Consider the following 243,793-nt stretch of genomic DNA (forward strand, 5'->3'; position numbering starts at 1 on the left):
TAAGGTTTCATACTGGACAAGACTTCTATGCTAGCATCCCAGTGCTCCATGTATTTGTTAGATTTAAATATTGAGTTAATGTGTCATCGAATTTGCCTTCGCCCAAACTTTAAGGCGGGGATAACTGTATACCTACACACAACATGGTAAAGCATGGATATAAAACTCAATTTTGTACTGTTATTCTTAACAGTGAAATGTTTTCACATCATGGTATTTTCTACAATTAGCCTTTCGCTCCGGTGTGACCGTTGCAGGACATGCGGGTGATGTCATTCTGACTGACGAACAGTCCTAATGTACACAAGGGTTGATGCAAATCGACTCGATACGCGGTAGAACACACACTATTTAAGACCAAATTATTAAAGAACTGTCTGCAAAGAGGAGTGAAAGCCCAGACAGCGTCCGATAAAAGTGATTTACTGAAGCCTCACCAAATTGGTATGATATGGTTCGATGACTTATTAGATGTCAATTAAGCTGTCTAGTTATGGCTGAGTAAGTCGACCGGTTCTGCTAAGACGCTATCTGTTCAGACTCCAGCATTTATTCTGCTACACTACCTAGTGTACAATGATTGATTATGTCCTCATTTTAACTATGGTGTTATTTCAATAGAGTCTACTGAAAGCTTGACCGCTTGGTCGCCACTAATTACCACGCAGTAAGCTTACCGATCGGTTTGTGATAACTGGGGATTGTTATCTCAAAGGATAAGGTATCGCAGCGGCCAAAGATTGTTTCACATCAGCATGCTCAGAGGTTTCTGCCTAAAACTACTGCTAATAAAGTTAATAAGAATGTTTTTACGTTGTGATAAAGGAAAACAATGGAGAGTAAAACGTGTAAATGTTATGATCAAGTTTTTGTAAACAAAAGAAATAAAACAAGGACCCAATAAAAAAAAACTTGATGTCTTTTTGCACAGATTGCGCAACGTTGGTAAATCGAACACAAAATGTGCTTTTGGTGGCAGTTTCTAACAGGGGTATTTTTATCACAAGTTAGACTTCTTGAACCGAAAATGTGTGTCGTAATAGAAAATCAGCGGTTTTCCATGCCTCATGGACTTGTGACTCCCACTTTACTGTGCGGAAAAAATCAGTAAGGTTTAAACTTTTCGGAAACTGCGCCGGCGCCTAACCGTGTAGTGACATCACATATATAAATCAAGTGAAGCGTCATTAGTAAGTGACAAGTACATTGCAGAGTATAATATAGTGCAGACAAAATTTATTTACATAACGACTTTTTTATACCATAGACATGTCATACACCATAAAGTTTGCTTTATACAAACAATAATAATAATGTTATAATGTTCAATACATTACAATACATGCAATACATTGCAATACATATATTTATAACGACAATGTTACATTTTACTGCAGAAAGAATTACTGTCTAAAAACAGACAAATATCACGTGCGCTGAGTACACGCCATGCAACTTTCAAAAAACAGCTGACAGTTTAACAAAGGTTGAACAAGCGAAACAGTCTACACAGTTGGAACGGCTAATTGGAATTTAGGCATTAGCTAGTGTTCTTGTGAAGATTCGGATAACGATTCCATAATGCAAACACGTCGGCCATGTTGCAGACGACAAGAAAAAGTTGCAATAAAAGGTAGTGCTTGTACATTTGATTTGCAACATTTGATTGGTCGATTTGATGAATGAAAAGATACACAGACCAGTCAAAATGTCGGAATTTATATTACACGTGGTGCATATCAAAAAAATATGTCATGCCTTTATTACCCGGAAAAATGAACATTTATAGGATAAATACATATAACAAATGTAAATTTACTTTACATCATCATTTATTATTTTCATTGCATAATAGAACTGAAAGGTAACGCGAAGTTCATCGAATATGATAACCAATGATGTTTCATCAGCTACAAAAGTCAGTCTTAAGGAATGCTCGAAAATAATACTGCAAATAACAGTTCCAACAAAAGTATTTTCACTAAATTGCAAATTGCTTGCACAAATTAACTTTAAATTTTAGCTTAAAATTAAAAATTCATTTGGTGACATTAATGTCCTACCTGTACATGTTACAAGAACTTTTTGGCCACACCGCTCCATTCTTTATTTATCAGATCTCAACGCCCATGGCTACTCGGGTCTCCGAGATATTGTCCTTCATTATAATTTCTAGAAATATGACCAACAGATAACATACGACGATGCAGAAGTCAATAAATGCCGTAGGAAAGACATTAACCTCCTGTCCAGACAGTGCTAATAATACAGAAAATATAACAGGAATGTCATTTTACCGGCATTTCTTGCATACAAATTGGCAGAAAGCTACTCAAGTAGATGCCAACACCGAACATATGATAATTAACTCTGATTAACAAGCCAGCAATAAATACCCAAACTAATGAAATTGGATATTTAAGCTCCATACAGTAATTAGAACACACTCAAAAGTATGCAAACTTCCACCACATCTAAATACACATATTCTCTTACCACAGACTATGCGACAGCACTCTATATTTATGTACTTTCTCAGGAATGGTGAAGAATCGTTTAAAATATTCCTAATGCATATCCAGGTCAGCACAAGAGTGAGTGGATTGGTGCTTGACCCAAGGTCACGACGTTCATCCAGTCTTTTTTTCGTGACGTTGCTGTCAGACAGACTGACAAATAAAAGCCGATACAAAAAATGTCCCTGGCGGAGGTACTAATCCAGTAGCACGATCCAACAGAAAACATCAGTCCGTCATAATGTGTATGAAAACTGTTAATATTATACTGTGTCATTACGACATATAATTCGGGGCATCTTGTGTCCCATTCAGTCGTGTAAATATTGCTACACCACGGGAGTGCAGTCTGTGCAGGCAAAAATATACAGTAGTTACCACTAAATTATACCAAATTCATTACAGATAGTTTTTCTCTCTAAGGTGAACAACCAATGACAACTCCCGATTCCTGACGAGTGGTTTACATATTTCCTCTGTGGTTGGTTGGACCATGTGTCAGATACCACGGCGGTGTTCTCCACGCATACACGCATATATATGGTTCTGGTGTGATAAAAACATTATTTTGTAACCCTTGAAGATTTTAGGAATCTGCGTCACCGGAGATACTGGCCACAGCCGAAGGTTACAAACACTCCGCAGTGATCGATGACCATCTTCACCTAAAAGAAACTGACTGCCTCTGATTTGTCTGTCATGAATCATCAGCTTTGATTCTTTTTTTTCGTTTTATTGCCATATATTGTGACTGAAATATTACAAAACTTGCTGCATTGACTGGATCGATAAGCTTTCTTTCCGGAGACTCTGGTTTCGAAAAAAACAGAAATTTCTAACCGAGACCAGACGCAAACAGGACACAGACGCATCAACTGACTAAGCCCTGAACCAAGAGAGTGATTTCAGAACTAGAAACCTGTCTTTGTCCAGTGCTCCAAAAACAATTTATTTGTGATTTGTCCCGGGTAATTTTGCATATCTGATATTTCACTCTCTTACGCCCCCTAGCACCATGGCTTGAGCAGATTTGGGTAAAAAAAACTTGAGTGATGTTAATGGTATTTTATTACACGTCACCGGTCTAGAATACCTAAAACAGAATGAATGAATGGATGAATGATTGTGGTTTAACGCATTATCGGCAATATGGTAGTGAGAACATTAAAAATAAAACAAAATTGGCGGACGTGTTTAAACCAGCTAAAAGAAACTAAACCTCAGATGAAACTCTAATACCATTATATATTAATACTTTATAGTTATACATATATACAATATATACATGGATGTATATATAAGAAAAAACTATTTGTCACCAAAAAGAAAACGACGACAGTGTGATAGTCCCCCCACCCCCCAAGGAACCTGGTACAACTACGGTGCAACAAGTGTAATAAATTGCACATACGGTATCACAAGTGTAACGACGTTGACAGTAACAGTTATTTAAATGAAAGATATTTAAGGAAGAATAATCAGTCCTGTGTAGAAACGGACACATTACTGATATGTTTAATATATCAGCAGTGATAACAACGGAGAAATTGCCGATAAGTCACTTCCTGAAATGTCGAGCTCATAGCTAGAAAACATGTATATGAGGAGGTATAATGTGAAGAAAATGAGTTGTTTGGGAGAGTTACAAGTTGTATCTATCCCTCATGTGGGCAATTTTGTTTCGGGCTACAATGGTCCTATCACGTTTGCTCCCAACAACAGAACCAAGTGTTTATGTACTTTGTAATGAATAAAACTTTACAGCCGTGTTTGTGTATTTTGACAGCACCCAGCTTTGTGTCTTGGGGCTAATAATGTGGTATGAGCACAAGGCCGGAGCTTTGTGGACTTATCCCGAAATTGCGAGTTGTTATCAGCCAAGTTTATGGTTTCAGATCTCTCGTTCTGCACTGGTTCTATCTGACCATCTGACAATACAGGACTAAATTACTCAACATTTAAACACTACCCAAATAACATTCGAGATTCATGTCCTTTAATCTGATCGACAGACCATTGGTTGAATTATGATTGGTGGCCAATAACACTGACTCTGGGGCAATTCAGTACCTTGCTCTTTGCCAGAGACGACCAAAATCAATTTTGTTCCCAATTTGAAATAGCCCTGTTTGTCATAATTCCTCATTTTACTGCTCTAGGGGGTAACGACCGACATGCAATTCCATGAGATTTATGACACATGGTGCAACGGATTGCTCATGGTAAATAATTCCAGCAATGTACTACAATGGTATTGGGCTAACTGTCCGTTAATCCCATTCATGTTATTCTAAGCCATGGGGAGGCTTTGTCTAAACCTCTTTAATAATAAGAACCCCACAATTAGAATGCTACATGGACATAAGTATACACCCTCCCCCGGGCTTCCCCTCACCCATCTCCAACAATTTACTCTGCTATCAAAGAAGCGATTCATCTTGCACATATGTAATACTTATAGCGGTATCGCATAAGAATGATCGCCTGGCCATGGCAAAAATATTGCTGATCTAGTAATATAGCGTTGAGCCATAATAACTCATTCAAGAACTAACCGATGAAAATCTATATGATGGCGAGCCTAGGGACACGGGATATGAAAGAGTTGTATTTTCTTTGGAAGTTTCACAATAAATCTGTGGAGCGATTGCGTCGGGGTATGCGTTGATGAAGTAAGAGAGGTGCTTACGAGGGAAAGGTTACGGAGAAACATGGAGGATAAGGAACGGTAAGTTGGACAGGATTTATCCTACCCCATGAGAAATTGCATTTTGAAGTACTTGGAATGGAATAGAACTAATTTTCCCCATGAGAGACAAAGTATTTAAAGTGGGGCAAATATTTAGGTTAAGTGCTCAGATACACGATTTAGTGCTTCTATGAATAAAGTAATTACTTCGATTTTCTCTTGTAAGCGGACTCACATATTCTCTTATGAACTGAAATACAGGACACTACCTTATGGGAATTCATAATCACTTGCCATCCAGGCGCGTTATATGGGAAAACGTGGCGATGACTTTACACTTGAGACGGTGTGGCTTTGAGCTAGTTTCGAATACGCAATACTGTCTTTGGTAGATCTGGACTGACTGAAGTATGGCCTTGAGCTTACAGGACATTATATCGTGTCCGCTCGGTTTACGATCGATGATACTTATGCGGCGGTAGAAACTCCATGTCGTTAGTCGGAGATCAAACTATTCTGCTATATTTTTTTTGAAAGAACCGCAGACTGACATTACATGTAATCTTGTTCGCTTGAAGAGTGTTTTTACTATAAAGCTTTCGCTAATTTTTAGCTAATGTTGACTGGTTGGTTTATTTGATTTACTTTCAGGTTTTTGAAAAATGTAGGCTAATGTTATTCTGTCAATAAATGTCTGAGGTCCTAGTTTAGAAAGGATCACCGACACTACCTCGTTCAGATTCTGATACATAATATGCGGACTATTCTGACAAGTTTTCTGTTGGTATTGTGAGGAAAAATGAACAGAGAAGATAACAAGCCGCATGAAACTAGAATGGCGTCCTGGTGTCCAGGCGAAGAATCTATGAGTTTGCAAACACCGGAATGAATTGTCTGGATACAAGAACATCTGTATGGGATTTTGGACAGACGGATGCGTTTCTATAGTACAAAATTCACATCCACGTGATCTTATTGTTATTTAACCAGATTTACCGCTGGCCGTTCTGCAGTAAAGTCATATTACCCGTCACACTGAAGGCCATAAACAAGCGTTAGCTACGTAGTGGGATACCACATGGCAGTGTGTTTGTACCTTGTTGGAGAAATTGAGCTGCCTCAAAACGGTTTTGGAAAACTGGTTACATTTGGATTTGTGACCATAAAGCTATCCACCATTTTAAGATGGTACAACAGACCATTTGTGTGAAAACCATTATACCCATATTAAATGAAACATTTCAAATAGTCACGAGATTTATTCAATTATTCGATATACCAGGCGTCGTAGCGGTCTACATTATCATCGGCTGTGTTATGTATGCCTTTGTCTGAAATAAAACAAGTCCATACACCATTTGGTAAAGACGCGCATGTTCTAATCTGGACAGATATGGGAGCAAACGAAGCCACCTGTGTTCATTGCTCTGGACATGCATGGACATGCATTGTGCCGTAATTGTCTGTATGGTTACATGCGCAGGACACTTGTCCTAGGCCATATTCTACTGTCTTAGTCGTGATTCATTGGAGAACTATTGCTGATTGATTGAAGTCAAACTGATTCCAAGGGTTGGTGAACCTTATCTTAAGTATTATCTGCTTTACTCAGTCAAATAATAACAGTGTGTGGAAGGACCATGAGGGGACTGGCCCGATGATTTGAGATGCCAACTGAAGTATGAGGATAATCCATACATGTGCAGGTGGCGATAGCAAGCCAAGAGTGGCGACCATCACTGATAGGCCAACATTTTGGATCATGAGCAGTTAGCTGTTTGCAATCGAACCCTAGAATGCATGAAGGGGATAAAATACATAGATAATAAATCATATGATTTAATTAGTCTGACATAGAACATTAACACATTATTTTGATGTGAAATGAGGTAAGGTTCTGTTACATCACTGATGAATGGTTCTGTGATATCGATGTTGTAAGGTTCTGTGATATCACTGATGTAAGGTTCGGTGATATCGGTGATGCAAGTTTATTTGATAGTTGGTTCTGTGATATCGGTGGATTCAGGTACTTTTATATGGCTGGTTATGTAATATTATTGGTGAAAGGATCCGTTCCTAAACATTCCTCGCAGAATACAGTATTAGTCAAAAGTTCCGAAAGAATTTTACTATTAATCACGTCAGCCATAATTCTACAGTCATGTTTAAAAAGTTTCTTTGAAAAATGTACGTAGTGATTACCGAAATTGTTTTCAGGCACAAAAGTCGCATATTAAGCGCTGAACTTTTATCTAAACGTTGAATAGATAGAAAAGCTTTTACCTGGTGGAAAGTAGGTGATCATAAATATTAACAGCTAGGGACAGCTATCATATCAATTTCTTCACATTTTTGTTTGAAGGTAAAATATGTTGTTATTCTTGGCACATATCAGCCAAATAGGTGTCTCATTGTAGCATTCGCTAAAAATCAGCAAATCTAATTAGTGGATTTGAAAGATATGGATTGCATTTAATGTTGCCTAAATCACATAGACCAAGCGATCGAAAGTTTTTGACTTTTGGAGATAGCATGATTGCGTGTGGATGAATGGCATTATATGCTGATGCTGCCGGGTCGGGTACCTCAAAACACATTCATCAGTCTTCTGCGGGCAACCAGTTGGTATGAAGCTTTTTTCAGACAAGGCATGATAAATCATGGGAAGTTTGTTGCTCCAGCAGGTCTAAAGCTTTCAAAAGAAAATTAGACTCAAGCGTGGATCAAGTCAGAGCCCATGTCTCGCCGCTTTGATTGTTGTTTAAACACTTTGGTAGTCGAACCATGTAATCTAATGAAATATGCCTAATCCATTGATTACTTGTATAGAGCATACACCATGAAAGCGTTTCCACTGATAAGATTCAATGACTGGTGGTGATCACACAGGGCCACATACAATGCATAGTTTATCATTAATTCGGTCCACCACAAATTGATCCTTTCGAAGGTAACCCTTCGTCTGCTCAAATACAGTGGCGACTGTTGCTTTTGGCAATTCTTGGATAAGACATTGTTACATGTCAATATAGGTTAAGAAACGCATGGCTTCACATGTCACAGATAACTTGAATTTGATGGTGCAATACAATGTCGCTAAAAGCTAATGTTGCAATCGAGTGGTTTTGTATTCTTAGTTATGGATATATGTACAGAATTTTTCTTTACTCTTTTGAACGATCATTGATTTCAAACCTTTCGATATGTAACTACTGGGACGTTGAGCTGATTCTCGAGGATTTCAGGGACAGTTATTAATTATCGCAGTAGCACCTAGTTAATTATGTTCACTTGCAATCTAACTGTCCACTTTTGTATACAACTCTTCAACAGAAAAACGACATTCGCAATCGATAATCGCAAGGCCTCTGTCCAGAAAAAACAATCTGATACAAAATATATGTGTTAAATTAACGATGACTAGATGCGAACTATTTGTTCAATAGCGTCAACATGGGGTTAGCGATATTCGAGGCACCAACTACAAATTTCACACTTAAAACCCACTCAATTAAACGCCAAGAATCCAATTGAAAACTTGTTGAGATAAAAAAAGATAACAAATTTTCTCGTTCTTTTAAATTTAAAAAGTGGTTGTAAAAACACAGAGAAACATTTGTAAATAAGTTGCATCTAGTCAAATGCGTAACCAAATCGATGCCACACTCAAGCCGTGTCTTCAAGCACTCTGGCCAGAACGTGTGAAATGCTCAGCAGCTCGGTGCATTTTGATTTTCGGCACATAAACTTTTCAAGGACGTAATTGAAAAGTTAATTACATGGCAAACTTGATTTTTCAAGACCAGCTTTAATGCAGGGCAACATTTTTTGGGCTGTTGTCGGTATCGTTTTGCACAACAGAATTTCCAGGCCTTGTTTTTGTACCTATCAGGTAGTCCATATATTATTATCACTGAAATTCGGTATTGCATATAATTATGTTGTTTGTTTCTATTTAATTAATTCTTTGAAGGCATTGTACAGCGGATCATGTTGAAGTACTCCGATTTACGCTATATATGAACTGTAAACTTCGGTAGAAATTCGAAGTAGTTGCACTGAAAGGGCTATTTGTGTCAAGCTTTAGCTATTATGATATCGTCACTTTGGGGTCATTCATTTTCAAACAGTTTTGTCTGCAGTAAAAATGAGTAAAACCCAAATGCGTTCGGTATTTACGATATTTATTAATTTCTTCTTTTTCCTATTTATAATGGCCCAACAACTATACTGACCAGGGTAGCGTTGTTATATTGTTACAGGAATTGTGGAAAAGTCAACCCCAATTGTGGCTACATGAGGGAAAACTGTTAAGGAACAAACGGTGTACTGGGCACCGAATATATGTACACAGACGGACCAGTGCCTATTTGAAGTTATTTGGGACTATTGTGATAGGAATGATGTTGGTTCCCCAGTTAACGAGCTGTTGCGTTTGCAAACTTTAAATAAAATCTGTCTTATATTGTGATGAATCTTCTTTACGTTTCTTAGAGCGGGATAAAATATGCCGTTAAAAAAGGTACTTCCTTACATTTGATTACTTTGTCCCCATCTTTATGGCATGAAATCTATTCATACTGGCACGGGACCAACTTAATTTGTCTCTCTTTTAGACATATTTCTTAAGTAATCGCCCATCGAATTGCATGTCGACTTCTACTCTTCGTGTAGAACTAGATAATCCATGTCAATGCCACAGCAGGCAACCACATTTAATGGTGCCGTACATTCTGGTGCTTACCGACAGCCAGACGTTGTCCACTCCAAACTCAGGGGAATAGCTTCAATGTTGGCCGACCATGCTAGATTCTGTGAAAGCAGCGCCAATGCCATTAGCGCTGGTTACTTGCTATGTCAAACAATTACAATGGAATGACTACTTTCCTATTTGCTCCGAGGATCTTGTTTAGCGAGGTGCCATCAAAGAAGTTTTGGAAACCAGGTCTCTGGATTCCCTTTGGTGAGATTCTCCGTGGGAGTTGTGACGCTGTCGCGTGGTCGATTGGATACATGTGCTACCCGAACTGCCCCATGTACTTGTAAGGTTCCGAAGTATCTATCGATGTGATGGTTCTAAATGCGCATTTCAGACGGGTAAGCATGTCAGTAAGAATATGTGATCACCATATCTTGTTATAGCAACGTTTTTGTTTTGAAAGTATTACTAAATGATATATAAATGTTTTAATGTCATAACAAGAGACATCTATCATGAAAAGACGTCAGACGATACGTTGTGATCACCTTTTTTCTTGCTCTTTCTTTAAGAGATTATTGAACTGGAACTTCTGCTATGTGATTATTATACTAATGTCTGCTACGACGCCTAGATCATCAAACGTTTTTAGTTGACGGATCGAACAGTTGACATTAATACTGACCGTTAATCTTGCCTGACCTAGGGCGGCAGTTGAGGACGAGTTGCACTGCGATCGGCAGCTACTGTTCAGTTGGGCATATGAACTGGTACAATGTAAGAGCATTCAACATTTGGAGTCGTCTAGAACATACAATCACTGCGCCATTCCGTCATCATTGATGGCTGTTGACTGCTTCTGATTGCATGAATCTGTCCTAACTTCCGACTTTACATTCTTTTTTTAGTTGTCTGGGGGGTTTGTTTTGAACGTTGTTTCAAAATTAGCCATGTAATTATTGACCGAGAACTTCCGTTTCGTGGACAGCTGGTATACAAATGTTTGGACGCGTTAAGATCTTGGAGTCGACGGATCCAACAGACAACATTTATTTATTTAATTATTTATTTATTTAATTATTTATTTATTTATTTATTTATTGATATTATTGGTGTTTTACACCGTACTCGACAACATTTATGTTGGCCCTTGATCTTGCTTGACAGCTGCAGTAGTAGACCAGGTTAGATCTGAGATCAGTTTCATTCACCCCGAGTTTCATTCTACCCATCTTTGAGACATACAGATATGTACTCTTGCATTCACTTACCTGGAACTCGGTCTTTTCAGCTTGTTGTTCTCAATATATCAAGTCCGTACGTCATTAAAACACGTTTCCTTTAATTCTACAGTAATTCTGACTTAAAATTACCTACTTATTCGTGAATACTAAATCCTAAATACATCACTTCACAATTAACACAAATGTGCAGGGTGCATTGGTAGCAAGCCTAACGTCGCTAACCGCCATTTTCGGTGTAAGTCGACCATGTGACGTTTGGATTGAGGCCAAGATGCACGCCATTATTTAGGATTTATTTATTTATTGATTTATTTGATTGGTGTTTTACGCCGTACTCAAGAATATTTCACTTATACGACAGCGACCAGGATGATGGTAGGTGGAAACCCAGGACCATCTGCAGATTGTTGAAAGACCTTCTCACGTACGGCCGGAGAGGAAGACAGCATGAGCTGGACTTGACCTCACACCGACCGCATTGGTGAAAGGCTCCCCGGGTCATTACTCTGCCCCAGCGCGCTAACCAACTGAGTCACAGAGGCCCCCTACTTATTTGGGAGTCTTCATTTTAATTTTTATCTCGTGATTTGAAAACGGTGGTTATATTTGTACTCATTGTCACGTCTATAATTATGCCCGAATAATGGGGTGATATGAATTCAGGATTACTTTTAGAGTGTATTAGGTACCACGGGAAACATATGTATATGTTTACGTTGCTTACAGCTTTGACGCTTTGTGGACAGCACAAGTGACAGGGAAGAGTTCCAGGTTAGTAAATGTAACGATTTACAGCTTTTAATATGGAAGCTGAGATGAGAACTTGATCAACAAGTCTCAGAACTTACGTTAGATGAGCTAACAAAGATGAAACTCAACCGTTTTGCCTACAGTGATTCAACCCACCCAGTTAAAAAAAAAACAATTCGATGTACTTTTAATGAATCTTTAAATGGTTTAAAACCTAAATAATTAATCATGATGTGTCGTCTAAGTTTTTCTATTTTTCACACTCTTCATCGCAACAGTTTTGCTTTCTGTGCCTCCTTAGAGGAATGAAGAATTAATTGTGAACAGCTTTGTAAAAGTGCACAGCGTGGCATGTTAATATTTGGTAACATGTAGGTTTAGTGAAAACAGAAAGTGTTACACTCTCGTGGATTACACTTTGGGTCTACCTCTGAACAATAAAAGATGTCTCAATAAACCCACGTCCAATCGGGTTAAGTGGAAATCATACCAGTGAACCGGAAATCCTTGGCTGGCCACGATACAAACCAGTCAAGTCTGGTGGAAGATACCAGCGGTAAAACGTCGTAAACTCTGATGGAAAAGATGATTGCAGCCATCTTCCATATCTCTTTCACCATAACGTCAACCATTGATTTCATCATTTTACACGTTTTGTCTTGACAAGTAACTACATCTATTACCAAAACCTTTAACATACTTTTAAAACCAGCTCAGTATATCCTTCAGTAATGGCAGATATATAACTGTCCGCCAATACCCGGCGTATCCTTAACAAACACCTGCTTACATTCATGGATACATCGTAAGCAAATTTCCAAGAAGTGAATTCTAAAATATTTTTTGTGGTTGTCATTGTGAAGGGAAAATTGTACCCGGCAGACAAGGAAGCGTGGGTTTTGCTCATTTTTTCTAACTATAACCATATCGCCTTCGGTGACCGCCTTCGCATCATTTATCACACTCGTTGTTAAATAACTATTCTTAAAGCCGATAGGCAGCAACGAATGCTGTCATATTCTGACGGATGTATGGATAAGGAGATATGTACGTATTACCCAGGCTGGATAACGTAAAATGTGGTCAAGCCATTGTATTCTTAAGTACGACGTAAAATTCCTATCAAATAAATGTATAATCAGACCATTGGGCAATTATTTCTTACAATGTATCAAACGTCTGCTGATATATACTACTTAACATGCAAGATAAGAGCTTCAATTTGTTGACATGTGGAAGAATGGGGCGTTCTGGATCTAAATTTCGACTGAAACTCGACTCGCGTTGTACACTAAATCTGGACCGAATCTTGTCCGAGTCTTACTGTTGCCTTCTCTAAACATTGAATTATAGGTTAGGTCAAATTCGTAGACTTCAGTGAAGAAGGCGACATCTAAGACTCGGACGGCAGCGCGGTATAAGCTCGACATTAGCTTGAGATTTCGTGTACAAAGCCTTATTCATTCGAGATTCTGTCGACATTTGATTTTAACTCGCTACGTTATCTTAAGTCTGGCATTATTCACTAAATGGTGCCCTAAATTTTATCAGAATGTTTTCCGAATCGGATTGTTGTCAGATTGTCCATTCTTTATAGTTTGGAAGGCTATAACCGTACTAGTTTAGCTCCATTTTGAACATTTTGAATACTATACTAGGTGGTGGTGACTATTATCGTGTAAGCAAGAAACTCAACAGCAAGACACACACACACACACACACATTCCACACACACACAGTCGGTTAGCGCGCTAGCGCAGCGTAATGACCCAGGAGCCTCTCACCCATGCGGGCGCTGTGAGTTCAAGTCCAGCTCATGCTGGCTTCCTCTCCGGCCGTAAGTGGGAAGGTCTGTCAGCAACCTGGGGATGGTCGTGGGTTTCCCCCGGGCGGTGCCCGGTTTCCACCCCCCATAATGCTGGCCGCCGTCGTATAAGTGAAATATTCTTCAGTACGGCGTAAAACACCAATCAAAAAAAAAAAAAAATCTTTGCAAAGGCGAGTCAGCCCATGTAAATTCCTCAATCTACGGATGACAGTCCTATAAGATTTGATATATTTATTTGATTGATGTTTTACACCGTCCTCAAGAATATTTCACTTATACGACATCGACCAGCATTATGGTAGGTGGAAACCCACGACCATACGCAGGTTGCTGGCAAGCCTTCATACTTACGACCGGAGAGGAAGCCAGCATGAGCTGGACTTGAACTCGCAATGACCGAATTGGTGCAGTCTGATAAGAGGTTTATTCCCTAACTGCATGTGAACGTGCAACTTCTCAGGGCGGGCGGGTTGGTACTAACGTCTGTGATGTTGTGAGCTGTCCATGTATGTTTCCTAAGGAATATGCATAAAGTCACTTTCAGGTAAACTGGAATGAAATATAACTAATGGCACAAATAGACAATGAGCTATACAAGCTTCAAAATAACGTCTCCAAAAAATAGCAAAGAGGTGAAACACAAGCTGCCGCGCACAGAAAATAGAGTACAAATGACGAATGTGGAATGGCCGGAAGAACACCGAAGACTGAAGAACGCTCGACTGAATTAGTGCAGGCTATAACATACACAGAGGGGGAATGTAGGGTAGATATTGACAAATAACATAATAATACAATGCTTACAGACGGCGTTCGTAACAGTGTGCCTTTTGGGAATTTTTACATATGTTATGCTGCATACACACACACACACACACATAAACACACACACACACACACACACACACACACACACACACACACACACACACACATAAAGGATCATCACCTGACGTCAAGGGAAGCAGAACCCTTGATGGTGCTAAGCTCAGTGAACTATCGTACTTCTAGAGGATACAAATCCCTCAGTTACAGATTGATGTGAATTGCAGGTCACGCTCTCTATTGTTTCACACCTCATCCCTGTGCTCTCCATGCGTGAAATATGCCCATCACCTGGATAGTCAGTGACGCCACAACCATCGTTTTAAATTGTGTCTACGCCACGCCTTGGGAGTTATACAGCAGCCAGGGTTTAGTGCATAGATCACATTAGTTTGACACTATGATTTCACATTGACTTTCAACAGGTTGCCTGATGCCAGAGTGAAAGTTGGGAGTAACGTCGGCTGTCAGAATGGTACCAGGTGTTTATGTGAATATGTTTATAGTGTACACCAACATCACTCCCTAGATGTTATCATGTTATCGCTTCGTACTATAGCGCCTCTGCTTCTTTAGGTTAACCCTTAGTTCTACAGCTTCAAAACATCGTGCCTTATCTTTGTGATACCCTGCCATCGACTCGTGCCCTCGTAACATAGCTTAGTGACATCATGACATGGCTTCGTAACATAGCCTCGCACCATTATGATACAGCTCCCTGGCATCTGCGGGCGACAGATGATACACTGATGGCCTTTACCGGCTTCCATACTTATTCATCGTTTGGCACTGGTTTGTACAGCAAATTTCCATCATTTGTTATTGGCTCGTAACATGGACTTAATGCGATCGTTCCATTTCTGATTTGAAACCTTCATATCTGATATACGATGACATCAAAGGACGCGAATGTAATCAACATTTATATTTCCCCTCTAATAGCCGCTCTTTCATATCGACCTGTCTTATACATATCAGACTACATCATCTTTTGATTGACGTTCTGTGTAATGTTACCGTGTAATGTCTTCCCAGCGCGACTGTTTTAGTGCTAAACATTTTTACAGTCGAAGCAGTGGAACGAAATAATTATCAGCTTGAGTTGTTGCTGATTTTCTGTTTGTCGTTGATCAGAGGGAAAGAGTCGAGTAGCTGTCCTCTGTTAATATTTGATACGACAGGCGCAGTTGGAAATATTTAGTGAAGTCCCAGCGGTTCCAGTTCACTCTCGCCATCAGTATGGCGGGTGCGCGCTAACAGTAGTGTTATGTACAGCACTACATTTTGACATCTCTAATTAAGGCTTGTCGCTTTGGCCATGTTGATGCCAAGTAACATGACAGTTATATAATCACCTAGGCCACATGAGCGTGTTTTCCTCCACATATACTTCTATGGGTCACGCACTACTTGAGGCTCGTGGACAATCAAGCCGGATGTAATCTGTGTGCGTACCGTTATTGTCCCTGCAGACATGCCTGGAAAAGATCAGCTGAATGTTCGGGGGAATCTCTGATTGCTCCGGTATGTCACACGGCACCCGTCAGTCCGCCACAATGCCACGGCGGCTGATATAGAGGGCGAATTCCCGGCCCCTCAGGTGATCGATCAGAAACCCCAGGTGTGGCCGTGTGCTCCTGATGACCTTCGCCATTCTCAGAAAGGTGAAACGTGTCTGTCTAATTACTAGTTTGGCGGTACAGTCTGCATTGAAAGTGATCAGGAAATATCCTGCAAACCCTGTGCAAACTGCTTTCTGTAGCACATGTTCACACTATGAACGAGGGAGCGTTTGATACGAAATACCTTACGGTCAATCAAAGCTTGCCACAGAGTCCACAGCATATGTTGCCCCATTATGAAGTCGATCATTTGTTACCGGTGAATGACGTTAAAGGCAGTACTGTACAATACACTCGCCAATATAGAAGTTAACTGGTAGTTCAGAATAACAGGCCCAGAATACCAACAGCTGTGACATCGTCCCGTAACTCAGGCCTATTATGAAGTGAATGACCCATGTGATAAGATATAGGACGTCCATGTTAACAGTTAATATGTCCAAATTTTGACCGATCGACCAACCGATAGGAGTATCGACTTACAGAACTGCTTAGTTCCGCTAAAAATTTAACAGTATAGAAAATTGTGTCACCACTACTGGTCAATTAATAATTTGGAAACAGAGACAATTGTGTAAAGCTCATTATGACACAAGGATTGGCTATACAACATAAACAATAGTGTCTAGATATAATGATCAAAATCATCCACAATGCTGGAGTGCATGGGTACAGCATTGTAATGGTCAGGTACGCTTATAGTGCCGAATCTTCCTTCTTTGTGATGAAGCCACATATAAGCGACGTGTCCGAGATTCTCGGACGCTCGCGAAAGGTATGCACAGTACAACTAACTACTCCTATCATGGAAGCAATTAGTGGGGAAATATACTATCACGCTGAAAGTTTGGCATCAAACTATTGGATAATATTCGTCATCGATCGCTCACAGTAGATATTCGCCATAACTAAAACCGGTTTTCCAGCAACGAATTTCGCAAAATTTGGCCTTTATTCACCCTTACAATAATATATTCCGACTTACTATAGTACGGTCGTTTCCATTGGTCATTCTGGATTTTGTTAATTAGCCATCTGAATCAGATATGTGTACTCTTTCAACAGAAATAGTAGATGAAACGCCACAGACTCCTCAAGACAAGAGTATGTAAAATCGTATGCATATTTTGACATTTTTATGCTGGTCTATTTGTAATTATTCTCATTCTGTGGGTCCCCTTCTGGCATAACATGTGTTATACCTCCCGCATTGACCTAAACGCTTTGAATAAACAGGGTCATATGTCTGGACTGGTTGTTAGTTAAACACAACAAGAGAGCTCAACAGTACCGTACGGATTAATCCCTAAGAGTCATTTCTGTTTATCACGTATTACTAATGCAGTGTACAATGTATATATGTATATTTGAATAGCTTCAGCTTATTTGTTATCGGCGGTCGCATCACTGTTTTACACACCTCTTAATAACACCTAAAATATCCAGCGTTTGTCTTTTTAGTGCCCTACACTATATTAGTTTCTAAACTTGAAATTAACAAACCTATAACTTAAAATATGAAGAACATATGAATGAAAACGGTTATTGAATATAGACAACTGATTGATTATTTCACACAACCTGTTACTTCTACAATTCTGATGTATTTAGTTGTGCACTGTTCGAAAATTCTACACTTCTGGTTAACTCTCCTGTGTACCACTGGGTAGTTTCTATTCTGTTGGAATGACTAGAACATTCCTGGCATTTTTCTGATATTATTCCACTGACTTCTCCTTTATTGGTTGCTACAAACTAATTTCATACTGAAACTGGAAATCTTGGAAATTGGTTTGTTTGGAAAGGACCTGGTAGGGTAAGTCGGAGAATCGGACCCAGAAAGGTATGATAAGAAAGTGCAAATTTCAAAATTCGAGGACAGGTCTGTAAATTTCCGAATCAGAAGTATAAAATGTGGTCGACTCACCCATGAAAGTTATAATGCCATAAAAGAGATGGTCGCCGAGTAATAACCCGCTAAAAATGCACTTTCGATAAAAAAAACACCAATTTTTCGTTCAAACGAGGCACTGTATCTTCAGTTTATAATATGAAGATCAGTGTTAACCAGATAAATATCTTTAGTGAAACTTTCACATGTGTATTTCGTGCTGTCAAAGTTTCGTTCTGCTTAATGTTGGCCTTCATATGCAAAAGCTAAATTGTATAATGTGATCAGTTTTGTCATCTTTTAGCAAATTTGAAATTCGTATTTAGGCCATAGCCTATCGGGCATACGTCATAGTACACTGAACTAACGAAGTCTTTACGGAGAACAGGTTGCATTTCGAGAAAAGTTAGAATTTTTGTTGTTCTTTTTTTTTTCTTTCGCAACATTGCTTTTGTGTGAGAAAAGATATAGGCTGCCTTACATTAAATAAGTGTTATCAAGAATTAGAATGCATAATTGTTAAGGTATGGTATTACCTAACGTGCGGCAACTATAGTGAAATCATACGTGAATCCTGGTTGAGAGCGCATGTGGTCCTCTAGCTATTAATAACATTAACATGTTATGCGTAGTGGAAGTATAAGGCTAAACATTTGTTATATATGTATTTAATTGATTTGTGCATAACTGAGTGCTCAATAATTTTCCAGAAAGTTAGATTTGTGGTGCAGTGATTTTCCCCGCTACCCCCAGTTTCTGAACGATGGCGGATGAATATTTCAGTACATGATTTTATTTATTGATTTATTTGATTGGTGTATTTCACTTATGCGATGGTGGCCAGCATTATGGTGGGAGGAAACCCAGCACAGCCCGGGGGAAACCCACGCCCATCCGCAGGTTGCTGTCAGACCTTCCCACGTACGGCCGGAGAGGAAGCCAGCATGAGCTGGACTTGAATTCACAGCGACCACATTGGTGAGAGGCTCCTGGGTCATTACGCTACGCCAGCGCGCTAACCAACTGAGCCACGGAGCCCCCTGCATGATTATATAAAAGTTTTGCCCCGCGTAGGGTTTTATGTGGATTCCTTTTTGCTTTTTAGGGGTTTTAAGGTCACTTGCACAATCATTTCGACGTAACATGACGGTGACTTATAGTAACGGATGCTACGCATTAATAGTGTTCAGATAGAGAAGCGACATTTGCTGGAAGCCATGACCATGCCTTTGTGATATGCCCTAAGCCACGAGTGCCAGTATTTTTTACGCATACTTCGCTTAGAAGACGGCTGTCAGATTTAAATGTGGAGGAAACCTAGCTTCCAGCTAACGCTAACATGGATTTTCCCAGCCAGCCTATAGTCAAAATGGGGTCTTTTCCAGAGAAAAATAGGACTTTGACTCTACTGATATCTAATTCCTTTGTTGTCTGATAAACGAGTCTCTGTTGAATATACGGGTATGTGCTGCCGAAAACCATGGTTCCACATTTAATCTCTAAACAGTAAAAAGTTTACGAGCTTTTGAATTTAACATAAATAATTTATAGACTGTTTTTACAGTGGTTTATTCTCTCCCTTTTTAGTTTCGTCATGTTTCCTTGCTATATGCATTTCCGTTGAGACTTCCATGCACTGAATGATGTATCAGTCGGAAATCACACCTGTACATGTGGTCTGTATTCAACATTGCCTAAGAGCTCAAGGCTTATATTGTACCGCGAATCCATGTTACCAGTACAAGACGATTTATTCTTAAAGATTTTACCAAAGATACTTTCAGTAATGGAGATGGCGTGTTTGCCCTAACTCTACCAGTGTAAATCCCAGCCTGTGATGATCATTGATGGAGAATGATCTGGATTTTCTCACTCATGCATGAACTCTCGTCTTTTATCCCTATACTCAGACACGCCTTTGCTGAAGGTGTATGTGGGATTATGCTCCACAACGACCCAGTCCTCACTCAGCTACCTCCCTTTAGTCATTCACAAAATTGTTTTAGATTTTTAAATGATGTTTTTGTAAAGCACACAAGAATTCCTTTTCGTACCATCTCTCATTTATAAACAAACATGTTGTCCAATTTAAAACAACCATTGTCAACTGTTAAGGTTTTAAACGTAGTTTTGCCATGTTACAAATATTGCAATAACTTCTAATTTTTGCCACTTAGTAGAATTATTTCGGTTGGTTAACCAGTCAGTCTTATTGTTGTGTACAAGTTATATCTCACTGCCTCTTGAACATGAAGGCATCAAACCGATTGATTGTTTTTAACGTCCTAGACTCAAGAATATTTTTCCTTTTACAAGTGAGGTTACAGTTTCATTAGTGAAGGCAAACAGATTATCCCAAGTATTCTATCACAAGAACGCAAGAAACCTCCAGCCAACTTGTAACGTGCAAGACCAAGAAGATTGTTCCAAGTATAGCATCACTGGAACGCAAGAAAACTGCAGCCATCTTGTAACATGCAAGACCACATAAATGACTCAGCGAACACTGTGGACTACTCGACGAAAACATCCTATTTGCGTATGTCCACATGTTAAATCTTGCTTGAAACTGTTGAAATGGCATATAAGTCAGCCATAAAGAGCAATTGGCTAAAATACATGCATGAACTCTCATCGTGGCAAAAATATGACAACTGAAATTTTTGTGTGGGGTTTTATTCTTCTCTGCAAAATATCATTTTGCTTTCAGGAGTCACATATTGTTAAAGTTGAAAATATTACAAACTGACAAACATTATTGTTGATCTGTATTTTTAATACTGATATGGAATTCCCCCTATTATTAAAAAGAAGTCCTTAGTACCGTTGTAAGCGTCTAGAACACATAGTGCATCACCGAGGAATGAATGATACAAAGGATCTTATCACTGAATGACTTTAGCCACCTAGCCCACCAATAAATGAGCAACTGGGTATCTCACTGTGAGAGATAACACTTTGTGATAGACGGCTGATAGACACACACAGGAACATAACTCATTCTGAAAGTCTTTTGTGTTGTCTTCAAGCTGAATTTACCCCCAGTCCTTTTCATGTATGTATGTGTAACAGAGCACTCTTACCACGTTTTCCATGTGTAAAATTGTTCGACAATCCTAGGCGAGTGTTGACAGTGTCCCTACAATCCCAGCCGTGTGTTGACAGCGTCCCTACAATCCCAGCCGTGTGTTGACAGCGTCCCTACAATCCCAGCCGTGTGTTGACAGTGTCCCTACAATCCCAGCCGTGTGTTGACAGTGTCCCTACAATCCCAGCCGTGTGTTGACAGCGTCCCTACAATCCCAGCCGTGTGTTGACAGTGTCCCTACAATCCCAGCCGTGTGTTGACAGTGTCCCTACAATCCCAGCCGTGTGTTGACAGTGTCCCTACAATCCCAGCCGTGTGTTGACGGTGTCCCTAAGTAAACAATGAACCTTAGTCATGTTTTAATGTGTTCCCATGACAAACCCAATCAGGTGCAGACTGCTTTTCCATCAAAATACCCAACAAAATGTTTGAAATGCCCCCAAGAGCAGATCAAACGTTTTGAGCAGATTCGTTAATTACTTCTCCCCTAATTCTGATCAATAGGCCTAACACAGCAGTGTATTTAGGTCAAAAGCAGCCAAGAGAACGTCCTCAAACGCACAGACTGGGACACTGGGTTGAATTTATAAATTAAACTGAACAAACAATACTGAATGCACTTGTAAAACGAAAAGCATCAAGTCAATACAAAACTAGATATGGATAAAAACATCCGGTGACAATAAAGGTTCCTTATTAGTACAACGTAATGAGCGAAACGCGGGAACATTGTGTAAGCTCGATGATATAGTACTTTTAAAATCAGCTAGAAATCAGAACAGATGAATGCTTCAGGTAATAAGTAATAGACTGAGACTGTGGTTTACCATATAGATCTCAACTGAAACTATAATCCTGTTCCATCAGGAGTTTCTTTCATGTCGTCCATTTTCTAATACAGACAGAAGGCTTGGACACATACGTTAAGGCGAAACGTGATCGGTCTAGAACGATACGAGAAACGTAATTACACAAATTACTTTCTAAAGAAACGTGGAAATTTGCCCTGTAATGACGTCTTTAACACGTACCGTGGCCGTAGGATTGCCAACCCTATTTCACCAGTGTTACCGCATAAGAGTATTAAATATCGATAGTTCCGAGACTGATACGAAGGGTTTGATCAGGACCTGGCAAAACCCACGGACACGTAATTTCATTGAATTCCAAATAGGAATTAGGCTCCTTGACGAGAAGGATGGTGTGAATATTGAAGAGAAATAACATTTGCAATTGTGAGAGCTGACCAAGATTGTCACTCAGTAAACATACTTAATCATGAAAGATTAAGCTTTGGATTTACGAAACTGTCGTTATTAATGAATTTCAGCATTTTTATTATTAAAAGAAATGGTAGGCTAAAAACCCTATACATAGAACGGTCCTTGGGGCAGGTCATACAAAAGACATTAATTAAATTGACGCTTGATGTTTGGTCACTTCGTCAGCTCAGGACTGGTCAGCCCGTTGCTAGTGCATTATTACATGGTAGGTTGTATTGTGTCTTTAGCAATAACATTGTAAAGGAGGTAAATGTCAAGTAACATTATCAGGATCAGATCAAACTGTACATGTTGTCGTTCAAAAACAGAGCACCAATGATATGTATGTCAGGGGTGAAGTCATATTGACCGGGGCCAAATCCTTGTCCTGGGTTATACAGAGATACATATACATACATACCTAGTGGTCGTGTAGTTGTATGAGAGAATAAAGGAATCGACCTTTTCTTCTCGTCAAAATGTGAAATTACGGTCTGGATTAATGTTGTATTTAATGAGAGTAATGATGTTTATGTTTCCCAATGATAACTTATTAGTGCATTTTAGCTCATTCGTAAATAATTAAGGCAATACAATGCTAGGTCCATTTTTATTAAAGTTTCTCAAGAGAAGTATCATTGATGATGATGGGTGAGGTCAATATCAATGTATGGGTCAGTTTAGCTTAAAAGTCTTGCTCACAGTATTCCAGATTTGCTTTGGATATTGAGGAATAAGCTGTTCATCCGTTGAAAATATATTCTTAAATATTTTTATGTTTTCCAAAATGTGCATTTGATTATGATCATTAAGTGCACTAAGACACTACATACTTGTCAGCTAGTAATGTCACTCAGGGAGAAATTTTTAATCCAAAGTAGTTCTTGAGCATGTTAACACGGAAAGTCATGTCACATTAACGATTGCATCGCTCTCCCATTCTGACTAACAGTCCGGTGATCTGAATTTCTACAATGACAAATTTCTCCATTGAGTGAAAGCCTAGATATTTACAAAGGCACTGAATCCGACAAATTGGTATTATCGGCTATGCAGGCGACAATACAGTAATACAATGCTAGCCTTTAAACGAATCTGACTGGGACAGTTGCTACTTTGAATACAACGATGAGGAAGGTATATTACTCATCACTTACTTGGAAAATACTATTGTTGCCTACGTATTTGATTCAGTACGCGTGATGCAAAAATTTTAGTGCTATCATAAACGCGGTTTGTACTGTAGACATATTCTGACAGAAGAATAACGGCACCTGGGTAAGACGATGGGGATTATGGGTTTACACGGTAGAAGGTACTCTCCAAATTCAGCTGGACGTTGGTTGTCTTGTTTATGTAGGGATTAAGTTTAGAATTATAACTTGGCTGTGATGTTTGCGTTCCCAAAGAAGTTTGATCAGTGTTTTATGCTGTAATGGAAGCAAGAAGTATGCTTAGCGGGAACGTGTCTAGGCTAGCCAACACATTAAAAACTTGTTATCCAAACCATCACATGAAAATATTATTGCACAACGTATGTTTATACTGATTGGATTTCAAATTGTGAAAGTAAATTTAAAATAAATCCAAGTGTAAGAGTTATACTACTAAACTTGTCGAACACTATGATGAGCATGGGTGGACATTTCTTGAAACGTTTTCCACCCACATAGTATGTCCAGCCACTTCCTCATTTTTTGCTCAGGTATGGAAACTGACGCCATGTAAGGATATGTTCCTGCAACTCTCAAACACGTTTGCTAAAAGCCTTTAAAACCATGATATCAGTGTAAATATATGATTTCGAAGGTTATTTTGTGATAAACACTTTCATGGGATAATGGCTTTTCCATAGTGACGTTAAACAACATATGGACAGTGAAGGAGTTACTTTTTAAATCTCAGTTTTCCTCCCAAACATTCAGTATTTCCTTATAAAGAAAGGGTAAATTAACTCGCAATTATAGGATTTATCAGTCAATCCGTTGCAAGTGTTAGCTCTGGGAATAACCTGTAATATTACGATATTACACCCCTTGCCTCTCATCCAAGGACAACTTTGTACTGAGAGTCGGGTCGAGATCGTGGGTCATGGCAAATGTAGATGAAGGCTTGGCTGAGTTTTTGTATGCGTGAGAATGATAAAATAAATGCATGGATTAAGCAGTGTCTTTTATAGGGTTAACATAATTGGAAACCTCCTAAGGATTCCTCGCGAGCTCAGGCCTTTGACCGCTGGTTTTTGGGATCTGACAGTCTTTAACAAATGGGCTGAATCAGCTGGGGGCTTAAGGGGACAAGGCATGCTTACCTGGCAAAGGATGCTGATGTATCCCACGTTTATTCCAACCTTGCCAAAAGTCTAATATTGTAGTCTAGAGTACGACGTTGAATACCAGTAAAAGGAAGAAACAGATATATGAACTATGTCGTGTTTTCCACGCCCGCTTGTATTTATAACCAGCATCATGAGTTTTTGGAGAATGTATGCAGTGTACTGAGTATTAGGAATACTGTGCCAATGGAGCAGCCGATATGACTTATAATCGTTTGCTTAGATTTGATTTGATTGGTGTTTTACGCCAAGCTTTTATATTTCACTTATACGACGGCGGCCAGCATTATGGTGGGGGGAAACCGAGTCGTTTGCTTATAGCATTTCAATTTTAGACTGTTATGCGACTATGAACTACAATAAAATAATACCCCAGGAGTTAGCTGATCGTTAGACCCATTGTATAAGCCCTGGTTTAATGCGAGCAATCCAAGTTTCTTGGTTTAAAATCTGCAGACCTGAAAAGTTACTGAAACTATCTGGGGTTAGAGCCATTCAGTTTAAGATTTGGGAACCTAAATGTTAGATATGCATTTGGACAACTCCGCTAACGGGCCTGACAACAAAAGATGATGTTCATATCATTTAAAAAGTTTTGGCGCAGCAGTGTGATCTGTAGTTTGGATTTCACTTTTTTAGTATAGGAGATATTCTGATACAATTTGTCAGTGAAATCTACCCACTATCTCCCTACACAGCGACTTTCTTGAAGGTCACTGGTGCAAGCAACGATGTAGCCTCAGTTAGATTTCATGACTGAAATTAGTCAGATTCCTCTATAAATATATCCAAGTGACACCTAAAAGAGGCTCATTAACACATTTCCAATGACGTGGTGTGATGATGAATACAAATCAAGGTGGAAATGAGCGAAAAGGAGATTGGTTGGTTAGCGAGCACCAATCTTCGAATCTACACGCATATTATTCTTATTATAAACGTCCGGTTATTTCACATATTCCCAAAACGATCGAACAATACGTCACTCCAGGTGAGCTAATCACGCTAAACGTCATTGTGACGCATATATGTCATCCTACTAGTGCCTACGGTAACATGTACCCAAATCATTTGATTTGAGTGGTAGTGACGTGCGTATTTGCAACGTAGCCATGCTTAGCGAAAACAACAAGACAGTTAATCTGCCGGGAAGATTACGATCACGCTAAAGTGATGGGTCTCATAAGAATGTTAATAGTTTTCGGACTGAAAGAAACACTTGCTATAAATATTAAAGAAATACTGACCTAATTTCACGGAGTCTGCAGAAGGTGTGATCCAATGATTCTTTGGACCAAATTTGATTGTCTCATCTATGTAACATTGCATGTGGCTTCGTCCAAATTTGTTTTGTGTGCAGTATATTTTTAAGCTTAAAAGAGTCACTGAAAGAAAATTGAAAACTGATTCGAAGTGGATAGCATATGGACACAATGGTTGGGGCCATAATTTACCTCGTAGTGGTACAATATAAGTATCGGTCCAACAAAATAAGGTGCATTTACTTCGGTTCACATCGGTTGTGACTCAAGAATGAGAAAGACGAGTCTGTCATCTGCTTCACTGTTTTATGTAGCTATCCAGTTGGCTATATGTGGGTGTGTGGTGAGAAGGTGTTAATATAATATTTTCTCAATTACATAATAATAATAATGTATAACATAGGTTTGATGTTGATCACCTATCGGTAAAAAACAACAGAAATACACAAACCAAACGACGTTTTACAAAATCAGGCTATAATTTGATAGAACACATCTGGCATCGTAGACAGTGTAACTGTTGTTGACCACCACGCCAAATTTCGGTGTGTGTATCAAAGTAGTAAAGAGACTGGTATCCGTTAACATCCATCTCTATCTGGCCTTTTATATTACATATGTGTGTCAGGCCAAGCAGTTGCTCCGATTTCCGGAAACATTGAGTAGAGCCCAGCCTTTACTGTAGTCAGCAATCAATTGCTGCCCTGCCAGAATACTGCCACGTCCCTCACAATGTAGCATCCTGAATTCACAGGGCTTCACAAATGACGCTGGTTCAAGCCAAACTATAACCCCATATAAGGTGCTAAATAGGGTCCACGTGCTGTGAGTTTTTATTTTCCTCTTTTTTGTAGATTTTTGCGAGGTTCAGGATTTCCTGTAATCTGCGTATTCCAGAGCTCTGAGACGTTGGTGGTCTAGGCGATGTTTTCTGGATGTTCTGTTCAAATCAACATAACTAGACATCCCTCATTCAGTGTGGCCTGACAAGGAGGATCTTGGGTACAAACTGAGGATACTCTTGCATTCCGAATGGTGTGGTCCGTGATTAACGTCGAAGAGCCACTGGGATTTGTCTGACAGGGTTCCTGTACCGCGCTTGCTAATCCGTCCTGCCGCGTACCCATGCTGATGTAATTACACAGACGCGCACAAAGAGGCGTAGGCGAAACGCCAAGAACCAAACCATATGGTCTTCGGGAGCTATTCAATCTTTCTTGTTGAAATTGCTTCCCTTAGCTGCTTAAGTGGGCCTGCCACGACAGCTCAAGGTATACTGACAAAATGTTTTAATATTGTTTTTTTTTCCAAGTCACGTCGAGAGAATGACAGTAATACCAGGGAACACTGTCTACCTTACAACCTTTAGCCTGTTCCAGTCCGACATTTACAGCTTAGTACTGTGTACATTTAATTACCCCTACAAGCACCCCACCCATGTTTACGGCTGTTATAGACGTGGTATAACTGGAATAATCTCTATTAGAGCGTAATTTAAGGGATTTTTTTAGCAGACAAAAACTGTATGACACTCAAAGTTGATCAGGTGTTTACATTGTTATAATGAAACCTTACATAACCGTGTTGATTCGGCATTTGACTTACATAACCGTGTTGTTCGGCATTTACCTTACATAACCGTGTTGATTCGACATTTGCCATACCTAACCGTATTGATTTGGCATTTGCCTTACATAACCGTGTTGATTCGGCATTTGCCTTACCTAACCGTGTTGATTCAGCATTCGCCTTACATAATCGTGTAGTTAGGCATTTGCCTTACATAACCGTGTTGATTCGGCATTTGCCTTACATAACAGCTCTTTGTTTCCCCAGTCTAGGTTAATCTGATAAGGAAAATGAGTAGTGATCACTTAAGTGAAAGCTGTTTTACACTTGTGGCACATAATCTGATGTCTCCAGGAATTTCAGGTGTTTCATGTGTGACAAAATTTTCTGAGCACAAAGACCCGTTTCAATCACCTTAAGGGATACACCTCTCTCCTAACGTTTAACAGATGAAACGCCACTTACTGTGCGGTTAATGCTCAAGATGACAAGTTTGTTAGCTCAAGATATTTGGACAGAAGAGAGGTTTAAAAAGTGCGTAGGACTTAACATCGTTTAACAGGTAATTACCCTAACGCAGACTGTTGCCCTGTGCCTTTCCTTACACTGAGCTAAGCATTTTTATGCAGTCACCTTTAGGCTATTGCGCCGATTGATTTAAACACGTGGTTTAGATGCCTGTCTGGTTGTGTTGGGCGGGCGCCGTCTTCACGCAAATCTCTTGGTTGTAATGCTTGGAAACTACTGTTCTTACCAAGGCTGGGATGGATTTTCATCTCATACACACAAGAAGAGTGGAACATAATGACCAACTACAGCTGTGACAGAGATGAAAACAACTACTGTGAAATAGTAATCGTATACCCCGGTTAAAGGGAATCTACATTTGCTCATCTCGCGCTCCCGAGTGAACATAGAGATAGAATAGCCTCCTATGTGTTACAGCAGGTCTAGTCAATATATTGATCACTAATTGCACCGTGCTGATGCCACTTCAGCCTATAGTGCCACCGGCACTACTTAGGTGCTCTCCATGCCCTGGAGATGACGGCAATACAACCCCTGTCTTCTGCTTCATAATTCATTTCTTACGAGTCACCTTTGTGTCATCCATGATCAGACTTGAACGACGGTCTGGAAAAAGACGCAATCTGAAAAGAATGACACTAGATAAAAAAAACTTCTTTGTTATTTTACCTATGAGGGCAATATACACACGCCCGGCAATAGAGTCGTGGTCTTGCAAGTTTTCGCTGAATACCATAACCAGTGGCGGTAACGAAGAGCACGGAACTTCTGGCAGTTTGCAAATACAGGTTAATCAATGGCTGAAGTGGTCTGGGGCTCTCACGTAGGGAAAAGCATTGCAAGGCCTCTGAGTCCTAGCCGGGAAAGAACACAGCGTGTGTGTGATTGGATAGACATGTACATTGATTCTAACATTTCTTCCTGTAATGGCTAATAAGCATGGATATGTTGGGAACCCCTAACCTGCACCAACTGGATGGGCAGGTTGGTGATAAAAAGCATATCTGACATAGAGCCTACTGCGCGTTACTAGGCATACTGTACTGTTCTTTAGCTTCCTCTGTTGTCATCAATCCTGCGGTGATTTGGGGTTTTGGAAGTCTGGTTATGCGCGTTAATAGACATGCTGTACTTTTACTATACCCAACTTCTCTAGTTACTTAGAGCAAAATCTGTTTTAAGCAGAATAAAATACTTTTTGCATAATTTCATGAAGTAAAGTTTTCACCAAACCACTTTAAGAGAGCCAAAAGATTTAATTATATGCGGAACCCAAAGGTCAGCATCTTCAGTTCTAAAGGTTGGCTCTACCATTCAGTGTACGAATCAGGGTCCATTTTCACAAAGATGTCGTACTTGTACGATATCCCACATATAGGACAATGGTACGTTAATAGTGACGTACAAGATATCGTGGAACAAATGTACGAAAAATATGTCTTACGCCTCTTTGTGAAACTGGGCTCCGACACTGTCAATAATGGGGCATCACTTAGGTAAATATGTACTGGTAAATATATCTCATTACATTAGTATAGCCTTAGGCCTGCTATCAGTGGTCTATTGAAAGATCCACTCAGAAATACTATCGGGATACAGTGAGAAAGCGTCATGGAACGAACAGGAAGTACAGAAACGAAACATTGCTGTTAAAATATGGATCATATAGCATCGCTGCCTCGATTTGAATACCGTCTGTGCGGGTAGTCCTATTCTAAAGGAAGAAAAGGAAACGCTATTAACTTTATGACATACATATAGTGCGATGGTATTAAAACAAATCACTAATTCAATCAGTTTTAATTGATATAACATTTCCATACTTCTAGTTTCGACGATGATTGTGAGTCTGTAATCGATCTAAACCGAGCGTTTGAGAAGAAAAAATCATGTTTGTAAAACGTTCAATTAGGATTGAATAACGTACAACTTATTACGGTCTTTATGATGAATCTAACACGATGGGTTTAATGTATTTATGTACCCAAGGGTTTGTATATTATTTCTTAAAATAACGATATGGTACAGAGCTAAGAAGCTCTTGAAAAAGTTGTTTAAGACATCCCTTGATACCATTTATACCTTTTCCCTATAGATGGCCTATGCACCTCCCCCCCCCTTAGTCAGTCATAACAGAATTTTTTGTCTTATAAACTAACGCTAGGGGGATATCTACGCTTCCCCGTTAACCATCTGAAGACAGCCAAGAATGAAGTAATGACTTTACGACGACGTATACGGCGGGGAAGGGAAACAAATCTGATATCAAAAGTTAAATAGCAGGAATTACAGGTAAAGGCAATTCATTTATCCACATTAATATAGGACTAAGATTGCATGATACTGATGATTCACTCATGGATATTGGTAAATAATAATAATAATAAATAAATGTGTCGCATTTCTGAATGACTGACAAGACTCACATAATTGAAACGTAATAACATATCCGTTGGCTCTGATGTAACAGAGCAGGTGTCATTGTCTGAGTGCTGGCTAACACAACATTGTCTTGCTCATCTCCATATTGTTTACTCACGAAAATCTATAATTTTAACAGATGGTTGGAATACGTTCATAAATACAGAAACGAAATATAGCTTTACTAATGTATGCTTGGAGTTTTGCGTCGTACTTGACTGGCTTATTTAAAGCTCCCTGACTGAAATCGCCTGGTAAAGATTAAACATAACTACGCTAGACTAGAATTTGATTCGATAAACCTGTTATGAACGTGACACATACTGACTGCGAAGTATTTCTAATGCGACATACAGAACTATCATAGAGCTATCCTCACACGTATTCAGTTTCAAGCCTCTGACGACATGACCTGTAATGTCACGGCCAAAGGTCAACGCAGCTCTCTCCAAATTCGCCGCGCAAAACATTGGAATTGTTGCCAGAGGGCAGAGAAAAAATAATCAGGTAAATGTTCAGACATTTTCTCAGCCTTGCTTTCCTCTCTATTAAGAGTATACATGTCGTGGTTTTACTAGACAGCCGTACAGAATGGTTAAAACGTAGTTAATCCATCTGTTTTCTCGCTACATATTGTCATTTTCTGAATCCTTCAATCTTTTCTTCGTGTCAGTTACGTAGCACAGTCCTTAGCATTACGCGGTGAATGGGGTTTACCAAAAAAGTATACTCCCCATACCGTCTTGATAAAAGATAGCCCACCATCTTGCCACATCACTCTGACACCGGGCCAATCAGTACTTTGATTTTCCACTTCTGCTGAGCGCTAAACGCGGAATTTCAGCGATTTCCAAGTTATACATGCGTTCTAGATAATATCTTAGAAGTCACCCGGGTCGCTGCTATTGCGCTTACCGGTTGAACGCTCGCAACATCATGGTCATCATGTTGCCGTTCTTAACAATTGTGCAATTACACTGCTCAAAAGGTAAGATCTTTTATATCACGTATTGGCTATGGCAATACATGTGATTAACTAAGTACATTCAGAAATCGTTAAACCGAGAGCTCTACCAAGAATCTCCATTCCTTGGATATGAGCCATCGACTAAGACAGACCATTACTGGTCTGCTGCCCGTCCTTCTCTTTGATCGCGTCTGCATACTTTTCCCCATCAAGATGCTCGTATAACTCAGTTTGTTCCGGTTATGCCAAGCGAGAGTTATCGCTGTCTTCCAGCCGGCTTACTTCTCCAGCTGCAGTCTTTGTGTGTTTGAATATCTGCAGTAACACCTGAGAAGTTCCCGAGTGTTGACAAAGACAGAACGAATTCCGTCATGGGATGTTTTTGTAAATATTACCAAAAATTAACTATTGGATTTCGTTTACTCAAAGAAAAACGATATGTTGACATTATCGTACGGAGTAGACAGACTAAACATAATTTTCTGATAAATTGCTGCTGAGCTGCTTGAGCCTGATCAAGCCGTGATAATTTACAAAGATGTTTCTCCCAGCAGGAATAAAAGCGGGTGTCAAGGTGTCATCATATTAACTCGTGTGTTTATATATAACGCACGGACAACCTGTGGTGTTACACAAAACATAACGGTAACTCGGTGCATCTTGAGTGATATTATAGCCGGCAACCAGTACTTCTAATATAGTGGATATAAATGTGTAAAACATAAACTCATTTCGGATGTAGAGTTTTAGCCACCCATGATTCAACAGTTTTTGGTCATTTCCAGGCCAAGTTCATCACAGACTGTAAGTAGATGCTGAACATGACATTGTGTTGGAATACACATTAACTTGGATTACGGGATTCAGTGGGATACTTGCTGGTTCAGTGGTGCAGAAAAACATGAGGAATTAAAAAAGGCTTGTATATTAGTTTTTATAATAACCAGAAAGTAGCATGTGTTAAACAAACCGTTCATTTAATTCCTTAAAATCTGCCACCGAAAATCTCATTACTTGTAGTTGCTTAAACATGTCCGAATTGGGCCCTGGTGTGTCTTAGCACTTGGACACATTTGAACGTAAATAAGCAGAACCACAAAGGCCGTTTAAGCTTTTTTACTAATTTAACACATACTTTAACTGATTACCTATCGTCTATATTATCTAATATCACTTTAGGGGGTTGTCATTTGCCAAGAAAACTGTTTATCAAAATATCACAAAATATCACAAGTATCCCTCTCACCCATGCAAGTCTATCCTGCAGCGTTCCACGAAGTTTCCCTCTCTCCTCTAGAATATGCACAGTACCATAAAGATTCCCGGTCTCTTTTAGAATATGGAAAATATCAAGAAGCTTCTCGATCTCCCCTGGAATATGTAAAGTATCACGAAACGTCCCGGTCTCCTATAGAATATACAAAGTGCCACAAACCTTCCCGGCTTACCGTATAGTACCCAATGTATTTCCCCTAGAATGGGCAAAGTATCACGAGGCGATTCTGGTTTACACTGTAATGGTTTAATAGTATTTTGCGACATTCCTGTTTACCAGAGTGGGCGAAGTATCACAAGCCGTCTCGGTTTTACTTAGAATGTACACGATATTACCAGGCGTCCCGGTTTAACCCATAATGAACAAAGTATCACGAGGTGTTCCGGTTCAACACAGAATTAACCAAGTATCACGTGGCAGCCCTGTTTACTCCAGAATGTGAAAAGTATCACAAGTTGCCCCGGTTTAACATAGAAAGTGCAAGTTATTACGGAGTGTTCCATTTATCCTGCACTGTCAATTAATACATACATTCGTTTCCATTTATAATTTCAATCAATCTGAAAGATTTTCATTTTGAACTCGTATTTCAGTGTGTGATTGGCTGTAATTAAACACGCCTCCATCTGAAAGATATCATATCGATTGACACACGGAGCACATCTGTTCGTCGGCGGTATATGTATTACTGAATATGTCTCCTGTATATAAGTCACTCGGCGGCAAATTCTGGAGTACTTTCGAAAGATATGTCAACGGAAAAGCCAACCGCCGGTCAGGAAGGTAAATTAATCAAGCGACGTGAAGAACTATATTGCCGGTGGAATGATGACTTCTTGGACTAATCATTTGTTAGGACCTCACTTCCTCAAGAGGCCGCCAAGTTAAAGTAAACCTGTCCCTACCCTGTATGTGTTTGAAGAGTAATCCTGATTCTCCCTATCTTTCAGCTCCTTCAGCGCTGACCGGCGGGCATGTCTTGTGTATGGGGCCTCTCGATCAATGCTTCGGACAGCGCAGTTCTGTGGAGTCTCCCCGACCGGCATGAGGTGCCGTCCCCGAGGTAAACAGCAGGATCATGCCTTCATCTGGTGCCAATCCGGTGGAAATTTTGGATTTATTGTAGCTGACAGATCAAAGATAAAATTTCTTCCATAAAAGCTGTTTGGATGACACTTTACACAAATTACGCGGAGTTGTGTTGTGTTGTGATTTTACTGTGAAGAACCTCTTACCTGGAGTGCGGGAGTTGGAGTAAGGATGCAGCATGGTGATAAGCGACGCTCCCACTACTCGTCATAAGCGGTTGGTGGCACCCAAAGTTTCGCTCATCACAGCTTATGTGATGGATGGAGACTTTCTTAATTTTACTCTGGATTTAAATTTATCCACTTACAACACGACAAATGAGACCCAGATTGAAGACATCAGCGGAGCGGTGGCGGCCGCCGTGTTTCTTGGGGCGATCGTCTGTATGACGATAAGTGGTAACGTCTTGGTTCTTCTTGCCGTATTCGTGAATTCACACCTGAGAAGTACTACCAACTATTTTATTGTCAACTTGGCTATTGCGGATCTTTTGTTGGGAACAACAGTTTTGCCTTTTTCCGCCACTCTGGAAGTATTGGACTACTGGCCTTTTGGTCAGAACTTTTGTGATATATGGGCGGCCGTGGATGTACTTTGTTGTACAGCCTCCATTATGAGCTTATGTGCCATCAGTTTGGACCGCTATATCGGTGTAACCAGACCTCTGCAACATTCTACCATCATGTCCGAGAAGAGAGCTGGTTGTTGTATTGTGTTCATTTGGATATTATCTTTGGCCATCTCCCTGGGCCCATTAATAGGCTGGAAGGAACCACCCGATCCTAACCCTAGGATCTGTACCGTCACCACTCAGCTCGGCTATGTGTTATTCTCCGTCTGTGGCTCGTTTTACATACCACTTCTCATTATCCTTGTTGTTTATTTTCGGATATACAGAGAAGCCATTAAGCAATCCAGATTTCTTGCAACCGGTGTGAAGACGTCAAAACTTAATGAGGCCAAGGAGATTACGTTACGAATACACACCGGTCGTACCCAGAGTTCCCCTGGGCAGGGGGCTTATCAGAGCAGCAGTTCCAGCGACGGTGGGGTGTCTGAGGGGTCGGGCAGGAAAGTTATCTCCAGAGTGACCCTTGCTGGCAAAATAGCAAAGTTTAATCGCGAGAAGAAAGCAGCCAAAACTCTGGGTATCGTCGTGGGTGTATTCATTCTCTGCTGGTTTCCATTTTTCTTCATGTTACCAATAGGTAAGCTCTAATCATGTTTTGTTTAAGATAATAAAAGGTTAAGAAAACAGATGTTGAATACGGGCCCAAAACTCTTTTGTAACATAACAATGTCCTATTATTTGGGCAATAAAATGTTATCCACCACTCTCTTCATGTAATGACGAAAACATTCAGTTTAGAGAGAAAAATAATTTACGCATTTATGATGTAGAGATATCGTCATTTCGGAGATATCATGTGGGAAAGAAATACCTACATCTGTTAACTCTGGAGCCTGTGGTGCATACAAACTGTCTAAATACCAACCAACAGCGAAAATGTCAAAAAATCCTGATAAGAGATATCAAATTACAATGTAAAGGAACAAACATACAGAAAATATTGCCAAAACAACAGCGTTATTTAATTTCTTAAATTGTGTACAATATAATTGTTTAAAGCTGTAAAGAAGAATGTTTAAAGATGTTTTTTATTTTGCCTTCGACAGTTACACTCACAAATTTTGGTGGTTATAGAAGATTAGAGCTGATTTTTACACAGAATCTAGATAATCATGCTATCTAAAACGAGTCGTTATGTAGCTACGGTAAATGTGGACAGTAACAACGGATATCAAGGTCAGGTTATTACCGTTAGTAACTTGGGCCTGTGCATCTGTGTCATCAATAAAAGCTGTCGAGCGTTTCTGTTTTAGCAAAAGAAAGTATTAAACATCTGTTTTCTTAATCCTATAACAGATTTTATAATACCTTTATTTATGTTCCAAATATGACAACGTACAGTTAAAAACGTCTTTACATGCCGATCCTTGTTTATATGTCTTGTGAATATACGACAATCAAAAGCGAAGCCTTTTTCTTACTTTAGGTCTAACAGATGTTTCTGTTGATTTAGACTGTTTTAAGGCTTAATGTGAATTTATCTAATTGACCACATCGGATTATATTTATCGGATTAGAGAAGAGTAAAGCTTGAATCATGACAAGAATATGCATCCTGTTTACTTAGACTGTTTTCACTTTGCCACTTATCGTCAGTTGGATATACGTCAAAATAGCTATCACAGTTTATGAGATTATAAATGTTGTTTTAGATTAAAAATTTGTAAAATTCCAATATATACTACATGATAGGGTTGATGTTTACTTAGGAAGCGATCGAACCATGTCCATAAAATACACTACATTTACAAATTGGGAGGGACTTTTTCCTGTCTTATTTTTAAGTGCAGTATTTATGCCATTATTGAAAGCTATTAAGGCCCAATTGAAATCAAAGAACTGGATACGCTAAACGATCTACACGATCGTGTTTCCTTACCGGTGCTCCCTTGTGCTATCTGTTCTGCTCTGCGATGTCAATTTTGTTTTGTCAGACATATATGCAGTATTGATTATTTTGCTAGCATTAAATTACCGATAAATAGTCCAAGATGAAACAAATTTACATTTTTTTTACTTTAAATTAGATTCCGGTCCGTTGAGATATTACATCATAAATGCAATTCTATCTGAACATTAATGGCAATCTTCTCTTCTGTATAACCAAAATATGCACGTATATTATTTCAAATTTTAGATTGCATGCTAGCGTTTGAAGCTTTGTTAAACGTCGTTTTGATAATATTTCCTATATTCGACTAATTTCGAATATTTGCGATGTATAGATCTACATATATATATATATATATATATATATATATATATATATATATATATATATATATATATATATATATATATATATATCGCATTCAAAAATATCATTTACTCTCAATCAATGTCCATATATGTATATATATAAATATATATATATATATATATATATATATATATATATATATATATATATATATATATATATATATATATATATATATATATATATATCGCATTCAAAAATATCATTTACTCTCAATCAATGTCCGTTATTTACGGAGAGCCAGTGTAAGATTTTCTGCTGGAACAATGATTTCCGTGCTGAATAATAATCGTTATAAAGAAAATAATCTGGATGGCATTTAAGTCTCTTGAGATCGAAACCAGATTAACATTCGGCAAGTTTGATCGGTCGTCAGTACGTCAGAGAATAAGGAGTCTTTGATGTAGCCTGATTTGCACATAACTATTTAAGCGGTAGATCTATACTGTATGGTGGGGAATTGCTGCTCAGATTGAAGCAAACCTATTGTGGCATTCAAAGCCTTCCCATCCCGTCTAGTATACAACTGGAATCTTTGCCTGGATTAGTGAAATCGATGCTTTCTCTTAATTTCCGGTTGACAGAAAACTAGTGGCCGCTGTAACTGATGAAAACCTTCACAAGTTACATTATATTCCTGATAATGTTCTACAAGCCCTAATACCATTTGAGGCTGACCCTCTCTCCCTGGGGCTGATTCCGCGTCCCCGGAACCACTTTACACAGTGTATGCGCGGCCAGCGGTTCACAAACACACAAAGAGCTCGGTACGCATTAGATGATCTGTTCAAATACCGAAGTGTGTTGAACTAGAATTCGGTCTGGTCTCCACCAATGATGTTTTAAAATAAGCCCATTTTACAACGGGTAGCTGTTCGGAATAACAGATACGTTAATGCGGCGTGAAGTTTAACACGCATAGATTCTGTACAGATCAGGTGAAGGAGAAAGTGGACATTTACCAACAGACGCGTGGAGCTTGACAGTTTTAAGCTAATAGAGGGTCTTACAAAACTCCATGGCAAACCTTTGTCGACATTTGTTTTTCTTGTTTATGCCAAGTAGATTAAATGAGCAGGCGGGACACTGCTATACCAATTTTTCCCAACTTTGGTAAACATGCAAATGTAATTGAATAGCGTAGAGGCGCCTTTTACCACTTCGTCACAAGCTATGTACTCATTTATCCGTTTCTGAAGTATATCACACTGTTTGTGAAGATTGGCTCGTAAAATTCTTCATATAGTGCTATCCTACACTAGGACAGCAGTGCATGTCTATTCACCGAGAAACACATCTGAGCTACGTCGACACATACTTTTGTATGATAATATTGGTATAGAAATTATTATACAGTTGAGAGAGAAACTCGAACAACAATCGTCGGAGAATATCGAGATTTTCTTTCCCCACAGCCGACATGGGCCTTGCCAGCCGATGTCACGATCAGTACGTTCTGAACAATAGAGTTCCCATGCATCATACAATAATAATCAAGACGATGTAGACTTGTGGATTTTAGAATCTCACTAATGGAATAGTATCTGTATTCCATCTATTGTATACAGCTTTTTAAATGTTCTTTCGACTTTTTGTTGTAATGTTGGTAATTTCATCTTAAAAATACAAGAAGAGATCCGAACTCTGCCCCCTTTCCGAAACAAAGAAACCTAACTGTTATCATGTAGGTTGTAGGTTCTTAGTTAAAATAAAAAGAAAATGAATGAAGCTGTATATTCTGAAGAGAAAGAGTTAATGGAGAGGAGAGCGAGCCGCTACCGATAAATGTCCTATACCGAAGAGATTCAACGCAGATAGATTCCCTGCAAATGACCATGTCAACCAAAATGGGGATGACGGAGGACGAGGAGAGACTTGGCCCTGTAAGCAAATCCATATCTAAGCCACATAAATGTGTAATCAAGTTATCCATCTTTAATTTCCGGGCAGTCCTGCTGAATAATTAGCTGACTTAAATCAGGATCGTCATATTTTCTACAGTCATAATGTATCTTATGTTTGAGAGATGTGATTCTGTGAAACTGAAAAAATATCTAGCAAATTCTAATATATTCGGCTTTATATTTTATGATATGCTTAATATGAACTATGTACGGCGTGTGGTGGACAAGGGTTTTCTGAGACGGTTGAGTTTCGTGACACCTGGAGCAATGAAAAAAAGGCCATCATATAATTATAAATATATAGGTGACTAGTGCTCCTAATGTGTAAAAGCTTTTCGCGCGCTGTGTTCTAAAATCGAATAGCTGGTTTTACTTGCGGATCCATTCTTAACAAATATTGCACCTTGCACCTTTCCGAACTGTCAATCAAAACACACATTTGACCAATCATAATCAGTACTCTCAACCGGAAGTCCCACAGATTGATTACGAATGCTCAGTCTTTCTGTGACGTCATGGCGTCATTTTTTATTTTACCCAGAATGGAACTAAAAGTAACGTTATGAGGTGACGGGGCAATGGGCGTGTGGAGTGTGTCCATAAATAATACATCATCTAATTGACTAGAGTCAAACATTTACACTGTTGTGTACAGTAGTCACTCCGCCAACAAGCGCCTGGAATTTCTGTTATTGTATCAGGAGTGTTGGCAGCAAAACTGACCAAAAGATTACTGTTATACGGTGGCTGGGAGCAAGTTACGCATGCGTGAGGTTTCAGAATGTTTAATGATAAAATAAACAAAGGTGCGAACATCAAATGTCAGGTGAATGTTAAAAGGCGTTTCAATTTAATCAATATAGACTTGAATAATGACAAATGAATTTCCTGCATTCGCCAGAGTTTCTGTCTTTTCACCTACTACCAGAATGTCATACAGATGCGTTTACTGTAGATGGGAGACTCAAGAAACATACAGATCAGCGAAGAATTTCGCCTACATTTAGCTTCAAAACCACGTCAATCAATAGTTATTGTATTCAACAGAATATGGCTGCACATGTTTGTATGTATGTTTGTATCATTGACTGATATTCCTAGTTTTGAATATACAGTAGAGATAGTTTCAAATCCATGTTAGGCAAATATCTTAATGATACACTTGTGACAATTAGAGGAAACCTCGTTACATTTACATATACATTGTACATTGTCAGAACAGACATGGCGACTTCAGCATTATGCTGATGCTGTATAGGTGTTCACAGAAACTCCTCCAGCACTACTTGACTGCTACTCGTGTCCGGGTAACTTTTTTTGTTTTTTGTAACAATTGCTTTCGCTGGCTTTTGAATTTTCTTCGGGTATAATCGTCGGGATAATCGTCGAGGAACATCGTGTGTCGACATGGTTGTATTGACAGTGTTTTTCAATGAGTTTTTTTGTGATGGTTACGTCCGCGGAGCGGCTTTCTACTTCTGAGAGAAAATTACGTTTAAAAAGTGACGTCGAAATCTTAAACGACGTTACAAGACAAGCTGTTGTGGTTGTAATATAGTTGTGTCAATTAGTTCACTTCTCCTTGTACTACGCCTAGAGTGAGTGGTTTTATTGGGGAAATCCTTAATCCCCACAGACTAAACATTGCTGTTTTGCAGGTGTCGTATGTAAATAAGGAGGACGTATCGAGCTTCGATTAACACAACCGTGGGGACACGTGGGCTAAAATGTGTTTGTGGTCGATTTTATGGATTTCTGTCTGTTTTGCAAACTGTAGATCTACGGACTATGTGAACAAGCGTAGAGAATAATGAGAATTTACGATGAAGCATGAAAGAGAGTGTTGGTCTTGACAGACACCCATGCGAATGTATGTGGATTATGTTAAGCGTGGGAGAGCTCAGATGTCTTTGAAGAGGTATAAATATACCAGACATTATAACCTGTCTGCCCGTCGGCCCTCCGCTCTGACTGACAAGGTATCAGTTTTAGTACATCAGTGTTTACAGCCTACTGCCGCTCACTAGCTTTTCTGGTCATCTTCTTCATACACGTTATTATATCCTCACGTGATCCTGTAACAAGAACATCAGGCCGGAACCTCCTTGTATCCTCATTCATAACTATTACCCGGACTTCTCAGTGGTTACACAGTGTCCTCATTCATAACTATTACCCGGACTCTTCAGTGGTTACACAGTGTCCTCATTCATAACTATTACCCGGACTCCTCAGTCGTTACACAGTGTCCTCATTCATAACTATTACCCGGACTCTTCAGTGGTTACACAGTGTCCTCATTCATAACTATTACCCGAATTCCTCAGTGGTTACACAGTGTCCTCATTCATAACTATTACCCGGACTCTTCAGTGGTTACACAGTGTCCTCATTCATAACTATTACCCGGACTTCTCAGTGGTTACACAGTGTCCTCATTCATAACTATTACCCGGACTCCTCAGTCGTTACACAGTATCCTCATTCATAACTATTACCCGGACTCTTCAGTGGTTACACAGTGTCCTCATTCATAACTATTACCCGGACTTCTCAGTGGTTATACAGTGTCCTCATTCATAACTATTACCCGGACTCCTCAGTCGTTACACAGTGTCCTCATTCATAACTATTAGCCGGAACTCCTCAATCGTTACACAGTATCCTCATTCATAACTATTACCCGGACTCCTCAGTCGGTAGACAGTGTCCTCATTCATAACTATTACCCGGACTCCTCAGTGGTTACACAGTGTCCCCATTCATAACTATTATCCGGACTCCTCAGTCGTTACACAGTGTCCTTATTCATAACTATTACCCGGACTCTTCAGTCGTTACACAGTATCCTCATTCATAACTATTACCCGGACTCCTCAGTCGTTACACACTGTCCTTATTCATAACTATTACCCGGACTCTTCAGTTGTTACACAGTATCCTCATTCATAACTATTACCCGGACTCCTCAATCGTTACACACTGTCCTCATTCATAACTATTACCCGGACTCCTCAGTCGTTACACAGTATCCTCATTCATAACTATTACCCAGACTCTTCAGTTGTTACACAGTATCCTCATTCATAACTATTACCCGGACTCCTCAGTCGTTACAAAGTATCTTCATGCATGACTATTACCCGGACTCCTCAGTCGTTACACAGTATCTTCATGCATGTCTATTATCCGGACTCCTCAATCGTTACACAGTGTCCTTATTCATAACTATTACCCGGACTCCTCAGTCGTTACACAGTATCCTCATTCATAACTATTACCCGGACTCTTCAGTTGTTACACAGTATCCTCATTCATAACTATTACCCAGACTCCTCAGTCGTTACACAGTATCTTCATGCATGACTATTACCCAGACTCCTCAGTCGTTACACAGTATCTTCATGCATGACTATTATCCGGACTCCTCAATCGTTACACAGTGCCCTCATTCATAGCTATAAACCGGACTCCTCAGTTATTACCCAGTATCCTCATTCACGGAAGGCCGGATTTCACCGTTAATATGTGTCACCATTTGCCCATTATCACCCAGTCGTCACTGCACTGGGTTTGCTCTCCGTGCTGTAGTCTCCAACTAGATGAGATAGCAGGCGGTTCGGCTGGTACCGAAGTCAGCTCACTCCCGTTATTAGATCATATGCCGATACCTGCCATCAACATTCCAGACATGAGACAAGACACGGATACCTGGCATCAACATTTCAGACATGAGACAAGACACGGATACCTGCCACCAACATGCCAGACGCTAGGCAAGACATTCCATCAAAGTGCCAGACGCGAGGCAAGGCATCAATATTCCAGACATGACACGCGACACGGATACCTGCCAGGCGCGAGGCAAGACACGGATACATGACATCAATATTCCAGACATGAGACAAGACATAGATACCTGACATCAACATTCCAGACACGAGACAAGACACGAATACCTGACATTAACATTCCAGACGCGAGGCAAGACACGGATACCTGGCATCAACATTCCAGGCGAGAGGCAAGACATGCCATCAACGTAACAGGCGCGGTCCAAGGCACGCATACATTCCAGACATGACACGGATACCTGCCAGACCGGAGGCAAGACACGGACACGTGCCATCAACATTCCAAACACGAGACAAGACACGGGTACCTGCTATCAACATGCCAAACGCAAGGCAGGACAGGGACACCTGTTACTGACATAGTAGACTCGAAAAAACAAAGCTATTAAAATTCCACATGTCTGTTTAAACCTTTCCTTAAGACCTGCACGTCTCCCAGGCAAATTACATAATACCTGATTACATATCGCATCATTTAACAAATGCAGCAACTTACACCTGAAGAGCCTTTTTGTTGTTCCTGAGGGTTTCGTTGTGGAATTTTTCATTCATACACAATAGTGTTATATCCTTATCCACATTCAGTCTCTGGAGTGGAGTGGTGCCTTTGTTTTCTTTTCATACTTTTCAGTTCATTCTGTTCACGTTGTCATGTTGACATCCCCCGATATAAAACTGACAAAGTATGTAAGGGAGAAGTTAATGTTTGTTTACAGACATGACTAAACCATGGCAGACTGTGTAGTAAACGGCTGACGAAAAGCGGGATGCCACGGACCAATCGCTGAAATTCCTGATTCAGCAACTAATATTAATATATTAAGTTAGAAAAATGGTTGCTCTGCTTGCTTGAACTGCTTCAGTCCTTCCGCTTCTAAGCTGGGAAATGTTGATTTTACCGGTGAAAGGTGCTCGCGTGAGAAACCTTTCACGGGCCTGTGATGAACCTGTTGAACGGGAAAAAATCGATCAACACAAACAGGCTCGTTAGAGGCAAACATTAAACTGGTGTGCCGGCAGTTCTAGTGGATTTTCTTCTGCCCAAAACTATGTGTAAATGAGTGCTGTGATTACGAATCATGCTTCCAACTGTAATTATGTGATACCAGATGAACCGATTGGTGGAATGTCCCGACTGAATATGAACAATGCTGTGAATGTACACAATGTTTATACAGCCCCTATCACCACGGCTTCCGTTCATTGCTTCCCCGCTCGTCCTATGCGTATCTTTAGTTAGCAATTGTGTCACATCAGACCCATCTACAAACACTTTTTTCAATAAGTTCTTGTTGAGCTTGTCTACATCTTCTCTCTCTTTTGAAAGCATCCAATCTTGTTACCCCAATACTCCCGCGGAAGAAGTCATATCAGGCAAAATCTCAGTACAATACGTATCGTTGCTATGCCAACCACAAATGTAATAGAGCCACAAAGATCCTTGCGAAATCCGTTGAAATCAAATCAGGAAAATGCCGGTTTTCGGGAAAGGAGTTGTGAACATTTCGGATTGATCACGTGCTCAATTTGCCCGACAACTGAGCTCTGGATGCGGTGGCTGAATAAAGATTAACTTTTCATTTCAACCCGTGTTCGAATTTTCATCAAAATAAGAATTAATGCGTGTACACGAATATTTATTATAACCATTTTACTTATCGGGAAAATCTGTTTCCTGGATAAAGCACTATGATCAGTTAAACGCCTCTGTAACTTTATACGCTTGTTTTTCATCTTCTTATCTTGGTCGACAATTAGTGATGCAATGAAGCAGAAGACATGTTTCCGTGATATAAACGTAGTGTAGAAAGTATAGTTTGTAGTCATAGCAATATACCTTATACATTTCTCCAACATGCTTACAACCGTGCTCGTGTTGCTTCGTTCACTAGTCATTTAAAGAGTTCAGTTGCGCCAGTGTGAAAAAAACGGAGTGCACCATTTTATATTTACAAATAACATGTTCTCTAAGAGAACTACCTAATAAAATAAATGAGCTGAACTGATAAGGCTCAAATCGTTTGCTTGCAAAATCCAATGGATTCGGCGATTTCGTTTTACACGAGCACACAAAGGGCTGTTGACTATGACAGGTTGATCGTTTCCATTAGGCTTAAATCCTTCTCCCACATCGTGTTTGTTAAATCAATGAAGCTTAACGGCATTACCTCCCCCATTCATAACGTCTCACACAAATGCCACACACACTACATGCATACTCATACCCACCAACGTGTACAACTTCATAAGAATTATCACAGGATCCGCACATTCTCTCTCCAGGTCCTTTATTACTCATTTTTAAGAAGTCAGTGAAAGAAAGATACTTTACAAGTAATCCAAAGCACTTGGTATATGACTTTCATTTACAAATATAAAGTTTAAAAATAAAAAGAACTAAACAGAAACATTATGTTAGTATCCCTTCTCTAAAAGTAATTTCACCATTGATTAGCACTTGCAGTCAAATCAGTCAGGTTATTCAACATTTTCGATTATGATTCTGCTTTCTATATGGACACACTGATCTACACATACACACCGATCTGAATGTCAAATATGGATGGGGGACTCCGTGGCTCAATTGATTATCGCGCTAGCGCAGCGCAATGACCTAGGAGTCTCTCACCAGTGCGGTCGCTCCGAATTCAATCTTTTGCTGGCTTCTTCTCGGCCGTACGTGGGAAGGTCTGTCAACAACGTGTGGATGGTCGTGAGTTTCCCCGGGCTCTACCCGGTTTCCTCCCACCATAAAGCTGGCCGTCATCGTATAAATACTCATGAGTACGGCATAAAACGGCAATCAAATAAATAAATAAATCAAATATAGCTATAGCGTGTTCTGGCAGTTGGGGAAGAGGAGTCTCATAAATAGGCAAATGGAAAAGACGTCTGGGTTGAGGAACTATCAAACTATTTTTCACGGGTCTGAGATAATGCGGTGAAAAATGTTCCTCTCGGTATACCAATTAAATGATTTCATACAAACTTATAACTTTATAAGTGTTATCAGCCTAAAGGCTGACTGATTTGCAATGGCTACTGACACCGAGGAGTATACACATGTATAATGAATACAGACAAGTGGGAAAAGCAAAAAATACCATTTTATGTCAACATTTATTGTATTTTTACTATCTTGGAAGAACTATATCAGTTTGTGCAAGTGTGCAGATTCTTCTCATTTAAAGTGAAAAATAATATACACTTGAAGAAAGAAAGCATCATGTGTTAGAGTCTGCTATTATTTGTGATAATCAGATTGATTTTATTGGATTAGCTGTTCCCAGTAAGATAGACTCTTCTCAGAAAAAAAAGATGTATGTTTCCATTTTTCTCGTTACAAAAGACAAATTTTTATTAATCTTACATGAAGGTCTTCTTTGTGCCCTGTCCATATAGGACAGATTGTCGAAATCTGGGCCTTCAGGTCAATCGGATCAGTTGTTACAATTAGCTTAAAGATTTATTTTACATTTCACTGAACGTACTAATGGAATGCCTTGTCGAGCAGCTACAGATAGGTTTTCTCATGGTTCATGGCAATAGGTACTCTGGCGGACGAATTAGTGTTGACTACTTGATGGGTATGTGTCTAGAGACAGGAGAGCGTAATACAGGCTATAAACCTTGGAGAAGTTGAAGAATGTTAAAGTTGAAACTTTTCCAAACTCCATTTGTAAGGTCTTACAATACTATTCTCTGTCGTAAACTACAGCCAGGTATTGTGGAGTTACATTTTGAGAAATAAGGGTTCCCCAAATTAACAAAGCGTCCCACATTTGTAGGCTTGTGCTCTAAATAGAGCCAAATGTATAGTCCTAATATGCTGGTTTATCTGGGCCGCCCTGATATTTAATGTTTTCAGGGACAACACACATGCATGCTGACATTTTCAGTGAAATTTCCTAGAATGTATAGCTATCTGTGCTTTTAAAACACCCGATGGCCAAAAAAAGAAACTTTATTTACTAAAAAAATTTTCACGGGGGAAGGTACTTTGCCCCGACTTACCTTATGTAGTTTCTTTATTCCTTTTTTCCGACGGCCAAAAAAAGAGAATTTATTTACTTAAATTTTTTTCATCCGTGTAGTGATCCAGTGCTGTTATTTAGATTGCAGCAAATAAGTCCGCTAATTCGAGGGAAAGTGCTTTACCCTGACTTAGTTAACCAATTATCATACTGCATTCTAAATAACGGCACTTCTGATGGGATCACTAATACAGGGGAAAATACTATCCCCCCCCCCCCCGCACCCGAGAAAAAAATTTTAGTAAATAAAGTCTCTCTTTTTTGGGCCCTCGGGAAAAAGGGAATAAAGAAACTAAATCAGCTAACTCGAGACAAAGTACTTTCCCTCGACTTAGTGGCCAATGAGAAACTATTATTTCAAATATCAGCATTTTCACCAGTTGGTTACTTTCCGCGCCGTTGCTTGTTTGTTTGTTGCTTGTTTGTTTATTCACCAACATAATATACAAAACATAAGAATCATATAAACATACACAAACATACTGGCGTGAATAGAGCTATTAACATACAATTTGTGTATAATACAGGTATGTAAACTATGGTGATTATAACCATGGTGATTATCTGTTCCTGTGAAAAAAAGTAAATAAATAAATAATATATACAGGTGCTTATGGTAACGACTATAAAGTATATTATTGTGTGTTAGACTAAACGGAGAATAAGTGCTGCAGCATTTACGATTTCAGTTTAGATTTGAATAAGGCAATTCACTGAATATTGCGTAAGTATGAAGGCAGTTTGTTCCATTCACGAGTGCCAGTTACTTCGAGTGAACGATAGAACATACTACTTTTAAAGGGGGTTCGAAAAATATCTAATGGCCGACGTTTTATGTCATAGTGACGTACGTCAAGGTACATTATTAAAGCCAGGTGGTAATACTTCGGGGTGATTAAAAAATTTATGCAGTATCATACTAGTAGAAAAAATGTGGTTTTGTGTGTTCTAGGGACTTAGACTTAGTCACAATTCGAACAGAGGGTTTTTGCTATATTTGCAGAGGTTGCAAGTGAGACTTGTACGTGTTTGCCCACAAAATATTCCCGTATGGAAAATAAGGGTAGATCCGCGGTTCTGTAGTTAGGTGGATTGTCTTCTTTTACATTATAAAAGCTTGTCATATTAAGTTTCTTCGGGAAAGCGTTATCTTAACTCTCTATAAATCGTCAAATCAAAAAAAGACTCCCACTCAATTCTTTCTGCTTACAATATGCTTGTGTCTCACTCTGGGTTCACACTAAATGAACCGAAATCCTCTGATGACGCTGTTAAAGGATCGTTCCTGATTGCGGCGGGTATCTTTGATCACCTTCTTCGTTCCAAGCCCGTATTGTTCTTGGAGATTCAACACTTACACCATGTAAATTTTGTGTTTTTAGAAATCTGAGTTGATTTATTTATTTGATTGGTATTTTACCCCGTACCCTGGAATATTTCACATATACGACGGCGGCCAGCATTACTGTGGGAGGAAACCAGAAAGGGCCCGGAAAATCTGAGTTGAGCAATCATGTTTAATCAAATGTGTATTTTATCTGATTCATTGTAGATAACTGTTACGGTCTGTCACGATCTTTCTCATTTACTGAACGGTATATTGCTGACTTCTTAGCTTTAAACAATCCATCCATACATAATAAAGGTTGCGACAGATATACCTCCACCTTCACTGGATTTAAAGGAAACCACACTCTTCAGGTGATACATCTTATCTGGACTTATATTTTTACTAAGATCTAAAGGGTTTCTGTAAATTTTTTAATGTTTTACATTGAGTATAATTTTCTTGTATTAAAATACATATAGGCAGAGTGTCCAGAATGTTTGGTACACTGCTCCATGAGTGTGTCTAATTCCGCTTAACCCGGGGCTGGATCGTCAAGTTGGATATATGAACAGTTGTAATCAGAGCGCAACTGACAGACACAGTTCATTATGGACATCTTATACACTAGCATGGTACACGATTTAAATACTGATTCCATTCATTTGTCTAGAGCATTCCTTGCCCCTTTCCAACATCATTGAAGATTATGCTTCTCTTTGCATTATTCCGTCCTAATTTCGTACTTTATATACTTTCTTAGTTCTTTGGTGGTGAGCGTTAAACGCCGTTTTGAGTAATTGTCCTTTGCGATTATTGACCTGGTACATCCGCTTTGGTTGATGAGTGGTATACGAACGTCTGTTTCAACGTAAAGATCCACACTGGTGACAATGTCTCAATCCCTTCTTTAAATAACAACTTTAAAAAGCCTTGGGAGTGAATAAGAATACGACGTATGGTTGTGTACATCTAGGCAGGCTGATTTTGTACTACTTCATGGCTTTCTATGAAGTGAAAAAAAAATAAGAATAACATCTTGCTCAAGGTATCCCCTTTAACATAAATGTTCGAACTCTCTGACGGCCTGTTTTCTATGACGTTGAGGGAGAGGCGAACTTGCTGTCTGAGAACCTTTTGCTTCTGTTCCAAAATTCCACTTTAATCCTACCTTTTCCGAGACCGATTATCGGCTTGCCTGGTTTCGATCATTCGAGCGGCCCAAGGTTACATATCTTGTTGATGATAATGAAAATGTTGCGGTGCAGTTAATTTTCTGTATGGCCAAATAAGACTGGGTCTGAGCCCAGGGTTCATGGGTCATACAGATCCGTCTTCCTCTCGGGTTGCCTGTTTCAGTTGTGGTATATTGAAAAGAAACAAAGCTGTAGCTTAAGTCCATCAACAGAAGTCTATTCCTTGTGTATTATACGATTAATGAATCCGAAAGAAAATCATTTAGTCTTGACAAAACAGGGTTACAGGGGATCTTAATGAACGTAATGAAAAGGGGGGTAAAGAACATGTAATTATGTTTTCGATTTTTTTTTAGAGTTCCTTAAACACTTGTGAAGGTGTAATTTCAGACAACATTTGTACCTTAGATTACGCAGCAAAAGAAGTCGATCAGCTTGACGATTACAAAAGTCTGCGCTCGCCTACTGCCTAACTCGTCTGTCCTCATTCACTCAAAATTCAAGTAGATTTATACTTGTCAAATAACGCGCCATCTAATTCACCGCTATTGTGCGTTGAACAAAATTTAAATCCATCTTTCTCCCGGGCTCTGCCCGGTTTCCTCCCACCATAATGCTGGCCGCCGTTGTATAAGGGAAATAGTCTTGAGTACGGCGTAAATATAAGCGTCAAGTCCGACATTCGTATACCATTCGTAGTCCGTAAAGGGAGTTCCATGTCGAACCATTTCCACAACAACGTTTAACACTAACTCCCGAAGACAAAGGTATGTAAGAAATTATACAAATAAGAAATAAAGTCGGTAACACACAAGAGAGAAGCGGTCATCAGTTTTCAATGATGCCGGGCAGACAATGAACACCAATCGAATAAATAAATAAATCCAGTCAGCCTTATGTCCTTACACAAACAGTATCCAGTAAGTTTTACTCTGTTTTATTGTTCATGATTCAAAATGATGTCCTGGATACGTACGGTACATTTCCCATGTTGACTATGTTGAAGTAAACGTATTAGTCCAACTGTTATTAACCCTGTTGTATTCCGCCTTTAAGAGCCCTATTCTAGCAGTGTTTACTTTTACAGTCGTCACTGTTCGCGTTTCCAGTGCTATGGATGTACCACTGTACAACTATGCATGTATGAATGTTCAACAGTCGTGTCATTTAACTAAAAAATTTATTAGCCGTCCAGAAACAATTTGTGGGCTAAGCGAGAAATCGGTACCGGTATCTAGTTAACTGTGCCATTCAGTATGCCAAAGGGGATGAATGCACCCAAGAATTCTAGTTCTTCAAGTAATCCGATTTTTTACATTCGAACTGGATTCCCTTAGAGAGAACAAATGGCCTTGGCCTAAACAATACATGAATGCCAAAAATGTGCGGTCTTCGGCATGAGGAGAAACCTTAACCAGGTTCTTTCTATCCTTTGCAAAGCGAAAACTTATAACGCTGTCCTGACGATTACCAAATCCAAAAACAACATGTCAGATTAAATACGTAAAGATCCACAGCCACATGGGCAACTGGGATAAGCATAGGATTTTCCTCTATACCGAACCGCGTGACGTTTCTCACCAGGGGATTTTAAGAACTGTGCAGGTGAATAAACTAGCTGCGACCCTCACACAAACGGCTGTCTTCATAAGATTCAATATTAATGCCTAAATCCATAGCAGCTGAACCCGTTTTTCATTTTTCTTTTATCATAGTGTAGGCCTTGGTATGGGGTGTTGGTTTATAGAGGATGAGTCTGCATTGTTTCAGTCCCTGACCGCTTGACCCTGGCTTTAACCCTAACAAGACCTTCTTGTGGACAATTAGGTGTTCTGCTTTAGAGCCACATGTTCGGTCAATCTGAACAGAATTCGTGGACACGTGGAGAGATCTTGAAGCCAAGGCTTGTCTAAAAGCCATTCATTCGATGTAATTGATTATACAGAAGGTAATTCTCAGACATCGCCAATCCTTAGGAACCGTCAAATACTTAAATTGCCGCCCGAGGTCGACGTGGAACTATGATTTGATGGCTTCCCACATCTTTGAAGTTGACCATCCAATCACGTTTCCAAGAGCTTGCAGACGTACTACTACTATGCTCTCTGCTTTCACAACACAGATGTAAAATGATCGGATAGAATTATTTCCCTTGGGGTATTTATCCTTCGTGAGTCCAATTTATGTAAACATATAATTATCTTGCCTATACTAATAGTTCACTTTGGTGCAATGTGCCGTTAGCTTTAAGACAGATGTATTAGTTATACATGACTGGAGTATATGTCCTTTAAGCGTAGAAGGAATGTAATCACAGCACAGACCCTGTATTGGTAGGAGTCATGACATATACCCCGCGGAATCTGAAAACTGATGTTTCTGTGGGCGGAGGGGGTGTATTTGAGTTAAACGACCCTGATAAATCTTTTTACATAATCCAGATGAATTAATCTGAGAGTATTCTAACGAAATACTTACAGAGTATTGCTAGAGCTGCGACACAGTAAATTAAATAAGATGGCTGTAGAGACAAATAAAATTATCACTTATATATTTAAAATAATTAATGTTTCGTTACAGCTCTCCTAGGTACAGCTCTTCTTGTTACAGCTCTTCGGTAATGTTCAAAAGCATGTCCAGAAGATCATTTGAACTTCTTCTGTCTATAGATGTATATATATTTTCACGAAACACGTTGTGGGGCACAAGCTATAATTTAGCCTAATAAACGACGTTCACGGTTCATACATGTTTGTGAAACATTAAGACAACAAATCCACTGAACAGATTAACATAATAAATAAGCAAAGTAGCTTCGAAGAAATTTATTTTGGCGATCTATATACCTTCCGTTCATTTGGATTTGTGGCCTTACGTTGTTCGAATTAGTTGTTTCCACGATGTTTCAAAAACTTGACTTGTTTTAGTTTTCAAGATGATAACGTAATGTGGTATACAGACTTGGCTAGGGCCAGCATGAAGATTGTCATACAATTTTAAACAACATTCGAGTGTAGAATTGTGTGCAAATCCTGTTTAAGATTTGTTATGTATTAGGGAAACGGTGTAATTTCAAGCAAATAATAAAAATACGCTACATCACAGTTAACGTCAATGAATGCCTTTTGGCAATATTTGCATAGTTGAAAATAATACGTAGGATGGTTGATTTTTCGTGACGGTGTTACACGAAGTTTTATTGTAACAGCGTTAGCCAGTGAAAGCTCAGTCCGTTGCACACTATGTAGGTTACTATTTGAGCATACACTGGGTGTGTAAGATTATTGTGTATTGATTGAAGCTTACAAATAATCTGACGAAATCTGATAGTACATTGACATGTCAGTGCCTGGAGATATCCAAAATGTTCGTAATCGGAATGCCACAACTAAGCCCACCAGTTCACCTTACTACAAACTCTGTTTTGGCTTTCATATTTCTGCCTAAGAGAATTAAGATGACACTTTGTCTCATACTGGCAACATTTGGTCTGTTTGAAATGAAGGCAAAGTACAAAACTGTCAGAAAATGACACTGATAAGAAACGAATGGACCCAGCTAACTAAAATTAAATTGCGTTTGCAGGTGATCTAAATATTTCTAACCTTCCCCTCCAGTTCTCCTGAAACCTCTTTCTGGGAACGGATTCTGAACATTAGACCTATTTCAATTTAACACCTTTGTACAATGTCATTCTTCAACGATGTGATGACATATACCAGATGATGATAAAGTAACGTAAGTACCTGTCTGGAATTACAGACCCATGGTCAATAAATATTAGATAAAGTTTATACGGGCATTTGTGAGTAATATGAGTGGACTAGTTGAAACAAGCATTTTGCTGTGCAGTTTGAAAGATACGCTTACGGCTGGTAAGGTAGGTGCTTTGGTAGGACTAAACTTTTCCACTCTTTTTCTCTGTTGTTTTTGTTCCAAACAAAGAAATGGATACAACGTAAAGTATTTCGCCTTTTGCTCCCTAGGAAACTTACAGTGCGAGGAAGTTCTTAAAACAAGGTAGTTGATACTTGCAAAGTTCTGATCAAACTGCAAATTTCCGAGAGCGTGTTGGACGTGTCTTGTATGTCATTTATACTAAGCGATTTTCCATTAGCCACACCATGTATCGCCCCCATCCAATTCGCCCACCTTATTTGCCATTCCTTTTCAATCTCTATGACACCCGGTCTGGTCTTATCAGATAACAGAGTGATTTCATTATCACGTAACGGCATATCAGGTTGAACAATTGATCCATTGCATGTTTGTCAGCCGAGCTCACTGGAAACAATAATGAATTTACATTAATCCAGCGTTTTAAAATAAATCTGATTTTATCTGTCGGAAAATAAAATATAATGGAATTTAGTACTTAATTTACTTTCATAAAATAAAAGATATTTCTGGGATAATTTTTATATCCGCGATTTTGTTTGTACAGTTTGTCTTTGAAGTAAGGCACGTAGTTCCCATTGGGTGATAAACATTTCCCCGTCACTTTCCAATGCTTAATCAGAACTTATCCGCAGGGTATTTAGTCGGTTGAGCCATACAGACAATAATGCATATACAGCTGGGTTAAGGATTGTAGCTGAAGCTGTGAACATGACCAGGCTCACACAGGAGAAAACATGACATTTCATGACCTAGAACAAACAACAGAGCCGTCTGAAAGTTCACGGTCACTTGCCAAGACCTAGGGCCGGTTATTAAAGAGTGAAATAGAAGATAACAAGTGGCGATTGATTATGTGAATGTTGTTATTGTGTACATAACAGTATGTGTCAAAGGATGCCATTTTTGTACTGCATCCCATACATCAAGTTTTATATTAGGAAGCCCAAGAGAATTTGATGTCATCAATCACTTTGTCCAGCTAAAAGGGACAATTCACGCAATGATCATCACTGTTTGTGAAGTTTAAAAAAGCACGATTATTAGATACCTTCAAAATGTTTGCATTGGCTTTGTTTATTTCATTCATTCGTGGGAGAATATTCTGTTTATACGACAGAGTTAGGTCGATATGTGGATTTTGCCCTCCCGAAAGATACAGACTCAGAAATAAACGAAAATTTCCCACTGGTTTTGTCTGAAATTCTTCTCTAAGCATCGAAAGTCACGGTCATTCGTTTATTATTCAGTTCTTCACAAACATGTTTTTTCGCATATAAATTTCATCATCTCCTGCGATTTAGGTTGCTCTTCGTTTCTGAGTTAGGAGTGTCTTAAACAGCCACAAAATGGAAATCTGTGAGGCTGCATACGTGTTTACCATTAGTTTAGTTTTGCTACGTGATTCCCAGAGCAAGATTTGTTATAGCTAAATCCAGGGGTTTTCATGGCAAAGAGTATGTATTAAAGGTACCAATTATGTTATTTATGATTATTTGCTATCACTGCCGTGTTTAAACTTAGGAATTTGAGCATCACATACAGTCTTAATCAGCCATTTAGTCATTTCTTTAAAAACTAAACTAAATGAATTATTTTTTTGCGACAGCCATGCATAAAATCTATTTTTTTATGAAGTGGCACATCAATTCAATATTACGCATTGTATAGAGTGCATGAAATACATTTTATAGAAGCATATCATCAACCCAGAACACAGAACACTCGATTTTGGGAAGATCTGGTCCGTTATTCCCAGGCACACAACCTCAGATATGCAAATCTGCCATAACTTGCAGATCCACCCCTTCAGGAGCATGCCATTTGGTGCGTGCTAAATAAGGTGAATTTTATGCATTTATTGTTAGGTTTGATAAAAACACTTGATGAGGAAAGGTCACGTTTAATCGTCATGTTGTATTAAGTAACATGGTTTATTCAGAACTCGGCCACCTAACCATCTCTCAAAGTCGTTCATTCCACACAATAGTGGAGTTCAGTGTAAACAAATCAAGGAATTTCTGTCGCCAGAGACTATACGGAGACGCCTTCTAGAACTGACGTTGAACGACTCCAGAACTCTCTCAATGTATAACTCTTTACAACGAAGACTTAAATGCAAAATCAAAAGTGAAATCAACTTAAAACGCTAGAATTAATTCCTCATCTTTCCGCTCGATGTTTTAAGCAGTTAATGCAATCATTCTTGTTTTACTAGTGAACACGATTTTAACAAAACATTTTTGTTTAACTTCACTGTAGATTCAATTTTTTGATTTTGAGGTGGAGTTTAATTTCCTCTTGCTGTGTGAACTGTTTTCTTTTTCTTTTTTGTTTTTGTTTTTTTTTTGTTGCTTTTTTTGTAAATCACAATAAGCAGGTAGGAGTGGAAGACGATGTAATATAGGAAATATTGTTCCGGCATATCAGACTCACTATCATTTGCTGGTGGCAGACATAAATAGACAGATCTCCCACAAGTAACGACAAGGGGCATCTCCCGACAAGAAGGGCAGAAATGGTGTCGCCACGACATCATGAGTGGTAATAATTGTCTGCGATTTTTAGCGTCGGTTCTCTTTTTTTTTTGTCTCAAGAAAATTACATTATCAGATAGTTTTACCGTTCTCTGGAATCAACAAGCAAACTGGAGGCTGGTTCTCATGTACACGTAGTCGGGAAGGCACCGATGGATCTGCCAGAAAGTATCGACGAATGAGAATTCTCGTATGACCAGGGGTGTTGCCGATACCCAGGCCTTAAATCATCTTGAGCAGTGACGATACAGATAGACTTGACCGGTCGCCGCCAGAAAAATTGACTTGTGCCTCTATCCTGTGATTTCCGGCGGTCATAGAAGTTGCACGGGGACGTTGGTGAGGCTGTCGGTAGTACTATGTTCACCTAACATGACATTTCACCTGCGGCTGTCGTCTGCTGTAGGGTTCCAGATACTTCCTGATTGTAAGAAAGCCACGCTCTACAGACTAATAGTTTCGAGCACATCAGACAGATGTTTGTACTCTTAAGACTTGGCGTGTGCTTAGTACAGGAATAAGCCGCGGAAACAAATCTCAGCATCTCAGCATTATACGGCATTACAATAATTGCTCTTCTTTATAATTTAACTCCTAGGGTAACCTTGAAACATATTTTTTCAGTTGATGTCAAGAGAGTGGCGATTTCTGCTTGTCAAAGCGTCCGTTTATGAAATGCTTGTACGTTTGTAAATTAGCTTTCAAAGTGTTGACTAACCTGAATAAGCTTTATGAATTATTTTTCGTATGTTCTTGATTAGGGGATTTACAATACAATTATTGTTTCTTTCTTGCTAATGCTCTATATGTGTGGACGAATAATATGCACAGGGAAAAAATGCGTTAGCAAACATAGAGTGTGCTGAAACGTCTTAAATAACGGAAACTTGTTTCGTTGCACCATCTGTTATTTCCTCATCACTGATAGAATGTTAAGGGCACACACGTGGGAACATACTGTTACTCGTATTATAAACACACTGTGTCATGAAAGGAGAGAGTTAGTCATCTAATTGCTAGCAAATCATTTCAACCGTCAAGACTATTCGTCCTACAGGTCCCTCATAAAAATAGCAGGTATGTGCACGGTCGACTTTACGGCGAACATACATTGGCCATATGTTGTGGGCTGTGTCGTTCCATCATCAGATGGCTGATGCATGTTCGCAGTAAAGTCTAAAGATCTCCTACTTTCATGAGAGTCTTGAGAGGGGAATGGTATCAGTAGGTTTGCAGCAATAGGCGCTATGCCCAGAAGTGTAGTCCTAAAATAACGATAGGACTGTTATATATAAAATGTGAGTCGTCCTTATTGAGATTTGTTAATGTAAGCTTGCTTTATAAAGCAACTTTATATATACTGTATACCATAACCAAGAGCTGGGAAGAGCATACGGCTTATCATACGCCCATATCTCATGACATCGGTGTAAAACAAGTTATCTCCAATTAATCACAACATTACAAAATGACACATTTCTTTGATGCATATTTTCCTAGTAATTAAAGGAGAACGGTGACCGACGTGGCTGTTAACATCTGTGTAGGTATAGCACACAGGGGAGAGAGGTAGAGGATGGATTTTTTTCTTGCAACTTTGAATAAATGAATGGATGATTAAGCTTTTACTTCAAATTCATCATAGTAAGGATGACTTCTATCAACCATCCCTTTTGAGAACTGTTAACTTGCATTATGCTAATCCAATCTAATTCAGTTTTATATTCGATCAAATCCCTGTTTAATTAGAACCTATGGTGTGGATGTTAGTCTAAGTTTTTTTCAGAGTTATTGTTGTTAAGCTGAAGGAACGATTTTTGTTTTTGATATTTTAGTGAACAACTAGGCATTTATTGCTGGCAAGACCCAAGTCTAGTGTGAAATTTCCCGATCTGAAGACTGATTTACCCATCAAATAGAGACCTCATTCTCAACGAAATTAGATCTGCACAGAACATATAAATATCGTTTGGTGATTTCTTTGTAAATGAAACTTTTTACCTTTAAATGCGTACTAAAAATTTACTAAAGTGCGCAATGCAGAAGTTTGGAACGACCATGTGGTACTTGAATGAAAGAATGCAACAAGTTTGATAGACTGTTGTGAAGACCTCCTTGCGCCAAATGCACCTATATTTTATAGGCAAAATGTTCCGTGGATAAACTTTGGTTATAAATAATACTCTGTGTTACGTTGACTAGGACCAAAATTATAATGACCTGTCCAAGATGTTTTCACATCACTGACACGCTTCCCCTAGGGCTGTAAAGTTGGAATTAACATCCGTGGTGAAAAGAGTTTACATGTTTTGTTGTAAAACGTTTGCTTTTCTTTCTGTTTCAGCTGCCTTGTGTCCACACTGTTACATCCCTCCCATCCTTTTTCAAATCATCTTCTGGCTCGGGTATTGTAACTCATTAATGAACCCTATTATATACGCTTGTTCGCACAAAGAGTACCAGCGAGCTTTCAAAAGAATCCTCGGCTGCAGGTTCCGGCGTCGTCCCAGAGTGTTCTTGGAAGAGCAGAGTGTGGCGACGTCCACAATGGATCTGAAGAGAATGGGTCAGAACTCTAGTCGAGCCGACGGCTCTGTGTCGAGGAGTCCGGTCGGTAATAACCATAGAATTGAGGGCAGCAAGAGAAAAAGTAAAAAAAGTAGGCCTCCGGTGATACTGGATGAGCAGTCGGAGCTACTGTCGAAGCAAAGCTGTGGTTATCCTCGCTTCCGATCTCCTTTAGACTCTCCTTTACAATCTTTAATGCGCTATCAGAACAATCGCAAGTTTCCACGATCTCCTTCGAGTTTCACCAGCGACGATGAATGTATCAGTCTTTCCAACTGTTCGGACGATAACAAGTCGGACTGCTCTGTGAGATTCTGTAAGCAGACGAGATCGTCCCCGTCCTGGGACGACGACGATGCGCGCTACAGCAGGGTCAGTCCTAGCAGTTTTGCTGCCGACGAGGATTACGTCAACGCGGTGCTGGTCAAGAAGCGCAGCGGCTGTAGCAGAGCAGACGCCGAGGCGCGCCAGATTTGTCGATTTGCAATACCAGACATCTTGATAAATGATGAACCGTCAAAGGATTCTACGAAATGCAATTCGTCCGTAAACAAAACCATCACTGCTGACATCGAAATGGGAGAAATTAAGCAGATCAATGGGGGCACAAATCTTTCCGACAGTCCAACAGCTGAGTTAGTTACCAGTAACTGACCTTCAGTCAAACGTCCCATTAACCTAGAAACGTTTAACGCGTATGGTTTATGCACAGATCTGTTTACACGTTCCATTAAGAGGGCTGGTCTCAGATTTGAACTCACAGACGTCTTCACACTTGATGAAGGAGAGATGACAACACGCAAGTTTTGGTTTTGAGTCATTTAAATTTCGGGGTGATAGATTATCTCGGTCTTATAAAAATTCTCAAGAGATGATCTCTGTGCGCCTCAAGAATGGTGCAACAGTATTACATGTTCCTCTTGTCGTATTTTTCTAATGTACATGTTTATTACAGTTTTACAGATATATTTCTGTAATGAAATGACTTCTATCATAGACAATGTAGATGGTCGGGCAATGTCACAAAAACAATGTAAAATAATAACCTGTTGGAAATATGGGTTTAGAGGATACTGTTGGTTAAAAAACATAAAGTGTTGCACTTTACTGATGTTGATGTAACAATAAACAAATACTACCATCTGTTATTTATGGCAAGTTGTTGTACGTCTGAATTGTTGCAAATGAGTCAGTGAAGTAAGGTTAAACGTCAAGAGCAGCATGAAAAATGTCCTATGAAAGAGGAATGGGAATCTATGAGTATTTGCGGAGTCTGGACAAATGGATGTCTGGGGTTACGATGTTTAAACATGATCCATGGGCCACCAGTCCATGAGTATGTGTCGGTCCTGTGCAAATGGATGACTGGGGTTACAGTGTTTATACATGTTTCATGCGTCACCAGTCCATGAGTATGTGTCGGGCCTGTACAAATTGATGTCTGGGGTTACGATGTTAAACATGATCCATGGGCCACCAGTCCATGAGTATTTGTCGGTCCTGTGCAAATGGATGTCTGGGGTTACAATGTTTATACATGTTTCATGCGTCACCAGTCCATGAGTATGTGTCGGGTCTGTACAAATTGATGTCTGGGGTTACGATGTTAAACATGTTTCATGTGTCACCAGTCCATGAGTATGTGTTGGGCCTGTACAAATGGATGTCTGGGGTTACGATGTTAAACATGATCCATGGGCCACCAGTCCATGAGTATTTGTCGGTCCTGTGCAAATGGATGTCTGGGGCTACAATGTTTATACATGTTTCATGTGTCACCAGTCCATGAGTATGTGTCGGGCCTGTACAAATGGATGTCTGAGGTTACGGTGTTTATACATGATTCATGGGCCGCCTGTCTATGAGTATTTGTCGGGCCTGTACAAATCGGTGTCCGAAATTACGTTATTTATGCATGATCCATGGACCACCAGTGCATGAGTATTTGTCGGGAGTCGAAACCTTTGACAAACCTCACCAGAAGAAACAAAGGGGACCATTTTTCTCTTCCAATTTACTCAACTTCCACTTTCTGTGCTCCTGGTGTAAACTAATATTAAAATATTCCTTGATTATTAAGAGGGAGTGTAGAAATGTGAAAATAGACATTCTGCATGAAACAGCTCCAGAACAACAATGCCACACAATGGTGCCAAGGTACCTTTAAAGGGTATGTTGCCCACGATGTTTGCTTTTGACCAAAATGCGTAAAGATGTTATGCCAGAAAGATTGTCAACGCTAATGTATTATAGTCGCTCTCTACAACATTGACAATCGTGAACGCAGTCCAATACAGATGAAAGAGACTTTTAATAATCAAGCTGTATAAAGAGGTCCGATCTTTGGCAAAGATAATAAAAATATAAATTTAAAACAAAAGAATTTTTAATGTTGTTTTCTGGCAGTTATCCACTCAATCAAGCTACTAATTACTTTAGAACAACACTTTCAATAAGGAATATAAGTAATTAGGAATCTTCTTTAAACTGGCCAAAAAGAAAGCCGAACCTTGGATATATCAGCCATCGTTCTTTGCGCGATGATTATATATATGTATAAGTATAGACGAAGCATACGCATATGTGCCGAACATGCGGAATGAATAGGCTGAGGTCAGCCTGGGAATCCCTAACAGTCATCCAGCAGTGGGTTCTACCATCGATTCCCTGGGTTCCCCAAGAGGCTGGCTTATTACCACCCTGAACTCCCGGGATATCGTATTGACGTTAGCCTGAGACGAAGACAATTATCGCGTTTGGTAACAGCGTGAAAAGCGATTCGTATACACTGTCTCACTAATCTCTCAGACGCACATATTGTCACATACTTCATATCAGTTCAATATTTGGTCCTAAATCACTCGTAAAAGTCTGCTAGTTTGTAACAAAAGTAACTGCATAGTTACTAGCTAGCTTATGTGGAATGATACTGGTAGTTCTGGATAAAATGCCTTTTCATCCCGTAACTGGTTGGACTCAGTTCATATGGCCTTAGAGTGGCTTCTGATATCAATTTAAAGGCACGAGGGCTTCCTCTCCGGCCGTACGTGGGAAGGTCTCCAGCAACTTGCGGATGGTCGTGGGTTTCCTTCGGGCTCTTCCCGGTTTCCTCCCACCATAATGCTGGTGGCTGTCGTATATGTGAAATATTCTTGAGTACGGCGAAAAACGCCAATCCAATAAATAAATAAAAAAAATAAAGGCACAAAAGTTCCGTTTGGAAATTTCATAAATAATGTATACGCGCATAAGGTTTCTTATATGCAAGGGCATGCCAGTTACAGGTGGCATCATATATACAGGTATATATCTGAATTTCAAAATTAATTGGTTGTTATGCCTCTATTCTAATTGAACTGAATTAAATTGTTAACGAACTATGTAACATGGGATTGAGTCATAGCAATTTTTATGATTGAACAGAAACGAATTCATTGCAGGAGTATATATGTGTGAGGCTCTTTCTAAATTCGGACTGCCCTATTGGATGATGTTAGATTCCACAAAAACTAATTCCATTTTATTTGTGTTCTGATTGTCTGCGTAAACAGTAATCCGAATGGCTGACTCCACACGGGGTACTGAGATTACAACGCTTGGCTCTACATGGGTCAATGAAACCAGATTTAACTGATTAAATTATCGCATTTGCATTTTTAAAAAGCGCATCACATGGCGCTACATGGCGCCAGGACAGATTCATCTAAAACTACTCTCGGCATAAAAGATTAATGAAGAACATATATAGTTCATGAACCAGAAGCACAACTCGGACAAATATTGACATTGAGACAACATGGGATATTCTTTTCTCTCCGCTATTGTTTTCTTCTGTCTTGGTGAGATTGTCTCAGTAATCAAAGTAGACGTCATTTTCACATCTCCATTCCCCGTGTGTTGAAAACCCCTACCTTCATCCGGAAAAACATCGAACACAGCGAGTAACTATTATATTACGCTTGTTTTCTTTTCTTTAACGGTTAAACTGTAGTGTTTTTCAGCTGTGTTAATTGCATTATTTTGCTCCAGACAACAATAGTTGTACTAAAAAAGCCAAAACTTTTAAGTAAGAACCTGGTGGTCTAGCGGTGTACAATACCTTAATCTAGATTAGTTGGTCCAATCTGCTGAGGGTAATACAACAAGAAGAAAAACAATAAGAATAGCATTGCAGAACCCACTGAAGGTGACACCATACTGTTATTGTGCAGGTTCTCCAGGTCACGAAGCTTTCTAACTTTTACGCGAGGAAACGTGCGTGTATATCATTTTGAAGTTGACGGAACTGCACGCAACCACAACTGCAATTGACTCATGAGTGCCATATGAGTTGTCAGAGAAAAAAATGCCCAGCCCGTGTGTGTGTGTATGTCTGTATGCTTGGGGTTTAAGGTCGTACTTAACAACTTTACAGTCATTTGAAAACAAGGAATCGTTAGGTGAGTGTACATATATGGCTTCTTCTTGTAGCAGAACGGGTCCATGCCGCCAAAATGCTGCCATCACTGAAGTATCATGCCGAAGACAACAGACATGACACCTCACCCAGCCACAATATATACTGACATCAGACCAACCAATTCTGCTTCCTGGTCCTAACCTCTCATGCTGAGCGTCAAGCGAGACAAGAAGTAGAATTTTTAGTCTTTGGTATCATCTATTCTTACTCCAGAAAGTAACTAGGCGCTAAATTTACTTTCACGTCTGAATCAAATCCTTTAGTGACGTTAAAAAGATTAAGTCTAAATTGAGGTCTTGCCAGATGGAGACTGAGAGTGAAAGAGTTCCAGTACACAGTTTGCTGTCGCCCTAACAAGTTAATCCTATTCGGTAAAGTCAAGCCACAGATAAAAAAAATTCAGAACAGTACACACAGACCTATTAATGAAGCATCCCTTCCTTTGTAACAGACCCTATAGCCAATGCTGTATGTCTTTAAATTATATTGTATTCCTGCACAAACCAGGATTCTGCTGGTGGACTAAGCATCCAAGAGACCTGGTCCCTTTGCATTGTTTTAATGTGATTGTATGTTAACTGTGATGACAACACAGCGTTTTGAGCAATTCTAGATCAGTAACGTCTAATACATTGCAACATCGATGGGTTTTTCATTACCTAATTCTGCTCAAGTCATGGTGCTAGGGGGCGTGTAAATTGCTACTATTTATGCATTTACATGAACAGTTAGAATAAAACCATGACTGAGGTAAACTGACAAGTATTTCACCGATTACGCGTGACAATTTGTCAGCTGTCACACGGTCGTTGTTGCTCTGGTTTTACTCTCTATGCTGTACGTCTTTAATCAGAAAACAACACCCACGACAAATATGATCTATGCTTGGCGTAAAATATACAGTTGGTCACTAGAGGTTTGAAGGTGACAGGACTGTCTACATTATTTTCCTGTATTATAGTTTCCAGACCAGAATTACAGTGGATGTTGTATGAGAGGCCTGCGCAACGTTACACCAGGCAGATCTGGAACAGTTGGAAAATCTAGATGACAGCACGATTAGAGGAGAGCTCCTGAAACCAGACCATGTGCAACACCTGTCAATGTTGGTCTTTGTTCAGTATCACAGTTGTCAAACCCAAGAAAATAGGATGCGTCCTCGAATAGCTCGGCGACCTCACGAGGTCTGAAGCTAACATTCATTTCAATGATTAGGAGAGTTATGTATGAGCACCATGTCAAAGAACACGCAATCGTCTAAATCAATCATGGGGTAGGGAATTCGTACTCATCCTGATTTTAGAGTTGACCCACACATGTGGTAACACACTCAATTAAACAACCATGAGTTCTGATTTGGAATGGTTGGCGATCAGTGGAGAATGTGTCAGGAACGTGCTTTGACACTTAACCCTGATCTATAAATTAGAAAAATCTTCAAACCAGGTTGAAATAGCAAATCCTCTTTAATGAGGACAAGGAAATATCTGAAAGGCACATTGAGCGTAAGATTTCGGGAATTTAATTGTAAAATGACAGAATCTACTATGTTAGGAAGCATGGATGAAATTGTCAAACGAGGGATGACTTCACAAACCTAAATATATCCACAAGCAAAAGCATGTCAACAAATTTCACATCCCTAGACCGTTCAGTGCATATTTTTTCCAATACATTTAAATAGTTTCATGATAAATGCATGCTATATGAACCGTTTATGTTAATGTATCATAATATATGAGATAAACACAAATTTCCGCCAAAGAAGGTATAAGAAGTACTACACTAGAACATTGATTTCTCAAATGTAAACAAATACCGAAAATGATCAGCTTCTGGTCTAATAGGTACTGTGGATCTGCAATGCTTTCCACGGTTTAAAATCGATATACATTTGTCCCATAGTTCGTAGCAATCTTTTGAAAACATAACTGTGGACAATTTTTATTTCATGTTTAAGGTATTTCTTTTCTTGTCGAATTGTAAATAAAAACGTATTGCCAGTAACAAGCAAAAGAAATCATGTCATTTCGCTTCTATACTTCATAATATCAGCGTGAAAAATCAAACTTCAAGAGAATAAACATGAAAAGTAAAGAAAACTATTTTTATGAAAACATTTGAACATATGAATGACAGAACAAAATTATAAACTAAACAACACGATATTTACCTGTAAAGTTGCCATTCAGAAAAGGAAACTGCACCTGTTAATAAATATTGATGTTGTATTTTATCGATGTTTCAGGGCAATAAACGCAAGACCTATTTCCTAAACAATGTTCAACAAAAAATATGTACCAAATAACTAAGGCACTAAGCAAAACAATTTGAGTCATGAAATAGTATCAAAAGCATCAACCTTGTTGGTTAATAATTTGTTGTTAATCAGAATGACGTGTCTGATCTGCCCTTTTATGGTGGCTGTTCATATATACATGTAACGTGGGTGTTTTATTAAACACAGTTATGGGGAAAACGACAGATTCTGGACTCACAAGAGAATTATACTCACTAGAAAATTTAAAATATTAGAGGGACGACGGCTTGATGTAATATCTTTGATAAAATAGTTTTTGAAACTTTAAGTTTAATTGACGTTGAGTGAAATCGTCGCACACCACACATGATCTAGTAAATGCTACAAGGCACAATGCGTACACTTTATAGATGCAGGACCTTGTGTGCATTGCTATCCAAGTAAGGATAATTACCAATGTTAAATCTAAAACTATCACTCATGTTGTAAAGGCGGTGGGACAGCTACCCAGGCGTCGAAACAGACATTCGTATACCAGCTGTCAGTCGGAAGTTCCAGTTCAATCAGCGAAAGATCAATCACCAAAGCAGCGTTAAACATTAACTTCCAAAAACTGAGAAAGTATGTGAATTTAGATATTATGACGGCATTTATGAACAGGAAAGCAGTCAACAAATTTCAGAAAAGACGGAAAGACTGAAGAAATGTTTAAGACCAATGAAGCCGTATCCAAATCGTGTACATGCTAGTTCCTAGGTTGTCATAGGTCAAAATATGTATCTCATTTTCGCTTTGTTGATAACTGTTAACATAGATTTCCAACGTGACAACCTTTTTCTACGCGATGAACGTACCGAAAACAGTTTGTATTTTTACAAATAGAAAAGTGTACTCCTTCAGATAGATAACATTATCATCTAAACAGATTCATCTCGATCCCTGGAAAACTTTAGGGGATTTTTCTCGCTGTAACCCAGCAGAAATTCTCCACTTATGTCAGATTGCTGACTAAGGTCCTGGTCAAGCGGGTCGATGACGATCGCTGTACTCTGCTAAGCTGCACTCACAGAGATGACAAAATGGAGGTTCTCTGGCCTGTTGACCACGGAATGACGCTGACCCTAAGAGACCCTGTTTTATTGGCTGATCGGTCAGACTGTGTGCACTGGTACCTCCTACGTGAGAACGCCAGACAAATTCTGTTAAATTAAGAGATACGACGTCAATTCCACTCTGGGCCATGGGAAGACTGATTAAATGGCCATTTCCGATAAATAATTGTCAGGTTGCCTCTTTCTTTATTTAAATGTTACTTCACGATCCAAAGCATGATCCAGATAGTGGGGAATTTGGATGCGCCTGCAAGTACTTGGCTGCTTAAGAATTACTGTCCGTGATTTATTATTTATTTGTTTTGTATGCATGCCATATTTTCTGGCGCTTATGATCTGGTGTCTGTCATGATATTCCCTGGCAAAGGATTCCAAACCATCTCCAGGGCACGGAGGAATCTTCCGTCTTACATAGGATAACCATGGTATGTACGACTGGCGTAATAATGCGCAGAAATGTTCCATTCTGGAACCTGCACAATTGGCAGGAAGGTTGAACAGCATCCCAGTTTTATTACATGTATAATGTGTAATAAAACAAAAGATAGCCGTAATAAAACCATCACACCATCTATACATTGTAGCTTTATGCACCGACACAGTAGATGTGCCATGGTCATCTATTTTAGTGTCGCCGCATGAAGCGCTGTCAACATACAAGGATACAGTGAAAACTTATATCCTAGGTGCTTTGATTCATAAGGATTTTATGCATTAGTGAAAAATACCAAGATTCCACAAGCAGTGATAGAGAGTGAATGTAATAAATATCCTGTCGCAGGCCGGGTTTGAACCACTATACACCACGTCTCGCTCCTCCGCAATCACATAAGTGAACGACTTAGTCTGATTTTAAAACACAATCAAATAAATTAACCCAGACCAATTTAATTCTGTTAAGATTTCATTCGAACTGCTAAGTAAATGCTTATAAAGCTCTCAAGTTATGCCTACAAATGTAATGTGTTTGAACAGTGTAGAACTTTCCAGTATCATGTTTTTGAAAAGCCTACACCTAATCAGTATTATATTTTTGAAAAGCTATCTATGTATATCTATGTCCAGAAATTTTTGGAATTATTTATTTCATTGGTGCTTTAGGTCGTACTCAAGAATATTTCACTTATACGAAGGTGGTCAGCATTATGGTGAGAGGAAAGCGGCATCAGTCAGGTTGAAACCCATGACCATAAATATGATATTATCTTATTAAGTAAAATCAATGAATAACATTATTTTCCCAAGGAACTAATCAGCTTTAGTAATTATCACTTTTGTACACAGTCATGTTTAGGGATGGAAAAGTTTGAGTTTGTCCAAAACTATCAACTTCCAAATAGATTTGCTAAGAAGATGAATAAGGTCAACAAAACGCTATCACTGCATTAAAAGGACCGAACATATATCAGCATTTTGACATTAGCGAAACATTTCATAATCTTTGACACATAAAACTTATTTCTTTAATATCAATTGACATCTTTGTTCTCTACCAAACAGGCCTAACATCGTAATAAGTTACAATGACTGACGGAATGGATACTGACAGTGGCCCAAGGGAGATATATGTCAAGTGAGAAAACTATCGAACCCTGTCACAAACAATAATACCTGACGCTTTATGCTTAACACCAAACGTTTAGTTCTGTGTATAACATAGTTTTTCTTTATTGTCATAGGGAAAAATTGAGTGTCTTATATTTCCTTTATGATAATCTACTTTGACATCAGGTGATACTGTTGAGGTTCTGAACATCTGCTATCTCTGATATTCTGTTAATATCTCATCTCTGGGATGGAGAATCCAGATCTAGCCCCTGATGTCCAACATTCGATATCATTGATGTTTTAGAGTCTGCTGAAGACAAATGGACATGGCCTTAAATGGCCTCCTTAAGTCTTTATTGGTGACATGGGGAATGGTCTACTGTTAGAAAGTGTTAATCAACCAAGACGTCAGGTTATATTAGCTTTAAGGTGATTGAACCTCTTGTCTGCCCTGGTGTGTTAACATAAAATAGCAAAAGTTCAGCATAATGCCAATAATCATGACCAACGGCTGCGTTGCTTTGGTTTATTACTTCACTTAGTTACTCTGTCTTTCTGTACTGAAAGAAGAGACGAGGTTAAAGCACTGGTTGAATGTGTCATGAGATTCTATATACCAACATTTGCAACGCTATATCACTCAGTTGCAGGGCTTTTCGAGGAACATTGTCTGGGCGTAGACGTGGAGAGTTGATGTGGTTGTTTATGATGTTCCTCCAATCTTCCAGGCCATAAAAGTGCCATAAATAATGGACAACCAGACGGACTCCTTCGTCTGTATTAGGTGCACTCCGAAAACATACGAGTCATACCGTCTGGTAGCCTGTTGTCGTTAGCAATTTTCAGGTTTGTAGGAAAGACATGTAGACTATAAATCAATCTCCATATTCCCAGTCCATGGCTTGCACACTTTAAGACCAAATAAAAAAGAAACTTCGCTGCCTACTTATAGTCACCGTGTTGGTGTAATTAACCCACGTGTATTGTCACCCTGTGAGTGTAATTAACCCACATGTATTGTCACCCTGTGAGTGTAATTAACCCACGTGTATAGTAATCGTGTGGGTGTAATTAACCCATATGTATTGTCACCCTGTGAGTGTAATTAACCCACATGTATTGTCACCATGTGAGAGTAATTAACCCACATGTATTGTCACCCTGTGAATGTAATTAACCCATATGTATTGTCACCCTGTGAGTGTAATTAACCCACGTGTATTGTCACCATGTGAGTGTAATTAACCCACGTGTATTATAGTAATCGTGTTGGTGTAATTAACCCACGTGTATTGTCACCGTGTGAGTGTAATTAACCCACATGTATTGTCACCGTGTGAGTGTAATTAACCCACGTGTATTGTCACCGTGTGAGTGTAATTAACCCGTATGTATTGTCACCATGTGAGTGTAAGTATACTAATCGTGTGAGTGTAATTAACTCACATGTATTCTCACCCTATGAGTGTAGTTAACCCACATATATTGTCACCGTGTGAGCGTAATTAACCCACAAGTATAGTAATCGTGTGAGTGTAATTATCTCACATGTATTGTCACCCTATGAGTGTAATTAACCTACATGTATTGTCACCATGTGAGTGTAATTAACTTACGCGTAGAGTCACCATGTAAGTGTTATTAACATAGCTGTGACCAACTATCATCCTGTCGTCAGTCATCTAATCTTGCTCTCTAAGCTGTAATCTTTTTTATCATATCTTACCATTATAAGAAGGATTTTGGAATAACTGTTGTAAAAACATTGGAGACAAATGGTTTGCCGTTTGACGAATGACCTTAAGCGCTCAACATTCAGAAGTTTGATTGGATCAGAATCGCTAACGAAATTAATAAGACGTGAAACAGTTGGTCATAAGTCAATAGCGAAAAGCTCCATAGCTGTGAATGACCGGCACAAAGGGAGACATAGCCAATCCCCAACACCGCTCTACAATGGCAGCTGACACCTTATCGCCTTGTGCGAGAAATTACTGGCCATTTCCCGTCAGTGTGAATGTTTTGTTCACTATCAGAGCGCGCACCAAGATATCTCTATTCCATACTATGCGGTAGTGGGCAGATGGCCTGAAATGGTGTGACTGCCGGCAGAGATATAAGGTCAGATCATATACTCAGCGGAAATAGCCTTACTCAGAACCATGATAAGACTCCAACCTCCTTCACGACGGCTGGTGGGAGTTTCGCATGTGTTCCCAAACGAATCCTCCGCTAACAAAAAAATGGTTGAAGGATTATCAGAAGGTAGAACTTAGTAAAATTCCACCATTGTTTAAGAGACACACGCTCTGACTTCCCAGCAAACGCTGTGCGGTGTCCATTGAAGACATTTCTTGTTCATGAATCACTTTAATGAGTATATAACTTTTATTTGAAATTAATTATCAACTTTTGATTGATGTTTAACACCATATTCAAAAATGTTTCACTTGACCGGTGGCTGACAGTTTTACGGGTGGAGGTAGCCGGAGTTCCCGGAGCAAACCACCTGCCTTTGGCAAGTTACTGGTAAACATCCAAACGCGTGACATAGATTTGCGTGCCACATTTATTGAAAACATCCTTAAACGATCGTTAAACAGCACAAACAACCACACGGTCGCCTTCAATGGCTCATTGTCATTCATGGTAGAGGTGGTGAGTTCAAGTCTAGCTCATGCTGGCGTCCTCTTCGGCCGGACGTAGGAAGGCCTGCCAGTAACCTGTGGATGATCTAGGGTTACCCTCGGCTCGGTTTCCTCCCGCTATAATGCTGGTCGCAGTCGAAGAAGTAAAGTATTCTTGAAACTGCAATTCTGTTTAAGCACACACTTATAAAAGCCCTGGTCATGACTATAACAACCATTCATACATGAACGAGAATTGTTGCTGTTATCCAACAGTTTTTTCTTTAGCTGTTTACAAAACTATTTAAGTGACACGTTAAGTAAATGGCCAGAAACACAAGGCATTAACAACCACATTTCTGAACATTTCTTGTATTTGATACGAAATTCCTTTCGGCAATAGTACCTCGTCTTTATTTCAGTTTATTATTCTAAATGCACAATCGGCAGTAACAGGCTTGAATATGGGCCCAAGTCAAGGGTAAAGCTCAGGCGAAGGTGATGAAGACAAAGGTTGCCTTTAGCGTCATTGTTCTGCAACTAATGGCTGATACTATATAATGGCCGTACAAATGGATATAGGGTTGTCTATTACAGATATTGTAGAAAGCTGTCCAGAAATGGTGGAAAGAGAGGAAGATAAAACGTCGGAAAGACTGTGACTTAGAGGTTTTCACTCTGACAAAGGAGACAAAATATAGTAGCTCTAATTGGAATTCTAATTTGGGTAAAATAGATAGGGTTGTCATGGCGGTTGATGATAAGTGTTAGAAACTGTTTTTATTGAAAAAAATTTGTCTGCTGACCCAACTGATAACCTAGACTCTGGGAGAGAATGGTTTGGCGGACATAGTTAAGGCCACAAGAGAACCATTTGGGGGAGCGGTGTTATATTCGAGGGCATAACCCATGAATCGGACAGGATGTTATCAGCCCAAATCTTTCACAAGAATGCTTTCCAGCCGACAAATTTAGCCCATGTGTATAATGATGAACGGCAAAATGCCCATATGAATTACCAATATCTTCTCTTGTATCTCTGGCAATTCGAAGTCAAGACACGAAACGTAATCATTGGGTAATGTCTTATAACAGTAGACATGAACAATTTTTGGATATCTTAGGAAACGGGCATGATCAATTTAGCTTCCAAAATGGGTGAAAACGTCGATTAAATGTTTCAAAAATACCAAATTAAAGAACAGATTTCAGAAAATGTCAAAGTTTGACATTCACGGTATGATTTGTGTTGATAGACAGGGCTGTTAAAGTCGTTGAATGGACAAACCAGTGTGAAGTGTGGCGCCATGTATATTACCACAGAACTTCATCGAGAAGAACCAATAACTGCTTCTGAGTGTAGCCTGCAGCCCTGTAAGTAGCCTGTCAGTGCGTTTGTCTCCGTGTCTGTCGACCGGACGGTCGTTCGTTTTGTAAAAGTTTTGGCATACTACCTTTTGATGTACGATAAACTGCAATTAACATCACTGCATTTTTTACTTAATTCTGCTTAGGTGCTATGGGACATCTATTTTACTACTATTTGTACATTTACATGGACAGCTAGGATAAAACCCAGACAGATGTAAACTGGCAAAAGGTCGTATTTCACAGGTTCAGTTTGACCATCAGTCAGATATTTTTTTTTGTTTTGTTTTGTTTTTGTTGTTGTTTTTGTTTTGTTTTGTTTTGCTCAATTATCTTACCTCTACCAAAGACACGCCCGTAGATAAGACAGTAGAGAACAAAGAAATACCCGCACAACTTCGAATGGAGTAACTTCTTTCTCCTTAGTTCATAAATTGAAGAATGGGGCCTCCGTGGCTCAGATGGTTATGATCCAGAAGCCTCTCACCAATGCGGTCGCTGTGAGTTCAAGTCAAGCTCATGCTGGCTTCCTCTCCGGCCATAAGTGGGAAGGTCTTCCAACAACCTGGGGATGGTCGTGGATTTCGCCCGGGCTCTCCCGGTTTCCTCCCACCATAATGCTGGCCGCCGTGGTATAAGTGAAATATTCTTGAGCACGGCGTAAAACACCAATCAAATAAATTAATAAATAAATAAATAAATTGGAGAAATGTGTAAGTTTGCATAAGGTACAGATTTTTCTTTTGGCTAATCCATTACGTAAATACAGTAAAATTTGGGTTTATCTTGCGAAGAGTAACAAGCAATTTTCTATTGTCTGTTATGTAAATGCGTACATGCATTATTAAACACAATGTTGATATGTGGACACAAAATGTACCTGCCTTTGTGAACATACTGTCTGCATGCCTGTAATGTCTCTAATTTCAAGTCTGTTTGGTGAACATTTACATAGTCCTAGTGCTTACGAATAACGTTAGTACTGTGTACAATTAACGATCAGTAAAATACGTGTTATTCAAAACAGGGATTTTATAGATCGAGTATGTTGACAGCACCGTCATCGAGTATGATCGAGTATACTGACAGCTATAGACCCAGTATGTTGACAGCACGGTCATTCTTATGAGCTGGACTACATCAGGGTAAAAATATTTATGCTCCTCACGGCTGTAGTAGTAATGGTTGCCAGTATAGCATTTTTCACCAATGGATACAACCCAGCATCAACCAATGTCCACTAATTGCAAGTTGTTTTAGAACAAGCTGACCATCTACACCGTTTACGCGTAGCTCGTTTGATGCTGAAGATTGGGATGCAACACTAACTTCGTCAGCACTGCTCCGTCTGTATTGCTCTGAGCAGAAGGGATCAGGGTTTGAACTGTCTATCTGCTTCCCCACAAAGTTCACGATTTAGCCTTATTGACCCAACTGACAGCAAAATTAAATCTGAAGGCATGACAGGAGCTGCGGGTCACGCCATTGCCATGTGCTGCAGACAGAGCAGTGCGTTGTTAAAAGACCCGTGGGTTTATCAGATTCGGGATCACAAATCGCAGATATATTAAACATTCCAGTTCAATCTTGATAACTTTCATGGAAGCTTTTCGCTGAATCTGTGACGCCTCGTGTCAATCAACCACCGCACTCGTCAAACGTTTAAAAGTATCCACCAAACGACACAGAAAATGAAGGGTGCAATAACTTACGTTTCCAGGTCAATCGCAGATATGGCTTTTAAGAAAGCGAAAACCTCGATTTGTGCGCAGAAGGAAAAAGCTTGACCAGTCTTTAACGTTGGTGTATAGAGGGTTTCCAATTCAAACAAGAGCTACTTTCATTATGGACGCCTTAATTTTTCCACCCCACGCACAGGAATACTGTGAGTGGTGTGTCCATGGCGTCTAAACAACAAAGAAGTTCTCCAGAAACAAGTGTCAAGAAATTAGCTCTCTGACCGACAGGTTTAAACCAGCTGTTCGCCCACACACTGGCGTATTTCAAACGTGTAAAGTAAAACACCCATGGGGATTTGGTTATTGACTATGAAATTACTAGTAGAATATATCCCATTTCTCCTTCACGTTTTAGTCAATACACTGGTAAGCGGTCAATGTAAAGCGATTTTAGCTTCTTTCCACCATCTTTCCACAATAGTCTAGTATTTTGTCATATTGCACGCCTAAATAAATCATAATTTTAATTTACCTTTCCAAAGTACAACGATTTCCCACGATCTTATAAAGTTATAAATCTTTATAGGTTCCCGCTAAATGGCCGAACCAAAACCATGACGGGATACGGTACACCATCAACACCAGCCTGAGCACATTGCTAATCCAGCTCTCCATTGTTAGGTTGTGGTTTCATGTCGACAACTGAAGTTGCGTGTTTGAATTTATCTCTTCGTTGCTAGGCCGTCGCTCCATAGCGATAACTGAAGTTACGTCTTTGAATCCACCTCATCCTTAGCCTGGGGCTTCAGTTCTACATTAGTGAAGTTGTGTGTTTGAATTCACAACTATTTATTTATTTGATTCTTTTTTTACGCCGTTCACTAGAGTATTTCACTTAGATGACGGCGGCTTCTTCACCAATACGCTGTAGCTTCAATTCTAAAACAGTGAAATTTGTCTTGTTTGAGTTCATCTCTTCACTGATAGGGTGTGGTTTTAGCTCTATATCAGTGAAATTTGCGTGTTTGAATTAATCTCCTTCTAGGTATAATGTGGTTTCATCTATGGATCTGTGAGGCTGTATGTTTGAATCCACCTAATTTTTAGGATGTGGCCTCGAATCTAGATTAATAAGTTTCCTGTTTGAATCCACCCTATTGCTGGCTGTGACTTCGCTCTAGGAATCTTGTCATCGATTATATTTTGACGGTATTCCCGAAGGTAAACAGTGAATATGTCCTTGCCAGAACACCATGCAGTCCATGCAGTGCTGTCAGGCGACCCAATTATTTTAACGTGAGCAATCCAGTATTTGACACTTTTGGTTTAAAAACAATTAGCCATTATCGGAATAGGCCACAAGATCACGAAGACTTCATTCTGCAAATTACTAAAACCCCGAGTTACCGGACACAGGTGGAGAGGTAGACGTTAATAAATTATTACGACAGTCCATGAACCCCACACCAAAATTCTGACATTACGACTGCATTCAATTTTACGAAATAATGAACAGGGTTATGCTACTTTCAGTGGTTCTTAGCTGACTTATCCGTAACAGAAATGGAATAGTCGTTTGATTTTGTTTGACCGCACTGAACAAATAGGATATCCTTCTAAGAGTGTATAACTGACCATCAGATTGTAGGAGAACGTGCTATTGCGAGATTTGTGATTTTGGCTGCTTACTCACGCGCTGTTCAGGCCTGGTAATTAGGTTGACCTGCGAGAGGCCATCTAGAATAGGATTGCAGATGATGCGGGCCACTGCCTTCTGAACCGGAATAGACAAAACAACGGATATCCCACTTGCCTGGAGTTACTATCAGTGAATATCTGTTTAGAAAATGGCTAAGATACAAGCGATTGTTACTCCCAACACCCCCAACAGGTGACATTTCGCACATTAATCAACAGTTGGGATAAGGCTGTCAACGTTGTATCAACCAGCTGTGGATAGATGAGGAGAGCTACACTGTAGAAGACATTCGCAATAAAACAGGGCCATTGGCATTTGTATAACAGGGTGAGGCTCTTAAAAATATTTGTAGCTACCATTTACCCATGGCAATACTGACCAGCTACATATGAGAACAGTGTTTTGTGCATTAGGAACCGTTTACTCTAAGAAAACATTGCACGGAGTGTGTATCTATAGCCAAGGCTTGGAAGTGGCCGTCGCTCGTGGATTTTTCCATGCTAATTCAGAGGGAAAAGGTTCGCCGTGAGCCTAACAGGGCGTTTATAAGATTTAACCATCTGCAATAAGGACAGTGATACAATAAATCGTTCTGACACAGTCTTGGCAGAGCGAGTTTCCCAGCCATGAGTGATTGTCTTCATAAAAGCTCGCTAGTCTGTGCATTTGCCTCATTTTACAACCGCGAACGCTTGAGTGTGTTTAACCCACTTTTCCCGTCTGTACATCATAAAACTGTCGATATATTTTGACAGCTGAAAAGCCAATCACGTCACAGGCCACTGCTTGGAGTGTGAAGCAATGTATTCGGTTAATCATCGTGACGCGGAAGAAAAACTAAGAACATGCATCAACGTTTTGCTAAGCGTAGTACATATAGCGATTTGTCAGCTGTAAAGACATTTGAAATCTTCCAATTCTTCAGGCTGATCCGTTAATAGCGACATTTGCTTAATGTGTTCAGACAACACATTCTTGTGCTTAAGTAGTTGGAGAATATACGAGTCTTTTCTCACGAATTACCAATAGCAGAGAGTAGATATTCTGAAAAACAGCTATGATTCACCTTCACAGAAGATCGTAATCAATTGCTCGTAACCTTTCTCCTAAATCACACCACCTTATAACCATGAGCTCGTCGAGAAAAATCCCAATATTTTAGAAATGACCCTAACAGGGATATAGAGACGGTTTGTGTCACTCAATTATGAATAAAGGTGTGTCGCTTTTCTGGATTTTAACTTCATATTCAAGTATGAAATTGGATTTATCGCTACGCAGTGAACTTGCACCGTAAATAACAAAAGCTCAAAATCAACATGGTTAGAAGCCATGTTGCTTAGGATTCGTCTATGCTTTGATTTAAAAGATGTTTGCAGATTTTTTCTCTGTGATCTTAACTCCAACATAAAAAACGTACAAGAAGTTGGCAACTGGTTAAACAGTCATGTATATACATTTACTGGTGGAATAAAAAAAGTTGACGTCATAGCTTACCATTAGGTCGCATATAGCACACTACTTTCGTACGCATTACAACAATTGAAACGATTTAACATGGTCTTGTTTTAACCTCGTCACTCATAAAAAATCAAAACACAATATTATTCTATATCTATTAATCAGGAATCAGTGTCTATCAATCACTTACTGATATCGATCAGTTATTTATTGACAAACATGTGGTATCGGTTTCCTTGTAGAGAGGAATGTTTGTTGCTAGGAATATTGAGCTTCAGAAATAGTACGCCCCATGGTTAAGCTATGAATCTAAGGCTTTTCAGTACAATTTGTACATAGGATACAATTTCCCAAAGTATAAAGAAAGTGCATCACATGAGCTACAGCAAAGCAGATATCACAGCTATATATGATTCCACTTCTCCGAAACAAAGGGTTTTGTCCGTTGCCTTACTGGAGTAGGGCCTAGGTTCGTACACACGCACCAAATTTAGGAAATGTCACTGATGCATGTGACATGGAGCTGCTCGAATATTTTCACCACAGACGATATTTTAGATAGAACCCTCTTCCGTAGCCGTTAGCTATTCCGTTACTGGAAAAGTGCTGAGCACGAGGAAAGGTCTTCAATGACTGGACCTGCCTCAAGCTAACTCCAACTGTAATTCATTGACAAATTCTATATAAATGTGTCTATATTCTAGAATGTTTATGAACCAAACATGAATGTAGTTATTTCAAGTAGCAGACGAACAAAGCGAAAAAATTGTTGGAGAGCAGTGTAATATTTTAACTGATACGGATCATGGTAAAGAGTAATCAGAACTCCTGATGGCACGAGGCATAGTGGGGGGTGGGGTTCATACTTTTCAGCTAGAAAATCTGCACAATTACGTATTTTTGGGCCGGGCTAAACGTACCAGTGGGTCAGTTAGTGTAATCTTTCAAGCTATTCGTAATCTATGTGCAAATGTACTTCCATTATGATTGATGACGGTCAGTTTTATGTGTGGATAGCACCGTTTTTACCTTAAAGACTTCAAGCCCATGAACGCTTTCTTTATCTATCGATAAAAAAGTTACTAACGCCTTTTTAAGTTTTTAAACAGAATTCGCTTAAACCCACCCTTTAAACTGTCAGGAAACTTCATTTAAGCCCATTACAACCTATAGCAGGGGCGGATCTACAGGGAGGAGGGAGTGTCAGCCCCCCCCCCCCCCCCAAACGCCCTCGAGAGCTGCGACGAAAAAACAAAATTATAATGGATTTACACCAGAAGAAATAGAATATAACATCAAAAAATTGTTCTAAATGCAGAATTTGCCTTTTTTTATTATTCAACATTATATATACTTTTCAGGGACGGCCAGGACCCCGTTGTACTTTCCGAGAGTTTTCACAGTCATCGAGTGCACAACTTTGAACACGATATAGCATTAAACTGCTGTACATGTATCTGTATCTGCATGAAATAGCCTATCTATCGATGTAGCCTGTTTCTCGAACATAATGCGGGAAAAGGTGGTATCAAAATTCTCTTCCTTATTGTATAGCCGATAGACCCGTTGCACTTATGATCTATATATTTCTTTTAGAGAGTCACCCACATTCAGCGGTTTGTAAACTCATCCATACTCACTACCAAAATTGCCTTTAGTCATTCACACGTAACAATATAAAGCTCTATGCATTGATATGTTGAACGTCCATATCATTGCAATGAAAATGAAGCTAGAACACTTTTTCTAATTCATAATGTTAAAGTCCTTAAGCCCGGTTTCGACGGCAAGAGCCCATTTCCTCGGGTAACGTCAAAAACCACTGGCATGCTGGATATTGGGCGGAGTTCAACATTTTTTCACTAAGGTCGACTCCAGTTACCTGAACTGCTATTGGTTTTACTGTAAATCCTGTTTCTAACACTGTCATATTTGAAATTGTTAACACGTTTAGTATTCTATAACTTTGATAAACGAATTTTATTTTATCTCTTGCAGTATACGATCTCATGACAGTGTGGTTTTAAAGCTGGATATTAGAAAATTTTTTGATAAAGCACAATGTAGTCTATTCGCTGAGAGTGTATTGTAGATGTGTTACTGCGTGCAATTTCTTCCCACCATATGTTGGTGCAGCTATTGTAAAACAAAGCACTCTCCACGCCCATTCCGCTGCATGCCACTTTTTTTTTAAATAATTATGACGCCACCCGATCCAATGCGTTCTTGGCGTCGAAACTGAGCTTTTATGCAGTTTAACAGTATGAACGGAAAAAGTGTTATAATTTGATTTTCGTTGCAAGAATATGGACTTCCAACACATCCATGCGTGGAGCTTGTGTTGTTGCGTGTCATGTACTAAAGGCAATTCTGGTATCGAGAATGACTGATCTCACAGAGCGCGGAATACAGGCGAGTCTCTAAAAGAAATAGACTATAGTTACTAACACATCGCAATTTTTGTGTTGTTATCCGCCAGAAGCTTTGACTTCTGCAGAAAGTATGGTATATTATTGCCGTTTTACGTAGGGGTACAACATAATCCGGGTGTGAGTTTAATTACTGTGCGACATATAAATGGTTAGATTAAAATGATCCTTCTTCAAACAGATTAAGCGCCTACATGATTGATTCTTATTTATCAATAATTGCGCCTGCTTAATTCACAACATTGGCCACTATTATAGGCCTACATTTTTTAAATACATTCGCTTTTTCTTTTCATAAATAACGTCAAATGAGAAAGTATTCAAAATTAATTAAGAATTTTGAAATTCTTTATTATCCATTGATCAGGTAAGACTCTTTTACGAAGCCTTCAACATAGTGAAAAAAAAATTCAAAGACATACATCTGTGGCTGGAATATAGAAGTTGGGGCCGCAACAGACATTAAAAAAGTCTTTTAAACTTTTGTCAGTTTTCAGCTCCGAACTCAACATTGAATGACTGAAAACTCGAATATACAATTTAGGGTCGTGGAGATTCCGGGGCTTACGCTGCCCCTGGACCCTCACCTAATGTGTTGGGATAGACTGTTTAACTACCACCTACCCACCCTCACCCGGTCCCTCGCTATTAATCTTTTTCCAGCTTTGTACTCTTTAAAAGGATACAGAATCGAATTGTTGACAGCCGAGGTAGGGTTCCCTGGGATAAATGTTGCAGCCTTGGTCACGGTTGAATAAACGTACCATACCTAAAATTTAGCATAGGGCAGATAGTCAGTAACTTGCCTCAGTCCATAGTACGTGGTTTCCCTCTGGAATGTGGTGCCCGCAATCTATTGAAATAAGCGCCGTCGGTCAACTGAAATGTTTCGTATCCAGCCCGTTTATTGGTGATTCCTACACAATATACTGGCATTTATATAAAGGCAGGCAGGGTTACGAGTGTATAGAACTCGTGGTACGATTGCATGAAAATACAGTAGTACATTCTGTACATACCGTCTTTATATAAATGCCAATATACTGTGTACAAAAAATCAAAAACGAATAAACTGATCGGCGGTAGAGAAAGATCGCCGGTTCCAAAATAAGAATACGTTGGCAGAGGGACTGTTGTACACAACGATTTCTCTAGAATTACTCAAATGACGTGTTGTCAACACATTTGATAAGCCCACTGACACATCTTAATACAGGTGGCAATACAGCGGCACAGATAATTTTCAGAAATAAATGTGATTTTATCTTGATCAGATCACAAGCAGATGTACATATTTGTCAGGATAGAAAACTGGTAATTCCTAACTAGCAAAGGTAATTCCTTTTCACCAAAAGCAGTTCATCAATAACAAATATACTTCCTTACTACCAAAGGTAACTACTTAATAAAAAGGTAATTCCTTAGTAGCCAAGGTCGCCCTTAATAACGAAGAACGGTGTCGATGAGTAACTGTTTTAAGTGAACAGAAGAGCTTCGAGTTTTAAATCTTTTCTCCCTGAAGATGAAAAACGCCCATTGTGTTATGTGAGCTGTCAAAAATAGAGGCACATTTGATCACATTTACAATAACAAGGGCATCTGACAAAAAGTTATTTTGGGTAGACCAACGATGACGAAAATCGAGCTGAAAGTTTGTCAAGAAGTTCCTGAAGGAACGAGACGTCAGTGTGCCGCGGGAACGCGGTCAACAATTCTGGCCATAGACCCCCCATTGCTTTTCCATAAGCGACAGTGTTAACGTTTAGCACTGTAGCTGAGTCCCAAACATTCCGTGGCCAATCCCAGCCTGTGAGAAAGAAGCTATAAAAATCTTGACATAGCTTGACCGTCAAAATCTGGACTTTTCTATGCCGGCAGGTGGGAGGGGTGCCTAGCAACGCCAAGGGAACGTCACTCACAGCCTCATTACCACCTGTCTCCTTGTGTCCTCTCGCTCAGCATTTCAAACTTTCATAATTAAAATTCATACCTGCAAAAATACCTGACAATTTCCATCATTTTGATACAAAGCATGCACCTGTACACCGAAAATGGTAGGCTGGCAGCGAAAAAAGAATTTACACCCTAAAATACACATAATTACATTCGGCGGAAGTTGTAATAGGGTACTGTAACCTTCTCAACACTGAAGGTTACCCAACATTTACATGATGTATGAGGACCATGTTTAACCTCTAGAAACAAAAGCGTTCGAACTCGAAACCCTCCTATTAGTTTAATACTTGTAGTTGTAATCTTGAACGAGCATTTGTCCTTCTTTGGTTTGGGCTATAGAATGTGTTTTCCCTACGTTTTTTCACGGAGGCGGGATATATCAGGTTTATGACCCGAATGAATGATCACTAATCATTTCGATGCAAGGTCATCAAAACTAGGCAAAGAGAGATCGTACAAAACCAGCTCACCTTACTTAAGAGCTCCAGTGGTACAGGGGGAATAACTCCACAAAGATTTGGGGGAAAACATTTCAGATTGTAGTGTGAGGGGTGTCAAATACTGCACATTGTCATCGCACAGGCATTTCCACCTGAAGGATATTGTATCTTAATACAGATTACTAGAACACAGTCAATCAATGATTCAAGTACTACAAGAGCTGAGAATATCTTCATTAACGACACTCGCCTTTGTTTGCCAAGCCCGTAGGGCAAAGATAGTACGATTGTTATTGACACAAGAGGACATCTAAAATGCAGTGTAAATCTTATTTGATTTTGATGAGAATTCTGACAGCAAAAGTAGAGCATTTCCGGTGCATCTGTTAATAAAGAGCAGATAAAAAAGCATATTGCAAACAAAATTTCGATATACACGAAAACCAGTTTAATTATTCTTTTTCCGTGTCATTTTATAAGATATTTTCAAGTTAAATATTTTCCAAATCTGAGATGTAAATCGGTTTAGATTATGTCGACCTAAAATATTGAAATTGTTTTCTAAAAATAAAAAATTAAAGTATCTATTCAACTATCGTTTGGCGGCACTATAGCATAGTTACCATATTTGAATTACATGTAGGCGGATCAATAGTGCCTGCGTGACTAGTTCAGTCATATACTGTTACAAGTACAATAATAGCTTAGCAGGCATTGGCGAACAAATGTTCAGTGATAAATGTAAAGAATGAATGAACCTGTCGCACATGTTTCATTGATCATCTTTCTCATACCATGCTTTAATCATATACATTAGTTAGCCAGGTATTTGCAGCTGTTTTTGTGACACGTTGTAGATTATACTTCATGTAGCCAGCTGATTGTACGTGTTTTGAACCGACTGCACTTTTTAAGAGGGTGTGCTTTTTAGCGAATCACCGTCTTAAACCGCTACGGCCGTAAGTTTGCGAAAACCTTCTTGTTTGATAAAATTCACGAAACTGCTACGAATGATTGTTAAGAAAGACTTCAGTTGCTGACAATACTGTGGTCATGTTTTCCTGTAACTTTGGAATGGAGGGAGAGAAAACAAACTGATATTTGATGACAGGAATTAAATGAGGTAGTTGCTGTTCGCTGATTTATCTCATGACCTGACTGATCCCTCTCTCTTGTTAATTTAGTTTTGTTAACTAATTTGACAGTTTGAGGCCCCATACAATAACGATGTAAAATGTATTCAAAATCCTCCAAAATTTGGGGAACTCAGTGTGCTATTATTGTACTATTGCAATACATCGCGACAAACGCATTACGATTCTCGCAATTAACTGGGTAGCACCATAAATATTGTAAGAAAAAGGTTAAAAGCACATATTTAACATTTTTTTAGTCAATATGGAGCTAACTAAAACATATTGGATGGATTGGATTTTCTGATATCTTGCTAATAAAGGTTTGTACTATATATTACAATCGCGGCACTTCAGTTGTCAGGAAGCGTATATACTAGAAGCTGAAATAATACAAACTGTTAATAGTCCAATACTATGTTCATTCAATGGGCAACTTATATGGCTTACCGGTTATTCGGTATGCGTGCGTGTTGGGCTGCCGATTGTTGTGTATGTGGCAATGTTTGACAGAAATTGAAAATCATACAATAATACTGTACCACAGACTCTTGGGAAATCTGCACCTGTTATCAATACGAAAGAAGCTCATCCTCCTAAAGTATCTACCGGCAACTTGTGGATTGCCGTTGGTTCCCTCCGGGCTCTACCCGGTTTCCTCCCACCATAATGCTGGTCGCAGTGGTATATGTAAAATATTCTTGAGTGTGGCGTAAAACTCCAACCAAATAAATAAATAAAGACATTACAGAATAATCTTACTTGGACCGAGAACATATGGCCATGGCGATATTGGTTGTACATGAACTGTAATGTAGTTCAGTCGGCGAAAATTCAAAGTGAACATAAAGTCAACCGCTAAATCTGAATTAATTAACAAAGAAGTATTTTAGAAATGTTCTAAAAATATTTTAAAAATATTTTATCAACAAAATAAATAGCAAACAATCGTCAGTATCTAGCCACTCATTTGGTGACGCCATTTTGCCATGTTATAACTATCAAGAGTGACGTCACAAAAGCTAGGAGCTCTCCCATACCATCGGTATTAAACAATGTGACGAGAAAATACAAACAAAAACGCCTGGTATCCAACCAAAGGGCATCAGCTCTGTGCCGTGTTCAAATGGTCGAGGTTTGTTTTAGTTTAGCGATCGGTCAGGGCGATGCTCGTGGACACCAGCGTCGTGTTTTAGCGGTCCTGCTTGTCCTCGTCGTGCATGGGTGTAAGCATTAGGCTATCAGGGAATTTACCAGCAGGGCCCTCTGATTTTAACAGACTTTCTTTCTGGTTTTTGGAAGATATTTTCGTAATAAGACTTTGCTAAGGAAAAATAATACAAACTCACAATAATTTTTCTTCAAGCAATGACTCGGTTTTCTTGCTAGCTCACACTGACAAGTTACTGTAGTCTCCTGTCTAACACGTAGGCAGCCGTTTTCAGTTCCCTGCTCATAAATTTGTGGTCCAAAATGCAACAGATTATTGCATCGATGTATGGCTATCCACTATAAGAAACCACACTGACAATCGAGAGCTAGTAGGTTTTTTGACGTGACAGCCAATTATCACGTGACACTTTCAGCGGCAGTTATTGGCCATGTTCAGAAAGGCTTTTACAAAATGCCTACTCGGAGCGAATTGTCCGTCAGTGCCGTATCTCCAACATTGAACTTCACCTTCTCGGCTTTCAAAACTATAGAAATTTTTTCATATTTTTTCTGTGATAACGGTGTCCTATATCCTTTTTTCTATGTATATACAGTGGCAGACTTTATGTTCACTTAAACTTTGTGTTAAATGAGAGCTGCAGTATGACTGGGAGTCCACACACTTTCCACAGATCCAAATGTTAATGAGGGGGGTGTTAGGCTTGCCTTTTTAGACAGATCTGTAGTTGAGGAAACACTGAAGACAGTTCCAGAAATGTGCTTTCTTACATGTTTACCTTATTCCAAACAAAGTCCCATTGTCCGTAATAAGACACATTAAAGTTCGTTCCCAGAAAATGCTTTCCAACTGTTCGGTTGAAATGCCATTCTTCTAAACAGTCCCTGGCAAAATGTTGGTAATCCCAGTGAAACTTGTTGACAAAAAGATGCGGAAGAGAAGTCAGATAAGGCAAATCAAAAACACCAAAGATGCACACTTTACGGACGAATTTCCCGTGACAGGGTTTGCCCTCATGTGACCATGAAATATACCGAGTTAAATATGGATACGTCATCGCGTTGCTTTCGGGTTCACCTGAAACATGCAAGTACGAAAGAGGTAAGATTTTTTTTTTTTTTTGATTGGTGTTTTACGCCGTACTCAAGAATATTTCACTTATACGACGGCGGCCAGCATTATGGTGGGTGGAAACCGGTCAGAACCCGGGGGAAACCCACGACCATCCGCAGGTAGCTGGCAGACCTTCCCGCTCATTACGCTGCGCTAGCGCGCTAACCAACTGAGCCACGGAGGCCCCGAAAGAGGTAAGATCACACTTTCCATGTTTCGCTCATGTTTTACTCCCAAAGTACCCTTTACATCTCAGTCACACGTTATGCATACGCAGTTTCGTTTACGTATAAGTTTGTCTCCATCGTTATCTGGTATGGTTATAGTGACGTATATAGATTATTCTTAAAGACTGTATTTGTATTTATTACGTATAAAATTGTTTTTAATATTATTAACCCAGTCAAAAGTTTTTCAAAAACCAGATGTCTTTCCGGGTTTGACAAGAACGGGGGAATGACTCAGCTTAGTTCTGTTTAGGCCAGGGCGTGTAATTTGTTATTATTTAAGCATTTAAATACAAAGAAATATAAACATATTTCTGCTGTTAAGCAGTTAGAAAAGACCTATGGCGTACATTGCCCCGAAAACATTTAATCCCACTATAATGCTGGCCGCTATCGTATAAGTGAAATATTCTTGAGTACTGCGGAAAACATCAAGTAAATAAATTAACCAAAGGATAATGGTAGCGCCTGTTTAAATCGAGTTCCCGATGGCTCAGTATGTCGTGAATTAAAGTGCGAATACAGTACTAAAAAAAAAAGAAATAAAGAAATAAACATATTTCTTTATACGAATACGTATGATAAATGTGTAATGAATTCCATGTTCGGATATAAAGGCCAGACTCACCTCTATAGGAACCGGGAACTCCCAGGTGAGGGTTGTGATTTAACGTTGAGAAGAAGGTCTCGTCCGGCACCCTCGTTCCATTGACCCAATCCAGAAAACACAAAGCCGTCTGGTTGTGAAGTATGTAATTAACGTAACCCCGGGACGCGGTGATGTGAACATTACCCTGGCTTGGAATGATCCCTTGAGGTGCTGGCAGGTGCTTTTGCCAGCGTTTAGCTCTCGCCCTGTGAAAATACATAAATGGGGGTGTTGTACTGAAATTGAAATGCAAAGGTTAAAGACTGAGAGAGAAGGGATATAACTGTATGTAACATTACAGACACCGACGCTGAGGATTGTACTGTCGGAAGCTCGGTGAAGCTACTTTCGGAAGCTGATTGTACGAAGCTTTCTGATTCTTTTTATTTCGGAAATCTTACGCGTTTATTGCCTTTCATGAAGCATTTATGGTACAAAGCGCATGTTTAAATGATGACAGATGGCCGAAGTGCTCGATTTAAGTCAAGAGGCTTGCTAGGTACCTGGCCAAGGCCCGAAGTTTCTTCTAGGCACTCCGGTTTCCTCTAGGCATTCCGGTTTCCTCCGGCTATACTTCATAGAATGTAATGTAAGTCATGTAACTGACAACTAAACACCAATCAATCAATCAAATGACAGCGAAAGGTAAGCGACATTGAACAAATAAAATCGAGTGCCCCTAAAATGCTGTACAGAAGGTCAGTTCTGTTCGATATTTTCGTTTTCCTCATATAATTCGTCGGATTTTTTTCGTCATGGCCAGTAATACGGAAAAGGTGACGTGGAAAATCATGGCTATGGCCAGTAACTGAATATGGTAATTATGCTCAGTTTTCATTTCACTTAATAAAAATGTAACGTTCCGCTTCAAATTGCGTTAAATACCAAGCCTGTAAACCAAATGCATTGCGACTGTGCTGTGTCTTGAAGCTTTAAGTGCAATTACCTTTTCCTTGTCCCTTCGATGTTATTGGCTCCTTTGTACGCCTTAAGAATCTCCACCAATTCCAGGTTCGTTCTCAGTGGGAACTCTTGTCCAGTCAAGTTTATGAAATATTTCCAGTTTTTGTACGGCCAGAGTTGCCTCATACAGAGCAGGTCTGGCTCCAGCACGGTGGAACATCCCCAGCGAACTGTGACAGGATTCCGGACGATGAACACGTTGTGAAAGCAGCGGGCTATGGCCGACATTCCCTCGTGAAGGATCTGCGGTGACTTTTTATCCACATGTATGCAGTAATGATTCTGTGGCTGATAAATGGCTCTCAGAAGTCGCTCAGATTGTTCGATGTCTTTGTACATCAGGACGCTGAAGGCTATCGGGAATTCTTCCTCTGCGGAACTTAGAGGGTCAGTTGCATATCCTCTGAACAACTTAAACTCGGTGCAGTTCCTGCTAAGTTTGAGGTAATCTTCACCAGAAAGTGTCTTCCGGGCTTCCCGTTTCATAACATCTTGTGCTTTTATTTTCTCCTTTATGTCTCCTCGTATCAAAGCGTTGCAGTCCACATGTGTTACAACGGGATGACCAATGAGGTCAGGCGAATTGGACGAATTTGACTTCTTTTTTGTCTTATTAGAGATCGCGGTTTTGACCTTGATGGAAGTCTCAAAGTGCACTGGTTTCGCCTGCAGTCTGGCTTCAGTCCTGTTTTCGACGGTGATTATTGTCTGTGACGCCACCACTTCGAATAGAAAATCAGTATTCAAAAGCACTTTCTCTGAATATGTTATTAACCATATACTGGTGACAAAAATAATAACCCACATTAGTGATTTCAGTTTAAACATGGCGTCGCCCCTGCCAACCGACTGTGTGGTAGATATGTCTCGAGAACATTCGATGGATGGTTGCAGATATTTATGCAGAGTGTAAATAGTGCTAACAACAAATCAGAATGCTTTATTGATTATAAGCATTGACTGTTTATTGGCGTAGTTCCGGCCGCTGCCAACAGGTGCAGGTTAGATTTCCCGTATATGTACCAAGAAAAAGTTTGTAACTGAAGCTAGCTGATTTCATATAGGTGAATGAATGACTGATTATCGTTTAACGCCATATCGGCAGAATTCCAGCTGTATTGTGACAAGAGCTTGTCAGAACGAGGACACAATTGTCTTTCGACTCGAGAATGATAATATTCAAAATCAGAGCAAAGAAGTAACTCTTTTTAAAACCACCTACAATAAACACACAGCAGTAAAAATTCGTGAGTTACATTAAATATAGTTCTTAAACAGTAACCTTAAACTAATTATTAATATACTTATTCTTGTGTATTTAGCTTTTAGCTTAAAAGTATCTTTTAAACATTTCAGCATCGCCTATAACGTGGTCAAGCTTTTACTCATAGTTTGCCTATATACAGAGTTCAGTTATTATATTGGGGGGGGGGGGGGGATTAGCCCTACCATGTTGAGTATCAAACATTTACCTTTTTCGTACGCAGTGCACAATAAACCAGCCTGCTACCTAATTGGCGATGATTTATTGTACTCCCTACAGAGGTCATTAGTCCACTCGGCAAGCGAGGACCCTTGGAATCATTTAGATGCTGTAAATCACTCACGAGGCAACAACAGTTGTGGCTCTGACATCACAAGTTTACCTTTCAGAGGCCACTGGTTTTAACATTTTTGTTATATTTATATATTCTGACGTGGTTACTGCTTAAGGGCAGAATAATGTACTCATTTTGCTTTATCTAGATAATTGCAGGGAGCATACAAACAATTATTACACATTTGTACTGTAACTTGCCCAAGTGCTCAAGCTATGTGAATATAGGAATCTGCATGAAACTTAAGTGAAACACTTGGTCCAATTTTGAGATATTGTTCCAATTATAAAGGACACTCTTTGTGAGAAGCGTCATTCATGAGCTCAGCCTTCAGTAGATTTTAAATGAGGTGTCGCTTAGCGAACATATGTTATGCACTTTAATGGACAGATGGTTTATTGTAGAAGACAGTGTACAAAATGTCCAATCGACATCCGCGTCAATATCTGGGACCGAATGAATATAACAGCATTACTATACATTACTATTGTTATTCCCCTCATCGTGGTGCGTGAAAATCGATGTGTAATGTCAATGTATGTATGTATGCTTTTGGTTTTCTGTAACATTTCAGTACATAGAACTAACTTATCCCACTGTGTAGCGTTATTCTTTGGTACTGGAGTAAAATGTCGAGGATGTGAACTGTCGTCACACCATTTGATCTGAATGACAGTTGAAGACCGTCTCCCGCTTGGATTCTGATTCAGTGCTTGCCCAATCATTGACCAGTGAGATCGCGTTATCGAATCTCGCTCTCTGCTTCGTGTGCGGTTTAAAGTCCTGATTTTCAGAGGTACAGTAGTCAGTGGCGGTGCTTTTCTTCACCTTCACCCTAATACGGAACCGACCTCATAAGTGAAAAATTCTTGAGCACCGCATTAAGTATCAGTCAAAAAGATCAATAAATACATCAAAATTGAGTTTGGTCTTGACACCGTATACTTTTCAACCACTTCACTGATCAACATTATTTCTTTGAACTTGAACACAAATAAATCTAACAAATCTAAATTTGTTCCTGATGAAACACAAAAATGTCAGGCGCTAATAGAGTGGGTTATCTTTACCCCTGCTTATCGATTCCATTTAAAAAATTTTTGAAGACTCCTTGCATTATATTGTCTAGGACCCCAAAAGGATGTAAAATTTTATCGTAATGCGGCACCCATGTTTATTCGGCACGGGATTTTAGAGAGGATTGTTTCTCTGTGTATAAAATGGTAGTGGTACTTCAATTCAGTTGACTGGGAGCAGGCGTTGCTTCCCGTTATTTTGGTTTTGACAGGTGGATTTTTTTTAATTTGCAACGGCCAATGTTTCCTTAATAAAGATGGTTTTCATTAAATACACACGTCATGTTAGTTAGCATACGGTGGAATCACTGAAGAAACGATTCAGTGAACCTGATAGACAAAATATTAGACATTGTCAATATGCATGTTTGCAAGGGGGGACAGATCGATATACGGATAATTATGCTGGTTATTCTCGACATTATTTCAGAGTTACAGAAAAAATAACTGGATACTTAAGATATGTAAAAAATTCGGTTTATTAATAGGTTATAAGAAAATATATTATTCAGTGCATTAAATGACATTCACATGAAACGCTATGAACAATGCTTTGCCCGGAAACATCTCACTAAATAAAACTTTGCAACGATGGCAAAATAACCAGTTAAGGCACAAAAAATATTCACAACCAAAAAGATAAAATTTCACGACTTGCAGAAAATCATCAGCAAAACATGTCCTATTAAACATAGCTCCTTTCTCACGTTTTAAATGTGACCATATAGAAAACTAGTTAGAAATGTTATGCACATCTACATGCCTTCCCTGTGATTAAATCATTTAAATACTAAAACGGTATCCCATGACTTTGCCTGCAGTGATTGTTTTCACAAAGTTTGAGTGAACGACACGTTAGATAAAAATTCCTTAATCTACGAAAAATCTTCACTCATGCAGCATATGAAGCTGTGTGTATGTGAACATCGGATCATTAAAACTATAAACCTTCATTACAGAAGCCCGTTTTAAAAACCACACCTTGTCGCTTCCACCTGCCAATACATCCTCTACAATCACAATTCCACCACAGGAACTGGGCAGCTACAATCAGCTGAAGCCGTCTAAAATGTTATAACCCACTTAGTGCTTCAGTGAAGCTTCATGACTTATAAGATGACAAACTTAAATTATTACATCTCCAAACATTGTTTAGCCATATCAGCACGCATCTCAGTGGAGTGTTATGTTACTGTCAAACGAAGGTCTGCTCCCACCACTCGTGAGCACTATCACAGTGCATTCCTCGACTTCGCATGCTCCTGTTTGAAGTTTATGATTGGGCAGTTGCTACAGTCGGTGTTTAGCCCCAAACAAATAGTTTGCAGTTGTCGACAGTCTAGCCTTATTTGTCAGTCACATCAATTCCACCGTGCAAAGTGGAAGAAGTACATACCACCGGTTGTTGATTTGATGCACAGTACCTTACTTCATCAGGCCTTGTACAGTAATAGCACTAATATACCAAAGTATTCCGAACACCACCGCAGCACTGTCAATACTACAGGGTTTTATCAACATCTAATCAAAAAGCACCAAGATACCAATAAAACTTCTGCTCAAATGAACACGAAAACAAGAGAGGACTAGATCACAAATCATACAACCATTAATATGTAAATCTATTACAATCCGAACCACAGGACGAACCACAGGACGAACCACAGGACGATAGGGGGGTATTTTCTGTTCAGCCCTGAACGGCATTAACTACAGATTGTGCACAACTTCCTTTAGAAATCTGATTATGAAGACCAATGAATCCAGAACATTTCACTTAAGATAATGGGTCAAAGCAACCTTCTGCACTTAGGCAGCACCATTAACTCATCCCGATAAGGTGCAGCCATTACTGAACTATTTGATCCTATTGTTCCCTCAAAGATCCAATATAGAATGATTCACATTCCCAAAAACATGCCCCTCCTTGTAGGCATTCTACACAAAACTAAGTTACATACACCAAATATCAACCTGAGAGGAAACTAGCCAGGTAAAACTTCTCTCCACCATAGTGCTAGATTGTTCTATATTCAAACGCATGCCCACACAAAATAGGTCTTCTATCACCTTAGCACATTTGAATGACTCGTCTAGCCAAATGTTTTGCGCACGTCATCATTACGTATACAGACCTATACACCATATTTATTCAAAGATCAGAAATAAACGGCTTTCTCACTTGAGGCATCCCTTTTGCCCATTAGACTGTTCCTAGTCCTCCACAATACATATGTTTAATTTAGAAAGACTTGTTTACACATTTAAAAAAAATCATCCATTCCTTTACACTAAACAGTCCCTTGCAAGAATTGTGCAGCCAAAAATATCCTTTTTTCTCAGACTCTAAAATCCAACCTCAAAATACGCTCCACTTCATGGAAAATGCAACATAAATGACAAATGACTTAACACAAATAGCATTTTTCAGTCAACGTATACCACCAACACACAAGGCTGAATTATGTTACTTTCCTGTCCATTGACAATTACTTCAATTAATTAGGACTAATACAAACTGGAATTCCCAAGAGTTCCCTAATTATGCTATCAAAATTTTTAAAAATGAAAAAAAATACATAAAAACACAACCACAGGGACATTTTTGAATGGCAAATATACGGCTATGGTTGCTGTTTATACGAGTTCCCCAAACAGTGAAACTTTGGAGTACAAGCTGTGTCGTAAGCCGAGATGTGTTGATCAATGGTGACATCAGAGTCCATTGCAGGGTTGTCAACACAACATGCTACTGGGACTTTCGCCCAGTCAGCACCGTCTCCTGTCAATACTGTATCCGCCGTTGGCGTCAGACACGTCCGGAAGCAGGGTGAACAATCTGCCTGTCCGGGTCGTCCCGCCTCCCCTGTCTCAGTTTCCGATAGGTCCGGCTCCCCCTGCAGGTCCATGTAGGACTGATCCAGCTCCATTATTTTCTCCAGCGTTTCGCGAATACTGGAAAAGGTTGGTCGATCTGCTGGTTTTTCTCGCCAACATTTCAACATCAGCTCATACCTACAAACAAAATTGTGTTCGAACATCATCGCACATACCTTTATTTAAAGGCGCCAAGTATACAGATAGCAATTTCTGCTTGTATAGATGTAACCGAGGCCAAAAGTTTCATTCCAGAATTGTTTCAAATAAAAATGATACGAAATGCTACATGGAAGAGTACAATTAGAGCTGTGATCACAGTGCGATAGCTGACTCTTTGTTAACCATCAAATTTACCTCAGTTCAGATCTATTATTCTAACTAATAAATGTAGCAACTTGGTAAGTAAAATAACTCATTTCCTCAGCGGCAAATTCAAATTTTTGACAGGTCCCTCCAAAATCAATGTTCACTAAAACTTACACTTCGTCTTTACAGTTATCAGGCTGCGACATGCGATAGCCGCTTTTCAACAAGGACAGAAGTTCCCGTGGATCAACGCCAGGGTAAGGCGTGGAACCCATCATCAGGATTTCCCAGAGAACGACACCGAAGGACCAACTGTGAGCAAAAAGTAAACACATATTCCATCTGATTACCATACAATACAAAAACCTTCTTCGGCAAACACAATGTTGCTTAAGACTGAATTCTCGTGAGCCTATACATCAACCTACATGTACAAACGAGTTAAGCTTTCCATTCCAGTTGATTTGGGGCATACTAAACCAAGGATCGGAGATAGTTAGTAGCAGAGTTATTATCCGGTTTTCCAGTCTTCACATTTTTGGTTAATTTAATGCTTCTCGTACCACTTTTATGGTAACCTACACGTCACTGTTACGGCAATTTACAGGTTTGTTTAATGGTAACATACGTCTCTCTTTCTCCCGACAACTTACACGTCACTTTTACTGGTGAATGTCTGATCAAAGATGGCTTCCAGAGGCATCCACTTGACAGGAATCTTCTTCCCCGCCGTCGGAGTGTACACACTTGTCTCGTAAACATCTCTCGTTAGGCCGAAATCCGATATTTTCACACATTTGTCCGTGTACATCAACACATTTCTCGCAGCTAAATCACGGTGTACATACTTCTGCTGACCAAGATACTCCTACAATTAAGGGCACAGGTGTAGGTTTAGCATTTATAATTATCTTTATTTCATCCAAATCAGTGCATGGTTTTTTCCGTAAATTTGCTGTGAGATTGGTAAATGTTCAGTAGAATGTGGATTTAAGTAACTAGATTACTAGATGTAATTTAGAAAGGAGATTTTGAATAACCCTTAAGTAATCCCTAATAACGATAGATATTGTTACATAAAGCCGCAGACATAAATTACAACCGGTAAAACGAAACTTCTTTGGCGGAGGAAATAAAATGGTGTTGTTTGCGAAGCCGGCAATATGCACTGTATGACTTTCATATGTTCAGCATCTTAAATCGATTCCTTTAACTCTGTATTGTTATCCATAAATGTGAGCTTATAACAACGCCTGTATTATGATTATCTTTATCATTTCTCACCATTCCTCCTGCAATCTGCCAAGCGTAGGACAATAACTGGGTGTCGGTTACATCATTTTCTCCAGGTTCGGTATCGCCTGAAACAGTAAGCTTATGTGTGATGTATGTGTGTGCGTGCGTGCTAACATGTGTGCGTGCGTGCGTGTGTGCTATCATGTGTGCGTACTGACATGCGTGCGTGCTTGCTGACGTGTGCGTGCGTGCTGACGTGTGAGTGCTTGCGTGCTAACATGTGTGCATGTTAACGTGTGCCAGCATGCGTGCGTGCTAACGTGTGCCAGCATGCGCGCGTGCTAACGTGTGCTAACGTGTGCATGCGTTCTAACATGTATGCGTGCTAGCATGTATGCTAACATGCAAGCATTCTAACATGCACTGTGTCTTGTGGCTACCGCCTTTATCAACAGAGGGAATCTTATGAGGAAAGTGAATGGAAGCTCTTGTGGTAAGCTTAATGAGTACAGTACATAGAAGGGTAATGATTCACAAGACTGGGAAATATCTGCTGGTCATCTGTGAATTTTGGTCTGGAATTTCTTAATGTTCATGTATTTCTTTTCAACAAGTACTTCGTCTTACCAGAAATCTGAACTGTAGCATCCAAACTGGGATTCGTGTAACAATGGACTTCCTTGTCGCTCTCAGAAGAAGGAAAACTGTCAGATCCTATATTTTAAAAAAATCGAAACTCCAACCAAACAGCTTAATGAACAGGCTTCAATATTTCTATTCCAGAGAATCTTTTTAAGTGCTTCATTCAAGAATATTTCAGCTACACTTTTGGGGGCTAGTTTCATTAGTTACAAGGAGAAAACTCGGGCAAAAATTTTGGCAAGTAAGTGGCGCTCTTTTCCACGTGTTACAGGTGATATCAAACAACATATGGTCTGGGATAAAGGAGTTGCATTTTAAGATGTTGAAATATGTTATATCCCAATGATACATGCATACAAACCTTGGCGCGCTTTTCGACAGCGGTCGTCGTAAGGAGGGACAGGACCTTTGCTAGGTCCGAATCCACTGTCCCCATGGGAGCTCTGGTCTCCCTCACTGGAGCGGGGAAGGTCACAATACACCTATTAATATATAAACAAGGCCATTGGTTCCAAGCCGCATTAAATTGTAACTTACAACTATTTTCATGTTTCAGCTGGCTGAATAAATCGTACAAAAATAAATCCTTAAACAATGGTCAGTTCCACGCGATGTAAAGATAGACCCCTTCACGTGCGAAAAAAAGCTTGGCGGTTGCAATATGAGCAGGTAATATTTCACAACTGGTATATGGCTTACTTCCGGTCTATGTTTCTTCAGGTAATTGCGAAGGTCCCCAAGTGGGCAGTAGTCCATGATTAGGCAGATATTCGGACCCTGTGTACAGCAACCCAGCATGCTCACCACATTGGGATGATAACCTATCTCCTTCATAAGGTCGATCTCCAACAACAGGTCTCGCTTTTCGTCCTCAGACGCTAGATGCTCTTCATAGCGCCATGCAGAACAAGTGATAAAGATGGCAGAACAAATTATAAAGATGGCAGAACAAATTATAAAGATGGCAGAACAAATTATAAAGATGGCAGAACAAATTATAAAGATGGCAGAACAAATTATAAAGATGCAGAACAAATTATAAAGATGGCAGAACAAATTATAAAGATGCAGAACAAATTATAAAGATGGCAGAACAAATTATAAAGATGGCAGAACAAGTGATAAAGATCGCAAAATAAGCGATAAAGGGTACAAAATCTTAAGGGAACCTGAATAGCTTACAGGTGTATTCCAACTATCTATTGTGCATCAATGTCAGATATTAAGGTGGGTTGTTTGGACTACATTAAGAGTGTCAGTTTTGTGAATCCATTGGCTGTGTTTCTTATCTGGAACAACAGTTTTGTCGGAATAGTATTTTAAGTTGCCCAGATTGCCACTGGTAGCTGCTTATAAAGAAACGTCAATACGGCAATAAAGTTTATACGACGATGCAGATATGGAATTGATGGTCTTCGTTAAAATTATGATTAGTATAGGCACAGTAGGTTTGCTAATACCTCGAGTCATTTTTATCGCCACAAAGTCGTCAGAAATCTTGATGGGTCCATTAAGAAGCTGGGCTTTCATGACTCTACCGAACGCCCCTTCCCCGATCAGCTCGAGGAGACTAATGTCCTCCCAGCGTACTTCATACCCGTCCCTCACTAAACACGGGTAGTCTATCACTATTTCCGGGATGTCCTCAAACCCATACAGAGGATTTACCTCCTGAAAATGAAAGTTAAAGCGGTAATTTAAGACTTAATACTTTAGCGGTTGTTAAACCCTGGCTTTCTTGTTGTGATATGAGTAAAAATGTCGAACAAAAAAGGTCTGAAGATGTACACATCGTTCTCGAAGAAGAACTTACCCGCAAACAGGTAAATTTCTGCTGTCCCACCTCCGAAATCTGCTTCCTCCTCCACCGTATTAAAAGCACAATAACCAGAACCACGGAGGACAATACCACTGGTCCAACTACTAGAGAAATAATGTACGTGGTATTACTCAGATCGGTAGAATCTGCAACAAACAGAATACAAGGCTGAAAGATCTGTCTTTAAAAGTTATACTTGTCCCTTGCTTACATGCATCTATAGTCACGGTGAAGCAGAGAGTTTGCTCATGACTGGACTGGTGATCAAGGTAAAGTACCATTTGTGACGTGTAATTAATATTCATTAAGATAATTAACATAAAATAATTCAACGAAATTTAGTAAAAATGTTAACTTGGGACAGTATTATAAAAAGCTCATTGAAATATATCTTAAAACCATTAGACTGTTTGTCCTCCTCGAATATCAAAATGGATACAGGTCTACAGGAAAGAGAAAGATTTATTTGATTGGTGTTTTACTCCATACTCAAGAATATTTCACTTATACGACGGCGGCCAGCATTATGATGGGTGGAAACCGGGCAGTTCCCGGGGGAAACCCACGCCCATCCCCAGGTTGCTGGCTGACCTTCTCACGTACGGCCGGAGAGGAAGCCAGCATGAGCTGGACTTTAACTCACAGCGACCGCATTGGTGAGAGACTCCTGGGTCATTACGCTACACTAGCGCTTTAACCGACTGAGCAACGTCATAATCTAAACGCATCTAGGTCTACTAAGTAATGCAAAGAAATCAACATTTACACTCGGTTATACAACGAACTTATCGACTTACTTGGTGAGTTATCATATTGTTTAGACGCGCCAAGGTGAAAAGAATTTTCCCCACCTGTGAAATGGAAAAGTATTTTCCAAAGGTTAAGAAACATTTTTTACACGAATCCCAATAGGTCTACCAATAAAATGCATTGGTAGATCAAACCTTTTGGACAAGTGCGAAATCACTGCTTGGAATATATGTTCAATGCATGGAATGTTGGAATTGAATTTATGTTATCGTGTTGTTCAAAAATATAAAATGTTTATGAAATAGATTTTGCGCTAGATTTGATGAAACAGCCATCAACATTCTTACCTATTGGCAGGACAAGTTTACTGGGGAGACTGGTACCTCCAAGCGTCTGGGCCCGAACCCAGACGGAATACATACTGTTCATATGAACTCCTCGAATTATTAAAGAAGTCTGATTCTGCAAGATTAAGAGGTGAGGAATGCTTGAAGAAATTCTTCCTTGGAATTCTACTCACATTTGTGGAATACTCTAAAGTTCATGCCAGGAACGTACACAGAAAATTTACTCGTTTATTTAATTGTCGTTAAACGCCATACTTATCAATGAAAGAATGAATGCTTGGGGTTTTGTGTCGTACTTAACAGTTTTTCAGTCACATGACGAGGAGTCAATAAGTGTGCACATATACTGTGTCTTCTTGTGGCAGGGCGAGTCCATGCCGCCAAAGTGCTGCCCCCACTGAACTATCATGTCGAAGACAGACATGACACCCCATTTAGTCAGATTATACTGACACCGGGCCAATCAATCGGGTTTCCTAACCTCTGAGTGCTGAGGTCAAGCGAAGCAGCAACAAGTGTCATTTTAAAGTCTTTGGTCTGACCCGACCCGGGTTTGATCCCTTGTCTCCTGACTTCATTCAAACCATTAGGCCATCGAAGAGGTCCAGTGTCAGTGAAAAATGTGCGTTTTCAACCAACACGGCAAACTGTACCTAGAGTGCCGTCGTCAACTGTACCTACAGTGCCGTCGTCAACTGTACCTACAGTGCCGTCGTCAACTGTACCTACAGTGCCGTCGTCAACTGTCACCGATGATACTCAAGCAATTAGTCGAGTTTGAACCCCAACTTCACACCATATCCTCGTTTCGTTATTTATTTGATTGGTGTTTTACATATCTACATTAAACCCGCTTACCCCTGCCACCGTTGTCCCGTTCATGTGAGGGGGGTCCAGGGACAGAACAGAATGAAGTGCAGGCATTTTTCTCCACTCTATTGTGTAGGACAAAATCCGGTTATGATCGGAACTGAACTCTGGTGCCATCCACTGTAGAGATACATCCACTAATTGATCTGCACGATGCCATCCAACAATACGGTGGGAAAGTTTCTTTACAAGACCTGGTGCTGAAAGATGGAAAGCGACGAGCTATAATACCATGCACCCGTTATCGGGGATCAGTGTAATTGTAAGGCAATGCGAATTTAGAATTTAAACAGTGGGAAAAACATGCCCCCTATGCATTATTTCTCAGCTAATTTGAGTAGAAAGAGGAAGAGAAAACATCATGAAAACAAACTGGTGTAAAGCATACTTACAACAAATACTGAAATTTCCGCCCGTCGCTTGCAGGCACTTGGCTGTGACAAACCAGCCCTTTCCTGTCGATGCTGACCGCTTGAACTCCCTATCAAAGGCATACGCATGCACCGTGTAATTACTGTCAAACTGCAGGCCTGACAGCTGTAGCTTGGGCTCCGGTAATGGCTGGGAATCGATGAACAAGCGAATATCAACGGTTTAACATCGAATCTTTTTTCTCCAGCTTTAATGTAGATCGTTCTAACATGACTTTATACCTCTTTCAGATTATTTTCTTGTCGATTCAAGCTTTCTCAATCAATACTAGAGATATACTCTCGTGGTGCTAAGGCAAAATTCATTCTTACACAGAGGCAATTAACTTGAAAGTTCTCTACGCCACGTTTCATTCTCATGACTGCACGATGGTTGTAAATATCAAAACATCGACAAATAACGGATTCAACCCTCCAGCAAGTTTTAAACTTAATCTTACATTTGTCAGCTCTTGTATTTCCTCAATTGTCAAAAGTTAGATTTGTGTTTGCCCTGTATCACTTAGAATCCGCTCACCTCACGTACTTCTTCCTGGTTGTACTGAGTTTCGCCAGTTGTCATCCAATACATCTTGAAATAACATGCTGGGTCTGGACAAAATAAATTTACACGGATCAATTATTCAAACTTTACAAAGGTGTTTCAACTCTATATAACCTTGGCTAGTAGTAAGGCCGGAGAAAAACTGGTAGAGATCGGAGAAAGGGACTGGTAGAGATCAGGGGAGAAACTGGTAGAGATAGGCGGGAAAACCGGTAGAGATCAGGGGGGAAACTGGTAGAGACCGGGGGGAAGGGACTAGTAAAGATCGACAGAAAAACTGGTAGATATTGGGGGATCTGGGGACTAGCAGAGATCTGGGGAAACCCACCCACCACTTATGAATGATCAGAAGCAAAAAGCGTTTTAGGTTAGCGGGAACCCCAGAAAACCATTTGCGTGATCGGACAAATCTTGAACAAATGGATATTGAAGCTAATCCTTTAACCCTTAGATTTCAGTGCATCTTAATACAGTAAGTTTTATAAACATCCATCCAAGTTGAAAATAAATCCCCTAGACTTTGAACTTGCCTCTGCCATGTGTCCATTCCACAACAGCCGTCATCGATTTACCATCAATATTTTGCTCCAGCAGACGAATGTCTTGTGGCGGATCACCCACCGCACCCTCTGACAATAAATAAAGACCGTATCTCAATGTTTTCTTCAACGTCCTCAATGTTCTTACGTTCACATACTAAATACATGCACACCTTCAACTACCTTCAGGTCCAATAAATAACAAATTATCCAATACATTCATGAACTTGTTACTCTGCGTCCAAGCGCAAACTAGCATGATAGTTTGGATGCTACAATGATCACTGGCTGAAACTGTTGGCAAACGTACCAGCGAACATTGTTGTAAAGGCCTGATATTTCATATCTAACGTCTAGGCATTCCAGTCGACCTCTGCCGTCAAGGGCTGTCCAGACTTGCCGGTTTACGTTCATATCTATATTTATCATTTGACGTCGTTGTCCCTACCGGCTAACGTCCTTGCCCGGCCCTACCGCCTGACGTCCTTGCCCAGCCCTATCGGCCAGCCCTACCGGCTAACGGCCTTGCCCAACCCTACCGGCTAACGTCGTTGTCCAGCCCTACCGGCTAACGTCGTTGTCCACTCCGTTTCCCTGGGCTCATCCACAACTCCGTCATCGGTCACCGCCGTCACCTGAAATTTGTAGGTCGCTCCTGCTGACAAATTCTGGATCGGCAAGAAAGCGTAATTCGTCTACAAGTAGAAAATGAAAATAGTATTGTAAAAGTAATTACAGAAAAATTACTCTGCCTATGTGGTTAATTCGTGGTTTCGTGGCACAGAATGCTTCAGAAAACTGAACTTCGGCTTTTACTGACAGCAGTTAACGCACGGATATCTCAACCATTCAGCAAATTCAACACTGTAAGCAACAGACTGAGTGGCTTTGTTAGTACATGATCAGCATTAAACATAGACTTGATAAACCAACATTAGCAGTATTCAACACCGACTTGATAACAGGTCTTGTATGCGTTGTTAAACCAGTTTCTTTCAATTTATTTATTTATTTGATTGGTGTTTTACTCCGTACTCAAGAATATTTCACTTATAGGACGGTGGCCAGCACTATGGTGGGTGGAAACCGAGCACAGCCCGGGGGAAACCCACGACCATCCGCAGGTTGCTGAAAGACCTTCCAACTTACGGCCGGAGAGGAAGCCAGCATGAGCTGGACTTGAACTCACAGCGGCCGCGTTGGTGAGAGATTCCTGGGTCATTACGCTGCGCTAGAGCGCTAACCAACTGAGCCACGAAGGCCTCAGTTTCTTTCAAATCAGTAAACATATTTAGTACAGAAAAACGTAATGAGAAGGGAGTTAACGCAAAGCGACAACTGTGGTAATTACTGTCTGGTCACATATATTGTCATCTGAAATACATGTGTGTACGACAATTTCACATTTAGTCTCATCCAAGCTGGGTTTTCTCTTATGCATGCTGGCTGTAGAATGTATCACGTCCTTTGGCTCGAAATGGAATGGAAATTAGCTATACTTGATTGTGCTTTGAACAAGTTTGAAAAATATATTCCACTTACGGCGATCGACTTGGCAAATGTTTTTATTTCACTGGTGTTTTTCAAGAATGTTTCACTTAGACGTCAGTAAGTTCTATCCATAGGGAATCAAGGCCCCGCTAGCAGTGAAAGCGGAGGAATATTAAGGATTCATGGTCTGAGTTTTGGACTACAACACTTCCTACATCCAAGTCAATAGAAGCAAGTCCTGTGTTTGTGGGGGGGGGGCATTCTGTTGTAGTGTATATGAATAGGTAGCTGTGAGACCGGTTGACCATGTTCCAGCTAAGCATCCACATTAGCCGCTCTGAATCGTTACTTTCACCAAACTAGAACTCTGTCCTGACGACTACGTCACTCTCAAAATGTTAAAGCTGTACGGGACGAAAACGGGTTTCCCGCGATCTCAATGTAATTCCGATCCATATCACCTCGTTATAAGAGAATACTAACATATGGTTCGCAAATAACACGTAGGTAACCGACGCAACCCCTGTGACGGCACCTGAACTGTATCTGAACTTTAAAGGACATTTTCGCATCAGGGGACTAAGGTGGACTGCTTTTCTTCCGAAAATTAAGATCACCGTTTTCATAACAGTTAATTATAGTTACCTCTATTATTAAACCAAAATTTAATGCTTAGATTTCCAGATGGGTTGTCAGTGGTCATTTTAATGGTGTCATCGCTGTGGTTTCAATCCAAACGTTCCACGAGTTTATCTTTTCACCAATGACAATGACGAGTGCGGCAGACTTGTCAAAAATGGGGGTTAGCAAACTTTGGCTTGCTTTCGACGTGTACATTTGCACTGTTAACTGTTACGTTCAGGTCTTTTATCATTCACGAATAACTAGATTATGTAAAGTCAGAATTATTGTAGGATTAAAGGAAACATGTTTTGTAGAGTACAGTTTTGACATGTTGATGACAGTACAACCAAAAAGACAGTTCCAGGTTATTGAGTGGAACAATACAAATCCGCATTTCTCAAAGCTAAGCTGGGAAGAATAAAACCGGTAGCAGATCTGTTGAACAAAAGAAATGATACCTTTCCCAGAACTGTCCAATGTTGTTGGGCATCTCCGTGCTGTTGACCTTTCACGGCAATTATAAATACAACTGGGGCAAAGGTTGAATTTCCATCGAGCTCCCGGACATTCCAACGGATGAACAGTTGGCCTAAGTCTGGTCCGCTGAAGGGTAGTCTGGGAGGGGTTTCCTTGCAAACCACAACCGGAGAATCCAGGCGGAGCTGCTTTGGTGAACGATTAACTTCTGTGAAAAACAAAGGCATGAATTGTCTTCAGCTGCACGAAGGAAAAATCGGAAGCCACGTGTTCAGATTTATGACAGTTGTATAAAACAGGACAAGATTAAGTTGATCTGGAAATTCGGGTTTTCTTACCTTCAACAGAATGCAAATATACACCAAAGTAGGTAATTTCTGGACAAAAGGCAAAATACTGATTAACAGATAGATACTCCATAGACAGTGTAATAGGGATACTGTTGTGTAGACGAGCATTGGAGATAAACTGTTATGGAGGTAGTACTTAGACAAACTACTACTAGGGAGATGTCGCTAGGAGATATTGAGTAAACAATCATGAAGCTTAAATATCAAACCGACAATCAACGAACCACGTGGGCGTACCACAGCACTAGGGCCCCTGTAATTAAGCTCCCTTCATAGATTATAATACCGGACCCAAAAATAGCACAGATTAGAGTGCCTCACATTGACGGGCAACAATAGAATGTCCGATAGTGCAGATAGATTTGATAAAAAAAAATACATTAACAATACCTTTTGCTGTGTTTATCTTGTCGTGCAGGTCATACAACAATTTGCAACTGTCTTTGCACCCATCGGTCACCTGAAGGAAAATTCTGATATTTAAATCCAGTTCAGTACGTAAATACCTTAAAGTCCATATCTTTTAACTAATCACTTTTGTAGATTTGATTGGTGTGTTTTTTGTCGTAATCAGTGGTAAACCAAGGTTATTGTAGTTATTGTCTCACTTAACCAAGTTGTGACTTCCATGTATAGTGCACGTTACCTGTCGGAGACAATTCGTGGTGTTCTATAATATTAAGACCAACCGCTCTATAACATACTCCTAGCTGCAGACTAGAAGATGTTTAGCAATCATATCATATATGGTGAAGTCCTGTTCCTACTAGGCTATCAATAGCTTTACGTTCACAAACTTTCCCCGCACCAGACCAGGTGTAACTATCCACAGCTCTTTGGTCATTTCAATATACCTAGAAGTTCGTCACTGTGTCACACTGTAGCTAAGGAACACCAGACAGGGGACATGGAGAATTTGAATGTTATACTTACACACTGTCTTTGACAAATTGTTGGGGTAGACAAAATCCAGTTACATGGGTTCAGACACTGCAAATAAGTAAATCCACTGATGAGGACAAGAACAAAATGACAGTAGAGATAAAAATTTGGCTTCAACTTTCTTGCTCATACAAGCGTTATGTAAACAATAACATTACCCAAGGCCCATTCAAATCATATATACTGAAGAAAAAGGGAACGTTTTGATGGATGTCTTCACTACATTTAATCGGTGATTCTGATAATTTAATTAGTATCTATTAAATTTCCGAGACTGAAATAACTATCTCCAGACCAGTGAAAATACTGGCTCCATTGAGACTCGAACTCACGTCTTGGAGTGTCTAGCTCTAATATTCTACTCGCACATACACATGGCCAACAGCACACATGCGCAAGACAACCATTATAACCAACAGCACACATGCACACGACAGCCGATATGACCAACACTAGATATACCCACGACAGCCGATATGACCAACACCAGATGTGCTCAAGACAGCAATGTTCGACAAAGTAAGCTATGTACCTCCACTTACCTGTTTACACATGTCACTGGAACATTTGTGAACACGGTACAAGTCATAAATGTGACTCACTGGATTGGTTCGCACACTGCCAAACTGAAACATCAGCCGGTTGGAAATGTCAAAATGTTAAAGAAAGGAGTTTTTCTGTCCGATAAAGGCTTGACTGAATGTTCATTCTTGTGTCTTTTTTTCCCTCAAAATGCAGAATGTCAAGCCATCTATGGACTTATCTATGGACTTATCCATGGACTTACCTATTCTACATGTATTGTAAAGCTATTTCTAGAGCGGGTTGTTATAGTAACCAATGAAACACAGGGAGGGATATTTTTTGGGTTGTGTCGTCTTACATGTGGGAAACAGCTATTCTAGCGCCACAGATGGAATCTTACTGCAGTTCTGTGAAACTATAGGTCTTCTGGTGGGTTTTGCCATCATTTTGGAAGCACGGGCCTTAAATTTTTGGGTACATACTCATCAGACAATGCAGAACATTTTGTAGCAGTAAACAACCGTATCAGTAATACACACACAAAAAAAACATTTGACCTTTTAAGGCTACATATCCATCCAAAATCTCGGTTTCAAAACAATATAAATGCGGTTGAAACAGTCCTCGGAATACTGTCTACACAATGCGGGATTTTTAAACTTGAGGGTGTGGTCACGGGGTAAAGTGATATCAGTTTCACAATGAACATGTAAGAAGAGGCTTATTGACCAGCAATAGGGTCACTGTAGTCTTTACAACTGCCACATCTTGTTTATTGCTCATAGACCAGCAATAGGGTCACTGTAGTCTTTACAACTGCCACATCTTGTTTATTGGTATAGTACTGAAATATTATGAGCTCTGGGACCGGCAAAACTTACCTTTTTTAAACAAGCCGCATGACACTGAGCGCGAATGCCCCACTCCCGGGCAGTCAATCCAGCGCTGACTGGAACCAGCATAGTCAACCAATAAATAATACTAATCAAAAACAACGTCATCGTGCGATAACAATTTTAGAGAGAAAAAATAAATGGAAAATTTGCAGGCGTTTGAAGGTGATCGGTGACGGAGTTGTTGGAATGCAAGCGGTTGGGAGTGGCACGTCCTTTCCAAGCGATGAGCTGAACTTTCTGGTTTGGCGGCCGTACTCTGGACCATGGAGGTCACCGCTGCATCACGTATGCATAGCGTATCTCGTGATGAAATAGAAACCATGATGAAAAGACTACTGGACTAAGTGAGTGTAATTAGATAACAGATCTGAGAAAAATGACTGCAAATTGTAGCAGAGCTCATTTTTATTAGAGAATTTCCATACAGGCTGTTGAGAAACGTCAACAAACTCCCGGGATGGGCATGTCCCATTTACCACCTAATGGGTGGTACTAGTGAAGTGCAATGAGCTAGCCCCTAAAAATGTCTTGCTTCTGTAGCCACCACTGCATTAGAAAAACCCGAAAATTCGGTGTTTTCCATTTTAGTTACATTGTTCTGCATCTTAGGTTATTTGAAAATGCAACAATTATTTCAAGATGACAATAATGACCACAAGTTTGAACGAAAAGTTGAGAAAAAAGGGCAATTAGAGGAAAGAAAAGTAAATTCAACACGTATGATCAAAATAAGAATTAAATAAAGATAATCTTAAATTCAAAATCATACTAAAATCATATGTATGTAAAAACGACAGTGCATATTACATAACTTATTTCACCTAAATTACGGCTTTTTCAGCATACTAGGACTCATTTTTGTGAATTTACCTGCATAGATTCTCGTGAGGTATGAAATATTCTATCAGAATGGCCACTAAAACAACAATGAAGCTACATGTTGGTATAAATATTTGTTTACGAGAAATTTATTCCCGATATAGAATTCCATCTTCAATATTCATATAACATATGGTCATAGGGACGCTGGTGTCTCCACAAAAACATATACGTAAGCCCATATACTTCTTATTTATTTATTTATTTATTTGATTGGTGTTTTACGCCGTACTCAAGAATATTTCACTTATACGACGGTGGCCAGCATTATGGTGGGTGGAAACCGGGCACAGCCCGGGGGAACCCCACGACCGTCCGCAGCATATACTTCTTAAGCCACGACACTACAGGTACACTTGAGACCTAAGGCGAGAAAGCAGACTTTTATTGTTTTACGTTTCGCAGATCTTCTATGGTCACAAACGCGATCAAAATTATGCTGCATTTACAAACCAATATCTTCGGTATACTGACAAAGCTAGCCTCGATGTTTTCATTACATTGAAAACATCAAGACCGAATAAGCCCATGGTCGTGGGTTTCCCCCATCATAATGCCGGCCGCCGTCGTATAAGTAAAATATTCATGAGTACGGTGTAAAACACCTATCAAACAAATATTTATTTATTTATTTATTTGATTGGTGTTTTACTCCGTACTCAAGAATATTTCACTTATACGACGGCGGCCAGCATTATGGTGGGTGGAAACCGGGCACAGCCCGGGGGAAACCCACGACCATCCGCAGGTTGCTGTCAGACCTTCCCACTTACGGCCGGGGAGGAAGCCAGCATGAGCTGGACTTGAACTCACAGCGACCGCATTGGTGAGAGGCTCCTGGGTTATTACGCTGCGCTAGCGCGCTAACCGACTGAGCCACGGAGGCCCCATCAAACAAATAAATAAATATGCGTGTTCGTCTACGGTTGACACTGAAGCGCTGCGTCATCGACGCCAAATTCCTCTTACGTTTGTCTACGACATCACATTGGCTGGATCCTTTCGCCAATTATAAATCTGTCAACTGTTCCATTATACGAAGCACGTAAATATAAGCCCAGTTACCGTACACGATGCATTTTGATCCTTTCTGTATAACTTTATAGAAAGATTCACACATTTACACATATATTACGTAGCCCTGCAGTGAAAATCATACAATGGTTTTCACATACTAAAATATACCAAATCCTAACAAGTCTTGTAACAGAAAGTTATGCGATGTCGTTCGAATATCGGTGGACTTATAAACGTGTATATATTGCAACAAACATGTAGCGATTATAAAAATGAAATGTTATTTTTATGGCTTTCACATTGTTAAGATGTACCAGATCCTAACGGGTCTGCAAGTTAAAGTTAAAGGGATGTCATACGCACACCTCTAATTGTGAATCCTACATAAATATTACAAGTAATGATTGTGCTTTGTTAATGGTTAAATTTCATTAAAACCTTAAATTAATAGAAAAGGATTTATCAAGAACAAATCGCAATTACCTTTGCTAAGAGTGTAATGCAATGAAATATCCAATTTTATCCAAAGGTGAGTATATGAGTAGAGTAAATGGATGTGACGTCACTGTCCTTAACAATCTTCAAGATGTCAAGATGTTCCACAAAATCCACCATAAAAATTCAGTAAAAGTAAGTTAAAAAATTACTCTGGTCTCGGTTACAGTACTTTCAGATACATATTTTATTGGTGTTATTGTGATTGTTCATTTTAAGTATCCGTTCCCTCTTCCATTCACAGTATATGCTATTAGTCTGCAACCATGGAAACAACATGCAACGAAATACCGTAGACTACAATGAATGCACAGTAGGCCTACATGATGATCTTTCGGCCAATGCAACCGAGGCCTGATGATTTGGCAAGATACATTTACGTACAGCGCCTAACACGCAATTCCATAAAGTGGAAAAATATGGGCGTTTTACATTAAGTGCACCAAAATACGACTGTGTAAATGCGCATGAATAAGGTATACATGTAGAATGTTCATGACGTGTCATTATTCGATACGTCGAAACATTCGTATACCAGCCGTCAACCAATATGGACGTTCGAGGCCAATAATAGCGAGGCCAGTTCCTGAGGTATGTATCTCAGTTGTGCTTTGTTTGCAACTGTTGAAATATCCAGGGTGGCGATCTATGATTCAACACGATGAAGATACAGACCGTAGCCTCGGGTTAAGCGGAATTGCACACAATCACGAGTGCCAGAGATTATGGACTCTGTCTACATTTACTTACAAGAGAATTATACTCATTGTTAAACTTTAAAACTTGGAGTGTAGGCGTTGATGGAATAACCTTGACACTCTTTTTGTTTTGTGGTAATAACTTGTGACGATCATTGAAATCGTCACATAACACGCAGGGCCTAACAAGTGCTGCAAGGTAAGATATGTACAGGCCATATGCAGGATCCTTCGGTTGCTGCTGTCCAAGTAAGGATACTTTACAATGTCAAAATTGAAAATGTCCGTCCTGTCGTAAAGTTTGCGAGAGAGGAAACGGTTTTGGTCTTTGTACAAGTCCAGATAAGATGTACCATCCGCAGAATCTTTGGATTCCTTTAAATCCAGTGAAGGTGAGTAAATATCTTTCACAGCCTTTGCTATATATGGATTGTTTAAATCTAGCAGATCATCAATATGCCGTTTAGTGGATGAGATAGATTGGGTTTGGTGAGGATTCCTCCTTAATGGTTTCTGCATATACATGTAGTCATATATTCATATAGAACAGGTATAGATTGGTCCAAAGGGGGGGCACAATTTGTACCCATCGGGATATCTATACACTGTTGGCATATGGTTTCCCTGAATTTGGCATAGATGTTATTAATGAGAAATTCAAGTAACTCAATGAACATGGAAACATCCCATGAGAGGTAATCCTTGTATGTGTTGGAACTTAAGAAAGCTTTGTTACTTCTGACGTAAATGTAGCCGTGACCGGTTTTATTCAACACCGAAGCAATTAGTGATGAAATTCTATCTATTAAATTAGTATGAGGAACAGCAGCATGGAAAGGTGGAGAAATCCCAAGTAGAGTGAGTGGGTGCTTGGAGTTTAACGTCGTACTCAACAATTTTTCAGTCATGTGACGACGAAGGAATCCTTAGGGTGTATGTAATGTGCCTCCTTGTTGCAGGACGGATTTACACCGCTCTTTTATCTAGTGTTGCTTCACTGAGACGCTTTACCGAAGGCAAGTAAACTGCCCGCCCGAGCCATTACGGGTCAACCAGTCGTTGCACTATCCCCTTCATGTTGAATGCCAAGCGAGGAAGTTACAACTTCCGCTTTCAAGGTCGTAGGTGTGACTTGACCCAGGATTGACCCTGGATCTACCGCTCCAGAAGAGGACCCCAAGTAGATATATCCCTGCACGGTACGTGTATTAGAGCGTCCAGTTCTTCAGTGAGACGTTTAGAGCTTTTAAGTATGAATTTTTTGTAGTTGCACAACAGTACTTGTTCCAAAATGACTGTACTTCTTGTAGTTAAGAGAGTGAAAGAGAAGTTTGGTGGTACAGCTTTTTAACTCCACAATATAGCGAGATAAACACCGTCTAAATACAAAAATACCGAGCACGGATTTGCATGATGTACAGAAAAGTCTGGTTAGGGTACATTCCCATATTTCCCAGTTTTAGTGACAATCTGAGTATCTAATTAAAGATATTGAATATCACTTTACTAGCTACGGCTGATTCAGATAAAAAAAAATACTCTACAATATTAATTTCCAGGAAAGTTTTAGTTATTTGCATTAAAGCTTGGCCATGTTTATAAAAGCTACGAAGTTTTGCAAATACTTGCACGCGGCTTAGAATAGTACTCACCATTTTCAGTGACGTCATGACTCGCTGATGAGTCCCATGTTTGACACGGTCCCAGACAGGCTTTGGCTATGGCAGCCTTATCTCCGCAGTTGCGTAGACGACGGTGAAATATTATCTTGTTTGTAATTATTAAGAAAAGGAGGTAAGTGATCATTATCGTGTGTGTGCTTTGCAGCATGTTCTGTTTCGGTTTTGATACAATGTCTTGTGTGATGGTTCAAGTGGGCTGATTTAAAATCGTTGCAAGCTGTACACTAAGTACAGAGATTGAGAGATTATTGCCTTTACATTATTCTTTACATTATTTGCCGGTAGGCCTTCCCATACCGGGTAAAGCAGAGCTACGGTGTTTGCTAAGTGATATTAGACTGGTCATTGTCACCGTTATCAGGTAGCCGAAGCGTGGTGCCTGAGAGATTATGGTATTGATAGATTCTGAGATTTTGGTATCTGCACATTAATTTGTTACATATATCTGTGTATATTATCAGTAATTCCAATCGTTCCTTGCACTAACAAGGCCATGCATGTACAGAGTTGTACCTGGGCTAATAAGCCCAGTTGGCATGTCAAGGGTCGCGAGTTCATGCAGATCTCAGCGAGACCAGGTGGTGGCTGTCGTAAACTAACAGAGATAAAAGGTGTTATTTTGTGGTAGTTGCTAGATTGAATACACACCTGTCTGTCGACGACGTTGCCGGCACCTAACATCAAATCACATCTTTAAGCCGCGGTAATTTGCGAGATCTCCCACCTTGTTTTAGCTAATCTGCGTGAACCCTGAGACCCCTGAAATGGCGATTGAGCTTATAACAGGGCTAATATTATAAACATAGCAGCGCGTAACAAGATATCGCAGTTTGATGACAGGTTGGGTCATACCAAAGACTTTGAAAAAAATGCAACATGTTGCTGCCTCTGTTTGCACTCAGCACTGAGAGGTTATGGCAAGGAGAGGTTAACTGCATGGTTGGCCCGATGTCATTATGATGTGACTGGGTGAGGTGTCATATATGTCTGGTGTGTTTGGTATAATACTTCAGTGGCATCTGCACTTTTGCCACAAGAAGACAGTGTATGTACATACACCGAATGACTCCTCCTCATCATATGTCTAAATTGTCATGTTCCAGTAAAACATAAAACCTCAAGCATAGAAAGTATGGTTTAGAATCCCTTACATCAGCTTCGCACTATATTGATGTTTGTAGTAAATGTTGTTCAACTTCACCGTATATTGATGTTTGTACGAAATATTCTTCAACTTCACACTATATTGATGTTTACGAAATTTCGTCTTAAATGTTACATGTAGATGCTGTGGTCATCATATCACTTACGTGTACGTTTACGTGTAAGTACATGTAGCCTGAACAAATGAAGTATCTTCTTAATCTGAATTGGAACAGGTGAAAGAAGAAATTAGGTCTTATGAAATACTGATCTTGCTTAGCCATGTCAGGTTATGTTGCTACAGAAACTTTATCTTGGTTTACTTACCAAACATGGTTTCACGTGTGAAACAAAAGGCCAAGTACTGGTCAGCCTGAAATCAGTATATTGTGACAAGTTAATTGTGTTGGTGACTTTTGTGACAGTGTCTATAGAATGGCTTTCCATTAAGGCAGCACTATTAGTATAATGCCACTGGGACTGGCATGCTACCAACCTTGTCCAGTGTAAACTGTTGTGATATATGAATGAATGAAATAATGCTGAAATTATTCACTTTAAATAAACAATGAAGTGATGCGGTGGACTGTAACCTCATCCAGATATTTTTTTGATCGTTGTTTAGGGCAGTGCTTTAAAGTTTTGAGTATCCGACCAACCTACGGATAGTCGTGGATTTTTCCTGAGCTCTGCCCATTTCCTCTCACCATAATCCGGGCCGACGTCATATAAGTGAAATATTCTTTATTACGGCATAAAACACCAATCAAATAAATAAATAAATAAATTTTTCACTTAAAGAGGTTATTTTTTTTTGTTTTTTTTTTATGGTGGAAACCAGAGTGCCTGGGGTAATTAAACCGTTGACCTTTTCAACATATGATGTACAGATTTGCGTGCCACATTCGTGGAATGTAAGTGGTCATTAACAAACAATAATTAAACTGTGCAAATGACCACACAAGCGTTGCTGACCACTTAATATTATCAGCAAGTTCCCATGAATATTAAGAGCGGATGAATTCATCCAAATATGAAAGATCATATAAACCATCAGTTGGTTCAATTGGTATTAGTGTGCACAAGGTTACCGGAGATCTCCCATGTCTGAGCTCAATCCCATTCAAAATTCTGGTGTGGTCTTTATACTTGAAGTTTACTAAGAGCAGTCATTCCACCTATATGATATATGTGACATGCAAGAAAATTTTCTTACGTAAGAAAGAAGAAGTTGTTGGTTCACTCTGAGCACAATAGTTTTGTCTACCCATAAAGCTGGTAACCATGATTCAAGGGAAAAATTCTTGAGTGTGGTGTTAAACAATATTCAACTCAAGTTAATTATAGAAGATTATCTTCAATTTTGAACTGTAGACTGTTTCAGGGTGACTGTCAGCTGTTTAATAATATGCAGAACAAGCATTGAGGGTTTTCAGTGTATTGCTAATAATAATAAAATAGGGTGTATTCCAATGGTTTAAAAGCATGGTTAACAGTTTATTTGCCTTCCTCAAGGTCCTCAGTCTTAATGTACAGAAGAGGGCTTATGGTGTGTATTAAAAAACAACTAACACAAATTTGCATGCGTATACAGCAATAGGGACATATGTTACATGTACGTGTATGCATGTACAGATGGATTTATGAGAGCTCATGAGCCTTGAGTCAGGCTTGTAGTATGGACAGAACTGGAGTCAGTGGGAGTGTCTGATGAGCAGGGTACATGTACAGTCAGGCTAAGGCATGACAGGTGCAAGCCGTTTTACCTCTCAGTGCTATGTGGGGATTCCTGACTAATCCAACTGGCACTGCTACACTAAGCATGGTCAGTACCATATCCAGATATCTGTGTATTTGTGTGATGATATATAACATGTTATTTCAGGTTCTCATACTTAAAGTAGTTTTGGATATTTGTACTTTTTTTCTCTTTACACCTTTTAATATCAACATTTTTATGCATGTGTAGAATTTTTTGCAGTTGTTTTGTTTTTTCATCGTAAATTATGGAATGTCTGCACATGTACAGTACTTCATCTGTTGAACTGAAGGTATGCATTTATGTGTCTTCTACAGGTGAGCTGCCTAATCCGTTATTATATAGTTTCATGTAGTACATGTGAAAACTTACACTCATTTACCAAGCTTCACAGGGTTATCTGTGACCATCTGAAAAATGTACAGGCGGACAAAAGATACATGTGAAATCTGCATGCGGCTGTACACTGCAAAAGTCCATGTAGTGAATGGAAGCACAGTGACTCTAGAGCCTCCAACCAATGCGATCATTGTGAGTTCAAGTCCAGCCAATGCTGATCATATGCCTCTCTGATCATACATTAGAATGTCTGCCAGCAACCTCAGATGATCATGGGTTTCCTTTCACCATAATACCAGAATAAGTGAAATATTCTTGAGACAAAATAAATAAATATATGTACATTTATTTGTACATAGAATTCCACTTATATATAGCTGTTCAGCTGAAAATTCCACTTATACTTAGGTGCTTAGTAGCACCGAAATCGTAACCTTACTACACAGTACATGTAAGTCCTGCATCCTGAAGACTGCTTGTTTAGCTGAATCAAGTTATAGAGATGCATAATTCCACGTAATTTCCTCAGTTTGACCATGCTGACACGCTAATATCCAGGTGAGATGTTGGTGCCTTGTTTCACTGTAACAGGGTACAATAATACAATATTATTATTGATTTATTATTTTCATTGTTTCAGGTCATGATAGCAGATTCTGAATAATGAGATTTTGAAAGTACATGTATTTCTGTTTTATTTTCCAGTAGATCGTATCTTTTGTTTTTGACAGATGAGCAAAATTTGGAATTTGTCAGAAATTTTGGAATGATATTAGATAGTACATTTGGACATGCATATACATGGATGGGACCAAGTTCTCTTGTAGTAAAATTTCTTATACACTATTCACTGTTATTAGCTTACATGTTTAGTAATACAAATAAAGATACACATGAGCCCAGTTGTTCAAGAGTGTATTAGCTAATACTGGTATTAAGTCAAATTTTAAATTCAGAATTTTAGCCGAACTCAGCAGCTAATACAGTTGTCTAAAGTCAGTGTATAAGAGCAACTGATGTACATGTACTTCATATTTAATATGCTGTTATGCAGTTATCTTTAGACTAAATACAAAATTGAACACTTGGCCTAAAGTTAAATCTGGTATTAAGTCTTAAAACAGTTTTGAACAACTGCGCCCTGTGATTGTTTTCTAAATGTACATGCATTGTAAATCTGCATTGTATGTGTGTTGAAAATGAACCAGTGTGAGTTCAGCCTCACCACAGTAAGGTCTATATGCCCTCTGTGCATATACCTTCTTCAGAAATGCAGCTCTGGTAAGCAGATATACACATGTGTGTTGCTAGCCTAACATATGGTTTATTTTGGGAGGAGACTTGTGACAGTTTAAATTATTCACCCGGCTTGGTTCTAGGCCTAATGTGATCACCTTGCAGCACTGGAGCCTGTTAAGACAATTCCAGCTCTTGTGAGTTTACAAGACTTATACATCAACACAGACTGAAAATACTGTGTTTAGATGCAAATGCAACCCTGAAAAAACTTGATTTTAGCCATTTGTTTACAGATGCATTCAAGGTTCTGATGGTTAATCTTTCTACAGATCCTTTGGAGAAATATGTACAATATACATGTAATAACATGTACATTACAGTCTGAAACCCTTAGAGCCATCCACATCCTATTACAGCTGAACGTACTTCATGTGCAGTATTGCATCTGAAACCCTTAGAACCATCCATAACTTATTACAGATGAAGATACAAGTTATTACATGTACATTAATGGATCTTGCTAGATCATTGGCATACAGTATTGTTCTAGCTCTATCCAGTTAACCCCTGACCAGCCATGTTGTTGGCTTAAATCAGGCTTAAATCTGGTCTAATGGTTAGAGCGTCCGCCTTGAAGCAGGGATACACCTGGATCAAACCCAGGTCGGGTCATACCAAAGATTTTAAAAATGGTACTAGCTGCCTTGCTTGGTCTCAGCACTCAGAGGTTAGAGCTAGGAACAGGACTGGTTGGCCCGGTGTCAGTATAATGTGACTGAGATGTCTGGTGTCTTTGGCATGATACTTCAGGTACGGCAGAACTTTGGTGGCATGGACTTGCCCTGCCACAAGAAGACACAGTATATGTGCACACACCTAATGAGGACTCCTCGTCATATGACTGAAAACTTCTAGTCGCTTGTGTAGCAAGGGTACATCTATGCAGTGTATATTATGCAATACATGTTCAGATGCACATCTACATATATGTTAATCATCCAGTTTGGTTAGAGATGAGAGATTTGTGTCATTGTAATCCAACCTCGAATTCTGGTTGGGGATTATGCAAAAGAGGCAGTAATTATGATGCATACATCCTGACAGAGTGCAGAACCTGACCCATTACTCTGAGTTATGTACAAGGATATAGGAAGATTTAAACCCAGTTTTTACACCAGTTTTGAAATCAGAGCAAATATCATCTAACAACAAATCTGCCATTTGTACAACTACATAACATAATTCTTCTAATATTTAGGATAGATATTAGTAGTGCTGAGAGCAGAATATTACATTTCTTTCCCAGCTTTTTGAGATATGAGTATGTTGTTCATTAGATGGCCTAACCATGTGAGAAAAAAGAAACTAAATATTCCTGCTAGAGTTACATGTATTTTGACTAAAAAGAGCAGACCGGGTGTCCCAAACAGCAGAAGAAACAGGTTATATAGGTGTATATTCCAGTACTTACAGTATTACTAGATTATAAACCTATGGTGGGCCATGTATAATACATACATGTTCATGTAGTACTGCTTACATGTGTAAGTGCTGGTAGAACCATTGCTATAGATCATGGTTATATATCACATATACAGAGCCTTTGGGGGATAGGCCCAGGGCTGATGGAGTTGGTGTCAGTAGGCCATACATGAATTGGTCAACAAGGCCTGTTGCCCTCAATCAAATTTAACTATCTTGAAAGGAATGAAACTGTAAACCCTTTTAAAGCCAGGAAAGGAAATATACAGGAACACTGACATGGAGGAAGGGTTCACAGGTCTCTCATGTACACATACAGAGCATTTAGGGGATAGGTCTGTGACCTAATGGACTGGTGGAGCTGGTGTCCGTGTACATGTACGTGTGAGTGAATTAGTAATGAACCATGCTAAGCATAACCAAAACAAGACACAAGTGTGTTTGTGAAAAAAAAACAGTATTCTGGAAAGTTATTTTCAGATATCTCATTTTCCTTTTTCCATCCATCTCTCTGTCTACATGTATATATTACTGCTATCAACAAAGACAATTTTTGATTGCCAAAAAGGCACCAAAAAATATCTGATTGAGCTACCAGGAATTGTAATTTTTTTGTGTTTTTTTTCCCTTTATATAGTTCTGGAATGTTTGTACATGTAACTGTGTTTAACACTGTGTTCACTTTTCTGTAGCCTTAACACAGCTACATGCACATCCATACATCCTGAAATAAAAACTGGGCTAAAAGCATGGTGATATAAAATAAATCAACAAATACAAGAATAGCAACATAAAAGTACACATAAGCTCCTGCTAAATTATGAAGTGTTTTAGCAGAAACTTGAGAGGACACATGCTTAAGATGGGTACTGTTCATGACACATACACATGTACACATGTACAATACATATACACTGGTTTACAGAATGTGTAAACAGAATTACATGGACAAGATTTACAGGCTTTATCCATTAAGGTAATAGCAACCCATAAAACTGGAGATCTCCCTTGCCCAAGTGCAATACCATGTTTATTTTTATATCTTTTTGAAGTTGAGTGATGAAGTCAAAAGTATTTCACTCATATATATATACAGTTTTAGGGATGGATGGAGCTGGAGTGGCATTAGTAAACCACTTGCCCTTGGCAAATATCTGACCAACTTTCCCTCATGTGACAGGATTTTGCCTACAGAGCCAGCCCAATGTCTAAACCATATTGGTGGAATGGTGAAAATTCATGTGAAGCACATTTAACAGTCACATGAGAGCTGTTCATCGCTTTTTGCCATCTATGCCATGAGAGCGACAAAGGCACAGGAATCTTGAGTAGATCATTTTTAACTTTCAGCCAGATTCATGTTGTCAAGATCTATAACACGTAAATTCTTTACTAGATCCACTTGTACATATATACAAGATGAAAACTGAATATGTCAGCTCTTACTACTTTGTCTCAGGCAGTATTTGTGCACAAATTACATGTACATATACACAAATCTTTTATATACAAAAGTGAATCTTCTGTCACCATTGGACATTTTATAATAGTAAGTGTAGCAATAGAATACATGTGTTAAATTGGTAATGAACCTGCTGTTTATTCCTCATTTTCAGGTTGATTTGAGGGTGACTTCACACCCTCAAATTGGTGTTAAATGTTAAATTGGTAATGAACCTGCTGTTTATTCCTCATTTTCAGGTTGATTTGAGGGTGACTTCACACCCTCAAATTGGTGTTAAATGTTAAATTGGTAATGAACCTGCTGTTTATTCCTCATTTTCAGGTTGATTTGAGGGTGACTTCACACCCTCAAATTGGTGTTAAATGTTAAATTGGTAATGAACCTGCTGTTTATTCCTCATTTTCAGGTTGATTTGAGGGTGACTTCACACCCTCAAATTGGTGTTAAATGTTAAATTGGTAATGAACCTGCTGTATATTCCTCATTTTCAGGTTGATTTGAGGGTGACTTCACACCCTCAAATTGGTGTTAAATGTTAAATTGGTAATGAACCTGCTGTTTATTCCTCATTTTCAGGTTGATTTGAGGGTGACTTCACTCCCATGGTGCTGACAGGGCTGATGCATCCACATGGCAGACTGCCCCCTCTACAGGCGATTGGCAGAACTACTACTTTTGATGATGTTGACAACACTCTCTACTTCTCATTGGAGTCCGATGTTGGATATCCTGGTGAACAGTCATTTTTTCCAGAGAGAGAGCAGAGAAAGTTTGGCCAGAATGATGGAGAGCTGGCTACAAAGCTTCTACAGCGCAGTTTTCATGTGCTGGAACCTGGTTCTCATGTCTGTAAGAAGACACCAGAGCACAGCAGTTCCAGCTTCACTCATTGCACAAATGGCATGTCAATTGCCAGACAGTATGCTCAGCTGCGTCACCTGATGGAAGAGCAGGCCATTTTGGACTTCGTACGTGATTACGTTTTTCGCATAAAGGCACTTACCGCTTTTGTGAAAGATTTAGAAAACCTTGTATACAATGAATACCAGACATGGTACAGTATCATGCATAACTCCCTCACTCATGCTCCTAACAGCAAACTTTTCTGTCTGACAACGGTCTGTGAAGACCTGCGCATCCATGTTAATCACTGGAACTGTATCAAACAGAGGCTGTACACAGATCGCTGGCTTAAGACATCGCAGAAGAGGCTTAGTTTTGAGCTGGATCTTGTACGGCAGGTCTTGTTCAAACTGCAGGACTGTGCCATTTGGTGGGTCGAAAGGCTAATTAAGATTGGTTTGGAGGTGTTCGGCAACTCTGATGGGGAAAGTGTAACTCAGGATATGTTGTGGAATATATGCCGTGGTATGGAGGAGTTTAACTCCATTGTGACCAGTGTTCATCATACCCCAGGCAAGGAGGGCAGCCAGCCACTGTTTCCTCTGAAGTGCCATAATAGACACAGGTCTTTACAGCTGACAGCCAGGGGAAATAACTGCATTCCTCACATCGGAAGCTCTCTGCGACCAATTTCATTTTCTAGGGTACTTGGCATCATTTCTGGTGAGCGGGCGAAGTATGCGGCTGTGAAAGCTCATCGTTTTTTCACAACTAGTGATTGGTTTGTGACATTGGTACACAATACAAACTTGGTGCATTTTTTCTGGAAAGTAGAAGATTCAAGAATTCGATCTGTAAAACAAGCTAACTGTTGCTCAGTTCAGTCGGAGAACCAGCAGACTTCTGACTACTACACCACCTCAAGTGTTGCCTCTCCAAATCTCGTGTCCCCACTTTTTCAGATACACAATATGGCTATGCCAGATCTTTCTGTGAATTCACCTCTAATAGACTTTGCTGAGCAGGAACAAGACTTCATTGGTCGTTTCTTAAATGTTGCTTCTAGTTCTACAAACCTTTTACGCAAAAATGGAACTTCTGTTGATCGAGGAAGTGGGAAGTCTAAGGGGTATAGGAGCCCCGCCCGACCCCCACGAGGGCCTGTGGACGAATCTGCGTTGCTGAGATCAGACTTAAAACGTAAATGTGTGTCTTGGGGAGACTCAGTGGACAATTCTGTCAGATTGCAGGTGGCCTCGAGATATATGGAGACTCTGTGGCAAGGCTTCCAGATTCAGCTGGATATGTTTTTCAAGGATTGCTTATGGGGGCTGGAGGATGATTATGTGGATACAGAGTTGGGCAGTATTGTCCTCTGCCGAGAAACCACTGTGATGATTGTACGTCAGTTAATAGCCCATTCCTGTGCTCAAGGTAAGAATGGACTGTAGTGAGCTTAACATGTGCATTTACACTGTATGTACTCTATCTTTCTACAGTCTTTGCCAGCCTATTGTGGCAGGCACAAATTTATGTGTACTGAGTATTTTGTATGTACATGTAAGTGCTAATGTTTCAATGCAATTTAGAGATGCTAATAAATTATCTTAGTAAAGTGTTAACTTAGACTTTCATGACAGAATTGAAAATTGCTGTTCAAATTCAAATCTAAGTGTATGAATAATATAACAGATTTAAATTAAGTTTAAGCCTAAGACAGCTTTGTGATCTTGGGACCTGAGCTCAATTCCTTAATTCTGCTTTGCCTTACACAAACTGTGTACAGTAAATGTAAGCAGGATTATGTGCCCTCTGCCCTTAAAAACAAGGATTTTACTGGTATTGCTGCTATGGAAATCCATTTCAACTAATATGTAGCATATATGTTATATATTGTCACAGTTAACTTTTAAATTAATGATTGATGTGAGTGATGAGGCAGGAGCAGTCTATGGAACCTGAACAACTCCGCAGGATCGTATTCACCACATTTCCCCTGTGCCGTCCATGACACAGGTCACACCTCCACAGGATCGTATTCACCACATTTCCCCTGTGCCGTCCATGACACAGGTCACACCTCCACAGGATCCTATTCACCACATTTCCCCTGTGCCATCCACGACACAAGTCACACCTCCACAGGATCCTATTCACCACATTTCCCCTGGGCTGTCCATGACACAGGTCATACCCCCACAGGATCCTATTCACCACATTTCCCCTGTGCCGTCCACGACACAAGTCACACCTTCACAGGATCCAGTGCACCACATTTCCCCTGGGCTGTCCATGACACAGGTCATACCCCCACATGATCCTATTCACCACGTTCCTCCTGTGTGGTCTATGACAGAAGTCACACCTTCACAGGATCCAGTGCACCTATTTACCCTGTGCCGTCCATGACACAGGTTCTCCACAGGATCCTATTCAAAAGGTTCCTACAGTGGCTATAATATTCATGTTTGGCTTAAAGGTTGAGGAAACATAAAAATTACAAAAAGATCAGGAGTCTAGAGTGCAAAAAATTAGTTGTTCATGTGATCTTTAATGGTTTTTTTCGATTTTTCTTTAAAGAGAAAAATACACTTGAGAATGATTTTTCAAGGGTTGGCACTTGGGACCACCTATATGAGGCTATGGGTATATATTGTCTTTGTGTAACAATGTTATAAATGAGAACGCCACACATGTTTAGTAAATATATTTGTACCAGAAGTATATTTGTACCTTTTCAGCTAACAAATGTGTCCAACATTGATTTTGATTACAGATATGATTATAATCCATATTAAATGCATGTGTTTGGAAATAAACAGTTTTACCTTCAAACAAGTGTATTAGACATGCCTCACATCCTTATTTAGAACATTATATTGCAAAGACGATATACATGTATAATCAATATGTGGTACCAAATAAACATCATACAAAAAAGAAAAGAAAATATTAAAGACCGTATTTGCAAATAAGATTTCACCCTGTTTTTTTCTAATTATTGGCATCATTTTTATGTTTTCTTCTCTATTTATCTGTTTAGAACTCACTTGAACAGAATGCCCCAAACATGTGTATGTATATACATGTGACATATTTCTTCTGTTGTCTCCATGACACACATGACCAGAATCATCCAATGTTGGTATCCATGATTGTTTCCCTGTCTCTCCCATGCTGTCCAAATTTGTTATTAAGTGCATGCTCTATCAATTGTATCTCTGCATGTACATGTATATGTGCAGTCAGTGGACTGGAACGGGTCCAAGAGGTTGTGAGACCTCTCCTAGTGTACCATGTAGGCCTACATGTTGACCTTTGATTCACATCAAAGGTCAACATGTGCCCATTCACAGATCTGAAAAATATTATACAATATACAATAACTAAAGCCACATTAAAAATACAGCTAACATTTTGACATAAAAGGATTTTAAAAACTGACAAAAATTGAAAAAGGGAACATTGCACAGTATACACAGTGTCTAAGGTGATACGCAGTTTGACTAGACAAACATTGTTAAGAACAGAAAATCCTATAGATCAGGTTTTGTTGACAATGGGCTCCATATGACAACAAGTCATAATGCCAGTGTATGGATGCCTACAAGTTTGGGGTACAGAGTACTATTGTGTGTAGTGATATACATGTACTTCTGAATCCAAGGCATGTCTGACCCTGATGTCCAACTCCTACACATTAACACTTCTGCTGTTGTAGAATTCTGGGTGGCATTCCCACCACAGTTTCCACTTATGGTGTACCTTAATCCTGGCATCCACAATTGGGTTTTGAAGGCTTGACTCAGAACAACGCTAGTGCCTTTCATACCAAGTCAAGTATAGAAACCACCTTACAGTAACATGTCTAACTTCAAACAGGCTGTGAACCTTAGAAATCATTGTGAATGACCAAATGGGGTTAAGAGTACATGCAGTACATTTGGATTTCTGCCAGCTGGCAGAGGTGGCCTCTTTGTTAATGGCATTCTTACTTGTCAGCAAGAATTCCACTGCACAACTATTTTGCCTGGAAGGCTTCTCAGTAAGCTGGTCTCCAGACCAGACATGTACACTACATGTATGCATCCATTTACCATTGACCAAGGTCCTTCCTGCTGGCTGGCTGGCTGGCTGGCTGGCTTGATCTTATCACCCACTCTGCTGTCAACCATCCCCAGCCACTGACAGATAATGCCATTACATCCTGCTGCAATATCAGAACATAAATTGAATTTCAGTGTTAGCAGTGAGATAACAAATAGCCTGGAAGATGATGTGGTGATGGCCTCATGGTTGTGATTAAGTTGGTTGTTTAAGACAGATATAATAAAACCCTGCCATGTAGTTTCATGTAATTAAGATACCGGTAGTGTATGTCCATGTACATATCTGTGTAGCTAGCGCATCCATTAGTATGGGCTTTCATAGTCACCATATAAATGTGTATGTAGAGAACGGCTAAGGAATCAGCATTCTGCCCATCTCACATGTACATGATATGATCAGTTTAAGGTGTGTTACAATGTACATTAGCTAAAAGATCGCGTCTCTGACTTTATTAGTAGGCCTAATTGTTTATTTTGGTGGGTGTTTTGTGTTTAAATGATACACTGTATGTGAAAAGATATTATGAAACAAGGAGTGTGGTTTTAAGAAACATAAAGAAAGATATGCAAAAAAGTGAGAAAACAATTTACTTCTGAGGCATATTTTACATTTCTCAATAACCCTTCTATTTTATGCATATTTCTGTCAGTGATCTGAAATATTTGAATCATATGCTACGCATGAAGAAATAAAAGGCAAGCGTTTCTTGTATCCTTTAATATACTGGCAGTAGCCCAAGGTTTATCTGTCAATCTTTTCTGTGATTGTAAAGGGTGTTCTCAAAATACAAAATGCCCAAATTAGCCATCCAGAGATCCTGAAAAAAAAAACAGTATTCATTTCACCTCCCAATGTTGGCAATTTAATAAGATCAGCCCAGAGGATTCATTGAAAATACTCTGTATGAGTAAAAGTATGCCTTTAAATCTTGGACTAGTCCAAAATGTTCAAAATGACAATGCATGATGTTCCAAAATTATAAACCCATACTGAAGGCCTGCTTTTGGCAAGTGGTCAGCAAATTTCCCGGGTGTGATGTACAAAAATGGACATCATATTGGTGGAAGACAATGTAGATCCTGTGTAAACAGGCCCAGGAGAGCTCTCATAAATATACATGGGACAACTTCGTTTACTTGTGAACAGGAACCTACATGAAAGTGCTTTGAATCGTTTATGACACCTTGTTTTGTCTGTTTGGTTACCAGATCATTTTCCTTCCGGATGTGTGTCACCTCTGATGTCGGTGAGAAGGGACCTTCTTCATTCCTCTGCCTTCACAGCCTGGCACTCAGGTATGGACACTCCTGTAACTTGACCTCTGGTTCATTGCCACAGGATCACTATAACCTCATCTCTCTCATGCTTGTACTAAGGTCTACATGTATTTCAGGAAAAGGAAACAAAATTTTATTACTCTAGGGTGAAAGGAAACCGGAAATGTGGCTGGAAATACCACTGTGAGCTATATCTGAAACGACATTGACTTTAATACATTATTTAGAGTTATTTTGGCCTAAAGCTGGATTTAAGGGACCACTTTCAGAGTCAGTAATTCAAAACATTTATTTTGACCCACACCTGGTGTGACAACATATATACACTGTAGTCAACTTGCACAACATATTCCATGATAGGTGAAAATAGAATTCAGTTTCACATCGCTGACTTATTTGACAACATGGAATTTACTGAAAACAATTCTAAATAAAAAAGAGAGTAGATTTAAATATAGTTTTAAGTGTTTTTTCCAGGCTGTGATTTGTTAAGTGTAAACTTGATTTCTGTATAAAACATCCATTAGATAAAGGTTCTTTCTTTTTGCATTAAGTCAGGACTGAAGTTGCATGTTTATCGTGATATCATATCTCTATACAAGGGAGTTTTACAATATTATTTACAGGATTATGTCGAGCCCTGGGATCATTTGTGACTGACAAGTTTTACCCCTGCCCCCTGGTGACGGGCGACTACAGCACAAAGACAGGGATGCTGCTACGGGACACATTCCAACCCCTCCACTGTGCCCTGACAGATCAGGCTGTTGGGGAGAAACTTACCAGTAAAGGTCAGTATATCTTCACATACCGCTATGCTACAACTTGTAGGTCTTGCCATGTATAACATGCTTTATTGAGCAAATATTTTGAAGATATCATGTATGTAGATAAGAAAATCCTACTTTTAACCTACAAGATTTTAATCTTCAAAGAGGAACCATGGGTACATCCTTATATGCACATGTACAATTTTAACTTTTAATATTTAATCATTACGACATGGCTGATAAAACAATGTCAATGTGACTTTCAATCCCTATCATTAATTTGTATGAGACTTTAGCTCTTCATTTTCAGGTAAAGTTTATATGACTTCAGGTGGGCGTAAATCCTTTCATGTTAATTAGTTATAACTGTTTGTCTACCAGTGCTTGTGTCAGTCAGAGTCATCCTGTTGTTGTTGTTGCCCAGGGGCCATACCCAAGCCGCGACCAGACCTGTGGGTTGTTGTGAAGCTAGCATCTCGCCTGCTGTCCACATGTCACACGGCCCACCTCTGGTGTTACTCCAAAACCTACCAACTGTTGGCTTCCTGGTCTATAGGCTCCTTCCTGCTGGTCACCCAGACTGACCTCAAGGTTAGATTACCTACAAACACCCATCTGTTTCAATCAGAGTTGCTGTGCAATTGCTGAGAAATACATACATATAAATAGATCTCTTCTTATGTACTTCAGATGCACCATAATGATATCTTTTAAACTTTTTGAACACATCTATCTTACACAAATAAATATAAACATATATATATATGACTATATATATACATAAACATAATAAATGCAAGTTAGAGTTTCTGTTCAACCACATGAAGTTGTGTGTTTGACACTCACTTCTTGATTAAGAAGATGATAGCTTTGATTTTGTTGGTATCAAAGTTTCCATGCATAAAATAGGGGGGATGTTTGCACACTTTAAACTTGAAACTATTGGAAAGTTGTATAGTATCCATTTTATGAGTGGTACAAGATATAAATGCTCTGCCTTTATGTGATTGCTCTAAAATAAGACGTTCACAGACTCTCACATATATATGCTATTGTCACTTTGATTTACTGTTCTTCAAAATCTTTGTTGTTGATGACCAACAAACAAAAAGATCATTGTTAACAAACACAGGGGAAATGCTTGAGTCATTTTCTTCTCAAAGTATTCTCTTTCTTGTATTTGTGCTTCTGTCATATTTCTGTCAAATTGAGAATGAACCAAATCACTGACATCAAGACAAAGGTTTGGTTGACTGTTGAGGTGTTTGTGTGTTGCAGATGTTGGCTGATGAGACAGCACACGGAGTTCGGCTCACACAGACCTTGTTAAACCTGATCATCGGGAGCTCTGGCATCCCGTTACAGAATCCCCTGGCTCAAGAGCTGGCTTCTCTAAATCAGCAGCTTCAGGACATCAGTGGTCAGCTACAGGTACACCAGCATCAGGCTTCGGGATAGCCTTTTGTGTAAAAAAAAAAACATACATCTTTCACAGACAGTGGCTAGAACAAGTTGTTCTCATGTGTGATTATCATATCATATCAGTCTCAAAGTAAGATGTTACTAAGACCATTTATTATGTGTTGTAATTATAAACTAATTTGTAATTATATACGTCTTTTTTGTTTCATAGCTGATCTTTATTTTTTGTTCAGGCAACATGCAATAAAGTCAGTCTTTTAAACATACATTTGCCACCACATCTATACTCTGAATTCAATACATTAGAAGTGTTGATAGTAACATACGCCCATTACTTTTACCACTTGACTTCTGATTTGTTCATAGTATGTTGTTTGTTTTATCAGACACTGTCAGGAGCTGCAATGAAGCTGTTTGGGGAAAAGTGTCGCAGCAAATCTTCACAGGTATTCCAAGATGTCATGCCTCCTGGCAAAACATGGAAAAGGAGAACATCGGAAGGTAAGGAGACGTACAGTTATTCTTTGCGGATTGTGGTGTTGTCAGGGGATAGGAGTGGTGATCTTTGCAGATTGTGGTGTTGTCTGGGGATAAGAGTGGTGATCTTTGCGGATTGTGGTGTTGTCAGGGGATAGGAGTGGTGATCTTTGCGGATTGTGGTGTTATCAGGGGATAGGAGTGGTGATCTTTGCAGATTGTGGTGTTGTCCGGGGATAAGAGTGGTGATCTTTGCGGATTGTGGTGTTGCCAGGGGATAGGAGTGGTGATCTTTATACACTTCAGCAACTAGGCTCTCTCAAAACAAACACTTCATATTTCTGTATTCTTGACCAGCTTTGTATACAATATCTAAATTATCAGAAATATTCTAATGAATCAGACAATAAAAACTATCCAAGGGTATATTTCCTATTTTCATCTCAACTAAGCTGTCTATTGTACCTGTACAAGTTAGCTATAAACTACTAATTTTGTCTCCAGCTTGAATTTATGAAGAGTGTTGTGCCTTTTTCAGGGCATCCTACCAAGCACAGTGCCTATGTAGAAGAGGCAATAGACTGTATCCTTGAACCTGTCTTGGAAGGTGTCAACAAATTAAAGTCCACTTCCCAAGTAGGGGTCATTTCCATTGCAACAGTGGCTATGTGTGAAGCATGGACGGAATTCATCTTAAAAGAAAAAATCAAATTTAGGTAAGATTATAGATGTATTTATTCATGGACATTTATGTTTATGGGTCTTACTTCTACTGCATGGACTCTATGATACAGGTTAAAGATGAGTGGCAAAGGTTTTGATCTAAAACTGAAAGTTATCAGAGTAAATACAGAGTGAGGATATTATATGGCTTGTTCCCCTTGGATTTTGGAATGTCGTAACACCAAAGTGGCTCTTGTTCATAAATCTGATTGACAGTGTATGTCAGCATGTAGTTGTTAGACTGTGTACATAAAAATATAGAACATTGGCATAATAACCTGCATTATGATCTGTTTAACCATGATGTTCTGTAAACTTCAGTCTGTGTTGTTGTTGGATTCATATAGAATGTGGCATTTGATTTTTGTGGACATATCTGCATTAATGTTTCAGTGTGGACAAAGCCTATCACCTGGCTGCAACATAAGACTTGGCATATCTCTAGCATGTATAAGTTGTTGTTCCAATTGAGTGTCAGTATGAAAGAATACTTTCAGCTGGCATTAACTTGTTGTTGCATTTGTGTTTCAGTGTGGATGGCGCCTATCGGCTGGAATTTTGATTTGACAAACCTGTCTGTAGTCAGTATAACCCTGTAGGATTTGTGTTTCAGTGTGGATGGCGCCTATCAGCTGGCATTTTGATTTGACAAACCTGTCTGTAGTCAGTATAACCCTGTAGGATTTGTGTTTCAGTGTGGATGGTATCTATCAGCTTGCATTTTGATTTGACAAACCTGTCTATAGTCAGTATAACCCTGTAAGATTTGTGTTTCAGTGTGGATGGCATCTATCAGCTGGCATTTTGATTTGACAAACCTGTCTGTAGTCAGTATAACCCTGTAGGATTTGTGTTTCAGTGTGGATGGCGCCTGTCAGCTGGCATTTTGATTTGACAAACCTGTCTGTAGTCAATATAACCCTGTTGGATTTGTGTTTCAGTGTTGATGGAGCCTATCAACTGGCATTAGACTTCAGGTTTGTACGCACCTGGCTTAGTGAGTACATTGCGAACGACGAGGTCAGACAAAGTGTCCTTGAACTCACCGTATTTCGTAAATTAAATGGAATCGTACAGCTGTTGATGAAGCAACCCAAAAAGAAATCTCAGGATACTCGCTCTATTGATGATATTAGTAAGTTATCCCCCTTCCTTGAATAAATACTCTTAAATTTATCATGACTTAACATACGAAAATAGCATCTTGACTATATTCTACGCCGTCAGCCTGCAATTAATTTGTGTTGTTGAGTCAATATGCCAGTCATGATCATGATCTAGCCAGAACAGCTTAGATATCCACTGTGAACACCCACCCAACCAGGACAGTATAGATCTCTACTGTGAACACCCACCCAGCCCGAACAGCATAGATATCCACTGTGAACACCCACCCAGCCAGATCAGTACAGATATTGACTTTGAACACCCACCTAGGCAGAACAGCATATATATCCACTGTGAACACCCACCCAGCCAGAACAGTACAGATATCGACTGTGAACACCCACCTAGCCAGAACAGCATAGACAACCACTGTGAACACCCACCCAGCCAGGATAGTGCAGATCTCCACTGTGAACACCCACCCAGCCAGAACAGCCTAGATATCCACTGTGAATACCTACCAAGCTAGGATAGTACAAATATCCACTGTGAACACCCACCCAGCCAGGACAGTATAGATATCCACCTTGAACACCCACCAAGCCAGAGCAGTACAGATATCCACTGTGATCACCCACCCAGACAGGACAGTACAGATTTCCACTGTGATTACCCACCCAGCCAGAACAGCATAGATATCCACTGTGAACACCCACCCAACCAGGACAGTATAGATCTCCACTGTGAACACCCACCCATCCAGAACAGCATAGGTATCCACTGTGAACACCCAACAAGCCAAGACAGTACATATATTTGCTGTGAACACCCACCCATCCAGACCAACATAGATATCCACTGTGAACACCCACCAACCCAGAACTGTACACATATCCACCATGAACATCCACCCAGTCAGAACAGCATAAATGTCCACTGTGAACAACCACCAACCCAGAACAGCATAGATATCCACCATGAACACCCACCCAGCCAAAACAGCATACATGTAGATACAGTGTATTGTGACATATATTGTAAATATAGCTGGCGTGAGAATTTTCCTCCAGTTGACTGATTTCAGACTTTTTGTTAGAAATTTGAGAAACAAAAAAGCAGCTGGGTTCATGAGAAAAGGATTAATAATGTAATTTGGAGATATAGTAAGTTTTATTCAGGCTTTTTGGAGAAACTTCCCTATTTGCTTTTTCTGACCATCAGTTCCCATGCCTGATATAACCACCGTGAACGGTCACTGAAGGAGAGCGTGTGGTATCATCAACTGACAATTCATCCAGCTTTGTATGGCCGTTTAAGGTTTCGGCCAGGGTCTAATCTCATCTTCCACTATCTAAGCAAATGGGAAGTCATAAAACTCCTTCCCACATGTAAGAAGATGGTCCGGAGTTGTGAACTCATTTGTTCTTTTTCACATCACAATTATCAATGCGTGTGTGCTCATAAAACATATATGTAGTCCACACACAATGCAGCATCATTGGGAAAACAATGCGTTCTGCTGTTAATTGGACCGTTTGTGTAGCTCATCCTTGAGTCTCAAATTGGTAAAGGCTTAAGAAACTGGTTTATATCCTAGGTTGCTGTAAGGCCCATAGTCTGAGATTTAAAGATGTTTAGAAGTTTTTAAGCAATTCCGTTCGAGTGCATTTCATGCAACAGACAAACACTTGAAAGGTATCAAACTGTTGTTCCTGATTTGAAAACATTCATCTGTAGTCTCTAAAAGAGTAATCTCTTGTGATTTTTGTGATTTTTTTCTCTCTACAGACTGTGATTCCAGCCTACACTCAGAGAGCACCCATGGCAGTTTGGAGGTGGTTGCTTCACAGACCCGACCATCAGTCCCCAACCTGCAGAATAGTCAGGTAGAGGACTCTGACATGAATCATGTACAGCACATTGACTCCTGGCTCGCTCTCAGACTTCATGGGTCTACACGCTGGAAACTCTCCTCTTGTTTTACTGGTGATCCCTCATAACTTTATCTAAACTGTGAACAGACCTCATAGCAAAACTCTCCTCTTGTTTTACTGGTGATCCCTCATGGCTTTATCTAAACTGTGAACAGACCTCATGGCAAAACTCCTCTTGTTTTACTGGTGATTCCTCATAACGTCTAAACTGTGAACTGACTTCATGGTGAAACTCTCCTCTTGTTTTACTGGCAATCCCTCATAACTTTTCAACAATGACTTCATGGCTCCATGCACAATATATTTGCTGGAAAATCGTCTCACCTTCTACTGGGGATTTCTCAGAACTCCAGTTCTGTGAACAGACTTCAGCGCTTTATGAGCTGGAGCTGTCTCCTCCTGGGTTAATATTGATCTAACTTATTAACCGTTTATTTACATGTACCAAATATGGACAATAGTTTGGGAATAGTCCAGGTTATCTCAGCCCTAACCACTTACATGTAAGTTAGTGTTTCAAGAAAACACCTCTATGGACACAAGTTACCTATAGAGATGCCTATGCCACAGACCCACCAGGTCAGTCTTTTAAAAACTGATTAGGAATTAATGTTTTTTCAATGCTTTGTTTTAGATTATTCAATGTTAATTATTTTTTAACTTGATAATTGTTACATTATCTGTAACATTATTTTAAAGATTTTAATCCTTCATTGGAAGAGACAAAAGGGCATGACAAGTATCTGCATATACATTGTTTATTTATTGTGATTCGTTGTTCAGTGGTAAAATTACATGTATTACTTGTTGAATTTATTATATACTACATGTGTATTGAAATACATGTAATTTATTACAAAACTCTTAATTAAGTATAGTGTTAAAACCCAAGCATTTATACATACATACAAAACTCTTTCTAAACTGCTTTGAAAATGCACGTGAAATGGAACATGCACTAGGTTGTGCTAAGGTATCCATGCTGCCAGTTCCCGAGGTATTGGTGACAAAATAAAGCTTGGCACCAGTTGTATGGCTGTTTATGTGACATAGTTTGAAATCACTCTTCAGATGAAAATCTGTGCATCATGCAGTGAAATTTGTCCATTACTTGTCAAAGGGTGGTCGTTCACTGCAATTTCTTCCACCCATGAAACTATATAAAAAAAAGCAGCTGTTAGGAAACTGAAACATTCAAGTACAGAGTAAATCTTAATGAAATAAGTGCTTAGTGGGCTATTAAAAAGAGTCAGTGAAAAGTTTTTGTCTCTGCAGGCAGTGATTTCTAAAGAGGTGCCAGGATGTAGCTTTTCAGAGCTGTACCTGTAGTCTTTGGGTAATATGTGATAAGCACAATTTATACATAATCATTCAGTTATATCTTGTTCGCCAGGTGTGCAGAACATGTTAGTCTCTTTGGAATGTCCATCATATCTTATGTTATGTCTCGTGTAACATCTGTCCTATATCTTGAGAACAAAACCAATTTTAACATGTCTTTGGATCATTATTTAGCCTTTACAGCCTTATAAAATTTGGCTTGCCTTGCTAAGTATCAGTAGGGACCTATACCCCACCTGAAGTAATTCCTGCCTTTGAGAGACAAGTGGGAAAGTAGTACTCGTGTATTACAAGAAAACTATGGACAATTCAGCGTGGACCCAAGTCACCATTTGTGGGGGAAAAAAATACCTTGACATTAGTTTTGTATTTGCGACATGGTATATGTATGTTTAATGCACTTTTTGCCAGTCCATGAGTTAGAAATGTTCACAAAATTGGGAATTGAAAGCTGTACGGGTATGCAGGCTGAGTGATGCATAATAAGCTGAAAACCAAAGCACTATGTCATTTGAAATTGTGAAATCAGAATTCTGAATGGTGTATGAAGATTTTCTTATGGGAGTCCTTTACTGTTGTCATTAGCATTATATCATAAGCAACCCATTCTACACTGAACAAAAATATAAACGCACGAACAAATATTTTCTGTTATTTTTATGTCACAAAATATAGTACATATCCCAAAACAATGGGACATATTTCTGAACAATTCAGCTTTAATTTGCGAGCATTGCAATCAATTCTCAAGCAATAGTCCTGCAGTAATGGCAGGAAGAGGACAATGGGGGTCAATGGGCCAAGTTCACAGACGTCAGTAACGCGTGTGACCACCATTAGCCTCGCGTAGAGCTGTACACCGGCGACGCATGGATATCACCAAGTTGTCAATTGTGGGCTGGGGGATGTTGTCCCAGTCCTCCTGGAGTGCCACTCGCATTTGGCGAATGTTCTGGGGAACTGGAACCCGGTGGCGGACACGCCTATCCAGAACATCCCAGAGGTGTTCAATGGGTGACATGTCTGGTGAATACGGCGGCCAGTTGAGGACAGGAATATCCTCCTCCTCAAGGAAGTCCCTGCATATCCTGGCAGTGTGTGGGCAGGCGTTGTCGTGTTGGAAAGTCAAATGATGGAGCACCACAAAGGGGGCAACAATAGGTCTAAGGATTTCATCTCGGCAACGTTGTTGAAATGCAGACGTGTGCGCTGTCCATGACAAATGCCTGCCCACACCATGACACTTCCGCCACCATAAGCCACCCATCGCAGGACATTAGCGTCAGCATACCGCTCACCAGCACGGCGCCAAACCCGAACTCTGCCATCAGCATGGTGCAGCTGGAAGCGAGATTCGTCACTAAAGAGCACAGTCCTCCAACGAGCAAGTGTCCAGCACACATGAATATTGGCCCAGTCCAGTCGTGTCCGACATCGGGCTACCGTTAGGTCGATGCCCTGGTGTGGTCGACGTGACCGGAGATGAGCCTCCCGCAGCCGGTTCCTGACTGTCTGGGCTGAAATCCACCTGTTGTGAAGACCGACAGTCTCATCAGCAGTTCTGGTTGCTGGGCGGGTCCGATCACGCAGGTGTTGGAGCCGCATGTGCTGGTCTCGTGCGGGCGTGGTCACACGTGGCCGGCGGGCATGTGCGCGGTTGACTGTGGTACCAGTCTCTCTGAAGCGAGTCCTCAGGCGGCTGATAGTGGAATGATGCACATTCAGTTGGGCTGCCACAGCAGTAACAGATAACCCAGCATTAAGCATGCCAATGGCACGCTCCCTCATGATTTGTGGCATGTCGGCATGTGGCACAAATCCACACTTTGGGGTGGCCTTTTACTGAGCAAGCTGTAAGGAATGTCTGCGTGTTGCTCACGCACACTGACCATCGCACTGTCACGCCCCATTGGTCACATGGGTTGACTTTTTCAGCATACGAGTATACCCACTCAGAATGGTCATTTGCAATGGGACCACTTGTGTTGTGCAACACGAAGGACCCATTAAACAAATATATCACTGGTTTGACCATTTCCAAATAATGGTCAGTTTGACTTGGATATATAGGTTGGTGCGTTTATATTTTTGTTCAGTATAGTATTTTCTGGGCCCTCTAGTTACATAATGAGAACATTTTCCTGCTTTAAGTACCTCAGGCCTAAGCCCTGTACATGTACTCTATGGTTCATTCCTCCCCCTGTGATGACGAGTTCTGCATCAGACTGATGGTAGTATTCCTCATTCATAGCAGGACAACCATGGTCAATCTGTCTTGCGCCCCGAGTTACCATTGCACAGCAAAAGGTACATTATTGCAACATGTCAGTAATGACAGTAGTCTGCTCCATTTAAGTAATATTACAGTCTCTTGCTTTGTAGTAGTTCAACCTGTAACATGTATAACTAGAAGATCGATCCAATCATGTACTAGAATTGCATTTTTGATTCTGTTAGAGTTGGTCCTGTAGATTGATGTATTAGAGACAATATGGCTTTGATACTGCCAATGTGGCATTAAACCACATTCATTCATTCTGGTGGATTGACCTTTGACCTATAAGGTCATGCAAGTTCAACTCCAGTATGAATGTTCAGCTGTTGATATCATTAGTGTCTTATACTGATCTAGATTTAAAGTTTTAATTAACTGTTTAGTAATACTAGAATGATTTCCCAATTATTAATTATTACTGAAATGTCATAAGGAGTACAAGTGCTGCTTGCAGAGCATGTGAACCAAAGCTGGGATGGACTGACTTGTGACCTGACTTGTGTGATCAGACTTGTGTGATCTGACTTGTGTGATCTGACTCCTGTGATCAGACTTGTGTGATCTGACTCCTGTGATCAGACTTGTGTGATCTGACTCGTATGGTCAGGAAGACCACTGAGCCTTGTTCAGAGTCACAGAATATTATTAAACTACATGTCTCTATATAAGATGTCTGCCCTGTTGTTTTCTCTCACAGATGCAAATTTAATTTTTCATACTGATAGATCTACAAGAGTGTAAATCCTGGTGTAATTGAATGAATGCTAATTGTCACTCGCTGGTTTTAGTACGTATTCTTTCCATTGATGTCCATTCAGGTTCCATTTCTTGATTCCTCTCTATGTTGGTTAATAGCACTGATTAAGATCTTTGCTTTGCAGATCCCATATTCTTAGTACAAAGAAACCACAGACTTACGCATAATTTAAAAATGTAAAATTTATTCTGAACATATGATCACACAATATACCCATAACTATACTCATAATTCACTTTTTTGTTGTCATAGCACCATAGGAATGTTCAGAAATTTGCAGCACATATTATAAATGTGTAACAAAGCACATCTGGAATGCCATAACAAAAGTAGAACAGAAAATGCACAGAGAACAATAAGGTACCAATCAATAAACACATTCCATTAACCCACAGAAGGGGTCAGACGGTTGAGTACTGAGAGCCAGCTCGCACAGATTTGATCCAGAGGAGTCGTCTGCCACGCAGAGAGAATCGTGACCAGGTAACCAGCTGTAGTACGGCACAGGCTAGGGGAACATACACGAGCATGTGGAAACACCCCAGGCGGTGATTGGCTACCTCCTGACTGCTCATCCCAGCCAGGTCCATGTTAACTGGTCCATCTCCAGAAGACTGGAAAATGTCATGCCCTAAGAACACAAAACATTACGGGATGAGCTTTATATAGATCCACAACACATTTACATGCCTCTGCCTGCTAAAACTGATGGTGAGCCTTTATGATCTACATTCAACAGCCACATGTAGGACACAAGCTTTGAGTTCAAACTTGGCCATGGAGGGAAATTTCTCACTGTGACCTTGGTGACTGGCAACTGACGACTCTCCTGTGTTCATTTGCACAGTCTACCGTTTGTTAAACACTACTTGTCTTCCCACCAATACAGCGCACAGATCTGTACGTCAAGTGGAAAAGTTGCTTAAGAACTTGCTAAAGGTCGGTGGTTTACCACACTGGCTTCCTTCATCTATACAACTGACCGCCACTGTACAAGTGAATAATTCCTGAGTATAGCATTAAACAATCAACCAATCAAATTACTAATGTTTGCAAAACGTTAAAATGCCCCAGTCTGAGAGCATGAAATGAGAGCTGTAAACTGTAAGGTACATGTATTTAAGACGACGTTAAATAATAGATCATCAAACAAATTCAAAGTCCATGAAAAAACTTTTGTCCCATTTTAGAGCACATGTAAGTAAGTGCTGTGAAGTGAACCGTATAATCTGATCTCACATGAGTGAAATTCTCAAATGTTCACATGGTTAAATTAATCCTGGTCAGTCTTTATACCGGTACTGAACACTGTGAGGCAGTTTAAAAATATTTACATATTATAAATGTTCACAGTAAGTAAACAACAATTACAGCTGGAAATCCATTTGTGTAACAGGGTGTTGTTTGTATGTTAGGAATATGATCATAATCTGAGTGATTTACAATCAACTTAGGCTTAGAATCCCCCTGGACACCTATACCTGCTTACCTGTCTGAGATGCGAGTAACCAGGTTCCCAGGATTGGGGCAATGGTTTGTCCTGGTTTAGACACTAAAGCAGTCATGCCAAACATGAGTGCAGAGACAGCCTGTGTGCGCTTGTGAAGGACATAATCTTCGTCCACCAAATCACTCACAACCAGGTTAAGTAGTTTACATGTCCCTTCCGTAAACACACGATTACTGGAAGAAAAAAATATGATGTTCTTGACACACACAAACAATTTTACATTGCTACATGTACTTCAAGACACTGGTCACAGCCAGATATCAAAATCAACTAGATATGAATGAATGAAACCTTTATTTAAAGAGGGGGGCTCTGTCAAATTGAACAATTTGCTCTTCCCAGAGGCCAAAACCATCTTGATACTAATGACACCTACATGTGGATGTGGATGCCAAAACCATCTTGATACTAGTGGCACCTACATGTGGATGTGGATGCCAAAACCATCTTGATACTACTGACACCTGCATGTGGATGTGGATGCCAAAACCATCTTGATACTAGTGGCACCTGCATGTGGATGTGGACACCAAAACCATCTTGATACTAGTGGCACCTACATGTGGATGTGGATGCCAAAACCATCTTGATACTACTGACACCTGCATGTGGATGTGGATGCCAAAACCATCTTGATACTACTGACACCTACATATGGATGTGGATGCCAAAACCATCTTGATACTCCTGACACCTGCATGTGTATGTGGATGCCAAAACCATCTTGATACTAGTGGCACCTACATGTGGATGTGGACGCCAAAACCATCTTGATACTAGTGGCACCTGCATGAGGATGTGGACGCCACAACCATCTTGATACTACTGACACCTGCATGTGGATGTGGATGCCAAAACCATCTTGATACTAGTGGCACCTGCATGTGGATGTGGACGCCAAAACCATCTTGATACTACTGACACCTGCATGTGGATGTGGATGCCAAAACCATCTTGATACAAGTGGCACCTACATGTGGATGTGGACGCCAAAACCATCTTGATACTAGTGGCACCTACATGAGGATGTGGACGCCACAACCATCTTGATACTACTGACACCTGCATGTGGATGTGGATGCCAAAACCATCTTGATACTAGTGGCACCTGCATGTGGATGTGGACGCCAAAACCATCTTGATACTACTGACACCTGTATGTGGATGTGGATGCCAAAACCATCTTGATACTAGTGGCACCTGCATGTGGATGTGGACACCAAAACCATCTTGATACTAGTGGCACCTACATGTGGATGTGGATGCCAAAACCATCTTGATACTAGTGGCACCTGCATGTGGATGTGGACGCCAAAACCATCTTGATATTAGTGGCACCTGCATGTGGATGTGGACGCCAAAACCATCTTGATACTAGTGACACCTACATGTATACACCTGGAAAACCTTCATACCAGTATCTACCTGTACATGAAGTAGATATCAGTGATACCTACATGTATACAGACAGCTGGAAAACCTTCATACCCATGATTACCTGCATATGTAGTAAATATCAGTGACACCTACATGTATACAGACACCTGGAAAACCTTCATACCAGTGTCTACCTGTCTATGTAGTAGATATCAGAGACACCTACATGTACACGTACATGTAGATGCCTGACACATCATTATACCATCAACAACCTCGTTCATTATAACAACAACAAAACTTTGATACCCATCTATCAACCTAATCACTATTATGAATCAATATTTACTCACAGAAAATTCTAGGCATCTGGCTGGTCAATCCACCATGGATAAATTACCACTTAAGTTGCTTTCATTTTAAAAATACTTCTAATGATTCAGCAGCTAAGTTCTATGATTCAGCAGCTAAGTTCTCATGATTCAGCAGCTAAGTACTATGATTCAGCAGCTAAGTTCTCATGATTCAGCAGCTAAGTTCTCATGATTCTGCAGCTAAGTTCTCATAATTCAGCAGCTACGTTCTCATGATTCAGCAGCTAAGTTATCATGATTCAGCAGCTAAATTCTCATGATTCAGCAGCTAAGTTCTCATGATTCTGCAGCTAAGTTCTCATGACTCAGCAGCTAAGTACTATGATTCAGCAGCTAAGTTCTCATGATTCAGCAGCTAAGTTCTCATGATTCTGCAGCTAAGTACTATGATTCAGCAGCTAAGTACTATGATTCAGCAGCTAAGTTCTAATGATTCAGCAGCTAAGTACTCATGATTCAGCAGCTAAGTACTCATGATTCAGCAGCTAAGTTCTCATGATTCAGCAGCTAAGTTCTCATGATTCTGCAGCTAAGTACTATGATTCAGCAGCTAAGTACTATGATTCAGCAGCTAAGTTCTAATGATTCAGCAGCTACCAACGTGTAACACAGATCTGATACAACTAGATTGCACACCCTTGCAAAATGAATCGACAATGACTATCTAGCAGTTCACATAAGGCAAACATTTTCTCTCAGCTCAACAAATGTCCTAAGAAGGCTCTTCTACTAATCATGTGAATGACGAGTATGCTTTTGCTCGTGCAAATACTGATCTTCTTGACAAAATACCAGCCTGTATACCCACGCAACACACTAGTGTAAGTTATACCACATACATTTTAATGCCCTGTGCAGTAGAGATCTCACCTTGCTATGAAAAGACAGATCAGCCATATATGATTGGGTCCAGCGAAGATCATGAGCAGACTGATGAGAAGTTTGACTAGGAAGAGGAATCGTATAACTCGGTACAGCCCAAACTTCTTGCACAGGGACAGGAAGTACAGGTTGTTGATGTGAGGGGCCACAAACGACGTACCTATAAACAAGTAAAGATGACTAAAAGATACAGAGGTTAAAGGACTTGACAAGACGTAATTAACTGAGGTCCACTATTTTCCGCTTAGCCTGTAGGCTCGTATTTTTATTGATTATCTAATTTCTTCTACATTTATCTTCAAAGTTACTTTCAAGATGGGAATATCGCTGCCTTGAGCTTGCTTTAAGAACACAATGCCTGAACATTTACATGAACAGGTGCATCACCTATAATCATAGAGCTCACAGTCGGACTGATTGCATTTCCCAGCAGACTCTCCAAAAACAGGGGGAAAAAGTTGCTATTAAAATGACAGTGAAACACCTGAAACAAAGAAAAGACAACATAGTAACAAAATCTTAACTGATCTTTTGAATATTGCTCTATATGGTTATGTCCACACCAAATACATTTCGCAGCATCTAGACTGTTAATCTCTACCATAACTTACCTGAACATCAATACCTGCACTGTCCTCTTTTCTTCTTTCTCTTTATGTAGCCATTTTTAAAAAATTTTAAACCACTACAGCAGATTTGAGATCATTCGTTGTGTATGTAAGGTGTGAAAAACTCTGATCTTTACCTGAAATCTTACTTGGACGGCCAGCCAAGGTACTTGTGTAAGGCCTACAGAATTATCTACATACATGTACACACCAGTAAACTGAAACACCAAACTTGTGTCCAACAGAAAACTGCTTCAGCCAAGCCATTTTTCTGAGAGCATCAATCATGCGGATTATCGTTAAATGGTGGAATAATGACATCAAAAAAAATATTGCTCATTAAATGCTGTGTCTTTAGAATTCTAAGGCATTCAAAGGCCATTATATTTCCACATCATTCCAAGAAATTAATATTCTAAATATGGAGCCAAAACACTTGAAGTTTTAAACCTTTGGCGATGAAAATTTTTTAAAGAAAATTCCTCCACTAGATAACCCAGCTAATTCATTTGCACTGAACTATATGCATGGTATATCAGGTGAATTTTAAATATTCTTTTTATTTCCACCAAGTCATTATGTGTCTGTACAATCTAATACTGATTTGCCCTCTAAGTCTGACTTCACACTCCTTTTCCTGTCTGAACAATGACACTACCATTTGCATGTACTAAAACATACATACATTGTTAAACTAAAATATCATACTTTACCTGTACTATATTCATCAGTGAGAACCATAAAAAATTAGTGTGTGAAAATAGCTCTATGACATATTTCTTGAGGGCCCGTCTCTCTGATATGTCCACTTCTGTGAATTCATCAGCGTGTTGTAATCTGTTCAAAATTTCATAAAAACACATGAATAATCAATACTTTTGTACGCGTATTCAGAGCATTAGAAAACCAAATCAAATGTCAAGGTTGCAATTTACTTTCTCAAAACATTTCAAAAATTTCCAAAAATAATTTATACCCCTTCTGCAATGATAACGGATTCAATTTTCAAAGACATTACGTCATGAACCTTAGGTGTAAGTGTTCAAATGTGAAACAGAAAAGCTTCCTTTAAAATAAACGATAAATATGATTCCAGATTAAGACAAATTTTACATGTAGAATCTTTACAGAAACAAAAAAGTACTACAACTTTTCACAAAATTGATGAATCAACGTAAAACAGATCTTTTGATTCAATGTATTTATTTCTTTATCTATATATTTGATTGGTGTTTAATGACATAAAGTTTAACATTTATCCCTCAGCAGTTAAGTTAAAGAGCAGAGGAAATCGCATTGCCTGAAGTAAACTATTGCCCTTCTGGTACTGCACAATCTCTTTTGCTTTAACAGTACGTGTATGATATATATTTGCTTGTCAGAGTGTAGCTTAAATTTAGATGCAGAATTCTGAATTCTCACCTATTTACTTCAGTCTCATTGTAGTCTTCATTTTTCTTCCTGTTGCAAATGGCATCCTGGAGTTTTCGGCAGCTCACAATAAACCCAATCAAAGAGAAGATAGCTAGTCCTGTACAGAACCAGCGAAATGAAGTCAGGGACGCTTTGTTCCAGACAGAGTAAGACAGGAACACCGATATGGATCCAAGTGCACTAAAGATGCTGCACTTAGAATTGAGCTTGGCCCGCAGCTCAGCAGACACGGCCAGGTCAGCTAAGAGAGCATTGTGATGCAAGTCTATCACTGTGAGAAAACCATCATATAGGCAGAGGCACACCACAAACTGTATCGATGGATAAATCCAGGAAATCCAAAAGCCAAGAAAAGAGAGGGCAAACAGAGGGCCATTCCATTTTAGAGCATTAAGTCTATTAAGAAGAATCTGTACTCCATGATTAGGGCTTGAGCTCTGTAGCTTGTGCTGCTGAAGATATCTGCTATCACTGAGCCAACCAAATAATGGGTCATTAATGGAGTTCCATAAAAAAAACACAGTCTCTCCAATCCAAAATGAAGCCTTGTCAATTTTGTAAACAGATACAAAAATATCTATGTGATACAACAAAAATACATTGTGTAGAATTGAGATGTAAAGGCTCAAAGACCCGTAACATATATCCAGTGGGATCTGAAATCTGACCAGAGCCATCCCTGGGGCTGAAGACTGGAGAAAGACGGCAGCAATCCAGACCCTCTCACCTCCTCCTTCCCTCTCTATTGTAACTTAATCGCATCATGACTTCATTTATTCCAATCTGGAAAAATGCAAATAAGATTACAGTGAACAAAGAAAATAAACAAATCACTGATCAATGGTCATAAGAATATTTATTTATTTATTTATTTATTTGATTGGTGTTTTATGCCGTACTCAAGACTATTTCACTGATACGACGGTGGCCAGCATCATAGTGGGAGGAAACAGGGCAAAGCCCAGGAGAAACCCACGACCATCTGCAGGCTGCTGGAAGATCTTCCCATATGCAGCTGGAGATGAAGCCAGCATGAGCTGGACTTCAACTCAAAGCGACCGCATTGGTGAGAGACTCCTAGGTCATTTCGCTGCGCTAGCGTGCTAACCGACTGAGCCACGGAGGCTCCGTCATAAGAATAAGTCACTTTAAGTAACTTTCATCCACATTCTACAGTCAATCAGTAAAAATAACTGATTTCTTCTATTACACAAGGCTGGCAGAAATAAACACTTTTCAGAGGCTGTAAAGAATAGGTTTGAGTTTACATGTAACTTGTAGTTTTCCACATTTGCATACCTTTTCACATCTTTTTCTGTTTGTCTTTTCTTAACATCCATGGTTACATGCTTTTACCAATTTGTCATTTAAATTGGTAGATGGATGTATATTTTTCACAAAAATAGTGTGAGTTCACTTGGACGTCTATACTACTACAACTAGATTATTTGATTTGTGACAATATGTGTTTCTATGATGAATATGGTACAAGATAAATGCACAAGATCATGTGTCACGTGCTTTTCTTTCTTTTGCCACTTATTCAGCGAAGCATGAATGAACTAGCATAAGAAACCACATGGAAATCAAAAGATACACACAAATCTAGGCTTTACAACATACCACTTTTCTGCCACTGTGTGTGGTTTAATATATGTTTAACATTATTCCATACTGTTTCTTTTCCCAAAACTGACGTAATGGTAGTGCTGCCTCAATGGAATGCTAGTTTGAAGACAACAGAACGAATGATACCCATTCACAGATAGCCACCTATGAAAGGGTACCCACATTAAGTTCACCATAGGCCCGAGGGACTTTGAAAACTCAAAAAAATTACATTTATAATAGTATTTTTTTTTAAATATTGAAATTTGAATGTTGTTTACAGTTTAGCAACTTCCTGATCATGGACTGATTTGCCAATGCCGTATAACTAGTAGAAATCTTTAGAAAAGAATTCATCTTGATTTACCCATATGTTTATTATGAATATCAAATGAGACACATGGCTTATGACGGCAGATTTTACTTACCCTGTGACACTGACTTTACACTCTCACGGCTTATCTCAAACGTCAGCCAAAAAAACAACGTCAACACATCCGTTTCAACAACGTGACAGTTCTACTTCCTGTCTACCGGCCACTGTCATCGGTGTTATACTTGGGGACGTCTAGTACGGAACCTATGTGAACACATAGAACACATATTTACCTACATTTTTTCTTCAAGGTCATTTGTATTTGCCTAGCTGTAGATTTCTTAGCCATGGTGTCTTGCTTTTATTTTATGTCCCTAGACATTAAACTTGACACATATCCATCGCAAAGCAGATCTGTCATCTGCTAAAAGTGTTTTGATTGATGTAAGCGTCTAGTCCAGACAGAGCCGCTTTGATTTTAATTTTTATTTGTGTTTAAGGGTTTATCTCCCTTGTACATTGGTTCGGTGCAAGTGCACCGTACAACGACACTGGGAACGCTCATTTTACATCGTGGAACTTTGTTCAGAAATCATATTCGATCATTTCGTAAGGTCAGTGTGAACGTTTTACGGTATTTGTTGGTGTATTAACACAGACTTCGACGATCCGAATATTTTTGGCTTTGGGCGTCTGCTTTTACAACGACAACATTGAGATTGGGTGTCATTAAGTGCTCACATTTCGATAGTATCAACAGCGGACCTCCATGCATGTGCTTAAGTTGACATAGACATATGAAATGTTTGAGTTTGTCACATCAACGAATGTCATATCCCGGAATCAAGGAATTAGACATCCAATTTGTCCCATGATACACCCACATTTTGTTTTTCTTCGTGAACATTTTTACAGTTTATTTGATGATGACATGATGCAGTGGTGGAGAGGCTACATGTTTGTATCGTGATCATCGTCTGATCATGGAGGTAGAATGGAAGGAGGAACATCTTGCCCAGTCCAGCAATGCGGCCAGACATACCCGCAGTGCATTTGTACGCAGAATGAACCCTCCAGCGGCAACACAGCATTTCGTTTTCAATGTGATACTGCGCCCATCAGAGGGTGTGCATGAGCCTGGCTTAGCGTCATCTGGCTCGAAAAGGATTCCATCAAGTGCTAACTCCATTCTGCTCACAACAGAGATGTAATAAGTTCATATCTGTCCATCTAAGCGGTGATTTTAATCATGTCAATAGGACTACGTGTATTGTAGCAGAAGGTACAGTGTGTATAGGACAGCAATATTTGTTCTGCTCTGGGAAACATTTTCTTTTTTTTTTCACTACTTTTCAGTCGACATGGTATGGTGGTCATCTTTGAGTTCGATAAAACAAATTTCTGCACAACAAATGATATCCATTGAACAAAATATGATGTGGAGGATACTTAATTGAATGTGCCTGGGTAACAGTTAAGCAGTTTCTGAACAAGTTTGATTTTTGTGAACACTACATTCCTATATTTCTCAAAACGTACTGCTGGTTGACATAGGTTTGCATGCAGAGTCTCCATTGATTGGAGGAATTAATTACCCCCAGTAGAATTACCTGCTGGGAATACACACACCTCAGTGCGTAAGCGAAATGGGACTGAGTGTTAATTGATTACCTTTCACCCCACATGTCAAAGTTCTTAGCCTCCAGGGTGCAAGCTCGATAACTTATCACAAGGCACACAGAATAATCCTGTGTTAAAACTAAAGCTTGAGTCCTGCTGTGGCTGTATCGTGCACTGAACACTGAACACTTTGAAGACCCAGAATTTGTTCTTTCTTCAATTCTACCTCCGTGATCTAATATATTTTTACAGTGTAATATAATTGAGGAAATATTTTAGTCATAGCTATTATATTGATGCCTTCTATGAGAATTATTTCAAATTCATGAACAAATAATATAGGCCACAATAATATTCCTTTCAGCTTTCATTAGTTCCAGACAGCTCAACAGTGTCACTGTACAATATGTAGCCTAGTATCTACAGTATAGTCCATAGAGACGTAATTATCCTTGCTGTTGTTTCACTTATTTGTATACTTCTCATGCTGTATAATTATTGCTGAGATCTACACCACAGGCCTTTGTTCATGAACTGATTAGATTAGAGAATTTGTCAGTTTATTTCACCAGTGAACATCCTTGTAGCTGTCAACAAAAGTATTGAAATCTTGGTTAGAATAGCTTCGTGCTAAAGGGTTGTATTATTATTCTCAGTGATAGAGAATATTGCTACAAGTAACGTGCATTGCTACTTTAATTCTTCAACCTTTTCGCATTTTTCAAGATGTTTATTCACACATATTCTGAAGGCATTGTTCTGTATAGACTGATAAAATTATACTTTTTGTGAAGCCCAGAAATCTGCCAATCCAACCAATGTGGTTTTGTCTCCAAATTCCACTTATAAATGTACATTAATTTCGCTAAAAGTTGCTCTTTCATATGCGAAAAGGTTAAGGAATTAGAGCACAGGTGATGTAATTTACATACATGTCACATTGTCATGAACTGATGTGACTGTATTTTCTAATCTTATGCTTACAGATTGCAACAGATGACAAATCATGGATTGTGGCGTAACAGCTGCTGTATTGACAGACAGATTATTACTTCATCTACTTGGTGTGTGCAACTGTTATTGAGGCACCATGAAACGATGTAAAGTGAACATTTTATCAAAAGTATTGAAGTCAACTGGCCTTGGGGATAAAGATAAGCTGTATACTCAGTGTGCAGAGTGTTTAAACAGACGACATGTAAGCACCATAAGGAAGTCCCATCACAGGACCATTGGTATGGACGATATATTTCTTATGAATAGTTGATCTGTGGACAGTGTACCACACTGTACCTGAACCATGTCACCACATGTGGATTACCTAGGACTGGATTATTTGTCAATATCTCTGTCAGATATTTTGTAGCAGTTGAACTTACAGTTTATATATTTTTATATGTGACATACATTTATATTTTGAACCAGGTGAAATAGTTTGAGTGAAATGGTTAGAGAAATCGTAGATTTTGCTTAGCGACATGTATATGTTATAATGTAGCATTTATTGCCTGAGGTTGAGATGTTCAAGCTGGATGATCACCCAGTCGCAGAGATGTCACAGAGGTTATGAACCTACCGAAGTTGCAGAAGACAGCTGGAACTAGATGATCATCAAGTTTGGGCACCAAAATTCAAGGCAGTAACTCACTTACACAATGGTTTCGTTGTTTGACATAAGTCATTCATTTCATGAAACACTGTTTTAGAGTTTTCTGAATATTAAAATATATCCTAATTAATACATATGTAACACTTCATTTGCATGGATATTATATACTACAGGTTTGTTATACTATATATTTCACTAATTTATAAAGCTAAAGGGCATACAGAGTAAACGTGTCTCATTGTATTTCACAGAAGGTGTCTATTCGCTATATTGATGTGGCATGGTATGAAGCTCTTATTGCGTTGTCCATTACACTGATTTGGAGAATAAAGCCTTTGGCTTGATCTGTCTCATAATTTTAACCTTAGAAGTGTAGGAGTAAAGACATGAAAGGGCAAAGACCCAAAATACGAAAACATGAATGGATGAAAGTCAAAATGACGAAAGTGTCAAGGTGAAAACGTCTGATGTTAGTATGTGACTTGACCAACCTGTACACATTAGTAGAACTCCTGTGGTCATATACGTGTAAGCTTTGCTACTAAACCAGCAGAAACATAGGATGAATGACAATGGAGCCAGCGGGTAATGATTATTACACATGTACTATAGAATGGGTCTACGTGTCCAAATGCAGTCAGCGTATTGTTAAACATTTGTTTTCTATTTGTTATACAGGTAAATGGACTGTTATCACTTTTGCTGTGGTGGGGTAAGTACATGTAGTCCAAGACTTCTGTTACGTTAGGTAATCAGAGGCACTCCATCTGTCTTAATAGCTTTATTTTATCGCTACTTGTCTTGCTTTAGTTGTAAGAACATTTTCGTGCATTCCAGTTAACACAGAACAACTCAGAAAATGCAGATTATGAGAATGGATGTACATGCCATGTTTCAAGATGAAATAGCATTTTTATGTCTTGTAGGGTTAGTGGGATGGTGATATGGAAGGAAGTTTTCCCTATAGACGCTAGGCTGCCACAGAATATCTCAAAGGTGTTGGAGTCCAATTCTACTCATTACCTTTACCTGGAGACAAAGATTAACAACTGGAATGGTGAAATAACGCAGGGTATGTTTACAACAGTGGATCAAGGCATGGAATGACTTATATCATAAGCAGATGTGCAAAAGAAATATAGAAAACCAGTTCCACAGTGAAACATACTGGAATGTTGGGCCTGTTGAAATTGTTCATGGCATGATCTTGTAGGTGTATATGTACAACATTCCATAAATTATCTTGTAATAATATTAAAGATCATGTCGTAATTTGGTTGTATTGTTGATATATTGAAGTATGAATGAGATTTAATGCTAGAAGAAGTTCTATTTCATTTGTAGAAGACAAATCCACCAAGCATTGGAAGGAGCAGAAATGTGAGTGATGGCTGGTTGTTGAATAAATAGATAAAAGAAACATTCCGAAATACAGATAATTAAGCTTTTTAAACTCAAGTGTCCCTTTACATTCTTAAATGTTGATTTTCAGTATTCCTGGATGGGGGTATGGAATGGTGTCATATAATAGAAAAGATTAAGCATTTAAAATTTTAGTTGAAAACCTATGATTTGCTGTTTTGATACATAGTGATAAGGGCCTGCATTCTCTTAGAGCCTTGCATGCTCATCCTGGACAGATTTCTCTGACCACCAGCCTGTAACCAGTAATAGTTGAAAACCTATGATTTGCTGTTTTGATACATAGTGATATGGGCCTGCATTCTCTTAGAGCCTTGCATGCTCATCCTGGACAGATTTCTCTGACCACCAGCCTGTGACCAGTAATAGTTGAAAACCTATGATTTGCTGTTTTGATACATAGTGATAAGGGCCTGCATTCTCTTAGAGCCTTGCATGCTCATCCTGGACAGATTTCTCTGACCACCAGCCTGTGACCAGTAATAGTTGAAAACCTATGATTTGCTGTTTTGATACATAGTGATAAGGGCCTGCATTCTCTTAGAGCCTTGCATGCTCATCCTGGACAGATTTCTCTGACCACCAGCCTGTGACCAGTAATATAAAACATGTTGGAATCTATTGCCTGGATACTCATCTTTGTCTCAGTGTGAATAGCTTATCTTGAACCTGACAACTGCAGTGGCTTGTGATAGGGTTTTCTTGTGTGCCTCGTGTATGTGATAAACTTATTACATACATGATGCATTACTTATATAACGCACAAACAACAAGTAAGCTAGATGTGAAGTAACATTACCATCCTGTCAGCACAGTGCTCTAATGTGTATGTTGTCTATGTGCCAAATACCATTATCAGTACTGTTTCATAACTTGTCATGGGTGAATATCAGAAACAGTTAAAAATAAGAATCTTACTTGTACCACCAGAACTGACAGTGCTGATAGTTTGACATAGCCTGTTGCTTGATATACAACCAGTTTTCTCATTTACATGTGCATCTTTGTACTTTCAGTCAGCTGGTTTCCTTGGTTACGTACTCGGAGTGATGACCCATGGACGTTGCTAAGGCTTGCTCAGTCAAACAATCATACGGTCAGGCTCCTGGGAGTACAAGCCTTGGCTTCTAAACACCACTGGAAAAGTAAGCCAGCCATGTTAGTAAGAAATCTAATGGGGAAATAAAAGCATTATTTCAGCATTATAATATTCCTGGAAACTTTACTGTTGGTTCTCTAGCCCTTGAATATATTTCTCCCCCTTCTTATTCCTTGCTCGTGAAAGTACTCAGGCCCTTGACCAATGAAGTTGTGAGTTCAAATCCAGCTCTTGCTGTTTTGGCTCAACCTTTACATCAAAATGTCTGTCAGGTACTTGTCTGAGGTCAGTGGTTTACTCCAGCACTTATTTGTGGAAGTTTGATGTAGCCATTATCAATCAATCAATCAGTCAGTCAGTCAGTCTAGTCCTGTAATTTCTGTTGTATCTCTATCATTGTTGACAACAGCTGTTAATGGCGCTGACTCTTGTACATGTACATTCTTAGTGAAATCTGTCTTTGTTTGGTACATTTTCACAACCGTTTGTTTTGGTTTGATTATTCAGATCACCAGTACAGACAAATTGCTCAAGCTTGTGACATGCGCACTCTGGTGGGTTTGGCAAGATCCGCCCAGGTTGATCAGCGCTACTTTCTACCACCTCCCACGCTGCTTCATGAAGAGGTAAGACGTTTTCAGTGATTTACCAGCCAAATCTTCTTAAATCACTGAACTGTGTCTGTCATCTTTGAAGGTGAATTTCAGAGATTTCCCTTTTCGTACTAAACTCTTTTAAAATTTTAAACCAGTTCTTACAGCCTTAGCCTTGGCTTTATGTCCGGAGGCAAGTATAAAAGCACCTGGCATGGAGTTTTGGGTTTGGTTTTCTCCACCTGTCGATCTGACAGCCATCTTTCAGTATGGTGAATTATTCTTGCATTAAAAACAAAACAATAAATTAATTTGTTACCTATGTGACCTAAGCTCACCACACTGATTTTACACTCTATAATGGTTATGCAGATGATAGATAGGTGCTGAATTTGCAGCCTGGAGATATGGAAACATTGGCTAACCTTGTGGTAAAGGGATACAGAATCAGTGCTGATTGGCTGACTGTGGAGAAAGGATTTCCTGGGTTGAAATACCTCCTGCATAATTGATCACGGTTGACTAAGTGTGCCATACCTAAAATTCTGTTAAGGATAGACATAGCCTTGACTTGCCTATCTCTCACACCAGCCAAGCAGTGACAATTCTGTATCCCTTGAAACATCATGTTTTATTTTGCTGGGGTCATTTTCCTGTTCTTCACTAGAATGGACATGGGACTACATGTGTTTGTATTCATCCCATTAATTTTGGGGTTATCTGGTGGAGCATCATCTACAGAATTGTTTAATGTGTGAAGCTGCTCCCTGCTGTGGAGCGTGTTATTTGCTAGCATTAAGTTTAATGTGTGAAGCTGCTCCCTGCTGTGGGGTGTGTTATTTGCTAGCATTAAGTTTAATGTGTGAAGCTGCTCCCTGCTGTGGAGCGTGTTATTTGCTAGCATTAAGTTTAATGTGTGAAGCTGCTCCCTGCTGTGGGGTGTGTTATTTGCTAGCATTAAGTTTAATGTGTGAAGCTGCTCCCTGCTGTGGGGTGTGTTATTTGCTAGCATTAAGTTTGATGTGTGAAGCTGCTCCCTGCTGTCGAGCGTGTTATTTGCTAGCATTAAGTTTTAATGATGTTCAATTTTTTTTCAGGCATCTTCAAACTGATTTCTCTCAACATTTTGGACACTTGTTGTTTATCTGTAGATATACATGAAGAAACATTTTAAGAATGTTTTAATATATGCTTTCACCCAGTGATGATGGATGCTTAATAAAGTTGAAAATATTTAAATAATCAGCAAGTTAAAGTATTCTTTGATCCTATTATATGTCTGTTTGTAGAAGTCTGAAGAAGATCAGTTCAGGGAAATTCTCACAAACTTGCCACAGACTGGGGTAAATCGATGCATACAACATTTTACTTCCACGGCTTTACAACAAGGCCATGCAACAGAGAATAAGGTTTGTCGTCGTTTATGCAGCTGGTATTACAACTAACTGCCCATCCTAATATTCTCTACCTAGAACAGTGGAGGCGTGGCAAACAGGTTTCTGTCTTTGTAATGGTTGAGAATCAAAAACAAGGTAACAGTTTAATGTTTATGTGCATGGTCATATGGGCTAGTCCAACTTTTAATTCACCCATCTCTACACACCAAAATAAAATCATGTCCAGGCTTTATCTTAGGAATGGGTTTTTCTAGGAGAATACATGTCGTAGTTATGCGCTGTTAAACTGTAAAGACTAACAAAATGTCACCTGACTGCATGAGCTTAACTTCTGTTATCACATACAAAGTCCACTTGCAGGAGCCCTCTTAATGTTACAGACACGTAACTGTCACAGTGACAAAATGTTTATAGTGCTGGCTGCCATGATAGTTAATGCATGTAACACAAGGAAGGCTTCATGTAGGCACCCCTAAGTATTTAAGTTTTGATAATTGTGGGAAAATATGACATTTGTGTATTTATTTGTAGGAAGGATTCTGGTACTTTGACGGAACAGGACTGGAGTTTGTTAACAGTCTGAGTGAAGTACCTGTGGAAAAAGTGGAGAAAATCAGCTTGGATGCCTTAGCAATACACTCAACGGTAAGGTGGATTTGGTTTGACTATTTGCTCTGCAAGCTCTGTTCTTTGCACATGTTTGCAGTGGTAATTAGATATATATTGGACATAGAGGGTGGATTAACATGGTTGTCTTTAAATCACTCAAGACACAATTGAAACTTAAATACGTCATCGGGTGTTTATCACAAGGCATTGCTGTGATATCTGGCTTCTGCTCTCCAAGTGTGTTCTGAAAAAAGATTTTACAGAAACTAATATCACCAATGGCAGTACTCAACAATTCACATGTGGCAAGTTAACAGCTAATTTAAGCACTACCTGAGAACTCCACATTATGTTAACCAGATCTCAAACAAAAATGGCAAAAACATCCAGTTTTTTCTCATAATACGCTGGTGTAAATAAGCAGTAACCTAATTATGTGTTACATGAGCAATTATGAGGTAAATTGAACACAGTGGGTGAATTAGCACGCTAGTCTTTGAGTCATCAAAGATGCAAGGTTCTTTTTTGACTTTGCTCTGCATCCACTTTTCTTTAGGCTTTGGTTGCTGTATGTGGTCAACAGCAACAACGTCCTGTTATGTGGAATTACATGAAGTTTGAGGGCTTCCACCAATATACATTGAGTTCTCCTTACATGAAGTTTGTAGGCTTCCACCAATACACTTTTCAGAAACTTTGTCATTCAATTTCTTATGGACATACATGTAGGCTTACTTTGTTCACTGCTGTTTCTGTCACCAATGAAAATTACAAAGTGTGTTTCAGTGAGTTATTATTGAAATTAGTGTATATACCAGTCAAGTAAATTAATGAATTCATACTTTTTTGCCTTAGATTAGAACATGTTCCCAATGCATTTCAACAAAAGTAAAAGTATAAACATAAACATTTTAGGGATTAGTGCTGGTATAATCATCAAGTTTTGGAATACATTTCAGTTGTGTTGAGTTTATAAGGATTTTAGAGGATATTTTTTAGTTATACTAAAGTCTTTGTAAATACCTTGTACCTGTCACAGACTTGGGAGGCTCGTTCCTATTAAATATTAATAATCATATAAAACCTGTAGGATGTTTATTAATTGTGTTTTGTTATGGTGTGATTGTAATTTGTTATGGTGTGATTGTAATTTGTTATGGTGTGATTGTATTTTCTTATGGTGTGGTTGTATGTTGATATGGTGTGATTGTAATTTGTTATAGTGTGATTGTATTTTCTTATGGTGTGGTTGTGTTTTGATATAGTGTGATTGTATTTTGATATAGTGTGACTGTATTTTGTTATGGTGTGACTGTTTTGTTATTGGTGTGGTTGTATGTTGATATGGTGTGATTGTATTTTGATATGGTGTGATTGTATTTTGTTAAGGTGTGATTGTATTTTGATATGTGTTATTGTATTTTGTTATGGTGTGATTGCATTTTGTTATGGTGTGATTGTATTTTGTTATTGGTGTGGTTATATGTTGATATGGTGTGATTGTATTTTGATATGGTGTTATTGTAGTTTGTTATGGTGTGATTGTGTTTTGATATGGTGCGATTGTAATTTTTTTATGGTGTGACTGTACTTTGTTATGGTGTGATTGTATTTTCTTATGGTGTGGTTGTATAGGTAACTAGTCACTGTCCAGACATCGTCCAGCTTGGAGGCCTTCAGCTTCTGCAGAAGATCCAGGGAAAGAGGAAAAACAATGTGACACGACGACTAATCGCAAGGATTATTGGAAATCTAGCTGTTGATTACAACTTACATAGTGATATTATTAAATCCGGTAAGCAGTGACAGCATTTGTATTACCCTTTTTTTTGTAAGATGTTTAAAGTATAGACATTAGAGAGGATGTGCACACACGATGTGTACCATGGCATTATGGTATTAGTGTTTCTAGACAGTTCCACTTCATTATGTGAAGATTTATATTGCAGATAGAAGATAAATTGCATGACATAAAACACAAATCCCTGTGATGAGATGTATACTGTAAATTTATAGCCTTTACATCCACTAAATCACCTTTTTCAGTGGAATTTATGCATTCAGTTATTGTGAAAATGATGCTAAAAAACATTCATTTGTGACATTAAAGAGCAAGTTTCATAAAACTGAAAATTATTTCTGTACACCCTATAGTTCTGGCGTTTCTAGGTTCTAGGTTTTAGAAGCAGTTGAAAAAGTACCAGGACTGATATTTTCATCTCATATACGATGTAGGCAGTTTCAATACTGAACAGATCATTCCCACGAAAAACGATTGTCTTTATATGTTTTGGGTTTTATTTCTCTGGTGTACCAGGGTGGGTGAGTATTCTGGCTGACTGGGTTAACTCACCAGATCTCTCTCTGGCCCTGCACTCCTCTCGAGCCCTGATAAACCTGGATGTAGACTATGAAGGGAAATTGTTGGAGGATGGGGTGTATCTCATGCATCCACGCTTCAGGAACACGTACGTTTGTTCTCCAGATATCATTTAGAAGTTTATAAGCTTTTAACTTTTTATTCCAGAAATTAAATCACTTTTCTTTTTGTGAAAGTAGCACTTATGTTGACCATAAAAAGGCACATTATAAAATTTGGTAGTCTGTGTGTGACGGTCTTTTATTATCATGTACATTCTTTGCCATAATATCATAAAATGTGAGCTAAAATGACACTGAACAGAAGTAAAGAAAATTGTTGATAAGTTTATGGCATGATAGAACTGGAAATATTGTTATCCCAACCTGGATTGTTTTGTTTTTATACATGCCCTCCATGCACAGCATCAGACCGACATCCCTGGTAGTAATACTTCTTTCTGCTTCTTTATCCATTTTCAGTGAGCCAATATATGCAGATGTTGTGTTTGTGCATGGGTTGTTGGGTGGTCCGTTTGTAACCTGGAGACAAGGGAAGTCAGAGCTTGAGAAAGGCCAGCATCATGAGAAGCCAGCAGAACCTGTTGCCTACACCTACTGCTGGCCTAAAGTGAGTGCAATGTACTCTGTTGCTTCACTACTTGCGCGTGCTGGGATTTGTAACAACCAGTTTGATAAAGTTTGATTAACTCCTAAAGCTTAGAACCTGATTATCCAGGTAACTGTGGATGATTTTACAGGTTGACCAGTTGTGCATTCACTGACTGACCAGTCAACTAGTTAACCAGTTGCACGTCGTAGGAGGGACCAGTCTACCAGTTTTACTTAACAGGGCTGACCTGTTTACCTGTTAATACACATTTTATGTCATAGAACTGACCTGACTGACTTATTTCAATACACTTTTTTATGTTATGAGAGTGACCTGTTTACCAGTTATATGTATTTTGAGTTTTTTTAATACTGGTTTCCTCTCCAGCTGTACTTGGGAAGGCCTGTAAGCAAACCTGCGAATGGTTGTGGGTTTCCCCTGGGCTCTGCAAGGTTTCCTAGCACCATAATGCTGGTGGCCGTCATATAAGCAAAATATTCTTGACAACAGCGTAAAACACATAAAACAATAAGTATTTTAATACTTGTTGTATGTTGTGGAACTGACCTTGTTGTACGACAAAGCTGTTTACCTGTTATATGCTTTATAAAAAGGCTACCCTGGTTACCTGTTTCGTATGTTGTAACTTATTTACCTTCTGTGTGCTCTATTTAAAGACTAACCTATTTACCTATTTCATGCTCTGAACTAACCTGTTTACCTGTTGTATGCTCTACGACTAACCCATTTACCTATTTCATGCTCTAAACTAACCTGTTTACCTGTTGTATGCTCTAAGACTAACCTATTTACCTATTTCATGCTCTAAACTAACCTGTTTACCTGATGTATGCTCTAAGACTAACCTATTTACCTATTTCATGCTCTAAGACTAACCTATTTACCTATTTCATGCTCTAAGACTAACCTGTTTACCTGTTGTATGCTCTAAGACTAACCTATTTACCTATTTCATGCTCTAAGACTAACCTGTTTACCTGTAGTATGCTATAAGACTAACCTTGTTAGCTGTTGTACAATTGTAGGATTGGCTTGCCGCTGACTGTCGTCACCTGAGGATATTCAGTGTAGAGTATGAAACCAACCTTAGTGACTGGACAGCCAGATGCCCATGGGAAAGCGACGTGTGAGTTTGTTATCCTTTAACTGATTTTCAAACTAGACACACTCTATCTCATCATACTCCCATTAGGCAGAGTCTACTCTTGATCACCGACAGGTATTTCACCTTTCACTTGTCCATGATAGTGTGTTTCATGTTCTGTAGCTGGTGAGGATTGTATTTTGGAGACCATTTGCTCAAAAGTGTGATAAAACTCAAACCAAGTCAAATAAAACCTGAATTTCAACTGTTTTAAGTCTGATTTAATTTTCAGTACACTTGATTCCTGATGCTGTAATTCTTCAACCTCTTTCGCGTTAGCAAAGTGTTTATTCATGGATATTTTCAAGGCATTATTTGGGGGCCTCGGTGGCTCAATTGGTTAGCGCGCTAGCACAGCGTAATGACCCAGGAGTCTCTCACCAATGCGGTCGCTGTGAGTTCAAGTCCAACTCATGCTGGCTTCCTCTCCGGCCGTATGTGGGAAGGTCTGTCAGCAACCAGTGGATGGTCGTGGGTTTACCCTGGGCTCTGCCCGGTTTCCACCCACCATAATGCTGGCTGCCGTCGTATAAGTGAAATATTCTTGAGTACGGCATAAAACACCAAGCAAATAAATAAATCAAGGCATTATTTCATGTACACTGATCAAGTTATATTTTTTGTGAATCCCCGAAATTGACCAACCCATTCAAAATCAAATTAAGAAGGTGCAGAAATCTGACTAAAAGTTGGTTTTTTATATGCGAAAATGTTGAGGAATTAGGCTAAGTATGATGATAATAACTATCCAGCTGTGTTTTCATAGTTGTTATGCAGATAATTAGTTTAGATGATCGTTGACTACTGAAGAAAACATTGGGAATTTCTGCGTTCCTAGGTCTGAGATTGGCTGGCCATGTTTACAGCTCAGCTTCAATATTAACCACTCTGAATCATTACATGCAGTCACCTCATCCTGTGACCTGCACTGTGCTCAAAGTTTTGCGAGACAACTACATGCTTCCTATGATCTGAAAGTAATTCGGAATAAATATTACCCCATTATTAGGGAACAATAAAGAGCACAAAAGTAACCAATGAATTTGCTTAGAGAATGTCTGAACTTTGCAAACTGCCATTTCACAATAGTTACTTTATTTCCTTTGGTTCATTAGTAAAACAAAAGTGAAAGCTAAGACTCCCAAGCAAGGTGTCAGTTGCCATTTTAAAAGTGTACATCTTCTTGGTTTCCATGAGTTTATCCACCTGCTCGAGTGAAGAATGGTGACAAGCAAAGTTTGGCACGTTGATGCACCAGGCACATTTGTGTTGATCATGATGTCATGGTCATATAAAAATATGAAGTAAACAATTAATGTAGGAATAATTCCAACAGCAGTGACATGTTGAGGACAGCACACTCAAAAAGAGTTCTAGGTTAACGAATGCAAGAGTTCAAACCTGTATAATTTATATGAACATGAAATGTCAGATTTTCTTCACTGATGTAAGTGATATATTTCTCTCAGTTAGATATCACTTTTGTGATTATATTTTGATATTTTACACCCAGAGGCCATGACATTAAGAAAGAAATGTTTTGTTTTTATGACCCTGTAATCTGAGCTCAGCTGGATAATATAACATAGATTTGCTTGACTTCAACATTCCTATGTCATGCAGAAAGACACGACATCATACAAGACGTCATGTACGAGGTCACACTACATACAAGTCTGTGAAGGCCTGCAGCGAAAACATTCCATCTGAAAACATTCAAAGACACAAAATCCTTGTATTATCAAAATATAAATAATGAACAGAATATTTGGGTCTCATGGTTATCAGTTCTCACTTGAGCAATATTTATGGAATTCATTCTGCACTGTGCAATATCCTCGATGTATTTCTGAAAGCTAATGAGAAGAATGAAACAAGCCTCCAATGTAATAGGTTCCATACAACAGATAGGTAATGTATCTATTCTTGTATCACTGAAACAAAACGTGTTAGGTACCTAACAAAGGACTGTGATGCACTGTGGGCGTTTTCCTCTGTCCATAAATGCAGAGTGAAAAATGTGGTGTTGAAAATTGTGGTTGTAGTAAATAAATAAAAATTGAGAACATGACAAAAATGAAAACATGTTTTGTAGATCAGTTGAAACCAGGGTAGGAAGTTATCCATTTGTTGTACTGTCACAGCCGTATTGTCAACAAAGGGTTGTTTCCTACATTTACCATATACTGCCAATATGTGTGCAGGATGGTCCATTCTCTACTTGCAGAAGGTCGTTGAGGACACGCAGTACTGTTATGCTGAAGAAGCTGAAGAAGGCTGGAATCGGGAAGAGACCCATTATCTGGGTTGGTCATTCCATGGGAGGTAACTCATGTGTTATAGCCAGTTAGATCATTCAATTGGTCATATTCTTCAGGGGTAGCTTTATATTACACATACTGTACTAAGGCTTATGCTGTCTTCACATGTTTGTTTCATATCATCAGCATATACACAGGTTGTAAACTGTTTTGCTTGTTTATTTTATATGCTTGTACACAACCATTATTAATAATACTGCCACTACATCCCAACTGTGGCAAACTTTTTCAGATAGAGACAAAAATGAATTGAAATTCAGGGGTTGTTATCTTAGTTGAATTTGTATTTTACAATTCTGTATTTTGGGGTAAAAAAGTCACTTCTTAACTATTTCTTTTAAACCAATTGGCCTACATGTTGTTTTGTTCATAATGTGTTTATATTTTGCAAATTTGCCAGGCTTGCTGATTAAGAAGATAATTGAGGAGTCCTTATTTGAGGAGGGGGCACAGGACATCCGTAACAACACACGGGGATTCATCTTCTACAGTGTCCCCCACCGAGGCTCACAGCTGGCAGCCATGTCCAAACATGCAGCCTTTCTTCTCTACCCGTCCCCTGAGGTGCTGGAGCTCAGCAGTGGTCAGTCAAGCATTTGTCACCCTTTTACGTGTACCTTTAGTATTTGTGGACAGCATTAACCACATTGCCATACTCCTCACACTGCAGGTGTCACGAAAGTTTAAATTTTAGCTACACGTCTATACTCCTTACAGTGCCGGTTTCAGTGACTGCAGTTTTCAAACCCACATCTACTCCTAACTGTGACACCTTCCACAGTATTCACAAATGCCACTTGTTACACTGCATTATAGAAAATCGCTAGTGATAGGTCATATAAAGTTCATATTTAATGCTGTACAAGAGTAATGTTAACCCGAAAACAAGAGAACATTTCATCTTGACTCAGTATCTCAGCATTTATTTTGTTATTCTCCAGATCTTGGAGATAAATGCTGAAATATTGAGTTAAGATGATGAGATGTCTCTCACTCTTTTTTGGATAACACTACTTGTGTACTAAATTAAACGTTCAAATGGATTACTGTGGATAGCATTAAACCACTACTGTATTTTGTCTCACTTGACAGTTCATCATGTAGCCGTACCAGTCCCTAGTTAACTTCTCTCACAACTCACAGAGCTCTCCCCCAGAGTCCTGATTACCAGCCACAGTTTGGTACTTGACATACCTACGTGTTAAGATATACAAGTTAACATTAAACTGCTGCAGATAGTCATGGGTCCCCCTGGGCTCCGCTGGATTTCCTCCCATCATAATGCTGGCTACAATTGTATGTGAAATATTACTGAATATGGCGTAAAACACCAATCAAGTGAATAAATTGATTAGTGGAACTACAGGTAACTTCCATAATGTATGATTTGGAAATTTGGGATGGTAGGGCGGGGTGGTCAGGGGAGGGCATTGTTGTGATAAGCTGCTGGGCTGAGCGTGTAGTGCATTACTGTATTGTAATTTTGCTTGTTTATGTTTTCAGATTCTCCATCACTCCGATCTTTACATGCTCAGTTTGTGGACTTTGTCACAGAACGTTCCATCCCGTGCCTTAGTTTTGGGGAACTCAGGAAGACTGCTCTTGGAATGACAATAAAAACTCTGATCGTGCCACCAGAATCTAGTGGTAAGAATTATTATTCTGTTTCTTCCTTCTAAACGGAGCACCTGGTTTAACTGTGTTTAAAACTGATTCTCAAAGAATAAGATCAAGTTTTTGGGGGAGGTATGTATGATACTCTTCTTCGTTTGAAAAAGTTTGTGGAGTTTTAATTAAAAAACGAAGGAAATAAATTCTAGTGCATGTACACAGATATTTTTTAAAATTTACTAAAAAGTGATTCATATTAACTAGTTCATGTAAAACCAGTGAAAGACCCATAAGAAACAATTAAGATTTCAACAAAGTGGGCCACTTCATACTAGAAATATGGAAATAATAAAATGTGTACAGGTATAGGTTCAAAAATAGTTCTTCGTGTGATGGCCCACATGCAGGTGGTAGTACTTGAAGTGTTTTAATGTAACAAATTCAGGTTGTGTCCAAATATTACAGCCTTTCATAAATTGACCTGAAGGGTGATCTCATATCATATTTCATCTTTCGTGACACCATATTTGTGAAGAATGATATTTCAGAAAAGCAAAAATCAAAACTGGGAAAAACATACAGTGCAGGCATCAATTTGAGCAGTCTGTTTACCATGATGACCAGCAATGGATCAGGCTTGTAAATGTGATCAACAAATGTTGGGTATACCCTTGACTTTCTGCCTGTATGAAACACATACATGTGTAGGTGTTTTTCAGTAAACTCAAGCGATTGAGTTGTAAAACTGCTTCCGCTGTGTTTTTATGTTACAGACCCAGGGGTGGGTGAGTACCACCCGATTTACACCAATCATCTCAACATCTGTAAACCTCTTAGCAGGACCTCACCAATCTACCAGATGACACTGAGCTTCATCCACAGATGTGTGCCAGAGACGGTTGTGGACAACCTCCTCAAAGCCAGCGTTAATGAAGGAACATTTGGAACAGAATTTTTCTTTTGGCATAAATCATCATGAGCTTTATCTTTAGATGTGTGTTAGAGACAGTCGTGGACAACCTCTACAAAGCCAGCATTAATGAAGGGACATTTGGAACAGAATTTTTCTTTTGGCATAAATCATCATGAGCTTTATCCATAGATGTGTGCCAGAGACAGTCGTGGACAACCTCCTCAAAGCCAGCGTTAATGAAGAGACATTTGGAACAGAATTTATCTTTTGGCATAAATTATCATGAGCTTTATCCACAGATGTGTGCCAGAGACAGTCGTGGACAACCTCCTCAAAGCCAGTGTTAATGAAGGAACGTTTGGAACAGAATTTATCTTTTGGCATAAATCATCATGACCTTTATCCACAGATGTGTGCCAGAGACAGTCCTGAACAACCTCCTCAAAACCTGCATTAATGAAGGGACGTTTGGAACAGAATTTGTCTTTTGGCATAAATGATCATGAGCTTTGTCCACAGATGCATGCCAGAGACAGTCGTGGACAACCTCCTCAAAGCCAGCGTTAATGAAGAGACATTTGGAACAGAATTTGTCTTTTGGCATAAATTATCATGAGCTTTATCCACAGATGTGTGCCAAAGACAGTCCTGGACAACTTCCTCAAAGCCAGCGTTAATGAAGGGACATTTTGAACAGAATTTGTCTTTTGGCATAAATGATCATGAGCTTTATCCACAGATGTGTGTCCAAGACAGTTGTAGAGAGCCAGTGTTAATGAAGGAACGTTTGGAACAGAATTTTTCTCTTAGAATAAACCATTATTTGTAGTAACATAATTGTTTATGAATGTACATGATGTATATCATACATGTATATTGATGAACATATCAAATATGTACGTAATAATCACAAGGACTGAAGCTCTTTGCACATGACCAGAGCTGTGCTGTGCCTAATTTCCCAGTGATGTACACCTTCATACTCTACTGGAGTTGTTATATATGTTCTTCACCTAACTTGTGGAAAGTTTAACTAACTAGAACTTACACTTGCTGCAAGACTAGTCACATACTTTACAAGAATTTTGTTTAAGGTATATATTAAAGCTAAACTATATTCAGAGTAGGTGTCAGTACAATATTTATGCCAGGGCCTTGTTCCACAAAACATTTGAAGGCTAAAGATGTATGTTTCCATGGTAGTTAGAACCAACAGTGCACAATTATTTCGTGCAACAGGGGCTGATTCCACAAAGCACTTCCTGTCTTAAGTCAGAATTTAAAACCTTTGTAAGATGTTTAGTTTTTGGTACTGGGAGTTGAAATTTGGAAACATTTGTCTCAAGACAACATTGATGAGGGCGACAAAATTTTAATTTCTAAAGCCCAAAAACAAGCTTTCAGATCAGATTTCAAATTTGGAAATGGCTTTGTGTCATATATGACTTAAGTCAAAATTAACTTAAGCACAATCCTTAGTTTTTAATTGTGGAAATTGAAATTTATACACATTTGTGTGAAGGTAATAATAATCCGGTTGACAAAATTTTAATTTCTGAAGCCGAAGAACGAGCATTAAGATCGCATTTTAAATTTTGACTTAAGTAAGAAATGGCTTTTAGGAATTGACCCCAGGGCCCTTATATATCAAACGTCTTGAGACTTAAGTCAGAAATAAACAAAGCTACACTTAAAATGTTTTGCTCTAGATTGCCTACAATTTGTACACTGATTCGTCACTGCATAGCTGTGTACTAACTCCAGTTGGAGTGCTTTCCTGTTCTATGTTTGGCTTTTTAAGGACTTGAAACTTATGATTTAAGTCTTAAGGTGCTTGATAAATACAGACCAAGGGCTTTAAGAATCCGTAAACCATTGTCTATGTATGGCAATGGGGTATACCTGAGCTCTACGTGATTATCTTTTGTGAAATTTGGGTACAATATGCATAAATGGGATGCCGTTATTGGGAGATGCCTATCAGAAGAAGTTATTCAGTATTTTCAGTTATGCTTTTGCATAACTGTGGATAAGCTGGAAGACGCATACCTCTTCTTCGGGATTTTACTTTTTTTCTGCAAAAGTAGTTTAGCAATCTGCCTACTAGTATATAAAGCTGTACAAAGTGTATATTTTTCATTGTGTTATATATTGAAGCTGAGCTTTAGATTTGTGTGAATGTGTGAAAAGGTTAGCTGATGGCAGATGCCATTACAGTGTGCCAGCATTTTTATGACCAATTGAATGAGACCAGCCGTATTTTAGCCAAACTTCATCCACTTTTATTTTTGTACAGGTTCATGTACAGTGTTGATATTTTAAATCCAGTCAACGGGAAACTTTCATATTTATTTTTAAATCTTAGAAAAGTTGACCCAGAGTATTAAAATATGTTAAATGATCTAAAATTTTACCCTAGAAAGGCAATTAAATGTCATGAAATATTACTTTTAGTGCTGAAGCTTACATTTCCACAGTGGGATATCATCCTACTTTCCATGAAAACCTTAAAACATCTTTCTAAAATTAAAAGAACTCACAGAATAAGGCATAGTTTACACCACGCCTGGGTGAAGTTTTATGTCATTATTATAAAGATAACCAGTGGGGAGCTTTCCTAGCCATAATAAATTCAGCTCAATCTATCTGCTGTCTCACTTTGACCCTTTTCAAGTTCCACCAATATATTTTGCAAGTAGGGATAGCAGATTGGGGAAGATCGGTCAGTTTATACTAGATTTGCAGAGGCAATAGTTGCTCCATTTGATTATTATAACTTGTAGACATGGAATAAAGGTGATATCAGTTCATATTTGGCGGGTATGTTTGTGTCAAACAGAGAAATCGCGCAATCTGATACAGTAGCTTTTCTTGCTGAATCACATCATTCCTGCGAGATGACCCTGAAACCGAATAATGCTTAGTATGTGATTGATCGTCATGACATTTTATTGCCAGAGAACAGGAGAATATATCCTGCTTCAGCTTTCATCTTGGTAGACATACCAGGGTAACCTTTTAACATACCATCAGATGGCAAGTTCAGGGATTTACATGTGATGTTTAAGCTATGTAAAATAAAACTTAATTTATGGTCCACACCATTTTACTAGCGTATTTCAAAACTTTTTACTATTTGTTGTGTTCAGATAGTATTTAGATATTCACATTTGCGACCTTGATAGACTTGAATGGAACCAACAAGCTGATGTTCTGCATTCTTGTGACATTATTTGTTATTATTCGAATTATTGGTGAAATTAATTGTGAAACTATAACATCGCAGAAAGCAACAGAATTGCATATGTTAGGTTAAAATGTGAATTTTTGAGTAGTATTTTGGAAAGGACTTAGGTTTATTTGGAACCACTGGGGGAACCACTCAGTACAAACAGTTGCCTTGTCCCCTGGTATAGCTGCTAGACTTTACTCCATGCATGGTAGGTTAGTGCCGGGCCTAGTGGTTACAGAACAAATTTAGTATCTACTGTAGACTTAATATGTAAGTCTTGGCTAATGATTTCACTCTAAAACTACAGTCTGTCTTTTAGAGAATGTTATTCAATGTCGTTTGTTTTATGAATAAAATGTTGTTTTACCATTTTGAGTAGTGTTGTTTGGCAGCCTTAATTTTCACCTGCACTCTGTGTACATTCACTAGTATGTGGTTTGTGGGGGTGTTTTTTTTTATTGTTTATTGTTTTTGACACAGTTGTAAAAAGCATTTATGTTACATCACTACTAAAGTGTACTAAAATGCTATCCACCAGCGATTACTTTGTAATCTTGTACTGCACATGCCATATGTTGGAATTCATTTAATTTGCATTTGTTTAGGGAGCAGATCATAATCAGCTGCTTTCACTGCGGGTGCTCAGCTACCATGAGTTAGGGTACTAACTTGTTCATAGCAAGGAACCTAAATTATACTTGCAGTAAAATGCTTCATGTAGTAGATTTTCTCGTGCAGCCAGCCACATGGTATGATTTGCCCTGAAATGAGTGGCATTAGCTTTACATTTATCGGGATGTCATATGTTAAGAGATAAAAACTACGTGATTTGAAGCTTAGAGGCACATGTAACGGATCTTAGCTGGCTGTGTCACTCAACATTGAAAATTGAAACACACATCTCATTTTACTTGTGACTTGCTGCTGCCTCGCTTGGCCCTCAGGTGAAGCCAGAGCAAAGAAACACGACCGGTTAGCCAGTTGTTAGTGCAGTGTGACTGTGTATGGTGTCATGTCTGGTTTCTTCAGCATGATACTTCCGTGGGGACAACACTTTGGCAACATGGACTCGCCTTGTTAAGTACGACATTAAACTGCAAGCATGCATATGTACATTTACTTGTGGAGAGCAGGATGTGGTACTAAAGGTAGGCGACTTCCGACTGCTGCCACACAAGGTTCAGGTTCAATCCAGGCTTGGACAAGGAATTTCTAGATAACTCACTCATTGCTGTGTCCTGATGACATCGGGCAGCCATTGGCACTTGAGTAATTTACACAGTCTTTTGTTTGCTGACAACCATTTATCTTCCACCAATATGGTGTGGAAATCTCTACATCTCACACGTACATGTAGGATACAAGAAGACAATCAGTAATTTACCAAAGGTCGATGGTTTAATCCAGGCACTCCAGTTGCCTCATGTAGCCTTAAAACTGACCATCATCAAATTAGTGAAAAATTCCTGATTATGGTGTTAAACACCAATCATATCAGTACACCATGTCTTGGTGGATGGATGATCTGCAGAATCCTAATGGCTATTAAACGCGTACTTATACTAAATTCATTTTCCACACTGCTGGTTGGAAAAATAAGTAAAATCCAGTTCATTTAAGCTCAAGTTAAATGAACTTTATTGGCAGAATAGCATTTTAACACAGAATTGGTCCAGCCACGACTTTAACATGTCTGTATTCTGGAATAGCTCGGTATTATGAGCTATACATAACACACTACATCACATTTTAAATAATACATGCACATGTGTATTGTGTCACTGCCAAGAACTGTTAGTTGTCAAACCATAGAAAAATTAAACCAATGATGTTTTCCAAACACAAATGTGAGGCATATACCACGGCAAACAGTTCTTCAATTTTTTGTTTATGCAGGCAAAATGAAAGCTGTAAAAATTCTGGCATGAAACTAGAAGTCCCTGGGTAACAGGATTCCAGGGAAAAACAGACCACAGTGGAGCATGTAACAGGAATATTCTCATCATTATGTTGCTGCATGTACGAACAGCATTTTATCCATCATTTTGCGATATGCTGTTCATTATCGGAGCATCCCTATAAAGCATTTACACAGGAAAATTCCTATACACCATTTTACAAGCGCATTTCTCCAAGAACCTTTTACAACATTTATACAGGTGTCTCTATTTATACAGCATTTATGCAGGAAGTTTCTCATACAACATTTATCCAGGAAGTTTCTCATACAACATTTATCCAGGAAGTTTCTCATACAACATTTATGCAGGAAGTTTCTCATGCAACATTAATGCAGGAAGTTTCTCAGTATAAAATAGTTAAGAAAATTATTTCCTTGCAGCATTTATGTAGGGACATTTTGACACATCACCTAGAGAGGAATATGGTAGTAAGACATCCTAAGAAGAAATGGTGTACATGACCTGAACAGATTAAAATTTTTATGTACAGTTTAGGTACTTTACAAAAAAAATAATCTGCATGCATGGTTTAAAGGCGAAATAGCATTTGTATTTGTCTGTATATTTGAGATAAACATTTCTATAACTCATTTTGGATTTACGCCCCTCCCCTGTTGTATGCACAGAAGAAAAGTGCAGTTTGAACAGTCTGTGTCAGCACAATCACTATCAGACAACAAAGTACACCAATGTAGCGTGCATGTACACATGGGCCCAAATGGAAAATCCTGCTGCTCCAGCACATGTGCAATGTGGAGTACATTTGTACCTATATTTGCTTAACAAGCAAAATATGCATATTAATATTGTAAGTTAATTTGCTTAACACACATTAGATGTTATATTTGTGGTCACTAATCATAGTGAATTGATTTGCTCAGCATATGCTGAGTGCAGTATACAGTGCATTCATTAGCTCAATACAAGCTGAGAGCAGCATGAAGTGCATTCATTAGCCCAATACACACTGAGAGCAGCAAGAAGTGCATTCATTAGCTCAATACACACTGAGCAGCATGGAGTGCATTCATTACCTCAATACACGTTGAGAGCAGTATGGAGTGCATTCATTAGCTCAATCCAAGCTGACAGCTGCATGAAGTGCATTCATTAGCTCAACACACACTGAGAGCAGCATGAAGTGCAATCATGAGCTCAATACATGCTGAGAGCAGCATGGAGTGCATTCATTAGTTCAATATATGCTGAGAGCAGCATGAAGTGCATTCATTACCTCAATACACGTTGAGAGCAGTATGGAGTGCAGTGATTAGTTCAATATATGCTGAGACCAGCATGAAGTGCATTCATTACCTCAATACAAGTTGAGAGCAGCAAAAAGTGCATTCCTTTGCTCATCATATGCTTTACAACATATATTAATTTGCACAGAAATCTCATATCTCAACATATATACCTACTTTTGAGCAGCTTTGTCTGGCAGTGTCCATTGCCATATACTTGTACATTATTTCAGCATCATATTATACCATAAAATATGTGCATAGCAAATTTTGACAAAAGAAAACTTGTATACATGTACATGTATCACTAACATCTTCACTTTCCACACAATCCAGTACAATTTCTCCTTAATAATAATAATAAGCTTAATAATGTACAATAAAACCAAATAAAATATTTCCTACATGGCCCAGAAACAAATAAAAAAATAATTTAAAAAAAAGGACACAAGGGTGTTACAAGCAGCATGGATTTCCAGGAACAGAAATAATGTTCAACTGTTGGAACTTCCTGTTTGATCTAATTCATGTATTACACCCGAAGTATTCTGGCTAACTATGGCACAGCAAACTATCATACCTTTATAATAAATACTGCCAACATTAGCATACACATGTAAATGCTGTGTTGTTTGTTCTTTTTTTTTTCTCAGATAAAAAATTGTTTGGACATCATGATTTAAACCATATGCACAACTGCATCTCTATATCTAACAGAGAATTTATTGTTTTCATGTTTTAAAAGCTGGGCCAGTGTTCTAGCAAAACAGATTTTGTTCGATATAACACAACACAGCGGGGTAAACATGTAAAGTCTTTGGTCACAAACAGTCTAAATTATGAGGTCAAATAACCACAAAAACAAACTTAGATTGGCTATATCCATATTACAGATGCATACAGTAAAACCTAGAAAACAAATACTGAGATCTACTGTAACATGGTGAATGACAAATATAAATATCATTCAATTTGTATACTGAATAAATAGTTTCATTTTGAGATTTTTTTTTTTATTTATACAGCACTTCAACAATAGGTACACAAAAAGTGACGGAACCCTCTCTAAGAGGGACTGAAGCTGAATGCTCCCCAATCTTCCATATCTCTTCTGTCAGTTATAGACAGAGACAGTCCACTTAAAGGATCGGAGTCCAGATTTATCTTATGGTTCTAATTACAGAGATTAAAACAGTATATTATAGGAAGGGTTTCTCAGAAATGCAATCCACAAAAAAACAACTATATTACTGTCCTAGCTGGTTCAACAATGGTGTCACAGCTGACTACAAGAAGGCCCATTTGCCTTTTAGCCTGAGAAATTGTATTCGTATACAGAACCAAATATAATGCCGTCTCAATTTGAACAAACCTGTTTTTCAGTTTATTTTGAAGTCATTGCTGCAGTTTTCAGAAGCCCTACCCATGACATACTGTTTGAAGCGGGTTATTATCTTTGTAATTATGACCATAAGCTAAATCTGGACACTTAATCCTTTAAACCAACAAACAAAAGCATAAACTAGACCCATTCATACACTTACTATTACATAGTACCACCTCACACAGCATCATCACTTATGGTCAATATTATACCACATCTAAAAAGATACATGAAACATATTGTTTCATACTTCTTACTATGCAGTTTCGAATGTGCCCTGACATATAACGTATAAAATACAATTGTGTTTTATTATATGAGTATTTCACTTATAAAACGACAGCAAGCATTATGGTGGGGGGAAACCAGGCAGAGCCAGGGAGGAAGCAGGTTATTTGCAGACCTTTCCAACATACGGCCAAAGATAAAGCCAGCATGAACTGACAGCGACAGCATTGGTGAGAGGCTCCAGAGTCACTGTGCTGTGCTACCATGATAACCACTAGGCCACAGAGCACACCACCTCCTCCCTCTCCAAAAAAAATGCTAGCCTTCTTCTTGAGAGGTGTGTAAGTTCATAGTTCAATTACTGAGCACTATATGGAAAATATGCATAAAACAGATGGGTCATTTTGAGACATAAAATCAGGAGATCTTGATAAAATAAAATGCTGCCTACAGGTAAATTTTCCCCAAACCGTTAGTGAGTTTCTAAACAGTAGATTTACAGGCTAATGAAACTCTTTTCCTAACTGCCACGAGAGCAACAATGGGTACAAATTACAGAGAAAAAAAAAACAGGAATTCTTTCCACCAAATATGGGTTAAGGTCAATAAATAAACTATTAACCGGGTCCAGTATTGACAGAATCTTGAAAATGACACTGATGTGATCCTACTGTACACGTTCATGTACCTTGTCCTCATGAAGGTCAAGCAACACTAGTACCTATTCTCTTTAGTTTGGCACATCTTCACTTGTTTTTGATGATTATCATCCCACATGCAGTGATCGCTTTAATAATGGTCATTTTCTGTTCAGTCAAAAGCTGCCATACAAATGAGGATAAGGCTGATATAACATGCAAGGCTATACGTCCAATTTTGTTTGGAAGGAAACATGGCATTCTGCAGGGTCACAACGTCAACCATTCAACGAGTTCAGATAGCAGACATGGATATTATCTGCATACATTAATGACATCATATTTTGGGTATACAAAAAATATGAAGAAGGCCTATTCCCGAATGACTACTAACAGTAATAACAGTAATAACTAGCCACTCAGATAACTGCAACTTGTGAAGTGTATACAATCACCATTATTATGTATTCAAAGAAGGCTCTGGAATACAACTGTTCCTTTTCACCTTATTATGGAAGAACGATAAATAATGCAAAATAGGCAAAAGCTGTATTTCACAAATTAGACATCTTCTACTAACTGTATTTATACCATGGTGTAAAATCTTAAACTCTTTCAGACATAACAGATACTTCCTTACCACATTTTCTTGTTACAGCCGTCTATGTGCAGTTATGTTTGTTTCACAAAATTTTTCTTAAAAACTTGGAATAGCACTTAATTTGACCTGGATTACGCTAATGTATTCGGCATGCCTGGGCAGCAAGCCAGTGAACTCTCAGTGGTCACATATAGTTTATGCGGGCATTACCACACCACAGTGAATGCATACAACAAAAGCATTACCAATAACATGCATGAATGTTACAGTAAAAGTTTCAAACACTTTGTGATATCACAACATTGTCTAGTTTCAAAGGAGAAAACCTCAAGTTTACAATTTTCATACTTTCCCGGTGTGCTAACTACCAGTTCATTTACCTGATATCAGACTTTTACTGTCTCTATTCTAAACCACATGTACAGTCACTTGATATCACACCCTTACTCTCTCTCTATTCTACACCACATGTACAGTCACCTGATATCAGACGTTTACTCTCTCTCTATTCTGCAATACATGTACAGTCTCTTGATATCACACCTTTACTCTCTCTCTATTCTACACCACACTGCCTAAGATAACTGAGCAGTACACATATCATACTCACATATTCATCCACAACCACACTGTTTAACCCACACTTTACATTGTCAGATCAGTCCACCTTAGCCCCATACTTTTCCAGTATTTCTCTCATGAGTGGTCTCGAGCGAGCCTGCTCTGCCGCCGTATTACCAAAGATGTCTTGTTTGTCTGTGTGTACGCCCTTCTGCATGAGGAACTCCACAACATCCGGGTGATTAGAACAGACAGCCTGCACCAGGAACAAATATATGTCAAAACAAAGTCTCGTCAAAACAAATGGACATCAAAACAATTACACATGAAACAATCACACATCAACGCAATTATACATCACATACATGTAATCACATGTAGCATGGATACAGTGTTTATTGGTGATGGAAGTGAGAGGAAACGAGGTAAAAAAACATGGCCCTTTACCAGCTACCTGGCCAACCTGGTGACTTAAAGTTACAGCCACATCAGCGAGAGCTGGATTCAAACAGGTGACTTCATTCATGAATGGATATGTTTTGTGGGCCTATGTAAAGTTTTAGCTTGGAACCCACAGGTAATTAGTTTGAAAACTTAATGCAGGAATATATCTTGTCAATAAAACTTGTTTACTAAAACGTGTATATATGTGACCCCTGTCGCTTTCCCTCACCACATGTAATGGAGTCCTCATGTCATAGTCCGCTGAATTCAAATCTGCCCCAGCCACACTCCACGCCTCAATAACTGTACATTGTTCATGGATGCAGCACTGTCAACAGGGTATTAACACATCAAGTTAACTTTTCTTCGGTGCTGTATTTGACCCAAAATTTCAACATGACTATTTTAAAACTGCTGGATTCTGAGGATTCTATTCATCCAAAAAGAAATGTGCTTTAGGGATTGTTCAGAGGGAGGGCAAGATAAGGTTCATCACCAAAATATAATATTTCATAACCTTTATTTTCATTTAAAATGCACTGTTTTAGGGGAATTTTTAGAGGAAATACAGTATGTATCTAAGTTATATTTGGTAATCAACATACATATCACCATAACATCAGAGATTTAACCAGAAAAATGACTTCATTCCTGACTCAGAGATTGCCTAGGAGAGGGCTTGAGATAGCTGAATCCTACCAGCAGAGGTCCATGGCTAGCCGGACAGAGGAGTGGTTATGGCAGCGCCTGTTTGTATCAGCAGGCGTATCACATCCAGGTGGGTGCCATGAATGGCGTCTGTGAGGGCTGTCTTGCCCTCGCGATCGCGCACATGTACAGAGGCACCATGGTGCAGAAGGTACTGGACCACTCGGATGTGACCCTCACTAGCAGCCACGTGCAGGGCAGTCCTCTTGTCATAATCAGCTGCTGATATATTAATACCCTGAAAACACAGCATACATGTTCACATACATGTGATAACAGACATGCCCAGTCTGGTCATACTGACCAATCAACGCATGAACAGTAACAAACCACACCACATGTGTTTACATTCCAATGTGTTCTCTTGACAGGCTTAAATACCTCGTGAGGGTAAAAAGCCTTGTCATCAAATATCAAGTGTTCTAATTGACCGATGTAGTATTCTGATTGGCCGTTGTAGTCAGTCAGATTATTCTGACAATGGTGATTGGTCAATTATACTGTGGCAAGGGCAAAGCCGTACACTGGAGGTGCATTATCTAGGTAAATCGCATGAGGTAACTCCTTCTCTTCAGTATACACAAAGTTCAGATTTGTACAGAAACATGTTTTGTTTATACCTATATTAAACATACCTGTAACAAAGAATATGTGCCAGATAAAGTACTTATTTCTTTGCTTATTAGACCACTGTGTAATATTATTGTGAAGAATTTTTTCATGTAGATGACGAAGGTCATGTTTATGGGTGAAGGAACCAGAGCACCCAAACTAACCACCTGACAAACCTCCTAACTCACAGCCACAGCCCAAGCAGAAAGAGCGGATTTAAACTGGTGACCTCTTTCTTCATGGAGCCTATATTAAAATGTCAAAGTGCATTTCTATGCACCGTACCTAACCTGTTATAACTCAGTTTTCACTCAGTTATATGTACATGTACCTATATGTCATAATGTGTAAAACATCTGAGACAACTCACACTCTGTACATGTAGCATGGTATTAAATTTCATATAACATACATATATCAATGATTAGGCCATGAGTAGAGAACTGAAAAAGGGAGATAACTCACACTCTGTCTGAGCTTCTCCAAGGTTTGCTCGTCTCCAGCCTGAGCTGCAGCACAGAACAATGTGGGGTAGATTGCATCCCGGAGCTGGATAATCTCCTGCCAAATTTATAAACATGAACCATCATTTTAGAATCACATAATTTCCACATGACAAACGTGGAAGAAATATTTGTGTAATGTGATTTCTCAAAAATACACTGCAGGCCACTTTGCAATATACCTTACACTGAGAAACTTCTGATGTACTTGATAGTGACGAACACCTGACATACTTGACAGTAGCTAACCTCTGATGCATTTGACACAGACTTACCTCTGATGTACTGAGACTCATCGCACTGGCCACACTCTCCAGAAGTTCAAAGTCCCTCAGAGATATGTTGGGCTTCATCACCACTTTCATCTCACCACGTAAATTCCTGCTCATTTTCTTTGAAGAAAACATAAAATATGTCAGGATGGGAAAGACAGACAGGGCATTTTGGTTGACATACTACAACACTGTAATCATTAGGTATTCCGGTTAATAGGTACGACCTAATTACCTACAAATCAGTGAAACCACTAGGTACAATCACACTTGTACACACAGGTTAAATAGCCAGTCATATATTCAGTTGTATGCAGTAAATTATATTCAATTACAGGCATGACTTTTTTTTGGTCATTTGTTTTTTGTTTGTTTGTTTTTTGTTCTATATTTCAATCATTGTCTTGGAACACAGAACTAACTTAAAACTAGAGAAAGCATCGGGTAGAATCAGATGTGAACTCGTCACACAGGGCATCTAACTTTCATTCACACTTCGACTCAAATTCAAAACTACATCATACAAAGAGCTGATGGCTTGTGTCACAAGTACTCACTGCTCGTTTCTTCTCTAAACTCCAGTTATTCTTGCCTAACACATAGCTGAGCTTGGTCAAGGCTGCCTCCGTGGTCATGTCTCCCCCGGGGATCACACCAGCATCCTGCAATGCCTGAGGGGCAGAAGAGAACAATTATACTCCGCCTGCAGGATAACTATACATGGTAAGTTTTTATCACTTTTATCACCTACATCTGTATGAATATTTATATACTGCTTTGAAGTATGCTTATAACATAAGAATGATATCCTAATGGAAAACTTCAAGCTGGCAGTTCCAGCATCAAAACTAATAGTTCATGACCTTTTCTTGCCACCTACAATGAACTTTTTAGGGCATGTACGAGATACATACATGTAAGTTTTTATGTGAATGAGCGTATTTTTAAGGGACTCAAGGAAAATTTGTTTTGCATTAGCTGATCTCCCTAGGAAAAATGATGGTGATAATCTACCTGTCCTGTAGCATATGACATCTGTACAGTGCCCCGGTTACACTGACTTATGTTCACAATGAGTACACCCCAAGCCGAGGCATCCTTAAACAGCTTCATGAGGTCCTTCCTCTGATGAGGCGCATTGCCTGCCCCATATGTCTGTAACACCACGCCCTGGATTGGAGGCCGCAGGAAGGCTCGTACCTGAAAAAAAAAACAGAGCATGTTACTGTGGCATGGAGTGAGCAGTGTGCTAAATACAGTTTTCTACTGCAATCGTAATCTGCCAAAAAAGTATCCAGGATAAATAAGTACCATGAAAATATGTAACAGATAACACTTCAGTACAGAAGAAATGTTTGATTTAACATTGCTTTCAACTGTATTTTACCCCACCCAGTCACAGTACACTGACACCAGACACAACCCCACCCAGTCAAAGTACACCGACACCAGACACAACACCCCACCCAGTCTCAGTACACTGACACCAGACACAACCCAACCCAGTCAATGTGCACCTACACCAGACACTACACCCCACCCATTCACAGTACACTGACATCAGACACAACACACCACCCAGTCACAGTACACTGACACCAGACAGGCAACACCACCCAGTCAAAGTACACTGACACCAGACACAACACCCCACCGTACACTGACACCAGGCACAACACCCAGTCAAAGTACACTGACATCAGACACAACCCCACCCAGTCACAGTACACTGACACCAGACACAACACACCACCCAGTCAAAGTACACTGACTCCAGGCACGCCACACCACCCAGTGAAAGTACACTGACTCCAGGCACGCCACACCACCCAGTCAAAGTACACTGACACCAGACACAACACTTCACTCAGTCAAAATACACCGACACAAGACACAACACCCCACCCAGTCAAAGTACACTGACACCAGACACGAACACCCCACCCAGTCACAGTACACTGACACCAGACATGACACCCCACCCAGTCAAAGTACACCGACACCAGAGACAACACCCCACCCAGTCACAGTACACTGACTCCAGACACAACACCACCCAGTCACAGTAAACAGACACCAGACACAACACACCACCCAGCCACAGTACATTGACTCCAGACATGACACCCCACCCAGTCAAAGTACACTGACACCAGACACAACCCCACCCAGTCTCAGTACACTGACACCAGACACAACACCCCACCCAGTCACAGTACACTAACCCCAGACACAACACCACCCGATCACAGTACACTGAGACCAGACACGACACCCCCACCCAGTCAAAGTACACCGACCCAGACAAAACACCCAACCCAGTCACAGTACACTGCCACACCACCCAGTCAAAGTACTCTGACACCAGACACAACACCACCCGGTCACAGTACACTGAGACCAGACACAACACCCCACCAGTCACAGTATACTGACTTCAGACACAACACCACCCAGTCAAAGTACACCAACACCAGACACAACACTCACCCAGTCACAGTACACTGACACCAGACACAACACCCACCCAGTCAAAGTACACCAACACCAAACACCCCACTCAGTCAAAGTACACTGACATTAGACACAACACCACCCAATCACACTACACCAACACCAGGCACAACACCCCACCCAGTCACAGTACACTGACACCAGACACAACCCCACCCAGTCACAGTACACTGACACCAGACACAACAGCCACTCAGTCACAGTACACCAACACCAGACACAACACCCCACCCAGTCACAGTACACTTACACCAGACACAACACCCACCCAGTCACAGTACACTCACTCCAAACACAACACCCACTCAGTCAATGTACACTGACACCAGGCACAACACCCCACCCAGTCACAGTACACCGACACCAAACACAACACCCACTCAGTCACAGTACACCGACACCAGACACAACACCCACCCAGTCAAAGTACACCAACACCAGACACAAACACCCACTCAGTCACAGTACACCAACACCAGGACACAACACCCACCCAGTCACAGTACACTGACTCCAGACACGCCACACCACCCAGTCACAGTACACTGACACCAGACATTTTACACCAACAGTTTAAGTCACAATAGTAAATAGAATTGAAATCTACAGGTGATAAATAATAAATTTATACAGGTAAGCACAACACTACATGTATATTGTATATGTAAACTCAAATACAATATTTGTATTGTGTTTGTATTTGTAATACTACCTCCACGAGCTTTTCCAAGTTTTCTGTTATTTTTTCATACAAGTGCAATCAGATTTACAGGTGGAGGAAACTGGAGTGTCTGGAATAAACCAACAGCCTTTGGCAGATTGCTGGCAAACCTGTCTAGAAGCTGTAGAAGAGCCTGTGAATGCTTTATTTGAGCCTGTGACCTCATAGCGCCTGAAGGCTAATAGCTACAATGAACAGATGGCATTAAATAATATTTTATTCAAACAAATGATCTGAATTGACAAACAGCCTGAATAAATGTCTCTCCGCATACCATACTGTTCACAACAAACACTAAATACAAACTGACTGATTTAAACTATGTTTCTGGCTTATATATATTTCTAAATATACATATGCGGGCACACACCCACTCACACAAGTACAATTGCAAGCAAGTACAAAGATATTTGAATACAGCAGTGTACCAGGTCCAGGTTTGTGAGGCAATGAAGGGTGTTATGCCACCAGAACAAGTCATTTTAATTTTATTTTTTTAATTACATTTTTTCCATGCAAGAATACTGTCTTGTACATTATCAAACATTGGAAGGTTTCCATATATTGATAACACATAATTACTATAAGAAGGCTTCTCACAAGTGGATTAGTCTCTGTAGGTCCGAAAATGTCTAATCTACATGCTGCCTATATCCAACACTTATGAAAGAGATGTAAGCTATCTTTGGTGTGATGTCCACAGGTGAAACATGCAGTATCAGAAATGTGCTTTGAGAACAAGTGTGCTTTTAGCCTTGTTCATTCAACAACGAAATTTCATAGTCTTTCGTCAGTTAAATATTTTTGGGTAGGTCACAAAAAACAAGGCATTCTAAGAATACCGATAGCTGGCCTGATTGAGTACTTTGTAAAACTGCATAATGCTCAAGTCATGGGATAGAAGTACATTTAACTATTGACCTCTAAACCAAAAGGGGGCCTCTGTGGCTCAGTTGGTTTCAGCACAGCCTAATGACTCAATGTCCCTCACCAATGCAGTTGCTGTGAGTTCAAGCCGAGCTCATGCTGGCTTCCTCTCCGGCTGTACGTGGGAAGGTCTTCCAGCAACCTGTGGATGGTCGTGGGTTTCCCCCAGACTCTTCCCTGTTTCCACCCACTATAATGCTGGCTGCCGTCAAATAAGTGAAACATTCTTGAGTACGGGGCAAAATACCAATCAAATAAATAAATCAAATAAATAAATCTAAACGAAAATAAAGTAGAAGGATTAACAATGTCATACAAATACTATCCTCTAAAAATATAGTGCTAAAATCATGCCATTAAATCAAGAAGAAAAGACCAAAATTATTATACTGTCACAACTATGATCGTGAGCTAAAACATCAACCAAATGGATTAAGTAATAAATAAGCAAATAAATCCAAATCAGAAAGCTACCTACCATTTGCTCAGAGATACTTGGGAATAGCCTTAACACACCAACATTCTGACACATGTTTGCGTGAACACGGAATTTCTCTGTACCCCCACTCCTGAACACAGCCGCCCAGTCCACTGGAAAATGAGGAAAGAAACAACTTAGAACATGAAAAGAAAGATTTTAATTACTGTTCACACAAAATGTCAAACTCTGATAATGAGCAAAAATACTGGCCTTCATACTTTATGTTACAGACTCCAGACACATAATTAACTCATATTTATGAAACAAACCATTGACCAAACTGTCACGTAGTTCTAATGTGATTACGCTAATTCTTCTTAAATTTGGGATAAATATTAGTTGTAGAATATCACATTTCTTTGCCAGCCTTTTGGAAAAGTAAAGATATGAGTATGTTGTTCATTAGATGGTCTAACCATGCAAGAAAAAAAACCTCAATATTCCTGCTAGGATTAAATATATATTGCATTACATACATAAAATGAGCAGACAAAGTGTCCCAAAATTTTAGAAGAAATAGGGTATGGACTTAAAAAAAAACTTAAAAAATAAAGCTCAGGCACATCACGTAGTGATGTCTTCAAGATCAGTTTGTATATCCAGCTGAGGAAATTGTTCTAAAGCTCACTGGGCACAACCACAGGTATTCAATTTGTTGACATAAACCACTGTTAGCATTCCAGAATAGTGGAGAAGGATGCAGGAAAAGATAGTCCATTTATCCAAGATACACAAAGTTAACATTTTCTGATCTGCACTGTGGAGTTTTCAGATAATAGTGACGGATATGTTGTAATGGCCCATCACCTCAAACTCTTTTTCCCCATCATTCTATAATGTTATTAAGTCTTACTGTCATTCACTACTACTTGCAGTAGAAGTAGGTTGAGAAGTACTTTTGGTAATCCTTCTGTACTGTTATATGTACATATAATACATACCATACACACTGCGGAAATTAATTTAAATTCTATAGGAAGTTAGGAACTTACCAATTTGACCATGTACATGCTGATATTGCCATAAAACTCCAGGCGCTTAGCTGTACAAACTCACTGTGTATTGCTGTACAAACTCACTGTGTACTGCTGTACAAACTCACTGTGTACTGCTGTACAAACTCACTGTGTATTGCTGTACAAACTCAACGTGTACCGCTGTACAATCTCACCATGTATTGCCATACAACTTCACCATATATTGCTATACAAACTCACCATGTATTCCTGTTCAACCTCATCATGTATTGCAGTACAAACTCCCCATGTATTGCTGTACATACTCCCCGTGTATTGCTGTACAAACTCACTGTGTATTGCTGGACAAACTCACCATGTATTGCTGTATAAACTCACCATGTATTGCTGTACAAACTCACTGTGTATTGCTGTACAAACTCCCTGTGTATTGCTGGACAAACTCCCTATGTATTGCTGTACAAACTCACCATGTATTGCTGTACAAACTCCCCATGTATTGCTGTACAAACTCCCCGTGTATTGCTGTACAAACTCCCCGTGTATTGCTGTACAATCTCACCCTGTATTGCTGAACAAACTCACCGTGTACTACTGTACAATCTCACCATGTAGTGCTGTACAAACTCACTGTGTATTGCTGTACAAATTCACTGTCTATTGGTGTACAAACTCACTATGTATTGCAGTGCAAACTCACTGTACATTGCTGTACAAACTCACTCTATATTGCTGTACAAACTGTCTACTGATGTACAAACTCAATGTGTATTGCTGTACAAACCCACCATGTATTGCTGTACAAACTCACCATGTACTGCTGTACAAACTCACTGTGTATTGCTGTACAACCTCACTGTCTTGTGCTGCACAAACTCACTGTCTATTTCTGCACAAACTCACTGTGTACTGCTGTACACTTACCATACTTACCATATATTGCTGTACAAACTTACCATGTATTGCTGTACAAACTCAGCATGTATTGCCATACAGACTCACTGTGTACTGCTATACAAACTTACCATGTATTGCTGAACAAGCCCACCGATGTATTGCTGTACAAACTCACCATGTATTGCTGTATCTAAATGAACTAAAGGTGCAGCATTTGGAGAATCATAAGCATTGAAACTCAAATTGTCAGTTTTGATGGCACGATTTCCTCGATAGACTTTGTCATTGAAGCAGATCATGACCTGTTGACAAAGAGAATTAGTAAAGGTAGTAAACACACAGGCTATGGGTTAATAGCTCACATACAGTGGATATAACAAGAATGTGACTCTTTTTCACTTGTATGTAATGTAATCCTTTTCACATTAACGTGGACACTGGGTTATACACATGTACATTTTCTCCACAAGAAGTGCAAGACTTAAGTCTCGGTCAGAAAGTTTTAACGTTCTCAGTGAATAAGGGGCACACAGCAGTATTATGTCTTAATCAATGCATCTTCCATCTCTCTAAACAGTTTTTCTTGTTAAATCATACAATGACGTGAACTCTGTCCAACACATTACAACACACACTTACGCCTTACTTAAGAAAGGAATGAACAATTAAAATGCAGCCAAGTCTGAGGTAAAAGTAAAAGGAGACTTGTCAAATGTCCGACAGTAGAGCCTTGACGACATTTTATTGACATCCAATAAGTTCATTACCTACAAGCACAGTATGCAACTTCCCTATAGCTAGTCCGTGGCACAGTACATGCCACCTGGTGGAGAAATATGCCAACCTCTTGGGTGGAAATTGTGAACTGAATCATGGAAAATCTAAATGTAAACACTGCTACAAGACCTTGCCACATCTTGAAACTGAAAGTCCGTATTTAAAAACTACGATTTTGCTAATTATTTTGGCTATGCAGTTAAGAACCCATTGACTATTTCTATATTTCCAAGCAACTATAAAACAATTACAATCAAAGACATTGATGTCTTTTAACAAAACTTCCTGTTGTCGTAATTTCATTTTATTAATTTCAGTCTATTTCAACACAACCGCGTTTGGAACTCATCATGTATCAGCCTTTTCTCAAATATTTGCTACACAACAGAGAAAAATACATGGCTGCGCAAATTCGTCACATATCAAAGACAAATGTAAAGCGCATTGGAGAATAACTAGAGAGAAGATGCATACTTCTCGGTAATGGACTTGTGATGGACGTACAGCACAGAAAGTAAAACCAGAATGACCAGGACAGTGTGACAGACGTGCAGCGTAGAGAGTAAAACCAGAACTGTGACGACAGTGTGACACACGTACACCATAGAGATTAAAACCAGAACAGTGATGACAGTGTGACAGACGTACAGCATAGAGAGTAAATCCAAAACAGCAATGACAGTGTGAAAGATGTACAGCATAGAGAGTAAAACCAAAACAGCAATGACAGTGTGAAAGACATACAGCATAGAGAGTAAAACCAGAACAGCGATGACAGTGTGAAAGACGTACAGCATAGAGAGTAAAACCAGAACAGCGACGACAGTGTGACAGATGTACAGCATAGAGAGTAAAACCAGAACAGCGACGACAGTGTGACAGACCTACAGCATAGAGAGTAAAACCAGAACAGCAACGACAGTGTGACAGACCTACAGCATAGAGAGTAAAACCAGAACAGCAACGACAGTGTGACAGACCTACAGCATAGAGAGTAAAACCAGAACAGGGATGACAGTGTGACAGACGTACAGCATAGAGAGTAAAACCAGAACGATGACAACGGAATAGCTGGCAAATGGTCCCTCGTACCCAGTGAAATACATGCGACACAGAACAACGTTACAGTAGAAAATAATACATTGTAGCAATATATACGATGCACTACAATCATTTTCTGGCGTAACCATGGCTCTAAGTTTGGTTTCGCGCCAGCGCCATCTTACATGATATGCCGCCTCTCCAATGAAACAAAGAAAAGTGTATCTGCTCTAAAGGTTATAAGAAAAGCAGGAAATTGTATCATTAGTGTGATGCAATGATCCTAAATTATGGCGTCTAATATGAGAGTCTTACCTCTGGAATGCTGTACAGGCCGGCTATAACAAGAGCAGAGAGGAAGTTATCCCGTCCATCACTTCGCAACTCAAAAATAGGAATCTACAATAAAGATCGACATTTGAGCCAGAACCCATGGCAGAGAAACACACGAGGATGCTGATTTCACAAACTCTAGAAAGACCACCTCTCTGAATATTTAAGATACAAATGAAATGCTAGCTTATCAACTGTTCATTGTCTCATTACCTGACAGCAAAAAACAATAATTTCTTTGGTGGTTCACAGGGTGTTACATGTATGAAGAATATGAAGAGATCAGGTTATTTTGAGGAAAAGAGCAACAGGCCATAAAAATGTCATCTTGTCATGTAGATGTATGTGACAAACCTTAAAGCAAGAGAAAGGCAGCAAGAGTTGAATTTGAACATCCATCCTCATTTTCTAATGGCGTGTTACATCTTGTCAGAGACCCCTCGACAGGGATGGAAGAATAATACAAGGGATATGTCATCAATACAGTACAGAAAACAACTTTTGACAAGTAGAAAATGCCATGTCCGTATCACAAGCTTGCACTGATTCTGACCTATAAAATTTCACAGATGTGATCTCAGAGCTGGTCAGTGTGATAGGTTTGCCCAGAATCTCACCTATGAAATGTCACTGATGTGTCTGGTCTATAACTCACCTGTAAGCCAGTCAGTGTGATAGGTTTGCCCAGAATCTCATCTATAAAATTTCACTGATGTGTCTGGTCTATACCTCACCTGTGAGTCAGTCAGTACGATAGGTTTGCCAGATTCACACCTATGAAATGTCACTGTTGTGTCTGGACTATACCACACCTGTGAGTCAGTCAGTATGATAGGTTTGCCCAGAATCTCATCTATAAAATTTCACTGATGTGTCTGGTCTATACCACACCTGTGAGCCAGTCAGTATGATAGGTTTGCCAGATTCACACCTATGAAATTTCACTGATGCATCAAGTCTATAACTCACTTGTGACCCAGTCAGTGTGATAGGTTTGCCCAGAATCTCACCTATGAAATGTCACTGATGTGTCTGGTCTATAACTCACCTGTAAGCCAGTCAGTGTGATGGGTTTGCCCACAATCTCATCTATAAAATGTCACTGATGTGTCTGGTCTATACCACACCTGTGAGCCAGTCAGTATGATAGGTTTGCCCGGATTCTCATCTATGAAATGTCACTGATGTGTCTGGTCTATACCACACATGTGAGCCAGTCAGTATGATAGGTTTGTCCAGAATCTCACCTATGAAATGTCACTGATATGTCTGGTCTATAACTCACCTGTGAGCCAGTCAGTGTGATAGCTTTGCCCAGATTCTCACCTATGAAATGTCACTGATATGTCTGGTCTATACCTCACCTGTGAGCCAGTCAGTGTGATAGGTTTGCCCACAATCTCATCTATAAAACTTCACTGATGTGTCTGGTCTATACCTCACATGTGAGCCAGTCAGTATGATAGGTTTGCCCATATTCTCTCCGAAGAAATGTCACTGATGTGTCTGGTCTATACCTCACATGTGAGCCAGTCAGTATGATAGGTTTTCCCAGATTCTCACCGAAGAAATGTCACTGATGTGTCTGGTCTATACCTCACTTGTGAGCCAGTCAGTGTGATAGGTTTGCCCAGATTCTCACCTATGAAATGTCACTGTTGTGTCTGGTCTATACCACACCTGTGAGCCAGTCAGTATGATGGGTTTGCCCACAATCTCATCTATAAAATGTCACTGTTGTGTCTGGTCTATACCTCACCTCTGAGCCAGTCAGTATGATAGGTTTGCCCGGATTCTCATCTATGAAATGTCACTGTTGTGTCTGGTCTATACCACACCTGTGAGCCAGTCAGTATGATAGGTTTGCCAGATTCACACCTATGAAATGTCACTGATATGTCTGGTCTATACCACACCTGTGAGCCAGTCAGTATGATAGGTTTGCCAGATTCACACCTATGAAATGTCACTGATGTGTCTGGTCTATACCACACCTGTGAGCCAGTCAGTATGATAGGTTTGCCAGATTCACCAGTCAGTATGATAGGTTTGCCCAGATTCTCACCTATGAAATGTCACTGATGTGTCTGGTCTATACCTCACCTGTGAGTCAGTCAGTATGATAGGTTTGCCCAGATTCTCACCTATGAAATGTCACTGATGTGTCTGGTCTATATCTCACCTGTGAGCCAGTCAGTAAGACAGGTTTGCCAGATTCTCATCTATAAAATGTCACTGATGTGTCTGGTCTATAACTCACCTGTAAGCCAGTCAGTGTGATAGGTTTGCCCACAATCTCATCTATAAAATTTCACTGATGTGTCTGGTCTATAACTCACCTGTGAGCCAGTCAGTGTGATAGGTTTGCCAAGGTTATCACCTATAAAATTTCACTGATGTGTCTGGTCTATACCTCACCTATGAACCAGTCAGTATGATAGGTTTGCCACATTCTCACCTATGAAATGTCACTGATGTGTCTGGTCTATACCTCACTTGTGAGCCAGTCAGTATGATAGGTTTGGCCAGATTCTCACCTATGAAATGTCACTGATCTGTCTGGTCTATACCACACCTGTGAGCCAGTCAGTATGATAGGTTTGCCAGATTCTCGCCTATGAAATGTCACTGATGTGTCTGGTCTATACCTCACCTGTGAGTCAGTCAGTATGATAGGTTTGCCCAGATTCTCACCTATGAAATGTCACTGATGTGTCTGGTCTATACCTCACTTGTGAGCCAGTCAGTATGATAGGTTTGGCCAGATTCTCACCTATGAAATGTCACTGTTGTGTCTGGTCTATACCTCACCTGTGAGCCAGTCAGTATGATAGGTTTCCCCATGAAATTTTACTGAGCATCAGGTATTTAACTCACCTGTGAGCCAGTTAGTATGATAGGTTTGCCCAGGTTCTCACAGATAAACGACAGTGCTGAGGCAGTGTAAGCCATTGTGTCTGTCCCATGTAATATCACAAACCCGTCATACTGATCATAATGTTTCTGAAAAAAAAAAAAAAACCATAAAACAACACACATAAAACAGTATTATTTAATAAACAGACTCCATATTACAGATTTACTTCAGTATTGCTGACCACCTGTTACTAGTGATGACCGACACTGCTGTAGAACACCGTTGGGTAATAATGAAATTCCTTGTACACCAGTGGGGATTTGTGCTTCTATGAAGTAAGGTCCTAGGTCAGCTTGCATGAAACCCAGCATTAAGTGTATATAACCACCTTGGCAACCAGTTTGGTAGGGATAACACTGACATGGGAGTGAGGAGGTCATGATGTTATAAGGGTCTCATGGGAGTGAGGAGGTCATGATGTTATGAGTGTCTCATGGGAGTGAGGAGGTCATGATGTTATAAGGGTCTCATGGGAGTAAGGAGGTCATGATGAGTGTCTCATGGGAGATCATGTTGTTATGAGGGTCTCAAACAAGTGATCTAACTGTCTTAGGAGGGCTGTTATTGTTATGAGATATCTTTGTAGAAAAGTCAGAGTATATTTTAACAGTTTGTAACCAAACAAATACATGTAGGCTTGAAAATACATAAGAATTAAGGTAGGGAACCTCACAGGCTCACATGTTTAAGATGCTGATTACAGCTACATGTATGAAGCTCTTGATCAACAAAGTAGCATTTTTGAGAGTCCAGTTCTTGCTGAAGCTGATATTTCTGGCTAGGAGGATTGGAAATGGTCAGTGGTTTACCCCAGCCACTCTGGTCTCAACCACCCATGATAAAACTGACCCCCATCAAACATGTGATAAACTCTTCAGTATGGTGTTAAACTCCAATCAAATAAAATATAAATAAATAAGAGAGCAAGACTTTGGTCAAGTGATACAGCTAACTTAGCGTACTAATGGCAAAAGAGTGGAATAATCTATTGAGGAACTTGAACTGACTTCAGTTTTGGGAAGGAAAGTTTTAAAAGAGGCCTTAGAAAAAATTAGTTACTAAACTGATAAAAACATCTTAATATTTCAGAATACAAGTACAGGTATTTAAAGATTTTGACCAATCATGCTGTGTTTTATGTTGACGTAGTTTGCATGAGCCCTGCCAGGTTTCTCTGCTTATTTATTTTTCCTCTCTGCTGACCAGTTGGAAGGGAGTTAATTTTAAAGACTGACCTACTTTTAAAAAAGAATGTGGTGAGTTATACTGGGACGATATTAACATGTTTGATACGTTAAACCTCCAGCTACGGCACATCTATGGCCAGTCCTGGCTTACCTTGTGATAACAAAGGGCTTCAAATAGCAGGTGTGAGAAGCAAACAAGAGCTGGGGAGAAACTGGACACCAGGCGCACAGCTCTGTGTGTATGTAGTATAGCCTTCTCCCGCTACATGTTGCGAATGTTTTACTGATACAGGACTGCACCATACTGCTACAGTAATCACTCCTCTAGAAAAAGGTTAGGAGTACACACCAGGGCCTGGCATGATGATGATGTCATTTGCATCCAAAAAATACAATAAATATGCTAATTTTATACACAGAATTCCACACACAATTGTGAAGAATCCAAGCATTTTTAAGGCATGTTTGTGATGTACATGTGCTTGACTTACAATGAACATCTGGTGTTCACTAATCCAGTAAACAGCAACTGTCACAGAGCTACTGACGGAATGTCTGAATCAACAACTGCATTAATCTACTCACCAGTATATCATTGGCCACCCTCACCCAGTCCTTCATGGTCATGTTACACGAGTCCAATAGAGGTTCATATTCCCACATCTGATAACAGATCCTGTTACCATCCTTAGTTGCTCTGGACACACACAAACAGGTAAAATCAGAGGAATAGACAGACAACATAGCATACTCTAGGGCACTGTACAATTACACAAGACTCATCCAATCCAGGGTAGTTAACTGAAAAACAGTTATTCATTTAATTTTTCAAGTGTTTTTTTTTCTACAAAAGACTTAACCAACTTATGTGAAGGGAAAAGAAAGGAGAGTATGTCAGAGGAGACACTGTAGGTAGAGAGAGAGAAGAGCTATGATAGGAAGAGAAGGTGTGAGAAGGAGTCAGAGGAGACATGGTAGGTAGAAAGAGAAGAGTTATGATAGGAAGAGAAGGTGTGAGAAGGAGTCAGAGGAGACATGGTAGGTAGAGAGAGAAGAGTTATGATAGGAAGAGAAGGTGTGAGAAGGAGTCAGAGGAGATATGGTAGGTAGAGAAAGAAGAGTTATGATAGGAAGAGAAGGTGTGAGAAGGAGTCAGAGGAGATATGGTAGGTAGAGAAAGAAGAGTTATGATAGGAAGAGAAGGTGTGAGAAGGAGTCAGAGGAGATATGGTAGGTAGAGAAAGAAGAGTTATGATAGGAAGAGAAGGTGTGAGAAGGAGTCAGAGGAGACATGGTAGGTAGAAGGGTTATGATAGGAAGAGAAGGTGTGAGAAGGAGTCAGAGGAGATATGGTAGGTAGAGAAAGAAGAGTTATGATAGGAAGAGAAGGTGTGAGAAGGAGTCAGAGGAGATATGGTAGGTAGAGAAAGAAGAGTTATGATAGGAAGAGAAGGTGTGAGAAGGAGTCAGAGGAGACATGGTAGGTAGAAAGAGAAGAGTTATGATAGGAAGAGAAGGTGTGAGAAGGAGTCAGAGGAGACATGGTAGGTAGAAAGAGAAGAGTTATGATAGGAAGAGAAGGTGTGAGAAGAAGTCAGAGGAGATATGGTAGGTAGAAAGAGAAGAGTTATGATAAGGAAGAGAAGGTGTGACAAGGAGTCAGAGGAGACATGGTAGGAAGAAAGAGAAGAGTTATGATAGGAAGAGAAGGTGTGAGAAGAAGTCAGAGGAGATATGGTAGGTAGAGAGAGAAGAGTTATGATAGGAAGAGAAGGTGTGAGAAGGAGTCAGAGGAGACATGGTAGGTAGAGAGAGAAGAGTTATGATAGGAAGAGAAGGTGTGAGAAGGAGTCAGAGGAGATATGGTAGGTAGAGAGAGAAGAGTTATGATAGGAAGAGAAGGTGTGAGAAGGAGTCAGAGGAGATATGGTAGGTAGAGAGAGAAGAGTTATGATAGGAAGAGAAGGTATGAGAAGGAGTCAGAGGAGACATGGTAGGTAGAGAAAGAAGAGTTATGATAGGAAGAGAAGGTGTGAGAAGGAGTCAGAGGAGATATGGTAGGTAGAGAAAGAAGAGTTATGATAAGAAGACAAGGTGTGAGAAGGAGTCAGAGGAGACATGGTAGGTAGAGAGAGAAGAGTTATGATAGGAAGAGAAGGTGTGAGAAGGAGTCAGAGGAGATATGGTAGGTAGAAAGAGAAGAGTTATGATAGGAAGAGAAAGTGTGAGAAGGAGTCAGAGGAGATATGGTAGGTAGAGAAAGAAGAGTTATGATAAGAAGACAAGGTGTGAGAAGGAGTCAGAGGAGACATGGTAGGCAGAGAAAGAAGAGTTATGATAGGAAGAGAAAGTGTGAGAAGAAGGAGGAGAAAACTTACGGCAGGAACAATGTGGAAGACAAACCATCCTCATCCACTAGGCTATGATCTTTAGCATAGGTTCTGTCATTAAACAGGGGACTATTGAATAGCTCAGAGTGCAGGTAGTTAGCTTCAGGTTCATACCCTACAACAAAATATACACATAGCTTATATACTGTTACTTCTCCTATATCATATGTACAGTATGTGTACTTACTTTTATTGGTGTTTTTGAATGACTGAGACATTACACTGTAAGGGCGGAAAGGCGGGGGGAAGGAGTGAGGTTCTTCACCAGGAGGTGGCACGTTTGCATCTCTCTACAACAGAGCCTTGTAGTATTTATTAGGAGTTTCTTTCCAGACTCTAAGCATAAACCTGAAGCTTTCGTCATAAACCTGAAGTACTGGCCACAAACCTAGAGCACTGGCCATAAACCTGGAACACTGACCATAAACCAGGAGCACTTGCCATAAACCTGGAACAATGACTATAAATCTAAAGCACTTGCCATTAACCTGGAACACTAACCATAAATCTGGAGCACTGGCCATAAACCAGAAGCTCTTGCCATAAACATGGAACATTAACCATAAACTCTGAGCTCTGGCCAAAAAACTGGAGCACTGACCATAAACCAGGAGCACTTGCCATAAACATGGAACCATATACCTTGAGCACTGGCCATGAACCTGGAGCATTGGCCATAAACCCTGGAGCACTGACCGTGAACCATGAGCAATGGCCATAAACCTAGAGCACTGGCCATAAACAAGGAGCACTTGTCATAAACATAGAACATTGAGCCATAAAACTTGAGCACTGACTACAAAGCTGAAGCACTGGCCATAAACCTGGAGCACTGACCAAGAACCAGGAGCACTGACCATAAACCTAGAGCACTGACCATGAACCTTGAGCACTGACCATGAACCTTGAGCAATGACTATAAACCTGAAGCACTGGCCATAAACCTGGCACACTGACCATAAACCTAGAGCACTGGCCATAAACAAGGAGCACTTGTCATAAACATAGAACATTGAGCCATAAAACTTGAGCACTGACTACAAAGCTGAAGCACTGGCCATAAACCTGGGGCACTGACCAAGAATCAGGAGCGCTAGCCATAAACCTGGAGCACTGGCCACAAACCTGGAGCACTGACCTTAAACCAAGAACCAGGAACACTAGCCATACACCTGGAACACTGGCCATAAATCTGAAGCACTGGCCATAAACCAGGAGCACTCATCATAAACCTGGAGCACTGGTCATAAACCTGAAACACTGGCTGAAACACTTCAAGGTTTACATGAATGGCTTTTGTGATGTGGCCATATCTCAGCTACACATTCATTTTATGCTGAGATTGACACATGCACAATATAATATAAATTTTCAATTCGGCAAGGGTTAGAGGCCTTGCTAACAAAAATGGTTGCTCTCTAGACAAGAGAAGCCCCTCCACACCACCCCTACTATATTCGATATCAGTACACAGTTATGCCTGCCAAAGCTCGAGATCAATGGCATTTACCTTACATGCCGTCACAGTATGGTAGACCCCAGTAATGTTATCAGACAGACATGTACATGTATGCAATTCTGTGATACATCCAACTAGAAATCATTACCAATATTACCTGTATATCATTTTTAGACAACGTGCCAACTGACATTAACACAAATGTGCAGCACCACTGAGCAATTAAGGTGCAGTGTATATTGCTACCAGGTCAACATGACACGGCTGACGCACACCTACATATACATGTAGCTACCCAGAGGCATTACTGTACAGGATACATGGACGTTGTCTTCAGCCTGTACATCAAACCAGTGCCTTATTATTACATGTACTGCTAACCATACTGTATCTTAAATTTGTTGCAGTTTTTCACTTGACGTCTACAGTTAATTACAGGCCATTCCATACATAGGTACAGTAAAGGCTGTAAAATTAGGTGTATCTTACCACACTGGGCCTTAACTTGGCACACACTTGATATAAACATAAAATGCATTTTTATGTATTTCAAGGGTTAAATAAAGCATCAAGAGTGCCACATGTAAGTTATATGTAAGTTACATTTAACTAGTGCTTAGAATATATGATGTGGCCACATTAACATTGAATTTTCCAAAATACATGTATGTCTGGTATGTTTTGTCAAGGAAGGATATGAATATGACTAGCCAATCCTTCTACATATACATGTACATTTGAATCCCATACATCTGCTACTTGTAGGTGACTTTTATCATGTACACCCCAAACCCTTGCCCTACATGTATCTCACATGACGCCTACATGATACTTGTCATCTGAAGCATACTGGTGCTAATTATCATAATGAGTACAGTCACACTACAAGAAACCACCAAATCTACATGTAAGCCTTGAAATAAACAGCAAACAATATCTGACTGTGACCAACCGGATTTTTTTTTTTTTTTGGTACACCATACTCAAAAATATTTTTCTGGAAAACCCACAACCATTTGCAAGTTGCTGGCAGACCTTCCCACATACGAAAAGAGAGGAAGTCAGCATGAGCTGGACTTGAACTCACAGCAATCCCATTGTTGACAGGTTCATGGGTCATCGTGCTGCGCTAGACAGCTATCCACCAGGACACAGGGGCCTCTGTTTGGGACAGGATAAAACTGCCATGTAAATAACATTGTAACTTATTGTAAATAATGTGAAAAGCTGGAATATTTTACTTTATGTCTACCAGAAACTAGAAAGTTATATTCAGTCTACATATGTACAACAACAGTAATGTAACTGTAATAAAAAAGATAATTGATTAACGCACAAAAATGCTACCCCATTGTCTAGTAAAGCATTGTACTGTGCAACTATTATTACTACAGTACACAATACAATTATCAGTTATGGGCATTATTTTCTGAAGTCAGGAAGCAAATTTTATGTATCTACATTGTAGTGCTGTCTGCCAATGTACATGTATGCATTGTATGTCTGCAATAATTATAAGTATTACCCTGCCAATACATCTATACTGGTTACAACAAATATATGTATATACATTTATAACACTACACAGTTTACCCCATGTATCCATACACCATGTATGTTGTATATTTCATGCACAAGAACATAAACATAACTTGGCACAATTAACTATAAAACCAATATAGTAAATCACTAAAAAAAATACTAATATTATGGCACCTAATTCAAACAGTCACCAATACTAAGACTACTACCAATATATCAGCTCTACATATAAATGGAGTTTGGGTATCAGACCCAAGGTCTCCAGCACCTCTGCTTGTCAATATCTAGCCTATATATGGTACATGTACAAATCTAACTCCTCCATCCAAACCTTCAGTAATACCCCGTTCAAACACAGATGCCATACATATAGACCTATAGCAATACCCTTTAATGTATCTATCAGAAAAATGTAAATATAAATAAAACACCTGCATCTCACAAAACCTACAAAATATGACAAATAATAGCTCGGGCAAAAAACAATTTGACCTTGGAGATCGATCCATACAAAGAGTTAGAATGTTCAGGTGACAGAAGCTTCATCAGAACAAGATACTGATTTCATTTCGGCCATCATTACAGATATTTATGTACAGTGTCACCCATGTAACATACCCTCCATAACGTGCCCTACCCTACGTTTTTAATGGGATTTTGATACAAGCTTTCTAAATTAATTTTCTCTAAAAATTAATTTCTACAAAATCTCAATCTTTTTCATTTGTCAAAAAAGGAAACCAAAAATTCCAACATGGTTTTTCCTATTGTGTTTGGTTACTCTCAAAGAAATTATGAAAGATGATCTTTGCTTTGGATTTTACCATCTGAAAGTGGATATCCAAGAGAAAAGTTTGGTCAAATCAGGTACATCTATATTAATGAATGGACGTTAAAATTGACAGCTGCTCTGATATTGTAAGGTGTTGATCATAACGAGTTTCGTACCTTTACTTCTTATATACCAGGTACATGTTGGACTGACTGACACGATAAATTGCATGCATGTATTTTGAAACTTTACCAAAAGGTAAGTGATTTGGACATGGTGCAGCCCTAATACTTTAGTGAGCTATGTACTGCCGTAAAGGGTAGGACAACAATAGTATAGCCCCCGAGAGCTGTGAATGGCATACAGTGAATGGGAAGGAGGTATATTTTCAATACCACAAGGTGGCGCTAGTGTGAAACTGGACCTCAAACCATTATTACATCACAAAACTGACTGTACACAATGTCTATAATGTTGCCATACATATACCAGTTTATTCGGAGATGTTGTACTTTCTTTACTGTGACCTCATTAAAATGAGCTGGGAACATTTTAGGTCACCTTCTGCCAGCTGGGTTCCAATTCTCTTCATTAGAGTACTGATCAAGCACCAAATCAATTAGGGAATTATCAGGGTAATGAACAATACTGCAGACATCTGCGCCATGATATGTGCAATAGATTGAAAGCTATGTATATTTTCAGTCACCAATTAAGCCACATTAAAGTAAATCAACAACATTAAATTTACTACCTCCATATCTTATATTTCTCACATTCATTCGGTTGGAAGTAAATGTAAAGATGTATAATAGAGATGTGCAACAGAGATGTTCAAGCTACTCCAGATACAGGTCTAGAGCTCATGTTGCAATCAAACGTACCTCCTTTGCCTGCCTTCATTCCAATCGTCCCGCCTGTGTACAGAACTAAGACGTTGTGTTCATCGGGCGGATCTTCCAATCCTGGATGTTCAAGGCTCCCTACAGTTCTAGGGGAGGCCGGTAACGTGGGTGACGTCTGCCCGTCATCACTTGCTGGGAATGTCTTCAAAACCTTCTCGCGGTAGGATGGATCTTCAAATTCCAACGACGGCGACTGCTCCAGTGCGTGTGAATGACGACGAGCTGAAGCCATAGATAGCCCAGTCTGAACCTATCTACTGTATGTCTCGCGATCTTTCACTTCAGTTTAAAACAAAACCCTGTCAAAGGTAAGGACACCGTTGGTGACTGATGCAGCGTGGTCGTAGAAAGCCGTCTGCCAATGTTTATGTCACCTTCAACCAACCGGATATGTGGTATGGTAACATCCGATGCGTGGAGATCTAACTACCGGAGTTGTCTCTCTTCTCCCACGGTAACTTCCCTTGCGCGCTCTACAACGACACGCTATGTGACATGGCACACGTTCTCCGCCTAGTACATGTAGGTGTGTGCGACGTATCGTAGAATGACTTAGATTAATCTGGGACTATTATATACAATAATATATATAACATATAATATACAATAGTCCCAAGATTAATTAGTCTTACGTCCAGGCTTGCTCTTGAATATTTCACTTGATGCGCCGATAAGGGCTATGGGTCCTTTAACGTCAAGGTCTATTTTCAACAATTCCTGATATTTACCTGTACCTGTTGAGGCAGATAAATACCAGAAATAGTTGAAAATAAACCTCAACGTTTAATTTTAGCTATAGGTGCACAAATGTCTGGCAACCCGAAAAAACTAACCTCACAGTACCGGTACCGATATCTGTTAAACATTGAGGTCTATTTTCAACAATATCCGACAGATATTTACCTGTCTCAACAGATATGTTAATATTAAAAATTGTTAAAAAATAAACCTCAATGTTTAATTTAACTGAACCAAAGCTATAGTAGAAGAAAGAGCTGGTTACGAACTCATGATTACCGACCACGATGATAAAGGTTTCCATTGAGACCTCTATTTATTACGCTTTTAATTATTTATTACAAGTAACATACTTCTTTGATGTTTGACAAGATAGTTAAAATCTGTTGGTTCAAGGATGAAAGAACTGATGAGTGTATATGCTACCCAGTACAAAGGTTTCATTGCTTACTTGGACACTGGTAGAATATCGACTGTAATACGTCTCGAGTCTTCTTTTCTTCTATGGAAAGGGTTTAAGTTGAAAGATTTTATAATGCTCTGCTGACTTTCAGAAGCATGTACATTGTGAGCCAAAGAACTTGTAACCCTTTGTAAATTCTATTTTATCACATCACCACGAGAAAAATGATTGATAAAACAAGCATCAAACTGGACAAGAGTTACACAAGGATAGCACTGCATAATGTGTAACCCCAGTAACTGGACATGAGTTACACAAGGATAGCACGGCGTAATGTGTAACCCCAGTTACAGGACATGAGTTACACAAGGATAGCACTACATAATGTGTAACCCCAGTAACTGGACATGAGTCACACAAGGATAACACAGCCTGATGTGTAACCCCAGTAACTGGACATGAGTTACACAAGGATAGCACAGCCTGATGTGTAACCCTAGTAACTGGACATGAGTTACACAAGGATAGCACAGCCTGATGTGTAAGCCCAGGAACTGGACATGAGTTACACAAGGATTGCACTGCGTAATGTGTAAGCCTAATAACTGGACATGAGTTACACAAGGATAGCACTGCGTGATGTGTAACCCTAGTAACTGGACATGAGTTAAACAAGGATAGCACAGCCTGATGTGTAACCCCAGTAACTGGACATGACTTACACAAGGATAGCACAGCCTGATGTGTAACCCCAGTAAGTGGACATGAGTTACACAAGGATAGCACTGCGTAATGTGTAACCCCAGTAACTGGACATGAGTTACACAAGGATAGCACTGCGTAATGTGTAACCCCAGTAACTGGACATGAGTTACACAAGGATAGCACTGCGTAATGAGTAACCCCAGTAACTGGACGTGAGTTACACAAGAATAGCATTGCGTAATGGTTAACCCCAGTAACTGGACATGAGTTACACAAGGATAGCACGGCCTGATGTGTAACCCCAGTAACTGGACATGGGTTACACAAGGATAGCACAGCCTGATGTGTAACCCCAGTAACTGGACATGAGTTACACAAGTATAGCACAGCCTGATGTGTAAGCCCAGTAAATGGACATGAGTTACACAAGGATAGCACTGCGTAATGTGTAACCCCAGTAACTGGACATGAGTTACACAAGGATAGCACAGCCTGATGTGTAAGCCCAGGAACTGGACATGAGTTACACAAGGATAGCACAGCCTGATGTGTAACCCTAGTAACTGGACATGAGTTACACAAGGATAGCACAGCCTGATGTGTAAGCCCAGGAACTGACATGAGTTACACAAGGATTGCACTGCGTAATGTGTAAGCCTAATAACTGGACATGAGTTACACAAGGATAGCACTGCGTAATGTGTAACCCTAGTAACTGGACATGAGTTACACAAGGATAGCACAGCCTGATGTGTAAGCCCAGGAACTGGACATGAGTTACACAAGGATTGCACTGCGTAATGTGTAAGCCTAATAACTGGACATGAGTTACACAAGGGTAGCACTGCGTAATGGTTAACCCTAGTAACTGGACATGAGTTACACAAGAATAGCACAGCCTGATGTGTAACCCTAGTAACTGGACATGAGTTACACAAGGATAGCACAGCCTGATGTGTAAGCCCAGTAACTGGACATGAGTTACACAAGGACAGCACAGCCTGATGTGTAAGCCCAGGAACTGGACATGAGTTACACAAGGATAGCACTGCGTAATGTGTAACCCTAGTAACTGGACATGAGTTACACAAGGATAGCACAGCCTGATGTGTAAGCCCAGGAACTGGACATGAGTTACACAAGGATAGCACTGCGTAATGGTTAACCCCAGTAACTGGACATGAGTTACACAAGGATAGCACAGCCTGATGTGTAAGCCCAGGAACTGGACATGAGTTACACAAGGATAGCACTGCGTAATGGTTAACCCCAGTAACTGGACATGAGTTACACAAGGATAGCACTGCGTAATGTGTAACCCCAGTAACTGGACATGAGTTACACAAGGATAGCACAGCCTGATGTGTAACCCTAGTAACTGGACATGAGTTACACAAGGATAGCACAACCTGATGTGTAACCCCAGTAACTGGACATGAGTTACACAAGGATAGCACTGCCTGATGTGTAACCCTAGTAACTGGACATGAGTTACACAAGGATAGCACAGCCTGATGTGTAAGCCCAGGAACTGGACATGAGTTACACAAGGATAGCACAGCCTGATGTGTAAGCCCAGGAACTGGACATGAGTTACACAAGGATAGCACAGCCTGATGTGTAAGCCCAGGAACTGGACATGAGTTACACAAGGATAGCACAGCCTGATGTGTAACCCCAGTAACTGGACAAGAGTTACACAAGGATAGCACAGCCTGATGTGTAAGCCCAGTTACAGGACATGAGTTACACAAGGACGGCACTGCGTAATGTGTTACCCCAGTAGTTTACTTGTGATTAACAGCCATTCTATTTGATCCAGGTGTTATCCTGGCCACACAGACTTCAGACTTCACTTGACCATGCATACAACCTAACTGATGTGGTTTTGTTCCCAAAATGATTTCTGTTTAGGGTGATTTCCAACATTAGTTAAATTCCATCATGGTGATGTCTTCAAGGCAGTTCAAATATCAATTTAGTGATAGCTCACTTACATTTTAATCTATATTATGCGTTTAATATCCAAATAGTCATTTGATTCATGTTAACCATCATACTAAAAATTTTTGTACATTACAAAAGTGCTCAGGGGGAAACATGGGCATACCTTGGAAAACCCAAGTCAGTACCTGGCCAGGTACGGTAACTGAAAACCCCCCTAACTTAAAACCTGAGCTGAACCGGCAAGGGCTGGATTTGAATCTTACCTCATTTGTCAAGGGCTAGGTTACATCGTCTCCTAATCCCTGCAATGATGACCTCATTTGTCAAGGGCTAGGTTACACTGTCTCCTAATCCCTGAAATGATGACCTTATTTGTCAAGGGCAAGGTTACATCGTCTCCTAATCCCTGCAATGATGACCTCATTTGTCAAGGGCTAGGTTACATCGTCTCCTAATCCCTGCAATGATGACCTCATTTGTCAAGGGCTAGGTTACACTGTCTCCTAATCCCTGAAATGATGACCTCATTTGTCAAGGGCTAGGTTACATCGTCTCCTAATCCCCACAATGATGACCTCATTTGTCAAGGGCTAGGTTACATCGTCTCCTAATCCCCGCAATGATGACCTCATTTGTCAAGGGCTAGGTTATATTGTCTCCTAATCTCTGAAATGATGACCTCATTTGTCAAGGGGCTATTTTACATCGTCTCCTAATTCCTGAAATGATGACCTAATTTGTCAAGGGCTAGGTTACGTTGTCTCCTAATCCCTGCAATGATGACCTCATTTGTCAAGGGCTAGGTTACATTGTCTCCTAATCCCTGCAATGATGACCTCATTTGTCAAGGGATAGGTTACATTGTCTCCTAATCCCCAAAATGATGACCTTATTTGTCAAGGGCTAGGTTACATCGTCTCCTAATCCCGTAATGATGACCTCATTTGTCAAGGGCTAGGTTACATTGTCTCCTAATCCCTGAAATGATGACCTCATTTGTCAAAGGCTAGGTTACATCGTCTCCTAATCCCCGAAATGATGACCTCATTTGTCAAGGGCTAGGTTACATTGTCTCTTAATCCCTTCAACAATGTTTCATTCTAAACACTAGATGATGGAAGTATGACACAGTGGTGATCCCATCCAGATCAAAGCTTTCAAGTCTGTTGTTCTTTCTAATCTTGCTTCCACTTAGGTAGTACATGTATACAGGTATTGCAATAGAAAACTGACCCTGAGTGACGGATACACAATCATAGCATAGGCCTATATGTGCCATCCTTTACCAAATCATTGCATCTTCCCTTCTATTCTGGTACATTGACTCATTTACATAAAAGAGTTTGACATTAAATAGACTTCAAAACACACATCTCAACAAAGCAACAAACTTTATTACAGATTTATCACAAACTCATCCACCTAGAATTTGAAAACCATACACAACAAATCCTAGGAATGTTTAGAAAACTGTAAAAATATGTAAGTGGAAAGATGAGGATGTATTCTGTAGAGGAGTCTCTAGTATCTATAACAGTTATAGAAACAAACACCTAAATTGGAGTAACAAAACAGATGCATGATCAGAAAAAGTCAATAATCTGATACACATGTTCACCTAGGCACTCGTTTTCAACTAGTGTCAAACCATGAAGTTATTAAAGACTAGAAAGTTGGAACCATTCAACATTTCTACCTTGATGAGATTCTAAGAAAATACTTATTTGAAAAAAAAAAAGAATCATTCAAGCATTATTAATGCAAATCAGATGGTCTTTTGTGAGTAATATTGTGCCCTTATCTTAAATCTTATCCATGTTATTAATCTAGAGATCTGTTATAACCCATAATAAATATCTTCCAAGTGTTTATCACATCTTGCTTGTAAATGTCTTTTAAGGAAGCATGACCTTGTTCACACATTGACATGTCTCCTACACAGATGTCAGTCCCCTTAATTTCACACAAACAGTATTCTTTATTGACTTACTTGACTGATGTTCACACATACTAAACACCTTTTCACTTTCCTAATGTCTGTAAGAATTCTTTTATTGAAAAAGAAGATTTTTCAACATTTGGACAGGATTCATATTAAAAGTACAAGGCGGTTGGTGGCGCTTTTGATATCTACAGCTGATTAGTATTCTTCCATAAATTAGTGATAACAGCCAGATAGCAGTCACCATAGATTTCAATGGTGAAAAATGAAAAAACCCAGAGCAATTTTCACCCTTCATACAAAATGTCAACACTAAAACATGCCATTAAAACTGCATTCAGACATAAAATATGTAGAAACATGCTGTTGTACCAAACCAGTCACACACCAAAACGAACATGCACTGTTCCATGTAAATCGCAACATGTGATTAAAATTTTATGTCTGCTGAGACAGCCTACAAAGTGGAACTACAAATCACACCATGTGAATGGATGCACCATCAGAAAAGTTGGAAGCTTAAAGAATGAAATCTGCCTAATATAAAATACATATATTAAAGTGACAAACCCAGAACTGTAGGAAAAGAGAAATGACACAATATAATGAAATGTAAAATACTTCTGGAGGTGTCCTTTAAAATTGTGAATGGTCCACTTGATCTGAAAAATGATGCCCATCACATATATACCAGACAAAAAGTTTTGAAAGTGCCAAAGAAAACATGTCTTAAATTGATGAAAGCGATAACATAGCACACATTACTTGTCAAAAAACCACATTAAGGCAAACATGAGTCCCACAGGTTTGGTTTTACTTTCATCCATCATTAAAGTTCGACCTTGTGCTAGTGGAAGTTCAACCACCTCAATCAGTTCCCCTTCATGTGCAAGTCACCACCCGGCCCAACCTTCATGTCATCAGTGACCTCAGCATAAAACAGGGTCTGTTTTGATCCAGATATACCCACTCCAGACCTACAAAAGAGAGGAAGTTATGCAGACCTGGTCATACAGAGAACACAGTGTCATTACATCAGTCACCCACACCTGGCCATACAGAGAAAAGAGTGTCATTACATCAGTAACCAACACCTGGCCATACAGAGAAAACAGTGTCATTACATCAGTCACCCACACATGGCCATACAGAGAAAAGAGCGTCATTACATCAGTCACCCACACCTGCCCATACACAGAAAAGAGCGTCATTACATCAGTCACCCACACCTGCCCATACAGAGAAAAGAGCGTCATTACATCAGTCACCCACACCTGCCCATACAGAGAAAAGAGCGTCATTACATCAGTCACCCACACCTGCCCATACACAGAAAACAGTGTCATTACATCAGTTTCCCACACCTGCCCATACACAGAAAAGAGCGTCATTACATCAGTCACCCACACCTGGCCATACAGAGAAAACAGTGTCATTACATCAGTCACCCACACCTGGCCATACAGAGAAAAGAGCGTCATTACATCAGTCACCCACACCTGACCATACAGAGAAAAGAGCGTCATTACATCAGTCACCCACACCTGGCCATACAGAGAAAACAGTGTCATTACATCAGTCACCCACACCTGGCCATACAGAGAAAAGAGCGTCATTACATCAGTCACCCACACCTGCCCATACAGAGAAAAGAGCGTCATTACATCAGTCACCCACACCTGGCCATACAGAGAAAACAGTGTCATTACATCAGTCATCCAGACTTGGTCATACACAGAAAACAGTGTCATTACATCAGTTACCCACACCTGGCCATACACAGAAGGCTGTGTCATTATGCCAGTCATGCAGACCTTGTCATACAAAGAAGACGGTGTCATTACATCAGTCACCCACACCTGCCCATACAGAGAAAACAGTGTCATTACATCAGTCACCCACACCTGGCCATACAGAGAAAACAGTGTCATTACATCAGTCATCCAGACTTGGCCATACAGAGAAAACAGTGTCATTACATCAGTCACCCACACCTGGTCATACACAGAAGGCTGTGTCATTATGCCAGTCATGCAGACCTTGTCATACAAAGAAGACGGTGTCATTACATCAGTCACCCAGACCTGGCCATACAGCGAAGGCTGTGTCATTACATCAGTCACCCACACCTGGCCATACAGTGAAAACAGTGTCATTACATCCATAACCATGACCTGGCCATACATAGAAGACAGTGTCATTACATCAATCATGACCTGGTCATACAAAGAACACAATGTCGTTACATCTGTCACTGATCAACATCATTTCTTGAGCTGTGATCAGATATTAACACTCAAAACAATTATGGGGCTATACACTGAAAGTTAATTAGCAAATATTAACAGAACATCTGGCAACCAGTAAATATTAACAGAACATTTGGCAACCAGTAAATGTTAACAGAACATTTGGAAACAGTAAATATTAACAGCCAGAACATTTGGCAACCAGTAAATATTAACAGAACATTTGGAAACCAGTATATATTAACAGAACATTTGGCAACCAATAAATATTAACAGAACATCTGGCAACCAGTAAACAGTAACAGAACATTTGGCAACCAGTAAATAGTAACAAACCATTTGGCAACCAGTAATTATTAACAGAATATTTGGCAACCAAAGATATTATTACGGATTTAACACTGCACTCAAGACTTCTTCACTCAGGTGGTGACGGTCAGGTTTGTGGGTAGAGGAAACCAGAGAACCGGCAGGCTACCAAGGTCTTGTGATATTTACTGCTGTCATAATTCTCTGTTAATGTTGAAAATAGTTCTTGGACGCAGACAGATAGAAGATCATGTCCATGAGCTGCTGTTACATACCTCGATAAGTTATGAGAGTCAAAATATACTATACCTATAGGACGTCACCCGCTCAAAGTTTTCCAGCGGCACATCATACCCACACTCCTCCAGCACTTCCTTTTTGGCAGTTACCTGTGGGCTTTCATCTTTGTCGATCAGACCAGCGCACAACTCAAATGACACACCCAGTGACCCTGGAAACTCATCCGTGTCGATCGTTTTGACTCCATCCTCTTCTTTTTCCATTGACATACTCAGATATACAGCTGCACAAAGAGAAAGTGGGAAAGGTTATTTTGGTCAATACATGAGCCCAATAATATTTGGCTATTTTTTTTCTTGTTTTTAACCATTTTTTGTAACCAGTATCAATGTAAATATCACAATCAAATTGAAACCATACTGCACGCCATAGCCACTGTGTCAATACTGATATAGTATACTTCTGACATGCTAACAACCACAGGTCACCATTAACACTGTTAAGTGAAAAATTCTTGGTGTTCAACAACAATCAAATAAATAAAAAAAATTACATATCGATACCAAATTTTGAATTCAAAGAAAGGATTTCTGGAGCTGGCCCCACTGGATGAAATATGCACATGATAACATGGTTAAAGGTGGCTGGGTGCATATCTAGAAGTGTGGAAGATAGGATTTGTGAAGAAGTCAAGAATACATAGTCTTAAAGTAATGTTTGTCACCTTTCTATTACATTTAATCAGTCTACATAGCATGGTTATTCATGTCTTACCTGGCCTGAATTGCTTAACGAGTACTAACACTTGTCGGGTCTTGTTGTAGATGAGCACGCAAACACTGTAATCATAAATCGCAACCATCAAAGCTAGACATTGGAGGTAATTATATTTGACAAAACCAGAACAGCTCACTTTATATTAGAGACCTGCAGTTGAAAAATGTATGTAATATATTTACATGTACATGAACAGGTCAAGGGGGAGGGTGGGGTGGAAAGAGAGCAAATATCAGAATAGCTACATTCCATAAAGCAGCTGGCATTAACCATAGCATAAGAACTTCTCTTACATAAGATCACTAGATGATACAGTTACCATATACCACTAGGGACCATATCCATCTCTTTTTTCTGGTGCCACAGCTGTCAATGAACTAGCAGTCTACCCATGTCGTGACACAACTGATAGATATGTCTGCCCAGTTGGTATGCCACCTACGCCTTCTTTAAAAACACGTCCTGTATATCATTTACTTGTCACAACAAACCCTAGGAACATGTTGTTTTTGCTTACAGAGTGGAACTGTTTTCAGTTTGAGTGGAGTGTGTTGGGTTCACCTGTTTTTACAGTGTAGAACATTCAGGACTGCCCAGTGTAACAGACCTGCGATTTACATGTACACTTGTTATACTGTGTCATGTTCTAGCTCAAACAGCCATGTGTAGGCCACAAACAATGGATCATAACAGATATGGTCCCTTAAGTTGATTAATTTAACAGACAAAACAGCTCTTAATATGGCAGGGGAAGAAAATATGTATGGAGGGCAGCAAAAGAAAACCAATTACCTGTCATGAACTTTCATAGCATCCCATACTTTTGGCACACCATTCTAAAAATAGAGCAAGATAATCCAAAGCACAACATTTATTTATAAGTAGCCATAACCTGCTTAAAGGAAAAGAAAATTTAAATATCAGTCAAATGCCACTGAAAAGAGAATGCTTTTCCTCGCAAGTGCATGCCATAAAAAAAATTCTAATATGTACCTCAAGTTGATAAATTATAAATAAAGTTAGCGCCAACATCCGATGTGGACGACTCTATTTTGCCTAAGATCTAGTCCTAAAGTCTTCTGTGTTAGGAGGAGAATTGCCGTCGGAAACCGCCGAAGAGCAGTTCGTAGGTTTTCGGTAGAACTCTTCTTCCCGGAAGGTTGCAGTGCAGTTCGTTTTTCGCTTGATGATCGGGAAACCGAAATGTTGGACGTAGGTTCCGAGTTTACACGAACAAGCCCGCAGTTTTAACGACTCTCACTGGCTGAGAGGCAACACACCTCCAGCATTAATTACAGGGTGTTAAAGATGGTGGACACAATGAACTCAGTGATTTATGCCAGCTTTGCTGTTTTCAGACACGTTTTATGTGCATGGCGAGGAAAAATTGCAAAATTTTGCAGCAGGCACCACCAGGTAGAAAAAATGTGCTCTTTTCAGCCTATAATGTCATGTTTTTAAGTTTTCTTCTCCTTTAACTGTAACAGAACAATTTTGCTGTTATTTCAGCCATTTACTTCTAGGTCATTCTTAATTCATTACCTATATGATTTGCCTTAGGTCCTTATTTATTTATTTATTTATTTATTTGATTGGTGTTTTACGGCATACTCAAGAATATTTCACTTACACGACGGCGGTCAGCATTGTGGTGGGAGGACACCGAGCAGAGCCCAGGGGAAACCCCCTTTGGTATTGAGGCAATATTAGCTTTATTTTGACCATATGATGGAACACTGAACATGTAACAAATAACAATGCATAGAACTATGCATATCATTGAGCCACAAGAGTAATTACCACCGACAAAAAATGCATTATTTGCATACTGAATATGCCAAGTGCTCTTCTGCTTTCATAAATCTTGCGATTTGACTGCGAAGTTTGTTCAATACTGTGGTCAAAATTACATTGAAAAATGGATTGATCTTTTTTGTTCTTAGTTTCCATAGCATTATTGTGATACCTGTAAAAAGGCAGTATGTGCTATGGTAAAAATGTCAGTTTAAATGAACTTGATTTTTTTTTACCAGCTCATCTTGCAGCATGCACTTGCAGGGATAATAGAACAGCCAGGCTTCAATGATTATTATATCTGCCTGGGCCCTGAAGTTGGACCTCAGCGATAAAACTGAAACAAATACTTAGCTTAAGTGATCATGTGCAGTTTCAGTTTTGAGTGTCTTAGAATAAGATATAACAACACATGTTTTTCATTCGGGCATCAATAAAGTACATGCTGTGGGCACCACCGTACCTGTTGGTAGCGTAGCCTGACTGGTTTGATGTATTTGGAGTCATCACACGGGTGTATCGTGACGTTCGATACTGATTCCATCATTCTGGAACAAGGCCTCCTGATTCAGCAACTGCTCATCCGCCACCTCCGGCTCCGCTCTCCAGCAACCGCCCCTCAAACCCTACGATGCAAGCCGCCGGGATATAAGCAGAAGACTTGCAACCACCAACCCGATGCAACTGAAAATAAATGTAGCTAATAGGGCGTCAAATGACACCAAGGCTCCGCCAATCCAATGAGATTTCCAGAACTGGTGATAGTGCTGAAACCGGTGACCATCAAAATTTTATGTTTGTATGTTGTCACATTCTCCACCACTCGGGATGACCCGCCCACTGGCCCCGCAGTTTCGTATTTCCCTGTCTAATGTAAATGCTGGAAACAGGGACTAGCTTTTAATATTTATACAATTTTTATTAAATTAGAAAGCTATAAAGTATCTAGAAAGTCTGCTGTCAATTTTTACACACGTGTAAAATGGTACGAAACTACGTCTAAATAATCATTCTCTTATAAATAGACAGGTAGTAATGGATACCGTACCCTGACAAGTGGAATTTCTTCCTTTTTCCAGCAATGGCTCAAAGTTTCCGGAGTGGTCAGATCCAAGAATTTAGTTCGAAGGCAATCATAGAGGTAACTAGTCAATAGTAAACCTTCATTGGCCTCAATCTGTTTCTCTCACTTTTTAATCATACGTTTCTTATCGTAATGCGTTTCTGACTTAGTGAGTGATGGCGTTTCGTCTTTCCTCAATTTTTGCACTACAGGCCCCGATGACCTCCATATGACCGTCCCATCTTCAGTCAGAAACGCATTTCCACTGAACAGCAAATGTGTACACGTGGTTTGCGACGCAATAGTTACACTGTCAAATTCAGTGCCTGTCAGACATAGAAATTTATTTCTAACCTCCCAAGAGTCTACCAGGACCAGTAAGCTAGATCAAACTCATGGTACTGTTAAAGGCTCATGGCCAGATGCCACAGAGAGTTGCTCTTTTCCTCCATCCACAAAATCTTATGGAAGCAGAAAAATTCTTTTTATCACTTTTTTTTCTCACCAACATGTAAAACAGTTCTGATTTCTAAGCATATGTAGGTTACATATTTTTTAGTATTTGGGACAAGTAGACTGTGGTTTGGTGCTGTGGGGGTTCATTTGAAAATTTTACATGCAAAATGTCCACCTCTCCATTCATTTAGGCCAGACCTCCTTTTGTCCATTTCTACAAGTACAATGGATCTTCTGTCAGAACGGCACAACTCTACAATACTTGTACATTTATTCTGCTTCTCACTCTAGAATATTGTCCAGTTGCTAATTGTTGTTTGGAGGTGTTGTTTTATTGGACAGACCCCACATTCTCAGTCCGATTCTTAATTTTTAAGTATGGAATTAGTCCATTCAAAGGGGTGTTTGGTACGGATAATTGAGTCAGGAGATCTCCATTTTCATTGAATGGACTGTTAATAAACTTAATGGTAAAGAAGATGATCAAGCCAGGTTATTGACAAAGTGAGACTTTTCATGACACCCTACATAGATTTACATTTCATTCATACTTTGAGGATATACATATCTGCGTTAGTCCGGAAAATAAATCTGATTACCCTTATTCTTAAACCTTTTGATAGAACTGCATAGAGTAAAGCAACTTTTACAGTGGAGATAAATAAATAAATATGTATATATTACAATTGAATGTCACATGTCCAATTTTGCTATGACTTCAGGACTGGGTTGCACACTACAAGAAGGGTGACTTACTCTCTGCTCTGAAGAAGCACTGGCGTAAGTATGTGCCTCAGGTGTACTATACCTACAGTAACCCGGCCAAGGAAGAGAGGGTGGCCAGGAAGCTGCTGTTTAACCCCATGGAGGTGTTCCTCTGCAGTGGTGACCCAGAGGACATGTTTCAGCAGCTAAAAGGACTGGACCGACCTTCACAGATCTGTGGTCATGTCTTCAAGATGGGAGAGCCCACATACTGTTGCAGGTGGGAAACACTAGTACAGAATATCTGAATTACTCTGATTGGTCAACCTTTTCAGATTTTTAATACATAACCCCTATGTTGTAGAAAAGCTTTATACAGTATATTAACTAGGTGCAAGACTTCAAGGTAGAAATGTTTTAATGTCTTTCTGTAATATTATTGCAATTGTTGGTGTGTCTTTAGTACAGAATAGCAAATTATACAAAGCAATGGAACGAACATCCTGAGACTTTACTCAGCAACTGTTTTTGGTTTATTAAAGTTTAGATACACAGTGTTTGAGCGTCACCTTTGGCACAGATTTTGGTTTTGTTCAAGTGAGGTTACAACCAGAACATATATGTACATGTACCAATGAATTTGTTTGTTAGGGTTTATGCTCATGCTGAGCTGTTGCTTTTCTCCTCTCTTTATCAGGGACTGTGCCAGTGACCCTACATGTGTTCTGTGCATCGAATGTTTTCAAAAAAGTGCTCACAGAAAACATAGGTATAGGGTAAGTTTGCACACCTGCAACCATGAAAACTCACTTACCTTCAAGATGTTCAAAGCTGAACCTTCAAGGAATCAACATTTTTTCCTTGTTAAGCTCAGTGGACCAGATGGTAGAGGAAAAATCTGTTAAAAATCAAGTTAAATGATGCAATGATCATGTTTGTTTAAGGAGATGTTTGTATTTCTGTTGGGGATATTATTTGGTTGTTCTGGTTCAGTGTAATTCACTTTGAGTAGGATTGATTTCCCTTATGTTATTTAAACAGATGGATTTTGCTGGTTCATTTATGCTAGACAATGATTTAATACAATTAAGACAGTTTCTCAGGAGATATGTTTGTCACCTAGGTGATATTATTGGAGAAGCACTGAAGGGATAATGCAGTGATACCATTAGAGAGACCAAATATTAGACACCCTGGAAACAATTGATGTTTGTTTGTTGGGAGGGAAAAGATCAGCAGGGTAAATTGATAACTATATGTCAAAGTTGGTGACAGTGCATATTTCAGGGTCTCAGAATCTCCGTTACAACACATGGGGCCTTGTACATGTAACAGCTCTACAGGACACAAATTTGATGATACTGCCAAGTTTACAGTATTGTACTCGGACATATTCCACTCCTAACACCTACCCCTTCATACATGTGGGTATATCTAAAACATCAAAACTTATACTCCACAGAAAAAGCGATTCTATGCACCGATGTGCATACCACTATCTAATTCCAGAGTAACATTATATTGTTACTGCTTATACCAGCGTATGGAAATTATAAAGCTATAACTATACCTGGAATAACCTGTACCTCCCTTACTCTGTTTTTATGCATTCTGGCCCATTTGAATAAGTTATTAAAACATCACATTCTCCATGAGTTGTTCAAAGGGGTGTGCAAAAAGTTTTTTTTTTTTTTTTGTAAAAACTTTCACCTCACATGTAGCTAGTACACTGTAAAACTTCAGACTACGGTCACCTTCAGTGTGATAAATACACCATATAGATGTGCATGTTGCTTTGTTAAGATGTGGAGGTGTGTTGTTTTCAGATGAACACCTCTGGGGGAGGAGGGTACTGTGACTGTGGAGACACAGAAGCCTGGAAAACAGAGCCCTTCTGTGAGACACACAAACAAGGCCTAGCCCAGGAGGAACCAGTGGTATGTACACACAGTACCTGGGGCACCATATATACACTTAGCCAGATGGATTAATATGGACCTGTTTCACAAAGTCGTCATAGCATAGTATGCATGTTGGTTAAACTAACATGGCGACCAGTACCAGAGAAATATAGCCATGGTAGTTTTATGCTTAAACCCCTAAAAGCACCTGTCTAAAATTTCAGAGTGATTCGGCCAATGAATAGCATAGCAGTATTTTCAGGATGGCTGACAAGGTGATTTAGTTCTCATTTAATTGAAAAACTATTATGACGGGCTTGCTTAAATTTGTCATGTCCTCTCAGAACCCTATTGAAGCCCTACCTGATGATTTGGTGGACAGAGCAAGTACATTGTTTATGTCAGCCATGCAGTATGCTGTGGAACTTCTCACCTGGGAACAGCATGACAGCTTACCTGTAGGGCTCCAACCTGAGGGAGAACTACCCAACACCTACGTCACCATGCTGTTCAATGATGAGGTTCACACATATGAACAGGTATGTTATCTTGGCACAGGTTCTCCTATGATGGAAGTGGTTCTTGTTATAAATGTGTTACAGCATGCAGTGCCCATTAAAAAATTCATATCTGCCACACAGTGTATAAAGTTGCGTGCCTCCACTTTTTATCAGATTCAAGAAAAATATCTGTGAAAATCTTGAAATATTTGTAATGTTATCATTACTTAGTTTACTTCAGTGATGTGCATTTTTTTTTTTTTCGAAATACTTAATACTGCGCTCCTAGGGGTCCCTGAGCAGTTCACCTGCCATAACATGACAGCGATGTGTCTGGCCATGCTGGCTATTTCCCTGATCATTTTTGTGTTATTCCTTTCCTGGTTTCATCTTCTGACAGGTGATCAACACTTTGATAGTAGCTGTGAACTGTAGTCAGAAAGAAGCCACAGACTTTGCCACAATAGTTGATAGAGAGGTATGTCAGCTTTTTGTTTTTTCACTTTTGCCTGATGTGTTAAAACATTTGATCGTGAAAATCATACATAAAGTATTAAATAGTATGAAAACAAGACCAGCAGTATGACACAATATATCAGTATTCGTAATTCCTGTGAGGTGACACTTATGTGAAGCTGGACCGTGAGCCATTGTTATCATAGTGAGCTGGGACGGAGTATTTGATGTCAATTAAATGACGCCAAGATTCTGCATCTACTCGGAGCCTTGTCCTTTGTATTGCCACTCAATTTGGTTGTGTTACTCTTGATTCATCATGTTCAAATCATTCAAAGCTCAGTTTTGAACACATGAAGATCTCATTTCTTTAGGGACGAAGCTGTGTGAGGACTGGTCAGTTTGAAGATTGTGAGAAAGCTAGAAGTGTTATTGAGGTAAGTAGCAGTTTCTTATTGGGCTTGTGTTTAAGTTTATATCAAGTTTGTCTCTGTAACTTTCCTCTCATAGTGATATACAATGGTGATAGTAATAAAAAAATTACTCTCTGCTCTGCCATAAATAGTATTAGAGATGTCCCCTCGACAGAGTTTTCTTCACGTATAAATAAAATGCCCTTAACCTGGATATACATGTACATGAAACACATTTCATCACCATTGAAATCCATTTTAATTGGTACTAGTTGAACAAGTGCAGTTTGAAATTGGGTTGGGTGGGGGGATGCTAGCGTTATACTTTATAATGTGGTCCATTTTCTGCATTAACACAGCTGTTTTTGTATTATCTGCGTTAACAGAAAAACACATCTCGTCATGGCAGTAAACCCCTTAGAGTCCATGTCATGCACACCACAGTGGTAGCTCATCAGCAATTTGCCCTCAAATTGATCCCCTGGTTACAGTCTGTCATATCCCGGTCAGGTAAGTCATTCTTTCACACCTCACTTTTGGTAGCAGATATCTGGCATATCAACTTGATGAGTTTTTAGTTGATGTTCATGATGATGTTCAGCCTCCCACCATGATGTTGGTCGCCATTGTATGAATGAAATATTCTTGAGTACGACATAAAATTCCAATCAAATAAGTAAATACATGAATATGTTCCTTAGTTTTGCCAAGATCTTGTTTGGAGACAGTTGTGAATTGCATTCCTGTTCCCAAGTCTCGAGATACAGTAAATGACATACAGTTTCGCCCATCGGTTACTGTCGCATGGGCTAAGTTAGCAACAAGATGACGATGATGAAGTTGGTGATTAGCCCCACCAGTATCTGTCACCAATGCCCTGTATAATGTGAATGAAGTATGTCATTATAGGCGCATATTTTGTTTCATTACTTTCAGAACTGTACTGAAATTGCGGAAGAGTTATCTTTCCCACATTTTGAAATCGTATGTCTGCATGCATATTAACAGATATTTGACATGCCACTGCATATCTGTAAAGGTACTGAGTGGTCGTGCCCACGCTTATTAATCTCCAGAGAGTTTTCTCCCAAATTCCCTTTCATTATAAAATGGCAATCATAAAACAATCAAGGTGCACCTTTTGTCAAGTAAACCTTTATGTACTAAATTCATCATGATTAAAACTGAGGAAAACATGAACAGTTGGTGGCAGGAGCATATACTGACTGCACAGTGAAGCTTGTTTATTACATTTGGGAACTGTCCTTATAATCCCCTGGCCACCGTTGATGCTCTCCCGCAGCGCCCAGTCAGCAAGAACTACAATCAACACAATGAATCATGGGATACACTTTTCAAGCCTAAGGGCAAAACTTGAAGTCATTTACCATAGCTCCGATATATATGTAGCAGAACATGTGTGTTTGTTGTCAGAAACATTTTTGTGTTGTGTATTTGATCTTTAGCTTAAATTGGATCACAATGTTGTAATGAAATGTTCAGACAGAGTTGATTATGTGTGCCATGTGTGTTGTATTACAGATGGTTTGCGGCGGTTGTTTTGTATCCTCACCATGAAACCCCAGCAGAATGAGATGGGTCTGTCATTGATGGAGAAAATCCTGTTAGCAGACACCCAGCTCTGGAAAGGTAACAGCCATGTAACAATCACGGTTGTAATGACATTTTGGTGACTTGTGGATGTTTCTATTGAAGTGTGATTAATTGTTGTTTACTGTTATCTGGTAGTTGACTTGAAATTATCTTTAGGGTGTTGCAAAGTATCATATGTTTAAGTAAATGGTTTTGTCTGCTATTTTCAGTTGCCCGTGTACAGAGCCACCAACTGTTTATGTCAGGGTAAGTATTCCAGGTTAGTGGGCTGATGTACCCTGTTCAATACATCTCTGTCCAAAACTTTTAAGAAAGAGTAGATTGCAAATAAAAAGAAAGGTAATGTAGTAATTGTTTAATAAGAATACATTGTCACATTGTAGGCTCTCGTAGGATACTTAGTAGTTTTTCTGTGTTGAGATACATGTAAGCCTCTAAAAAGTATAACCTCTTCATGTGTGAACGGGACCAACTGAAGTTTCAAAACTGCATTTCAAACAGTGCTGTGTAAAGGACACATGTGACACATCAACATTATATCTGCTCTCTGTATGAAATTGTGATGAACTATTTAACACTGTATTAAAGTAAACTTTCTTTTCCATGTGTTTTAGGGTCTTGCTCGACCAGGAATGCAAAAAGCAGTTTGCAGCTATGTTCACTAAGGTACATACAAAAAGTATATTGTATCATATATACAACATATATCAGTGTTTACTTTGTTTACCTGTACATATAACACTAACATTAATAATGTACGTGACAACCACTATTCATCTCTCCGTTTCCTCTTCTCACTTTTATTGGTATGTATATATGTGAAGAAGCCAAGGTAAAAGGTTTTCAGTATTATATGGTATTAACTCAGCATTGCATGCCATCAGAAGTATATAAATAGAGAGAGGTATGCAGTTCACATGTCTGCACTCCCCCCAGTCTATCTGTCGAGGGTACTGAAAATTTGATGCTGAAAATGCAGATACTGGGGAGAGTGACTGGCCCCTGGAGTGATGCTAGTAAAACTAGATGTCATGATACTCAGGAATATTTTGTGAGGACCCCTTATTTTTCACTCCTAGGGGTCAGTGCAAAGCCATATTCAATTCATGATTCCTGTCAAATAGTTTGCCAAATGATTAAGTTGGTGCATGTTGCAGAGTGGAATGTTGTAATTTGTCAGCTCGACTGTAGGGCATGAATGATGAGAGAGAACAAAACACAGTGTTTCACTCTGCAACATGCAATAATTCTTTCATGTATGTATTGAATGACTGGCCATGATCTTAATTGGGATAGCATGTGGATTTCGCTTTGCTTTATACACCAGACAGAACAGGCTGAAGGAGACAGTGCTCAGAATGAATTTCAAGGGACTCATCTCATGTCATAAATGTGATGTAGCACAGTTTAGCATGGTAAATAAAATTGCATATGTCACAGGTTGCAACATCATGAGTTGCTGAACCTTAAGTGACATTGGGGGGTGGGGTGCCTCATGGCCAAAATGGTTAGCATGCCAGCCCTGCGCAATGGCCCAGGAGCCTCTCACTAATGGGGTTGCTGTGAGTTCCAAATCCATCCCATGCTGGCTTCCTCTCCAGACGTAATTCGTCGTGGGAAGGTTTCCCCCTGGCTTTGCTAGGTTTCCTCCTACCATACTGCTGGCCGTTGTCATATAAGTGAAATATTTTTGAGTACTGCGTAAAACACCAATCAGATAAATGAATAAATCAACCAGTTTTATGCAATTTTAAAAAATAGTTTTATCCAATGAGGGAAAGAAAACTTACATGTGGTATAATATTTGTATCTAATGCATTCAGTTGTGGTGGTTTTGGATAGGTGTTTTCTAAAATTGATAAGTATGAAACTCTAAGGGAAATCGTGAACAGTTGTCACACACTCCTGAGATCCACTCCTCGTTCATGAAAGTCTGACTTACATGTAGGGTTTAAATTCTGCTATATACATTCTATGAACAACATCTGTGAAACTTACAGTCAAAACTACTGTGCTTGATATTGATTAAGATATTTTAATTTAATTCTTGTTTGTGATTTTCTTACGCATTTTGGCCATTTTTCAGTAATGTACGTTTTAAATTGTCATTGTTGAATTTGAGATATGTGTACACCCATTGTCTGATTCTTCAAGCTGAAATCAAATTTCTGTAGTTGCAATTAGAAAATAATTAAGATCATTGTAAATCTATTACAAAGTTTATGCAACACGTGAAATTTATAATACATGTATTAATGTGAAAGATGTTTGTTTTGTTGCCATTACAAGCAACTGTCAATGCATGCAAATTAAACATTTCTACCTACATATATACTAATATTTTTTTTTAAATTAACACAAATGAGGAATCAGTAGAAACAACACTGCCTTGGGTTTTTTCTTCAGTGGTTCCCGCAGATGCAGCGCGATTTCTGTGAAGACGATCATGATCAGGAAGTGTCAGTCACATCACTGTCTGTTCAAATCTTTACCGTACCCAGTTTGGTAGGTTACAAACCCTTCTGGTTGACCATGGTGGGGTTTGGGTGGGGCCAACACCACATGTTAGGGATGTTACACGGATGTCCACTGAAATAAAAAAAATAAAGTTTATTTGAAACTTTGAATTTTTAGAATGAAATCAAGCTGATTTTGTGTTTTCCTTACAGTTACAGCGTCTGAAAAACTTTAGGAATTACTTAAATTCCTTGTATCAACTCCTGGCATGTTGATTGGCATAAGGGCGCAGGGTTGGGATGTAGAATTTCATTTTACATGTAATGTTAGCTGACTGCCCTCTACTTCTGTTCTTGTTTTGTAGCAATATGCCACTCTCATGAAGGACTTTATTCAAGACGACCACTATCGTTCCGTCTCGATTACTTCAATATCTGTCCAAATTTTTACAGTTCCAACTTTGGTAGGTCCCTCTGTCTTAAAAAGGTTTTCTCTGGCTGCTTGCATTACTCTGAAGTTATCAACTCATGTTGTATTTTTACACACAACTGACCTTGACATTTCAACACTTCGACAAGTCAGCTGCATTTCCTCTACCTGACTTTTGCTGATATTTTTTTTTTCTTTTTGACTTTTGTTTCAGCATATTTTGTTGAATCTGTATATGTTTGATCTTCATTTAGGGTGAAATATTAAGTTTCAAGCAATTTGTTTACTTATTTATATATGTTATTGTAAATTCAAAATATAAAATAACCCAGGGCTGCTATTCATGTCAACTGAACATGACTTCACACACATGAAGACTTGAAGGGTCTAATACATGTATACTATTAACCATACATAGTTAAATATGTTTGTAACAGTAAATGAGGATAGGTAGGTACAGCACTATATAATTGATGACCCAGACTGGCACTCTTACTAATTTCCTCTAGCCATGTTGAGGAGGAAATACATGTAATAATAGTATTTACCACTGTTCCTGCCTTCTGTTACAATTGGTGGGAATTGCTGACGAAAAACAACACCTGACATGGAGACTATTACTGAGCTATCATTACCTGTACTGTAATTCCTCAACGTTCTGACATGTGAAAGAGTAACTTTCTGTGCGAGTTATGCACCACTTAGTATGATTTTGGAAACAAAATTACAACGATTGTGTTGGCCAATTTCCAAATTTAACAAAAAATGAAAATTTATCAGTCTGCACATAATATCCTCAGAAAGTGTTGGAATAAACATCTTGCAAACCTGCGAAAAAGGTTGTGGAATTACAATATACTGTGCTCAATGACTGTGCAAGCAGGGTTGTGTCATGAATGTATAGTCATTTTAGATTCTTTCTTGAGAGTGAAGAGATGCAAATTTACGTATACTTTTTGTGAATGATATATTAATGTGTATGTAGTATGTTTTGTTCACAACGTTCCCTTTAGTTTCACCCTAAAGTTAAGCATGAGAAACCCACTACCGTTTAGGACTTTTGAAGAAGAGATATAATTTGTGCCCAACTTAGAGTGTATACATGGAATTTCTTGTTTGGTCCTCTGCGTGTGTCTTTCTTTGTTTACTGGATTGGTATTATTTCCCTAAACCGTACACCATAATCAAGCATTTCTCACTTCCCTGGTGTTCAGATTGGATGAGATTTATTGGTTGAGAAGATTAACCAGATTTTTAGGTAACCACTGCACCTTTCTACACCTCTGGCAGATTTGTTGACGATAAAATCCTATACAGATGATCACTTCACAGCTGGATTTAAACACATGGTCTATTCAGTCAGGAGCCAGTAGCCTTTAAGGAGAATCCACCAGATCACATGATGATCTACACTCAAAAGACGTTTTTCATTTTTGTAATGTCTACCAGGTGGCCCCCTAAATATGTAATAATTGGTCGAATTGAATTAGTTGCTTTTAAGAGCCTTATGTTGATATATTAGTCTAGTTGTAGGTCATTGACATCTTGTATTGTTACACTTCGTATTTCATCTTTTCTACAGGCACGCATGTTGATAGAAGAGCATGATTTGATGACTGTGATTATTAAAGCCTTCCTTGAGCACTGTGAAGGCAAACTGAGTAAGTACTGCTTTACTCTATTATGAAATTCAGATCATGCTCTGAGCATGTGTTTGTGATGTGGTTAACTGCTTTTTCTCAATAATATATACACGTACTTGTTTGACCCTTAACATGCATCAGTGTGTTGCTGAATTCAATTGCTTACACACAAGCCAGTACAGAAGGGTATTGCCTTGTCAGTTGATTCATCATAAAAATGATGTGTTATTTGTGAATTTTTCTTTTTATTCCATGTCAACAGAGGATGGTCGTCTGGTGTTTGATCGCAATGAGCGGAATCAAGCATTTAAGAGGGCCTGGTATATGCTATATGATCTCAAGTAAGTTATGTCTTATATAAGTAGGGGTCAGTCGGTTAGCACGCTAGTGCAGCATAATGACCCAGGAGCCTCTCACCAATGCGGTCGCTGTGAGTTCAAGTCCAGCTCATGCTGGCTTCCTCTCCGGCCGTAAGTGGGAAGGTCTGTCAGCAACATGCGGATGGTCGTGGGTTTCCCCCGGGCTGTGTCCGGTTTCCACCCACCATAATGCTGGCCGCCGTCGTATATGTGAAATATTCTTGAGTACGGCGTAAAACACCAATCAAATAAATAAAATAAATAAATCTTATATAAGTTTTGTCATGGTTTTGGAATAGGCCTCAAGCCTGTCACCAGAGTAAGTCAGCCTTAGTTTGAATAGGCCTCAATCCTATCACCTGATTAAGTCACTCGTAGTTTGATAATTGGCCTCAGTCCTCCCCTCTGACTAAGTCGGCCTTAGTTTGAATAGGCCTCAATCCTCTCGCCTGAGTAAGTCAGCCTTAGTTGGAATTTGCGTTAATCTTCTTCCCTGAGTAAGTCAACCTTAGTTGGAATAGGCCTCAATCCTCTCACTAGAGTGAGTCAGTCTAAGTTGGAATTGGCCTCAATCCTCTCACCAGAGTAAGTCAGTCTAAGTTGGAATTGGCCTCAATCCTCTCACCAGAGTATGTCAGTCTAAGTTGGAATTGGCCTCAATCCTGTCACCAGAGTATGTCAGTCTAAGTTGGAATTGGCCTCAATCCTCTTCCCTGAGTAAGTCAGCCTTAGTTGGAATTGGCCTCAATCCTCCCCTCTGAGTAAGTCAGCCTTAGTTGGAATTGGCCTCAATCCTCTCACCTGAGTAAGTCAACCTTAGTTGGAATTGGCCTCAATCCTCTCACCTGAGTATGTCAGCCTGAGTTGGAATTGGCCTCAATCCTCTCACCAGAGTGAGTCAGTCTAAGTTGGAATTGGCCTCAGTCCTCTTCCCTGAGTAAGTCAGCCTGAGTTGGAATTGGCCTCAATCCTCTCACCTGAGTAAGTTAGTCTAGGTTGGAATTTGCGTTAATCCTCTTACCTGAGTATGTCAGCCTTAGTTGGAATTGGCCTCAATCTTCCCCTCTGAGTAAGTCAACCTTAGTTGGAATAGGCCTCAGTCCTCTCACCTGAGTAAGTCAGCCTTAGTTGAAATTGGCCTCAATCCTCTCACCTGAGTAAGTCAGCCTTAGTTGGAATTGGCCTCAATCCTCTCACCTGAGTAAGTCAGCCTTAGTTGGAATTTGCGTTAATCCTCTTCCCTGAGTAAGTCAACCTTAGTTGGAATAGGCCTCAATTTTCTCACCTGAGTAAGTCCGTATAAGTTGGAATTGGCCTCAGTTCTCCCCTCTGAGTAAGTCAGCCTTAGTTGGAATAGGCCTCAATCCTCCCCTCTGAGTAAGTCAGCCTTAGCTGGAATTTGCATTAATCCTCTTCCCTGAGTAAGTCAGCCTTAGTTTGAATTGGCCTCAATCCTCTCACCTGAGTAAGTCAGCTTTAGTTGGAATTGGCCTCAATCCTCTCACCTGAGTAAGTCAGCCTAAGTTGGAATTGGAGTCAATCCTCTCACCAGAGTAAGTCAGTCTAAGTTGGAATTGGCCTCAATCCTCTCACCTGAGTATGTCAGCCTTAGTTGGAATTGGCCTCAATCCTCTCACCTGAGTGTTTCAGTCTAAGTTGGAATTGGCCTCAATAACCTCACCCGAGTAAGTCAGCCTTAGTTGAAATTGGCCTTAGTCCTCTCACCTGAGTAAGTCAGTCTAAGTTGGAATTGGCCTCAATCCTCTCACCTGAGTAAGTCAACCTTAGTTGGAATTGGCCTCAATCCTCCCCTCTGAGTAAGTCAGCCTGAGTTGGAATTGGCCTCAATCCTCTCACCTGAGTATGTCAGCCTGAGTTGGAATTGGCCTCAATCCTCTCAGCTGAGTAAGTCAGCCTGAGTTGGAATTGGCCTCAATCCTCTCACCTGAGTAAGTCAACCTTAGTTGGAATTGGCCTCAATCCTCTCACCTGAGTATGTTAGTCTAAGTTGGAATTGGCCTCAATCCTCTCACCTGAGTAAGTCAGTCTAAGTTGGAATTGGCCTCAATCCTCTCACCTGAGTATGTCATAGCTCAATATACTTCAGTGCTATCACATGAATCAGTCACTAAGTAGCTGTCACTTGAGTAATAAAGTTCGCCTTAGCTGAGCAGTCTTTAATGCTCTCAGCTGAGTATACAAGACATATGAAGTATAAATGTATGTGCCTAGATCAGGAATTAAGTGAATAGCTTTTGCCTTCAACCAGTGTCGTGTGCATACTCTCTTTATGTCACAAGGGATAGTGTACCAGTCACTTGCCAGGATTGATCGTTTTACCCCTTTCAAGCATAAAACCAACTGCCATCATATAAGAGAAATATTCTCGAGATTGGTGGTAGCAAACAGTGAAATAAACGATGTGCCACTCCATTAAAGCTGAGGTGCTTCATTTGTTGTAGGTATACTTTATCCTGCCGCCCATCCGCTGAGGAGTGGACCCCCAAACTCAGGTCAAACTTCCTCAACGGATTCAATAGTCTACTGGAACTTCTCAAAGCTATGCAGGTAAAAACATATGTCATATCTAAACTGTATAATGTCTGAATGAAATGATGTGTGGCAAAAAGGGTTTAAATAAAGTTTAGCATGTTTGATATTTGGAAACCTGTCTGAAATTTGATGAATAATTGATTGGTCTCATGTATGTGTCTCTATATGTTGATGGTAGATATATGCTGAGACGTGCGTGCTGGGTGTTGGGCCACATATATTTGGTCAGGTTCATTCTAACAACTTTTGGCAATACTTACATTAGATTATCAGTGTTGGATCTAGACATCTACACTTAGCTTGGAATCAGCCAAATGTTGTGGATTTATAATATAAAGCTTTATGTTGAGATGTGTGCTATAAATGTGTAACCTATGGGTGTTGTAGGGCATGGACGCTGTGACCAGACAGACGGGGCAGCACCTGGTGTTTGAGCCCGAGTGGGAGAATGCCTTCAACTTACAGCTGAAACTCAGGGATAACCTGGCATTGGTGCTGGACTGGTGTTCATCTGATGTAAGATAAGCTGCCGTCTTTTAACAGTCTTCATCACCTCCAAGAATTGAATAATCATTCAAAGTCATTGTTGTATGTTGTATTAAATGTACATTGCTTGCAATACCATGTTTTTTCTTATAATATCTGTTAAAATGTTAGATTTAACATTGATCTCCACTATCAATACCTTTTTTAATTTACTCTGTGTAAATATAGTACAGTGTATTAAGCAGAAATGTGGCTGAGGAAAGTAGTTCTGTTTCCATGGCATTTTTTTGTTTCATTTGTGCCGTGCCTGTGATCATAGTGTGTTTGTTACAAATTATTAATTATAAAATAGTTGATATAAATTCAGTGGCTTAGACACTGAAATGTGTTGTTGGCATTGATGGTGTTGTAGAAAGAGGTGCTGATATCTGCATTCCGGGCCACCATGAAGACTCTACAGTCCTGTAAGGAGAAACCAGAACTTCTCAAGAAGGAAAAAGTTACCAGTATGTTGTTTTCCTCTGTTCCTCACCATTTTTATGCCCTCCTTATATAGGGAGTAAAGCTTTACTTATGTGTAGTGTATATCCATCTTGGGGGCCTCCGTGGCTCAGTCGGTTAGCGCGCTAGCACAGCGTAATGACCCGGGAGCCTCTCACCAATGCGGTCGCTGTGAGTTCAAGTCCAGATCATGCTGGCTTCCTCTCCGGCCGTAAGTGGGAAGGTCTGCCAGCAACCTGCGGATGGTCGTGGGTTTCCCCCGGGCTGTGCCCGGTTTCCACCCACCATAATGCTGGCCGCCGTCGTATAAGTGAAATATTCTTGAGTACGGCGTAAAACACCAATCAAATAAATAAATAAAATAAATATATCCATCTTCATAATTTGGCTTAGAGACCGTGTAAAGTTGTTAAAAGGTTGAGGAATTTGACTACTTCAAATATAAAATGTCTCCAGATTGAGTCTACCTTTATTTACCTGAGTTATTGTCCGCAGCTTTACCTGAGTATTTCATCTGGTGAGGAGGCAGGTATGATGCTTTCCTCTGAGTTTTTGTCTCTTTGCATGATCTTCGCAACTTGTTTCAAGACACAAACTAAATTGGTGGCAAAATGATATTCATTCCTGTGACACTTATTCTGCTCCTTTGATGACATTACAGTTGTGAATCGTACAGCTAAGTGTATCAAGTATGATGTGGCCAATCAGCCAGTGTCCATTCACACACCTGTGTCCAGACTGATGGCAGGTAAGTATGTTTTATGTTGGCTAAGGCTAAATGTGTATATTCCGGACCATGTACCACTTTGCTTTCTTTTTTCCTGACACCATCCTCTGTCTATGAAATATGCCTGTTATCAAGTATTGTTATTTGTAAAGCAGAAAATAGAAAATTACAAGATGTTGAATGGCACAAATCAGGTAGATAGATGTATTATGTGTGTACGGTATCTATCAGCAGACTCATCCCACTGTGACAGCCAGATTTGTCATGCTATGAGCATGTATTGACGCTTAACATGGGTGTCACAGTGCTGACTGTGGGAATGGTTCTCTTAGGTCCTTAACTTCCAGCTTGTAACTATATTTTAGAGGTGAGCCCAAAAACTGAAGAGTGGTCAGAGTAAGTAATGGAACTTCAGCGCAAAACTTAAGTGATGGCATTTATGCCGTTCATACAAGAAGGCATACAAGTGACAAAGATAATGTTGAAGGGACATTTAACAGGAAGCAAGCAAAGTCAGGGAGGATGTTGTATTCTCACCTTCATCAATTTTTGTCCTGTTACAGGTCTGTTCATACAACTGGAAAAGTTTGGTTTGACTTATCATTCTCCAGAGATTTATATCAACCCGGTAAGTCTGTAATATTTCATTTTTACTGAAGACAAAGGCACAGTACACTCATCTAAATCCTTGTGGCTTTCTCTCTGGTCATATATGGGAAGGTCTTCCAGCAATTTGCAAATGGTTGCGAGTTTCTTCCCACCATAATGCTGGCTGCTGACATATACTTAAAGTGAAATATTCTTGAGTACAGCATAAAACATAGCTGTAATGTCACAATAGATAGTAATATTGGTCAGTTTGTGTTGGCAATAATTATGTAATGTTAAGAGAAAAGCGCTAGTGAAATGTGTGACATATTTTACATTGTGTGTTTTGTGTGTTTGTGTGTGTAGGCTAAGTTGGATGCTGTGGAGATGCTGGAGGCCCCTCTCCGTGTCCAGGTGCTCATCTCACAGACCCAGGCTGGTATGTGGAGACGTAATGGTTACTCACTTCTCAACCAGGTGCGTAATCATAGCCCACCGTGTTTTTGATTTGATTTGATTTGATTTATTCACCAGAAAGAAAGTAGAAAAGGAAGAACATCTCAATACCTCTCTGTACCTAAATCTCTGGTATCCGCATGGTTATATATAAATATGTATGTACATGTACGTATATTCATACAAATACATCTTAAATATTATCGTAATGTGCACAGTATGAGTAGGCCTATATAATAATGGTTTTTCTTAATCAAGGTTAATACAAACAGGTATATACACACACACATAATTACATATGTACGGATACATCAGTTTGTCAACATAATACAACTTATAGCACTCTGGCGGGATCAGAAACCCCAAAGGGCTTATTGTATCCCATAACATGTTTAAATTTAATTGACAAGAGATGCTAACTGGTTAATACTCATATGTTGGAATGAAGCACTTGCACATACGTACACGTGTACCTGATTATGCATACACATAGTAGTTACTACTGTAGCACCCACTCCTAAATGTAAGGATATACAGACAGTAAAGAGTATTTACATTCGTAAATATGTGTACAAATATGCACACGCACACATGTGCACTTATGTATTAATATTCATATCAATCAAGGCGACAACAATATACTATCAAGAGAAAACGTTAAGCAAGCAACTACGTGTCGCAACTGGGTTAATTCAAAACGTATGTACAATTGTGGATGACTTGGTGTAGTAATGATTATAGCTATATAATTCATCAGCTGTATATTTTTCTCAGGAGTAAAGTTTTCAAAGATGCTTTAAATAATGATAAAGAGGTGATTTCTTTTAAATTGGAGGGCTGTTTATTCCATTCGATCGGTCCTTTTATTTTACAAGTGTGTAGGGATAGATTGCTTCTATGAAATGGTTGGTGTAAGTTAAAATATGATGTTCTAGTTGGATAGCAGTGAATATCAGACTGTTTTGTAAAGTAAGTACAGGTGTATAATGGAGTAATGCTAGGATTGTAGAAGTATTTGTGAACTAACTGGAGTGTCTGAAAGGTGTTAAAGATGTCTAAAAATAGGCGCGGTGTGTTCGTATTTATGAGAGGAGGTAATAATGCATAATGCTCGTTTTTGAAGACGGATCAGGGGAAGAAGATGTGTTTCATAAGTATTTCCCCACACAGCATTGCAGTACGTAATATATGGGTTAATAAGTGCATAGTACAGGATGAACAGAGTATTTTTCTTTAGGGCATATTTAATATGATTTATCACCCCTAAATTACGGGATATTTTTTTGCAGATATTATTTATGTGGTTTGTCCACGTTAATCTTTCATTGAAAGTTATACCTAAGAAATTGAAGGTCTTGATTTTTTCGATATTTACGCCTGCTATAGCCAGGAAAGGAGTAGCATGATTATTTATTCTGCGATTGGGAGCGATGTACATAAATTTGGTTTTCTTAATATTAAGAGACAGTTTATTGCAACATAGCCAATCGTAAATTTTTTCAATTTCACAATTAAAAGTTTCCAGGAGGTGTGCTGGATCATCATTGCAAAGGACAGCACTAGTATCATCAGCAAACAATATGATATCAAGTAGAGATGAAACATCTTTAATGTCTTTAAGGTATATTAAAAAGAGAAGGGGTCCTAGGATTGAGCCCTGAGGAACACCAATATTCATGTATCTAGTAGTTGATCGGCAATCGTTGTATAAAAGGCAATGTGATCTGTTTTTCAGATAATCATTAAACCATATATTACTAAGACCTTTGACACCATAATGGTCGAGTTTTTTCAACAATATATTGTGGTCTACAGTATCAAAAGCCTTTGCAAGGTCTAGAAAAAGAGTGATGCTGTACTTATTTGTTTCTTTAGCAGTTACTAGTTTATCATATAGAGCATTTATTGCATGTGTAGTAGAGTGATGCGATCTGAAACCGAACTGTTGACTGTATATAATATCGTTCATTTCGAGGAACGTCGTCAGACAGTTAACCACCAGTTTTTCGATGATTTTGCTAAAGCACGGTAAGACAGATATTGGTCGGTAATTTTTAAACCCCTTCATTTCACCCGATTTATACACTGGTGTGAGTATAGCACTTTTCATTTTATCAGGGAATATTCCAGTTTGAAACGATAAGTTTATTATATGGGTCAGCGGTTTCGCTATTGCTGTGGCACAATACTTTACAACTGAAACACGAATCTCATGTAGGCCGGAAGAGCTATTCTTCAGTCCCATGATAACATCTACAACTTCTGCTGAGGTACAGGGATCGAGACTGAAATTTGGTACTGATGGTGTTTTGAGAAAAGTTTCAAAATTTTGCCCCATATGCGGTATCTCCCCAGCAATAACACTTGGGGCTGTGTTAAAGTAACCATTAAAATTGTCTGCTATGCTCTGAGGATCACTGTCTTCAATATCATTTATATAAAAAGATTTAGGTAGTACATTATTACGTTTCGTCTGTATATGTTCATTTATTATTTTCCATGTGCCCTTTATGTTATTGTTGACCAGATTAAATTGATTGTCATAATAAGATTTTCTGGAAATATGAAGTGTGTGATTTAATTTATTTCTATATGTTCTGTATTGCTTGCTTATGGTGCTGTCATTATGCTTCAGGTGTAGTTTATACAATTTATTCTTTTCTTTGCATGAATTTAAAATGGCTGAGCTTATCCAAGGTTTTGTTTTTTTATTGCTATGTTTAAATTTACGAAGTGGAAAGCACTGATCATAAATGGATTTAAATTGCTCTAGAAAAGAGTCATATGCGACATTGGTATCGCTTTCATTAAACACGTGATTCCATTTATAATTATTCAAACATGCTTTAAAGTTAAGCTTATTATTTTCAGAAAAAAGACGTTTATAGATTGGGATAGGTTTGCTTTCGTTCATATCATATAATGGCTGACTGCTAAAATGGAAAATGGGAAAATGATCGGTTATATCAGTCAAGAGAATGCCGGAAGTCAATGCACTTTGGTGATGATTCGTAAATATGTTGTCGATCAAAGTTGCAGTCCTATCGGTTATTTTTGTGGGCTTTGTAATTTTGGGGGAAAAATGGAACGATTTAAGGTTTTCTAAGAAATACTTTGATGGTAGGTGTGTGTCTGCTTTGAATAAATCAATGTTGAAATCACCAAATATTGTACAGAGTTTGTTTTCAGGCTTGATAGTCTCCAAAATTGAGGACAGTTGATCGTTGAAACAATCAACACTTTTACCCGGTGGCCTATAAAAGATACCTATGATTTGTTTATTTTGTTTTTGAGTAGTTTCTATGAACAAACTCTCATATTCGCCATCATCATCAACAAGACTGAGATCTTCTCTAATAAAACATTCACCCAGGCTGGTATGGACAAAAAGAACTAGGCCTCCCCCTTTTCTTTTAGAGCGAGATGAGAAGAACGATTTATAATTAGGGATATCATAAAGGTGTTCTGTTCCTGGGTTGAGCCAGCTCTCAGACATTCCTATGATTGAAAAAGGATAATCTAGACTTATGATGTAGGGCAAAATCTCAGAGTAGTGTTTTTTTAAACTTCTTGCATTTAAGTGTAACACAGAAAATGGTTTGTTTTTGCTATCTAAGAAAGGTCTTGACAAAGTCTTAAAAGACTCTTCAAGAAAATAATTAGCCTGGTGATCGTGGATCTCTCTCCAGTAATCTTGTTCCTCGGAGGAATTGTCAGTTATCGATTACATTTATATGTATTGGGTTAAAACAAAGATTGTCAAGGTCTAAAACTGCAGAGGTCGATTTTATCACTGGGTTTACAGGCTTGTTATGCACAGTGGAGTCAGTAAAATCTATGCAATCATAATAAGGTAACTGTTCAAGAGTCGATGTGCCCTCATCGTTGTTATTATCAGCCATAATATTGCAAGACAGATTTCAATGATACGGCTGATGAGAGGCATACATTCTTTAAGGTCCCAATTTTAATATTTCCTATCTCAAAACTGCACAAGGCATGCCCCTTAAACATTACTCATTCTCAAAAGTGCCTACAGCATTTTCTAATAATTTAGTGACTCATACATGTAGTAATCTGAATTTTTTTTAATCATAGTATTAGAGGATAATGTAATGTATATATAATGTAGGGAGGGTCGAAATCTGTTCACCACTTGTAATTACATACTGTTAGTCAGATGTGGAAGAGTTGCAAGAACAGACTATAATGGCCCCATATGGCCCCATGATGATCACACATCCTTGCTTATCATTTTCAGATTTTTTTCTACCATAATGTGAAATGTCGAGGGGAGATGTATGACCGTGACATTGTGATGTTACAGGTAAGCTGTCAGCTAGAGTCAGCTCTCTGCAGTGGGAATTTGAAATGCTTCTGGCCCTCAAATAATTTTGAAATATCAGTGACAAAATGGGTATTCCATATACCACATCAGTTCTATGCAAGTGTCAGTAGCATATCAGAGAATACACATGTACATGTAATTTACTGAAGTGTATGCTTATTTCACAGCTATTATAAGCTTTATTTCTACTGCTGATATTAAAAAGTTATGCTTTGGGAGCGAACCTTACCCAGTACCCAGTGTTGCACACTTAGTATAGATGATGCAACTCATTGCAATGTTCTTGTCCATCCATTGGTGAAAATAGGGATTACCTGTACAATATAGTATTTGAATGTAAGTGTAAGAGTACTCAAGTGGACAAGAACTGTCCCGTAGCAAATTTATTTTGTTTTGACACCTGCTATAAGATTATGAATTTGTCTCGAAAATAATCCATAATCAGTCCACAAACTATGTATGTACATGTGTACTGTGCATGGGTGAACCTTTCAACAGTCCACACTGTAGACTGTACTGTATTGATCTGGTATGTTTCACTCTCACAGTTAGGGGCAGCTCTTCTACCCAGTGATGAATTTATGATCCATGTGCTGAATAAATACAACCTTATCCAGTGGGCCAGGTAAGCCTATAAGCCATAAGTTTGCATATTGGTATATACATGTACATGAAAGACAATAAGAACATAAACTTTTAAAAATTCAGTACAAGGAGAACAGTGTTTTGCCTATAAAAAAGTGTTACAGTGGCATTATCAATAAATTAGTAGCATTATCAATAAATATCAGTTTAGTTCCAGCAGCCCAATTTGTCAGGCTACCTGTTGTCAGTGTTTTAGGTAAATTAAATGACTTGTTAAAAGTGAGTGTTTTGATACTGACTGTAAAGGTATGTGATGTTGTATGTATGTTTGTGTTGACAGGGAGTTGTATGAGATTGGAGGACAAGATGACCCTGTAAGACACTCAGAAACACTGGCAGAGGAGTTCCTCAGTTTACTCATCATTCTGCTTAGTAAGTGTTGTCACCTATTTTATATCATACCGTATGTGTTACTATATGTACTACTAGTTATGACAGACTACATGCTGAAATTTCCTCCTTCGTATGTTGGAAAGTTGATGTAAACAGAGTTAATTTTAGTCTCTGTACCAAAGCAGCTGACAGGTTCAGTCCTTTGATCACCGTGGATGAAATTTTATGTCCTCTTTCAAAACCAACCAGAAAGTGCCACTTTGTCCTAGGAAACATATTGGTCAGTGAATTCCTTCATTAAACCAAGTCATTACCGTATACCATTGCCGTGCACATAACATAGTACTTAGGCACACAGCAGCTGGGAACAAACAGTTGATTACTAACAACTGACCAGTCACATAACAGTAGTGGACTGTGAATAGTGCTTCTTGGATTCTGATTTATCCCATCTTAGAGGGACTTACCTGTATTTAATACTGGGTAATTACTGATTGAGAAACATTACTCAATACTGATTGAAAGACATGTAATTATTGTCATGTTTTTTTTTAGGTGAGCGATATGTTCCTGGGGTCGGAAAGGTCACACCAGAGGATGTGGTGGAAAGGGAGATAATCCATCAGCTTTGTATTACTCCTATGGCTCATAGTGAACTAGTCAAAACCTTACCAGAAGATGTAAGTACTAATACACATCTTAGGTGATGTAGTGTATGTATGTAATGTATAGTTAGAATGTGCTTGCCTTAGAACTGGAGAATTGGGTATATGGTAGGTGATAGTTGTGGTCCCTTCAAATATGTTACAGTCTTACCCATACTTTGTAAAAATATTGACATCCTCATCAAAATAGATTTGTCATTATCTACATATACATCTGTTTTTTGTGAATTGAAGTAAATTTTGTTCGGAAGCGTGTATTTTTTTTTTAACTTGGAAGATTATACAGGGAATGATTCTTGAGGCATTATCAGACATTATGGCCAGGTGTCGCATTCCTCCCTAACTATCATGTCATGCAATGTGGAGCGTTTCTCTGAAAAACTTAGGTGAGACGCGGCATTGAACCTGACTTGGTTCAGGGTCGTAACAAAACCTTACGAAGTTTTGTGGAATCAGCCCAGTTTAATATGGTTAGTGAAGAGTTTCTTTTTGGGTTTTGTGCATGCTGAGTGTTCTGTGGTAATCATATGACCAAAAAAGATCAAAGGCCATACAGAAAATGGTATATCTTTTTTGCATAATAATATTTTGTAAATTATGTGAACATCTTCTCTTACCTTTGCAGGCAAACCATGAGACAGGAATAGAGGCTGTCATTCATAATGTGGCTGACTTCAAGTAAGAGAACTTTATGTATTAATAGTAATTTACTTAAAATTTGACCCATGACTATGTTGTAAATTGTTCTCCTGATTCTGAGAGATCTGCTGACCTTACAAAGGTGTTTTGAGGTTTGTATGGAAGGTAGGATGATATTCTAGTGGAAAAATGTATGTTTCATCACCAAAATAATTTTAAAGGACATTTTTAGCCGCTTAAAGCGCACTTTTGAGGGCAGAATGTTAGGTCATTTACCCTCCATATCAGTTGTCTGTTTGATTGTACCAGTATACTTAGGTCTGTTTGATTGTACCAGTATACTTACGTCTGTTTTATTGTACCAGTATACTTAGGTCTGTTTCATTGTACCAGTATACTTATTTCTGCTTATTTACACAAGTCACTGTGGAGGCATTTCTTACAGCAGTTTTTTGGTTAAATTTTTTTTTTAAATACAGTCCTACATGTACTAGCTCTGCAAAGCTGTGATTAGGTATACTGTGACAGCCCAGTGTTGTACCTTAAGCTTACCTTGAACACCTCTGTACTTCCTGAACTGCCCTCAACACGCTTATCCTGTCTGCCAAATACTTTGTCTGTGCGTACTCATAGCCGTCTCAGCCATCAGTTCCAAGTAGGCGTATGTGTGATCAGTAAGACCGCACAGGCATGAAACTGGTGGAAATTCCAATGGCCATGTTTGAATACATATTCCTCCCTACTGATTCACAGTTTTACAAATCTACACATGCTCTTTGTGGTAGAATGTGTTAAGGATCAAGATATTATACCAAGTAAAAGTTCTCACCATCATTTGGTTATTGATGGCAGTTGCAAATGCTGTTTGACATTTAAACTGGACCACAAAGCATATTGAATCTATACAGAGTGGATACTTGCTGAGACTATTGTATTTGCTATGCCTTTTGATTTGATTTTGTGTAGAAAACCTACAGAGGAACAGAAAGGGAAGTTTGATCTGAAGCCAGAATGCTACTCCAGATACAATCCATTCTTCTACCACTACAGCAAGTCTGACCAGTCCAAGGTACAGTCATGCTGTGTTACTGTACACAATTCTGTTCCAGCCTTCCTTCTGTCTTAACCCTGTGAAGACATGACGTAATGCTATAGCATATGAGTAGAAGGTGAGATATCAAGTTGCTAAGATTTTGATTTATTTTTATTTGATTGATCTTTTACACAGTACTTAAGAATATCTCACTTACACACCAGCAGCCAGCATTATGGTTGGAGGAAACCGGCAGAGCCTGGGGAAACCCACAACCATCCACATGTTGCTGACAGACCTTCCCACATACGGCCAAAGAAAAAGCCTGTATGAGCTGGACTTGAACCTGTATGAGCTGGACTTGAACTCACAGCGACCGCATTGGTGAGAGGCTCCTGGGTCATTGCGTCACGCAGGCCGGTAAAGACTGAGATAATGAGGCATCTGCATCAACATGTGTGTAACTAATTCATGACTTTTATTGGACTTTCTTTCAGTGCACTTGTTGGCACATATCACTCTTTTCACTAATACATATGTTACTGGTGTCACTCTGTTGTACAGTCTGAAGAAGCACAGTTGAAGAGGAAGAAACAGGCAGGATTGGATCAGGGTAAGACTGGCTACAGGTCGTTCATATTCAGGACTGACCTCAGGGCAAACTGGATTTAAATAGAGACGCATTCATGGGTTAATAGCTAATCTTAACATTCTGATTTGTATACATTTTACAAGACAGTGCGCTGCAGGTGATCCTGGTTTCCTCCGGGCTCTGCTCGGTTACCTCCCACCATAATGCTGGCTGCTGCATGCTGCATTATGTTTCCTCCAAAGTTTTGTTGCATTATACGTGAAATATTCTTGAGTACAGTGTAAAACACCAATGAAATAAATTTGCACTTGTGTACACTAACGTCTAACTCAGTCTTTTAGTTGTGCTTTCCTCAACTTGTAAAAGCTACACACTACAAAATTATGTCTCCTTTCTGCATGGCCAGCTATTCTAAGTGAACCTTTGTGTATTCACTTGTAGCCCTGCCCCCACCAGAGCCCCCACCCTTCAGTCTGCAGTTCACCCCAGTCATTAACCTACTGGAGTGTGATGTCATGATCCAGGTGATGGAGGTCGTCCTGGCACGTACACAAAGACAGAGGTCAAGGTCATGCCCTGAAGGACAGTTTGAGAGGGTACGTTACAGTACTGTCTGTGATCAAGGAGTGTTGTCTTAGCTTTAAGTACTGGTGTAGAGCAGCTTCAAATTTCTAAATCAGTATATACCTTAATTCTTCAACCTCATCAGCCACCTCTGTGACCAATATTTTGAAACATTCTGAGAGAACTGTATTGTATAGAGGAATATTTTGTACAGTTTTATGAAGCTTGCATCTTTAGTGACACAAACAAATCATTTTAGCATCATTATCGTAATAATTATATGCATACATTCCATTGACAAAAGTGCTTTATATTTCGAAAATTTTGAAGATTTTACACTAACTCTCTTGAGAGTTTGCCTGATTTGATTTCTCAAAGTTGGGATTTCGGAGTACTTTTCTCTGGGTATACCCGCCAAATGCAGTGGTGGCCGACATAGAGATAGAGGATTATCACAAAGAAGATCACCACAAGAATTCAGCTACAGCTATATACACAGAGCTGAGCTGTGATACATCATTGTTGTGTACATGAATATAATGGTCTGAATTGCTACAAACAAGATGTCTTGTGAGGTGTAACCCACATGTATATTCATCAAATTGTCTGCGATGTTACTAATGTTTTGCTCCATTTTAGATTCTTCATTTAATTGGATTGGCTTTGCATGAACAACGACGGGCAATTGTGGATGGAAACACAGAATTTGACTTCCTCTCCAAAGCTACGAAACGTAATTATATCTATCCTACAGACATTTTTTTTTGTGATGAAATCTAGTAATCCAGGTATAGATTCATTTGCTGTTGGCTTCCATGGTAACTATATAGAGATAAACATATATAGGGCTTGTTTTAGAAAATGTTCCATTGAAGGCTATATTTGACATTATTCAATAAAGTGGCAGACCAAATCTTAAGTGACCTACTACTTTTTTCATATGACACGCTGTCAAAACACGCTGTCAAAACACACTCATGGCACAGTGGTAGGCTGGCATACATGTATTTTCCCTAGACCCTAATTTGAAGATGCTTTGGGAATACCACAAAGTTTTTGGTCATCACCACATTATGCAGATTCATAAATCACACTTTAATCTTTGTGTTATAGGCAGATTAGAGGAGGATGTTGGGTATGGATTACGTTTAAGTATTATGATATTATGGACAAAGAAAGATGTAGATTTCATTTATGTTCTTCTTTTGTTTTTGTTTTCAAACAAATTTAAGTGCACAAAAAAATTGCTTTATAAGTCAGAAGGTTTTTTCAGCCAGCTGTAGCCCTGGAGTCTGAGGGCAAGGTCATTAGGCGTGTGTAGTGCTGTAGATTGCCCATTTTTTCAAGCCCTGATATAACATTTAGTCCCAAATAACATTGATGTTGAAAGTCCTGCAAAGTAGAGAATATTTGCTACTTTGAATGAAACTTTGTATTACAGCGGATTGAGCGCTGGTGAAATGTGAGTTTTACCGTTGATATATAGGTGGAAAGAGTATCCTGTATTACCTGGAGACTTTAGTGGGAGATCCCAACATTACACATGATGCACAAAAAGATCTACTCACTTGGGTGTTAAAGGTAAGCTGCTGAAGTCACTGAAACGACCTGCAAGAGTGCTCCATACAGTAGATAATCTAAACAGAAATATGTATTAAAAAAATATAGAATGATAAAAAATCATACCAGCATATACAGAGCATTTCTGTTATCATTTACTTGGTATATTCATTAGATAATGATAATTCCTGAATGCTGTGTTAAAACACATGCATGAGAATGCACAAGTCTGTGCATATTTGTGAGATATGATTTTTGACTGAACTTTCATTGAAGACGCTGGCGGAGGTAAGGCAAATGAAAAATGAACCCGTTGCCATGGAAACATTAGAATCTTTGACAACGTTTGATAGCAAACAACAGGAGGAAAAGAAAAAGAAAGCAGCAAAAGCTGCAAAACGACGTGCAAAGATCATGGCCCAGATGTCAGCTATGCAAAAAAACTTCATCAAGGACAATGCTGAGCTCTTTGAAGAGACAAGTACAGATTTACCTCATGCTGGATCAGACATGGATATCAGGTACAGTTGTTCAGGGGATACCCCACTCCACATACCACACAAGTACACCCTACATTGTTTAGGCAGTGCCATCTCATGCTGGCTCCGACATGGGTATCGGACACAGTTGTTCAGGGGATACCCCACTCAAAATTCCACACAAGCACACCATGCATTGTTTAGGCACTACCACCTCATGCTGGATCAGACATAGGTATCGGATATAGTTGTTTAGAATATACTACAGCTACTCAGTGTACATTTATTTGATGGCACATCATGGTAGGTCATCATGTTGGGACTGTCACTTTCTATTCCCATGCTCACTCAGAAAATTGATTGTGCTAGGTCACAATTTCATCTTTGCCAATTTCTAGCTAAAGTATATGACTAAATAATTACCTCTCATTCATTGAAGTCATTGTATGTTTGCATGTGCCAAAGCTTTTATCCTCACATGCTGTACTTTGATACATGACAGCTGATACTACTTTTGTAATATATATACCAAGGTCTTGAAATCCAGGAAAATTCCTGGTCTTGTACCAATCTGTTTTATCTCCATTGTTCTATATTCAGTGAGACAGCAGGGCCCCGGTGTCGTGTTGCACTGGGCCCTATGCAGACCCCTGTGCAAGTGACAGGTGTCAATAAGGGCATGTGTATTCTGTGTCAGGAGGAGCAGGAGATCAGCTTCAGTGGTAGAGCCATGGTTCTCTCTGCATTTGTACACAGGTAAGCTGGTCAGTCAAATCAAATGTACATGTATGTACCGGTAACCTTTTGTAAATCTAGACTCCGGGCCTCGGGATCACAGAGTGGTCTTACACTTACGGGAAAACTTCAGTTATTAAATTTGGTGTATTCCTTTTTATTATTTTAGCTGAAATTTGTTGAACAATAACTTACCCTGAATTTATGGTGTCAAGCAAAATTTTGACATTGTTACATAAGAAACAACAATTTCAAAGTGATTTGAAATTTTGACTTTATTCTAAAGTCGCCTCATGATCCTGGGGCCTGTACTTTTCATCGTTACTTTTTTTAAGTTTTAAAATTTTAGAATTTGTTTGTAACAGTTAGGAATACATTGTATTGCCAGGTACAAATGGACAGGATTCAGGTAAGGCAGGAATCCAGTAAAGCACAGTTTGTTATTATAGCCATTTTATTGGTGGTTTCAGGTCTACTGTGTTGTCAACTGCTAAGTCCTCTGTAGAATGTGATGAGGAGAGAGACCCTCTGTTGACACCCTCTACCTTGCCCCAGGGTACCCACACGTCAACCTGTGGACATATCATGCATGCTGACTGCTGGCAGAGGTAAGCTACCCTCCCTCCACCCTCCACACAGCATCCCTATGCATCGATATTAGTTACACTTCTGAAGGCTGGGAGGTATATGGTGCTTAGCCTAATCTCATTTAGTTACATATATGATCTCTAGAGTGTGAATCTACAAGTCCATGACATCGGACATATTTCCAGCATTTGTCGAAATTGTTAAAAATGTGACTTTGAACAGAGTAGGGTTCAAAAAAGTGAGGTTTGTTGGTTCATTTAACCGGTCACTTTCATATGAAGTGCAATAGGTTAATTAGAGAGTTCTATTCATTCAGTATATGAATAGAATACTTATATAGGATAAGAATTTTCCTTTCTGGAACTGATATATGTTGTTTGCAGTGTCCAGGTAGAAACTCAAGAAATATCATATTCAGAGTGATAAGGCTATATATGTATGTATGTAAGGCTGTAACATGAAACAGTAAACTCAGTATGATCACCTGTGTACCTGATATTTTCTGTTCTGGCAGGCTCTTTGACTCTATCCTGGCCAAGGAGCGTAGAAGACCATTACGTATTCGTCATCACTTGAGCTATGACATAGACAAACTGGAGTTTCTCTGTCCTTTGTGTGAATGTTTGAGCAATACTGTGATCCCATTAGTGCCTCCCCTGGCCACATTGTCTTCAGACAGGTAAAGTCTGGTTTACTGGCCATGCCTAAAGGTATTGTGACACCTAAGTTAGTAGTCAGATGCACACATACATGTACTTTAACACATGAGTTATCAATTTGTTTCCAAGAGACTTCATGTATAACATAAATAAGTTGCCAACAGAAGCCTGTTTAATTATATTTGGTATTAAACATGAAACTATTTACTGAATGTACCAAATGTGTTTGACTTGTTCAGTGAGAGACGAGAAGTTGACCTGAGTTTTAACGACTGGCTGGATGGTATACAGAAGACTGTTCATGCCAGCATCATGGCAGAGAGAGACAAGGAATCGGAAGGTTTGTCAACTTCCTCCCCCAAATCTGGGGAGGATCATCACCAACAGACAGCAGACAAAATCATACAATCTAGACAAAAGGCTAGGTGATAATTGTACTTTATATGCAGAAAGTATCAAATACAATGTAGTGTCACAGAAATCAAGGTATAAAGCGCATTAATAGGTTTTAACATTTTTACATGTACGAATTTGTTCTGTAGTATAAACATTTAGTTGTCATTGTTAGTACTGTTATAAAGAAATACAAATTCAAATGTCCATGTGTGATACCTCAAAAATGCTTTTTGTGAAAAAAAATATGAACATGTGGGCAGAGTTCTTAAAATAAATGTCAATTGTGTTTCAGAGGAGTCTCTTCTCTTCCAACCCTGCCCCATTTCTACAATCACCAAAATGATGGCTGAGAGTGTGGCCAGGAATTTTCAGCTGCTCTGGGAATATGTTTATGATGATGCCAGGTACAATCAGTTGCTTTTTACTTTTTGGCCAGATTAAGCCCTATCTCAGTGCTGATTCAAACGTCAATTGCACTGTGCAGTGATCATCAGTTGCTCAGGTACTAAGACATGAAACTCCCATGATTTGTGAGAGTGTACATGGAGACTTTTAAACCAGGACTTCTCTCATTAAACCTTTCCTTTCTGTATGATTTTGAAGTAGTCAAAAGCACACTGTAGCTCTAAGCGTGTTACTTGGATCCAACAGTGCAGGAGTTTGGGTGGCATTGCTTCTTTGCGTTTTGATCCCTCTATTTTCTTACACTATGTTCTTTTTGTCAACATCAAACTCAATTTTGTCCTTTCAGTGGTCAGTTCTCAGAAGGAATGAAAGACATGCTGAAGAAATTTACCAGGGATGTATACTGTGTAAGTTTTCTGGGTTACAACCCAGTTTATTCCTCTCAAGGAAAAACTTCATAAGATTTAAGATCTGTCAAATGCCTGGTAAAGAGCTTTCAAGGTAATTTTTTGTTTATTCATGACTTATTTCCTCTTTGTTTAATTGACAGTGAGATGATACACGTACATGTCATATACATGTATTCTACCATCTGTCAGGGAAGCCCTGTAGAAAATATAGTGGGAAACATTAAGTGTTTTTTTTTTTATAATCTTTGCTGGTGAATCCAGTAAGCAGTAGTGAAACAAAAATGAGAGTGAATGCAAAGTTTTTATTTAAGGGTAATTTTGTGTAGACAAGACGGTTGGTTGTATTGTTGCAGGTGGGTCTTTCTGTGCACCCAGATGACGAGAATGTACGTGTACCAGTACTCACCTGGAACACCTGTGCTTATACTCTGCTGACTGTAGGTCAGTAGCCCTCAGCCATGTCTATGTCGGCTACATTTGGATTAAGTGTCAATCAGATGAGAATTGGGATAACTCAGACAAAGTGTTCTATTAGGATTTGTTAGTAATTTACTTCTTTGGTTAAAAAAAATACAGGATTAAGCTGTCATACTATGAGTTTTCATATTTGCCAATATTCATTCATTTGGACAACTGTGGACAATAACAGAAGATAAATTGTTACCTTTGCTTTTTTATTTTTTTTAACTGTTACTGTGATGCTTAAGCTTTTGGTCAAAATTTAATTTTTTGTGATTTAGAGTCACTTTAGTGCTTGTAATCACTGGAAAATTTGCATACATGTTGAATCAGCTTTTCTTTCACCTGTATTTTAGAGCAGTGTTTGCGTGAGGAACAAAAGCCAGTATTTGCTGCTCTCTCCTCCCGACAAACCGACTGTCTGGACTCGCTGGTGAAAGTCTCGGCTGTTGTCAGTCAGATTATCTCCCCTGATATGATCAAACGCCACTGTGTACGTCTGTTGAGTGGTAAGTAGTTAATAATAGTAGTTGTAATCTTTGTGCTACATGACTGTAACAGAAACATTTTGAGCCATACTTTGACAAAGTGATACAAATTTACGCTCTGAACGTTTGTTTTCATTAAATTGTCTGTCTTCATGGGTAGATTGATTTTCTGAGCATGGCAGAGCAGCTCCTTGCACCTACCACCATGTAATTGGTAAGCTTGGTAGGCATGACCCTCTAGTGGTGTCTGTGAAGGACCATTTGCCAGAGGGCAGGAGATTAGATGGTTACTATACTTTTGTGTAAGATGTGGTGTTTGTGTTGGGGCAGCTTTAATCCCTGACAGTCTGGGGAAGAAGAGGAAGGAGAGTCAGTGTTTACTGGAGATGGACCTGTTCAGCTACCTGACCGTGCTGACCATGACTCTACCCAGCCTCCATAGCGACGCCCAACTCTTCTCCATCAACACCATCCCTATGGGTGGCCTGAATGACCTGCACGCTCTACATCTCACCCTAACTGCACACCTGGTACAGATCATACTGCAGCATCAGCCAACAGGTAAGACAGACCCCTCTTGCCCACATCATAAATTTGTCCTTAGATTGCCATTGACTTCTCACTTCTGACAATAAGAACCTGGCCTGTGCTCTCATCTGAAGGTTTATTGGCCTTCCAAAGCAGTCATGGGTTACTTTGAAGATTATAAATAGTTCACAGGTAATGGGAAATTTGTGGACCTTTCATTTTTTTTCATTTTTGGTAATATTTATTAGAATATCAACTGATGAACATTGATGGATTGGTGCATTGAACAGGCTAGTACCAATTTATATTGAGTTTCTGACACTGAAACAACTCTCTCAAGACCAGTGGAAATACTAGCTCATTGAGACAAGTTCATGCCTCACTGTTTGCAATTTGCTTGTTGTGGCAGAAGCTCGATATTAATAGATGTATTCCTTGACAGTGATGGCAGTTTGAGGTTATCATTATTTGAATGTGTATGTACAGAGGGAGACAGCATGGAAACTGAGAGTGACCCCCAGGCTGAGGCTTTCGCCCAAGTCTACTGTAAACTGAGGTCTCAGGCAGGGTGAGTACTGTGTTAAGTATGGTGACCAGGTCACTGGAGGAATCTCCAGTGTGGGTGGGTGTGTGAAAGTAGTTCATTGTACAATCTTTCTAAATGACTTGTGTTCTCATTTTTCAATTGGTCTGCAGTCCCTGTCAAGCAGGCAAATCTACTGCAGCAGGCAACTCTAACAGTTGTATTGACTGATTTAAATGCATCCGTATAAGTGTGTTGGCTGTCCTAATCAAAAGTAGCAATTGTTACATGGTAAGTCCTGTCACTGCCTTGTGTCAGAATAATGAAGCGTTCCATGGCTTGACTACAACAACCAGCTGTTCACAGTGACAGTACATTACTGATTTTCATCACCTCAGCTCTTAGTGGTGTTCTACACAGAAACTAGAACTTTTGAAAGCATTTGATGTTTTTGCCATTGTGGAAACATTAGAGTGTGTTTTGTGTTTGTTTCAGTTTGCCATGTGTGGAGGACTTGATTCCGTGGCAGGTTTTTCACTATGTGAAGGAAGCTTGCTTGCCCTTCCTGCGCTCAGCCGCGCTCCTCTTCCACTTCCTCACGGGTGTCCCTCCACCGCAGGAGCTGATGGGTAAGTGTGTCGCCAGGTGAAAGAGGTTTGCTTGCCCTTCCTGAGTTCAGCCACGCTCTCTTCCACTTCCTTACGGGTGTCCCTCCCCCTCAGGTACTGATGGGTAAGTGTGTCGCCAGATGAAGGAGGCTTGCTTGCCCTTCCTGCACTCAGCCATGCTCTTCTTCCACTTCCTCACGGGTGTCCCTTCCTCTCAGGTGCTGATGGGTAAGTATGTCGCCAGATGAAGGAGGCTTACTTGCCCTTCCTGCGCTCGGCCGCACTCCTCTTCCACTTCCTCACGGGTGTCCCTCCACCGCAGGAGCTGATGGGTAAGTGTGTTGCCAGATGAAACAGGCTTGCTTTCCCTTCCTGTGCTCAGCCACACTCCTCTTCCACTTCCCCACGGGTGTCCTTCCCCCTCGGGTGCTGATGGGTAAGTGTGTCGCCAGATGAAGGAGGCTTGCTTGCCCTTCCTGCGCTCAGCCGTGCTCTTCTTCCACTTCCTCACGGGTGTCCCTTCCCCTCAGGAGCTGATGGGTAAGTGTGTCGCCAGATGAAGGAGGCTTGCTTGCCCTACCTGCGCTTAGCCACGCATCCCTTCCCCTCAGGAACTGATGGGTAAGTGTGTCGCCAGATGAAGGTTTGCTTGCCCTTCCTGAGCTCAGCGGTGCTCCTCTTCCACTTCCTCAAGGGTGCTTCTCCCACTTAGGAGCTGATGGGTAAGTGTTTCACCATGTGAAGGAGGCTAGCTTGCCTTTCCTGCGCTCCTCTTCCACTTCCTCTCGAGTGTCCCTCCTGTGTAGCGGATGGGTAAGTATTTCACCATGTGAAGGAGGTGAGTTTGCCTTTTCTGCATTTAGCCTCTCTCCACTGTCTACCTTTGATGTGATGACAGTGTGACCTGTGTTATGATAATTCTCCACTGTCTGCCTCTGTTATGATGACAGTGTGACCTGTGTACCTGTGTTATAATAACTCTCCACTGTCTACCTTTGATGTCATGACAGTGTGGTTTGTGTACCTGTGGTGTGATAACTCTCGACTGTCTGCCTTTGATCTGATGATAGTGTGATCTGTGTATCTTCAGAGCCATGCAGTGTATCTCAGGAACAGGTGACAATCTGTGGTTACCTGTCTCTCCCCACATCTTTACTGAGTCTCTTCACTGAGCAAGGGGATGTGATCACCTCACTTATATCAAGGTAGGAAGTATTTCACATATACTTTTTTGCCACGTCACACACCAAACAGATGATGAGTTATCACTTGATGAATGAGATATTCATGAAGCCCAGCTCAGTTGTAAAAAGGCTGAAAAGATAGATGTATATGTATATTATGCAGTAGGTCTATAGGTAATGCCCACAACACAAAGAAAAGTTACACCATATATTATACATGAGTAACTTCATTTGATTTATCATAAATTTACATACAGCTTGAAACATGGAATTTTTCCAAAAGAAAATGTTTACTGACAAAAACATTTGAGATATTTGTTGGATCATCATGAACAGGCAGTGTGTCATGTATATTGTGCTAAATCTTCATGATCTTGAAGATTTGTTTTATTTCTGCTGGTATAGTCTGACTTGTGTCTGACACTGATCTTATTTTCACCTTTACGTCTAGATGGTGTAGCAGCCCTGTGTTGAAGGCTTATATGGCAAAGAATGGGAAGGACATGCCCAGGTATCCGTTACCTGTCAAACAGCTCGTCCCCCTGCCACATGATTACAGTGACCTAATTAATCAGGTGTCCACCTTCACGTAAGTACTGGATGTCCTACCACCGCTCCTTGGAAGAGGAGTCAACAGGCTCTTCAAATCTCTCTCAGAACATTCACAATGCAGACAGATTCCACTATTAACTTGCATAGATGGTTCGTATATAAATGCATACCAGAATATTTTCAGGCAGGTGATACAATGCGATTTATTTCTTTAGTACAGCATTGATCAAAAGTCAAAAATAAATACTTAACCCTTTACTGAACTGCGTGCATAGTGTTAAACTGGTACACATAGTGTTAAACTGGTACATAGAGTGTTAAACTGGTACATAGAGTGTTAAACTGGATATAAAACAGTGAAAGTACCAGGTGAGGTCAACTAATGATACCTGAGAAAAAATGTAGTATCTGGTATATGACATGGCAGACGCTGTGGTAGCTCAAGGTGAGTTTGTGTTGTAGGTGCCCCAAATCTGAGGGAGATGACAGCCGTGCCCCAACCATGTGCCTGGTGTGTGGTCAGATGTTGTGCTCTCAGAGCTACTGCTGTCAGACCGAGCTACACGGGAGCACTGTTGGAGCGGCTACCGCCCACACGCATTCCTGCGGGCTCGGCACAGGCATTTTCCTCAGGTCAGATCACATCTGAAGAATTATCATGTTTTGTATAATTCCACAACCATTTTACCCATAAAACAAAATAATACCTCTAAATAAAATTTTACTTCTGAATAACGCTGCTAACATTTCAATATCTTTAAATATGAATATAGTAATGATCAATCTGCAGATGATGAAATCACTGTATGAACTGAGGGTGTTTATTTTTGACAGAGTAAGGGAATGTCAGATTCTGCTGCTGTTTGGGAAGACTAAGGGTTGTTTCTTCCCTTCTCCATACCTGGATGATTATGGAGAAACAGACCAGGGGCTCAGGTAAATATCACTACTACACCCTCGTACTTCAGCTGTTCTTCACATGTACATTTGGTGTATGTGTACATGTACCGGTACCAAATAACTACTTCAGCTGAGAGAGATACTAGTCTTAATTTTTTAAAAATGTTTCTGTATATATATTATAGTGTACATGTCTCTTTCTATTTAATGAGTGTAACTATTAAAAGTGTGATAAAAACCAAGATTTTTGGTAATTTTGTGTAGATCTTGTGTTACATGGCATGAACCTTGTGTTCTTTCATGTGTTCAATTCTATCAAGACTGAAAACGATAACTTTATTGTATGAGGTCCTCTTAAGATGTGTGAAAAACATGTTGATACTGTGTAAATTGGTAATGCTTTAGGAAAGGTATTTTGAAAGGTATCTCAACTGTTGTGTCAGGTCCCAAATGCTCATGTATGTGAAATAACAACGTGACTTAAGATAGGTCGGTCAGTCTTGAATTGTATGGCCACTAGCCACGGGGACCAACTCCATACCACCAATTGCGTATATGTCAAGCTTTAGTATACGATGCACAGCACATTCTAATGATAAAGCATCTGTGTTACAAGCATGATGTAGTGTGTACAAGTACTTCATGGTAATGCATCTAGTGTGGAGAAAAATTTCATAAAAACGTCGGTAATTATTTTCAGCCCAAAAGCCAAGAGCAGAGACTTTTGTCTGAGTCTTCCCATCACTGGAACTTCCCTCAGTGAGAGAGATTATGAACCGTAATTTTTCTTCCTCATGCAAATTATAGGTGTGAAGGAATATTATGGAGCTGAATATTATAATTATAGAAATATGTAAAGATGTGTTTGCTGGTTTGACTAGTGTCAAGACCAAAAGTACTCATGTGTTGGTTATACTAATGTTTGTTCTGCAGGCGAGGTAACCCTCTTAAGTTGTCCCCGGAGCGGTACAGGAAGCTACACAAACTCTGGCTGTCCCACGGAATCCCTGAGGAGATAGGCCATCAGCTGGAATCCAACAATAGTCTCATGGGAATAGAGTGGCAGCATCTATGATGCTGGTGGCTGTTAGTGTCATGTACTGTACATAACAGATCATCTAGTCTCAGGGCTGAAGCCTAGACCCATATACTGTAGAGTGACTATATCCTCACAGCATTATCCTGTCCTTCGGGATTGAAGCCTAGACCTATATACTGTACAGTGACTATATCCTCACAACGCTATCTGGCCCTTCGGGATTGAAACCTGGACCCATGTCCTGTACAGTGACTATATCCACACCATGAAGTCTCTAATCCTTCAGGACTGAAGCCTAGACTCATGTACTGTACAGTGACTATATCCAGACAACGCTATCCAATCCTTCAGGACTGAAGCTTAGACCCATACACTGTACAGTGACCATATCCACACAGCAGAGTCTCTAATCCATAAAGGCTGAAGACCCAGAGACCCATATACTGTATAGTGACAATATCCTTCAGGGTTGAAGCCTTGGACTGTACAGTGACTATATCCACACAGCAGTCCCTGATCCTTCAGGGCATTAGCCTAGACCCGTATACTGTACAATGACTATATCCACACAGCAGAGTCTCTGGCCCTTCAGGGCTGAAGCATAGATCCATATACTATACAGTGACTATATCCACACAGCATAGTCTCTGATCCTTTAGGGCTGAAGTCTAAACCCATATACTGTACAGTGACAGTATCCATACAGCAGAGTCTCTGGCCCTTCAGGGCTGAAGCCTAGACCCATATACTGTACAGTGACCATATCCACACAGCAGAGTCTCTGGCCCTTCAGGGCATTAACCTAGACCCGTGTACTGTACAATGACTGTATCCACACAGCAGAGTCTCTGGCCCTTCAGGGCTGAAGCCTAGACCCATATACTGTACAGTGACTATATCCACACAGCATAGTCTCTGATCCTTTAGGGCTGAAGTCTTAACCCATATACTGTACAGTGACAGTATCCATACAGCAGAGTATCTGGCCCTTCAGGGCATTAACCTAGACCCGTGTACTGTACAATGACTGTATCCACACAGCAGAGTCTCTGGCCCTTCAAGGCTGAAGCCTAGATCCATATACTGTACAGTGACTATATCCACACAGCAGAGTCTCTGGCCCTTCAAGGCTGAAGCCTAGACCCCTGTACAGTGACTATATCCACACAGCATAGTCTCTGGCCCTTCAAGGCTGAAGCCTAGACCCATATACTGTACAGTGACTATATCCACACAGCATAGTCTCTGATCCTTTAGGGCTGAAGTGTGAACCCATATGCTGTACGATGACAGTATCGACACAGCAGCCTGTGATCCTTCAGAACCACAGCAAAGACTGCTGCTGCCAAAACGCATAGTTGAATTATGATTGAGATTGAGATCTCCCATGGAGTGATGACAGGCACTCCTATCTGAGGCTGGCAAATGTCATTAACCAGTGTGGGTCTGTTCTCCATATGTGATTCCTTGTAAACACCCTTTTAATGAAACACTCCATTCTTTTCTTATTTCTTTCCTTTGTTTTATTATTATTATTTTTTTGTTGTTGTTTTTGGGCCGTGAAGAAAACGTGCCTGATTTGACAAGTGGATTATATTGTATGGGTATAACTATATTTGTGTACAGTATACAGTATGTAGTCATACATCTACTTGTACTTTATACATGTACTGAGTTACTGCTGTCCCAACCTTTAGACTTATTTCAGACCATTGGATATCTTGAATAAAGAACAACGTATTCATTTAAACAGTTCACAGCATTCTCATCTTCACTTACAGTTTTAACCATTAAGAATGAGTGTTTTTGCTTTGTCAAATGCCCTAAGCTTCCTTCTTACCTTGACTAGTAAATAGTTTTTATAAGTTCCTGAAACCAAGCCATTGTGGCCTCCTGAACACATTATTATCATGCAGAAGTCTTAACTAAACTGTCATAAATAGTAATGTAGACTTCCAATAAGCTTTGGGATCTGTAGGGAAAATCAAGGATTCAGAACAGTTCAGGTGGTGTTTATATTTAGCTTTAAAAGTATGGTGGTTTTACATTCTATTTTTAGCTTTGATATACTGAACTTGCAGGCTGAAGTACATGGCATAAATTTTGTCAAAAATACTGTATTTCACCTATAGTTTGGCCCATAAATATGCACTTTCAGAAGTACATAAAGGCCGTAAAATGAAACTGTTGATGCCAACACTTCAGTTTTTCTGCTATCAAACTTCACAAAAAATCTCTTATTTTGAGCACATCACTCAAAGGAATGCATTCACATGATGAACTCCCCAGTCCAGCTCTGCATTCACATAATGAGTTCGTCATGCGAGGGATGCATTCACCTAATGCCAAGTGTCAGCTACAGAGTTTTGGGCTTAGTAATATGGTTACAAAATTTTCATGTTCAAGGCCACATTTTATATTTCGCCACAGCTGTCTGATATGAAGACAACTGAGTGTTTTACTGTATATTATGACTGTCCATCTGCATCTAATGTATGGCAGGATGGTTTTTTTTTGGGTTTTTTTTTATCAGTGTGTTTACAATTTCTTTCTGTTGTCATTATACTTGGTAGATATATGGCACACTCAGGTTGAAAATAGTGGAAACTTTGCATGAATTTGTATTTTACATGTACAATAAAAACCATACATGTATTGGTTATATACATATATAAGTATATACATATAAAGTATTATAGTCTTGTTTATATAATTGGCATGAGCATTTTCAAAGTAGTTTTGTATAATCCTTATTATATTTGTGGACACTTGGTGTCCATGAAGACGTTTAGTACACCTGTGTGTGTATATATATATATATATATATATATATATATATATATATATATATATATATATATACACACATTACTACATATCCTCTTATTGTAATTAAAAGTGTGAGAAATTGATTCTGATCTAGACAACTGTGACAGACAAGTTCAGGCAGATACAGGTGTAAATGATGCAGCTCCTTGTCATACAAAGCCAGTGAGTCACATATGTTCCAGTGGATACAGGTTTGAATGATGCTGATCCTTATCACACAGATCCAGTGAGTCACACATGATCAGGTGGATACAGGTTTAAATGATGATGCTCTTTGTTATACAGAGCCAGTGAGTCACACATGTTCAGGTGGATACAGGTGTAAGTGATGCTGCTTTTTGTTCATATACAAGCAATAATCCAGTGCCATCAAAGTCAATCACAGAGACTGCTACATTTTTGCCTCAGCTGAAGTTTGTCCACAGAGAGGAAGTCTCCTTTTCTGCTTCAGCAGACGGTTTGGCCTATACCTGTACAGAGGCAGTGTTTTGTCAGACTTATGGACATGTCCTTTCAGCAGACTCCGCTGTTACATTATTACAGCAGCAATTCATATGAAGTGGGATGTTAATTAAATTAAATGTGTGGCACATGTGTTCGTGGTACTTCAG

The 243,793-nt window shown here is 39.4% G+C and overlaps 8 protein-coding genes across 10 annotated transcripts; 4 read left to right on the forward strand and 4 right to left on the reverse strand.

Moving 5' to 3' along the window:
• Positions 1-34,042: 34,042 nt before the first annotated feature.
• Positions 34,043-58,726, forward strand: LOC135466219 (alpha-1A adrenergic receptor-like). Its single transcript, XM_064743622.1, has 2 exons — positions 34,043-35,072; positions 57,849-58,726. The coding sequence occupies exons 1-2, from the start codon at positions 34,043-34,045 to the stop codon at positions 58,724-58,726; spliced, it is 1,908 nt and encodes a 635-aa protein (XP_064599692.1).
• Positions 58,727-83,435: 24,709 nt separating this feature from the next.
• On the reverse strand, positions 83,436-88,038 carry LOC135466222 (beta-1,3-galactosyl-O-glycosyl-glycoprotein beta-1,6-N-acetylglucosaminyltransferase-like). The gene is made up of 5 exons (XM_064743624.1): positions 88,013-88,038; positions 86,350-87,147; positions 85,383-85,609; positions 84,193-84,491; positions 83,436-83,567 (listed from the first exon to the last, which is right to left on the reverse strand). The coding sequence occupies exons 1-5, from the start codon at positions 88,036-88,038 to the stop codon at positions 83,436-83,438; spliced, it is 1,482 nt and encodes a 493-aa protein (XP_064599694.1).
• A 21,506-nt stretch (positions 88,039-109,544) lies between these two features.
• Positions 109,545-134,090, forward strand: LOC135468263 (uncharacterized). 2 transcript variants are annotated; one of them, XM_064746415.1, is made up of 10 exons: positions 109,545-109,592; positions 117,484-119,184; positions 123,069-123,155; positions 123,764-123,928; positions 124,332-124,498; positions 125,186-125,338; positions 125,716-125,830; positions 126,345-126,522; positions 127,471-127,664; positions 129,425-134,090. In XM_064746415.1, the coding sequence occupies exons 2-10, from the start codon at positions 117,510-117,512 to the stop codon at positions 129,634-129,636; spliced, it is 2,946 nt and encodes a 981-aa protein (XP_064602485.1). In that variant the 5' UTR covers positions 109,545-109,592; positions 117,484-117,509; the 3' UTR covers positions 129,637-134,090. The 2 variants fall into 2 exon arrangements, with proteins under 2 accessions (XP_064602485.1, XP_064602487.1); XM_064746417.1 differs by having other exon boundaries at positions 127,471-127,506; positions 129,425-129,562.
• Positions 134,091-134,144: 54 nt separating this feature from the next.
• LOC135467995 (transmembrane protein 180-like) lies at positions 134,145-142,270 on the reverse strand. Its single transcript, XM_064745986.1, has 7 exons — positions 142,165-142,270; positions 140,117-140,911; positions 139,408-139,531; positions 138,474-138,570; positions 138,075-138,246; positions 135,433-135,626; positions 134,145-134,574 (listed from the first exon to the last, which is right to left on the reverse strand). The coding sequence occupies exons 2-7, from the start codon at positions 140,803-140,805 to the stop codon at positions 134,345-134,347; spliced, it is 1,506 nt and encodes a 501-aa protein (XP_064602056.1). The 5' UTR covers positions 140,806-140,911; positions 142,165-142,270; the 3' UTR covers positions 134,145-134,344.
• A 289-nt stretch (positions 142,271-142,559) lies between these two features.
• LOC135466766 (protein SERAC1-like) lies at positions 142,560-162,834 on the forward strand. The gene is made up of 17 exons (XM_064744433.1): positions 142,560-142,666; positions 144,659-144,907; positions 145,960-145,993; positions 146,208-146,353; positions 146,626-146,661; positions 147,720-147,848; positions 148,310-148,428; positions 149,685-149,804; positions 150,324-150,437; positions 152,037-152,196; positions 152,719-152,869; positions 153,243-153,390; positions 154,419-154,519; positions 156,765-156,862; positions 157,259-157,441; positions 158,362-158,505; positions 159,243-162,834. Exons 2-17 carry the CDS (start codon positions 144,763-144,765, stop codon positions 159,446-159,448), a joined length of 2,034 nt encoding a protein of 677 aa, XP_064600503.1. The 5' UTR covers positions 142,560-142,666; positions 144,659-144,762; the 3' UTR covers positions 159,449-162,834.
• A 1,400-nt stretch (positions 162,835-164,234) lies between these two features.
• On the reverse strand, positions 164,235-191,974 carry LOC135466788 (L-asparaginase-like). Its single transcript, XM_064744473.1, has 14 exons — positions 191,590-191,974; positions 186,921-187,047; positions 185,128-185,239; positions 183,316-183,441; positions 180,421-180,504; positions 178,463-178,589; positions 176,411-176,523; positions 172,785-172,970; positions 172,328-172,441; positions 171,774-171,890; positions 171,461-171,556; positions 170,375-170,621; positions 169,905-170,003; positions 164,235-169,487 (listed from the first exon to the last, which is right to left on the reverse strand). The coding sequence occupies exons 1-12, from the start codon at positions 191,840-191,842 to the stop codon at positions 170,391-170,393; spliced, it is 1,686 nt and encodes a 561-aa protein (XP_064600543.1). The 5' UTR covers positions 191,843-191,974; the 3' UTR covers positions 164,235-169,487; positions 169,905-170,003; positions 170,375-170,390.
• Positions 191,975-196,413: 4,439 nt separating this feature from the next.
• On the reverse strand, positions 196,414-203,464 carry LOC135468264 (uridine diphosphate glucose pyrophosphatase NUDT14-like). The gene is given in 6 exon segments (XM_064746418.1): positions 196,414-198,240; positions 198,243-198,322; positions 200,213-200,426; positions 200,918-200,982; positions 201,713-201,756; positions 203,178-203,464. Coding segments are annotated over 6 exon segments (621 nt in total). The 5' UTR covers positions 203,262-203,464; the 3' UTR covers positions 196,414-198,106.
• A 276-nt stretch (positions 203,465-203,740) lies between these two features.
• LOC135469028 (E3 ubiquitin-protein ligase UBR2-like) lies at positions 203,741-243,084 on the forward strand. 2 transcript variants are annotated; one of them, XM_064747544.1, is made up of 47 exons: positions 203,741-203,855; positions 204,956-205,218; positions 205,636-205,714; positions 206,765-206,875; positions 207,184-207,378; positions 207,740-207,817; positions 208,170-208,232; positions 208,595-208,718; positions 209,751-209,858; positions 210,032-210,068; positions 210,437-210,488; positions 212,229-212,327; positions 214,291-214,369; positions 214,614-214,692; positions 217,173-217,278; positions 217,651-217,779; positions 218,162-218,255; positions 218,912-218,998; positions 219,541-219,605; positions 219,932-220,042; positions 224,283-224,348; positions 224,918-224,994; positions 225,295-225,386; positions 225,903-226,027; positions 226,638-226,690; positions 227,618-227,720; positions 228,249-228,297; positions 228,718-228,872; positions 229,480-229,573; positions 230,327-230,421; positions 230,677-230,921; positions 231,480-231,635; positions 232,085-232,222; positions 232,717-232,881; positions 233,101-233,201; positions 233,550-233,661; positions 234,009-234,069; positions 234,426-234,513; positions 234,888-235,040; positions 235,350-235,580; positions 236,034-236,115; positions 236,566-236,699; positions 237,769-237,883; positions 238,314-238,451; positions 238,877-239,047; positions 239,249-239,350; positions 240,248-243,084. In XM_064747544.1, the coding sequence occupies exons 1-47, from the start codon at positions 203,796-203,798 to the stop codon at positions 240,387-240,389; spliced, it is 5,262 nt and encodes a 1,753-aa protein (XP_064603614.1). In that variant the 5' UTR covers positions 203,741-203,795; the 3' UTR covers positions 240,390-243,084. The 2 variants fall into 2 exon arrangements, with proteins under 2 accessions (XP_064603614.1, XP_064603615.1); XM_064747545.1 differs by lacking the exon at positions 212,229-212,327 and adding an exon at positions 212,644-212,742.
• The last annotated feature ends 709 nt before the right edge of the window (positions 243,085-243,793 follow it).

This window comes from Liolophura sinensis, chromosome 6 (assembly GCF_032854445.1).
Source record: "Liolophura sinensis isolate JHLJ2023 chromosome 6, CUHK_Ljap_v2, whole genome shotgun sequence".
Lineage (NCBI taxonomy): Eukaryota > Metazoa > Mollusca > Polyplacophora > Chitonida > Chitonidae > Liolophura > Liolophura sinensis.

Coding starts and splice junctions, on each gene's coding strand:
- LOC135468263 (XM_064746415.1), top strand. CDS start 117,510: ATGGTGCTGACAGGGCTGATGCATCCACATGGCAGACTGCCCCCTCTA. Junction 125,831..126,344: donor GAAAAGGAGAACATCGGAAG/GTAAGGAGACGT, acceptor TGCCTTTTTCAG/GGCATCCTACCAAGCACAGT. Junction 126,523..127,470: donor AAAGAAAAAATCAAATTTAG/GTAAGATTATAG, acceptor TTTGTGTTTCAG/TGTTGATGGAGCCTATCAAC.
- LOC135467995 (XM_064745986.1), bottom strand. CDS start 140,805: ATGGCTCTGGTCAGATTTCAGATCCCACTGGATATATGTTACGGGTCT. Junction 139,532..140,116: donor AATGAGACTGAAGTAAATAG/GTGAGAATTCAG, acceptor AATTTTGAACAG/ATTACAACACGCTGATGAAT. Junction 135,627..138,074: donor ATCTGTCTTTTCATAGCAAG/GTGAGATCTCTA, acceptor TTTTTCTTCCAG/TAATCGTGTGTTTACGGAAG.
- LOC135469028 (XM_064747544.1), top strand. CDS start 203,796: ATGGCTCAAAGTTTCCGGAGTGGTCAGATCCAAGAATTTAGTTCGAAG. Junction 217,279..217,650: donor AACTTCTCAAAGCTATGCAG/GTAAAAACATAT, acceptor TGGGTGTTGTAG/GGCATGGACGCTGTGACCAG. Junction 217,780..218,161: donor TGGACTGGTGTTCATCTGAT/GTAAGATAAGCT, acceptor ATGGTGTTGTAG/AAAGAGGTGCTGATATCTGC.
- LOC135466219 (XM_064743622.1), top strand. CDS start 34,043: ATGGTGATAAGCGACGCTCCCACTACTCGTCATAAGCGGTTGGTGGCA. Junction 35,073..57,848: donor TTTCTTCATGTTACCAATAG/GTAAGCTCTAAT, acceptor TTTCTGTTTCAG/CTGCCTTGTGTCCACACTGT.
- LOC135466222 (XM_064743624.1), bottom strand. CDS start 88,038: ATGTTAAAACCAGTGGCCTCTGAAAG. Junction 85,610..86,349: donor ATCGAAGGGACAAGGAAAAG/GTAATTGCACTT, acceptor GTATTTTCACAG/GGCGAGAGCTAAACGCTGGC. Junction 84,492..85,382: donor AGTTCCCGGTTCCTATAGAG/GTGAGTCTGGCC, acceptor TGCATGTTTCAG/GTGAACCCGAAAGCAACGCG.
- LOC135466766 (XM_064744433.1), top strand. CDS start 144,763: ATGAAACGATGTAAAGTGAACATTTTATCAAAAGTATTGAAGTCAACT. Junction 150,438..152,036: donor CCTTAGCAATACACTCAACG/GTAAGGTGGATT, acceptor GTGGTTGTATAG/GTAACTAGTCACTGTCCAGA. Junction 156,863..157,258: donor GGTTGGTCATTCCATGGGAG/GTAACTCATGTG, acceptor CAAATTTGCCAG/GCTTGCTGATTAAGAAGATA.
- LOC135466788 (XM_064744473.1), bottom strand. CDS start 191,842: ATGGCTTCAGCTCGTCGTCATTCACACGCACTGGAGCAGTCGCCGTCG. Junction 187,048..191,589: donor AATGAAGGCAGGCAAAGGAG/GTACGTTTGATT, acceptor ATTTTGTTGTAG/GGTATGAACCTGAAGCTAAC. Junction 171,891..172,327: donor GTTTAGAGAAGAAACGAGCA/GTGAGTACTTGT, acceptor TTTTCTTCAAAG/AAAATGAGCAGGAATTTACG.